Below are 276,916 nucleotides of genomic sequence, written 5' to 3' on the forward strand. Positions count from 1 at the left end.
CAAGACCCCAAGGCAGGTGCTGTGCCCATTACAGAAACTCCCAATGAACCAATCTCGTTATGTCCTCTGAAAGGCTTGGATGAAGATCTCGCGAACTCTCTATTTGTGCTAGATTAGAATCAGGAAGAGGGAGGAAAACAAGGAGCTGACAGAGGAGAGACTCCCTTCCGGCCAACGTGACCCGCCAGCGGCCGTGATGATTACGGCAGCCCCCTGGAGACTGACAACCTTTAGCTCATCTTTGGACCCCAGGCCCCTGCTCGTGTGTGACAGGGTAAACGGGCGCCCAGATAAGTCATTTACAGAGTGCTAATTACCCAAAATGAACAAATTATAATCATTAAGCTCAGTTTCATAAAACGTTTGAGTTAAGTAGCAATCCTTTACCGTGAACTGCAAGGCCTAAATATTAATTAAAGGCCACTCTGGCCACCTGAGCTAAGGCGGGTCCTCCCAGTTCACAGATGAACACAGATGTTTTCACACAGCCTCTGTGGCTTCAATAGGCAGCTTCGCTCTCCAAAGGGATGCGTGCGTGCATCTGAAGGCTACTGAAATCCAAGTTTCCAAAGATACGGGAAGATGCCCCCCATGGGACTTCACATAAACACAAGAGGGACGTACACTACTGTCAGGGTCGTCTTTGAGATGTGTGGATGGGCCTCCGTGTCTGCCCGTGGGTATCCATGCATCGAGACTAGATGCCTTGGACTTTCCACAAGCGATCCGTCCCTGGAAGTGTTCAAAATGATCTTTGTTTTTTCCCTTGTTCTTCTCTGTCATTTCTAGATTTTTCTACAAGCGACACTTAGTTTATGTGATGTTAAAAGATACATTTATAACAAAGGTGCCTATAATTTTAAGGATAAAGGTCACAGCACATCTTTCCTCGCCCCCACTTTTCTTTGGCCTTTATTTGCCCAGCAGGTGTTCGCTTTTCTACCCTCTGCTCTCTGCCTTGAGAGGTGGTGCTAACTGTACACGGAATGTGCTCTGTGTGTGACATGTGCTCTGTGCTCAGTATGTATCCTGTATGTGATATGTGCTGGGTGTACAGTACATCTGTCTGCGGTGTGTCCTGTGTGTGCTGTGTGTGTGTGGTGCGTGCAGTGTGTCCTGTGTGTGCTGTGCAGTGTGTCCTGTGTGCACAGTATCCTGTGTGCAGTGTGTCCTGTGTGTGTGTGTCCTGTGTGTGGTGTGTGCTGTGCAGTGTATCCTGTGTGTGCAGTGTGTCCTGTGTGTGTATGTCCTGTGTGTGCAGTGTGCTCTGTGTGTGGTTTGTGTGTCCTGTGTGTGCAGTGTGTTTTTGTGTGCACAATGTCCTGTGTGCAGTACACATACACACACATACACATAAAATCTTATTGTATGCAGTGTGTGTCCTCTGTATGGTGCTTGCACTCTGCATGTGGTGCATGTCCTGTGTGACATGTGTGCTGTGTTTAGTGTGTGCTCAGTGTGTACAGTGTGTCCTGTGTGCAGTATACACGCACATACAATGTCCTGCCTGTGGTGCATGTCCTGTGTGACTTACGTGCTGGGTACCAAGGGCCTCCCTCTTAACCTACCTGGCTATCTGGGGGCCAGGGAGAGAGAAGGGGGAGTCCCAACATCAAAGGCGTCACCATTGCCTGGTGACATCCTGCCCTGATAGCTAGAGGTGTCGCTCAGACATCTGCCCTCCCTCCTCCTGCCTCCAGCTGCAGGCCCAAGCTTTGCACCTTCCTGCAAACACGCCTCCGGCTCAGGCTGTAGCAGTAACACACAGCAATAGCACCGGGACATGGGGCCAAAGGAAGCCCCGCAGACAACACGGAAGGGCATTTTCCACCAGCAAAACCCACCCATCACCCCAAAAGAAAAGATGCGTCCCCTTTGATCAGAGTTGGGTCACAGATGCTCAGGCCATTGCCCTTAGAAGCACTCAGTGTATGGGGGAGGGGGGGGCCTAGCTAGGCAGGGGTGCATTTGGGGGCATCCATGAGTTGCATTTTCCAAGAGGGTTTATCTGCTTTGATTTGGTTTTCGTTTCTTGCCTCTGTGGAGAAATCCAGGTGAGTCCAGGGCACCCCTGTGGATAAAGGAGTCTCAGCCCTGGACTTGCAGCGCTGTGGCCCTGAGTTACAAAAAGCCTGTACAGAAGGCTTGTCTTCACGGGCTGTCCATCAACGGTGGTAGGAAGGGCAGTTCTCCCACGATGGGAGGGGGAGGTGCTTTATGGAAATGGATCAAAGTGGCGACAGCCCCCAGTGGACCTGCCCAGGGAGAGAGGCATTCAAAGCTGTGAGATCCCTCAACAGCCTCCAGCCGGTCTGGGTTCTCACAGAAGCAGCCCACCCCCAAGGCCAGGTGCTCAGGAAGTGAGCTACAAAGAGCGTGGGGGAGGGGAGGGGAATAGGCCAGGGCCACCTGCAGAGGGCTGATCTGGCAGGAAAGAGGCCGGGCCTGAGGACCCAGAGGAGCTACACCCCTGAGATGCCGCCAGCCGCACCCACAAGACTCCTGACGCCCTCTAACTCTCCTCTAAGGGGAGAGAGCCCCGTCTGCACACCCACAGCCCCACGGGAGCCCTCTCACATGTGGGGAGGATCTGGCCAGTGGCCACGGTGGCCACCATCCGCCCAGTCTAAGTAGAGCACAAGCTGTGCCCCAGCCTCCAGTGGGCCGCTCCAGTGTGCAAGCCCCTCACTTCCCCCAAGTCTCCAAAATGGCTCCACACTTCAGCTGCACCACCCATCAGTCTCTCAACACCCGTCACCTCCCCCGGGACCTGCTGAAACCCCACCTCCAGCCTCCAATGGGGTTCCCAGGTGATTCTCTGAATTTTCCCAGCTACTCAGACCTGGAAGCCATGACCCGGGAAAGTGTCAGGAGTCAGCCACTCCAACTAACTATATGACCGCACATGTGCAGTTCAGTAGCTAAGCAAGGGGTCTTATGTCTTACGTCATCAATGAGCAGCGAGATTGTGCAAATGCGCACAGCACGGTCACGCAATCAGCGCATGCATGGAGTAGCTCGGTAAGACCACCTGAGCATGTGCAGGGGAATCCTTAAAACGCAGGACATAGACTCCTCCCTCCTCTTCTGCTCTCTCTCTCTCTCTCTCTCTCTCTCTCTCTCTCTCTCTCTCTCTCTCTCTCTCTCTCTCCCCATGTCTCTTCCCAGGGCCTCTGACCTTTCAGTGCCGGTAACCAGCGCCACTTATCATTATTTAAAACCAACAGAAAGGACCCTGACCTACCCAGGAACCCACTCCATAGAAAACCGTGTTGATCCTGCTAGGCGGGAGGTCAGCTTTAATAAGAACTTCCATCATTTCTACCAGCACCCCACCCCATGATGTAGGCTTAATTTGATAACATCTGCAAAGACCCTATTTCCAAACACAGCCAAGGCCCCAGGGGATAGAACTTGGCCTTATCTTTTGGGGACACAATTCTACACTGAACAGAGTACTAATACCTATGCCCAAAGACAAAACTCCATGGCATAAAGGTGTTTATAATATATACATTATTACTCAAAAGAACACGCAGAGACAACGTGAAAACACTGTGTGGAAATTTTCCATTAGACTCTTAAAGTCATAAGAATTTACTGTGAAGTCTGGGGATAGAGCCCAGCAGGTAGGGCACTTCCCCGGGTTGCAGGAGGCCCTGAGTTTGAGCCCCTGTTACCAACCAATCCTGTAGTAATCTCAGCACTTGGGAGGTGGAGGCCAGAGGATCAGAAGCTCAAGGTCACCGTGGTTATGTAGCAAATTTGAGGCCAGCCTGGGCTCTATGGGGTGCTATAGAGAAAAAAACAAAAACAAAAAGCCACTACCGAGAAACTATTGACAAGATGACAAATTCTTCTAACAATGCTAAATGGCCTAACAGCAACAACCGTGTGCCGATGAATTACCACAGAGCAGACAGGACGTGGCAGAGGGGAGACGGTCTGGGAATCTCATTTTTAAAACACTTGTAAATTAAAATGAAGGAGGAATGAAGATCGTTTCGGCTGTCTCTACCGCTCACCCGCTCTGAGATGTGGGGTCACTGAGACCCCGCAAACCTCATTTTTCTGACAGTGGATGAGGGAATGCCTTCCATGTCAGTGGGTCACTGGGGGTCTGCGCATCCAATCCAGGAGGCCCCTGGAGGTGACCGCACGTCAGGAGTGAGCCTCTGCCGCCCTCGTCCTCAGAGGGCAAGGCTGTTGTCGTTGTCTTTTCAAACATCTGGGGAAGATGGGGAGTGAGGTCAACACAGCCAATGTGAGTTCAGGAGCAGACACGGGTGTCATGGGAAGAAACTTCCAGAAGTTGTATTCCGCGTCAACCGGAAGTGGCTCAACTGCAGTGTCTCCAAGAACTCAGAGAGCTGTGTGTCACTGGAGAGTGTGGGACCGGAGTGTCATGCACACGCACATGAGCACACACATACACACACACACAGTCCCTTCATCAAGGGGACTCATTCACTCACTTTGATAGAGCATTAGGGGCTGTGAGGACAGAGACAACCAAGTCCTGGGAGATGAGAGAGACTATCAGCCACCATATGTAGTCAGCAGTGTGCGTGCGCATATGTGTGCGTGTGCGTGTGTGTGTGGTGTGTGTGTGTGTGTGCGTGTGTGAGATGTGGTGTGTGTGTGCCTGTGCATGCATATGTATGTGTGTAGTGTGTGTGTATACATGGTGTGTGTAGTGTGTGTATATATGTGTGTGGTGTGGTATGTGTGTATGCATATGTGCGTGTGCATGTGCATATAATATCAACAGGGTGATCTCCCAGATGGGAAGACAAGGTACATCAAGGCAAAGTGCAGGGCTAGACCGTCTCTGGTGAGTCAGACCCAGAAGCAGACAGGCGGCACCAGGCTCTGTCCACACGAGTCAGTCACTCTGTCCTGACAGAGGTTTTTGTTTCTGACTCCATTTAGCACAAGGTCCTGTGCAGTTTTCCCAACAGGATGCAGACGGACGTTCCCCTGAGGAGAACTTGGCAGAAGCGGCTATTCCTGCTCACTTCCTGTCCGGGCCCATTGTCATGCCGCTCTGAGGTCAAAGGCCACAACCCACAGAGCAAAGTTACATTCACACCCCATCCGGTGCGTGCGGGACACTCACCTCCCAGACAGCATTTATGGCCCATTCTTGTTCTAAAGAAAGCACGCACAGAGGGCCAGGGCATGCCAGGTGGAGGCACCGGGGACAGGGACATCCAACAGGGTTCACGCACAATGACCATCAGGCAGCTCCTAGGATCATCCTCAGCGGTGACCCAGAAAGACCCACAGCAAGGGAGGACACATACACACCACACACACACATCACATATACACACCATACATACACACATTATACACACACATATATACCACACACATCACACATACACACCACACACTGTACACACCACACACACACATTATACATACACACACATCATACACATACCATACATACACACCATACATACACACACACATACACACACACCACACATACACACCACACACACATCACACACACACACCGCACACACACACTGTACACACCACACACACACATTATACACACACACATCACACACACACACATACACACACATCACACATACACACACACTCACACATACACACCACACACACATCACACATACACACACACATACACACCACACACACTGTACACACCACACACACACATTATACACACACACAACACACACACATCACACATACACACACACACCATACACACACACATACACACCACACACACATCACACATACACACACACACATCGCACACACACATACACACACACACCATATACACACACCATATACACACACCATACACACACACACATTATACACACACACACATCGCACATACACACACACACACACACACCCCTAACTGGCTGCTCTCTTACCTCTGCCATCACTCTTGTCAAAGTCTTCACCGCTCACCCATGCCCCTGGGACTCTGCCTGGCAGCCCCCTTTCTGGTCACTGCGGTTGGTGCTGTCCACATGGGGTTTAGCAGAGCTCTTGACCGGGCGAACGGGGCCCCATGGGTGACGATGACACGCGAGGCGTCATGTCCCCAGTCGGTGGACTGCTTGCTACTTGACCACAAAAAGAATGAAGTGGGACACAGGTACACGTGCTTGAACAAAGCAAGCCAGGCACAAAGCCCATATGTGATACAACCCGGTTTGTATGAACCATACATCGGTAGGCAGCCCCCCCGCCCCCCTGAGACGGATCAGGCAAATGCCTTTCATCTGAACTTCCTGAAAGACGGTGTCACACTGGAACGTTATTTAGCTCGAAGTCTGTCAGTCCCAGGCTCTTCCCTCATTCCCAAGCCACACTGTTCCCTGCAAAGCCTTGCCAGGGCGGCCCAACTCCCAGCCACCACCTGTGGCTGTGACTTTCCAGCCACGCTAACCTCCTTCCAACACTGCCGCAGGACCTTGCCATGTGCCAGTGACATTGTGGGACGCGTCTTCCCCGGGGCTTCCCATGGTTCCCTCTCTGCGTTCAGTTCCATCTCAGAGGCCACCTCCTTCCCCTCCTCCGCAGTCTCTCAGCTGTCAGCTGTCAGTGCTCACCTCTCGGGCAGCCCAGCTCCACGGGGCGGGGGCGGGGGGGGGGGGGGGCACTGCAGAGGTGGCCGTGGCCAGTGAGAAGGACGCCCTCCTGCCACCATGGCCCCTCCCAGCCTGAGATCCATATTCAAGCATGTGTATCCCTCCTCCAGAACCACAGTAATGGACCCTACAGGCCACACAGGGCTACTTCACAACCGCACACCTCAGGGGAAGAAAGCCATTCATGAGTGACCACAGACCACCACAGGTGCAGATTGGGTCTCCTGGTGCTCAGCCCTAGAGCAGAAGACAGCACACCAACCCTGGCTCGTCCTGGGAAACCATCAGACCTACGGGGACGGGACCAGCCTTCCTTTTCCTTCCGGGTAGAATGTTGGCCAGGGCTTGGAGTTAGGCTCGGGACAGGGTCAACTTTGGAAGGGGCTTGAGTCCAAGCTGCAGTGTGAGGCCTCCTTCAGCTCCCGTTCACCAGATGACATGGAAATGGGCGTCCATATAGTGGGAGGGTAGGTTAGCATACCAAGAGTGGACACCCGGACACCTACGGTGACAGTTATGCTCTTGTTATCGTGACAAATGCCTAAAACAGGCAACTCCAGGAAGGGAGGGAGGGTCTAGTGTGCCTCCCCATCTGGGGGCATTAGGGAGGGGAGGGCATGGTGGCGGAGGATAATGCTGGTCACAGTGCCTCTGCTCAGGGAGCAGAGAGAGATGATGCTGGTACTCAGCTCACTTTCTCCTTTTCTACAGCCTTCCTAGCTCACCTGGTAAATCCCTCCCGGTACACCCAGGGGTTAGTCCCTCCAATGGTTCTAGATTATGTGGAGATGATAATCAAATAAACTACACACCTGCCATTGATTGAGCCAACAAGACACAGCACCTCAGGACTTCCTTCCATGCGAGGCAAGCACGGGGTTCCTTTGCCCCAGGATCCTCAGCAGGATCTACAGCACAGAATGTCCATCCCACCCAGGACGTGGGGATCCACTTCCCTCTGGATCCCTGTGACTTCTCCAGCTGCAGCGACGCCACCCTGCGGCTCAGGTCCTACACCATTCCCGGTGACCTCAGCCTGCACCAGAAGCTGCACCTAGGTCACCCCAAGAGTTCTCGGAACACCACACATGGTGCATCCTTCTCCCCCGGGTTCCCACCATGAGTGGGCTACAGTAGCTGGGCACTCAGGTTCACACTCATCAACTCTGACTTAGGAGGGCTGTTCCTGATATTACAGGATGGCTTCCCTTCCCTGGCAGGGACGGAGTTTTGTAAATCGAAGTTGGCTTTGTCACACTGCTATTACTCTTGTAGGCAAGAGGGTTTCTTAAGTTGGTGTTTGGAAATAATTTCAAACTTACTGAAGAGTTGGCAAAATAATACAGGGATATTTAGGAAAACAAATTTTTTTGAATGCCTGGACCTTGCAAATTTCAAAAATTGTTAGCCCAGCATAACAACATAATTTTAAATTTATTTGTTTTTATTTATGTGCACACACACACTCATAAGTGTGGTGCCCATAAAGGCCAGGAGAGGGTCCAAAACTCTGGAAGCTGGAGGTGTATAGGTGCTTGTGGGCTGAGTGGTGCTGGGAACTGAACTCAGGTCCTCTGCAAGAGCAATGCTCACTCTCAACTGCTGGGCTGTCTCACAAGCTAATGCAACACACACACACACACACACACACACACACACAATTTTCCTGTGCCATTTGGGAGCATGATATAAACATCATGGTACTTTTACACCTGAATATTTAAGCAGTAATTTCCCTTATAATGTACATAGTCCCTTACAGAGCCATAGAAAATATATCAAAATTTAGAAAACTTCACAGGAACATAACTCTCTTGTCTGATCTCTATCTGTATGTATGTATACTCCACACACATCTGTGAGTCCCATAAATCCGTCAGGTTTTTCCTGCTCCCATGAGATCTGGCTCAGGACCAGGGATCACACCTGGGTGCCCCTCTCTTCAGTCTCTTTCAATCTCCCCTAAAATAGCTCTCTGCTTCTCCTGCCTTTGATGGTATTTGTGGGATACGGAGATTTCTTTTGAAACATGTCCCTCCGTGTGGGCCTGACTGCTGTGTCCTGCAGAGTTGTTCATGCAGCCCAGCTGGATACTTCATGAGAACATTGTGACCTTCTCGGCTGTCACATCCAGAGACCTCCCAGCCCATCTGTCCTCAGCCCAGTCATCCACTCTGACCACACAGCAGAGGCCTTACCCAGCTTCTTGGCGGTTTCTCCCGCCAAGAGAGTCATCCATATGAACAAGGTGTTAAAATCCTGGTCTACACACACACACACACACACACACACACACACACACACGCACACGCACACGCACGCACACGCACACGCACACGCACACGCACACACATGCATGCGCACACGATTTAGTGCCCATCTCTTTTTTAAACTAATATCTACCATAATGATCAAAATATAATGTTGAAACTATAAATTTTTTTCCTGACGGAGCCTCCCTTGTGTATTAGTTTATTAGTTTGTTGTCCTGTGGGCACAGCCTAGATGCTGAGGACATTGTTTTGACTGTGTGCTTACAAATAATTCGATGCCCTCAGGGGATGCGAAGCAGGGGCTGCTTCGCTCATAGTTCTGCTTGCAGGCCGAGGAAGACACAGATGCCTTTGTCTCTACAAAAATCACTGAGGGAAAAATATCATACAATATTTTTAACTGTTCCACGGAACTGGGAAGAAGGTTTGGCTGATAAAGCGCTCGCCATGCTCACTGACAATGCATCCTGAGTTCAACCCCCAGAACCCACATAAAAAGACCGGGTATGGCCAGGTAGCACATGCTGTAACCCCAGCACTGCAGAGGCAGAGACAGGCGGATCCCTGACACTGCTGACCCATCATCCTAGACAATTTGGTGAGCCCCAGTCCGATGAGAAATGCTGCCCCCCAAAATAAGATGGTGGCACCCATGAAATGGCACCCAAGATTGACCCAACCTATATGTGCACACATGCACACATGCACATGTACCCCTACATGAACATACACATGTATGTTGATATTTTATTTGTGCTGAAATGTGACTTTATTTGTATGTTAATAAATAAAATTGCCTGGGGGTCAGAGCTAATAGCAAGCCATAGCAGAAGCCATAGCAGAAGCCCGGCAGTGGTAGCACATGTCCTTAATCCTGATCACATGACAGGCAGATCTCTGTGTGTTCAAGGATACAGCCAGCATGGAGACACACGCCTTTAATCTCAATACCAACCATAGAAGACCTGGAGGTCTGTACAGACAGGCAGTGACTAGGAGGTCATGTGGTTGGGTTTACAACCAATGAGAAGGCAGAAGAGAAAGTCAATAAAAAGACACACACACATGTAACTAGAGTTTTCCTGCCTTGCCCACAGTCAGGACAAATCTTTGTCACCCACCAGTCCCACAGCTGCTCAGACCCAACCAAGTAAGCACAGAGACTTATATTGCTTACAAACTGTATGGCCATGGCAGGCTTCTTGCTAACTGTTCTTATAAACTTAAATTAATCCATTTTCATAAATCTATACCTTGCCACATGGCTCGTGGCTTACCAGCGTCTTCACATGCTGCTTGTCATGGCGGCGGCTGGCAGTGACTCTCCCCCACTCAGCCTTCCACTTCCCAGAATTCTCCTCTCTCCTTGTCCCACCTATACTTCCTGCCTGGCCACTGGCCAATCAGTGCTTTATTTATACAGAACGATATCCACAGCACTTCCCCTTTTCTTTTTGTTCAAAAAGGAAGGTTTTAACCTTAACATAGTAAAATTACATATAATTTGGGAATTTGGGCGTAGCTTCTCTTACTACTTCCTGCTGGAGGGGGGCGCTGTATCTTATGGGGACAGAAAGAAAATTTTAGGATCATGGAGTAGTCTGTGAGGCTGTATTGTCTGAGCCAGTTGCCTTCAAACCATTCTGGATGTTGGATCATCTGGGCCATGGTGTCATCAGAGACCTTTCAGGGGGTCTTGGCTGGTCAAACCTGATTCATCTTAATCTGGAACAAATCCATAGCCTCTGGCTTTCTGTGGAAACAAAAGCAGAGCCTCCTTTCCAAAGCAACATATCCTTACATCCAAATTTTAAAGTCAAGGTACCTTTAAAATATACATTTTGGCATAACTCAACAGCTTTTGCAACCAAATGTTTTTCTTCAGTTACGAATATCAAAGAGAACATAATCCAAATTCTCTGTGTGGTAGCCATCTTTACGTAGCTTATTTTTTATATTACCTTGAGCCTATTGCTTTAAACTGCAGCCTTCTAAGCCTGAAATGGCTCTGTGGCTGCTGGCTCCACTCATTTCAGCTTCCCAACATGGTGGTGGTACGTTTTCCACCAGCTCTGGGAGACATCAACCCTCAGAAATAGTGGGTCTATGCTTCTATCAAAGCAGCGTGTAGCCCAGAAACCTCCTTTTTTTGTTTTATACTAGCAAAGGCTAAATCCACCACGCAGCTTAATGTGCCACTTGCAGAGGCCTCATTCCCGCCATACTGCAGGTTGAGGGCACATGCCAGATACCCACCATAGTAGCTCAAACATGCAGGCTGCCACTAACTTGAGAGAAACAACTAGAAACTGTTTTTAGCTCAGTTTTAGAATCTTTTTTCTCAGGTTTTAGGTGGAAACTCTTGCCAACACGTTGGGTGCCATTTGTAGCTAGAGTTTTCCTGCCTTGCCCACAGTCAGGACAAATCTTTGTCACCCGCCAGTCCCACAGCCACTCAGACCCAACCAAGTAAACACAGAGACTTATATTGCTTACAAACTGTATGGCCGTGGCAGGCTTCTTGCTAACTGTTCTTATATCTTAAATTAATCCATTTCCATAAATCTATACCTTGCTACATGGCTCATGGCTTACTGGCATCTTCACATGCTGCTTGTCATGGCGGCAGCTGGCAGTGATTCTCTCCCACTCAGCCTTCCACTTCCCAGAATCCTCCTCTCTCCTTGTCCCACCTATACTTCCTGCCTGGCCACTGGCCAATCAGTGCTTTATTTATACAGAACGATATCCACAGCACACACAGGAAGTAGGTCTTCTTTCTCAGGGGAAGGACGGCAATGGCACCGGGTGGTAAGAAGGTGGTTGTAGTCTCAGCTCTTAGCTACTGCTCTGACCTCTTGGTCTTTTAACTCTGCATTTGAGTCTGTGTTTCTTATTTAATAGGACCATTACATCTACACACATGCATATACAAATTTTGTTCTGTGATGCTTATATTGTAATACAGAGACGGTGAGTTTGTGGACCTACGTAGCACTGTTAAAATTTCAACAGAAGGCGACGTTTTGTAATCCTGAAACTACATGAGTAAGACGGATGATGTACATCACAGTAGAATGGTATGAACTATGTTCAAGGTAGAAGCACAGACCCTCTCAGTAGAAAGCATGGGCAGATCTCACCAGCTCTGCTTAGGAATCATCAGAGTGCAGCAGAACAGAAAGATAGAGACAGAGGATAGGCCAGGCCACCTTCCAGGTAGAAGATGGGATGCTGCTTGCCAATACAGATCCCAGATTAGCTGGGAGACCTGCAATGATGTCAACCATAACCAAGCAGAGCCCATGATTTGCGTCCCAGTTGCATCCTATGCTACTTCTCAACCCTTCCAAGACTGAGGGATGTAACATGAATTGCTAAATGGTCTTATTAATAAAAAATCCCAGAGCCAGAATTGGGTGAAAGCTGAGAGATCAGAGGAATAGAATAAGCAAGCCAGACACAAGTTCTTCTCTCAGCCCAAGAGAGAGCTACTTCCTGTATACTCACACCTATATACCTTTCTGTGCCTGCCATCTTACTTCCTCTCTCTGCCCAGCTATATCACTTCCTGTCTGTCTGTACGGACCTCCACATCCCTATGGTTAACTAGTGCTGGGATTAAAGGCGTGTGCTACCATTGCCTGACTTCTATGTGTAACATAGTGGCTCACTTCATCCTGTGATCCCCAGGCAAGCTTTATTTCACCACAAATATCACCACAGAGGGAAAACTAAAACAAGAGGCTGTGAAGGACCAATCCCGGTTATAGGGTGGTCTCGAAAGCCAAATGACAGGCACCATTAGACTTGAAGTCAGTGAGCTGACCCAGTGTACATACTGATGGTGCCCTCTGTGACCACAGGGACAGTGCTGGACCCACAGAGGCCTCCATGTGGGTACTTGGTCACGTCTTTCCCTTTTAGATACCAGAACATTTTACATGCAATAAGCTCATCCTCAACTTACATTCTCACTGTGATATAACTCCCATCTGATCCAAAATCATGTTCTAAACAATATCTAGATATTGTCTTTCAAAACACCACTAAAAAAGAATATATAAATGTAAGCCCAAGTGAGTTAAAAAAAATTTATAGCCAGAAGAACCTACATGTTAAAAATGTATATACCCACTTTATTCATATTTGCCAAATTTGGAAATAACTGACATGATCTTCAGTAGGTAGGTAGATAAGCCGTGATACATGTAGACAATGGAATAAAGCACTATCAGCCATGAGAAGAGGAGGATGCTTAAGCGCATAGTGTGAGAGGCTGATCTGAAAAGGCTTCCTAGGGTAAGATTCTAACCATATGACAACCTGGAGCTGTGAAGATGGCCCCCAAAACCTATCAGTGCTCACTACAGGGTTATGGAGGGGATAAAGGAAGAGGGGATGGCTAGATGGGACAGAGGGCAGCCGAACTACCTTGGACACTCTTAGAATGGTGAATCAAAACCAACAAGACCTTCAGACACAAAAGGCAAATCCCATTGTAAACAGAGGGTTTCAGTTAACAGGAACACACTCACCTCATCCACTTTAAGAGAAAACCGCACTCACGCAAGATGTTCCTAATAGAAAACTGGATTGGGGGGGGGGGGGGGTCCAGGTGTAGGAAGGGTCTGAAATTCTATTTTCTTTTCTGTTAATTTTTTTGAAATTTTATTTATGTGTCTGTGTGTTTGTATCTGTGTGTCTATGTATGCCTATAACTGCAAGGCCCGTATAGGCCAGAAGAAGGCATCAGACCACCTGAAGCCAGAGTTACCGAACATGGGTCTGGGACTCAAACTCAGGTCCCCTGGATGAGCAGCAAGCCCTCTTAAACACTGAGCAATCTCTCTGGCCTGAGGAATTCTACCTCCAACCCATTTTTTTTTAAACCTTGCTAAAATAAATATATACAAACAATAAAGCCATTCATTTAAATATATTCTTATAGTACAGTACCATAAAACCCACTACCGTAAAAACCTGCCCCAATTATTCAGAGTTCATTCAACACTGCTGTGTTTGTTAAAAGAGCAAGATAAACATGGCCCTGCCACCTACTGAATTCAGAGCTCATGCTGTGCGTGGTCGTGCAGAGGACAGTGCTTTGGAAATTTAGACTTCAGTGGTCACAGCTGGCACACACAGAGACCATTCATCTTCAAACACACACTGAGTGGTCCAGCAAAATTATTTAATAAACAAAGCAAAATAAGCTGAATTTCAAGAGGGGTAAAAAACTGATCAAAAGCTTGAGATAAAACCCAAATCTCCCAGCCAAGTTGTCCCTGACCACCCCCAATTAAGGCCCAAGGATCTCCTCAGGCCACATCCTCTCCTGTGTCGGGCGCATGTCTGCATCTCAGACACACTTGAATATTGATGCATCTTCAGCTAAACACAGAGGTAATTCTGTGGACAAGGCACTGTGCTTCCAAAACTGCCAAGGACTTTCAACTGAATGAGTGAGCACTCGCCCAATACATCCTTTGAAAGTTAAGCTTCTCCAAGAAAAAAATGGGCTCTCTCCCTAGGAACTCTGCAGAGCATGATCAGGGTCCAGCTTCGGTGCAGACTCACCCATCACACTCACCTACAGTTGCTTATACAAAACCGCAGAACTTGAGCTTGCCAACTGGGTCTCCCTGAGTCCGCAGCCAAGAGCTCATTCCAGGAGATAACAAGCCAGTCGTCAGAGGTGGTTTATAAAACCACCATCTCAGAGCACAGAGACCACCTCTCTAGAAGACAAGCCACAGAGTGCATAGGAAACGAGATACCCTTCAAGAGCAGCAGGCTTCTTTGAAAATACCTCCAACTCAGTAGGTTTAACTTTAAAAAAAAAAAAAAAGAAGAAGAAAAAAATCCTAATGCAACTCTAGCTGCATCACCATGAATTCAGAGTAGCTATGTAATTGGGGGCCTGCTGCAAACTGGAAACACAGCACCTCTCTTCAGCAATCAAGACATCACGTCTGAAAATACCACGTCAAGCCACGAGCCTGCCTTGCTGAGGACGGATTCCGTAGACGCTGAACTGCCACAGCATCTGAGGTGCAGTCCAGGGTGAGAACCTTGAACGGGCGCTTGTGTCTTAGCTTTGCTCAGACACAGGATGGATTTGGAGGCAGAGCAGCCATGCTTGAGAAAGCAGAAGTATGTCACAGACTCTTCAAAACCTGTGTCATCGATCAAACCAAGCTTTGTATGCTTTCGCAATAAGAGAACAACTCTTTGTTAACGTTTTGAAATGTGCCTCTTGCCTTAACCAATCCTATTCTTGCTTTTTATGCGTCTCTAAAGACCATCCCCAAACCTGCTGGATGTGCTACACGCTACACGTGCTTGGGGGGGATGTGTGTGTGTGTGTGTGTGTGTGTGTGTGTGTGTGTGTGTGTGTGTGTGTGCATGCGCACACATGTAGGGAGCACACACGTGTGTGGGTGTCTCTATCTTATTTTCTGAGGCAGCGTCTCTCCCCGAGTTTGGAGCTTGCTGATCCACCTAGGCAGGCTGAACAGTGAGTCCTTCTGCGCCTCCTTCCCCAATGTCATCAAGCTGAGCTGTTCACGTGTGTGCTGGCGGGGATCTGAACTCAGGTCCTCATGTTTATACAACAAGTGCTTTACTGACCCTCGGTGCCCCTCCTACATCTGTGTTGCCTCAAAGCCTCCAGCTTCTCCGCACTTTGTGAATGGAGAGCATCTCCAGAGGCTCCCAGCCCACCTCACCGCTCTAAGGAAGCAACCAATCCTCATGCCCTAGGATCTTTGATGAGTCCTGGGGCCAACCTGGTTTTTATCCTCAGCTTCTCTCCACCGCACAGGAAACCATGTTTCCAAAGAAAACCATCGACACCACACCCTCCATCCAAAGGTTCCAAGTGCCTGGTTGCTTGTACATCCTTTAAAGCCCTCGCCACGGCTGGAACCCTGACCACACGGTCTGAGCCAAATGTGGAGGACTTGGGACCCTGTCCCTCTGTATTTATCATCACCATGTGGTCCTGAAATCTGGCATCCGTCAAAAGTAAGAGGCCATTATGCCAAGAGCAAGGCTGGTATCAGACTAGAAAAATGAAGGGTTCTGCTGGATCGGGCTGGGGCAGCTTTCCATCTGGACTGAATTTTCTTTGTGTCATTTTTAGCCATATTTGATGTTTGGATGGTAATAATCCATGGGGGACCAGAAATCTTATGAATGAATGCGTGTGAGAAGGGCCCTTCCTTCCTGCCCTGCTCACAGCACGTCCACTTCCTGCCCATTAGTTCCCGTTCTAGAAAGGAAAGTTTATATCCTTTGAATGTTTATGTAAATTATGAATACTATTATGCAAATATGAGCAAATTCATACTCTCGCCACCCCTTCTGCACACTTTAAACCCTACTGGGAGCTTTCCTTAGTAGCCCCACTCCTTGGACATCTGTCCCCATTGCACATCAGAGGCACACCCCCGCCCCCATTGCCCAGGTCTGCTCTACTGCATGGGTACCCACATGATATACATTATTTGGAAACAAGGGTCTCACTCTGTAGACCTGGCTTGCCTGGCTTCAGACTCAAGACAATCCTCCTGCCTCCTTCTCCTGAATGCTGGAATTTACAGGCATGAGCTGTCATACTGACTTCACCAGTCTTCTCTTGAGGAACAAATATGTGTGGCCAGCATCTTACAGTCACAAAACTGCCCATCTCATTTTCATATGCTTCATATTCATTAACACCTCACACAGCACTAGCCCTAGCACCAGCAGGGGCATTGGCATGGGGAAAGAGACTGGGAAGATGGCTGAGTCAGTAAGGGACCTGAGCACTGAGTTTGGATGCCCATCACCCATGTAGAAACCCAAGTGCAGCCCTGTGTATCTGATTCCTGGCTATAGCGTGGGCAGGGGCAAAGACAAGAGAATCCCAAGGAGGCCCCTGGCCAGTCTACCTCAATCAGAATCACAAGATCAGTATCAGAACAAGTAAGATGGATGCTGAGCATGGCATATACAATTGGAAGGCAGAGGCAGGTGGATCTCTGTGAGTTCAAGGCCAGCCTGGTCTACATAATGAGTTCTAGGCTTTAGCCATGGCTATATAGACCCTTATCATCATCTTGATGATGATGATGATGATGATGATGATGGTGATGATAGAGAAATTGAGGAAGATAGCTGCTATCAAACTCTGGCCTCCTCAAGTGTGCACACACACACACCCGTGCACTTACACACATACAATCACACACATATTCACCAAAAAATATTAACTGGGGCAGGGGGGGGGATTGTACACTTGTGAGAAAAATAGGCAAATAGGAAAAGGTTTTGAAGAGCTCCATGACAGGGAGTAAGGAGCCTACAGACCAGAATATTCCAAACCCAGAAAGAATAACGCAGTTCACTGGTTCATGACCTCCCCCCACTAAGATCCCTGCACATTCTTCACTGATTCTCATTACTGGCACATCTTTCTGCGCCCTGACTATTTCCTTCCAAATCTACCATATTTCTCTCTTATTTTGTACACAAATACATTTTATCTTTATCAACGCCACCTCCTTACTCCTTCCTCTAACCCCTACTGGGTCCTTTCCCCCACATTTTCTTCCCATCTCCATGTCTGATATAGATATATGATAGGTAGGTGGGGGAGAGAGAGAGAGAGAGAGAGAGAGAGAGAGAGAGAGAGAGAGAGAGAGAGAGAGAGAGAGAGAGCAGTTAGTATTGCTCCCATGCATATGGAGGTAGGGCTGTCCACTGTAGCATGGGCAACTTACTAGGGTTCCCACTCCTAAAGAAAAATGACTTTCTTCCCCATAACAACCACCAGCTGCTTATAGCTTCTCAATTAAAATGGGGGTGCTTGTGAGTGGCCCCTATGCTGGGATATTGAATAGACTGATCTTGTAGGAGTATGGTGTAGCAACCACAGCTGCTGAGCATTCACGAGGACTACTGCCTACCACATCCAGAGGGCATTTCACAGCTGTCATCTGGACCTCCGGCTCCTACAACCTTTTCTCTGTCAATGGGGTCTTTGTGGTGACAGCGTTTCACCAGCTTGTTTGAGATGCAGGCTCACATTCTTGTTCACCCATCTTTCCTGCAGTAGCCCCTGCTCCCATTGCTGTGACAAAAATGCCTGACAGAAAACGTAGGAAACAAAAGGTTTATGTTGGTTCCAAGTTTGAGCACACAGTCCATCGTGGCGGGAAGGGAAGGTGGCAGGAGATGAGGCGTCTGGTCACAGTGCATCTTCAGTCAGGAAGCAGAGAGAGATGAATGAATCCTGGTGCTCAGATCACTTCTTTTTTATTTTCAGTCAGTCAGGACCCCAGCTCATGTCATGGGACAGTGTGACCAGTTGGTCTTCTTTCCTTAATTAGTCCTCTCTGGACCGACCTCACAGACACACCGGAAGTGCATCTCCTCGGTGGTCCCAAACCCAGTCAAGTGGACCGTGAAAATCTGTCAACATGTCCCATCCCTAAAGCCCAGACACCTGTCTAGTAGAATACAAACGTGTTGCAGGTAGTAACTGGATGGCATTCCTGCCTACCACATTTTACTCATGAAATAGTGTCTCTTGGAAATCACACACCCCTGAACACACACTCCTGGGCCCCTTTTCTTCTGTGGAGATTGTTATAGTCTTACCTTTCATCTTCAGCCAGCCCTTTGGTCCAGCTTGAGTCAAGGCTGAACACAATGGATCATTGGATTATTAAGATGAGCCACAGAGACCAGGCATTTCCTCAGCAGATATGCACACAGAGGGTGTTGGACCTGTGTTGGGCCTGTGCCTCTGCTCTGCATGTGCATACTAATTTTAAATGTCAAATTGATGAGGCAGTAATAAGCCTATGAAAGTGTTTGAGGATTTTAATTAGCCTTTGAACTGGTAGATTAAGTAAAGCAAATTATCCTCCCAAATGTGAGCCTCATCCAATCAGCCCAAGGTGTGAGTTGATGTAAAAGGCAGATCTTCTGAGGAGAAGGCAGATCTTCTGCTAACATTATCAGACTGAGCTGCCAGCCTCCTCTTGCCTTCAGATTTGAACCCAGACATAGCATTTCACTCCCTGACTCTCCAATCTTAGACCTTCTCAGCACCCATAACCATGTGAACCAAGTTCTTAAAATGATTGTCTTTATCTATGGGGGTATTGTACTATATAAGTGAATATGTTACAGTATTATATATGAGAGTATGTTACGGTATTACATATGTGAGCATGTTATGGTATTTATTACACATGTGAGTATGTTACAGTATTATATATGTGAATATGTTATAGTATTATATATGTATGTTACAGTATTATATATGAGAGTATGTTATGGTTTTATACATGTGAGTGTATTATGGTATTACATATGTGAGTATGTTATGGCATTACACATGTGAGTATGTTACAGTATTGTATATGTGAATATGTTATGGAATTATATATGTGAGTATGTTACAGTATTACATATGTGAATATGTTATGGAATTATATATGTGAGTATGTTACATGCATTCCACATCTCAGACATAACTATTTCCCTGGGTTCCCCTGACATATAGCAGATATATTCAGACTCTCATGGCTGGTGTCACCAGTAAGGATTCTTTTAATGGTGCTGTTTGATTCAGACCCCCTGGGAAAACCGTCTCAACCTCATTCACCAAGACAAGTTCCACTAAACACCTATTGGAAGCACCGGAGTATTCTGTTTCTAAGAAAAATGAATCAGTGAATCAAATGTAGTAGAGGAATGTTATCCAGTTCGTATCTGAGATGCACTGATATTCTGATCATGAGTGCTGGCTGCCTTCTGAGGACTACTGTGAGCACTCGGGAAGTTTACTCCACAATCTCTTCAGTTGTGTCTGCTCTCACTGAAGCCTCCATGGAAACCCTCCGGGAAGTGCTGAGATCCAGCTGGTAAAGGCTCATTGGCTGGCTCCTGCTAAAAACACTGAATGACACATTACATCTTTTTAAAAAACACTCCAATCGGAGGTGGTGGTGCACACCTTTAATCCCAGCACTTGGGAAGCAGAGGCAGGAGAATCTCTGTGAGCTCAAGGCCAGCCTAGTCTACAAGAAGAATTCTAGGACAGCCAGTACTGTTACACAGTCACCATCTCCAAGTTATCATTTCACGGCACTCTCTTGGTTAGACTTTTTGACAGATTTTTGTCATTAATCTGTAGCCATGATGGTTTGAATAAAAATGGTCCCCATAACCCCATAGGGAGTGGCACTATTAGAAGAAGTGACCTTGTTGGAGTGCGTGTGGCCTTGTTGGAGGAAGTGTGTCACTGGGGGGTGGGCTATGAGGTCTCAGAAGCTCAAGCCAGGCCTAGTGGCTCACTGTCTGTTCCTGCTGCCTGCAGATACAGATGTAGAACTCTCAGCTGCCTCTCCAGTGCCACGTCTGCATCCATGCTTCCCATTACTATAATGGACTAAACCTCTGAACTGTAAGCCAGCCCCAATTAAATGTTTTCCTTTATAAGAGTTGTGGTCATGGTGTCTCTTCACAGCAATTGAAACCCTAACTAAGACAGTAGCGTACAAAGGGTGACCTTTCGCCCACTGTGGAATCCAAATCGGCAGAATCACAAAGGAAGCACTGGACTCACTCCACGTGCTCCCTTCCTGTGGAGGAGATGATGCACACACAGGTGTGAAGGACCACCCCCGGATTCTTGGAAAGCAGCAACTCGACCAAGCTTGCTAAACTCAAGTGCCACCCAGTGCTGGATGAGAGCATGAAGTGACATTTGTCAGCAAAGACAAGTGCAGCTCCGTCCACATAGCCCACCTCCGTCCACACAGACGCCCTGCACTGCCTCTATGCTGCTCTCGGCTCCGCCGAGGAAGTCCCTTTAGAATCAGTGTTTAGCATCCAAGGAAATGCTAGCTGTTCGTGTTAAGCAAACACTCCATCTTTTTATAAGCTTTTTCTCATGGACAAAAACTGTGTTTCTCTTGGCTGGGAGCACGGAGGGAAAGATTGGAGCCTCCTGTTCCTCAGAGGCTCCCTGGGAACTTGAGACCAGTAACCAGTAATGACCGCCTGTGCCTCCTCAGGAACAAAGTGGGAACTGGAAAAGGGGAACTGGCCTCGCCACAAAAAGACTCCAGCCAAAGCCTTGCACTGGAAAGAGTTAAAAACAAAAGTACATCAGATTTGGAAACAGGTCTCCATTCATTCACTTGTTTGTGTTTCCAGCTCATCTCAGATCTAACTTGAAGTCTCCTAACAGGGTACAGCTCCCTTTGGGTGTCCCCACGTCACTACCCTGCCCTCCCCGGGGACAAAGTCTGCTGTTTCACTTGCTGTTCTGCCCGCCTGCCACCCCCATGGCACTGAGGGACCTTGGGAGGCAGCCTGGCTCTGGTCCCTGTTTGGGGGCAGCTCTGCACTTGGCATGGAACCATTAGATTGGCATCAGACTGCTTCCTGTCTCTCCCACTGAACACTGTACCAGGCCGGGTCTGCCCGAGTCCCTGAGGCCTTGTGCAGGAAAGCGCACCCTATGCAGGAGAAGGAAGCGCTGGTGTGATTCCAGGGACCTGCTAGATCTGCAGTGTGCTGAGGGAGATGAGGTAAAATATAAACAAGATGAACCGCTTTTCAGTTGGGAGGGGGGATGCTGGGGTCGACCCAGAGCCACACAAACTATCTCGAGCTCCGCTGCTGAGCCACGTCCCCCAGGCCTCGCTGTAACGACTGTCAATCCACTCATACGCAACCCTCATTGCCAGCCTCTGTCTCCAGAACTCCTGCCTCTTTCTGAGTTGATGCTCTGTTCCCTTTCACATGAAGCCCACCACTCTACTCCCCAGCTCCCAGCAACCCCTGCCCTTTCTATTCCTATGAGGACGACTACCCAGGAATCTCACAGTGAGTCAAGATGCACTCTTGTGTGGTGTGTGTCAGATTTCCTTTCCTTTCAAGGCTGAGTGATATTCCATTGCATAGGGGGACTGGGTTTATTTGTCCACTGAGAGGGGAACTTGGGTCACTTCCATTTTGTGGCTGTCCGGAAGAATACTGTGAGAACAGAGGGCAGGCACCGGCCAGGGTCCCTAACACAGCTCAGGGAGTCTCCTGGCCTTACCTGCCCTGGAGAGTCCCAAGCATTCCTGTGGGTTCACTAATGATACCAGTTCCTGAACATCTCATCCACAGGTCTCAGTCACCACAGGGAAAGTTCCAGAACTCTCTGGAGGATGTTCTCGGGTCCAAGCCACTAGGAAAGGGCAGGATCCACTCCTATAAGTCAGCACACAGCATGAGATAGAAGAAGTCTGTACTAGGGCTTTGCCACCGTGACCAATGCCTGATATAAACAAGCTAAGGACGGATCACAGTTCCAGTCCGTCATGGTGGAAGGGCACAGCAAAGTGGGATGGTCTGTATGTCAAATGTGTTGTTCTGATCGGTTAATATATAAAACACTGATTGGCTAGTAGCCAGGCAGGAAGTATAGGCGGGACAGGGAGAGAGGAGAATTCTGGGAAGTAGAAGGCTGAGGGGAGAGACACTGCCAGCCGCCACTGTGACAAGCAACCTGTAAAAGATACCAGTAAGGCACAAGCCAAGTGGGAACTTATAGATTAATACGAATGGGTTAATTTAAGACAGAAGAACTAGATAACAAGAAGCCTGCCACGGCCATACAGTTTGTAAGCAATATAAGTCTCTGTGTTTACTTGGTTGGGTCTGAGCGGCTGTGGGACTGGCGGGTGAGAGATTTGTCCTGACTGTGGGCAAGGCAGGAAAACTCTAGCTGCAGCACTGCAAAGTGGAGCTCCCCCTTGAGAAGCCAGGAAGAAGACAGAGAGCACCTGTGAGGGCTTGATTTTTTTCCTTTCCCATTTTAATGCTGTCCCAGTCCCTAGCCTAGGGGATGGTGCTACCCGTGTTCAGGGTGGGGCTTCCCCATAGGCAAGATAACCCTCTCCTGGAAATCTGTCAATACACCCAGCAGCATGCTGTACCAGCTATCAGCGAGTGTCTCCCTCTGATTAAGTTGACAATCAAGATTAGCCTTACAGAGTCGGGGACACTGTTTCCACCCATACCTGACTGTCAAAGAGAAGCCGACACTGTCCTTTCCTGAGGGCAGCGTTTTCAAGATCTCAACGGCGCATAGCAGCTTTTCCTAGAAAGGATAACAAGCTCTGAGTGGTGCAAATACAGATCAGAACTGTGTGTGCGTGTGCGTGTGTGTGTGTGTGTGTGTGTGTGTGTGTGTGTGTGTGTGTGTGTGTGCGTGTATGTGCATGTGTGTGTGTGCATGTGCGTGTGTGTGCATGGGGAAAGGACCTATCTATACCTCCTCACACTCCTCCCCACCACCTCCTCACACTCCTCCCCACCTCCTCACACTCCTCCCCACCTCCTCACACTCCTCCCCACCTCCTCACACTCCTCCTCACCTCCTCACACTCCTGACTCCTGAGCCACCCCGGCCCCTCCCCCACCAGCTGCTACCCAAGCGTCCAGAAACTCTCCCTTTGCCCTCAGGCTGGGCTGAATTTCCCAGGAGTACCTGCGGGACCTGAGAGAATGCCTGTCAGGCCATGTTCCTACATGCGGTACCAGGCTCATCTGCAGAAGTGCTGCGTAGCAGGACTGCCCTGCCTGGCATCTAGCCCAGGAGCCACCCAGGTGAACCACGCAAACCCCAGACGTGGCGTGGCTTGTCACTTTCTTCTGAGCCCATGAAATCACTTCCCCAGACCAGCTCTGTCATCCCCGTGAGATGACTTATTCATTAGCAAGCGTGAATAATGCCTAAATTTACCACGGGATGTTCTCCTAAAGCCCGCCGCCGAGGTGTGGACGACAAGCCATAAGTAGTCTTGTCTGCAGAGGCAGGATTAGGTAAGCGCCTGCTGTGCCGTGGGGTGCCTTGATTCATTCCCAGGAGTCGTGGCCAACCCCCTCTGCCCAACGCTGACCCAGAAAACCCTGGGAAGGGACACCAGTACAACCCCTCAAAGTATGGATGGACAGAAATCTCCATGTCTCCTCATGACCCCTGGGCCAGAGGCAGAAGACCTTGCTAAAAATAATCCGGTTTCTTCATTCAAGACTGCTTATTCTCTCTCACCATGGAAAATATACCACCAAGCAGTCTCTTTATTAATGAAATTTATCGTCCCAACTGGATCTCATTTTTGCCCTTATCATCAACCACAACCCTGACAGAGAAACCCAACCTGTCACACACATACAGATGTTACTACAGTACATAAACGCGTCATTTCACACTTAACTTACATTAAATGTCCATTCAATAGAGTTCTACAAATATCTGCATACAGTTTGTATGTTCAGAGGGTGAACAGTATGGCACACATTAGCGGGTCAGCCACTCAGGAATCTGCAGGGCGGCCTGGCAGACTGGAGATATCCAGACAAGCTCCAAATCCTAAGATACCTGGCTCTGTAGAGAAAGGGGCCGCAAGCAGGGTATCTGCCCTCCCTGGGTTGCTTGCTAGCAATGGGTCTCCAAGGATCCCCCACAAAGCAGCCTTCTCCCTGGCTTCCAGAGAAGGTGCCAGTGCTTTCTAAAGTCTCTAGGCAGTGCCAGCTTAGAGATCATTTTAAAGTTGCTGAAAGTCCGCATGGGTGTGACTGTGAGTCTGTCTTTCCATGCCCGTGAGCCACAAGAACACTGGAGGGGAGGGAACGCCCTGCATGGGAGGTTTTTCTTGGGGGATTCTGAGACCCAGGGGAACCTGTCACCTGAGCTGGGATGTGTGACTGCGGTGTGGTGCAGGTACTGGAGGCTGTGGCCGGGGCACAGTGGCTTGCTCCCTGTCTTAGTCACTCTGCTATTGCTGTGATGAGGCACTACAACCAAGGCAACTTAGAAATGGGAGAGTGTGTCTGGGGAATATGGTTTCAGAGGGCTAGCGTCCATAAGCACCATTGGGGGAACTTGGCAGCCAGCAGGCAGGCGTAGCTCTAGAGCAGTGGCTGAGAGTTTACATGAGGCAGACAGAGAGAGCTGAGGATGGCGGCGGCGGTATGAGTCCTCTGAATCCTCAAAACTCACCACAAGGAACGCACCTCCGCCAACAAGGCCACACCTCCTAATCCTTCACAAACAGTGAGACCCGCTGGAGACCATATTCAAACTACCACACTCAAGACTGGAACCAACTCACTTTTTCTCGTTTTCAGATGCCCAAGTCCTCCCCCCCCCCCCCAATGCCCGTGAGGGAACCAGATCCTGGAGTCACTGGGACTTTGTGACCAGAGGCCCCACATGAGCTGGTTGTCTTTCCACAAGACACTCTGTGAATCCTCAGAGACAGGAGCCAGAATCCAAACAAAGGGCCACTCTGAAGCACCTCCCCACCCTGGAAGGGGCTCTGCACTCCAGGGTGACAAGTAAGTAGAGACCGGAGCCTCACGGAGAGCTTCAGAGATGTTCTGGGGGTGGATGTCAGCCGTCACTCTGAAGTCCCACTGTGGCACAGAGCCTCGTTGACTTGAGGGCAGATCTCTGAAGGAAATGCTGGCCTCGCTGAGGGCCGAAAAACTGTTGGCATTCTAAGTTCACATGTGTCCACGTTGGTTGGCATGGAACCATGGGGGTAACAAGGAGATCATGTTCAAGTCATTTCTCGGGAAATGAAGTGGCCTTCATCTTCCAGTCTACCCACCAGGAGAACTTTCTGGAATTTCACATACGCAAAGCCACAAGACTATGTATCAGTTTGATGCCGTCTACTCCAAAGCTTCCTGCAAGAGAACCTAACAACGTCACATGCTGTCAAGAATAAAATTATTCCACTTCCACCCCCCAGGGGAAACCAGACAACTCTGGTTTTTCTAAGAAACTCCTACCCCAGGAGTTAAAATGGAACTGGAGAGATTTCTCATCAAAGCAATACAAGACAATGACAGTTTCCAGCATGACTGGAATTTCTGTAGCAGAAATGATGGATCCACTACTCAGGAACATGTTAATTGCCTTGGCTGCTTTCTCCATAGGCTTCCAGTAATTTTTGATTGTTTGATTGGTTTTTGTTTTTTTTTTTTAGAAAATATTGCACTGTGTTTTCCAGGGTTGTCATAGGGAGTTGGCATCATAGAAACTTCCTGGAGAAAAATTACTTCAAAGGCTCGTGTCTGCAAAACACACACACACACACACACACACACACACACACACACACACACCATACCACAGCACACACATGTGCCTGAGGACTTAGCAGGAGAAACAGGAAAAAAAAAACTCTGAAGACAGAAATAGTGTGATGTGATCTGTAAATTCCCTTTTCTCTGGCTCCTATGTGGGCCTTTATCATCTGCCAGCACACAGAAGTGATTGCCTTTTATTGAGACATTGTGATTATCTACTATAGAAATACAAACCATAACAAATCCACAGCTAACGGACAGCTGACAAGATTGAGAGGCCGCTGCAAGGTGAGGCTCCTGGTGGACAAGTTGGGGATGGTGCCAGAGAACACGTCTACACAGAAGGCCTGGAACTGTCTTTCCATCGAGATTACAGTGCAGAAGCCTGATCACCAGTACACAGACTCCTCATCAATTCTCAGCAGTCTCAACGAGAGTGACGACTGACTGACCCAACACCATTTAACAAGTATCTGCCAATCCCATGGTGTGTGGCGCTCAGAAACCAGCATGTTCACAAATAGACACACTCGTAAAACCTTCAGTGGGCTCTCTTTCCACCGTAAGGATCGTCTACCTATTTGGAGCCAGGTGCAAAGAGAAAGCATGCAAGTGTGCAGTGGTGGATAAAACAGCACAGGATGCCGCACTGTGGGAAAATGCCATCTGCCCTCCCACTCCACAACCTAAATGTCTTCATTTCTTTTCCTGATGCTTCAATAAAGCACCCCGAACAAAGCAACTTAGGGTGCAAAGGGTCTACTTCAACTCACAGTCCAAGGTAGAGTCCCTCGTGATGAGGAAGTCAAGGCAGCTGTGGCATTGCAGACAGCATGTTAATCCCAGCACACTTTCTCCATTTACACAGTCCAGGGTGCCCAGCCCAGGGAAGGCCCTATACCTGCTGTTAAGATGGATCTTCCCACCTCATTAATGTCATCAAGATAACCCCCCATGGCATGCCCAGAGGCCCATCTTCCAGGTGATTCTAGATTCTATCAAGTTGACCGTTAACCTCACCGTTGCCCTAAATTGACAAAAGCATACAGGGAATTTGAGGAAGAAAGTGTGTAACTGCAGACCAGTTTGTTCTCCTGTCGTGGAGGAGAGGTGGCCCACAGCAGCGTGCTTATGGAGCAGGCATCCTCTGAGGCCTTCCCTTCCTCAGTCTGGCTTCTGTCCATCACCCCTCTTCAGGCAGCAGGTTATATGCTCTACTTGAGGGCATTTCTCATTCATCCCTTGACTTTCCAGCTCTGACCATGCCTACTGTCAATCTCATATTTAATTTTTCCTGCCCTTTTTTTTCTTTCCTCCCTCCTGTCCCTACATTTTCCTCTTTCCCATAGTTCCTTGCAGAAATTTCCCACGCTCACTTTTGAAGTCTTGTCTGCAACTCAGTTTCTTTCCATTGAGTCCCCGGCTCCAGTGGACATGAACAGGAAGGGGAAGAGAAGGTATAAAAAAAAGAGGTGGAGGTGGGGCACGGAGACTCACACCTATGATCCTAGCAGGAAGATCACAAGTTCAAGGCCAGTCTGGGCTAACCTAGAGAGACGGCAGAAAAGAAGGGAAGGAGAGAAGAGGAAATAAAAAGAAAAGAGCTACTTTCAGCCTTAAGCATATGGCCGGGAAAGATGGGTTCACGCAAACTTCCTGGATCTTAACCACACTGATAGGAGGTGATATGGTATCACTGATCCGGGAGGCAGCCACAAGGCGGACACTCTTCTGGACACTCGGGGCAGAACTCATCTCCAGCTTTCTAGCGCCTGCCTGTCCATGGTGGTGCTGCCTCCACCTTCATGCAGCATCAACAAAAACACGTCAGCGTGGGTTGGCACGTGAGAAAACCGTTCCCACGTATGCGTGCAGGCATGAGTGCTTGATGCTTGTGTGCCTGCCCTGAAAATCTCAGCCCTCCTGCCTCAACCTCAAGGCTGGCCTTAGAGGTGTTCTCCCTCCCCATCTGCCAGCCCTGCATTTTCCTGTACACCTGCCAGGATACATTACTCTCTCACAGGCCCCCAGGGCTGAGACCTCTGGAACAGAGTCAATTAAGCCTTTTCCTTGTTAAGCCAGTTGTTTCTGGTGTTTTGTCACAGTAACGGGAAAATGACTCACACACATCTCAAGTCAGAGGAGTCTAGGACTCTACATGATGCTATGGAGCAGATGTCTTCCCCTGTTCCTGGAACTTCTACCACCACTGGATTGTACATAAGTGAGAAGTAAATTCTTCTGTACTAAGCCCCTGAAACACTTGGTTATTGGTTCCAGGGTTTAATCCGTACTGACTAATTTAAACAGTGTCTGCATATAGGAGTGCCCCTATTGGTAGACAATACACCCAGGACCCCCCAGTAGGTTCCTAAAACCTTGGGAAGCACTGCATAGTATATGCATTGTATTTATTTCCTCTACACATCTATGACAAAATTTAATTCAGAAATTAGGCAGAAGAAGTTAACAGGACCAGGAATGGAAAGATGTCTCAGGGGTTAAGAGCACTGGCTGCTCTTCTAGAGAACCCAGGTTTGATTCCCAGCACCCACATGGCAGCTCACAACTGTCTATAATTCTAGTTCCAGGGGACCTGACTTCCTCTTCTGTCCTCCGTGGGCGCCAGCACACACATGGTACACCTACGTACATATGAGAAAAACATTCACATAAATAAGTCTAAACAAAGCAAAATGTTATGGGCTGGAGAGATGGCTCAGGAGTTAAGAATGCTTCCTGCTTTTGCAGAGGACCTAGATTCAGTACCCAGCACCCACAGGGTGTCTCACAGTCTGTAACTCCAACTCCAGGAGCTTCACAGTCCTCTTCTGGTCTCGGCAGGCACTGCACACACATGGCACACACATACACATGCAGGCAAACACTCATACACATAAAATAAACTTTAAAAAAAGAAGTTAATGCTGAATAATAAAAGGAGTACTAATGCTGAATAATAAAAGGAGTACTGTGCTGTTCTGAGCTACGGAAATGCTTCTCCCTTCAACACCTGCTTGTACTGTGGGTCTCACCAGCTTCAACATGTTTGCCTCTTTTTCTGTTTCCTTCTAAATCAAGATTCTCCTCTCCACTTAAATGGAGTGACGTGCCTGCAGCTTCAGCATGGCATGCAGAATTGCCAGTCACTGCTCTCCTGCAGCATGGAATAAGGCTGTGTTTCCCAAACACAAGCCCCACGACACAGTGTGTACATCCACCAAGATGGCTGCTAGGTGGCCGCCGGGTAGGTAGCACATACCATGTGGATACCATGTGGCAGACAGAGGGTGACGCAGAACCCTGGTAGACTAAACAGGGTGACACAAGATTTCATCGCCCTGCTCAGAGTAGCACATGCCTTAAAATGTCCAGCTTGTTCATTTCTGGAATTTTCCATTTCACAGTTTACACTGCTGTTGAGTGTGAGTAGCTGACTTGACGTAATAAGGCAGAACTAATTAATATGTGGAGAGCAGAGTTGGGGAGAGAAGAGAGGGGAGAGGAGAGGGGAGGGAGGGGAGGGAGGGGAGGGAGAATAGAGGAGAGGAAGAGAATACACTGAGCCACCTAGAGAGGACACAACAGAGCCTTGTCTATCCCATCCCATGTCTCCCTTGGAGCCCCACAGCCTCTTCTTCGATGCTGACAAACAACCAGATCCGAGTTTTGCAATTGCTGCTATTTTTAGCACATTGCTATAGTCCCAGAGCTTCTGAAGCTGTGTGACTGGCCACAGGAGATGGTGGAAAAATACCATCAGGTACTATTTGGTGCAGAAGCAAGCTGGGGTGCTCAACAAAAAACAGCCCAGTAAGCCAGTGGTCCTAGTAGGTCCTGGAAACCTTATTTGGGGTCGTGTGGTTCAGGAAGCCCGAGCATAGTCTTCCAGATGTGACAGAACAGCCTTCTTCTTAGTGGTCCACAAGAACCCAGAGCCGGCAGCTCCCATCCTGAAGAGGGCAAGCAGCTTTCTAGTCCTTTAATTCAAGCTGTTCAGTTGAAATTCCGTGGCCCAAGACAATTTTGTAAATTTATATTTATTTATTCATTTATTTATTTCATATGCATGGATGTTCTGCCCGCTGTGTACCATATGCAAGGGTGTTCTGCCCGCTGTGTACCATATGCAAGGGTGTTCTGCCCGCTGTGTACCACATGCATGCAGTGACTACAAAGGGTAGAAGGGCCATAGGATCTTCTAGGACTGGAGTTACAGATGGTTGTGAGCTGCCATGGGGGTGCTGGGTCTCAAACCTGGGTCCCATGGAAGAGCAGCCGATCCTCAATCCTCTTAAACAGTTGAGCCATCGTGACTCCAGCCCCCAAGACACTTTTAACGCGTGGAGAAGGGACCACCAAGGCATGGTATTTAACGCCTTTTCTGACCTGAAGTGATCAAGGGACATTCTAAAACTAGATTAATAAAATGTACTGAGGCCCAAACTGCAGGGTGAAGTTCAGTGGTGGAGGCTGGGTCCCTTGCCTGGCACTATAGAAGGAGGGGAGGGGGGAGGGGGAAGGGGAGGAGAGGGAGGGGGAAAGAAGGGGAGGAAAAGGGAAGAAAGGGGGAGTGGGAGTGAGGGAGAGGGATGGGGGAAAGGAGGAGGAAGGGGGTTACCGCCTATGTACCTGACCCCCGCCCCCGGAGGAGCACGGTTCTGACCATCAGTCTATGGAGCATTTCTCCGTGACTCTGCCCTCTCTCATCCCTAACATCACCAGGAGGGGCCTGAGGGCTGCTGTCCCGCTATATGGATGAAGAAACTGAGGTTTAGAGAGCGCAAGGGACCTGCTGAAGGTTGTGGAGCTCATCGACATCAGAGCTGAGACCAAAATGTCAGGACCCCATTCCTACAACCTTATGCAGACAGGGAAACTATTACACCTGCGTGTTATGCTCAATTCGAGAAGCAAACTCATCCTCGCTCACCGAAACAATCTTGAATTTTCTAGAACAGTTTCCTACCCTCCCCTCTCTGTGGCTTCTGTTTACATACCTCTGACATAGAACCAAGTCCCAAGCGTTTCCCTTGAGTATGCTCTCTGGGAACTCCTGGTGCCACGTGTGAGTCCATCTACTCCCCACTACCCGAGCCCTTTGTCTGAAATCTCTGACTTCAGAGACAGAAAAACCACCCCAAACAGCCCCTCCCCACCAGATGGCCTGACTCTCAAAATCACGTCAGTATGGGTTCCCAGTGTGCTTGGCATCAAAGGAATGAAGGAATGAATGCTTGGTAGAAGGAAAACACACAAGGGCACTGAGATCAGCCATCAGCCAGGCTGCAGTAGGCATCCACGGTCAGGCAGTGGTCTCCAGCACCAATTCCCACCTGACAGACCTGGCTGCTCAGAGGGCTGAGTCCAGATCTGAACAGGAAATCCACGGGATCGCCACCGTATGCATTCAGTACCTGTGAAGGGCAGAAGCGGGAGTCGGATTCCCTGGAGCTGGAGTTACATATGGTTGTGAGCCACCACGTGGGTGCTGGAACTTGAACTGGAGTCCTCTGCAAGAGCAACAAGTGCCCTTAACCCCTGAGCCATCTGTCCGCGCCCGGTTTAAATCATTGTTTCTGCTCCGTCTTTACAATAATAACTGCAGGGTGACCAAAGAAGTGAGTGGAGAAACTGATTCCAATTAATGAGCAAAGATGAATGACCTGGTGTGACACTTTGGAGCTCCTGAAGGACTAAGGAAGGAAGCCCACGTGGTCACAAGAAAACAGACCACTCCTGTGGAAGGCAGCATCAGTGACATCATCTTGATGCTCCCCAACATTTGAACTTGAATCTGCCCAAACCTCCAGCTCTAACTACGTCACAAGCATACATGAAAACCCAATGACATCCAGACATGCTAGAGACAATCATGGGGGCATCTGCAACAATGTCAGATGCCCACATCTTCTACCCCCTGTACAGAAAACCACAGAGCAACCACATGGGCCTCCTCAATTTAAAAAAAAAAAAAAATGGGATGGGAGTCAGCCTAAAAGAATGAATCAAATTTGTTTGGATTCCAATATAAACAAACTATTGAAAAATAAAATTCATATGATAACCTGGGAAATATAAATGCTGGCAAAATACTCTGATATTTGAAGTATTATTTTTACATGAGAAAATGGTTTGTGACTACTTTTAAGTTTTTTGTCTGTCTTATCTTTCAGTTCATGCATACTAAAGCATCTAGAGATAAAATTTGATTCCTGTAAACTGCTTAGAGATTCCTGGAAGGAGCAAGGCTTGGAAGGGAAGCGGCAGGCCAATCGGGTGATGACCGAGCTGGCTGGGTGGTCAGTGTGCAAAGTCCATGATCTTCAACTCGTACATGTTTTACGTTTCCATAAGGAAATGGGTTTTTTTTAAAATACTTTTCAGTGGCTTGGAAAGTGCTTATGGTAAAAACAATAAATAGAAGGAGACACAGGGAAAATATCAATGACCAGGGCACTCCAGTCAAATGTCCAACGTTTCAGGGTGACTCCAGGTCAACTCATTCCTTCCTCTACTGGGATTCCCCAGCTTTCTGCAATTTGCGTATCTATCTTGGACAACTCAGGGATGTTTTATTATAATCTTTAAGAGTAAATGAGGTCAATCAGTAAAGTACTTGCCATGCCAACATCAGGACTGAGTTCAGATTCCCAGCATCCACGTAAAAGCCAGGCCTAAATAGCACACATTCATAATCCCAGTTCTGAAGAGACAGGCTGGGCTAAGACAGGAGGATCCTGGGAGCTCATCGGCCAGCCAGCATAGCCAATCAGTAAGCGACGGGTTCAATCAGAGGCTGGTCTCAAAGGTAAGGTGGTGAGTGAGAAAGGAAGACATCTGACCTCTGGCCTCCAGGTGTGTACACACACACACACACACACACACACACACACACACACACACACACACAGTGGACAAACTACAAGCCCATTTGAAATAATGCCCTTGAGCCTGGAGCATGCGGGGTAATACTCGCCACTGCACCCTCACACTTCAAACTCGCCTGCAGCCTGGGACAAATGTGCCCCCCACTATTATCATGGGGCTCCGTATCATGCAATGAAAGTTTCCCTGTAGCAATGCAAAGGTCCAGAGGAGCAGAAACTGGCGAATGATTAGCAGAAGGCACTTATTCTAGAAACTTCTGTGCTTGGGATGATGGCTCACACATTTCCCTCTTTGGCTTTGGTGAAAAACATCATCTGGAAGTTTCCACACACTCAAGAATGCAGACATGATCCTTCAGCGTGTTGACTGTGCCAGGTGCTCAGTGCTGGTTCCTCCGGCGGGTATTTCCTCAGATGCCCAGAGTCCCACCGCTGCCTACAAGCAGAAATTTTGAATAATCATGCCACTCAGTACCTACTCATGAGACTTTCTTCTAAGTCGAAGTCTCACAAAGGATAGGCAAGCTTTACATCATGCACCAGCCTGGAACGTTCCAGAAGGGTTGGAGATGCAAATACACCATTTTCTGCTCCTCCTAAAGCATTTACACTCTGGGAATGTCTGCCTGGATCTTTTTCTCCATCTATAAGATTTCTTCTTGGTTTTGTTCTGTTCTGTTTTTCCTCTTTTGCCTGAGGACGAGTTGATCTTTTAGTAAAATCTTAATTGGGGAATTTCTTGGATTTCCTGTTCGGAGATTTTCACCCCAACATCTCCATATCGCATCTGCACATGTACAGCTCCTGTGGTATCCCATTCCTCCGCTCCCCAGGGGCTCTCAAATGTCTTCACTGGTCACCGCAAACCACCCTCGGGGGCTGGGAGATCCGGTTTATCGATGGGTAAATAGAGACCCCAAGAGGACTTGCCAAGAAACTGGCTGCCCTGCCTGTACCCCGACTCCAGCCAGGACTGGCTGTTCTTAGCAAGGGGGTGCCCACATTCACAGCCTGCACAGCCTGCTCCTGAACCTAAGGAGGTCTCTTGTCAACACCCCCCTCTCCTCTTCCTCCTCCTCCCGACCCCTCTTCTCTCTTATCCTACATCTTACTTTTATTCATTTATCTATTGTTTATTTGGGGGGGGCTGGTTTTGTTTCTTTTACAATTCACACGTGTATATAATGTATTCTGGTCATATTTATATCCTTTATTACCTACTTCCTGTGATTCCATCTCTCCTTAGTCTACTTTCTAGGGGTGTGGGAGCACATGCACTCACATACACACTGTATGTGTGTGTGTGTGACACGTGTGCGTGCGTGTGCGTGTGCGTGCGTGCGTGCGTGCGTGCGTGCGTGTGTGTGTGTGTGTGTGTGTGTGTGTGTGTGTGTGTTTAACTAGGATTGCTTACATAAGCATGGCAGAGGGGTTATTTACCAGATCTCCATTTCTTAACCACGGGTACATCTTCCCAGACCTCAGCTACCCCAGGAGCAGCAAGGGAATAAGTCATTTATAATATGTCAACCTGGTTCAAATAACTTTTATAAGACGATGTTGTGTGATATATTGTTTGTGTTCTAACAAATAAAGCTTGCCTGGAGATCAGAGTGCAGAGCTAGCCACTAGTTAACCATAGAAGCCAGGCAGTGGTGGAACACACCTTTAATCCCAGCACTTGGAAGGAGGAAGCAGGAAGATCAGGGGTTCAAGGCCACCCTGGGCTACACAAGATTGATACAGTCTAAACGAGAAACAGCTAGGGAGTGGTGGTGCATGCCTTTAATTGTAGCACTGGAGAGGTAAAGACAGGGTCTCGGCCCCCATTCGGTCTGAGGATTTCATAGAGGTAAGAACTAGTGGCTGCTGCCCTGCTTCTCTGATCTTTCAGCTTTCACCCTGATAGCTGACTCTGGGTTTTTACTGATAAGACTAAATAGATTCATGCTTCAAGATGAAGTCTCCATTTGTAGGGAAAAACAAAAATTGTGAAACAAGCAGAAAGGCAGGATGACATTCTGCAGAAGACAAATATTCTGTTTTCTCATTCGTGAGTCCTAAACTATTTAGGTACGTAAGTCACACATGTGCAGATGACGTGAAAATACAACCAAAACTGCCTGGGGAGCAAAGCGGACCAACAGGAGGCAAAGGGGAAAACGGGGGAGAAGGGGGAGGTGTGGGTGGATGCACACAAAGTGCAGTCCATACAAGAATGAAAACGAAGTCGTTGTTAACTCTGTATGGAAAAACAGAGACCAGGGAAAGAAAAGAAGAGACACATGTTGAAGTCTGAACACCTTGGAATGTCACCTGATTTGGAGATGGAGGCCTCTGCAGAGGACATGAAGTAAAATGAGCTCCTTGGGGTGGGCCTGGCCTACCCCACTATGATGGCTGTGATTTTCCAGACAGGGAAGGGTGTTGAGAGGCTCAGAGGGAAACCCCTCAAGGGATGGGGGAGTAAGGGCCTGAGTAGATCTTTCTCCAGCACCTTCAGGGGCTCAGCCTTGAATTCAGACCTGTAGCCGCTGGGAGACAACACACTCCCCATTCCTAAGATGTCCAGTTTATGAAACTTCATTACAACAGTGCCAGGTCACTCGTCTAGACTGAACGGTGGCCATTCCTTTGACTGGTCTGTGTCTATCACTCCCACATGCCAGCTCAGCTTGGCCTCCCAAATCCTGTCACTGTTTTGGCAGTGACCCTTTAGAGCTACGGTGCCTGAAGAGCTTGTTCAACGTTGAGTTGGTGACAGACGCTGAGGCCTCCTAGTCCAGTCTGACTCTCATATGCACAACAGACACTTTTGATGTATCCCAAATATTAATGGGACGCACGTGTACTAAGCATTTAGTCGTGGTGGCTCTGAAATTCTACTTTAATTGGGCATCTTCTATGTTACTTGGCAACCTCAGAAAGACGCACATTTAGTGCCAAAGGACAGCCTGGGAGAACTTCCCTGAGTCTGGGCCAAGATCCAGCACCATCGTCTGACATCTAATCACTTCTCACACCTACTGGAGAAGTGGAAACTTCATGGCCCCGGTAGAAAGCTTGAATTGGCACTTTCTTAGTAGATAAGCCATTTCTGGAGGCTGAGGAGATGACTCCATACAGTTCAGTCCTCAGCACCCACATAAACAGGTGTGCAAACTTGTGCAATCACAGTGCTGGGAGGCAGAAGAGGGGGGCTGGCCCAGCTACTGGGGGATCCCCGGCTGCAGTGAGAGACCCTGTCTCAGAGACTATCGCACAGAAGGGCCCAACTTTGACTCAAAACTCTGACGTGGACATACTGGAATCCTTAGCCATTGCTGAGCAGGAGCCCTGCATCTTCTCTTTTCACAGAGCCCTGCAACTGATGCAGCCACCCCCAGGACAGGCACATCTGATACTCCTGCGGCTTTAGAAGACACTGTCACCAGCTGTCACCGATAGACCCCTGCCCTGTCACTCTGTGCTTGGCTGGGCTCACTCTAAGTCGTCTTCAGCCCTGGCATCTCTTCCCGGCACAGGCTGGCATTTCAGGCTTACTTGTGTTTTGATTGAATTAGTGTTGGCTGGTTCGAAGGATCGGTTCTGTTCTGGGTGTGCTGCCCAAGCTGTTATCTACATCTTCTTCCAACTTGGCCTGGGGAACACCCAGAAAAGAATCTGCTGCCTCTGGCCCTGTGGTCTGTGGTTGGGGAGGAATGATTGGTGCACAGAGCAACTGGAAGGCAGGTGGAGACTTTCCTAGAGACCCCTGAGCCAGCAAATTTGAACCCAGCCACTTTCCCACAGTAGTGACTCCCACAGTTTGTGAGGAACCAGCCTCTCTGCCGTCAGCTCGCTTATTTTCCAGTCCGTAATTTTTTATCCTTTCTCATGCTTTCCTCCTCTCTTTCTCCTCCCCCTCTTCCTCCCTGATCCTCTCTGTCTGCCTGTCTCTGTCTGTTTCTGTCTCTTTCTGTTTCCCTCTTTCTGTATTTCTCTCTCTCTGTGTGTGTGTGTGTGTGTGTGTGTGTGTGTGTGTGTGTGTGTGTGTGTGTGTGTGTGTGTGCTGGTGTGTGTGTGTATGCTGGTGTGTGTGTGTGTCTCTGTTTGTGGTTATGTGTGTGTGTGTATGTTTGTATGCTGGTGTGTGTGTGTGGGTGTGTGTGTGTAGAGCCCAGGGATCAACACTGGGTGTCTTCATCACTCCATCCCCACCTTTTTGAAACAAAATCTCTCATTAAACCTGAAGCAGTTGCCATTTCAGCCAGTTGGCTGGCCACTAAGCCCCAAGGATCTATGTGTCTCTGTCCCCAAACACTGAGGTTACAGACACATGTTTTGGGACCACAACTGCCTGTCAGCAGCCACTTGGGCATGCTGTTCTCATGGTCAGTGCAGGGACATAAGAAGCCAGGACAAACCACAAAGCACAGGCCCGTCACATCTGTCTGTCACATCAGCTCACATGCTGGCCACCCAAGCACTCCTCCAGGGGAGCCATGGCAAGAGCCACAGGGAGAGGAGAGGACACCTACATACTCTGGACTCTGAAGACAGGCAGAGTCACCTTCCTACATGTGACAAGTTGAACTGTACCCCCTTCAAAGAAAAAAAAAGGTATGTGGAAATCCTAATGTGGTCCTGGATGTCATGGAACTGTGTCTGAAGATAGAGTCCTTACAGAGGTCAGGGGGACGTGATGAGGTCACTGGGGTATGTTCTGATCACTCATAACAAGAGACATGTTTACAGAGAGGAAACCATCTATTCACAAGGGGAGGGACCTTGAGTAGACCCTTCCTCCTGGCTGGGGAGACCCACAATAGTCTCAGACATACCCTCTCCAGGACCAAGTTAATGAATTTCTATGTGTAAAATGCCCAGCCCATGCCATTTTTATTTCCACAGCCCCAGAAACTTAATATACCAACACAGTTGTCCAGAAGACCTGTAATTTTATCAGGTCCCAGTGAAAGATCGCCTGCCAATGTCAATGGAGCATTTCCATGAGCTGTGGTTCCTATGGTAGCAGCTAACCCTCTGGCTCCAGGGCACACCTGTGAGTCAGAAGTCTGACTAGATGTTTCTCGCCCAGCCTGCACCATGGAGGTTCCTGGCCCCTGAGAGAAGAGAGCCCTGACTCGTCTTGACAGCCAGATCTGCCTGTCTCCTCAGGATATTGATTTTTTTTCAATCAATAAGGACAACTTAGGAGACACCTAGAATCCCACTTGTTGACAAACAGGGCCCAGGTTGTTGACCAAAAAATGAAGTCAAGTAATAACAGTTGACTAGATAAAATGCTACACTGTCTGAATTCATTAGTTCTGATGTTTTACAGAATTTTCCGAGAATTTTTCACAGTAATAGTTCAACAGCATTGACAAGAAGCTTGGCTTTGGATAATCAAACAGAAAGACAACCAGATTTCATTGCAGTTTTAGTAACAACTTCATGGGTATCCATGCAGAGTTACCCAGGTTCAGTCACCCTGAAACATGAACTACCCTGAAATCCCAAACTGTTTGGTCACTGACACTATAAGTGGAAAATCCCATACCATGAAATTTTGCTTCATGCATAAAATTATTGGAAAATGCTATCCAGAGCTATCCTCAGGCTATATGTGTTAGGTTTATATACACATAGCTTCATAGGTCTTGGGTCGCATCCTCCACCAAGACATTTCATTTGTTGGATGCAAGTATTGCAAAACCAAATTCTAACGTTCAGAATAGTTTTAGTCCCAGGCACTGTGGATAAATGGGATTCAACCTGCACACACATGCATGTGTGGGCACCAGAACACTCACATGGACTAGAAATAGATGTCATGTGCATATTATACATTAAAAATATTGCTTAAACCTTTTTGTAAGTAGATAGATTAGATAGGTAGATAGATGGATGGATGGATGGATGGATGGATGGATGGATGGATGGATGGATAGATAGATAGATAGATAGATAGATAGATAGATAGATAGATAGATAGATAGATAGATAGATAGATAGATAGATGATGGATAGATGATAGATACATAGATGCATAGATGATAGATGATATATAGATGATAGATGATAGATTGATAGATAGATAGATAGATAGATAGATAGATAGATTATAGATAGATAGATAGATAGATAGATAGATAGATAGATAGATAGATAGATAGATAGATAGATAGACAGAAGACAGACAGACATTGTGTTAGCTTTCCATTATTGGGGAAAGTCCTATAAGCGCCCCACTCACAGAGGAAAGGTTTCCTTTCACTCACTTTCGGCAGCGTCAGTTGGTTGTCTGTGATGCGTTGGGACCCACAGCAGCACAAATGAGGAGGCCTCGACTCACAGCCCTGCCCTCCAAGCCCCACAGCCGCCATCTTCCTAAGACCAGCTGCGTCTGCTCGCACATGACCTTCACAGCTGTGCTCGTAGACTGCTGACATTCCTCATAGGGCGGGGAGGGTCATTGGACCCTCACCTCAGTATCTGGCGACTCCTTCCAACCAGCTGCATGCAGTTTTGCCCTAATTTCACGTGGTCTGGAGTGGGGGCAGCCTGAGGGGGGACTAGAGTACACGGGCTATGGGAGACTAGAGGAGGGGGCTCCATCTATGTGGCTACGGGAAAGAAACCATCCATGCTGGCTGCAGACTTTCCAGTATGGCTGCTTCAAGGTCACCCACATTCCTGCAGGCCAGCCTCACCCATGCTCTGTAAGTAAAGCCCAACCAACTCACTGTTTCCCCAGCAGGGACGCTGGTGAAATTGTACCTTGGTTTGTCGCTAGGACTTTAAAAGGGGGAATGGTATTGCCTTGTCACCCCCACCCTAAGGAGAAAGTTCTCCCAACAGGACTATCCACATCACACCAGCTGGGACACAGAGAGGGGTGGTCCAAGGTTTCAAACGCCACTCAAGGGCAACGTCCTAAGTCACCTAACGTCACCTTCTGCCAAAGGTTCTGCCTTTGTAACACCCCAGTAACACCACAGGCTGAGGAGTTAACACAGGGGCCTCTAGAGCACACTTCAGACCCAAACTACAACATAGACAGGTGATAGGTGATTGACAGCTAATAGACATTTGTTCCCCAAGTCTCAGAACATGTCTTCCTACCACTTATTGAAATTAAACCAACTGTGAGAAATGATAGGCCCAAGCTGGACATGCACCTGAAAACCTGGTACTCTGGAGGCTGAGGCAGGAGAATCGTAAGTTCCAGGATAGCCTGAGCTACATAGAAAACTCTGTCCCAACACACACATACACTTCACACTTTTTTTTTAAGTTTTTGGGGATTTATTTTATTTGTAGAGGTGTTTAGCCTGGATGTACGTATGAGTGCCATGTGCATGCCTAGTACCCACAGAGACTAGAGCCCTGGAACTGGAGTTACAGCCTGTTGTGAGCCACCATATCGGTCTGGAAGTTGAACCCAGGTCCTCTGCAAGAGCAACGAGTGCTCTAACCACTGAACCACCTCTCCAGTCCAACACATTTTACACTTTTAATACACAGATTAGATAACTCTACCAATGAAATAGATTTCCTTTGTAAACCAGAGTATTTCATTTGACACGTCTGAAAAATATCCTAGAGGTCTGACTCCCAAAAAAAGGGGAAAGCCTCCTCAGTCGCCACCAGAAGCTCGGCTCTCAGTCACACAGGAGGCAGCCCACCCACACTCAGGCAAGTCAGAGCAGACACCTGAAGGGTGGGGGAGGGGTGGTGAGCTGGCTGCTCCTGTTCTCCACATTATTATATCTCGCACTTTATTATAACTGCATCGACTCCATGCCTTCCTTAAGCAGAGGAGGCTGGTTATAAATGTCTTCTTCCCACGTTGCAGTTTACAGACAGCATGCAAACCCTAGCTGCAGGGCAGACAAGCTGGAGTGTCCTCCTTAGTAAAATGCAGAAACTCATGAAAGCGAATGCCTTGGGCAGAGTGGCCCAGTCTGAATGCAGGGGGGAGGGGCCCCTGTGAGGACCTTTAGGACAAGTGTGTGCGTGGTTGCTGATTGGCTGTGACCCTATTGCCAAGGAATCCATGGCAAGGCCCGCTGTGGAACCGCAGTGATGGCAATGCGCCAAGACTGCGTCCAGAACCGTCAGTCCTGACTCACCCACCGCTGGTATCAAAGTCCTGCCTCACCTGGGTCCCTGCGAAAATAACGCCTGGGGAGCCAGGGTTTGGTTGTCTTCCCAATATGGAGGACAGCTGGACAGGTGGCCTGAGATGGTAATCCTCCTGGGCTAGCTTTAGATGTCCCCCAGGGGTGGCTAGGAAAATGTCCTATGGATCCAGAGATGGAAAGCGAGGCCGCGAGTGACAGTGGAGTTATGTGGGTGCCGCCACGCTCGGTTGTGTGAGGGACAGGGACACACAGCTCCACTGACTCAGGATGGCCCCCTGTGTCCTACAGACATGAGTGTATCCAAAGGGACCTTACAGTAAAAACTCCTATGCCCTCTTCCCCTACCCTCTGACCTCTTAAATCTCCCCGTAGACCCCTGGGAGTGGCTGTCACAGTGTCGCAGGGCTGGGGTTTGTTTGGGACGTTTTCCTTAAGATGCTACCTCTGTCTACACTGCACGCTGTTTTGCAGGCTCCCTCTGTTCCCTTCTATCTTCTGAGCGTGTGGAGCCTGTGGGGGTGGCAGGACTGAGTCACAACTTGCATAAGCCTGTTCCTGTTCATGTTAGATGAGGAAGAACCAAGAGACCTACATGTCATCAGGGCTCCGCTACCATCTCCGATCTCTTGGGAAATGAGAGGTAAGGACTAGAAATGCGCAGACAGGCTGCGTCTCCAGCAAGGAGTTGACTGCAGCTAAAATTGCTGTCTTGGCTAGGGTTACTATTGCTGTGATGAAACGCCATGACCAAAAGCCTTGGCTTACTATCCAGTCATAGTCCGCCGAGGGAAGCCAAGGCAAGAACTCAAACAGGGCAGGAACCTGGAGGAGGAGCTGATGCAGAGGCCATGGAGGGGAGCTGGTGACTGACTTGCTCTTCATGGCTTGCTCAGCCTGCTTTCTTATAGAACCCAGGACCACCAGCCCAGGGATGGCACTACTCACACAGCACTGGGGCCTCCCACATCAATCACTAATTAGGAAAATGTCAGGCAGGCTTACCTACAGCCTGATCTTACGGAGGCACTTTCTTAATTTAGGTTCCCTCCTCTCAGATAGCTTGGGCCAAGTTGACATAAAACTGGGCAGCAAAATCGGGTGCGAGGGTCACTGTGAGACCCAGGACCCAGCTCTGTTGAACCTGAGCAAAGTCATTGATTTTATACCACGTGGTTCCATTCCCTCCCTACACGCCTCCCTTGAATCCTCTTTGTTCCCTCTCTAGGTCCACATTTTGATGTCCTGGTCATGATAGCTTGAAAGAAAATGGCCCCCGTAGGGAGTGGGACTATTAGGGGTGGCTTTGTTGGAGTGGGCACAGCCTTGTTGGAGGAAGTGTGTCACTGTGGGGTGGGCTTTGAGGTCTCCTGTGTGGACACAGACTCCTTACTGCTGCCTGGGGATCAAGATGAAGAACTCTAAGCTCCTTCTCCAGTATCATGTCTGCTGGCATGCTGTCCTGCTTCCTGCCATGATGACAATGGACTAAACCTCTGAACTGTAAGCCAGCCTCAATTAAATGTCTCTTTGTAAGAGTTACATGGCCGTGGTGTCTCTTCACAGTAATAAAAAAAAAAAACCCTGACTAAGACAGAAGTTGATACCAAGGACTGGAGTATTTCTGTGATAGGCCTGACTATGTTTGTGTGTGCAGGAATCTGGACTTTGGGACTTTGGGTTAGGAAAGCAGTGGAATGCTTTAAGTGCTGCTTAAAGGGACATTCTAGTAGGAGCATGGAAGACAGTGGTGCTGAGTTTGATTTGAGCCGGGGGCAGTAGAGGTGCCCATCTTTAATCCCAGCACTCGGGAGTCAGAGGCAGGTAGATCTCAGTGAGTTCAAGGCCAGCCTGGTCTACAAAGCAAGTTCCAGGACAGCCAGAACTGTTACACAGAGAAACCCTGTCTCGAAAAACCAAAAGGTGATTTGAATGTGAGAGCCTGGCTCAAGAGGTTTCAGAGGAGAAAATATTAATATGTGACCTAGAAATCATTCTGTGATATTTTGGTGAAGAATGTGGTTGTTTTTTGCCCTTGTCCTAAAAGTCTGCCTGAGGCTAAAGTAAAGAGTTTTAGATTAATTACGTTGGCAGAGGAAATCTCAAAACAGCCTAGTATTGACTCTGCCATATGGTTATTAGTGGTCACTCTTCTGCAGATCTATAATGAAAAGGAGCAAGCTGAGAAATGAAAAATGCAACATGTACAATTTGAAGAGAAAGTGGCACCAGGAAGTAGAATAGAGCTAAGTCATGTGTTTGAGGAGATAAACAGATTAAGAAACTGAATAAAGGAGAGGTGACCTCAGTGTAAGACCCCACCCAGCTAAGCTTCCATCTGGTGAAAAGGAATTTAAGAACAGCTTAGGTCCAGGCGTGGTGGCGCCCACCTTTAATCCCAGCACTCAGGAGACAGAGGCAAGTGGATCTCTGAGTTTGAGGCCAGCCTGGTCTACAGATTGAGTTTCAGGACAGCCAAGCTTAGGCAGTGAAAGGAACCATGGAAAACAGAAAGCTGGTGAAGATGTAATTCCAGCCCCAGCAAGCAGCAGAACTTGGCAGCTTTGGCAATGTGGTTCTGGCTTTAGAGTCAAGGACAGAAGAAATGGGTTATATAATCTTCCTCCAAAACTAAAGAAAGCTGGTGAAGCCAGGCGTGTGTCAAGGGTGTCCCTGAAAGGAGGCCTAGTGAGGCCATTGTGTGAAGCTGTGAAGGTGAAGCCTCGATTGCCTCGGAGAATCCTAAATGTTGGAGATGCCAGGGCCGTGAGATACCTGCTGAGGAAAGCTGTTAACAGGGAGTGGAACCAGCCCAAAAGAATGTATGTTGCAGTGAACAAAACTGAATGAAGTTGGAGATCTGAAGAGCATTTTGACATCAGACATGGAGAGGCAGAGTTTGAAGTTTGCCCAGCTGGTTTTTGGTCTTGCTTTGGTCCAGTCTTTCCTCACTATGCAAGATTTCCTCTATTTTGGGATGGTAATGTATATCCTGTGCCATTATATATTGAAAGTATGTGATCTGTTTTTTTATTTTGATTTTATAGGGGATTACAGTTCAGAGATTGTATGAATCTCAGAAGAGACTTTGAACTTTAGACTTCTAAATAAGTTTGAGGCTGTCACAGACTATGGGGACTTTTGAAGCTGGACTGAATGCATTTTTGCATTATGATATGACTATAAGCCTATGGGGGGCAGACAGTGAAATGTAGTGGTTTGAAAGAAGATGGCCCCCCAAAGGAGTGGACTATTAGGAGGTGTGGCCTTGTTGGAGGAAGTGTGTCACTGTGAGGTGGGCTTTGAGGTCTCCTATGCTCAAGATATGCCCAGTGTGAACACAGACTCCTTACTGCTGCCTACAGATCAAGATGTAAGAACTCTCAGTGCCTTCTTCAGAACCATGTCTGCCTACATGCTGTCCTTCCATAACAACAATGGACTAAACCTCTGAACTGTGAGCAAGTCTCCATTAGATGTTTTCCTTTATAAGAGTTGCCATGGTCATGGTGTCTCTTCATAGCACTAGAAACCCTAACTAACACACCTGGTCTCTACCCACATAAATACTCACTCCCACATAAATACCCAAATATAATAATTTGAAGCTAGGATCTGCATGTGAAAGCTGATGTGTGGTGTATGTTTTTCCAAGCCTAGGTTATCAAACTTAATATAATAATGTCCAGTTTCATCCATTTTCCTGCAAATTTCATAGTTTTATTTTTTTCTTTACAGCTGAATAAAACTCCATTGTGTATACCTTGTCACATTTTTATTACCCATTCTTCAGTGGGGAGGGTGAGATTCAATCAAAACTAAGAGTATATGAAAGTGCCATAAGAAAACCAATTACTCTGTATGGCTAATTAAAACTTTAAAATAATAACAGTTGGGGTAAACTGACCACGTTATTATAAATAAAGTTTTAGTGAACACAGCTAAAATAAAACAAACTTTCATGATAACCGTGGAGTGTTTCCATGGGCGATGATACCCAGTGACCTGGGAAAGTCACTGGATGCCAAGCACAACACACTGAGGCAAGTAGCCCATACTGTACACCTTGAACGGCTGCTGTGGCCTGCCTGAACGTGAGAGGTGGGGACAACCATGGCTAAAGACCACCAGAAGCTTCCTCCATGTGAAGGGCTTCCATCTTCTACCTACCACCTGGCCAGTGTCTCTGCTTGCCTGTCTCAGAATTACCAGAGATGCTAGGTAGAAAAACTGACTCAGGGCTCAGCCCCATCAGGACCAATAAGGAGCCTGGCAAACTGGAGTTCAACATGCACTCACTCCCAAAGGTAGGGCCATAGCTTTCAAAGATTGAAGTGTACCAAACACCCTGGGCACAAGGCCCCTGGAACTCTCGCATCCGTTCAGATCATCTTGGCTGACTTCTTAAAGTGTACTTCCACCCCCATGGTGGCAGCAGCACCTGGCTGGTGAGAGACTGGAGGGCAGTTCCTCACTACCCACTGCCCAGGAGAGCCCACATGGCCCAGAGCAGACTGTCTGCTCTCCACATCTGTCCAGGGCAAAGCACAGTTCTTTTGGTATGTGGGATCAGGAAGAACACGTTTAGGTGCACTTAGCCGGAATCCCAGGAGTGCCCAGCACCTGTGTGCACTCTTTACCACGGCTGGCCCCGTGGCTCATCATTTTTCAACCTCTCAATGACACAAAAGCAAAATTCATTCTGTAGAAAACATACCTGCTGGGGTTTGCTCTGATCAGCTAGCCCGTCCTCTCAGGACGGCACAGGACAGTCACTTCAGAGTTCAGACGGAGCATGCCGTGTGGCTAACAGCGTGGGTGGGTTAGGGGTCACTCAGAGTGTTTTCAGCTTACAGTGTTTTTACTTTTTTTTTTTTTTTTTTTTTTTTTTTTTGGTTTTTTCGAGACAGGGTTTCTCTGCGTAGCTTTGCGCCTTTCCTGGAGCTCACTTGGTAGCCCAGGCTGGCCTCGAACTCACAGAGATCCGCCTGGCTCTGCCTCCCGAGTGCTGGGATTAAAGGCATGCGCCACCACTGCCCGGCCAGTGTTTTTACTTTAAGTGGGTTCTGGAGCTTTGATCGTGTTGTAAGCTGGGGACAAGCTCCTCATTGCTCACATATACACACAGCTTCTAATGATGGCTCAGAACAAAATCGGGGACCCCCGGAAGGTGCCTATCAGGTTGGCGTGGACATACGTGTTTTCCTTCAGTCCCAGCTGCCATGAAGCACTCAGAGCCTCCCACACCTTTGCCGCTTTCACTCCAGTCCGCCTTGATCCTCGCCCCTCCTCCCAGCCCAGGTCACACTCTTCCTCTACAGCACGTCTCTGGAACGATGGCTCTCTCTCCAGACACAGGCTGGTGTGCTTGGCCCCCTGGGGCCCTCCTGAACTTTGGTCTCATTTCCCAGTGACAGTGCCAACCTGGTGAAGGTGGCACCAGCATCATCCATTGCTGTACTTCCTCTGGGGTGCGTGCATGCGTGCGTGCGTGCGTGCGTGCGTGCGTGCGTGCGTGTGTGTGTGTGTGTGTGTGTGTGTGTGTGCTCCATGTACACATGTGAGTATGAAGGTGACGGGTCAAAGTCTGATGTCAATCCTTCATCCCCATCCATTTTGCTTTCTTTGAGGTAGGGTCGGTCTCTCACTGAGACATACACCTTACCTATCTAGCTAAACAGACCCAGGAGGGATCCTCCTTTCTCTGCCTCCCCAAGACTGGGATTGCGAGCAAATGTCACCACACCTGGATATTTTACATGGATTCTAAGGACCGAACCCAGTCGTTCATGCTTGCAGGGCACGCAGTTTACTGACTAGCCTGCCTCCCCAGCTGCCCACTGCTGGACTTCCACTCCCCCAGATTCCTCCACAGAAGAGTTTCCACAGAGGAGGTGCTCAGTGTGAACTGGATGGCAGTGAGATGGGACAATCACAAAACTCCACGTGGCTGAGAAGCAGCTCTTGGGATGGTCAGTCATTTAGAGTGAGCTTTAGGTCCTTTGCAAAGACAGGAAGCAGTGGAGCCCCCGGAAGCCAAGTTCCATGACCGCCCTGCCCCCAGGGAAGTTCTCCAAACCCACTTCTATACAGGGAGAGTAAGTTCAGGCTTCAGGCTCCACAGACATGAGTTCAAGTCCTCCTTCTCCACTTCCTAACATGAATATCACCATTAACCTGCAGGGGCCTCAGACACACTTCATCAGGCTCAGGTCAGGAGAATCTGCCTCAGCACACCCAGGTCTTCCCTTTCCCACCACCCCAAAAGAACACTGCCTGCGGGCTGAAGAGTCAAGGAGAAGAGAGAGTCTCAGCTGTGGCCAGCGGGAACCCTTGCAAAGCAGTTCTGGAGAAGAAAGCAACGAGAGAGAAGGAAAAGAGAAAGGAGACTTGTCTGCAGCCTCAGCCCCTGGGAGGCAAACTAAGAAAGTTCAAAGCCAACCTGGGCAACATAGTATACTTTCTAAAAGAAAGAAAGAAAGAGAGAGAGAGAGAGAGAGAGAGAGAGAGAGAGAGAGAGAGAGAGTGGAGGGAGGGAGGGAGGGAGGGAGGGAGGGAGGGAGGGAGGGAGGGAGGAAGGAAGGAAGGAAGGAAGGAAGGAAGGAAGGAAGGAAGGAAGGAAGGAAGGAAGGAAGGAAGAATGTTACTGGAGGGCTTCTCTCCAGGTTCCACCAAGTCCCACAGTCCCACAATCCACGTATAAAATAATCACTCAGACGCTTATAATACTTATAAACTGCATGGCCATGACAGGCTTTTTGTTAACTGTTTTTATATCTTAAATTAACCCATTTTTATAAATCTATACCTTGCCACGTGGCTGTGGCTTACTGGCGTCTTTACCTGTTGCTTGTCCTGGCGGCCACCACGTGGCAAAGTATAGATTTATAAAAATGGGTTAATTTAAGATATAAGAACAGTTAGCAAAAAGCCTGTCATGGCCATGCAGTTTATAAGTAATATAAGCGTCTGAGTGATTATTTTATACGTGGATTGTGGGACTGCGGGGCTTGGTAGAACCTGGAGAGAAGCCCTCCAGATACGAAAGAAAGAAAGAGAGAGAGAGAGAGGGAGGGAGGGAGGGAGAGAGAGAGAGAGAGAGAGAGAGAGAGAGAGAGAGAGAGAGAGAGAGAAGAAAGAAAGAAAGAAAGAAAGAAAGAAAGAAAGAAAGAAAGAAAGAAAGAAAGAAAAGTTGGTTTTTGTTTGTTTATTTGTTTTGTTTTTGTTTTATTGATTGATTTTTTTCGACACAGGGTCCCTCTGTGTAGCCCCGGCTGTCCTGGAACTCACTCTATAGACCAGGTTGGCCTCGAACTGGGATCTGCCTGCCTCTGCCTCCCAAGTGCTGAGATTAAAGGTGTGCGCCACTGTGCCCAGCTCAAAAAAAAAAAAAGTTTAAAAGGGAGAAATGAAAATGGTTACTTTAATATTTTTCCAGAAATGCAAATGAAGAATTGAATTGCCAATCTTGTGCAGGGCTTCAGTCTGGTCCCCATCTACCCTTTTGCCCCAAAAGTAAACCAGAGCCCAAAATGTGGCCAAGGGAACTCAGTTGCAAGGAGACACCCACCTGAACCTCACATTTTTTTCAAATTCTGTTCAACAGCAAAGGAGCCTGAGCCAGGGTCACAAAGGTGGATCTGTCCCCGGGAATCTCCGCCAAGAGGAGCCACTGCAAGGGGTCCAGCCTGCAGCAGAGTGGAACCCAGAGAGGGGCCCTCTGGCCCAGGGCTGCTATCTACAGTCTGCAATTCATTAAGACTAAAGGGGACCGCTGAATGAGCCCTTTGTGGATCAAAAGCTCTCCGTTGGAAACCCAGCCAGCTAACCCCACAAAACTGGCTTCGCAACTCCTCAGGAGAAAACCATCACCATCCCAAGGACTGAAGACTTTTGTTCCAGACCTGTGAACCCCAGCGACTCGGGTTACCAAGGGGTGACAAGCATGGCCTGTTGAGTTCACGGTGTTGTCCAGGTGTGGAGAAGCCCGAAATAACACACCAGCATTGAAGACAGAGCCCTGGGAAGCCCAAACAGCTCCCTCCTAGGTTTTATTTACTGAAAAAGACACACAACCCACCACACCCAGTAGGACCAGACTAGAACAGAAAGTTGAACATGGACCACGGACACCTCCCTCTGATGGAAGTGAGCCTTTTCGGCTTTCCTGGTGTCCGTCACGACGGACACACTGGTGTCACAAGCAGAGCATAAATTAGAAACACCCAGAACTTTGCAAGCTCACCACACCAGGACCCGGACCCCACAGAGTCTCACCTGGGTGCAGTTTTTAAGGCCTTTCTGGGCAGAATAAGTTAAATGGTGTCCGTGACCCAAAATGTCTCTGCCCTGGACCCTAGAACATGACTTGTTTGGACCAAAGATTAGGGTTAGGAGGCACTAGCTGACACTCCCAGGCAGCTGGGCTCCAAGGCCAGCGTCTTGATGAGGGACAGGAGGAAGATCAGAACAGAGGCAGTGGGTGAGGGGCTGAGACTGGATGATGCTGGCTCAGAACGTGGCAGCCCAGGGCCGCAAGCGCCAGATCCTCCCACACATTTATGGGTCCTGCACCACCTGGTCCTGTCTTTGGGAGGTGAACCTGAAGAAAACCACACCTCAGTGACTCTAGGCATCCCCAAAATTCTAGGTCCATGGAGCCTCCAAAGATGAGGTACATCTGGAAGCCAGGGTGGCTGGAACAGAGAAGACTCTAGAACTCTGCATACATACCTCTGCAGTCAGCGACCTGGCCATGCTCCAGGATCTACCTCATAAAATTCTAGTCTGGGCCCTGCAGACTCTGACGTGGTGGTCTGAGTGGTGCACCCTGCCGGGGAATGTTTGTAAGAGATGCCCACGAGCTTCTGATGTGCAGTCAGGAGTGTGAGCAGCGTCCAGAATATGAGACACTGGAGAAGAGCACTTGGCTGGGTCCACATGGAATGGCCAGGGTGGTCTGCTGGGCCCCAGGCCTGCGTCACCAGCTTTTCTGTAGTCTGTGTAGATGTGTCCTCTGTCTGGTTACCTGAGGATGCCTTGGGTATGTTTTATACTCAATCGAATGGTGTTTGGACCTGTGTATCCTGGTGTGACGGTCAATGCTGTCTAGTTGGCATGACCTAGGGTCACCCAGGAAGCACTTCTAGACATGTCTGTGAGCAGTTTCTAGGTTAAGTTAATTGAGGTGGGAAGACCCCCCCCCTAAACTTAGGCAGCAACATTCCATGGGCTTCGGGTCTCAGACAAATGAAAAGGAGAAGCCAAGCTGAGCATCAGCACCCCTCTCCCTCGGCTTCCTGACTGTGGGTGCAGCATGACCAGCAGCCTCCAGCTCCACAGCCATGGTTTTCCTGCCATGATGGACTAAACCTGCAAAATGCAAGGGGAATAATCCCTTCCTCCCTTAAACTGCTTTGGTCATGGGACTGAGAAAAGTAACCAACACAGAGATGAGGAGGCCGCTTCCTGCATTCCCCTTGGAGAAGAAAGCAAATACCAGCGTTGGTGCCAGACAGGCAGGGCGTACTAGGTCGGAGCTGGTGCAAATCTGAGGAGGTCTGAGTGGAGGAGGAAGGTCACTGGGGTGGGCTTTGACATTTACACCTGGTCTCAGGCCCTTCCCCTCCGTCTGCTTCCTGTGCACCATGAGATAAGTGACCTTCCCGGTATAGTCCTGCCACCAGGGTGCTGCCTGGCAAAGACCCAGCCAAGTGGCCACGGACTGAACCCCGAGCCGAGCGGTCTTGTTACATTGTCTTCAAGTTGTAACCAAGGTATTTGGTTACAGCGACACAAAAAGTAACTAAAACACTCAGTGACTGGGGCTGGAGATGTGAACCAATGGGCAGAGCACTCACCCTAGGCTGGAGATGTGAACCAGTGGGCAGAGCGCTCACCCTAGGCTGGAGATGTGAACCAGTGGGAAGAGTGCTCACCCTAGGCTGGAGATGTGAACCAGTGGGCAGCGCGCTCACCCTAGGCTGGAGATGTGAACCAGTGGGAAGAGCGCTCACCCTAGCATCCACAGGCCCCAAGTTTGATCTTGAGCATCACATAAGCCAGGTGTAATGATACGGACCTGTAATCCCTTCACTCGAGAGGTGGAGGCACAAAACCCGGGGGTTCAAAGCTGTCCTTGGTTATGTAACAAGTACAAGGCCAATCTGAAAATCATGAGACCTTGTCTCAAAGGAGAGAAGGAATTTGGTGGACAGGAGCCACAGTGATCACCTCTGACTCTGATACTGTTCTGCATGGCACAGGCTGGATGGTTCCTGAAATTCATACGCAGTCATCTTAAACCTGGCACCTCAGAAAGTGACGATGTTTGGAGTTAAGGTGGAGTGATAGGTCAGATAGATCCCCTAACCCATGTGACTACAGTAAATGGGAAGAGGGCACCAGAGGTGACCCCACCAGGAGAAGGCAGCCCCGTAGGCAAGGAGAGGGGCCTCAAGAGCCCAGCCCTGCTCACCTGGACCTTGGACTCCAGCATGCAGGGCTGTGGATGGTACATGTGATGGTTAAGCCCCACGTTTGGGGCTCATTGACCCAGCCAAGCCAGACTGGAGCACGAGGCACCCTCACATGGGGCAGTACCTGGTCCTTGTGACAGTTTTATACATTTTGTTATTATTCCATTTTGCAATGAAAAGAATAAAGTCTTTTTAAAAGGAGTTCGCTGGCCTGTCCAACGCATACATTCAGCTAATACTCAAGCTAATACTCAGCGGGAGGCCGGTCTGCAGCAGAGGCCGGACAAGGACTCAGTGCTGGGTCAGAGGCTGAGGGATGCTCCCCTCCCACAGTGATCCAAAGCCTTCAGCGCTCACAGTTTCTCACCCTGAGCCCAGAACAGGGGTTTGGAACCCTCTTACTGTTCCCTTACCTAAGGGGTCTTTGTTTGACAGTTAAAGGCAAGAGAGAAGGTTGCTATGGTGACATCAGAGTCCCAGTGAGCAAACAGGCAAGGAGACTGCCAGACGCTGGGGAAGATGCTCCGTGGGGAAAGTGCTGAATGAGCATGAGTGCCTGGGTTCAGATCCCCGGCATGCATGTAAAAACATGCCTGCGGCATGCACCTGTGACATACAGCTGTGACCCCAGAGTGGACTCAGGGGACAGAGACAAGAGGACCCTTAGAGCTCCCTGGCCGGCCAGTCTACCCAAATCAGTGAGCTCCAGGTCCAATGAAAGAAGAGGTCTCAAAAAATAAAAGGTGAGTGATTGAGGAAAGATACTTGATGCTGACCTCTGGCCTCCACACATGTGTACACGCATGTGCACACACAGGAACATGTGTACATATATACAGCACACACATGTGTATACACACATAAATGAGGAAAAAATAAGGGATGGGAGGCTGGTGTCTTATTTAGGGTTTCTGTTGCTGTGAAGAGACACAGTGACCACGGCAACTCTTATAAAGGAAAACATTTAATTGGGGCAGGCTTACAGTTTTAGAGGTTCAGTCCATTATCATCATGGCAGGACATGGCAGCATGCAGGCAGACGTGGTGGGGCCCAGTTACTCACTAGTGGAACTGAATTTGATGCCTCCTCACATTCTGTTAGAAATGAGAGATTTTAGCATTTTTACCAAAAGTAGCTAATTTGATTTTCTGTGCAGAACAGCCACAGAAGTAAGAACCGTCAAGTCTGCATTTCACAGAGAAAAACCCAGGCTCAGAAAGTCTCCACTCCGCTTGCTTCAGATCTGTAAATCAGGGCTAACAGCTCCAGCCTGGGTGTCACATCCATGGAAGGTCAACATCATGTCCATTACAATTTCATCTCAATGAAAGAGCAGGTCCTGTTGAACTAATGATAGGTAGAAAAATGAACACGAGAAGATGTCCCTCATCAGTGGTGTCAGGGCAGTACACACATGTTCCCTTCACACACGGAAAGTTCCGACTCTAAGCCCTCAGCAGCACATTGAGTGGCAGGGAGCCTTGTTGATGTTTCTCCTTTAGTTGACCCATATTTTATATAGTGGGAAACGTGAATCATTTCATAATGAAGTTACTTTCTTTAAGTAAAATTTAAAAACTATCCCAGGCCAGGTGGTGGTGGCACATGCCTGTGGTGGTAATCTAATTGTATTGAAATATTATTTTGATTTGTACTGAAATATTAATTTGATTGTATGTTAATAAATAAAGTTGTCTGGGGGTCAGAGCTATTAGAGCCATAGCAAGAGTGTGGCGGTGGTGGCACACGCCTTTAATCCCATAGATATCTGTGTGTTCAGGGTCAGAGCTATTAGAGCCATAGCAAGAGTGTGGCGGTGGTGGCACACGCCTTTAATCCCATAAGATCTCTGTGTGTTCAGGGATATAGTCAGCATTGGAGACATATGCCTTTAAGACCTAGGGGGCTGTACATTCAGACAGTGACGAGGCAGTCATGTGTTTGGGTTTACAACCAATGAGAAGGCAGAACAACATACTTTAAAAAAACGAACCGACAGGAGGTAGGTCTCTTTTCGCGAAGCTGGGACAGCAGGAGGAAGGGTGAGATTTTAGCTCTGAGCTCTGACCTCTCGGCTTTCTCTTTTACATTGTTTCTGTGTTTCTTATTTAATAAGACGGTTGGTTACATCTACATCTGGCGCCCAACGTGACAAGAATCCATTAAAAACCGCTTGGCTTGACGGCAGGTCCGCTTTCCCGCAAGGGCGGCAGGCGGCCCGCGGCGGCGGCGGCGGCGGTGGCAGCGGCGGCACACGGCGGCCGGCGGCGATCGGCTTCTTAGTCCGAGCTGCTGGCGTCCTAGTCCGGGTAGCAACTTCTAGCCCGGGCCTAGGTCTGTGAGCAGCTTGCCTAAAGCCGGTGCTACAAACAACTCAGACCTGCCCTGCCGAACAGGGCCCTGCCTGTAAAGCCAACGCACGTGGTCGGAGCTTAAGGAAGCCAGACCCAAGCCTTGACTCGGCACAAGAGGGAACACGTGGCTGCATTTAAGCTTTAGCCGGCTACGCTTTCTTGTGCGTTCTCTCTTTCCTCTCTCTCTCTCTCTCTCTCTCTCTCTCTCTCTCTCTCTCTCTCTGGATTTACACCTGGGACACTAGGTGGCTGCTTTGAAAATCCCCTCGGATTTCTACTGTTCTACGCAGATTTGGTAAGTCATAATATATCAGATATTTTAAAAGAAACTATCTAAAAGAGAATTTTTTTCCACATTAAAAAACAAATGGGTTTTATGTGTACATTGGAAGAAAATTGGTTTTTGTTCGAAATTTTAGGCAGTCTGGCAATGGAACAACTATATAATATTAGTATTGGTGGAATTATGCACCTCATCACTATAATAATCCACATTTTAATATTTAAAAAGATAGTCAATTTAAGTGCCAGGATAACAGCGTTAGAAGAACTTGTTAAACCTGTAAAAATTCAGACAGAAGAAATTAACAGTGAAGTTGTTTCAAGTCGGGATCATAAGGTTGCAGAAAGAAAGCCTGTTTTCACACAGTCACCCTTAATTTATCCTGTAACAGTACAGCAGATGCCTGATCAAATGGCTACACAAAATACTTGGGCTCCAATTGAAATGTTGGATTTAAAAAGGTTTAAGGAGGCAATAGTATCTTATGGCATGCATTCCCCATATGTAAAGCAAATGTTAAACACTTGGTCAACATATAATAGGATAGTACCACAGGACTGGCGGGACCTCGCACAAGGTGTTCTGGAACCCAGCCAGAGACTTCAATTTCTGACTTGGTTTAAGGAGGAGGCTAAAAACATAGAAAAACAATGGAGGGATAAAGGAGTACAAGTTTGCCAGGATCAGCTTATGGGCGAAGGCCAATATGCTTCAGCACAAGCACAATGTTTATATGATGTCCAAACCCTAATTTTATGTCGAACGGCAGCCTTGAATGCATGGGACAAAGTTGAGGAACCAGGAAAAAAATCTGAGTCATTTACAAAGGTGAAGCAAGGCCCAAAAGAGTCTTTTACAGATTTTTTACAAAGACTGGCTTCAGCAGTAAAGAGAACGGTCTCGGATTCAGAAGCTGGTAAGGCAATAATTGAATCTTTGGCCTTTGAGAATGCGAATGCAGCATGCAAAAGAATAATCAGGCCATTAAGGGCAAGATCTGCACCTATGGAAGATTGGATTAGAGAAACAATTAATGTTGAAGCTGATGAGCATGATGATACATGGGTAGGAGAAGTAATTTCAAAAGGTTTGAGGAGTGTTAGATGTTTTGGATGTGGAAAGCAAGGACATTTGAAAAGGGACTGTAGACAGGTCATTTCCAGAAACAATGTTTCTTCAAGGAACAATGGCAACAGAATGCCCCTTCCTTCTGGAGTATGCAGAAGGTGTGGTAAGGGAAAACACTGGACCAACGAATGTAGATCAACAAAGGACAGACAGGGTAATCCTTTGCCTCAGTCTTCGGGAAACTCCCAGAGGGGCCTCAGGCAGGCCCCCAGTGCAAATCCAGTTCAAACCTTTCCGGCAGCCATAGAGGAAATGCCTGCTCTGGAGAGCGATTAAATAACCAAATGCCTATTGGAATAAATCATGCTGGTCAGAATGATGAAACAGAGAGAATAGAAAATTCAGGAGAAAACATAAAGAAAATTTTTTGGCAAACTTCTATTAATGAACAAAGACCAAAATTAACGATAAAAATAAATGGTGTTTTGTTGTCTGGTCTGGTAGACACAGGTGCGGACGTTACCATAATTGCACCAGAATTTTGGCATCCAACTTGGCCTCTTCAGGAGGTAAACGTTCAACTGTTAGGAATTGGGACATTATCTCAGGTGAAACAGAGTGCAAGATGGCTCGAATGTATAGGTCCAGAAGGACAGAGAGGAAAATTAAAACCATATGTGGCTAACATAACTATGAACCTGTGGGGTCGAGACTTGTTGCAACAATGGAATACTCAGATTAACATCCCTCCAATCTCAGAAACAAATCATAAACTAGCACATGTTACTGAGAGAAATATTAGAAGATATTGTTCTAATGAGTGGTCACCAGCCATCCATATTATACAAGAACAGGGCACAATAACTGATGATCTTCCAAAGACACCAACAGCTCTACCTTTAAAATGGTTAACAGACAAGCCTGTATGGGTCCAGCAATGGCCTTTAACAACAGAGAAACTCCAGGCTTTAGAAGAGCTGGTAGAAGAACAGTTAAATGCTCAGCATATTGAAGAATCAACCAGCCCTTGGAATTCTCCTGTATTTGTTATTAAAAAGAAATCTGGTAAATGGAGAATGGTAACAGACCTTAGGGCAATTAACAAAGTAATTCAGCCAATGGGTTCTCTACAATCTGGGATGCCTTTGCCTACTCTGTTACCAAAAGGATGGCCTCTCATAGTTATTGATTTAAAAGACTGTTTCTTTTCAATACCCTTACAAGAAAAAGACAGAGAAAGATTTGCTTTTACAGTGCCTACTTATAATAATTCTCAACCGGTTAAAAGATTTCAATGGAGGGTCCTCCCACAGGGAATGTTGAATAGCCCAACTCTGTGCCAATATTTTGTACAACAGCCATTGGAAGTGATACGTAAAAAATTTCCTAAATCTATAATTTATCATTATATGGACGATATTTTACTAGCTGACTCAAATGCAGATACTTTAGAAATAATGTTTGAAGAAGTAAAGAAAATTTTGCCTCGCTGGGGATTACAAATTGCTCCTGAAAAGATACAAAGAGGAGATTCTATTAATTATTTAGGATATAAAATAGAGCTACAAAAAATTAGACCCCAAAAGGTGCAAATTCGGAGAGATAGACTACAGACTCTTAATGACTTTCAAAGATTATTTGGAGATATTTCTCATCTACGAACTATTGTTGGGGTAAAAAATGATGAACTGACTAATTTGTTCAAAACCTTAGAAGGTGACAAGGACTTAAATAGTCCAAGAGAATTATCACCTGAAGCTGAGAAAGAATTAGCATTGGTAGAAAAGAAAGTGCATGAAGGACACGTGAATCGTATTGATCCAAAGCTGGATTGCATTTTGGTTATCTTACCTTCTAGGCGTTCTCCTACTGGAATATTAATGCAGAGGGAAGATATTATATTGGAATGGATATTTTTACCAAATAAACCAAATAAAAAATTAAAAACTTATGTGGAAAAAATCTCTGACTTGATTTACAAAGGAAAATTGAGACTTCGTCAATTAGCAGGCATAGACCCAGCAGAAATTGTCGTACCATTAACTAAGGAGGACATTGAAAAATTATGGACAGAAAGTGAACCTTGGCAAAGAGCTTGCAGTAATTTTTTGGGAGAAATTAACAGCAAATATCCCAAAAGCAATAGAATTGATCTTATAAAGAGAGCTGATTGGATCTTGCCTCGAATTGTACGGCAAAAACCCATATCTGGAGTTCGTACATTTTATACAGATGCCAACAAAGAAGGAAAGGCAGGTTACAAATCAGAAAATTTAAGTAAAGTGGTTCAAAGTCCGTATAATTCAGTTCAAAAATCAGAATTGTATGCTATTCTGTTGGTATTAATGGATTTTTCAGAACCTCTCAACATAGTAACTGACTCTCAGTATGCTGAAAGAGTGGTGTTACATATTGAGACTGCAGAATTTATCCCTGATGCTTCAGAATTAACTTCACTATTTATTCAATTACAAGATACAATCAGGAAAAGGAATCATCCTTTATATATAACTCACATTCGATCCCATACTGGTCTGCCAGGCCCTCTAGCACAAGGCAATGAAGAGATTGATAAATTATTGATAGGAAATGTGCTGGAGGCCTCAGAATTTCATAAAAAACATCACGTTAATAGTAAAGGTTTAAAAAAGGATTTTTCCATAACCTGGCAACAAGCCAAAGAAATAATAAAGAAATGTCCTACTTGTTCCTTCTACAATCAGACACCATTACCAGCAGGATGTAACCCAAAGGGTACTCAGAGAAATGAAATCTGGCAGATGGACGTGTTTCACTTTGCAGAATTTGGAAAATTGAAATATGTACACCACACTATCGATACTTATTCAGGATTTCAATGGGCAACTGCTTTGAGTTCTGAAAAAGCTGATTCTGTAATCACTCATTTGCTAGAAGTTATGGCCATCATGGGTATACCTGCACAAATCAAAACTGACAATGCTCCATCATATGTCTCTGTTAAAATGAAACAGTTTTTTGCTTATTACAATATAAAGCATATTACAGGCATACCACATAATCCTACAGGTCAAGCAGTTATAGAAAGATCAAACAGAACTCTAAAGGATATGCTAAATAAACAGAAATGGGTAACAAAAACCCCCAGAAATAGACTGCATAATGCTCTTCTAACTTTGAATTTTCTGAATGCCAATGAGAAAGGAACAACAGCTGCAGAGAGACATTGGATAATAGAAAAAACTACAGAATTAAATCAGCCTATATACTTTAAGGATGTGCTGACCTCAGAATGGAAACCAGGGTATGTATTACATTGGGGACGTGGTTTTGCTTTTGTTTCTACAGGAGAAGATAAGCTGTGGGTACCATCAAAATTGATAAAGGTTCGATTTGAACAAGAGAGACCTCTTAATTAGAGGAGGTGATAGTTCATCAACCAGCATGAACATCCAATTTAAACTAACTTGTATCAATAAAACATGCCTTTTCATTTCATCAGATAATAACTTGCCAAAAAGGAACATCCCCAAAATTAGTCTTGGGGAAAGGTTTTTGTTTTTGTCTTTTAGGAGAATGAAGGTTAAGGAATCTGAAGAACACTGGACAAATGAGACAACTGAAGAAAAGGGACAAATCATCTATCCCAAGAAACAGAGTGAAACGGTGTATGGGTATATATTATCTAAAAAAATTTTATGTCTTCCTAAATGTTTGTTTCTGCTTTTCTCTAAAGATTTAACACTCTTGGTTTTCTAATAGTCCCAGTTCAATTAAAATTTAAAGCTGACTTTGGAGTTGGAGAATGGCTCTCTCCTTCTTTAAAATCAAGCATGTTGTTAAAAGGAAAATGCAAACTCCCTGTATCATGCCAGAATAAGAGCCATCTTCTGCTATGGTACAGGACAAAAGCAAAATTAATTAAGGGACTATTCTATTACTAATCTCAACTCTGATTCTATTCTGATTCTTTAAACTTTTCTCAAGGTATAAATTTTATATCAAAATTTACAAGATTAATATATATATATACATTTTAAACTTTGTTAAGATATGAATGGTCACATAGAGTACTAACTAATTCTAGAAAAAAGGCTAGCTGCATATATATGTTTTTGTGTTCGAGTCTCTTATCAGTTTTCTGCAGGAAATCACGGCCAGGCCTAACATCAACTGAAGTCTCCAGAAAGAAGATGGGGCCCCACAACAACAACAATTCCACGTGGACAATAATAATATCATTAAGCTGACAAACATCATCCATAGATCAGCTTTGAACTACAAGGTGCTCAGAGCAAATTTGAGATGACTAGCTGAGATGATCCAGTCTCAAAGACTACTTGAATAAGGACTTGAGATAAACCCTAAACTTTGGCATTATACACAGACTGGATAATGAAGGATATAGTTACCTCTCCTAGAATTTGACAATTAACCTAAAATTTTTCTTTCAGGATAAAGAAAACTTCGCCCATACCCAGCAGGAAGCAATTTTAAGAATACGACGCCCACATTCCCAAAGAGGTGGTGTGGGGCGGGTGGTTTTTTGGTCTTTTTAATGGGTTTTGGGTCTGGGATAATTTTCAGTATTTAGGGGGGTTGGTTACAAGTTATTGTCAAAGGTTAGGAAAAAGGCTAAGCAAAGGAGATTAGATTTAAGGTTCTTGTTTAAAAAAAAAAAAAGAGAGAGAAAGAAAGAAAAGAAAAAGACAATTACTAGTTTTAAATACTTTACATTGGATTGAATTGTTTTATATTTTACACAAATTTGAAACTGATATTGTTAGAAAATGCTATATGTATATTTCTAATTGTATTTATTCCATCCACTTAACAATGTAATGCAAATTTCTGATCCTTGAATGTTATTATTATCAACTATTAGGATATAAAGAAATGAAAGCTAGTAGTTAGACATTATCATAGAACTTGTAGTCATATTAGATATGTTTTAAAAATTGAGCAGAGATGTTTTAGACAGGTCATCTTCAAACCCTTCAGAGATCTACAGAATATGGCATTTAAAATGTTTTAATAACTTAGAAAATTTTTCTTTTTTGAGACATGTTGGCTCCTGGCAGTACCAATCTACTTTAGAGAAAATATGGGCATTGAAGAAACTGCATATGGAGTCAACTTTCATTCTGGCAAAAGTTAGCCACTGGACAACAAAGTATCCTCGAATCAACAGGACAAAATGGACAGACAGATCACGAAACAAGGGACTACTGATTCTTGCCAAAACAAGTGTGGTTATGGCTTTATCAAAAGGCATCTTCTGAGGCCAGGACAATATGGCCCCATCCCTGAAGTGGCCTTCGCATCCGGAAAAGGTACGGTGCCCTTTTCTTCGAAGGCAGCTTAACAGGCAGAGGGCCGATGGATTCTGTTGTACAATGGAACAGCAGCTGAAAGCTCATGCCTCTCAAAAGTAGACTGGCATTTAATAGAGGGATGTGGAGAAGAAGGGGATGCTGAGATGAAGCCATATATACACAGCCAAGAAGAATGGACAGCTGAATTCAAAAACTGTCAACAATTTCCAGAATTTAAAATCCTGAATCATGACAGGACACTAGTGGAATTCAGGTGTTTCTGGTACGTGGACTGCTCTCACCCAATGTGAGGTTGAACTGTTGACCTTGTGTACATCCTACTTCACAAATGAGTCTGTCAGATACACTAAGCCTATAGGCTGAAGATGATGCCCCAACACTGCGGAGAAACCTCAGGTGACTGCCCAGGCAGCTGGCTGTTTCTGTCAACTCACAAAATTTTTTTTTGGAAGTTGCTTGCATGCACTTCCTGTTTTTATTTTTGTTAGCTACTATTATTCCCTTCTTGGGTCTCTGAGGGAGTTGAAGATTAGTTAGTTATGGTTGAAGATTAGTTAGTTATAGTTGAAAATTAATTAGGATAGAAAGTACATTAGATACATCTTGGAATTATCAAAATAGGATAGATAATGGAATTATTTTCTCTGATTCGTCAAATACCTGTTTAGGTATTTATTACTTGTATATATTGTATATAGTTATTGTACTTTTGTATATAGTTTTTCTTTTGTTAGTCATAACCTTTTGCTTTTTTTCTTTTTATTAAAATAGAAAAGGGGAAATGTGGTGGTAATCTAATTGTATTGAAATATTATTTTGATTTGTACTGAAATATTAATTTGATTGTATGTTAATAAATAAAGTTGTCTGGGGGTCAGAGCTATTAGAGCCATAGCAAGAGTGTGGCGGTGGTGGCACACGCCTTTAATCCCATAGATATCTGTGTGTTCAGGGTCAGAGCTATTAGAGCCATAGCAAGAGTGTGGCGGTGGTGGCACACGCCTTTAATCCCATAAGATCTCTGTGTGTTCAGGGATATAGTCAGCATTGGAGACATATGCCTTTAAGACCTAGGGGGCTGTACATTCAGACAGTGACGAGGCAGTCATGTGTTTGGGTTTACAACCAATGAGAAGGCAGAACAACATACTTTAAAAAAACGAACCGACAGGAGGTAGGTCTCTTTTCGCGAAGCTGGGACAGCAGGAGGAAGGGTGAGATTTTAGCTCTGAGCTCTGACCTCTCGGCTTTCTCTTTTACATTGTTTCTGTGTTTCTTATTTAATAAGACGGTTGGTTACATCTACACATGCCTTTAATCCTAGCAATTGGGAGGCAAAGGCAGGCGGATCTCTGTGAGCTCGAGGCCAGCCTGGTCTACAAGTTCCAGGAAAGGTGCAAAGTTACACAGAGAAACCCTGCCTCAAAAAAAAAAAAAAAAATCACTGAAGGGAGAAATTTTCTTCAGTAGTGCAGCCCTGATAAAGCGTCCATGCTCCTGTAATGAGCCCTCACCTAGGCTCCTGCACGCACCCTGATGACACTCGCTGGGTCACCAAGACAAACAAGAAAAAGACGTGAAAGTAGAAGAGGAACAGGTGACAATGAGGGGAGCATCGGAGAAGCAAGGTAATGGGAGTGCATATAAGCAAAATATACACATGTATGAACGTGGCATACTGAAACCCTGGTTATCCATAATTAATAGATTCTAATAAAGCAATTTAATCCCCTCATTGAACATAATCCCATGGACTCCCTAGAAAATGCCAATCAGAACCCAAACATAGGTCAAAAGTTCATCCCCAGTGAAAAGAACTGTGTTTGAAGGGTGGCCTTTGACCAAACACAGCAAACAAGGTCTACAGCTTTGCTTCCCTCCAGCCCCAGGTCCCAAGCTGACTGAATCCCTGACCCCGCCTGCTGCAAAATGTAGACACTCGGCCTGGAAAGCATTCTGGTGTGGGGGTGCTCCTTGGAGCAGCTGACGCTGGTGCCAGCTCACTCACTCAGTCTCTCTCCCTCTCCATCTCTCCCTCCGTCCCTCTGTCTCTCACCAGAGCTCCCATGAGAAGACTGAAGTGTGTTTGGTGTCCACCAAAGGAAGCGAAACATCCTTCTACCTCCCTCATCCTCTGTGGCCGCGTAGCAACCCTCGGTCCATCCCAGAAGAATGTCTGAGTGTGTCGAGTATAAATGTGAGGAGTTATAGCAGAAGCCAGGGACTTGCAGAGAAAGCAAAGCCTGGAAATGTAAGAACGAACATCGACTTGTTCATGGTCCTTGAGGCTTTAAGTCCTGGACAGGTGCTGGCAGGTGACGGAGGCCTTCTCATAGCATGTCAAGAGATGGCCCTCCCCCAAGACAAGTCTTGGTCTCGAGCACGTGGTGCTATGAGGGGGGCTCCTGGTAGAAGGAAGCGAGGCACTGGAGGTGTGTCTTGAAGAAGACAGGGGACCCTGGCCCATTTTACCTCTCTCTCTTCCCCAGCTGCCCTGAGGTAAGCAACCTCTCCCGTGTACACCCACCATGATGTCTTGCGCCACCACCGGCCCCACGCAGCAGGACCAAGCATCAGTGAATCCACTACCTCGTCAGTAGTGGATTGCTCCGGGAATTTCGCTGTAGTGATGGAAGCTGACAAGCAGCAGGTGTGCTGGTTACTGTCCTGTTGCTGTGATAAACAGGAAGAAGGGTTCCAGAGGAACATCCCCACGGCCAGGAAGGCACGGTGGCAAGCGGAAAGACAGCTGTACAAAGCAAACAGAGAGAGGGACCATGATGTGGGGTGAGGCCATACACCATCAAAGCCCGCCCCCAGTGACAGACTTCCTCCGGAAGGCTCTGCCTCCTTCAGGTTCTGTAACCTCCACACACACAGTGCCTCCGACAGGGGACTGAGTGTTCAGACAATGAGGCTGCAGGGGGGACATGTCTCATTCAGATCACCATGCAGGACAGTGTGAGCGAAGGAGCTGACGATCCTAATATTGTTCTGACAGCCCACTATTGAAATAACCCACACACTTCCTGGGACACGCTATTCCCTCCATGAGGGTGGAGCCCTCCCAACAGAACCACTTCCTAAAGGCCACGCCCCTCAGTGCTATTGCCATGGCAACTAAATTTCAATCTAAATGTTGGGGCAGTGGAGGGGGAAACCAATGAGAACGGTGGCGGCTGGACAGTCGCTCGGGTGAACAGTGTCTTTTGCAAAGATGGCCTGCATCTGTGCCCAGACATGAGCCAGGGAAGAAACAAAAGATCTGATAGACCTGCCCTGGGGTGCAGCCGGCTGCCTGTGTCTCCTCTCCACACTGGCCCCTTCCCACTAACCACGAGAAAGCTCATGCATTTCCAAGTGATGCAGAATGGCCTGTGTGGAGAAGGAAAGCGCCTTCCTTGTTACCTCTCATGCCCCTTGTCACTCACATGTCTTAGTATGACATGGGTGTGTCCTGACTGCAGCTGAACACAGCTTGAGTATGGCTCAACACAAAATCCTAAACCTCTTAAAACATGAGGATTTCTTTCTGCCATTTATTTTTTTAAATTCAGTTTCACACTTCTCCAGGATGGACTTTGTAGATGACAATGTTAAGTTGCAAAATCAGAAGGCTGAACACACCAGCTGGATCCTGTGTGGAAAATGGCCAGCATCCACCCTGTGCCCCAGAGTGGAAGAGACCCTGACCTAGAGGAAAGGCCACAGAAAGGCCCCCAGTTAAAAAGAACTGCAAAGCAGAAATGAGGAAGGCCAGCCATGCAGGACATCACCCAGCATGGACACAGCCTTGTCATAAGTCACACAGAGGCATGCTGACTACAGACAGCTGGTCTTGGTGGCTACAACATCTGCAGCCACTGAGCCAGTTTCCCGTGGTGCCCAGGCACTAGGGTGGAACATGAGCCTGTCACGGAGTCATCCTGAAACAAAGTGAGGTCAGCTCTGCCCCACAGAGCCCAGGCTGGCTCCAAGGTTCTTCATTCAGTCTATTAAAAGCCTCAAGTTCCCCGCTGCATCCTGTTTCTCATTCAGAAAACGAGTTGACCTCAGGCACACACTCTGTTTCCCTAGGTTGTGTCTGCTTTTTTTCTTGAATGGAATTGTTTGGCTGTTTGTTTTGGTTCCTCTTTGGGGATACCGAGAAAGCCATGTTCCCCTTTTCCTGGTATTAAAAGTACGTCAGTGTGAGTATGGCAAATAAAAAGTGAAGACTAAAGGGTGGCCGCATTGCTCCACAGGCTGGATCGGCAGGCATCTCAGGGTGCCATAGCTCATCGCTGTTCTTTGTTTGTTTGTTGTTTTGTCTTATTTTTTTCCATATTTTTCCACCTGTCCCAGAGTGTGTCTCTAAGTGGATGTGTGTCTGATGGTACATAACAAGAAGAGAAAGGAGACAGAGGCGATGTTATCTTGAAATCCATAAAGGTCGCCATGGGGACACAGAAGTGGGAGGAATACAAAGTCACCATCCATGGCAGGGCGGGGGTCCAAGGCCACCCAGAGCCACTGTGTCTTATGAGCAACGTCAACTCTTGGTCATAGCATGGCTCTTTCATGATCCAAAAGAGGGACACAGTTCAGTGGTTAGACCATTTGGTGCTTGAGGACCAGAGTTTGAACCTCCAGAACCCACATAAATGACAGGTGGGAATGATGTCCTACCTGTAACTCCAGCTCTCTAAAGGCTGACAGGAGCTCTCCAGAGCAGGCAGGCTAGCTAAACAGCCATATTTTGTGAGCTCTGGGTTAATGTCTCAGTGAGTAACATAGAGAGCAATGGAGAAAGACTCTTGACATCATCCTCAGGCCTGGACATGCACACACGCACAAATGCAAACGTGCATATATATATATGTATGCATACCATACATGCAGACACATGAAAAGAATAAAAGAAACGAAGAAACTAGCCACACACAAAAATAAAAATAATGGAGTGTAATGTCATCAGATGCCAAGAGGGTGCCAGTTTCTCCTCCCCAGCTTAGCTAGTTATACAGACAGATGCTGTGAGGCCTGTGTGTCAATGACAAAATCCCTCACCATGGAAGGGTTAATTGTGGCTTGAGGTAGAGGACAGTCCACCACAGTAGGAAAGACAGCAGCAGGAGTGAGGTGGCTGGTTGCATCGGGTCCACTTAGGAAGCAGAGATAAGCATTCTTGTCCCTTGCTTTCTTGTGGAGGCCCACAAAGGTTCCTGGTGAGATCTGAGCTTGTTTTACCCAGCAGGGCTGCATTAGAGGATGGCTTCACTATGTGCGTGGTTTCTAGGTGATTGGAAGGGTCTGCTCTTGGCTGAGCTGGGGGAGGTCTTTGCACTACTCCTTGGCATTCCTATAAATAGCCCTTTAGAAGAGACAGAAGGGCCAGTGAATAAGGATCCAGGCCCTCCCGAGGCGATCCTGTGTTTCTGTTTCTTTCCCCTCTACCCTTCTGTCTAAATCTCTTATTCCTCTCTCCTCAAGAGTTCCCTGGGGTAAAATGTGGGAGCCAGTCTCCCAGCTGGGCTCCCACACTTTCTTCTTTTTATTCAATCTGAAACCCCATCTTCCAGAAGGCTGTTCCTCACATTCAGGGCAAGTCTTCCCTCCTCTATTAAAGCCCCCTAAAACACCCTCACAGACATGCCAAGAGTGTATCTCCTGGGTGATCCTACATCTCTCCAGGATTGGCTATGGCAAGACTGAAGAGGTGGTTTAGAGTGCGTGCTGCCCAAGCATAAGATGATGTCTGTGTATCTGTCTGTCTGTCTGTCTGTGTCGTGTGTGTGTGTGTGTGTGTGTGTGTGTGTGTGTGTGTGTGTGTGTGTGCACGCACAGGCACACACACATGCTCATGTATATTCCTGCATGGGTACATGGAGGCCAGGGTTCAATGTCAGACGTCTTCCTCAATCGCTCTATACCTTCTATTTTAAGGCAGGGTCTTTCACTGAACTTGGAGCTCACCAATTTGGCCAGACCAGCTGGTCAGAAAGACATAGGAATGCATCTGACTCCACCTGCCCATCACTGGGATTTACGGGTGTACACACCACTCCTGGCCCTTACTCCGGAAACATGCCTGTGTAGCTTTGTCTTCTGGCAGAGGATCCCTCTTGCAGAAAAATCTGGTCCCACAGGGGTCCCAAGGCACACATGGGTCAAGCCACAGCATCACCAGGGATTATCTTCCAAAGCAAGGTAAGTTTCTCCATGGCCTTTCTCTTCTCTGGTTACTAAGCAAGGACATCTCAGCCCCAAAGAATGCTGGCAGTGTCCCCAACAAGGAGCTGCAGGCTGACATGAACATGTCCAAGTATTGGTAAAAGAATTACCCTTATTTAAAAGCAAAACCCAAAGCTAGACACAGTGCTACATGCCTGCAGTTCCAGCTACTCAGGGAACAGAGGAAAAAATCACAGGAGTGCAGGGGTTCAAGGCCAACCTGAGTAACATAGTGAAAAAACCCCTGTCTATTGAGACAAAATTTGTTGTACCCCAGGCTGGCCTCAAATTCACTATCTGACCTTGAACTTCTGGCCCTCCTGCCTCTGCCACCAAAGTGCTAGGATAATGAGTGTGTACCACAATGCCCAGTTTATATGGTGCTGGTGATCAAACTCAGAACCTCATACAGGCTGGGCAAGCACTCAGCCAGCCGAGCTACGTCTCCGACCACCTGCTATCTTTTAAAGGCAGCTATTTTTAATTTAAGAGTACAAACCTAAAGCAAACCCGGGTTGTTTGTTTTCCTGAGGTTTGGGAAGATTTGTTTCTGCTATTGAATTTCTGATATATTTTGATGTTAACATTTTGTCTCCAGGGTAGCTTGCAAATATTTTTCTCCTCTTCTCCTTTCTCTGTGGACTGTTTTCTCCAGTCATTTGCAATAACATGGGAGCTATTACATCAAGCAAAAAAATCCATGCAGCAAAAGACCAACACCCCTGCCAGCACTTACGTGTGGATCTGAAAAAGCTGGCCTCAGAGAACAGAAGGGAAGTTCCCTGGGGCAGGGGAGTAGTCACAGGACACAGCTACACGAAAGACAGAGGGAAAAATGTCAAGGGCTCCATCGGGCAGCAGAGTCACTCACACCATCGATGATGCGTCCAGTTTCCAAAAATAGTGCAGTGTGGACTTTAAACAGTACCATCAGAAAAATGGTAACTGAGACTCGGCATTCGTTAGTGAGCTACCGCCTGCCACTATACGAGCACACTTCAAAACACCATACCATAGGAAATTTAAAACCATGCAAGGTCACCTGACAAGTGAAAGAGAGGGGGGGAGAGAGGGGGGGGAGGGAGGGAGGGAAGGGGGGAGGGAGGGAGGGGGGAAGGGGAGGGGGGAGGGAGGGAGGGATGCAGAGAGGGAGGGATGCAGGGAGGGAGGGAGGGGGGAAGGGGGGAGGAGGGAGGGGGGAAAGGGGGAGGGAGGAAGGGGGGAAGGGGAGGGGGGAGGGAGGGAGGGAGGGATGCAGAGAGGGAGGGAGGGAGGGAGGGAGGGAGGGAGGGAATGTCAATCAAGGGCTGCCAAGAAGACCGCAGCTAAAAGCTCTTACTGCTCAAGCTTGGGGACTTGAGTCTGACCCCTGAAACCCACATAAAGGTGAAAGGAGAGAACAGACTCCACAAAAGTGACCCTCTGGCCTCCACACATGAGCCACAGCACACACAACCCCCACACGTGTCCTGAATGAAACACACAATAATAATAATTTTAACTTAAAAATCAGGAGATGTGGAGATGATCCAGTGATTGAAGGGCTTATGCTGGCAAATGTTGAGGACTGAGTTCAAATCCCAGAACCAATACAAATGCAGGGTGGGTGTATTAGTCAGGGTTCTCTAGAGGAACAGAACTGACAGAATCCAGTGAGTGTTCAGTCCACAAGGCTGGATGTCTCCGCTGGTCTTCAGTCGACACCTGAATCCTGAAGCAGAAGGCTCTAATGCCAGTGAAGGAATGGACTTGCAGCCAGAGTGAGAGCAAGCAGGCAAAGAGAGAGCTTCGTTCTTCCACGTCCTTTATGTAGGCTGCCAGCAGAAGGTGTGGTCCAGATTAAAGGTGGGTCTTCCCACTTCAAATTATGTAATCAAGGAAAATCCCTCACAGGTGTGGCCAGCTGTTTGGTTTTTAGTTCGTTCCAGATGTAGTCAAGTTGACAACCAGGAAGAGCCACACAGAGGGTGTGCAGCCTTTCTTAATTCCAGCCTCTGAAGGCAGAAATGGAGACCCCAGAGCAAGCTGGCTGTGGAGAGTAGCTATATCATCGAGTTCTGGGTTCTACTGAAAGACCCTGTCTCACTGAATAGTGTAGAGATCGATGGAAGATGACTCCTGCCGTGAACCTTGGGCTTCCTTCCACATGCACTATAAACACAAACACACACATGAACCTACCCGACACATGCAGACACGAACATACACCCATGCATACCATACACATGCATATGAAAAAGGAAAAAGAAAAAAAGTCAAAACAGCCCTGGAGATAGACTGCAGTAAGGCCCCAAATTGGGGCACTGGTGCTAACTACAGACTCAGCGTGCATGTTGGGTAACCTGAGCTGGCCCAGCCAAGCCCCTGCTCCCTAATTTGGGAAGTAAAAATGGCCTTCTGCTCAGAACCTTCTCCACATGAGCCCTGCAGAAGATCAAAGGCACAGTGTCCAGAAGGGCCCACGGTGGCCGGCATAAAGTCATGATTTGTAGTGTCTAGTCACAGAGCTTGGCTTTTCCATCTGTTTGTCTTTGGTTTTTCATGTTTTATTGTTGTTGTTGTTGCTGTTGTTCATTTACTTATTTCTGAAACAGAGTCTCACATAGCCTAGGCTGACTTCAAACCATCATGTAGCCAAGAATGACTTTTAACTCCTGATCTTCCTCTTTGGACTTCCACATGCTAGGATTATAGGTGTACACTACCATGGCCAGTATAGCACCTCATTTTTCATCCATCTAATATGATATGACATATGATGGTATGGTATGGTGATTTGTAGTATGATATGGGAAGGGATGGTGATATAGTATGGTATGATACAGCATGATATGATATGGTATATGGTACAGTACAGTATGGCATGACATGATAAGGTATGATGGTATGGTAAATCATGATATGGTATATTATAGTACAGTTGGGTGACAGGTTTCATCTGGTATATTATGGTATGGTATGGTATGGTATGGTATGGTATGGTATGGTATGGTATATTTTGACATTGTAAGCTATCATATCTGGACATTACCATTTCCACTGGTCTTAGAAATCTTCAAATGCTTATATACAGTGAAGTCCCTGATCCTCAGTGAGAGGCCAGCACCACACCCGTGGGTCCCAGACAGGCCCTGGGTCTCCAGGAAAAGCAGAAGCCACTCCCCTGCTGGGTTCTGCGTGCCAACAGTCCCGACTCCCCTCCAGAGGGGTGTGCTGTGCATTGCTCTCCCTACAAGGGCAGGGTCAGAAGTCATCCCAAGAGGAAGTGCAGCCTGAGCCTCTGGACTCCTATCTCTGTCTTCAGGAAGCCCACACCTCACAAATCAGACCCAGGGTTAGGGTTAGGGCCATGAACCCTGAGTGCCAGGAACTCTACTCATGGACTAACACCAACAAATGCTTGGAGTCACTTACTTCAGGGTCAACCCCAGACCTGGGGCAGCAGCAGCAGGAGAAGGGGTCTGGGTGGACACTTTATAAGCCTATTTACTTCCTGCTGGCATCTTTACAGCTTTTCCCAGAAGACTGTTGCCATGGTAACAGATGACTTCACCTTTCAGCTGTTCAATAAGTAAAATGACCTTAAAGTTTTTTAAACCTCTTTAAGCTTCATTTCAATGATCCTGGGGAGAAGGGCCTCCATTGCACTGACCAAGTCTTTTAAGTATATTAATTGGCTGTTAGTAAAGTTTTCTAAATTAGACTCAAAATCCACAAAGCAGGTGATCCTATCCAGAGCCCACCCTGTCATTCTGACAAGAACCCGGCCTTCCCTGAGGCTCTCATAATTCTCATCAACACGTTTCTGCTTCCCAAGGCCCTCTGCTTGCCTGTAAAGCAGAATTGCTGTGGTGACCTGGGCCTTACCCCTGCTGGAGAGGCCACTGGCCCCACTGTAAGGGATATAAGGCAGCACTGGTTACCTCGTGGAAAGACAGAACCCAGCGATACCTTTTAGAGCTTTATTAGAAGGCGAGAGACAGAGACAGAGCACTCAGAGAGACAGAGCACTCAGAGAGAGAGTGCAGAGAGAGAGCGCGTGGGTGTGCATGTCTGGCTTTTAGGCTGGGATGCAATCACCTGCTGATGGCGTACAGAATGCTTACACCCACCCCGTATGGAGCCAGCAGGGCGAGGCCCCCTGTCTTCTAGAGGGTGGGACACCCAAGGCTCCATCACCACCGGCCTAGCTGAGTCAGCCTTCTGCTACCTCCTCTCTCTTTACCACCCTTACAACACTTGGCGAGGGCCAGCTCATGCTGGGCACTGTGGTCCAAGTTCTGCATACAAGGAGCGGCCAAGATAAAGGCCCTGCCCTCCTGGGTCCCAGGCTGTAGTGACAGAGACCAGGCAATATTCAAATACACATGGAATATCATGTCATGGGAAGAGAGAGCCAAGGGGGAAAGTGGGGGCCTGGATATCTGGGGAAGGGCTGCCCAGAAAGGGGAACCACAGTCCGGTCTTGGGAACAAATCCACAGTGCTCAAGTACACTGGTCAAGGAGACCCCAGGGACGCGAGCTGGGGAGACCCTCTGCCCGGGAGGCCCTCTGTTCGGGAGGCCCTCTGCCCGGGAGGCCCTCTGCCCGGGAGGCCCTCTGCCCGGGAGACCCTCTGCTCGGGAGGCCCTCTGCTCGGGAGACCCTCTGCTCGGGAGACCCTCTGCTCGGGAGACCCAGGGACACGAGCTCGGGAGACCCTCTGCCCGGGAGGCCCTCTGCTCGGGAGACTTTATGAGGGAGTATGGCTAGCCTCAGGTCACATGGCAAATGGGCACCCTACTGTCTTTGATGCCACAGGTCTCAGCACCAGGATTCCACAGCGCACTGTCCGCCAACCATCACCAGTGGGTATCATTGGATACACACCCACAATGAAGACACCCAGGCCCCAGAGACGCTGCGTCTGAGAAAGGGGCCCAGGGCTCTGTGTCCTCACAGGCTCCCCAGCAACTGCCCTGTGTTCCAGGTGGAGAGACTCCTTTCTAAACTGGGACTGACATCATCGGTGGCACGAGTGTCCCCTGGACCAGCCACCACCCCAGAAGAGACCCACTTCCAGGACTTGTCAGAGAGGGCAGGGAGACGACTCATTCCATGGGTAACTTGCTGCGATTCACATCTCCGACACCCATGTGAGAGCCAGGCACAGGCAGGTGTGTCTGTAACCCCAGCTCTGGGAGGGTGGAGGTGGAGACCGGCAGATCCCTGTGGAGCACGTGGCAAGCCAGGCTAGCAAAAAACAAGCTCTAGGTTCACTGAGAGACCCTTTCTCAAAAAAATAAGATGGAACATGATGGAACCTGAGGCGTTCTGGCCTCCGTGTGTTCACCTGAACACACGTGTGCGCACACACACAGAGAAGGGCAGGGGAGGGGAGAGAGAACACATAAGCATGGGCCGCTGGCTGCTGCTTGTTCTCGGAATGTTTACTATAAACACTATAAACAGAGATCGTTGAAGTAAACATGGATACGCTCTGGAGGTTTATTTTTAACTTTGCCGGGAAGGTGGCCATGAGCTCAGTGACTCACTGCAGTGTTCAAAAAGAACGTTTTCTCACACCCCCCAAATTACACCTTCTATGTGGAATCAGAAATTACTGACTCAGAAAAATATCCTTTATAGCAGAGAATCACGCCTAGAAGCCCGTCAAGAGAGGTGGCCGGGTGTAACGACACACAACTAGCACCACCCTGAGGACACGGGGTGTAAGTGGTGCCGAGGCACAGAGCACGTGAGGGCTGTGGAAGACAGATGACAGGGATCGCAGCCAGCTGAGGTCACCACCTTCTCAAAGCTCCCACGAAGAAACAACAATGCTGACTCAGTTTGTCCTGGGCCTCTCTTGGATTTTCCAGCCAAGCAATACAGGCTGTGTTTGCAAGTCGCCCCAGAGTTTGGTTGGCAAAGGACGGTGCAGCCTTGAACACGGGCTCAGGCAGCCAAGCGGAGATGCTAAACTCTGTGCATGTCTTTGTGTGGGCTGAGATCTGTTTTCTATGGATTACTACAGCACCCTACACCGTCCAAGAAATGTCAGACAAGTTGACCACAGCAATTAAGTTGTCTGCCATCTGCGAGGGGGCTTGGCTTACAGCTTGCTGAAGTTAAATGTATTTTGAGAAGAAAAAAGCCAAGTTTTTCGATGTTTTGCCTATCTGTCAATCTCAGCCACGCTAGCCTTGGAGCGTCTGAAGGGAGAATTGTTCTCCCTCAAGGAATCGTTTAGCGTTGGCACGCTGAAATTTCAGAACCCGATGAGCACTCCAAAAATGAACTACTCCTTGAGAAACCCCACATCTAATCTTGGGGTTGGCAGAGCTAAAGCCCCGCTGGGAAGCCAGCCAGGCTGTGAGATGAAGGTACTCTATCATCACCCCAGATGGCAGGTTCTTTCCCAGAAGCGCCAGGCCTGAGTGAGAAGCCCAATCTCCCGCCCCTGCCCCTGTTTCCTCATGCCGAATGAACATCTACATGTGACAGTCAGACCTACAGTGTCACACTCACAAAACCCTCTCTACCTCTCAGCTGTATTTCCAGGCTGAGCTGTGAGGTCGGGAGGGAAGATGGGTCTGGGACCCTGCTATGTGCCTGCCTGCAACCGTTCTGATCCGTTGTGGTCGCCCGACTTTGACCAGAGTGACTCTTCCATTCTCCTTGGAGACAAAGTATTCCAAGACCCGTAAAAGCATTGTTTTGCTTTGCTTGTTTTGTTTTTTGGATGGTGAGTGTTTCCCTTCTGAGCAATGTGCCTTCCTTACATGATAGGAATTTCTTCTCATCTTAAGATAATGGAAAGCTTAGTGTGGTAGCTCACACTTGGAATCCTAGCACTCTGGGGACAGAAGCAGAGGATTCAGAGTTCAAGGCCTGGGTTACATAGCAAGACTCTGCCTCACAGAAAAGGACCAGAAGGAAGCTGGTAAGGATGGGTGGGTGGAGGCGGTAATGATGGCGGGATGCTGATAAACTGACTCCCTAAGAAGAACATCCAAGTCCCAATGTGCATCTGTGTCCTTCTCCATGGGGCAAATACTCTGACCACAGCCAATGCCAAGCCATTGTTAGTTTTAACAGTCAGGTGGCTATATTCCTAAATACTCAATAACCATTTCCCAGAAGCCGCGGGAGCCAGCCTTCACTCAGAAGTGTCTTGGCAGAATGGAGAATGACCACCACTCCCCACATGCGTTAGTAATTTGTGTATATAAGCCAATAGCCCAGCCGGCACTGAGCAAAGGCCAGCAGAGGAAAGCTAGAGCAGTAGATTAAGGACCTTGAGGACTGTGGCTGGGTTTTTTGTTTTTGTTTTGTTTTTAATCTGTTTAGAATATTCTCTCCCCTTCTGGACACAAACTTAAAAAAAAAAAAAAGCAGACCATGCAAGGAAGACGACGCCAGGTGTCGGCATATGTGACATTGTGCGGGGAAGGGGGCGGAGCAGACATGATGGGCAGCAAAGCCCTGCAGAGGTGAGGACAGTTGTTTTTTTTTTATTATGCAAAAGTAAAAGCTAGGCCTGATGGGGTGAGACATCCAGCAGGAGGACAGCTCTGTAAGCATGAGGACCTGAGTTCAATCCCCAGAACCCACATAAAAAGCCAGGCAAGTTGGTGTGTGTGTCTACAACCCTGGCAGAGGGGTGGGGGTAAGCAGCTCTTTGGAGCCCGGTGACCAATCAGTCTGGTTAAACTGGAGAGTTCCGGGACATAGCCTGTTATCACAAAACTAAGGGGTGCGGTCTGCAGGTGTCTCAGAGCAGCTGCTCCCCTTGCAGAGGACCCAAGGTCAGTTCCCAGAACCCACATGGCAGCTAATGACTGTCTACAATTCCAGTTCCAGGGAAACCAGTGCCCTCTCTGGCCTCCTCGGGCATCAGACACATGTGGTAAGCAAGCAAACTCATACACATAAAATAAAAATAAATAAACCTTTACCAAAAAAATGAGGTGCAAAGTAACTAAGGAAAACATTCAACATCAACCTCTGGATCTCTCTCTCTCTCTCTCTCTCTCTCTCTCTCTCTCTCTCTCTCTGTGTGTGTGTGTGTGTGTGTGTGTGTGTGTGTGTGTGTGTGTGTGTGTCTTGCACACAGACATGTACATACACATGTACACACACAATCTGTGGAGCAAATTCAAACCCAGATCCCCACATTCACACAGCAAGTGCCCCAGTGACTGAGATGTCTCCCTGCCCCTGTCTTACCCATCAGGCCTGGTCTTCAATTTTTCAGCACAAGAAAGTGACTTCTATTCAATGACAGTCCACACACAGATTTCTAGAGCTTTCTTGCCCATCTGTCCACAACACGCACATATAACAGAAAAAAGAGCAAGAACAGCACAAAAAAAGTTAATTTTTTTGTTCCATTTAAGGAAAAAATATTACCTGAAATATTAGAGGAAATGAATCCAAGGTATTGTCAACAGCCCCTTCCTTACAACATCCCTGTCCAGACACTATTATTCATATGCATTCTCTGATTCTCACACCGTGTCCGGGCACAGGTAAGGATGTCCCTTTAAAGATGGGGGAAACGAGGCTGCAGGAAGCCCATATTTTCTGAGGTCCCCATAGCTGAGGCAGGAGTGCCATGGCTGGTTTCCTGGCCTTAGCATGTGCTACATCAGAGGTCAGGGAACTGCCTCAACACCCAATACAGTGCTGGTGCAAGTAGCTATGGGCTTATGGCTCCACTGACACAGGAACCCATTCCATGTGGCTCTGAACTTCTAGAGAAGAATGGCGGGGGCAGCAGAGTTCCCCTCAAGGTGGCCATACTGAACTGAGGGAAGCTTCCTAGTGAGAACAGAAGACTGAGGCTGTTGCTCAGGACGGAGCGTACAGTTAGCGTGCACACGGCACTGAGTCAGAGTCAACAATAACGGAAAACTAAGGGTGTCACTCAAACGAGAGGAGGTGCTCAGCATCTCCAAGGCTCTGGCTTCCATCCCAGCACCACAGCAAACCATAATATTAATAATCAACATCGTAGCTGATAAAGGGATACCAGACCACCACGGACACGTAACCTCAGGTACAGAGTGGCACAGATGCTTCTTCCAGGGGTTGGCTGGCTGTGGCGTGGCCTTTGTAATCAGACAACGGCACCTTGGGCAGGACAATCACGTCCCCGTGGATGCTGGAAGCTCATCTGAGTTTACCCCAACTCCAAGTGATGCCAGGCTGGCTCAACCATACAGTCATTTCCATGGGTTCCTTCTCCTCTCTCATAGCTACCAGGTGTGTGTGCCTCAGGGTACAGACTCCCAGGAGTTTACACTCCTGTCCAGAATACAGGAGCTGAACTGGCCACCTTGTAACACACACACACACACACACACACACACACACACACACACACACACACACACGCGCGCGCGCGAGAAGGGTGAGCATTTAATGAATGCTTTGTTTTCTGGTGACTCTGTACCCTCAGTCAATGAAAAATGAGCCCCTGTTCTTCTGAAGAGATTGATCAACCACCAAATAACACAGGAGAGCCAAACAGCCACAGCCTGCTCCCCAGGCATGACACCTCTGCCCAGGGCTGCCCTCTTCTCTGAATTCCACATCTGCAGAGGCCCCTGTGTCTGGCTGCTCAGACAGAGAGCAAGCTGCTCACCAGGGTGTGGTGTCCTTCAGCATGAATATTACTCCTAACTCCACTCCACTAGGGGGCAGGAGAGTTCAGGAATGCCCAGGCTCTGGGGAGCTGGGCAGGTTTCTGAACCTCACTGTATTTTGTGCTGCAGCTGAGAAGTGTGTGTGTGTGTGTGTGTGTGTGTGTGTGTGTGTGTGTGTGTCCAGAGGACACCTTAAATGGCATCAGTGCTTCTTTAGTGAGCTTCACCAGGAATCTTAGTCTATTTGTCTCCTGCTACAGCAGGACACCTGAGATTAGATACTTAAAGAAAAGAAGTGTGCTAGCTCGGTGTGGTGACACACATCTGTAATCCCAGCATTTGGGAGACACAGGCAGGAAGACTACAAGTTCAAGGCTAGCATGGGCTACAGAGAAACCCTACTCCAAGAAACAAAAAGGTGAATGAAGAGAGAGGGGAAGGAAATGAAATTTTAAATCTTGCAGAAGGAACAGTCGATTACCAACATACCCATCTCCTAGGGTCACCCACAAAGTAGCAGAAACAGGCAGCTTGAAGGTGGGCTGTCCCACCTGTCCTAGAAGTCATAGAGGGCGGCATGGTGCCAGTCAGCACCGGAGGCAGGGCATCTGGAGTCCCAAGCTGTCTTTGCCTTGTAGATAGACGCCTCCTCTGTCACCACAGTCGCCTGGATGTCCCCTTGAGTCTGCCTCTCATTGGCCAGCAGTCCTATTGCACGACACACGGCTCCACGGTTCCCTCATCTTAGCTGGTCTCGTCTACAGCAGCGCTATTTCCAATAAGGCACCTGCATGGGTGCGAGAGACTAACACCTCAACCCGTCCCCTCGAGAGGCTGTTCCTGTGCTGGTCAGTGGCCTCCCTCCATCCACGCACATACTGGCACCACTACACGGACTCTGTGGGAAAGGAGGGGGAGGGAGGGGATGAAAGTGGGGAGGAAGAGGAGGGAGAGACATGGAAGTGGGAGGGAATAGTGTGGGGTACAGAGGAGGAATTGGAAGGGAGGGGAAGGGAGGGGAGGGGGAACGGAGGGGGTGGATTTGGTCAAAACGCAAATATGTATGTATTAAATTCTCAACAAAGAGAAGATCTGGGGAGCTTCAGCATAGCCTTTTAAAGGAACTCAGTTCAGCCCACATCGCCTACAGAAAGGTGAGAATGAGATTTTCGCTGGGCTTCTCAATGGCAACAGGATGTAAAACACAAACTATAAAGAAATGCATATTCTGAAAGAAAAGCCTTTTGATCTAAAAGCAAGCATAAATCAAATTACTTCACACAATGGAGTAATAGCACTATTCTCACACATTTATCATTTCAGAGAATTTGTTCCACAAGCTCTTTGGAGAAAATCCTAGGAAGGTTTAATATGGCCAGAAGGGAAGGAAAATGGACCCAAGAAAGAGACTAAATAAATAAGGCTCTGTGCACATTTCATCCAAAAAAATATGTTTTTAAAATTAACAAGTCAAAAATATTAGATTTCCAGGCTGGGAATACATCTCAGTTGGTAGAGTGCTTGCCCGGCATGCCCGAAGCCCCAGGTTCAATCCCCAGCATACACGAACTGGGTGTGGTAGCATACACCCGTGAACCCCGCACCTGGCAGGTGAAGGCAGGGAGGTCAGAAGCTCAGCTGCATGAGAATCTCTCTCAAAGAAGAAAAGAGTAGTTTTTTGCTGCCTTGGGTCCGGTCCCCAGGGGATTAGTTTTCTGCTGCCTTGGGTCCAGTCCCCAGCAGAAGACCCTGAGGCAGAGGTTCGGAAGAGAGGGTTTCACAGAGGCTGCTGGAGAAGGGCCTGCTGTTGGTCAGCTCAGGGAAAGGGCTGGCAAGCAGGTAGGCAGCGAGATGGGAGGCAAAGAGGAAAAAACCGACAATACCAGGATTCTTATGTCATCTGGGGGGAAAAAAAGCAATGAGTTTCAAACAGTAAAATATGACACAGGGTGTAGAAATAGGGGACTTAGTGAGTTAGGGTGACAGGTCAGATGAGAATGTCCAACCTCCAGCTTCACATGCGGCCGAGGACAGCCGCGAATGTGGCCCAGCGCAGGATCATAAACCTACTCAAAACATTATGAGGGGTTTATGATTTTTTTTTGGTAAGTCCATTGTGTGGTTCTCCATTATGGATTCTGTAGATGACCACATCGTAAATGTTGGACATGTCTAGCTGACGAGCCAAGAAGCTGGACCCTGTGTGACCCTCTCAGCTTATGTCAGGTCCAGCAGGGTTGTGTCCAGGGAAGGAGTGAAGGCCACATGCTCAGTAGGAGACAGCCGTCCCCTGATGGTCCACATGGCATGGACTCTGGGGATAGATGCTTCCTACTATGACCCTGCCCACCTGTCGACCAGCTCTCCCACCGTGAGAGACAGGTCACCCGAGGTTTGTGCACACTGGGCTGAGTGCTCCCCATGACCGTTGCTTTTTTAATCCCAAGCTTTAAATGTATTCATGGTCTTTGACTCGGTGTTTCCACTTCCAGAAACTTCTCCCAAAGAAACAGCACAGTAAGCTTTGATGCCCAGTTCCCCAGCATCACTTCCCAAAGCAGAACCAGGCCTTTCTGAGGACGCACTCCCGGCTTGTGACTGTATAAGGATGCTCTCCTGAATCTGGAAATAGCCCCGGAACAAATGCCAAAGCAAAGAGTCATACGTGCCCAAGACCGGGACCCCTGGCCTTCTACAATGTTCTTGATTTGGGGGCAGCAAGATGGCATCTCTAACGTAAGGGAACTGCCGACCTCACAGGAGTCCACACAGCCCAGGACCGCCTCAATGATCTAGAAAAAGCAAACTGGAATAGCACCTGGCTTTGAAGCCTTAAAGACCGCCCCCAAGGCATACTTCCTCCAATAAGGTTGCTCCTCCTAGATTGGCGCAAACGGAGCCACAAGCTGGGAACTAAGCAATCAAGCACCTGAGTCTATGGCAACATTCAAACCACCAAGGTGCTGAATTTGCCCATGGTCTATTGGCCATTGTGAATAATAATGCTGGAGTAACCAGTCATATTTTTGTGTAGGAGCATCAGCATGAATATGATATGTACACACATCCACATATGTGCACACATGTTAACGTAACTACGGGATACACTCCAAGTAGAAAAATCTTTGGCTCAAAAGTAGAATCAGCCGGGCGGTGGTGGCGCACGCCTTTAATCCCAGCACTCGGGAGGCAGAGGCAGGCGGATCTCTGTGAATTCGAGGCCAGCCTGGGCTACCAAGTGAGTTCCAGGAAAGGCGCAAAGCTACACAGAGAAACCCTGTCTCGAAAAACCAAAACCAAAAAAAAAAAAAAGTAGAATCATATGAATGATCAAATAACCTTTTTTTTTTATATAGAAGTTTACTGTAGCCAGGCAGTGGCGGCATGTGCCTTTAATCTCAGCACTCGGGAGGCAGAGGCAGGCGGATCTCTATGACTTCAGGTCAGTCTGGTCTCAAAGTGTAAGCCGGGTTCTGACAGATGTGCTGCCACTTGCAGATCAAGGCAAGTCGAGTGTTTGGTCCTGAAGGTCCTAATGTTCAGCATGGTCAGTGAAACTCAGCTTCAACGTGAAGCCAGGGCATCCACTGCCAACAAGACATGCATTGAGACGCTGTGAACCCAGGGGCCGGCTTCTTTCCTCTGCACTCCGACAGCCCTGGGTTCCCTTTTCTTCCAGTAGAAGGCTCCTTCATCCTTTAGTGAGGCCACCTTCTCCACAGAGCAGTCCCTACCCCACACCGCCCACTCCTCCTGTTCTGTGGTGGTTAATATTATTGACTAGATTTAGAATCACCAAGGACACATATATTGGAGCAGTCTATGGAAGCATTTCCAGAGACTTAGCTGAGGAGAGAAGACCCACCCTGAATGTGGACAGCATCATCCATGGGTTGAGGTCCTGGACTGAACAAGAAGAAAGTGAGCTGAGCAGCAGCATTCATGTCTCTCAGCTTCCCGGCTGTGACGTGTAGTGGGAGTTCTTTTGTGTCCACCCAGCTCCTGCAGCTGCTCAGACCCAAGTAAACACATAGAGACTTATATTACTTATGAATTGTATGGCCATGGCAGGCTTATTACCTAGTTTTTAATATCTTAAATTAACCCATTTCTATAAATCTATACCTTGCCATGTGGCTCGTGGCTTACCGGTATCCTTACATCTTGCTTCTCATGGTGGTAGCAGCTGGCAGTGTCTCCTGACTCAGCCTTCCACTTCCCAGAATTCTCCTCTCTGCTTATCCCACCTACACTATACTTCCTGCCTGGCTACTGGCCAATCAGTGTTTTATTTACCAATCAATCAGAGCAACACATACAGAAAGACATCCCCAGCAGTGACGCAATGTGCCCAGCTGCCTCACCCTGCTGTCACCACAGCTACGGCCCTCCTGCCATCCTGCCATCCTGCTTTTCCCATCATGATAGAGTCGTGTAGTGGGCAGCCATTCCAGCTTTGATCTGGAAGTTCCAACCTCCGTTGAGACTCTGGCAACTGTCACGCCTACAAGGTGGGGCCAAGGGAGGCGCCTGCAGACTCGAGATCTGGATAGGCCGGCGCTCTCTAGGTTCCTGGACCCTGGGTGGTGGAGGTGGACTGAGCAGAGCTCCAGAGAACACCGCTGGAATGCGATACACCTTCCCCAGACCCTGCAACCTACCTATCCCTTCATTTGTAAGTTACCCACTAAATAAATCTTCCCTTTGACTACATGGAGTGGCCTTAATAATTTCACCAATAGAGTCTTACTCTGGAAGTGTGAGCTCCGGGCTACTTGGGTCATATTCACCTGCAGCAACTACTTCTCTCCACCCTCATATCTGACTTTGAAAACCCCATTGCTACAGGGCAATGACAGGTACTCATGAGGCAGTCTGACAATGATTCTGAAGTTCTCCATCCCCAGAAGAAATGTACCTGAGCAATTGGAGGCCATAGGTGCCACATCTCACATGATAGACACTTCTGTCCCCTCCCTCGCTGCCTGGGATTCAGAGACAATCTAACTTCAAGCACATACTATGGGCTCATCATCACATGGCAGAGGATATCTCTCTCTCTCTCTCTCTCTCTCTCTCTCTCTCTCTCTCTCTCTCAGCCTGTAAAAGGACCCCTCCACTTCACCCCATGGGCCTGTACATGGGCCTCCTCAGACTCCCACCATGCTGCTCTATTTCTGAGGCTTTTATAACTCTCTTGATAAATCTCTTACCCCAAAGGACAATCTGCCTAAGTATTCCCTTAAGACCCCGAGAGCTCATAATTCACAATTTTGCTAACTGGCAAGAGTCCAAATTTCCATTCTTCATCAGCCTTCAACCTGCCTTTCTCATTAAGGTTTATCATCTGACTTTTAATTTAAATAATATTCATAAGATCCCTTCACTTGGGACTGGAGAGATGGCTCAGAGGTTAAGAGCACTGGCTGCTCTTCCAGAGGACCTGAGTTCAATTCCCAGCAACCACATGGTGGCTCACAATCATCTATAATGAGATCTATAATGTAGACACACATGTTGGCAGAATACTGTATGCATAATAAATAAATAAATCTTAAAAAAAATCCCTTCGCTTAGTGGCTTTATTTAGAAGTCATGATAGAGATATTAATTAGCCTAATTTCAACATTACATGTCTTAGGAAATAGAGAAATCCTAAAAGTAGAGAAGAAGAGATGTGGCATCAGCCAGAATGCACATTAAGTTCATTATTGTTTTTTATTTTTGCTCTTTTGGGAGGCCCACCACCCAGACCCCAAATAATTCACACACACACAGTCTTATTATTACTTATGAATGCCCAGCCTTAGCTTGGCTTGTTTCTAGCCAGCTTTTCTTAACTTAAATTAACCTATCTGTCTTTTGCCTCTGGGCTTTTCACATTCTCTTACTTCTGTAAATCTTACTCTTACTCCATGGCTGATCCCTGATGTCCTCCTCCTTCTTCTCTGGCTACTTCTCTTCCTCCCAGATTTCTCCTTGTATATAGTCTCCCTGCCTGCAGCCCTGCCTAGCCTTTCTCCTGCCTTACCATTGGCCGTTCAGCTCTTTATTAGACCATCAGGTGTTTTACACAGGCACAGTAACACAGCTTCACAGAGTTAAACAAATGCAACATGAACAAAAGTAACACACCTTAAAATAATATTCTACCACAGTTTGTCACTGTGTGTGAGCACTTCTGTGGCCCCCAAATTAATTATAATAGTAATATACAGTGATTGTTGATCAAAAAACTGGGCAGGGCTAGAGAAATGGGCTCAACAGTCTCTCTCTCTCTCTCTCTCTCTCTCTCTCTCTCTCTCTCTCTCTCTCTCTCTCTCTCTCTTTCTCTCTCTCCCACTGTTCTTGCTGAGAATCCAAGTTTCCACTTTATTCAGGTGGCTCACAACTGTCTGTAAGTTCAGCTCCAAGGGATCCAATGTGCTCTTGTGGCCTCCACACATACATAATTTAAAATTTTTTAAATAAATCTTAAAAATAAAAAGTTAGAGTTGGACATGACAGCGCACATCTTTAATCCCAGCACTCAGGAGGCAGAGGTAGGTGGATCTCTGTGAGTTCAAGGCCAGCCTGGTTTACATAATGAGACTGTGTCTCAAAAACAAACAATAATAACAATAAAACTAAAAGCTGAGCATGGTGACTTAGGAAGGCTGAGGCAGGAGGACAAGTTGTATCCAGCCTAGATAATTTAGGAAGACCCTGTTTCTTTAAAAGCCTGGGGGATGGGAGGAGAACTCAGGGGTAGAGTGTTTGATTAAAACACATGAGGTCCTGACTCCATCTCCAGCACCACACCAACAAAAAGGCACCGGTTACTGACACCATATCCGTTACAATGCTAAATGGAAAAGTTAAAAAACGTGGTGAAAACCCTTGACATGTGACTCAGAGGTTTGAAGGGAGCACATGCTCTTGTGTAAACGGCGCCGAGAGACTTGGTCATGGCAATATCATCCTTAGACTTTCAGTTTGTGAGAGCCACAGTCACCCCAAGGTATAACACATGTCCCAGTCAAGTGAGGGGGGGTCCCTCTGCACGTCCCACCTTGCCTAGATGCCACAGGGTACAAGCAAGTCCACCACACACAAACTCAAGGAGAGGAAAGAGCCGGGGAGGACATGAGGAGGTGGAGCTTACAGGGCCACAGGGGGTCCACCTCAGACCCCTTAGAGATCCATCACAATTAAGAATGAAGGATTGCAGCGGGGCGGTGGTGGCGCAGGCCTTTAATCCCAGCACTCGGGAGGCAGAGTCTGGCGGATCTCTGTGAGTTCGAGGCCAGCCTGGTCTACAGAGCAAGATCCAGGATAGGCACCAAAACTACACAGAGAAACCCTGTCTCGAAAAACCAAAGGGGGAAAAAAGGATTGCAAGGAAAGCTGGTCTTCAGCTGCCACTGCAGGATGCTGTGGATATTTTCTTTAGCAGTGGGAAGCTACTAAACTGAAGATTGGCTTTGTATTTTAATTTAATGGGTTATTGCATGGTTGGCTTTTAAAATTTGCTTAATAGTATCCTTGACATATAGAAGCTTTTAATTTGTGTCAAGTTTATCAATATTTCCCTTTAGCTTCTTATTTTGTTACGTTGTCATAATTTAGAGCGTGGCACGAAAGAGCTTCCCATCCTCGATGGGCTAATATGTCGTCCTTGTTGCCTCCTACAATAACCATATTATTACGGCCACGTGTCCCATTTTTTAGAATGCTTCTTCACCACCAGGGTAATTTGTTTATATAAACTATGTTGCTGCTGACTGGCTTGAAAGTAATTTGTTCACAATTTTGCTAATCAGTGACTTTTTAAGAGGAAGAAGTGAGATTTCAGCAAATTATTTCACCCTCTAATATGCAACTCGCCACACGGCCCTAAGATAAGCAATAAAACTTCACAGGAAGCTGCGTTTTGGTGCCGCGTCAGCACCATCCATGTGTGCCCAATGCGATGCATTCCGGTTCTAACCGATTTCTTGACTCAGAGAAGTCCTTTTGTGATCTCAGGTGTTAACTCCGAGGTCACTCTGATGCTGACCATCTGTTTTCTTTTAAATAGAAAGCTATGATTGTGCCAACAATATCCATTCACTTACAGCCACCTCACCACACACACACACACACACACACACACACACACACACACACGGCAAAATCATTGGGAAATCCCAACGATACGCACACCACCCTCTTCCTTCAGCACACAGTCAAGAAAATCCACACTCTGAGCACAGCACTGTGCGAAGTGGGGGGCTGTTGGCAAATGTCACTTTGGAAACCACAACCAGCACCATAGAGGCCTCCATGTTTTATTTCCATGTCTGTGACGACAGCCTCTTCCTCTAGGATTCATCAAATGACCAGCATTGAGACTTTAAACATGGCCACCAGAAGAAGGGACACCTAGCAAGTTCTCTGGAATCTGCCACACCCTGTGCTTTACCCAGGCTGGCACTGACACCCGTTCATACCTGTAGTGGAAATAAACCTCTGAGTAAACGTGGTGTGTACAAAACGGAATCCTGCTGACTCCTCCACCGCTTCCCACGGCCACCAGGAGCCTCACCCTGCTGTGTCCTGTCTCCTAAAACAACACATTCTTAAGCCTGTGCAGCCCGTTTCTTAGACCGGTTTCTTCACCACCAGGGTAGTTTATATAAAGTCTTTCTCACCATTTTGCCGATCGGTGACTTTTTTAGGGGGAGAGAGAGGTGTTCGATCAACCCGGAGTCCCCACTTTGGCCTGAGTAGCAAGCGAGCTCCAGAGGACCTGCAGGTTCTTCGTTCTGGAAGGAGAGAAGAGAACTGAGAAGCCCCTAAGTCAAACCCTCTGAGGTGACCTCACTCCCTTGATGTCCCTGATACCTTCCTCCCCAGACAGGGGTCTGTGCTCAGCCACTGCCCCAACCAAAGCCCAAAACTGACTAGTCTCCCTCTCTCTCTCTCTCTCTCTCTCTCTCTCTCTCTCTCTCTCTCTCTCTCTCTCTCTCATCTTCCCTGAGACACAAGTGTGGAGGCCCACAAAGGTTTCCTAGTGAGATCTGAGCTTGCTTTACCCAGCAGGGCTGCATTAGAGGATGGCTTGACCTCGTGTGTGGCTTCTAGGTGATTGGAAAGGGTCTGCACTTGGCTGAGCTAGGGGGAGGTCTTTTGCTCCACCTCTTGGCATTCCTATAAAAGGCCCTTTAGAAGAGACAAGAGGGCTGGTGGTTAATGATCCAGGCCCTCCCGAGGCTATCCTGTGTTTCTATCTGTTCTCTCCCCTCTATCCTTCTATCTAATATCTCTTATCCCTCTCTCCTCAAGAGTCTCCCAGCTGGGCTCCCACAAAAAGCATGCTGACCACAAGTATGACAAAAAAAAAAGTCAAGATTTCTGAATGCTATCCCACCATGCCTGTGTGCCTGTCTACACTGTGCCTAGCTGCAAGGGATGCTAGCTAGGAAAGGCAGGCCATAAGCAATCCAGAACTAAGGTTTCAGTGACTGTGGAAGATGGAACAAGGACAGCCAACAATGTTTGACACTCTCATGAAACAGCATAGGTACTTCATTTAAAATTCTACCTACTCCCTGCTGCCCAAGTGCCAGTCACATCTTCAGTTATCTGAATACCCCAGTGATGTCCCCCCCTCCAAACCATTCAGTGGCTAGTAATCTTACTGACTAGCCTCCCAACACTGACCCCTGAATCTCTTCTCTAGCCCCACATTGCTAAACACTCTTCTGCTCCCACACCAGCAGAGCAGAGGTCTCCACTCCCGACCAGTTCATTATGTTCCTTGCCATTAAAAAAAAAAAAAAAAAAAGTATTTGTATTGACCTGGCCTTCAGATACGCTCCTGCATCTTTCCTCCACTTACCCAAGTCCCTCTCATGCTAGACGTCTAGGGAGCAGCCACCTGCTCACCTCACACCCACTGCCTCGTAGCCTTGGACAGACTTTTGTGGGATTAGGAACCAGGTGGATCTGATGCAGCAGGAACAAAGTCCAAGAGGCCAGAGTTCTGCATCTCCCTATGAGCCTGAAGCCACGTAGGACTCATTTCTCTCCGGGTCCAGCCTTCTCCTACCAAATCCAAACAAGGTTAGTTATGGTCATGTGGGTCCCAGAATGCAGAGCAGGGGCCACCTAGACCTCTGTGAGGCATCAGAGAACCTCTCAAGAATTTTCCCCACATTTATTCAAAGGAAATACCAAGAAAACAGGAAGCTCTCTGGCCTGCCTCCATGCTTGGTGGCTACCCCAGTTTTCAGCTGGCTTTTCACCAAGACTATATACAAAATCTGCTGGTATCAAGCTCTCTGATCCCCATGGTAACCCCATGGCCTCCATCCAAAGAAAGGACACTGGAGAGAGAGAGAGAGAGAGAGAGAGAGAGAGAGAGAGAGAGAGAGAGAGAGAGAGAGAACTCTGGCCCCATGGGAGCTTCTGTCCTCTTGGGAGGTCTTAGTGCCTGAGATGCAGAGCCAGGCAGGCCACTGCTTGTCATGGAGAAGGCATGGAAGCAGGGCTCCTCACAGGATCCCAGGGCTCAGGGTCACATCCATTTCCAGGCAGAAGAAGCAGAAACCTGGCAATGAAGCAGGTTGGGGGGAGGGGAGGAGCTTAGCCATCAACACAAAGGTGAAGCCTCCTTGTGAAGCCACAGCAGACCACTTTCGGTGGAGGAAGGAAAAGCCAGCACTGCCATGGCTGGACACTTTAAAGAGAGACCACACAGAAATCCATCCAGGGTGCATGACCTGAGAGCCTTCTGTGAGTCCCTGTAACAGGAGAAACTGAGGCAGCAACCTTGCATTTCCCCCACACAGCAATTGCTGCTCAGAGAGCAATCCTCCTGCTTGCCAAGGCTGCCCCGTGTCCAGCTGTGCTGACAGAGCATGGCTTCTCCCAGGAAAAGCTCACTCTCCTATCTGGAGAAACAACCATCCTGGGCCTCATAAAAACTGAGAGAAAGGGGGAGGGCAGCTTTCTATTTTCAAAGTCAACATTCTTTTTTAACATTATTTATCTGTTTGTTTGTTTGTTTGTTTGTTTGTTTGTTTGTTTATGGGGTATGTGTATGGGTGCCAGAGAATAACTTTCTGGAGTCCATTCTCCATCCCCACCACATGGGTTCCTGGGATCAAACTCAAGTCAGCAGGCTTCATGGCAAGCACCCTTAACTGACGTTCTTAAAGGTCTAGTACAGACAGATGCCTTGCTGTGTTTTTAATTGTTTATGGGTAGCTGTGGAATATTAATACAGTCAGACATTTGGGGAGTCAGGTTATAACCTCAGATTGGGCAAGCCCCTGGAAAACCCTTTGTTGAGCAATACTGCCCCCTGGTGACCAATCTTCACTCACACTCTCTGTAGGTTAGGGGGAGGGGGGCTGCCTGGTGGCCTACAGTAACATATGACTTGTTCGCTTTGTACCTTTTAACACTCTTGTATGCCTGAAGGGAACATTTGTATGAAATATCATTCCTGAGTGGGAAAGACTGTGATTTAAGAACACTGTCATCAAATACTCACTGCAGAGTTCACAGTAGCACTCAACAAAACGTGGGCAGCAGACGTGACGACAGCGTCACTCCATCCCAGCTCTCACACCAGCCCCGGGAGCCAGAGCGTGGCAATGTCCAAGGGACTTCAAGTGTAAATTCCTTCCAGCCTGGAAAGCCCACCTGGTGCATTGGTGCTGCAGTAACAAGAGACGGCCCCTCAAAGCATTTGCGGGGACTCTAAAAACTGTCCACAGGGGGAAATGGACACATAACTCAGCTGAGGATGTGTCATTCTTGGCCTGAGTCCTCACATTCACCATACATCGCCCAACCCAACAGCAATTCATCTCCTGTAAGTGCCGTGTGTTAGGCTGGGACTCCAGCCTCTGGCCACACACCTGAGGTCCTTACACAGGCAGCAACAGTCACACTGGGACTTTCTCAGCCCTGCTTCAGATGTGTGGTTTGAATCTTCAGTTTATGGAGATCCCACACGATGCACATGAAAGTGGCCTCAGACTCTCCTGGAGGGTGTCACAGCTTATGAGACGCCAGCAGGTGTGAGAATCCCTGGGTCCAAGCTGAGACTTGAGTACGTGCAATTCTAACACGTTGATTCTCAAACTTGGCCATATGTTGGCATTACCAGAAGGTTGGAGAAATACAGGATCCCACCTCCAAATATGGCATGTATGATGGGCACTGAGCATTTGAAAGTTCCCCAGGAAGTTCTAATACCCAGCAAAGTTCTGGGACCACCATCTCTGAGAAACGAAAAATGAGAGTAGAGACCCTTTCTCATTGAGTCTCAATAAGCTGTGTGACTGCTTGGGGTTGGTATTTTGATCCTATGGGGTGGCTCTGTGGAAGTGTCCACGTGCTGAGAGACTGCACTAAACAAAAGAAGACACTAATAGAAGACAGTGTGGCATGTCCAGTAGGGAGAGACAATCGATTCTCCAAGGTCTCTGAGAACCTACATTGATTGAGGTTGCCTTTCAGCCTGGATCCAAAGCTGACAGGGATGCCCGAGGGCAGACTGACTTAAAAATGCCTTCAAGTCCTCACAGCCTCAAGCCAGGGGTTTATCTTGAGAAAGCCAATGGAAGTCATAGCCATTGCCTGGAAACGGCATTGAAAATCTCTACCCTGGACTTTTGATTTCCTTAGCAGGTTGTGGTCCTTGTCTTTTTAGGTGACTGGCTGCAGACATACTCAGTAAAGGACAGAGCATCAGGTTTTCCCAGTGTGCCTTGCACAATGCAGCCTCACTTGAGTGACGGAAGACAAATGGACCCCATCTCTTACTTAAAAGGTAAAGATCCAGGCTGGAAAGATGACTCAGTGGTTAAGGGCATGTATGAGGCTGGACTAATCCTAATACTTGAGATCTCATGGGTGCATTTCGGTCAGTTTCTGGCCAGTCTGGTCCATATAGCGAGTCCCAGGCCAGCTGGAATACACACTAAGATTCTGTCTCAGAAAAAAATAAAATGAAATGAAATAATAAAAGAGCCTAGACTGCTCTTCCTGCGAACCTGAGTTCAGTTCCCAGCACCGGTGTGGAGGAGCTAACAACCAAGGAACAGCACCCTCCTCCGGCCTCCACGGGCACCTGTACTTGTGTACACATGTCCACCCACAGGTATACACACAGACACATAAACAAACCCGTAGTTTTAAAAAGGCAAAGACTGAATTTTTTGGAGTCATGCTGTATGCTGTTTACGAGATATACAGGAGACAACAGTCCATTCAGCACAGGCTGGGCAGAGAGCTGCTGCCGTCTGCAGAGACCACCGCTAGGCCTTCTCTTCTCTCCCACAGTGGTGGTCCAGCTCTGAGGGAAAGGTATCCTGGCAGTCAGGAGCCAAGGAACACCACAAACAAACCTCATACAAGAGATTTATTGAGAGGGGGAAAAACCAGGAGGGTGGCAGCCTCTGCTCAGGCAAGAAGCAGCAGAGAATTGAACAGAAGACAGGGTTTATACAGGGTTTCTGGGGAGGGGGTGCTTTCCAGGGTGGGGATTTCCAGGGTGGGGAATGGTGATTTTCAGGTCCTGAGCTTGGGCTTCTTACTCTGTTAGGCAGAGCTTGGCCACCTGCATTTGGAGGGGCTGGGTCCGACCATCCTGTGGCCACAGAGTATGTTCTATGGCAGAACCTGGTGACTGGAGGTCCTCAAGGGTGGATCCTGACCACTTGCATGCACCTTGAGATGCTTATAACAGCTTCTCCTTAAACTAGATGCTCAGGAGGGGTTGCTGGAGAGATGATGGCCCCACAGTTGAGAGCACTTGCTGCTCCTCCAAAGGACCCAAGTTTGGTCCCAGAACCCATGTCACAACTGCCTAGAACTCTAGCTCCAAGGAATCCAACGCCCTCTTCTGGCCACTGTGGGCACCTGCACACACATACACATATACAATGGCAGGCACACATAAATTAAAAAATAAATATTTGAAGCCGGGCGGTGGTGGCGCACGCCTTTAATCCCAGCACTCAGGAGGCAGAGGCAGGCGGATTTCTGTGAGTTCGAGGCCACTCTGGTCTACAAAGTGAGTTCCAGCAAAGGCACAAAACTAACAAAGAAACCCTGTCTCAAAAAAAACAAAATAAATAAATAAATAAATAAATATTTGAAAAGTTTAAAAAAAAAAAAAAAAGAGCTAACTGTTCTGTGGTTGCCCCTGAAATCAACATGCCATGTCCAGCTATTAAGGTCACAGGTCCTCATTCAATGAATAAGATGGGAGAATCCAATGGGACAACATACCAGTCTTTTCAAATCCCAAGCCTTGCTCATACACAGCATAAGGATGTCTTCCTCACACCAAGGAATTCACCATTTCTTGGTGGACATCAACTATGCATCCTACAATTTGTTCAATCCTGTGACTAACTTCCAGTATTTTGTACAGCTTCCCCCCACCCCAGGCTTAGGGGTACAGACTCTACTTCAACCACAAGTCCAGAACTCCTATATTTCTGGCCTCCTTGAGTGTTTGTTTGCTTTTTTTTAAAGATTTGTGTATTTTATGTATGAGTCTCTGTAGCAGGAACCTTAAAAGTTCTTATTAATAAAATCAAACCCGAGGCCAGTTATTGGGGTGAACATTGGAAGATCAGAGAACCAGAACAAGCCACAGCTAACCTCACCTGGCAAATTCTCAGCTGGTCTTGTTTCCTCAGACTGGAGGCCTCTGAGTCCTCATCCAGAATGGGTCTCAGCTGAACTGTGCTGCTCAAAACCTAAAAGCTTAACCAGCCAAATGCTTCTAGTTTCTGGTCCTCACGCCTTATATACCTTTCTGCTTTCTACCACCACTCCCTGGGATTAAAGGCTCGCTTTCTGGGATGAAAGGCATGAGTCACCATGCTTGGCTGTATCCTTGAACACATGGATTTCTGCCTCTGGAATGCTAGGATTAAAGGTGTGTGTTACCACTGCCTATCGTAAGTATCTAGTGGCTTTTCTGTTCTCTGACCCCAGATAAGTTTATTAGGGTACACAATATTTTGGGGAACACAATACCACCACAAGTCTCTGTCTGCATGTACATCTGTACACCAGAAGAGGGCATTGGATCTCATTATAAATGGTTGTGAACCACCCTGTTGTTGCTGGGAATTGAACTCAAAACCTCTGGAAGAGCGGCTAATGCTCTTAACCCCTGAGCCGTCCCCCCAACCCTTCACTCTAGTTCTTTTTTTTTCCCCCTTTGTTTTTTTGAGACAGGGTTTCTCTGTGTAGTTTTGGTGCCTGTCCTGGATCTCACTCTGTAGACCAGGCTGGCCTCAAACTCACAGAGCTCCGCCTGCCTCTGCCACCCGAGTGCTGGGATTAAAGGTGTGTGCCACCACTGCCTAGCTCACCCTGGTTCTTGACACAGAAACTCTTAAGTCCCTTGAAACTATCTAAGGGTATTTTGTTTGTTTTTGTTTTAGTTTGTGTTTTTGGGTTTTTTTTCTGCTGAAGGGTCTCTCGGGAAGCTTCAGGATGGAGGTCCAGCATCAGAAAGAACAAGCCAGGATTAGACATTTGTAACCCCAGCTCCATCTCCATAAATACATAAATAAATGAATCTTTTTAAAAAAGAAGAAGAACCAGGTTGAAAACCAAATGTTTTTCTTCTTGAGTGTCCTATGTGCCTCCCAGAAGGATGCTCGTAAACACCACGTGTATCCACCACTATAGCTTCATCCTTCAAAGCTGTTACCTTATCCTTGGTCATTTTCCCAGTGGTTTGAGATGACTATCTTTAAAAAGTGCAGTGAGGGAGTTGGAGAGATGGCTCAGAGGCTGAGAGCACTGGCTGCTCTTCCAAAGGTCCTGAGTTCAATCCTCAGTACCCATAGGGTGGCTCACAACCATCTGTAACATGATGTGATGTCCTCTTCGGGCAAGCATGCGTACATGTAGACAGAGCACTCATACATTAAAAAAAAAATTTAATTAATTAATTAAAGTTCATGGTTGTTTTCTGCTGAGGGAAATCACCTGACTTCCTCACAGTGCCAGCCTCTTGGAACTGAGGTCCTCGGGTCCAATGATGTACAGAACAGAAAGCCACTGAAAGACGCAGGCTGTGAAGTGGGTGAGTCAGCTTTGTACTCTGGCAAGCTAGCTCTGACTGCTGTGTGGGAAACCATGGAGAGTTCCTGGTAGGATGCTTTTAGTAACAGAACATAGGAAACAGAACGATTCCCAAAGACAATGGACAGGCTTTGTCATCAGGTAACGGGAAAGCGACATGCAGCTTAGGCAGGTTCTCCCACCTCCAAGACTTCAGCTCTGAGGTGCCTCCAGCACCATGGCAGTGCCATGCCTGTCACTAGGGCCCATGCTCCAGACATCTTCTCTCACACCTGAAGAAAGTATAGCAGTTACTTTTCTGTCACTGATGACAAAATACCTGAAGTGTTTATTTGGACTCATGGCTTGCTCCAGTCCATCATGATGGGAAAGTAACTGGAGCAGAACCAGTGTGAAGTGGCTGGTCATGTTGCATTTGCAGCCAGAAGGCAGAGAGAGGTGAAGCCCTTGTCTTAGTTGGAATTACCATTGCTGTGATGAAATGCCATGACCAAAAAACAAGTTGGGGAGGAAAGAGTTTATTGGGCTTACACCTCCATAGCACTGTTCATTATTGAAGGAAGCCAGGACAGGAACTCAAACAGGGCAGGAACCTGGAGGCAGGAGCTGATGCAGAGGCCATGGAGGGGTGCTGCTTACTGGCTTGCCCATCATGGCTTGTTCAGCCTGCTTTCCTATAGAATCCAGGACCACCAGCCCAGGAATGGTACTGCCCACCATGGTCTAGGCCCTCTCCCATGGATCACTGATTAAGAAAATGCCCTACATGTTTGGCTGCAGCCTGATCTCATGGAGGCATTTTCTCAACTGAAGCTTCCTTCTCTCAAAAGCTGTGTCAAGTTGACATGAAAGGAACCCACACAGCACTGAAGCTCTATGTTCTCCTTTTATTCAGGGGATAGTTCCAGCCACATTCAGGGTGGGTCTTCTCTATTTGGTTAAAGCATTCTGAAAACACCCTCATAGACACACTCTGAGATATGTTCCCACAAGATCTGATCCAATTAATTGATGGTGAAGATTAATCATCACAGAGAAGAGCCTAGAGAATCTTCAATTCTTCAACCACTAACATAAGCCTTCAGCTTCCCTCTGATTGGCCCAATATTCTAATGTCCATGACACAAAAAGTTCAATGTATAGACTGGCTTGAACTGAGCCATATTGGTCCCACCTGATCCTATATCTCAGAATGTCTGGGTCCTGTTAGGAAGGAGACAGGCTGGGTGGTGGTGAGAAATGGCCCTTGAGGCCAGCTCCAAAGTACCCGAGCTTGCTCTTCATCAGACGTATTGGTATGCTCTGGCTGCCTGAACAGAATACCAGACACTGGAAAAGTTAGACAACTAGTGCTAATTATGTGTCTCAGTGGTAGACTACTTAGATATGGTCCTTTTCAGTTCAGAAGGTAGACACCCAAGGTCCAGATACAGGCAAGATTGGCTTCTAGTGATGCTTGTGGTGCCACCCTGTGTCCTAATGTGGCCTTGGCTCTATGTGTGGAGGGGTCGGAAGTGTCTCACTCTTGGAAAACCTCAAACCCACTGCATCAAGGGCCCACTCTTCCAGCCTCATTTGACCTTAATTATACCTTATCTTCAAGTCCAGTCACATTGGCGGTTAGTAGTTTCAAACTAAGAATGTGAACCTATCCACCACAATAGACGGCTGGTTTGGGCCGCCACCTACTTGCAGGGCTCTACTGGGTGGTGGAGTCCACCATTGCTGGAAGGAAGTCGTCAGGAGGCTGAACGCCAGCCCTCGGGTTTTGCAATGGATTCCCAGCCAGTTTGGTAGGGCCAGCAAGGCTACAAAACCCAGCAGTTCTAGTAAATACCCAAGACAGAAGAGTTAGAAAAGCAAACGCCTCGTTGGTAATGAAGGGACTAGGCCAGAGATTAGTACCTGTGACCCAGGTGCAGTGGCCACATCCCAAGAATTGTCCTTCTAAGATCCAAAACATCCATGCATGAGAACATGGTCACTGGAAATTAAAAGGAAACCATGTCTATGACCATAGGAGGGGACTTGCTAGAAAGAGGGGTTCAGCAGGAGTGGGGGAGGGTTAGGGAGGGTAAAGGGGGACCCCAGATAACCAGAATATACTGAAATTCTATACATGAAATTGGCAAGAATGAAAATTATTTGATTAATTTTCAAAAAGAAAAATACGTCCAAAATGACCCCAATAGTCAACCTTGGAAGAGGAAGTTCTAAATAGGATTGGACTTCCTGCCTGTAAAATGCAGATGTAGTACCCCAAAAATGCATCCCCTTGCTGTGGATATTGTTCTATATAAATAAAACACTGATGGCCAGTGACCAGGCAGGAAGTAGGTTGCCAGGCAGGAAGTAGGTGGGACAAGGAGAGAGGAGAATTCTGGGAAGCAGAAGGCTGAGGGGGAGACACTGCAGCCACCGCCAGGACAAGCAGCATGTAGAGACTCTGGTAAGCCACCAGCCACGTGGGCAAGGTATAGATTTATAAAAATGGCTTAATTTAAGATAAAAGAACAGTTAACAAGAAGCCTGCCACGGCCATACAGTTTATAAGTGATATAAGCATCTGTGATTATTTTATAATTGGATTGTGGGACTGCGGGGCTTGGGGAACCTGGAGAGAAGCCCTCCAGCAACAAATGGCGCCCAATGGCTCGAGTTTCCACCTTAAACCTGAGAATATTTAATAACCAATTCTAAAGAGAGCCAAAACTAGCTGTCTCATACGGGCAGCTAGACGCTGCAAAACGCAGGTTTGAACACTGGTGGGTTCCTGGAGTGTGCGTTTGACCGGCAGTATGGCGAAAATGAGGCGTCTGCCAGCGGCACATTAAGCTGTGTGGTAGATTTAGTCTTTACTAGTATTTAAAAAAAAGGTTTCTGGGCTACACGCTGCTTTGATAAAAGCTTAGACCCACTATTTCTGAGACTTGATGACTCCCAGAGCTGGCGGAAAATGTACCATCGCCATGTTGGGAAGCTGAAGTGGGCGGAGCCAGCAGCCACAGCGCCGTTTCAGGCTTAGAATGGTGCAGTTTAAAGCAGCAGATTCAGAATACATAGGCTTGAAAGAGACAAAAAAAAAATAAGATAAATTAGTATAAAAAAGCCACGTAAAGATGGCTACCACACAGAGAATCAGGATTATGTTGTCTTTGATATTCGTAACTGAAGAAAAACATTTGATTGCAAAAGCTGTTGAGTTATGCCAAAATGTATATTTTAAAGGTACTTTGACTTCAAAATTTGGATTTAAGGATATGTTGCTTTGGAAAAGAGGTTCTGCTTTTGTTTCCACAGAAAGCCAGAGGCTGTGGATTTGTTCCAGATTAAGATACATCAGGTTTCACCAGCCAAGACCCCCTGAAAGGTCTCCGATGACACCATGGCCCAGATGATCCAACGTCCAGAGTGGTTTCAAGGCAACTGGTTCACACAATACAGCCTCACGGACTACCCCATAGGCCTAAAGTTTTCTTTGCATCCCCATAAGATACAGCGCCCCCCTCCAGCAGGAAGTAGTAAGAGATGCTACGCCCAAATTCCCAAATATACCAAGCTGGCTTTAGAGGTGGAATTGGCTCACTCCCCCTCTAAACCCAGACATATTGCTTTAAAAAAAAAATGGTTAAGAGATTCTTGTGTCCCAAATCAGAAGAGCCCTCTGGTGTGGGACAGAGAAAAACCAATATTTTTATTTAAAACAGGTTGATTATAAATGTGATCTCTTTCTAAAAAAGAAAAGGGCATATGATATAGATATATAGGAGGATATAGAGATGATAAGATAAAAGGGTAGATTAATGAACCTACTTTTAAAGAACAACTTGTTTAAAATGTTTTACATTGGTATAGATTTTAGTTTATGTTTAAAATGTTTTACATTGGTATAAATTTTAGTTTATTGATACAAACTTGAAGTTAATTTTGTTATACTGTATATATATATTTCTATTCTTGTTTGAGGTATTGTTTATGTAACTCATTTAAAATTGTAATGGATAATTAAAAATAGATTAATAATTAGTCATCTATGATAATCATATTTGTAGCCATGTTAGTTAAGTCTTCTAGGTATACATAGATATATTTCAGATAGATAGGTAATCTTCAAACACTTCATAGACATAGAGAATATGGCATTTAAATAACTTAAAATTCTGTTGACGTGAGACACAATTGCTCCTGGCTGCACCAATTGATCCCGAGAGAATGTTGGGCTTCTAAGACATTTCCATTTGGAAGTTTGTCTTTTTGGCACAAAATGGCCTACTGGGCAAAGAACTGCCCTTGCCTTGATGGCTGACAGTACAAATGCAATGCTGTCCTTTCTGGACAAGCGGGACACAAGGAAAGTGACCACTTTACTCTGCCAAGACAGGGTAAGATGGTCTTTCAGAATTCCTGCTTCTAAAAATGGTCTGTCAGATACTCTAGGCCTGTAGCCAATTTGAATGCACCAACAATGCTGAGAAACATTAGGTAACTGTCCAGGCTGCCAGCTGTCTTGGTCTACTTTTGCAAGATTTCCGAAAGTTGCTTGCATCCATCTACCATTTCTCAGGTACCATTATGTTTCTTCTCAGGTCTTTGATGTGGTTGAAAACTAGATAGTTGTAATTTCCTCAGTTATGATAAAAGATAAGTTAGATATAAAACCTTAAATTCACAAATATAAGATAGATAGGACATCTTCTTTAATATTGTAACTGTAATTCTTGCTCGATAATTGTTTTGTTATATATAATTTTACCATGTTAAAGTTAAAACCTTACTTTTTAAAAAAAAAAGAAGAAAAGGGGAAATGCTGTGGATATTGTTCTATATAAATAAAACACTGATGACCAGTGACCAGGCAGGAAGTATGTTGCCAGGCAGGAAGTAGGTGGGACAAGGAGAGAGGAGAATTCTGGGAAGCAGAAGGCTGAGGAGGGAGACACTGCAGCCACCGCCAGGACAAGCAGCATGTGAAGACGCCGGTAAGCCACCAGCCATGTGGCAAGGTATAGATTTATAAAAATGGCTTAATTTAAGATAAAAGAACAGTTAGCAAGAAGCCTGCCACAGCCATACAGTTTATAAGTGATATAAGCGTCTGAGTGATTATTTTATAAGTGGATTGTGGGACTGCGGGGCTTGGGGAACCTGGAGAAAAGCCCTCCAGCAACATCCCCTACTACAGAATATGGGTGGGCCTTTCACAGCAAAGATGCTCCTCTGCATCTTCATGTTTCCTCGATCACTGAGTGATCACTAGAAGCCACATAGCACAGTCAATACTGGGCTGTCTTAAAATCTCCTTTGCCAATAATATTAATCCAAAACTCTCCAATATAGCCTTAGACAGATTTTTTTTGGGGGGGACAAGGAAAAGTAGCCACATTCTTTGCCAAAACACCACAGGAGTGGTCTCAAACCCAGTTGCTAATATTGTTCCCCTCTGAAACCTCCTGAGCTGGTCGTCCGGAGTCCACAAGGCCCTCAGCACTACTGTCTTCCAAGCTCCTACTAAGATGGCCCAATAGGCCCTACTTACAGCATTCAACTGCTTTCCTAATCCACAGTCCCAAAGTCCACATTCCTCCAACAAGCAGCATGGCCAGGCCTGTCACAGCAATACCCCACTCCTGGTACCAACTTCTATCTTTGTTACTGTTCTGTGTAGATGTAACCATCTTGTTAAATAAGAAACACAGAGCCAATGCAGAGATGAAAGACCAAGAGGTCAGAGCAGTAGCTAAGAGCTAAAAACCTTACCCTTCACTGCCGCTGCTGCCCTTCTCAGCCAGAGAACTACTTCCTGTGTGTCTGTCTTTATATAGACTTTCTGTTCTGCCTTCTCATTGGTTGTAAACCCAACCACATGAACTCCTCATCACTGCCTGTCTGTACAGATCTCCAGGTATTGAGATTAAAGGCATGTGTCTCCATGCTAGCTGTATCCTTGAACACACAGAGATCCGCCTAGCTCTGCCTAACAAGTGCTGGGATTAAAGGCATGCACCACCACCGCCTAGCTTCTGCTATGGCCTGCTATTAGCTCTGACCCCCAGGCAACTTTATTTATTAACATAGAATTAAAATCACATTTCAGTATAAATAAAATAACACCATAGTTCTGCTGCTGTGAAGAGACACCATGATGAAGGAAACTTACAGAGGAAAGAGTTTGTTGGGGCATACTCACAGCTTCAGAGGGTGAGTCCATGACCATCACATCAGGAAACTTAGCAGCAGTAGCTGAGAGCTTACATCTTCTCTGTGAGCTGGAAGCAGAGAGGAAGAGACTGGGCCTGTTGTGGGCTTTATTTTTTAATTTTCTTTATTTTTTTAAATTTTTTATGTGTATTGATGTTTTGCCTGCATATATGTCTGTGTGAAGGTGTCAGATCTTGGAGTTATAGTTGTGAGCTGCCATGTGGGTGCTGGGAATTGAACTCAGGACCTCTGGAAGAGCAGTCAGTGCTCTTAACTGCTGAGCCATCTCTCCAGCCCCTGTTGTGGGCTTTTGAAACCTCTAAGCCAGTGATGCATTTTCTCTAAGAAGGACACACCTTCTAATCCTTCCAGAAACAGTTCTACAACCGAGAGACCAAACATTCAAATATGTGAACCCGTGAAGATCCTTCTTGTTCAAACCACCGCAGCTCTCGTAGTGATTCTGAGGTGGTGCATACGAGGCTGCACCAGTAAAGCCACTGCGGAAGCTGCAGCTCAAGACACCGCTAACATGCAGAGAGCTCGCCTTAGCAACCAGACCTTTGCAAGCAGCCCCAAGAGAGGCATTGCACGGAAGGACCTTATTGGTTTTCAAGTTTTCCCAGTACTTGAGAAGGATAATCCAAATAACCCAGGCCAGAGGCCACAATGCTTTGTTTCTTTCTCTTTTTAGCCAGGTTCCAGGGATTTCCCAGACCTGCTTCTGAATTATAAGTCAAGCTGCATTGGGAGCATTGTGAAATAAAATATGGGGAGGTGTGGGGCACTAATGCATCCCTGTATAAATGAGCATTCATGACATGAGCATGGCCCTGTCAAGGACTCTAATGACTCAGACTCATGGGAATGGTAAGGCTTCCCCTGGTCTAAGTACAGATGTTGATAGTGTATGATTAAGGTATCAACCGCAGCTTCCTCCTCCTGGATAACTGCAGCCTGAGACTATCCCCTACAGAGACACCCCTTACAGAATTAACTCACCCACCTCCTCATTCAGCTGTATATAATAAAAGTGTTGAGTTTCTGGGAGGCTGGTACATCTCCATCAGAATGCACGGCCCACCCCATCCCAGGTTTTCTGTGTTTGACATTTCTTCATTCTCCATGGCTTTAGTCAGTTTCAAAGCTGTGAATATCGCAGGCAAAGTATGCACAGACGCATCAAATATAAATTTCATAGATTAAAATCTTACATCCCAGCTCATCCAGTAGATTACCGTTTGTCTTATAAAAGGAAATGATAAGGTTCAAGAGACTCACTAGGGGACCACCCACCAAGGGGGAACCGGATTGGGGATTAGAATCCCTATGTCCAGCTGTGGCTTCATATACTACACAGCCCTCTCTGAGCGAGACTGATCCACACTGTTTATTCTCAGTTAGAAGCATGCCCATCAAACGTCAAACTTATTGCCACTGTACATATGTCTACTCAAAGAAGCACAAAGTGCCCAGTGTTGATGGAAAAATACATGTACTCTTTAGTGAATCCCAAACAGCAAGTGTTCCCCATACCCAGGGACCCAGACTGAGACCTTCACCAACTTCAGCCAGAAACTGCATCCATCTGGCCTACTGCCATATCCACAACATCTGAACAGTAAACAGAAATGATGACTTGGCTTGGTACTACATCTTTAATGTGTGGGTCTTTATAAATTTAAATTTAAAAATTTAAGTCTTTTTATTACATTTATTTATATTTGTGGAGAGTGGTACATATTTCCAAGGCATGTGTATAGAAATCAGAGAACAATTTTTGGGAGTCTTCCCTTCCATCACGTGGGTCCTCGGCATTGGCGGGAATTGTCTTTCTCCCCTGAGCATCTCCCTGATCTAAATAAAAAGTAGGGAGATGGGGGACTGGAGAGATGGCCCAGCAGTGAAGAGCACTGGCTCTTCCAGAGGACCTGGGTTCAATTCCCAGCACCCACATGGCAGCTCACAACTGTCTGTAATTCCAGTTCCAGGGTATCTGACACCCCCACACCAATGCACATAAAATAAAGTTTAAAAAAACTTTTCTTAAAGTAGGGAGATGGATCAGTGACACAAACATGGAGACCTAAGTGAGATCCCCAGTATCAAAAAAAGCCAGATGTCTGTCTGTCACCCAAACACTGCGGGGTGGAAGATCAGGCAAGTCCCTGGAGTTCACTGGCCAGCAGCTTAGCTGAACTGGTGAGCTCCAGAATCAGTGAGGGACCCTATCTTGAAAATTTGGAGGCACATAGAAGAAAACGGCAGACATCACTGGCCTCCACACCCACACAAACATGTGCATATACCACAAAACAGAAAAACACCTTTGAAATTTTTAAAATGATAATTATGCCTGAATATACATGTCAAAATGAGACCTAGAACATACACACTGAAGGAATTAGAGTTGATCTTTACAAATCTCATTTGGGATTAGGTGTGTTGTGAGTACACTGTGTCACAAATTGTGAATATGTTTGTGTCTTCCTGCAGTGTCAGAATGTATTGAATAAATGAGACTTTCAAAGTTGAATTATGTTTTATATGCAATCTTGGGGGAAAACAAGAAAGGAGAGGTTTGTGTGTCGATATTTTGCTTGTGAAATAACAAAGCCTGCCTGAAGATCAGAGTGCAGAGCTAAGCCAGTAGTTAGCTGCAGGGGCCAGGCAGTGGTGGCACACACCTTAAATCCCAGCACTCGAGAGGCAGAAGCAGACAGATCTCTGTGAGTTCAAGGCCACCTGGGCTATACAAGATTGATCCAGTCAAAAAGAGAAACAGAGCCAGGCAGTGATGGCACACAGATTTGATCCCAGCACTTGGGATCTCACGCCTTTAATCCCAGCACTAGGGAGATGGAGACAGGAAGTGATCTGGCTGGATGGAGAGAGGAATATAAGGTGGGGGGAGACAGGAGCTCAGCCCCTTTTCAGTCTGATTCAGTAGAGATAAGATCCCTAGTGGCTGGCTGTCTGGCTTCTCTGATCTTTTAGCATTTACCCTGATATCTGGCTCCAGGTTTTTATTAAGACCAATTGGGATTCTTGCTACAGTTATGGGCTAAGTGATATGTTTGTGCATCAAAGTTGACAAATTAGCTTTAGCTATCAATGTGACACAAACCTAGAGTCACTGTGGAAGAAGAAACATCAGCTAAAGAATTGCCTCCATCAGTTTGGCCTGTGGAGGTCATATCTGTGAAGCATTCTCTTAACTGCTAGGTAATGTAGGAGAGCCAAGTCCACTGTGGACAGTGCCATCCCTGGGCAGATGGGCTTGGGCTTTATAAGAAGGGTAACTGACGCCATCCTATCACAAGGACACTTGCTTAACTGTGTTTATAACAGCTGTGTTCATAGTAACTAGAAGCTGGAAACAACCTAGATGTCCCCCAACTGAAGAACGGATAAAGAAAATGTGGCACATTGATACAATGGAGTATATTACTCAGCTGTTAAAAACAATGACATCATGAAATTTGCAGGCAAATAGATGGAACTTGAAAAAAATCATCCTGAATGTGGTAACCCAGACCCAGAAAGACAAACATGGTATGTTCTCACTTACAAGTGGACATTGGCTGTAAAGTAAAAGATAATCATGTTACAGTCCACTGACCAGAGAAGCTAAGTAACAAGGAGGGCTCGAGGGGAAATACTCGGCTTACACAGTATGGCCGGCGACATTAGCTAGCGCTCGCTCAACTCTCTCTAACGGGAAAGCAGCGGACTACAAGAGACTGAACTGTATCTGCCTCTATTTCCAACAGACTCACATTCAACTTTCGCTCACACACACACACACAAAAAAAAAAAAATAAATAGCCGGGAAAATTTTATTAGTCCTTTTTTTAAAAAAAGTTAATATAAAATTATAGCAAAAAAAAAAAAAAAAGGAACCTGAACTTTAGTAACACAGCTGGAACAATCCGCAGCGGCGGCAGGAGCGGCGGGAGAAGAGGTTTAATTTAGTTGATTTTCTGTGGTTGTTGGTTGTTCGCTCGTCGCACGGTGATGGAAGCTGCACATTTTTTCGAAGGCACCGAGAAGCTGCTGGAGGTCTGGTTCTCCAGGCAGCAGTCCGACGCAAGCCAGGGATCTGGGGATCTCCGCACCATCCCAAGATCTGAGTGGGATGTCCTTTTGAAGGATGTGCAGTGCTCAATCATAAGTGTGACAAAGACTGACAAGCAGGAAGCTTATGTACTCAGTGAGAGTAGCATGTTTGTCTCCAAGAGACGTTTCATTTTGAAGACATGTGGTACCACCCTCTTACTGAAAGCACTGGTTCCCCTGTTGAAGCTTGCTAGGGATTACAGTGGGTTTGACTCAATTCAAAGCTTCTTTTATTCTCGTAAGAATTTCATGAAGCCTTCTCACCAAGGATACCCACACCGGAACTTCCAGGAAGAAATTGAGTTTCTTAATGCAATTTTCCCAAATGGAGCAGCATATTGTATGGGACGTATGAATTCTGACTGTTGGTACTTGTATACTTTGGATTTCCCAGAGAGCCGAGTAATCAATCAGCCAGATCAAACCCTGGAAATTCTGATGAGTGAGCTCGACCCAGCAGTTATGGACCAGTTCTACATGAAAGATGGTGTTACTGCAAAGGATGTCACTCGTGAGAGTGGAATTCGTGACCTGATACCAGGTTCTGTCATTGATGCCACACTGTTCAATCCTTGTGGCTACTCGATGAATGGGATGAAATCGGATGGAACATATTGGACTATTCACATCACTCCAGAACCAGAATTCTCTTATGTTAGCTTTGAAACAAACTTAAGTCAGACCTCCTACGATGACCTGATCAGGAAGGTTGTGGAAGTCTTCAAGCCAGGAAAGTTTGTGACCACCTTGTTTGTTAATCAGAGTTCTAAATGTCGCACAGTGCTTTCTTCCCCCCAGAAGATTGAAGGTTTTAAACGTCTTGATTGCCAGAGTGCTATGTTCAACGATTACAATTTTGTTTTTACCAGTTTTGCTAAGAAGCAGCAACAACAGCAGAGTTGATTAAGAAAAATGAAGAAGAAAAAACGCAAAAAGAGAAGACACACAGGAGGTGGTGGCTGCTTTCTAGATGCTGACACTGGGGGCTGTGCTCTCCATGACCACCACCTTGTAGTTGCAGAAAGCCCTAGGTCTATTGATAGTGTAATCATTTTGAAGTGTATGCATTATTATATCAAGGAGTTAGGTATCTTGCATGAATGCTCTCCTCTGTGTTTAGGTGTTCTATGCCACTCTTGCTGTGGAATTGAAGTGCATGTAGAAAAGAACTTTGACTGTATGAATCCTTACGACACTTGTGAAAATGATTCAATTTGGTTTATGCACAGTGTAATATTTCTGCAGGCATCGTCCAAAATCCCCCACAGACAAGGCTTTCGTCCTCATTAGATGCTGGCCTCAGCTGACCATCTGCGACTGTTCTATTAAATTGCTGCCAGAGTTTTTACATCCAGTTACCTCCACTTTCTAGAGCATATTCTCTACTAATGTTATTCAAGACCAATTTTTACTTCATACAGGTGTTTTATGCAATGGCAATTAAAGTTTTTCTTCCACAAGTTGAGTCCTTGTAAGAAAATGCTGATTCGGGTTACTGTTTTGTGTTCTACTGTTTGAATAGTTGTTCCTGCTTTTATAGTCCTGTGATTGATTTCTTAGACTCTCACCACGGTGTCTTTTCCTCTTCCCTCAATCACTGCTCCCCCATTAAAGCAATACACGGTTACACAGGGCTTATATAGTAATCTTATACCCAGGTGGGATGTTTGAGGTGGTCCCTGGCTTGATTTTTTTTTTTAAGACATAAGAATGGGGCCTCCTTATTGGCATGAACTGTGGAAGATAAATGACAAAACTGAATGTATTAAATGAAAAGAATTCGGTCTCCAGGGGTGATTAGCAGAGAGAACCCATTTAAAAAAAAAAAACAACTCACTGGAACTAGTCAGCTGTGCGGTGCACTTTTGGCTTTAACGGAGTACCTGCCATGCCTTTACTAACTTATTAAGTAGTGACCAGAGGAAGTCCACTAAGTCGAAGCAGATATTTAATCCTAGATATTCTGACCTCGGTACGTGCAGTCAACTTTTAACCTATTGGCCACCAATTTCTACTAAAAGAAAATTTGATTCAAAGGAGAATCTGTGGCATTTCTATCTGTGACTTAGAAGCTGTGTGTGTGTGTGTGTGTGTGTGTGTGTGTGATGCATGTGAGTTCTGACTTCACCTGTTCTGTGTGGTCTTTTACCATGGTGTTCACATGATCCAATGAACAACTATCCAGGTTACTCAGCCAGGTAGTAAATGTATGAACACACAAAACAACACAATCGTCTGAAATGTTTAATGGGACTAGAAATAATAGGCTTTCAAGAGTTGGCATGTTAGTGGCATTTGCAGATATTGTGGGATTTCAACAGCTGGGAGAGGAGCAAAATGGACTTAATTTCCTATTTATTGCCTTCGTACTGTTTTCTTGGTAGTTTCTGGACTGATGCAGTGATGTTCTGTTCCTTCCGTATTTATAACGAAACACTTTTTTAGCGTTTCTAAACATAGAATCTACTTGGTTTGAAATCAAGTGGTTGGAACACTGTCTGGATTTGTACCTTAAGCATGCTGTTGATTGAATGCTTCATTGGGGAAGCCTCCAATCAGCTTTATCAGTCTGGTTGTGTGATGAGCACAGCACCTAATGTTTTGAACTGCTATTTGGAGGACCAGTGCTTATTTAAGCTGGATTTTGTAACCCACTAGATTTTGTTGGTTTGAGGTCTCATTCCCTGATCTTACAGAATTACAAATTCTAATGTTGAAATTTGCAGAGGTTCTCGTGGAAAAGCCTAGAAGACCAACAGTAGATTGAACAGTGATCCTTGCAGGAGGGGAAGTATGGGTGCCATGATTTCTTTTCATTGGTGTTGGGCTTTGAATCAGTTGAAATGTATTTCTGTACCACAATGTAAGCTTCAATAAAAGTTTGCTTAATTGTCTAGTAACATTTAAAAAAAAAAAAAAAAAAAGGGAAATACTCAGATCTCCCTGGGAAGGGGAAACAGAATAGATTTTGTGGGTGGACTGGGGGCAGGTGGAGTTGGGAACAGGAGGGGTCAGGTGAGGTGAGGAATACTGGGAGAAATGACTGGAATTGGGGGCATTTCAGGGGCGAGATGGAAACCTAGTGCAAGGAAAACTCCATGAAACCTACAAGAGTAACCCTAGCAAAGATTCCTCCTAATAATGGGGACACGGGGCCTGACCAGCCATCTTCTGTATCCAGGCAAGGCCTCAAGTGGAAGGATTGGGACCCCAACCCAGCCACAAAACCTTCAACCTACAGCTTGTCCTACTGCAGAGTGTTCTGGGACCAGAGCCCAGCAGAATCCTCATCAGAGACCAGAGAGGCTTCACCCACCAACTGATGGGAGCAGATGCAGAGTCCCACAGCCAAACACTAGGCAGAGCTAATCCTGCAGAGGAGGGGAAGGAAGGATCGGAGGAACCAGAGAGGTCAGGGACACTAAGAGAACACATACCACAGAATCAAATGACCAGGGCTCATGGGGGCTCACAGAGATCAGGGAGCCTGTAGGGGTCTGACCCAGGTCCTCTGTATATATGGTGTAGCTTGGTGTTCTTGTGGGATTCCTACAATGGGAGTGGAGTCAGTCCCTGACTCTTTTGCCTACTTATGGGACCCTTTTCCTCCTAATGGGTTGCCTCATTCAGCCTTGATGTGATGTATGTGCCTGGTCTTCTTATGCTATGTTTGATTGATGCCCCTGGGAGACCTGCTCTTTTCTGAGAGGAGATGGAAGGAGAGGGAGTGGATCTGGGAAAGAGGAGAGGTGGAGAAGAGAGACTGGGGGTGGGGAGGGAGGGGAAATTGCAGTTGAGATGTTATATATGAGAGAAGAATTTTTAAAAGGGTAACTGAGCAAGCCAGGAGGGTGAGGCAATAAGCCACATTCCTCCATGGCCTCTGCTTCAAACTCCTGCCTTTAATTCTTACCTTGGTGTCCTCCAGTAGTGGACTATGACCTGGAAATGTAAGACCAATAAATCCTTCTTTCTCTCAAGTTGCTTTTGTTCATGGTGTTAATCACAGCAACAGGCCGGGCGGTGGTGGTGCAAGCCTTTAATCCCAGCACTCAGGAGGCAGAGGCAGAGGCAGGCAGATCTCTGTGAGTTCGAGGCCAGCCTGGGCTGTAGAGTGAGTTCCAGGAAAGGCTCCAAAGCTACACAGAGAAACCCTGTCTCAAAAAAAGTCACAGCAACAGAAACCAAACAAATACAGAAATGCACAAGATTCAGTAGTTTTCAATTATTTAAAAGAACGCCCATTGTCAGATATCCCACCTACCCCAGTAACTTGGCCGAGGTGACGCAGGTTCTTTTATTCAACTCTTATTTACTAATATTAACTATTACAGCACCAGTCAGCATAGGATGCAAAACACGTAAATATCTCTATATGCATATATGGGGTTTACAGGATGAGTTTCAGTTAAAGAGGCTGTAGCAGAGCTTGAAACGTTTCAGAAGTGGACTGAAAGGCTGTATTGATAAGATAATAAATGAAACCAGTGCTAGGAGGGGCTGCTATGGGTCTGGGAATAGGAAATCGCAAGTTCAGGTCCAGGTCCAGGCAGGCAAACAGTGGACTTCTGGGTAGTCAAGCATGCCACATCAACAGCTGGGGCCAGAGCGAGCTGAAGTTCCAAGGGGAGTCAAGAGTTTCCCGTCTGTCTGTCTGTCCCTGACACACAATGGGTATCAGCTTGGTGGGGTTATGCCATCCTCCTGTTAGGTGTCCATCTTTGTGTGGGGTCCAGTCAAGGGAATTACACTCCTTTTCTGCCTGGCATGTCTGTAAGTTCTTGGGCCTGGTTTTCTTGATATGATTCTGATCTTCTCCCCCATGTCCCTACAGTCTTAACTCATCCCAATACACCCTGATAGAAAGGTGACTCCTTTATCAGTCACGTATCAGTCCATGATACACGTACAGGTAGTGCCTTGCAGATGGTGCAGTCTGTGGTCCACCCAGGGGCTGCATTCATCATCGTCCCTCAAAATGGAGTCCAAGCTGCTTGTGAACTGCAGTCTCCCAGGGCAGCCTAAAAAAAACACTCTTTTGTACAATCTGGACTCAGAGTAGGTCACAGCCTGATCTCAGGAGGTCCCCTAACTATACAAGCAATTTAGGCTCGACATTTAAAAACTTTGGAAGTAAAGGCTGGAGTGTGGCCCTTCCCTACACCTGGGAAGTCTGGGCTTTGAGGAATGCTAGAGGACAGACAATCAGAGACAGGACAGGGGCAGCAGGGCAGGTAGGCAGAGGTCTCTAGGACAGGAAAAGAGACTGTGTTGGCTGATGAAGCACAGGAAGGCAGAACGGAGATTTGGCCAAAGCTGCCATCCTTGCAGCATTCAGATACGTTACTTCACCTCCTTTGAAAGAGTTCCCCTGTTCTGGTATCAGGCACATTCAGTATCAGTCTCGCTGTGTACTGCCATGGATACTTAAACAGACTCACATTTCACTATGAAGAGCCTGGACAGACACGTGGCTTACACCTGGCCTTCTCACCACTGGAGAAAAGGCATCAGAATTCCTGAGTGTTCTCCAGGCCTGGGCAGCATCTGGCAGCCACATGGCAACATGAGAAGGAGGTAGTTTGTTAGTAACATTAAAGCCCCACATTCGGCTACATGGAGACATTGCAACTCAGAGCACTTGCCAAGCCAGCCCACCATGAGGGAACTCTGCACCCAACCATGACCTAGCCTATGAGAGGACACAGAGGTGTGCCATGGAATGTCATGCCTCACCTGGACCATGGTTCTGCCATGAACTAGCTCAGGCATAGTATCTGGGGCTGGTGCCTGGCAGACAGGATGGATCAGATGCCTGCTCAGTCTGGGTCCTTTGCCCAAGCTCATGTCTTCTGAACCCAGAGGCATTCTGGACCAAAAACAGAAATCCAACCTCTGCAGGGCCAGCCCAGAAACCAGCCTGGCTGCCAGCCCATCAGAGAGCAGTTCTTCCTGGCCTGTGTAGGCACACAATGTCGTCAAATGTGTCAACCAGGCCTAGAAATTGGAACCCACTAGATTCTAACTTGCTATGGAGGGTAGATTCTACATACCCTGGGCCTGCCTCAGTGGACCGCCTTCAGAAACTTCTGGCCAAGCCTCTAAGACTGTCAGGCAGGCTGAGCTCCCCGAAGGCAGGCTTTCAAGCACCATTTTACCGCCAACATGCTAATTCTGCAGCCAACTCTCTGACTTTGAGCTTGTCTTACTCTTCAGGACACTTACTCTGCCAGGAGCATTCACCTGACCTGACCTGCTTCTGGGCCAAGGACCTGAGATTTCCTTCCCAGGGAGGCTGGAGGCTGGAACTTTGAACTAGCTCTGCAGAGCCTTCTGCCACAGACTGGAAGTTAGCACAGCAGAAAACCAATTCTGAATTCAGGCACAGAAAGACCATAAAACACACAGAACACGGTGTAGTTTGAAGACCGCATCAGTCAACATCATTTGATTAGCCAGCTTCAAGCTGGTCCTACTGAGTTCTGGGCTCCATGACCTGAGTGGCTATGACTCACACTGCAGAGAACTACTTGAGGCAGGAGACCTGCTTCTTCCGGGCTAGTTTCTTCTCTGTGATCCTGAACCAACCACCTCAAGGAAGTTTCTCATTTTTCTGGGTGATTCCAGCTTTGAAGGCCTCCAAACTCTGACATTCATGGGCCATCCCGATTAGGGTGGCTTTGTATGCACACAGGTGTCCCTATGAGTCAGCATCTGCTGCCATGTCCCTGGAGGGTCAGGAAAGCCTTGGCAAAGTCATGTCTACCGGCCAGATCCACACTCAGGGCAAAGCAGCAGTGACCACACAGAGTGAGGCTGATCCCGTTCCATACTGGCAGTATGGCACTGGGATGTAATTTCCATGAGTCTTGGTGTTTCCTTGTTTGGAAAATGGGCACTTCCAGGCCTGGTTCAGGAATGATATCAAGGACTGGCAAGATAGCTAAGTGGTTGGATACTTGCTGCCAAGTCTGATGCCCTGAGTTCAAGCCCCAAGAACCACATGGTAGAAAGAAAGAGAGAACCAACTCCCAAAGTTGTCCTCTGCCCTCCACATGGATATTGTGGTACACACATGCCCATAAACATGCATACACAAATACACAAATGTGACAAAAATATTTTTAAAAGATGGGCTGGGTGGGATCACACACACCTTTAATCTCAGCATTTGGAAGGCAGACTCAAGCAGATCTCTTGACATGAAAGCAGCCTGGAGCCACCTGACCTGTGTGCTGCCTTTGATTCCACAGGTGGTGAGAGGGCAGAAAAAAGGTTGGATGGAGCAGCTTGGTGAAGTTACTTGTGGGAAACCCTGACTTTCAACGCCCAGGTGTGGTGGTAATCTAATTGTACTGAAATATTATTTTGATTGTATGTTAATAAATAAAGTTGTCCGGGGGTCAGAGCTATTAGAGCCATAGCAAGAGTGTGGCGGTGGTGGCACACGCCTTTAATCCCATAGATGTCTGCGTGTTCAGGGATATAGCCAGCATTGGAGACATATGCCTTTAAGACCTAGGGGGCTGTACATTCAGACAGTGACGAGGCAGTCATGTGTTTGGGTTTACAACCAATGAGAAGGCAGAACAACATACTATAAAAAAAATGAACAGACAGGAAGTAGGTCTCTTTTTCACGAAGCTGGGACAGCAGGAGGAAGGGTGAGATTTTAGCTCTGAGCTCTGACCTCTCGGCTTTCTCTTTTACATTGTTTCTGTGTTTCTTATTTAATAAGATGGTTGGTTACATCTACACCCAGGTGTCAGCTTTGGTTAACTGAAGAAGGATTAATAATGTTCTTCTTCCTGCAACTCCATCATCACTAGTGGAAGCCTCATCCATCATAGAGGGAGCTACTGTGAGGGACCAGGGAGAAAGGGAGCTGACGCTTTCATGAAATGCATGACTGTAATCAAAATGTTCCCCACTCCTGTGTCGGGCACCATCTCCATGGAATTTCACTGAAAACAAAATACAACTCATAGAGAACACTGGCCAAGGCTTTAACTTGCAGGTGTGGTTGTTTATTTAGGCAATACCAGAGAGTTCTTGAATAGGTCACCAGAGAGGGTGCTGCCGTGTCTCACAAGCCAAGCGTGGTGGTAACTACAGTTAGTACGGCAGAAAGAGGCCCCAACGTGGAGCCCCAGTGCCGAGGCGTTCTAAAGTCATGAGACACTGACAAGTGACACAGAGTCAGGTGGGATGGCATGCAAATGAGTCCCTTCTATATGGAAGGCTCGTCACTCAGTTCGTCTCATCTCTCCTCAAAGCCTGGTCGATCAAGGGAATCCCTACTGAACATCCACGCCTTCTCCACAAAGCCAGAATGCCTAGGAGTCATCCACGGTCTTCTTCACACTCTCCTTTCATCTTTCTACACATCCCTTTTCTTTCTACTCTTCTAGGCAAAATCAAAGCTGTCAGACTTGAACATAATTTAGAAATGAGTCTCCATTGGCATAAGAGAGAGAATCAAAATTTAAATGTAAATGCTTCTCTTGGTCTGTTTACATTACTGTAACAAAATACCTGAGGCTGGGTAATGTATAGCCAACAGAAATTTACCTGGTCATGACTCTGGCGGCACTAGCATTTGGTGAGGGCTCAGTCTCTACTTCCAAGATGGTGCCTTGAACACTGCATCACTCGGACTGGAGAACCACCACCCGCCACACAGCAGAGAATGAAAGAGTCAAGAGAGAGCAAGAGGGGACCAAACTTTCCACACCAGGCCCACTCTCAAGGATGGGGCCTTCAGGGCTGAGTGACTTCTAAAAGGACCCACCTTACCACCATCACAATAGCAACTGAATTTCCACAGTGAAGGACAAACCCCAGAACTGTATTTAAACTCGTTCTGCTATCTCTCCTTCATAAACAAACAGCATTCAAATTAGTAATTTACACCTGGGCATAGTAATGCACACCTTTAATCCCAGCACTCGGAGGTAGAGACAGGTGGATCTCTGTGAGTTCCAGGACAGCCAGGGCTACAGTAAGACCCTATCTTCAGGGTGGTATTGGGGGGTCACGGAGGTGGTGGTGGGAACCAACAAATTAGTAACTTACTAGCAAAATTATGTCAATTCCTATACTTTCAAATAATTGCTGGCCTGACCTGACACCCTCAGTTAAAAGAAAGAAAAAGTTCAACCAACCAATGTGCTCGGTGGAGAGCACCCATCAGTTCTCACTGTCCCTGGTACTTCAGCCACACTGAACCCAGACATACTACTTTTGCTCCATGAACCCATTCCCTAGTCCTTTTTTCTGTCTGCACTCATTGCCTGGGGCACCACCCAGGCTCACTGCACAAAGCAGTCTCTGTGCAGATGTCCTGTGTCATTAACCTCCAGCTGCGGCCTCCTACCACCCTGGGCTCTGCGCACAGCCACCCAGAGCTGACATCTCAAGCCTGCATGTTCTGCCTCAGATGCTCCAACTCCCCTCTAGCTGCTCATCACCTGGACTTCTCTCTTTCATTTCCACACTGGAAATGTTAGCAGAGCCTATTGGTCGGATGAGTGGCTGAGGGGACAATGAAGACACAAGGGTGAGGATCACTGGGACGATGTAACCAACCTGTCAGATCACTGGCTGGCCACATTGGGACCAGTGCTGTATTAGGAACTCTGTGTCGGTCCCTGCTTCCGGCAGACTTGGCACTCAGCAGCAGCTACAGTCAGGACCAGAGTGCTGCCCCGCCCCCCACTCGCCCCCCTCCCGCTCCCCCCCCCCCCCCCCCCCCCCGCATCGTTCCTATCCCTGACACTGTGATCACTTTGTTCATGAACTGGAGTGGCTGGACCAAGAGACTGGCTGCTATCCCAAAATGCATCCTCTTCCGAACCCACATGACTACTCAATGTCTCTATTGCGATCACCTCTGGTTACCTGCCTGGTGTACAGAGTGAGTTCCAGGACAGCCAGGCTACACAGAGAAACCCTGTCTCAAAAAAAAAAAAAAAAAAAAAGAGGAGAGATCACTTCTGGTTACTATCCATTTCCTTCCAATTCTCTTACCATCTTACCATCCAGTCAAGCAATCGGAGCAGTCTGTGAACTGGTATCAGGTATTCACCCAGGTACATTACCCGATTCTTTGTACAGGAACAGTCACCATCCTTCAAAGATGTCCCAGAAAGGGGCTGTAGTGGTGCAGTATCTGCTTTAATGAGATAACTGTGTCACACTGAGCCATCTGTAAGCCAGGTCTCCTCTTCATTGTCAATTAATGGTAGGGAACTTGTAAGTGGCCACAGCTGTGCAGAAGGAACCATGCAGTGGCCTTGACGCCCACACTCTGCACTGTGACATACCACCTCACCACAGTCCTCAAGCAACAGCACCACAAACTTCAAGGTTGATGCTGCAGCCACACTCAGAGTTAAGTCAGCCCAACACAGGGCTCCAGCTCCAGTGAGACCAGGTCCCAAGTCTTACAAAGTTGCTTGTGGTTCTGCAAACACATTCTGAACAGGTAAAAACTCTACTTCCATGGAGAAAACACTTCACTATCTGCCAGCAGTCTATGTTCATAAATGCAGCATACACAGGACAGTCCCAAACCTAACATGCAGGGATAACTAAGAATGCCTTTAGCTCACTTCCAACCATTACCATGAGGAGTAAATTAACTGAGTCTAGAAGTAAATGGAATGTGTAAACATCTATAGAAGGATTCCATACCTGGAAAGAGGTGGAGATAGGAGAGAAACAGCGTGTCTGCACACACCATCTTAAAGCTTCACCAGTGCCACTCAGCTTGTGTCTGGTGAAAAGCAGCATGGGTTTGTGACTCATACCTCAGTACCAACCCCAGGTACTGCGGAGTTGGGGACGCTCGCCACCTTGCAAGGAGCCCTGGCAAAGCTGACCTGAAAAGCAATCTGTCAGCTGCACTGACTGCAGAGGACACATCTGTCAGCACTGACTGAAGAGAACACACATCTGTCAGCTGCACTGACTGAAGAGAGGACACATCTGTCAGCTGCACTGACTGAAGAGGACACATCTGTCAGCACTGACTGAAGAGGACACATCTCTCAGCACTGACTGAAGAGGACACACATCTGTCAGCTGCACTGACTGAAGAGGACACATCTGTCAGCACTGACTGAAGAGAGGACACATCTGTCAGCTGCACTGACTGAAGAGGACACATCTGTCAGCATAGACTGAAGAGGACACATCTGTCAGCTGCACTGACTGAAGAGAGGACACATCTGTCAGCACTGACTGAAGAGGACACACATCTGTCAGCTGTATTGACTGAAAAGGACACACATCTGTCAGCTGCAATGACTGAAGAGGACACATCTGTCAGCTGCACAGACTGAAGAGGACACATCTGTCAGCACTGACTGAAGAGGACACATCTCTCAGCACTGACTGAAGAGAGGACACATCTGTCAGATGCACTGACTGAAGAGGACACACATCTGTCAGCTGCACTAACTGAAGAGGAGACACATCTGTCAGCACTGACTGAAGAGGACACACATCTGTCAGCTGCACTGACTGAAGAGGACACATCTGTCAGCTGCACTGACTGAAGAGAGGACACATCCGTCAGCTGTATTGACTGAAGAAAACACATCTGTCAGCTGCACTGACTGAAGAGGACACATCTGTCGGCTGCACAGACTGAAGAGGACACACATCTGTCAACACTGACTGAAGAGGACACACATCTGTCAGCACTGACTGAAGAGGACACATCTGTCAGCTGCACAGACTGAAAAGGACACATCTGTCAGCTGCACTGACTGAAGAGGACACATCTGTCGGCTGCACAGACTGAAGAGGACACACATCTGTCAGCTGCACTGACTGAAGAGGACACATATCTGTCAGCACTGACTGAAGAGGACACACATCTGTCAGCACTGACTAAAGAGGGCACATCTCTCAGCACTGCCTGAAGAGAGGACACATCTGTCAGCTGCACTGACTGAAGAGGACACACATCTGTCAGCTGCACTGACTGAAGAGGACACATCTGTCAGCACTGACTGAAGAGGACACACATCTGTCAGCTGCACTGACTGAAGAGGACACACATCTGTCAGCACTGACTGAAGAGGACACATCTCTCAGCACTGACTGAAGAGAGGACACATCTGTCAGCTGAACTGACTGAAGAGGACACACATCTGTCAGCACTGGCTGAAGAGGACACACATCTGTCAGCTGCACAGACTGTAGAGGACACACATCTGTCAGCACTGACTGAAGAGGACACACATCTGTCAGCTGCACTGACTGGAGGATACACATCTGTCAGCACTGACTGAAGAGGACACATCTGTCAGCACTGACTGAAGAGGACACACATCTGTCAGCTGCACTGACTGAAGAGGACACATCTGTCAGCTGCACTGACTGAAGAGGACACATCTGTCAGCTGCACTGACTGAAGAGGACACATCTATCAGCACTGACTGAAGAGGACACATCTGTCAGCTGCACTGAAGAAGATACATCTTTCAGCTGCACTGACTGGAGGATACACATCTGTCAGCTGCACTGACAGAAGAGGACACACATTTCTCTGTTTCACTTTGAGCAAGTATAAGACCTTGTTAACTCAGCACCAATTTTTATCCACAGAACAACCAAAAACTATAGGATCACAGCTGCCCAGAACCTTTCCTCTCCAGGAACCAACATCTACAGCTACTAAATTTTTTACACCTAACTATACTTTCTGTAGCCAGAGTCCTCCTGGATGGCCCACGATCAGGACAACTCTCTCTCACCCACCAGTCCTGCAGCCGCTCAGACCCAACCAAGCAAACACACAGACACTGCTCACAAACTATACGGCCATGACAGACTTCCTGCTAACTGTTCTTATATCTTAAATTAACCCATTTCTATTAATCTGTAAGTTGCCACATGGCTCACCAGTATCTTAACATCTTCTCATGGCAGCGGCTGACAGAGTCCCTCTGCTTCAGCCTTCCACTTCCCAGAATTCTCTTCTCTGCTTGTCCCGCCTATACTTCCTGTCTAGCTACTGGCCAATCAGCATCTTATTTATACAGAGCAATATCCATAGCAACTTTCTATTGTAGAATATTATTTTAAGGTGTGTTACATTTGCTTATGTTGCATTTGTTTAGCTCTGTGAAGCTGTGCTACTGTGCCTGTGTAAAACACCTGATGGTCTAATAAAGATCTGAACAGCCAATAGCAAGGCAGGAGAAAGGCTAGGCAGGGCTGGTAGGCAGAGAGTATAGGAGAAATCTGGGAGAAGTAGTAGGCAGAGAGGGAGGAGGACTCCAGGGGCCAGCCACCCAGCTATACAACCAACCAGAGTAAGAGCAAGATTTTACAGAAGAGAACAGGAAAAGCCCAGAGGCAAAAGGTAGGTGAGATAATCTAAAGTTAAGGAGAAGTGGCAAGAAACAAGCCAAGCTAAGACCGAGCATTTATAACTAAGAATAAGCCTCCATGTGAGATTTATTTGGGAGTTGGGTGGTGGGCCCTCCCTAAAGAGTAAAAAACAATAACTTTCCAATATTGTTATAGCCCGTTGGTGTCTAGAGCTTTTTAAAAATGTGTATTGCCTTTAAAGGAAGGAAGATAGGGAGGGAGGGAAGGAGGTTGGGAGGCTGGCTGGAGAGAAGACTCCGAGTTGAAGCACTGGCTGCTCGTGCAGAAGACCATGGTTCAGTTCCTGACACCCACATCGTGGCTCACAACCATCAGTAACTCCAGTTTCATGGACCTGACACTCTCTTCAGGCCCCTGTGGACACTGAATACACACAGTACACAGACATACATGCAGACAAAATATTCATATACATAAAATAAGAATGTTTAAAAAAAATTTTTTTTTTGAGACAGGGTTTCTCTGTGTAGCTTTGGAGCCTTTTCTGGCTCTCACTCTGTAGACCAGGCTGGCCTAAAGGACTGGTTCATTAATATTTCAGTTGTAGATATGTCATCAGTAAGAAAAAAATAAAACTACAATTATGTTTTTTAATTTTTTATTGTGTTTATCACCCTCAAAACACCCCCAACCCAGAGTAAAGTACAAAACAGTAGTGGCTGCTCCCTGGAATGGGCAGGTCGTGGTCATGGCTCACTGCCTTTGGGGTCACGTGTAAATGTTGCTCTGAATCTCATTTGTTGTCATCAATTTCTTCAGTATTTCTGTGCTTTCGGGAATGTTCTGGAAAGAGAGAAAAGGTTGTCACCAAATACACCCCAGCCCCCACATTCTCAACAGAGGAGAATGACACCAAGCATGAGCTGCCTTTCACCTTGTTCAAAGGTAAACAGTCAAGTGGTTCAGAGCCCCACCGGCCTGGCCAGCTTGACCCAGCTCAGTCAGCTGAGTTTCAACTGAAGGTTTGTCCAGATCGACTGGCCTGGGGGCATGTCTGTGGGGGATTGTCCTGATTGATAAGTGATGTAGGAGAGCCCAACTCACTATGGGTGGCACCATTCCCTGGACAGGGGCTCTGGACTGCATAAGCCTGTGAGTGAGGCAACAATCGGCATCCCTCCATTGTTTCTGCTTCAGTTCCTGCTTGAGTTCCTACCCCAACTCCCCTCCATGATGGACAGTAGCATAAGCCAAGTAAATCCTTTCTTCCCCAAGTTGCTCTTGTTCAGAATACTTTATCACACCTTCCCTTGGCCAAAGCCTCCAACTCTGCTGACCTTCAGCACACCATCTATCACATGCCTCCACAACCCTCACGTGGGTGCTCATGTTCTCCTCACATTGTGCACACTGCCTCTCTGCCCACCTTCTGAAGCTCTCAGGTGCCTTTCCTAAGGGTGACTTCTTACTCCTTCCCAGCATGCCGTGCCTGCCATCGCAAGCCAGCACCTCCCCCTGTCTATGGAGCTCTCCCCAGGAGAGGGCCATGAAGCAAGGTCCCAAGAAAACTTCCGTAAGCCACACTCTAGCTCAGGCCCACTGTATTTAGTCCTTGAGACAATGGCACTGAGGCCAAGGAGATGGCTCAGGTGAAGTGTCACGAGAACATGAGGACCTGAGTTGAGGTCCCCAAAGCTCATGTAAAAGCCGGGCACACTGACAAGCACCTGTAAACCCAGTGCTGAGAGGCAGAGACAGGAGGACTCCTGGGACCCACAGGCCAGTCAGCCTGGCCTAATCCACAAATTCCAGGTCTCAAAGAACACCAACACTGCACTGCTGTGGGATGTCCTGTATGCTGTAAATATATGTTGCTATGATTGACTGATAAATAAAATGCTGACTGGCCAGTAGCCAGGCAAGAAGTATAGGCGGGACTAGCAGAGAGGAGAATTGGGGGAACAGGAAGGTGGAGTCAGAGACGCAGCCAGCCACCGCTGTGAGAAGCATGATGTAAGACACCAGTGAGCCACAAGCCACATGGCAAGGTAGATTCCATAGATTTATGGAAATGGGTTAATTTAAGATATAAGGACAGATATCAAGAAGCCGGCCATAGCTTTCAGTTTATAATGTAAGCGTCTGAGTGATGATTTTGTGACTGGGCTGCAGGACTGCAGGGCTTGGCAGGACCCGGAGAGAGACTCTCCAGCTACACCGCGCACACACACACACACACACCCCTCCACCCGCTGAATTAGTTATTCTTCTAAAACAAAACAGTACTCAACAGGGCATGGGAGCACATGCCTCTAATCCCAACAATTGGGAGAGGCCAGCCTGGGCAGCATGGTCAAACACTAACTCAAACAAAAGAAAACATTCTCCAGAGTGATCATCCCACCTGCCACAAGTTGTTATCATGAGGGCAGATATAGGAAACATTAAAAAGTAATTTAAACTAGAAGGTTATTTCAAGTTGATATGACAAATGATTTTTAATCTCAAAAAAATCTAGATGTTTACTGTGAGTACCATCCACAGTTGAAAAAAACAGCCCTTGCCTGCCCTCAGGGACACAGCCCTCAACTAAATGGGAGATGACAGCTGGCTGGACATATAAACCCACTGAAAGAGAAGCCAAATTTGAAACAACTTAATAGCACTTACTGCTCTTGCAGAGGACCTGGGCTCATTTCCCATCACCCAGATCAGTGGCTCACAACAATCTGTAACTTCAGCTCCAGGATCCAACACACACAGGCACTTACACATAAACTCTTACAGGCACACACACTTAAATAAAAACAATAAATCCATCTTTTAAAAAAATCAATTATAAATTTCCAAATTAATTAGTTACAGGAACATCTCAAGTAGCACACCCCTCTCTCCATAAGGACACGTGGGATGTGACTGCAGTGCAGTAATCTACACCAGGACCAAAGCAGTCACCACATCACAGAACACCTGGGACACCGAGTCACAGCAATTCTAAGCGCCTGAGACGCTCCCAACACGCTGCTTAGGGTTTACATTGCCCTGTAGCACTTCCCATCGTTCATTTCACGGTAACAACTTAGTTATGAATGCAGAGCACTGCTGCCTTACCTTCACCAAGGATTTCAAGCTACTGGAAGAAAGTACAGGTTTAAAAGCTTCAACAGTGACAAGGTCCAACTTCATCACATCAGTGTAGCACAGATACAGAACTGCAGGGATTTTCCACACTTGGCAGTAGCTTAAAACTACAAACACACAAAGGAAAAATGCTTATTTTCTATGACATGATCTTTAAGTGAAACATTTTTAAATAATAAAAGCTGTTTTGAAAAGGTCAACTTTCTGCCTCTTTTAATCAAGGCACCAACTGCCATGTTGACCCACTTATGGGTATCTTCTTTCAAAACCAATAATAATTCCTAATAATGTTTTATAAATATTATCTTTATGTTGCATTTCCTGAACATTCTATCATAATTGTAAGAACTAATATATTAGAATACTGGCCACTTTGAGGAGGCACATGCAGAGAGTAATATATAATGCACACTATGAATTAATGATACTTTTCTCTACTAGTAAATATAACACAAAAGGCAAAGCAGTATGCTTAAAAATGCATCTAACAAAAAACACCTACATACTATGAAATATGAACTCCTGAAAACAAATGACAATTTATTGTGTCACAGTATGTGTGAGCAGTGGTGTGATGGCTGGCTGTGTCAACCTCACAGGGTCTAGAGTCACCCAGGAGACAAGTCTCTGGAACGTCTGAGGGGTTGTCCAGGTTAGGTCAACTGAGGGGGGCAGACCCATGTTAATGTGGGTGTCACAATTCCAAAGGCTGGAAGTGGACTAAGAAAAAGGAGAGAGGGAACTTAAGCATGTTAGTTCATATGTCATGTTCCACTTCCTGACAGCAGATGTAACGTGGCAGGGCCTCAGCTCCTGATGCCATGCCTCCCCACCGTGATGGAATGTGCCCCTTCAACTGTAAGCCAGAACAGTTCATCCTTCCATAAACCACTTCCATTAGGAATTTTGTCACAAGAGAACTAACTCAAATGTAAGCAGCATGATAAAAACGTTAAGTATAAACCAGGCCTGGTGGCACACGCCTTTAATCCCAGCACTTGGGAGTTCAAGGTCAGCCACATACACAGAGCAAGGTTCAGGACAGCCAGGATTGTATAGAGGAACCCTATTGCTAAAAAAAACAAAAACAAAAACAAAAACACAATAAAAAAAGAGTAACAACCAAGCTTCAGCATCCAAGACTTCGGACTTTGATAACTAAAATTGCCGATTTTCACATACCAACAGCCTGCATCTAACACTGGATTCCACTCTGCGAGTGCAGAATCCAAACAGACAGGAACTGTGGAAGCGCAACAGCAAAGACTTTAAGCTGCTGTCACACTGCAATGTGGGGAAGTCAAAAGTTAACCGAGTGTCCCACACATGCGAGCAGACACAAAGGATCAACAGCAATGCACTGCTAGCCTTCCACAGTCACTAAAAAAGTTTACTAGTAAAGCGACAGTCGTCCATAAAGCCTGTGACCAAGTGTAAAGGTTGCAACTTCCAGTCCCACCTGCAGCAGGCAGGTCATGCACAATGTTCGGCTGTTCCAGCAGGGGGCAGCAGGCAGAATCTTTGAATTTCTGAGTTTTTAGGGCTCTCAGAAAAGGAGAAGGAAGGCTGCAGGTAGACTCAGAGGTTTTATACTCTGTGACGTGTCGGCATGTGAGAACTGTTACCTTCATGTTCTTCCTGGGTCGGGATCCAAAAACCTAAGAGAACATGGATTTTATGTTAATCTTTCCTCACCAGAAACACTGCTGAGTGGCTCACCCCAGCAGCAGGGACTGCAGAGTGCAGAGTGCGGCCCCGTGACTCAGATCTAACAATCTTCCCAGTCACTGTCTTGTCTCTGACCCGAGAGAATGGCACTGCCCAGGAGCCATGTGATGCAGACCAGCGCAGAGATCACGGGTGGGAACAAAGTAGTGGCCTAGGACTGCCACCCTGAGTAAAGTCACGAGCACACTCAACATCCCGACCCTGCCACTGAGGGCACCTGAGCCGAGTTTCAATCACACAGTGTGCAGATCTGACAGGTCATCAAGGATTCTTCTATCTTTTACTTAAATTCATGGCAAAAAGAAAAAAAAAAAAAACAGTGAAAGCCGCTAGTTTTTAAAAGAAGGAATTTCTAGGATACTATATTTGCCCAAATTATTATTATTATTATTTTTGGTTTTGTTTCCTCTGTTTTCATCTGTCTGTCTGCCTCATGGCCCTCCTACACTGCCTCCCCAGTGCTGGGTTTCCAGGAGCTGTGGTTTAAATAAGCAATGTACTCCATGGCCTCATGGATCTGAACACTCAGTCTTCAGCTGGCAGTGCTATTTGGGGAGGCTACAGAACACTCGGGAGGTGCAGCCTCATTGAGGGAAGTGTGTCCCTGGGGCAGGCTTGGATGGTTTACGATTGGCCCCACATCCTGTTCTCGGTACACTTCCTGTGTGAGGATGAAATGTGACCAGTCAGCCTCCGGCTCCCCGCCACGCCTCCCTGGCTGCTGCCGCATGTTTCCACCAGGAAAAGACGTCATCCTCGAAAGTGTACGCAAAAGTAAACATTTTCTCCTCCACTTTGCTTTTTGTGGATGCATTTTTTCACAATAACAAAAAAAAAAAGTGGCCGGGCGGTGGTGGCGCACGCCTTTAATCCCAGCACTCGGGAGGCAGAGTCAGGCGGATCTCTGTGAGTTCGAGGCCAGCCTGGACTACCAAGTGAGTCCCAGGAAAGGCACAAAGCTACACAAGAGAAACCCTGTCTCGAAAAGCCAAAAAAAAAAAAAAAAAAAAAAAAAAAAAAAAAAGTGACTACTACAAGTGTGTGCCATCATGTCTGACTTGTTTGAAATACTTTATGAAATGAGAAAATGGCTACTAGTGCCAATTACAGAACGCTGAAAGTTTTGTGTCAGGTATCATAAAGATTTACACAATTAATTTCACTACAACACAGCTTGTAAATAAATACTAAACATTACCTCTTGCAAACTGTTGCTGTACATAGCCATTTAAGAAAGAAAAATCACAATATAAGTTAACTTCCTGCCTACAATAGCTCTGGCCTGAACCCACAGCCCTTGACAATGTCAGGTTATGCGTCATTTGAGGATTTGGCTGTCACCAACACAGCAAGTGTTTACAAAGAATATTCTTAAGGAGAACAACATGGATTAAAAAGCTTTGCTTTAACCCTCAAACAGTAGCAGGTGCCTATAATCTCAGTAGTGAGGAGTCTGAAGCAGAAGAATTTTACTTCAAGGCCAGCCTGGGCTATTGAGCAAGAATCTCAAAAAAGCAAATAAAGTAAAAGAAAAGAAACACTTTGCTTTAAAAACGTATAATCTAAGGACTACAGAGATAGCTCAGAAGCTCAGAGTACTTATTCTTGCAGAGGACCTGGGTTTGGTTCCCAGGACCCAGATGGCAGCTCATAACCATTAGTAACTACAGTTCCAGGGGATCTGATGCCTCTTTTGACCTCAAAGGGCACCAGGCATACGCATAGTACAAAGATATACGTGCAGGCAAAGCACTTCTACACATAAGGTATTTTTATTTTAAAGTGCCTAATTTTATATCACTTCAAGTGATATATAATTTTTTCTATAGTACAAGAGTAATATTTTTATATAACCAGCATCCTGCAAAATTTAAAATTAATGTTTTTATCTCCCCCAGAAAAATACACCATGTACCCTGAGTATATGCATATATAATCAAAGAACAGCATGTAGATCTTTGCAAACAAACCTTCATTTAATGTAGTACACTGAAGGCCAACTGCTTTAAAATTGGTACAAACCAAAATTCTTATTTCCAATGAGTTTAATTTTAGTATCTATGTTCAAATGTACAGGATGTCTTTAGAAATATCCTCCTCACAGTACAGGTGGAATAAAAATGGCAACTGTGGAAGGTTCTCAGTATGCCAATCACACATCTGATTGCTGCACCCTGTCTGCACATGAAATGTAGAATTTTGCTTCTATTAAAAATAAGTATATGCCAATGTAGTAACATTTGCACTATGTAAACTATGGACATGGTGTGTATTCCTAACCAAAATCCAAAACCTTTGGCCTGCCTAATGACAAGCCAAGTGGAAAATTTCATACCATGCAATTTCACTTCACAAACTTAAAATGATATAAAATGTTTAAGCTATATATAAAACATGAACTTGTGTTTAAACTTGAGTCTTATCCTGAGACATGTCATTCTGTATATGCAAATATTCCAAAACTTTAAAAAACTATAAAATATAAAACCTTTCTAGTCTTAAATGTTCTTGAGAAGGCATATTCAATATGCAATATATGACTGCCCAAATTATAGTTTTTCTATAAAGTTCTTGAGTTCAATTTTCCAAAATGAGGACTTGTAACCACACCTGATGCTAAGAAATACAGATATGGTACTTAGGAGTGTGGCAGTGAGTGGTGGCCACTCACTCCAAGGCACTAGGCAACTGCAGCCTTACTCAAGGATATACAACCCTGAGCACAATGCTAGTTACCCTGCTAGGCTGGTCTTGTCTTTTCTTTTTTTGGTTTTTCGAGACAGGGTTTCTCTGTGTAGCTCTGGCATTCTTGGAATTCACTCTGGTGACCAGGCTGGCCTCGAACTCACAGAGATTTGCTTGCCTCTGCCTCTCAAGTGCTGGGATTAAAGGCGTGAGCCACCCAACATAGGCTGGTCATTTTGAGCACGATTTTTAAAAATTTAACAAAAAAAAAAAAAAACACACTCTGCTGGCTGGTCTTATGCCACCTTGACACAAAATTGAGTTATCTGAAAGGAGGGAACCTCAATTGAGAAGATGCCTCCGTAAGATTCGGTTGTAAGGCACTTTCTTAATTAGTGATTAGTGCCATCCCTGGGCTGGTGGTCCTAAGATCTATAGGAAAGCAGGCTGAGGAAGCCAGGGGAAGCAAGCCAGTAAGCAGCATCCCTCCATGGCCTCTGCATCAGCTCCTGCCTCCAGGTTCCTGTCCTGACTTCCTTCAGCAATGAACAGCAATGTGGAATTGTAAGCTGCTGGGTGATGGTGCTCTGCATGCTGTGAATGTGTTGCTCCCATTGGTTGATAAATAAAATGCTGATTGGCCAATAGCCAGGCAGGAAGTATAGGTGGGATAAACAGACAAAGAGAATTCTGGGAAGAGGAAGGCTGAGTCAGGAGTCGCCAGCCAGACATAGAGGAAGTAAGATGTGAAGGCAGAACTGAGAAAAGGTACCAAGCCATGTGGCTAAACATAAACAAGAATTATGGGTTAATTTAAGTGTAAGAGCTAGTCAATCGTTAGCCTGAGCTAATGGCCGAGCAGCTTTAATTAATCTAAGCCTCTGTGTGTTTACTTGGGTCCGAGTGGTTGAGGGACTGGCGGGTCAGACAGATTTGTCCCAACCACCTGCTAGCCAGGACATAGAAAAACTTTCAGTTACAGTAAGCTGAATAAACCCTTTCCTCCCCATGTTGTTTTGGGTCATGGTGTTTAATCGCAGCAATAGAAACTCTAAGACACACTCCGTAACAAATTCCTGCAATGTTTTCTTAGGGAAACAAATAAATTCTTTCCTGTCTAATATTTGACTGCAAAAGTCTAAGCGACAAGACCCCAGGCCCCTGAGAACAGCCCACCCAGCCAAGTCAAGGCTTCCTCTTACCTTTTCCAGCCACTGGAACTGCTGATCCTCAGCAATGTAGCAACTACACTGACAAAGAAAAACCTGAAAAGGGAATTTCAAGAGTGCTCGAGTAAAATGCAGACACATCTGGTCCTGTCATCATATGAGCACCACACAAATACCAGTGCCTGACACTGCTCTGCAGCCAAACCCCCCAAAGGCCCTGTGTCCACTCAAAGGGCCTCGTCTTCAGGTCACGAGCAGCATGTCCTTGAGGGAGGCTGTGGCGCTCATCTCTTCCTCTCCTTTGCCTCCTGGCCTTGTACTCAGCTGCATTGCCCCGTACAGTCCTGTCACAAGCACCACCCCTCTCCACCCCAGCAGACTAAAAGGAAGGGGTCTGCCCCACTCACTCACTAGAACTTCGAATTTCTCAAGCCAGAATCAACCTTTTCTCTCAAAAGCTGAGTATTTCAGGCATCTGTTACAGCAATGAAATATAACACAGTGGTTCACTCATCCTGCTGACTCTCAGAGCTAGGCCTAACATTTAGTTAGACCGTTAGAAATCAGTGTCAAGACAAAGGATGCAGTGAGTGGCAAAGGAGCACCCTAGCATGTGAGGTCCTGCAGTGTTTACTACGTAGGACTCATGCCTAAATGACTATGTTCTAAGAATATTACGTTAAGTCCCACATACCAAGGGATTTGATTTCAGCTGATAAAAAACACAGAAAGCATCTGTCGGGGACAGATGGACAGTGTCTGCTGTTCTGCACCATTCATTCCAGAGCTTAGCACAGCCAACTTCTTCCCAGACTCCCGAATTCATAACAAACGATGACAAAAATGCTGTGGGGAAAAAAAAAACGTTCATATAAACTGGCGTCTGGCTATGCAAATTGCATTTTCTACTCGTTACCCCAGAATTTAGAGCTGAAACCGTCATTCAAAACTACCTAACTGGGGGATAGAGATGGTTCAGATCAAGTACTGCTCTTGTCAAGTCTCAGAGTTTGGTTCCCAGTACCCACCCCTGGTGACTCACAACAGTCTATAATTCTAGGTCTAGGCATCTGATGCCCTCCTCTAGCCTGTACTCTTGAGAAAACCCACATACAGACATATACACATAATTTTCTTTGTAAAAAATCCATTAAAAAACATTCAAAGACAGTTTAATTCAGTGGTTTTCAACCTTTGTAATGCTGCAACCCTTTAATACAGTTCCTCATGTTGTGGTGACCCTCAACCATAAAATTATTTTCATTGCTACTACATAATTGTATTTTTTTTTGCTACTCTTATGAATTGTAATATAAATGTCTGATATACGGGATATCTGATATGCAACCCTGTGAAAGGGTTGTTTGACCAATAAAGGGGGCATGACCCACAGGTTGAGAACCAATGGTCTAGTTGGCCCTCTTTGGAGGGAAAAAAACAAGGCCAAGGAATGAAAGCCCCCACTACCAGACAGTATTACAGCCAGGGACTAGAAAGACAGCACTGTTCAAAGAATGTGCACCAGTCTCACATTGTAACTTCTAAATCATTCAGGCCTCAAAAAACAAAAAAATAAAAATAAAAAGCTGGGCAGTAGTGATGCACACCTTTAATCCCAGCACCCAGGAGGCAGAGGCAAGCGGATCTCTGTGAGTTTGAGGCCAGCATGCTCTACAGAGCAAGTTCCAGAACAGCCAGGGCTACACATAGAAACCCTGTCTCAAAAAACCAAAAATAAGTAAATAAATAAGGAAAAAAAAAAAAAAACTTAGGCCAGCAGACCTTTACATAATGAGTGAATGGCTACCTACTGGTTACTCACACAACCTTAAGTATTATGGCTACTTTACAAGGGTAAGGGCTCGTAACTATAGTTCCCAAATGGTCTCCTCAGAGCTCACAAACCCACTGAAATTATAAAGGTCTCCACACGTACTGACACACAACGCTGTTACAACTAAACTCATTGCTCTACCTTGAACCCACTGAGTCAATAAATGCATTCAAGGACCTCAGAACTGAAGCGCTCCACAACATTTGCAGCTGCTGCTAGACCACTGGACACCCCGACAGACTTGAAAACAGGGCCTTGAACTATAATATCCTGAAGCTAAGTATATACCCTTTAAATCTCAATTTTTATGTTTCTTACAAAGATGGAAAGAGCAGGCAACCTACTTTGCTTGAAATAAAATTCCTGTGACTTTTTAAGACAGGGCTTCACGGAGCCCAGGCTGGCCTTGACACTCTACGCTCCTGTCTACTGCTTCTGCCTTCTGAGTGCTCAGACTGCACCATGCCCACTGTCTACGGTGCTGGGAATTAAACCCAGGGTCTGTGAGTGGTAGGTGAGTACTCTACTACCTGAGCCACATGCCCAGCACCTGTTGTGACCTTCTTTAAATATCAACATATGGAATTCATGTGGAAACAAGTGCCCTGCTGGTCCAGTCTTCCAACAGGATGTCTAGTCTTGGTCTGGCACTTACCTGTTGCATTAGTTCCTACTGCAATTATAAACTTGGAGCAGGGGTGCTTTTCTAGGAGCGCAACCTCCAGAGATGTTTTTGTCTGTCTTTGGAGAAGCCGCACCTCCCTAACAACAAGAGATAACACTAAAGTAAGCAAATATCACTACAACTATCACACTGTGAGAGATGAGCAACAGGATGATAAGCAGATAGATGAAAAGATAAGTGATAGGAAGATGCTATCTAGAGATGAATGCAAAATGGATGGATGGAGCAGAAACAGATGAGAAACAGATGGGGGCAGTCATGATATTTATTTAGATTGGACAGGCGATAGACAGGTGCTACATGCACATATATCCATGGATGGATGGATGGATAGATGGATGATAGAAGATATAGGTAGATGGATGGGTGGTGGGGTGGATATAGGTGTTAAGAGTGTCCTTACAAATGGGTAAGACACATTTCTTCTTATAAAATAAATACTACAATCTTAAAGAAAGAGCAGACTCAATCAATGGGTGAAACTACCGCTAACAAACCTGACACTGTCCACCTGACACACCCACGACAGCACCCACCATGAGCTAGACAGAGCCCCCAAGAGACTAAAAGCGTTTCAAACATTCCTGCCAGCAAAACGCTGAATGGGACCAAGACTCCAAACAAACGTTCAAGCATTTAGTTGTGGCAAATGTAGATGAGAAGTGTGCAGTTAAATGGCTGCAGGGGGGCACCATCAGACAAATCCGGGCTCGCAGGAGTGAAAAACCAGAGGTGGCTGCTGAAAACGAAATGAGCGGCCCAAAGTGTCTCTAGCGGCCACAAACCACTGGAAAATAGTATATTTGAAGAAACTAGGTGAATCTGACTGTGGCTTGGCATGGTTTGATAATCTGTTATTAGCATTCTTAGGGTTGGGAAGGTGCCAAGCGGCCGAGTTCTGATCTCTGAACCCACCTCAGGAGCCGCCGGCAGCGGAGGTACTGGGGCCGCCGGTGAATCCCTAAGGCTTGGGGCACAGCCAGTGCAGAACAAACAGTGAGCTCTGGATTCAGTGAGACGTCTCAAAAGGGAGGTGGAAAAGTGCCACAGGACCCCCAGCTTCAACCTCTGACCCCCCAAACACACACACAAAATACGTGAAGACGAATAAAAACAGCATGCTTGGGGAGAGGAAGCGGGGGAAGCCGAAACTGGAATCGTGCAGGAGTGCGGCGAGAGGGAACGAACCGGGCCGGCGTGACCCCGGATCTGTGTGTTTGGGAACAGTTCTGGAATACACAGAGCTTCCAGCCGACACGCGATGTAACCTCAAGTGTGGGGTGGATGGAGGGCAAGGACGCCACGGGGGAGTCGGTGTCCCCGCGCGAACGCGGGGCCGCGCCTGACACTCGCCCAGCGGGGAGGCCTTCCCGGAGCCTGACCTCTTCCGCGCCAGCTGCCGCCGGACCTCCCGGTCCTCCGGCGTGTCCCGCCTGTTCTGCTCTTCCTCCTCTTCCTCCTCCTCCGTCCCAGCTCGGCTTGGCGCTTTCACCACCTCACCGAAGAACGTGGCCGCCATGGCGCCTCAGCACCTCGCCGCCAGACGGCGCCTGCGCGCCTGCCTCTGGCCACGCCCCTCCAGCCACGCCCCCGCCTCGCTTCCGCGCGAGGCCACGCCCCCAGGGCCTCGAGCTTCCGGTTAGTGCCGGCCTCCTGCCCGGGACCCCGGCCCTCCCGTGCGCTCCCCTTGTCCCCGGCGACCCCGGTACGCAGTGCCCGCTCCGCATCCCGCGGCCCACGTGGCAGGGACCATCTGCTCGGAGAAACACGGGGCTGATGACTGCCAAGCGGATCCCGAGAACACGAGGGAAAATAGGGAGGCTGAACTTTTAAAAACTTGGCCCTTTTTAACTCATATACAGTGTTTCCTATTTTAATGACCTTTCATGGACAGGCAGAATGTGTGATTCTGGTTTGTGTGCTGGAAGACAAAAAGCTCCACCGAATACTGTTTCCACAGAGAAAAGCAGACAACCATGAGGGGAAGGGAAACTTTCCCTCAGTGAGAGATAAAAACACATTCTAAATTTACATGTAAGGAAATGGGGGGCGCGGGGTAATGGCCTGCATTGCACAACCTTTGAGTAAATATTTAGAAATCAGAGGGACATTTTGTTTGTGGGTTTTTTGTTTTTTTTGTTTTGTTTTGTTTTGTTTTGTTTTGTTTTGTTTTGAGACAGGATTTCTCTGTGTAGTTTTGGTGCCTGTCCTGGATCTCGCTCTGTAGACCAGGCTGGCCTCGAACTCACAGAGATCCGCATGGCTCTGCCTCCCGAGTGCTGGGATTAAAGGCATGCTCCACCACAGCCCGACAAGAAGGACCTTGTAAAATAATCAAAATACTCAGAAAGTTGCTTAAAATTTCTCACAATGTAGAAAAAAATAGTGTGTCAATTCTAACATACCCACATTAAAGAAAAAAAAACGCACTTATTAAAAGCAGATTAATACCAGCTAGGACACTTTATGTATAGCACACATACAAGATTACCACTATGGTGTCTTAAGAAGACTCCAGGGTTAGTTGACATAAGTGAACTACAGAATAAAAAGTGCAAAGGTGAATCATGGCTTTTGCTTTGTATTTTTAAGCTGTTATTTTGCTGGTGAGATATTCAATTTGATTTCTCAAACACATCATGAAGAAACTGTCAGCAGAAATCTGAAACATGATTGTAAGCCATATAGAAGTGGTGGCTCGTTGGCCAAGCTTTAAATTCTGCACACAGTTCCAAGAGCAATTTTACAAGAGTGTTAAGTTTTTAAAAAGCTTACTCCATGCAGTCACAATAAAGACACCAAACACTTTAAAGGGTAAATAAAAATATGTTCCAATTAAATGCTAAACCAGAGAAAGATTCCATTATGAAAAGCTGAACAGGATCAGATAGTGACAGAAATTAGTCCAACCACAGCAAAATGTAAATTTAAACCTTCAATCCACATTCAAAATTCACATGTCTTCATAAGACTGACGTATTTTCATCTCATGTCATTTCTCAAGGATATAATATACCCAATAATAATTTGAATGACATTTGTGACGAGACATTTAAGCATTTCATTAAAGCTTTAAAAAAAGTCAAACCCAAGCACCTAAAAATAGCAGTTCATTAGGAATTCCCTTTCTCACCTGTGCTAGCAGCAACATACTGACGAGTATTTCCAATTAAGATCCAAAAAAACAAAGGACACACACTATAGGTTAGAATGTTCTGACTTACGTTTTTTGTTTGTTTTAAGCAGACATGCAACCAAGTTTCTCAAGTAATCGAGACACTTAGGCCATATAATAACCAGAAAATGTGCATTACTGTTAACGAAAAAATACAAACTCCTAGATGCCCCCCCCTTTTTGGATTTACACATGCGAATTATGTCTAATGGTTACAGCTATTTTTAATTGGAAAAACAGAGACCAGTTTCTCTAGTAATGTGTTAAAAAGACTAGACAGTACATTCATAGGTCACATCTGGTGACCTTAATGTCAACAACAAACTAAAGTCCACACTCTCTGCAGGCAAAGCATTTGTAGCTCAGTGATCAGATTCTGTAACACTATCAAAGGCCACAATGGAGCCCAGCCTCCTGCCATTGGCTTGTTGGTGAAACTGTAATGAACTCGCAGTGTTTAAATTTCTAACTTTTTTGGTTTTTCAAGACAGAGTTTCTCTGTGTAACAGCCTAGACTGTACTGGAATTTGCTTTGTAGACCAGGCCAATCTCAAACTCACAGAAATCTGCCTGCCTCTGCCTCCCAAGAGCTGAGTTTAAAAACATGTGCAACCACTACCTGGCTCAAATTTCTAACTCTTAAGGTTCAGTAGAGAAACTTAAATAGGATTTAACTGCATCACATAGAGATGACTGTCTGGAGTCCAGCCTCCTCATCTTTGCTGCCACATGGAAGAAATAAAAATGTAATAGTCACTTTCAGAGCTTTCTTAGAAAAATATATTCCCTGAATTAATTATACCAGGTGTTTATCATTCAGTATGAATTCCAATGTTATAAATAAGACATGAATGTCTTCCCAACACTCCTCTTCAGAAGTAACATCCCAGCATTGATTCCCCCAGTCCCTTCTGCGTTTGGTCCCCAGAGACGGACATTACAGGAATTAGATCCAGTTAATCAGCAAATAGACTTGACACCTTTCGAAATGGCCTAATTTTCAAACTGTGAGGGTAAACCCTTAAAATTAGCATCCAGTTCAGATTTGGACAGTTTTCCAGTTTTCCCCACATATCCCATACACTTCCTGTTTTCTCTAAAGAATCAAGCAATGTCAAGCCTTTGCTTCACACTTCACAGAAAGCAGGCCCTTCAGCCTTCTGACTACTCAGTCCACATCTACCACCTCCCTATAACACCCTGTGCTGGGCTGGGCTGTGGAGGGCTGACTGGAAGCCTTCATCACACTTTGACCCAGAGTAGTGACTATTAGAAAATTGTTCAGAAGGTGCGGGGAAGGCTTAGGGCTGGGAGTGGACTGCAGCTGCAGGCACCGGAAGCGGCTCAGGCATTTCCGGGTACCCTTTCTATCTCGGTGTCGGTTGGGCTTTTTCTTTCCAGGATCTGAACCGCCTAAGATAAAACACTTTGTTACTATCTTCTAGCTCCTTTTCGTTCTCTGAATGTCTGGTTGCATCATCCTCTTTATAAACACTCAGTAACTTTTTCTTAGCCAGGGCAGCAGCTTGTCGTCGGGGCAGTCTCCTGCTGTTCCTCCTAATCCAGACATTCTCTGGTCCTGAGATTGTTCCTCTTAGATTACTCATTATCTTTATTTTATTTGCAGCCACAGCAGCACATCTGCGGGGAACTCTCTCAGGGACCATTTGTGCTTTCAGAGCATCACTGCGCCTCTGCACTGCAGCCTTCTCATGCACACATGGCCTCACTTTTGTATTGGGTTCTCTGTCTTTAACAACAGACTCTGAAAAATGAGTGAAAATTCATGTAAATACAAAAATCTTGTCACAAGACTATACTATGTACATTCCTCAACAGTCCTGAACGAGTCTCAAACTTAATTATGAACAATTAAAAAGCTGCTTTGACAGGTATGAATTCCGTCTGCTTCCATATGAGGACCACTGCCATTCCAGTAACTCATCCTGCAAACATGAGAACCTTCAGCTCATGAAGCTACTCACCTAGCACTACTTTCAAGCATCTAGACTCACCCAGTTGGGAAGACTGAAGCTCCTACTTCAGACCTAGTTTATGGCAGATGCAGGAGTCCTTCCGCCCATGCGTATGGGCTGTCTCAACAGCTCACAAGCACTGGCACCTGCTCTGTGGACTCTGCGTTTTGATGAGCTAAATAAATATTGTGAAGGGGTTTATCAGAACCTGGGCTAGGCAGAAAGCACACTGAAGAGGCAGATCCTTCTGCAGATCTGGGCAGTGTTCAAGGGTGGCTGGAGAGCAGTTGTCTGCCAGACAGGGGAGCTCAAATCTTTTTGCAAAAGTATTAGACACTTCAAATTTCAAGTGCTGTGGCACTTTGGTGCATCTGCTATCAGCTAGGGTTTGGGGCTCTTATAAACTAGCCTGGATGGGAATGTGATGGCAGAGTGATATACAAACTGTAAATCACTGAAATAACAAGCAGGGATCTAGAGACTTGGCAATGTTTGTTAAGTCACAGAAAACAAGTCTTTTGGTCATGTACTGTATCAAGCCAACTTGGCCTAGCTGCTTGCCCAAGTAACCACTTTCTGGCCTCCACAGGCACTGCATGCACACAGTACAGCACACACGGGCGCGCACACACACACACACACACCATTCATGTCATGTGAATGAAAAGTAGAAGCCTTAAGGTTCTATCTACAAGACAGACCTCAAAGCATTGTTTTCTCCAACATCCACAATCTCTTGCAAAATAGGAGACACTTCCCTCAAAGAAACTTTGAACTTCCTCATGTAAACTACAAGTGCTTTCACTAGGTCTGACAGGATTCATTCCCAGTAATGTGTGTATAGATAAAACCTCATCACTACTAAACATTTCTTCATCAGAAAATGACTTAGTTGCAGCCGTTAGTTCTTGTAAGGTGTGATGGAAGAACCTATGTGGACACTTTGTGAACAGAAAATACAAACTCTTAAAGATATTTTAATGTTTATTTCCAATCCAAAAGGGGAAAGCTAATATTCTGCAGAAAAAATTTTTAAAATTTCCCTTAAAGTATATTTGAAGTTCAAACACTTATGCCCTAAGTAGGATAAAGTCCAGAATTCCTTCTACAGCAACTCCAGATGATCAAGTCCCAAGTTTAATTCCAAAGAAGACCTGAGGAAGGTAAGTGGCTGCATGGGTAACTCTTTAAGCACTCACTGCTGAGCGCACAGGTGAGTACTAAACATTTTAAAGAGAAGCAGGGCGGCAAGATGGCTTCATGGGTAAAGGCGCTTGCTGCACAAGTGGAAGAGTGTGGGCTGGAGAGATGGCTCAGAGGTTAAGAGCACTGACTGCTCTTCCAGAGGTCCTGAGTTCAATTCCCAGCAACCACATGATGGCTCACAACCATCTGTAATGAGATCTGATGCCCTCTTCTGGCCTGTCGACATACATGGAGGCAGAACACTGTATACATAATAAATAAATCTTTAAAAAAGAAAAAAAGGTGGAAGAGTACACCTGGTCCACAAACCATCCTCCACACATCATGGCATATACACCCACAAATACACATATACACTGCAGACACACAACACAAAGCCATCCTGACCTCCAGAGCATGGCATGTGCACCCACACATACACTGTAGACACACAAACCATCCTCTGACCTCCACACATCTGGCATGTGCACCCACACAAACACTGCAGACACACAACACAAAGCCATCCTGACCTCCACAAATCTGGCATGTGCACCCACACATACACTGTAGACACACAAACCATCCTCTGACCTCCACACATCTGGCATGTGCACCCACACATACACTGTAGACACAATCCAATAAAAACTTTTGAAGTATAAAATTATGTGAAATTACAAATTGAATGTGGGGGGGGGGGGGCGGGGCGCGTGCTGGAGAGATGGCTAAGAGGTAAAGAGCACACTGGTTGTTCTTCCAGAGGTCCTGAGTTCAATTCCCAGTAACCACATGGTGGGTGCCTCACAACCATCTGTAATGCAATCTGGTGCCCTCTTCTGGCATACAGGCATACATGCAGGGAGAACATTATATACATAATAAATCTTTAAAAACAAACAAAAAAAAACAAATTGAATGTGTTAGGCTGCCACTCCATCAGTGCATTAGTAACAATTGATTAATTAATGCAAGCTCTACCATCCCTGGTGGTCTTGCATCATTCACTAAAATTCAGAGCCATCTCAGTGCCATGAGGCATTAATTAGTTTCCTGAAAACATTTCAGCAGTTTGAAGCTCACATTTACAGTAATAACACTTTACCTTATGACTGTTAACGCAAAGATCTGTATTCTAAAATGGTCTATGGTAAGGAGACAATGGATATCGACAGGGCTGTTCTAGCTTAAAGCATTACTCCATTTCCACAATTCAAGGATTTTCACATCCCAAATGTATTCTGATTTCTCTTCCTAAGTCCAAAGTAAAAGTCATTACTGTGGAAGCATTTTAAAATGCTCATCTGGCCAGCATCTCGTAATTGAAGTATTTAAATCAAATTTGACAAAATAAAGAGATGTCCAACCCAAAACAGAAGTCATCATATCCCTGTGCGTTACTGTTATTATTGGTGGCTGTGGCTGTGAAACAGTGAATCCACAATGAGGACCCTACAATTGTAAACTTTTCCCTCTCCATCAAATCTTTAAACAGAACCCTGTTACAGCTGGAGACTACTCTCTTGTCTGCACCTTTTCACCCTTCCAAAGCAGGAGCTTCCGGAAACATCCCGTAAACTGCTATTTCTCTAGATAATGATATAAAGAAGTGTCCTGTGATTAGGGCCCCACTTCCTGTTCTGTAGGAAGCTGCAATGGTGCAGTGGTATCTTCTGCAACAGGATGGAGATGGTCTGAAACTGAGTGAGCCCATTCAGCAGTCCAGTGACTAGCCAGTACCAACACAACTTGGCTTTTCTTTGCAACTATGTCTAAGCTAGGTCATCATTACATTAGCTGTGCTTCATTCTTTGAAAACTGGTAACATCAAGACGAAAAAGTTGGTGGTTATTTCTCCAGAAACTTCTCAGCATTACAAACTACCTGTCTGGAGGATCAGTATCAATGATAAAGGACTCTCACTTATGAAAAGCAAGGCTGTCAAGCACAAGGCTCCCCAGGCACCTCAGCTCCCTTGCTCACTAGCAGCACTGCAGGCCACAGCGCCGTCTGGAGGGTGGGAACCCTGACGAGGTTGGGGTGAGCTGCAAGGGAAGCACCTCGAGTGTTTAAAGACCCTTAGTGTAGCAGCCACATTTCTCACATGATTTTAACTTGAGACAATGTTTTACAAAACTCATTTTAGCCTACCATGAGCAAGGCCCTGAGTTGCATTCCATGTACTGTTTTTGGTTTTTTGTTTAATATGTGGGAGACACTTTAAAGATCTGCCCATTGGAACTTAAACCAAATAACAAGTCCCTATGATGATTGGTAGGAGTACTGTAGATGAACCATAGCACAAAATCCAAGGACCGATTTATACTTAGAAAAACTTTTACAACACTGATGAAAACAGACAAATGTCTAAACTTACTTATGTGACTAAGGGATGGAGGTGGGGCTACCAGAGTCCATGAAGTCTACAAATGATGCTCTTAAAACTAGACAGACAGTTGAAATTACCATTTCTTTGCCAATTCAAAGGCTTTAATAAGCTGCATGTGGTAGCTCAAGCCTTTAACCTCAGCACTGGGGAGGCAAAGGCAAATGGATTTCTGTGTGTTCTAGGCCAGGCAACACTACACATTCTCTTGAAACAACTGTGTCTCAAAAAATAAAGGGCTGGAGAAAAGGCTCAACAGTTAAGAGCACTGGCTGCTCTTCTAGAGGACCTGGACTCCATTCCCAGAACCCACAGGGCTGGTCACAACCATCTGCAGTAACTCCTATTCCTGGGGATCTGATACCCACTGTCTTCTGGCCTCTGTGAGCAGTGCACACACATGGTGCAGACATACATGCAGGCAAAATACATACATATAAATGAAACTTTAAAATATAAAAATTAAAGGCCTTAATAATAAAAAATAAACTTGTCTTGACCACATACTTAGGAAGTGTAGCAAGCACACTTACAAAATTCCAGTGGAGACTATCAAGTCTTGCCACACTGTTTACACACTAATAATGATAGAAGCAGTGAGACTGTAGAAACCAAGACTTTGTGACTCTGATTAACAAATTCATGAAGGTAAGCCTTGAGACAACACCAGTTAAGGAGGTAATTTTCCTACCAATGTGACAATATATTACACACAAGCTTTGCAGATTATACAAGAAACTGTTAGAAAAAATTCTTTTAATTTTAAAAATTCCCAGGTGTCCTTAGGAACACTTCTAAGAACTTTAAAATGTTATTATGTAAGAAAACACAACACACCCCCAGCATTATATTCTTTACTCTTCAGTCCTTTCATTAGTGACAGTATGAGCTTCATGTAGGATTCACATTCACTAACCTAATTAGTGTCCACACATCGCCTCATTTTTTTCTCCTCTAACAAATCTGGTTTGGTCCATATGTTACAAAACACTGGCAAATCAAAAGTGATTCGTGTTTTTGCTTTATTATTCCCTGCTCTCCACAGCCAAAGGTGGGGGTCTAACTCCAGTAGTCACCAGCAGATGGTAGGCTTTACAAGGCTCCTTTACACTCCAGCACACTAGAGACTAAGATTTCTGCACCATGAGAAAAACTCAAGGATTTGGTAACAATTTTAAGACATCTGGAGCTGGTTACTTCAACAATTGAAGGAGAAAGCAAGAAGACCATTTTGAGCCTATGATTCCTAGCAGAATCAATACAATGGCCTGGGAAGGAAAACAAAAACAATCTCATGCATCTTTAATGTTTGCATTCTACGGATGTAGAAACCTCAGCAGTCTCTTTTCAGTTGACACAATCAAATTCAACTTGTACTGGCAGAAGAGACGAAGACCCAATTCAATGTTTATACCATATAATACAGTGATTTAGGGAAAAGCTACCACAGCAACTGAGAGTGTAGCATGAACCCATCACTACCCTAAAAAACGCCATCAAGGAGGGCAAAGGTTTAGTGACACAGCTTACCGTGGACAGTGGACCTTCTAGTGCACTGTATGGACTTGTTTATAAACTTCCTGCGTTGTTCTCCCAGGCCATGAGTACTGTTTAAAACCATGTCTTACTCAAAACCAACGTCCCCTTTAGTGCAGCCTCACCACAGAAGCAACCATTCATTGTGTTGTGACTTAGAGCTAACCACAACTGCTGTACCACCATTTCCAGGATCACACTAACTTCAGGCATTATTTGATCAGAAGTTTTCCACTTTAAAAAATAAAACAACAACGACCATCCTAGGAATTACCTGAAAATGGGATACATTTTCTTTTTATTCATAAATTACTACACATTGTCAGTACACCTTTTAAAATAAGATATAGGGGGAAATGTTTTTAAATCTTTCTTAATATTCTTGGTAATATTAATATTTCAAGAGAAGTAAAAATCAAACCTAAATACTTCAAACTCCTTTAAAAAATCATAAATGAATAAAATCACAGGACTCTGGACACACAAAACTGGAGTGGGGGAAAGGCTGCTTTACATATTCACCACTGGATACTTCAAGTGCAACAGAAGCCGGAGCACTTATCTCTGGACCAGCTCACATTCACCGTGTAACCTTCGCAAAAGGACAGACTGATCCTAAACATTAAAGTACATCTGTGCATTAAATCCCTGCGCATTTCAAACACCGAGTGCTCAATGTAAACATTTTAACTATTATTTATTAATCATCCTTAATGGTACTTAGGAGTGTGTCACATATTCAAAGTTAAGGTTAGAAATAGCACCATAACCAAAAAGGAGGGGGGAAAAAGAAAAAGAAAAAAAGAAAAGCAAAAGACCACAAAAATACTTCGTCAAAAGCCTTCATCTTGCCTCCACAAGTTGAGAGCCACTGTCAACCATACCCAAGGTCACCAGATCCACTTCTGATCTCTGATGGAACTTAATCTGATGAAACCAAAATACTGCTTTACACAACTGGACCAAAAAGGGGGGGAGAGTTTTAGAAAGGACTGTGACTAGCCAATCAAAAACCAGTTAAAATTGAGTCTAAAACTGAGAACAGTTCTGTGTATAAAACCCAAACTCTCTAAAAGAATTTATGTACTAATGAGTGTATTTCAAATTTATTTATGGACTTTTGGTGCCTTTTTGGAGATAATGGTAAATATGGAGTTAAAATCCTGGGGGACATAACAGGAATCAAACGTATTTCAGGTCAATAGTCGAAGACAGCAGTGACCTTGTATCTACTCTATGGAAAGCATCTTACCTCCCATTGTGTGGTAGGAGAGTTCTCTACCCTGAGAAACAGTACCTACCAACCACCTCGGGAAATGTCCACATCCATCCTATCTCCTGCATGAGAACCAAGGAGTGCTGCCTACCATGTCAAATGGACACTAAGAACATGAGATGCTCTTCCTTATCTGCCACCTCAGAAAAAAACCGAGAAAAAGGGGTAGCTTATGTATGAAACCAAACAAAACTAAGGTCAAAAATCACTTGAAGTGTAAACTACAACATCCCTTTTGGGCATGGAAACTCAAGGGCAAACCCCCTGGGAAGAGCTACCTATAGGAGACCAAAAACAATCAACCCACCAAAGAAAAGAACCGGCTCAAAAACAAGTGTGCTATGGTACCCAGGGTGACGTGATGTTTCACTTCAGATGATTTCAAAACCACTGTGCCCCAAACATGAATCTCTTGCATTAGAGGTCACTAGCAAAGATAACTCAGTTGTATTGCAAAGGATGCTTACAATGCACTTGGCAGCAATAAAGTCAAGGATGGAAAATAACATTGGACTGTGTTCCTACATAGGTAAGATTCACAATTGCACTCTTAACTCCACAGTCTTGACAGAGGAAAATCTACATAGAACTGAAATACCATTAGCCCGGTGCTCTCTTATTAAAGAACACTTTCCCTAAATCTAAGGCACACAAACTTCTCTACTTCAGAGTAAGATTATGGAAGAGCAAGAATTTGGTAAATCCTAACGGAAAGTAAACCTTGGACAAAACCAAGTAACAATTTGTCAGTGAACAATCTAAAAGAAAATACTGTAACTACGCTCTCAACTTAGATCTTGAAAATATGCACTCCAAACGTAAAATAATTTACCAATACTTTATAAATTCAAGTTTATAAACATTAAAGTCATCAGATTTTCCTTAAAAAGAAAAGAGTAAGACCCAACAAGCATTTGGAAAGAAAAGTGGAAGCCATGTTAATAAAAATGACCAGATGTGGGTATAATGTATTCTACTCAAGTCTCCAGGGAAAAGGATTTAAAAAAAAAAAAAAAAAGTGGTAGGTGCCTTGCCTACTAATCATGGTTATACTTGCCATGATTATAATGTCAGTATGCACATAATATTTATCAAGATTTTGTAAACATAGGTCACGTGGATTTTTCTCCTACTATATGGCAGGGGTTTAGAAACTACCACCTCTGGACAAAATCAGAAAATAACTTCGTGACACTGCTATTACAAAGTAATGCTCACTGGTTTAGGTAACCAAGTTGTCTAGTGTTTAGCGTGTCTCCAACTCTTGCTGTATGTACTCAATACTGTCAAAGTAGATCTGCCCCCAAAATGAAGCGTATTTTGGCACCTGTGCTGAATGCTGCTTCAAAAACCAGCAAGTGCAAATAAAAATAACAGTCATGATTTAGTCACATTCACAAACTTTTCATAGAAAAATATAAATATATTCCCTGAATTGTAAGCCAGATTCCACAATACATTCCAGTCAGTCAGTTGGCGTGTGCTGGCTCTCAAGGTCATAAGGTGCGGTCACTGAGCTCTAGGGCGTTCTCTATGCTCCTGTCGTCCTCCCCGTCATGGTATCTCACCGTTCTCCTACCCTGATTCCTCGTTTTTATTTTTGAGCGCCGAACAACTCTGTTAGCTTTTGCATAGTCCAGATCCTCCCAGTCATTGTCCTCCACGTTTAACCTAGCACATTTACTCTGCCTTTGATGTCTTGCAGTTTTGGACAGGTTAGATGTAAAGGTTTTACCTTTTCTAACCACTTTTGCTTTTCCTTTCCTTTTTCTCTTCCTTTGGGTTTTTGTGTTGTCAGCACAGTCAATATCGGATTCAGTTACTGACCCCAAATCGGATAATTTGGGACTGGTGCCAGGTGTACACACTGAACTCTCTGTCTGTCCAGGCAAGTCCACACTGTCTAACTCAGGGTGCGCTCTTCTCTTCACCCCAACCTCTGCTGATGCCTGTGGACTGTGAGTCACCTGGGCTGTCCTACTGAGAGAGGCTTTTCCGTATGTCCTGAGTCTTCTGCCATTCCACCTTCGTAACCCATAATTCAGGTCGTCTTCAAAGTTATTCTCTGTTGTTGCTTTTTGGGCCAAACCTGACTCAGAAGACGCGCTGATCTCACTATCTGGGGTGTGGCTTTTGGGATCTTCCTGAGAAGGTCCAGCAGAGGAGCTTCGAGTTTTAGGAGGCGTGTTTATGCCCACACTGTCTGTATGCCTGTTTCGTATGTTTTCTGTATGTTCAAAACTAGAACCTCCTTCAGAATCCAAGTCTGCACTTACAGACTGACTGGAATTGTGGGTGCTGCCTTGGAGTTCAGAATCAGACAGCTTGCTACTGCAGGCACGCTGGGCCTGCGGCACTTCACAGTGTGCACGTTTCTCATCGTCAATCATCATCTTCTTTGCTGTGGTACAAGCAAATCGGATGGGCTTTTTCCTTCTCCTTCTGCTTCGAGTACACACACTTTCTAAGGTGACATTTTCTGTATCACTTGTGAGCTTGATTTTATCAGCAGCCACGCTAGCACTTCGAGTAATCCTCAAGTGACTGGTTTGTTCTTTGGGTGACTTCATCACCTGTAGATTGCTTTCCGAGTCACTGGAATAGACCCTTTTCCTGGAAACTTTTCTGCTTTGTCCATTCTCTCGAGATAGAGAATCTAAAAATTAAGATTATTTTTTTAATCTTTGATATGAGTAACTTTTAAGAATCTAAAAATTAAGATTTTTTAAAATCTTTGATATGAGTAACTATTTCTAAAGTAATAATTAAATGCTGCTTTTTTTTTTTTTTTTTTTTTTTTTTTGAGACAGGGTTTCTCTGTGTAGCTTTGCGCCTTTCCTGGAGCTCACTTGGTAGCCCAGGCTGGCCTCGAACTCACAGAGATCCGCCTGGCTCTGCCTCCCGAGTGCTGGGATTAAAGGCGTACACCACCACCACCACCGCCCATAAATGCTGAATTCTTACTAACAGAGTGAGGTTATGTTAAATGGCAGGAAATGGGCTGGTCCTGACCAGTGACCCTCTACCAGTGACTCTCCCAGCCCTGACACTCTGCCTGAGTACAGCAGATGCCCACCAGTGACAATGTAAACAGGCTCAACAAAATTGTGTCATCAGCTGCCATCATTACTACCACTGAACCAACCCCACTGTTTCTCCTTCGCAAGCAGTCACTACCATGGTGTGCCCATGTTCCTAATACAATGCCCCACTACCAATGTTCAAAGTGACTAACAGTGATTGTGTATGAGCGTGAGAACAGAAAAGATGAACAAAAGACTAGTACACAATCAGGAAAACAGCTGGAAGAAGAAACCTAGAAGAGGAGACAGTGTATTACCCAGTGGAGAAGGAGGGCGGGGTGACTGAACAGGTGAGTGTCTAGAATTACCGTTCATATCGCTGTGCAATTTATCTTTCACTGTGCCGACATCAGAATCCACATCAGTCTCAGATCCACGATCCAAGAGACACTGAGGTACAGGAACAACGTCACTCTCCAAGGCTTCAGAAACTGGGGCTCCTTCCCCTGTGTGACCTCTACTACTTTCTCCACCTTGTTCTTCACAGTCTTCGGAGTCACTCAGGATCTTTGCTTTCTTAAACAAATGTGCGTTCTTGCACAATGTACTGCTTCCTGGTTCAGAGTCAGCTTCCTCAGAGATGCTCTCTGCCCCAAGTTTCTGGCCAGATGCTGCTGCAGGGGCAGCAGTGCTGCTGCGTCCATCGTCTGACTCGTGACATCGGGACTCTTCCTCTGAAGACTCTATCGGAAGGAACTTTGTCTTGCATGTTGCTGGAGAGTGGGAAGTGCAGCCATTGGTATGGAAATTCTTCCGGGCTACTCGCAAGTCACTGTCTGAGTCACTGCCACTGTCCCGGGCAGAATGAGGTCCAGACACCACCAGTGCTCGGGGCTGGTCCTTTAGCTCTTCCGTGTCTGACTTAAGGCTCTGGTCGTCAGAATTGTGGAGCAGCTTCTTCCTGGCTGCAGCTGACGCATTGCGATGTGGCAGCTTCCGGCCAGAGCAAGGGCTTTCAGAGCTTGAGTCTTCTTCTGCATCACTCATTAACTTTATCTTGTTGGCAGCAACAGCAGCACATTTCCGGAGGACTTTCCGGTTGTTTCCAGCCTTGCCTTTCAGATTTTCATCCATTTCCACTGAATTGTTATCAGAATCACTTAAGTAGACTCTCTTCCGAGTGGCTTTTCTGCCACATCCATTTTCTAAAGAAATAGAACCTGGAAATAAAGTGATAGGCAGGATTAGGGAATTTTTTTCTTATTCTGGACAGTCATACTACTGATGTAGGCCAAGCCGGCCTCTTTCCTAATGTCCTGCCTTAACTTCCTAAGGTGACACCAGACACACTAATTTTTCAAATGTTTCTAACAAAGATTGTCACATGTTGATGATTTTCCTTTCCAAATTAAGAGTTTAGAGACATTTGATCACATCTAGAAGAATTCAAATATGTCAATCAACAATGATGAGTTAAATCAAGACTGCTCTCACTCACCAGCTTTTCTCTGAGCAGCTCTTGTTCTGGTCACCCTGAGACTGCTGCTTCTCAATAAGCCACTGCGCAAGGAGCACTCTGGAGCTCTGGAACTCTCTTTGCTTTCCTCAGAACTATTTGAAGCTGAAGAGGATGAAGAGGTAGCTATGAAATCTTCCATTTCACTTTCTAAAAAAATAAATAAATAAAAGATATGGTCTCCACATAAGCAAGCATTTGTTTCATAACCCAAATATTTTACAATACTAAAACCAGACTCAGGGGGCTGGAGACACGGTTCAACAGGCAGGAGCATGTGCTGCTCTTGCAGAAGACCTAAGTTCAGTCCCCAGGACCCCTGTGGCAGCTGCTTGCAACTGCCTGTGACTCCGGTTACGGGGGATCAGATGCCCTCTTCTGGCCGCAATGGGCACCAAGCATATGAATACATACAGAGAAAATAAACACAAATTTTTTTAAAAAAAAAAATTAAAACCAGACTCTTAACATGCTTTGAGTGTTTGCATGCATATAATGCTTTGAAGAAAAGTGACTTAAAAAGAAAACTTTGTATTTAGAAAGTATACATCAGTATTCAAAATTAAGTCACATTTGTATTTTCAAAAACTGACCACACTCTAGGCAAGATTCAGAAAACAATTTAAAGGCAGACTTCCATTTCAAACTTAATTAGCCCCCCTAAAGTATTATGTCTTCTGTGACATCAAGAGGTTTCCATGCTAGAAGGGACAATCATTCTGGGTCCTTTGATCTCAAAACTCAGAATTTCAGGTCTCCAACAGCTTTGTGACAATACAGTTTTAACACATAAATTAAACTCACACAGAAAGGGCCCAAACAGTGAGAGAAAGGAATACTTTAATCAAAACAAATAATACTTTTCAAGACCATACATGTGTGACATGAGCATCAGACAGTGTACAGCCTTGTTTTATGTCAATTTAACACACAATAGTCATTTGGGAAGAGGAGCTTCCAACTGAAAAAATGCTCCCCTCCCACCAGACTGGTCTGTAGCAAGACTGTGGGGGAATTTTCTTAATTGATGGCTGATGTGGGAAGGCCCAGATGGCTGTGGGTGGTGCAACCCCTGGGCTCATGGTCCTGGATTCTATAAGAAAGAAGACTAACAAAGTCATGACGAGCAAGCCAGTAAGCAGCACTCCTCCACGGCCTCTGCTTTGGTTCCTGCCTCCAGCTTCCTGACTGGAATTCCTAAATTGACTTCCCTCAGTGATGGAGGGTTACTTACGAGTTCTAAGCCAAATAAACCTCCTCCTCCCCCAAGTTGCTTTTGGTTATGTTTTTATCAAAGCAACAGAAACCCTAACTAAAACCAGATGTGGTGGCAGAGGTCTTTAACCCAAGACCTTGGGAGGCAAAGGTAGGAGATCCTTCAGTTCCAGGCCAGCCTGAGCCACATAGTAAATTCTAGAACATTCAGGGCAAACATAACTATGTTATTAGTTTGGGGAAGGGATGGATATATATATATATGGTTTTGGTTTCTCAAGACAGGGTCTCTCTGTGTAGCCCTTGCTGTCTGGGAACTCACTCTGCAGACCAGGTTGGCCTAGAACTCAAGATATTCTCCTGTCTCTGACTCCTGAGTGCTGGTAGTAAAGACATGTATCACACCACCTGGCTATAAAAATAAAGTGGTCTTTATAAAGGCTGTAGTGTACTAAGGTGCCTCTGGTGAAAAACTCTGGCCTGGCAGAGGTGGGATTCAAACCCACGTCTTCAAAGACACTGGAACCTAAATCCACGATATCAGTGTCTATGTTTTGAGGAGGATGGTTGGAAGTGCTTTGGAACTTTTGGCTAGCAAAGCTGGGTGAATTGTTGTATAAACCTGAAGGATAATCTGGAAGCCTGGTTGTGGAGGTCCAGAAGGAAACAAAGACAGTATGGGAGCAGTGTGTTGGTATTTTGTGTTAAGACTCTATGGCATCTGAAGACTCAGCTGTGATTCACAAGAAACTACTCTTGTTACTGGGACAATTGATGACTGTCAGCTGGAACTGAGAAATTAACAGTGATTAAGTAAAGGGCACCATCACTGGATGAAATCTCCTAGGAAGTGTTTCTTCCTAGTCACCACACTGAGGCTGTTGTCCAGAGGCAGCTAAGACGGTACCTTGTGCTGGCAGCTGAACTTGGTCAAGTTTAAGAGTCTCTAATGGGGGCTGGAGAGATGGCTCAGAGGTTAAGAGCACCGACTGCTCTTCCAGAGGTCCTGAGTTCAATTCCCAGGTCCTGAGTTCAATTCCCAGCAACCACATGGTGGCTCACAACTATTTGTAATGAGATCTGGCACTCTCTTCTGGCCTGCAGGGATACGTGCAGACAGAACACTGCATACAAAATAAATAAATAAATAAATCCTTTAAAAAATGGTGGCTCACAACCATCTGTAATAAGATCTGGTGCCCTCTTCTGGCCTGCAGGGATACGTGCAGACAGAACACAGTATACATAATAAATAAATCCTTTAAAAAAAAGTCTCCCATGTGGTACCGCTTTTGGAAATATGGAGAGCAGCTGGGCTTGGCACTGTGAGAGGCCATTGGTGAGGATGCACCTCAATTGCAGCTGAGCCCCAGGAATGAAAAGCCATGGATCTGGACTGGAGTGATAGCTCAGGGGTTAAGAGCACTGACTGCTCTTCCAGAGGTCCTGAGTTCAATTCCCAGCAACCACATAGTGGCTCGCAACCATCTGTAATGGGATCTGGTGCCCTCTTCTGGTGTGAAGGCATACATGCAGGCAGAGCAATGTATACACATAAATCAATCTTTGTTTGTTTTGTTTTTGTTTTTTTCGTTGTTTTGTTTTTCAATGCAGGATTTCTCTGTGTAGTTCTGGTGCCTGTCCTGGATCTCGATCTGTAGACCAGGCTGGCCCTGAACTCACAGAGATCCCCCTGGCTCTGCCTCCCGAGTGCTGGGATTAAAGGCATGCGCCATCACCACCTGGCAAATAAATCTTTAAAAGAAAAAAAGAAAGAAGAAAAAGCCACAGGAGAGAAGTTGAGGCTTGGCACCATGTGGTAGTGCCCGAGTCCCTAAAGAGAGCTCAGAAGAGGCTACTGGAAAAGTGTGGCCCAGCTGTGGCGTGGAGCTGACCTGAGCCTAGGCAGACAAGCTAGGCGTGCTTCAGAGGCCATCTGGAGAATAAGTGGATCCAGGCATAAAGCTCTAAATGTGTGCACTGGGAATTATGGTTTTGCTTTGGTCTGAATGTGAAGGTATGTAATTTATTTTTGATTTTAAAGGATCCCACAGTTAAGAGATTTTGGAATTCTAGAAAGACTTTGGACGTGTTAAGAGCCTAAACTTTCCCATTTTTAAAAACCATTGGGACTTAAAAAGTCAGGGCAATGGTGGCACACGCCTTTAACACAAGCACTTAAAAGGCACAGCCAGGTGGTTCTCTGTGAGTTCAAGTCCAGCCTGGTCTACAAAGCAAAATCCAGGACAGGCACCAAAACAACACAGAGAAAACCCTGTCTCAAAAAAAAATAAAACAAAAAAACACCAAGTTAGGTTGTTTTGTACTGTGACATTAATATTAACACGCCATCTTTGGGACAAATGAGAAAAAAAGGTTCTAGTTGAACAGTGATGTGTTTGTGTGTCCAATTGACAAGGAGTCAATTGTACTAGCTAAATGCAAGCTAGAGTCATTTGGGAAAAGGGAATCTCACCTGAGAAAACACCCCCATCAGACTGGACTGCATTACCACAGCAAAAGAAATCCTAAGATAGGGAATTCCAGTTTCCTGTTCTTACATACATGGAGACTTTATTCTGTAAATGTGTCCACTAACTGTGGTGGGTTGAAAGAAAATGGCCCCAAAAGGAGGTATGGCTTTGTTGGAGTAGGTGTGGCCTTGTTGGAGAAGTGTGTCACTGTGGAGGCAGGCTTTGGGGTCTGATGTATGCTCGAGCCACATCTAGTATCTCAGACTCCTGTTGCCTGTGAGTCAAGATGTAAGAACTCTCAGCACCACGTCTGCCTGCATGCTGCCTTGCTTCCTGCCGAGAGACAATGGACTAAACATCTGAAACTGTAAGCCACAATTAAATGTTTACTGTTGTAAGAGTTGTTGTGGTCATGGTGTCTCTTCACAGCAATAAAAACCCTAACTAAGACAATGACATCATGTAAAGTGTGCCGGCTTGACCTTCTCCACAGGCCACTTCCTTCCCAATCACTGGATGTGTTTCTCAATACCATTAGTAACACTAAATGCAATATTTGAGACTGCAAACGTGGAAAGCCATAAATTATGGCCGTAAGTAATATACTCTCATCACACAACAACTCAGTGCAATGCAGACGTAACGAGGCAGACTCACTGAGCACTGCTATAAAGGGGCCACATCTGTTCAGGGACATTACCAAAACAGCAACAGACTGAGTAAACGACAATGTACTACTGAGCTATCTGCCCTCAATGACTATCTGTACTCTTACTTCTCATTTAAAACACTTTGTGATGCATAGATCTTAGCAGAAACCTAAGTACATTATTTCTGTCTGTTCCTTGGTGACAAGGCTGTGTGCTGTGCTGTTTCTAACCCACAGTAGTAAGTAGCGCTGCTGCACACTTGGATGCTCAAAGCCAAGTAACGTTCAACTCCTCACCAGACAACTCAGAACCATTCCTTAGCATCTCAGGTCTATTTCTTCTCATTCTTTCTAATGACTCTGCTGAATCTGAAGAGTCCCCAGAAGTGAAGCCTGAAGAGACACCAGTGCTTGTCTTGCGGGTTGCAGACAAAGGTGCCCTACTTGAGGTAGACTGGGAAGGAGGACACATCAGCTGTGGAGTTACTTTTGTCTGAGATTTGAACTGCTTCTGTTTGATATTTCTGGTAAAAGGTATGAACAAGAGAAACAATTATTAATAAAACATAAAAGTAAATTGCCAGAGAATACCCATATAAAAGCATATTGGTTCTTAACCTGAGAAAATTCACATAAACAAAATAATAAAATATTCACTATTAATGGTATTCAGTATAGATTATTATTGTTAAGTATTTCCTTACTCTAAATTCAACAGGTCTGTGGATAGATGATAAAATGATCCCATTAAGCAGGCTATTTACACCTAAGTATGCATTCTTTTAAGTGACAAATCTGGGTATTCTTTACATAGAGATTTTGGAAGTCCCAAAGAAGGAAAGGAAAAAGCAACAAAGAAAAAATACTTAAACAGTGGCTAGAAACTTTTCAAATTTGGCAAATTACACTTCATACCCACAGAACTAGATAAACACCCAAGTAATACAAACTCACAAACTCCAAGCCTACTTGCTGGTAGGTTAAAGCAGCAAAAGGAAAATAATGTACACATAAGAGAAGTTGTTCAGCAAGACCAGCAGCTAATGTGGGGTGAAAGGACAAGAATTCACCATGCAGCTCAATTATTTTTCTGGGCTTCCAAGGAGATCAGTGGTCCAGAGCACTGCCTACTCTTTATCAGAGGACCCAGGTTCAATTCTCAGCACCAACACGGCAGCTCACAACCTTCTGTACCCCAGTCTCAGGAGATCAGAAGCCTTCCTGGCTTCCAAAGGCAAAAGACACATTTGTGATATACATACTTACATGCAGACAAATACCCACATACATAAAATAAAAGTAAAGTCCACAAAACATATTTTAAAAAATTACCTTCAATAACGAAGGTAAAATTAAAACACCACCAAGAACTCAAAAATAGAGAAGTATGCTGTTGGTTCACCTGCCTGCTTTACAAGGCATTTTATAAGAATTCTTTGGGCTGGAGGAAAAAAACCAATGACACCAGGATAACTCAGTAACCAGTTACACTTTTATAACTGGACACTGAAATATACAGAGCCAATATACAACTTAAATTAGAAGTCGACTGCATGCACCGCCAGGCCCACGCACCTCGCGCTCCTCTCAGCCCGAACGGCTCCATTACAGCCTTGCCGTTGCTTAAATCTTTGGCTTCGTCGAAGTTTCTCCTTGAATTTTTGACCAATTTTAAAATCAAAAGAGATTTTCTTCATTTTTTCTTCAAACAAAGCAGACAGTCTCAAGGTCATACTATAAATCTAGAAGGATACAAATACATAACCAGAATTATGAAGTCACTCTGCTGCAGGTTTTCCTTTATGTGTCACTGTGGCAGGTGGAATGAATCAATACCTTCTTTCCTTTCGCCCTGCCACACATCAGTGGCATCTGCAGGCTATGGGGACATCCACATCCACTGACCTTTCGGACAACTAGTGTAAGAGAGCAACTCCACACGCCACAACCCGGAACACTTCTCCTGATATTCTCAGGAGACCAAATTTGCCCCCCCCCCCCACACTTTAACAATGGTCCTTAGCCAGTTCCAAAGCACATTTCTCCTTAAGCTAATTTGGAAGTTAGTTCTAACACTGCATTTAAGTATGTATTTGGATCAAAGAAACAAAAGCATTTTTACACCAATCATTTTACAATTTGACTGGGATACCACCTAAATCGAAATATGAATAATAAAAAGAAGGATGTCTTGCATCTCATACAAGAGATACATCCTCCACTTTCATGTAGCCCAGCCACTCACTACGAGGGCAAAGATGACCTTCCATTCCTAGCCCTCCTGCCATCACTTCTGAAGCGCTGGGCCTGAGTGTGTGACACGCCCTGGCTCATGCAGCATGGGGACAGAGTCCAGGTCTTCATGCGTGCCAGGTCACTGAAATGTCTCAGCCAAAGTACATCCTTTGAAAGCATAAGGATCTGAGTTCAAGCCCCATAAGCACATTTAAAAAGGGGTGCAGGGCAACGTGGTGGAACTGTCTTGTAATCCCAGGGAGACAGACATGAATCTCTGAGGCTAGATAGCGAGCAAGCCTACGCTACTACTTAGCAAGTTATAAGCCAGTCAGAGACTCCTGTCTCAAAATTTTTATTATCCTATTTTACATTTATTTATGTTTGAACATTAAAAAAAAAAAAATCAGAAGACAACCTATAGGAGTTGGTTCTCTCCTTCCATTATGTGGGTTCTGGGAATCAAACTCAGGTTGCTGAACTTGACTGCTAACAAGCACCCTCTCTCTCCTGGCCAGCTACTCCCCAGCACTCTGTCTCAAAAAAAAAAAAAAAAAAAAAAAAAAAATTTTTTTTTTTTTTAAAGTGAATGCTCCTGAGAACACACAAAGCTGTCCTCCAGTTTTCATATACATGTACATATACAAGTACATAAATACAAGACTTCTGTGTTGGACAAAGCTGCTGCCAGAGTCCACATAAGAACAATTTTTAATCTTAAAAGTACTCTCATGAGTATGAGGTTATGTGTGAATATAGTGGTGAAGTTTATAAATTAGACAAGGTAAGAGATTACTTGCATCTACCAGTAAGTAGCACCGTTATAGTGATATAATAAAAGTTACATGAATATTGTTTTAATTGTCAAGAGCTGGCTAATGTATACAGTATGGATACTGTGGACATAAAGATCATTCATGTTCCAAATGGACTGTTGCAGAATGGTATAAGATATGCAGCAGAGTATCAGTCATATATAATTATTAAAAGGAAATTCTATACCAGAAAACTTGAAAAAGTACAGACTGTGAGCTCTAACAGTTTTCTATGTTTTTCTGTTCTGTAGACAGAGGAACATTCAATTTGTTGCCGCTTTTGACTTGGAAAACTTGATAGTTATTTCTAGTACTTTCTAAATTTGTTCTTTTCTTTTAAAACTGAATAGTAACATCAGTCATCAAAAGTTAACAAGATTCTCTAAGCCACTTAAGTCTGAAATTTGATTATCTTGAGCATTCATCATATTTTCATGTTTTCTCACTGGAAATTAAGTAACATATCTGAACTGAAAATAACAAGAGGCTAACAGTGACAACAGGTTAAATATAAAAAGGACATTTAACAACCAAAGCGAACGTAATACCAAATGAAGAAAGACTAAATTTTCAGCATTACTTACTATTCAGCATTACAGAGAAGCACCCTGGGTCTCACTTACCTATGATCCAATTATATTATTGGACACTTCCACAAATAAGCTACACTTAGAATTCTGAAATTCACTCCATTTGGAATAGCACGATGTAATCTCATACCATTCTGCAACAATCCATTTGGGACATGAATGATCTTTATGTCCACAGTATCCATAGTGTATACACTAGCCAGCTCTTGACAATTAAAACAATATTCATGTAACTTTTATTATATCACTATAACGGTGCTACTTACTGGTAGATGCAAGTAATCTCTTACCATGTCTAATTTATAAACTTTACCACTATATTCACACGTAACCTCATACTCATGAGAGTACTTTTAAGATTAAAAATTGTTCTTATGTGGACTTTGGCAGCAGCTTTGTCCAACACAGAGGTCGTGTGTTTATCCAGTTATCGTACATGTTCTGACTGCTACTAGCAGGTAGAAAAATACACACATCATGCATACTTTGTTAAAATAAAGCATGGAAAAAAATTACCTTTGATCTTTTGTTGGGTGTATATGCCTTTGCATTGCTAAATATCAACCGGATGTCTTTGCAAAATTCCACGGGGCTATCATAATTACCAGCTTCTAGAGTTTCCCGAACTGTTCCAAAATCCATTGGAGTGTCTATAATATCTCGGTAATCCTGTTTTAAAAATGACAATTCACAGGTGAACTTCATGCCCTCAAAATGTAAGCACATAAGGAGCTGGGAGATGGCTCAGCATTAAGTGCGTGGACTGCTCTTTCAGAGGACCCGAGTTTCCAGTTTTCACCATTTTCACAACCATCTCTAAGTGCAGACCCAGGGAATTCAACACCTTTTCTGGTTTCCCTGGGCAGTATGAACAGGGTACACTAATATGTATGCAAATAGAACACACATAAAATACCCAAACACACAAACTTTTTTAAAGTAAACATCTGGACTTAGATCTCTACAATATTCAAAGTAACAGAAGTGAAGGAGAGGGAAAAAGATCCAAGGATTAGTATTTAAAAGTAGATCCTTTCCCGAAAGGCAGGAAAGAAAGATAGGATAGAAAGTATCAAATACTGAAGATTTTACTCCCCCCCCCCGCCCCCCCCCCCCGGAGGGATTGAGGGGATGTTGGTTTTTTAAGAGAGGGTTTCTCAGTGTCCTGGCTGTCCTGGAACTTTCTGTAGACCAGGCTGGCTTTGAACTCACAGAAATCGCTTGTCTCTGCCTTCCAAGTGCGGTTAAATGTGTGCACCACCACTGCCCAGCTTACTTTATCTTAATTTATGTGTTAGCATGTGAGTGTAGTGCTCAAAGAGGCCAAAAGAAAGTTCCAAACCCCTATGGAGTGACAGATTAGTTAGGAAGTGCCTGACATGGTGTGGAAAACCAAATTCCAGGCCTGTGTGAGCACTCTTAACCATCTCTCCGATCCCACACATATCATCAAATGTCAATTCACATTGGTCCTGAGACAAGGTATTTTAATTTTCTGCTTTATGGTCCTCAGTAATCCCAAGCTTGCTGTAGCAGGCAGTGTTTTTGGTTCTTGGTCCTGATCATTGTCCATCTGTCCTGATTTTTACTGTTTAAAATAAGTGGGTATGCCTATATGTAAGAATGTGCAACACATGCATGTCTGCTGCCTGTGGAGGGCAATGGATCCCTTGGGACTAGAGTTACAGATCGTTGTGAGCTACTATGTGGGTGCCAGAAACTTCTGTTCAGAGCAGCCAAGACTTCTAACCTATGAGCCATCTCTCCAGCTCCAGGACATTAATTGTCTTAATGTAGTGCCTACAGACAGTGATGCCCATGTAGAAACCCCCATTTCACCCGACACTGTGCCACTATGTCTAAGTGAGTGCCATGTCTACTACACACCTGGTGGGAGAGAGGAAACAAATCAACGTGAGTGAAGCCTGTTATCTGACTCTTGGGTTCAGTCTACATCTGCAATCCCACTCTCTTCCTCACACACAAAAGGGGGCCAATATTCCATGCCAGGAAACCTACTGGGTACTCAACCAAGTCCACAGGCTGTCTGAAGGGCTCCGAGTCCTCACACTGGAAGATGAGGATGAGCAGGGCCTTGCACTGCCTCCTCCAGTCGCTCTCAACACAGCTGGCGGCTCTGCTGCTCCTTCTGTTCCATTTGTGGACCTGAAAACATATTTGTAGGTTATTTCAGCCTGGGTGGAAAATAAGAAGAGAGCACATCCACATTACGGTATATGATATTGGCTACAAAAAAAATAAAATAAAATAAACGGGCTCTTCTGCTTTCTGTACTGCATAGAAGTTGTGACTGTTTTCAACTTGTTATCTAGCTGGAAAAAGCTGAGTGCTACAAAAATCCAATCATGTTTTATGATGTTCTAAACAGTTTTCTAAAGTGATTTTTAAGACAATCAAGCACACTTTAAGAAAATACTAATGAGAAAAATTACATTAAGATTAGATATGAAAAGTGTTCCAATGAGCACAGCATACCACGTCTAACAAGCGATTCTGCCAATTTTCTCTCTCTGTCTATGTATTCTGTTCGCAGAATATCAGCTGTCACACTCATTTGAAATTGAGGTGGAAATCAGTACACCTCAACCAAAGATGTCATAGAGCCTAGGACTGCTGTCACATGGGACAAGGTATCTTATCAAGACCAATGTGACCACAAAGAAGACAAGTTAGTCAGAGACATAAAAGTCTGGTTTGAATTAACTGAAACAGAACGTACAGGAGGAGGGAGAGAGGGGGAGGGGACGGGGGAGGGGAGGGGGGTGGGAGAGAGGAAGAGGGAGGGAGAGAGAGGGAGGGAGGGAGGGAGTGTATGTGCGTGCGTGCGTGCGTGCATGTGACCCTAATTTCACTGGTAGCCTATCAAACTTCTTCTCTATACACACGGCAACATCTTCCTTGTGGAATCAAGTATGTCATTTGCAACAGCAGATACAGCCAAGCAATGGACAAAAGGAAACACTTGGCAGTTCAGCTGGTAATGAAGCAACATGAAAATGACAACTCAGACAAGACAACTGCATGTCTAGCTCTTCAATAGTGATTAGGACAATCATTGTACAAAAGATTGAGCATTGTTGGGTTTGGTTTTTTTTTTTTTTTGAGATAGTAAGTAGTCCTGGCTGGCCTGGAAGTCACTATATAAACCATGTCCTCAAACTCGGAGAGATCTGCCTGCCTCTGCCACCTGAGTGCTGATATTAGAAGGAGTATGCCACCACACCCAGATGATACTTTACTTTTTTTTGTAAACATTAAACTCAAGGAGCATCTAGGTAAAATTTTAAATGACATGGGTTATAGTATTTCACCCATTCTGTTACAAATAGTCTGCTCATTAACTTACTACATAAGCACTGAGTTCTCAATCTTCTCCCTTCCTCCTTAAAAGTTCCTCTTTTCAATAAACCTCCTTACCAAATCCTACCTGATCTACTTTTCCCCTTAAAATATCTCTGTGCCTGGGCTATACAATTATATGACAAACACTCCTGTCAAGTATTCAAGGCACATTAAAATGAACCATCAGAGACCACCTTATCCTCCAAGCTGTATTCACGCACTATGGCTGTGGCTGCCGCTCAACCTCAGTTACAGCAAATCCTTGGATTTGATGCTCTACTTCACCAAAACATGAACCACACGCAAGTCAGGCCCATACCCCAAAGGGCCCACAAACACATATGCCCTACTTCCTTCTTTGTGGGAGGTCCACATCTTACTTCATCTAAACTAATAATTCAGTTCCAACAGCAACTCTCAACTAAACATTACTGACAAAACCAGAATTTAGTGATTTTTTTTTCCCATTTCTCTTATAAACCAAACTAACTCACCTCATAAATATCTAGTATCATCATATAACTTAAAGGACAAAAGCTGTAATCCAGATGAATATTTGGTTTTGAACACAGAACACACAAACCAGGTAGCCATGCAGAGCGACTTACCCTTCTCCTTCCAGAAGACGTTTTAGGGAGATCACTATCGTCCTAGGATAAACCAGAGCACCTTACTATGGAGTTCTCACCAGATATCATCTGAGCAAAAGGTGTACCAGAGACATCACTTAACCATGAAAGTTCTCATCAAGTACCCTATTTTCATAGCTAATTGGAATATACCACAAAAAACGGTATTAGATGACCTACATTTTCTACTCTCGCTTTGAAATTACCATTTGAAATTAATGCCATTATAAAGTTAAAACTTCATACCAAATCATCAGCATTCTGATCATCATTTTCTGATGTGTTAGATAGTTCTGATATATTTGTACAATCTTGATTCCTAAAAGTTAAAATTTTCACAATTAATCATATGAAGAATAGTTACTCCTGACAAGCATTCATTTCACACTAAAATGGAAACAGCTCCCCAGCCTAGGCACACCCAACTTTGAAAATGACATGAGATTGCAACCAGTCCTCTGTGAAAAAAAAAATGGACTTTAACATTCTAATTTAGAATGACAACTTTTAAGTGTGTTCAAAATCAAGTTGATAATACAGAAATAATGATACTCTTAAGTGGCCTCTCCAGGCTGAACACAAACATGACTTGTGCTAGCATTATCACAGTAATACTGATATAGCAAATACCCAGAAAAGTGGAGATTTAAGACAGAGAAGAAACAAACCAAACCAAATATCTAAATGTCAGTGATTAAACAAAGGAAAAGCTGCTAACAGGATGCTCAAAAAAAAAAAAAAAAAAAAAAAGACAAAAATAGGCATGCTACCTCCTGAGGGAGAAAAAATTATTCCGGAGGAGGGCTAACAACATCTAAATCCTAAGGACGTAGGACAGAAATGATCTAAGAATGCTGACAGGGACCCGCATCCCTCCATTTCAGCTAGATGCTAACTATGGCACTACTGCTTCTTCAAACTAGTCTTTCAGACTAGACCAGGCATGTTCAGAGGGGTAGGGCCTTAGACGGAGTCTTTCAATGAATTTCTATAGACAGACACATGGGAAGGGAATTCAGTCTCTCATAAAAAGACTGAAGTTGGGTTATCTGTCCACACACTAAAGCCTGTGAGGGAGGAACTTAGGTCTCAATTCCCATATCAGCTTTCATGGAATTCCAAAGAAATTTGCTAGGAAAGGAAATGTACAAAGTATTTATACACGTCTACTTTAACAGAGTACAATTCAAAATGGACTAAAATTCAACCTCGTCATTAGAAGATGTCTGGAAAACTTACACAAACAGGCTACAAATTAACTGACCAGCATTCAAAAAAATGATGAGTCAAGAAAAACTTAAGAGATTAAGACAACAAAGTAAACAAACACTGAAGTGCAACAATGAGTCTAGATTTGATCCTGAAGCACAAGGACACTGGTGTACAAACTACTAAAACAAACTTTGTATCCTGACACTTTACAAGTGCACCACAGGTAAGTACACAAGAAGCTCAACACCCGGCATAGAGGAGCATCAACTACTTCAAATTGGCTGGAGAGATGGCTCCTCAGTCCAGGGTGCTGCTGCTCTCCCAGCACCCACTTAAGGGGCTCACAAACATCTCTAACTCCAGATCCAAGGTTGTCTCTCTGCTGACCTCAGACACCAGGTATACACATGATACACATATATACATACAGATGAAACACTCACATAACATGAGACTGTTTTACTTCAAATTTTTAAATATATAAAAGTTGGGGGTGGAGAGATGGCTCATGCTAAGAAGCACTGGTTACTCTTCCCCAGGATCTGGATTATATTCTCAGCACCCACATGGAGGCTAACTATCATCTGTAACTCTAGTGCGCAGAGATCCAACACCCTCTTCTGGCCTCCATGGGCACCAGGCACGCAAGTAAATTACATGTATACAAGCAGGCAAGATACCCATACACTTAACGAAGTATTAAAAACTAAAACTGAATTGGTCACGTTCCTTTACTAAAATTATAATCACAAGTTTGCAAAGAAATGTTGCCTTAAGTAAAACATGAGATGGAAGAATTCAGGTAATAAAAATGGGAAGCTATGAGACTATTAAAGCACAGTGTGTTGAAAAGTCACTTTTCTACCACACATGAGATCACTTACTTAATAAATTTCAGAAGCTGGTCGGTTATTTTTTTAGCTGATCTTGCAATTACACTTTCAGGTTCATTAAATGTTCTTGCATTATGCTCTATATATCGAACTTCCCAAATCAGTGCAGACAACCGCCTTGAAAAGAAAAGTAACTTAGCGCTTAAAAATTTGAAAATAATCAAAACCTAGTAAAGTTAGCTTATTAAACGAATGAGACATATCTTCAAGTCAACACTAGTGAAAGGTTGTAATAAATTACCTTCTAATGCTCTCAACTCAACTCAGCCAGACATTACAATATATTGGGCAATGAATTGCAGAAACTAATTTAAGTAAACCACTTAAATCATTCTTCCCTCCCCTCCCCCTACGACAGACACAGACACAGACACAGACACAGACACACACACACACACACACACACACACACACACACACCCTTTCCTTTCCACCATGCCTATCAGTACCTTTTGAAGATGTTAAAAACTCAACCAACGGGGCTGGGGAAATGGTTCCATAGGTACAATTGCTTGCTTGCTTGCTGTTCAACATGAAGACCTGATTAGAGCCTACAGCACCCATGTGAAAATAAAGTGAGCCCTTAACTCCAGCACTGGGAGTAAATATAGATCCCAAGAGCTCACTGGGCTTATCGAGATCTATAAGAGACTTAGTATCAAGGGACTGGACATTCTCCACATGTGCAACAGCACAAACCACACCCCCAACCGCTGACCCATACACACTAAAAAAAATGTGTAGTGTATCAACTTTGAGTCAGTTTCATTACAAATTGGTTTCTAGTTCAAACATGTATGACTAGATATATAGACTGTAACTGTGGAATAGTAATTATGTTCAACAATAACTTCATCAACGGGATTATAAAAACTTAAATACCATCAATTACTATAAAAATAATTACTAAGAAGTGATTATAAAATGAACAATGATCTAAAAGCCAACAACAGAAAGTTGATATCCCTGGGAAATAAGCTTTCCTCAGAAGAACAAATACAATTACTAACTCATGAAATTTACTTTTAAATGTAGCAGTTAATAGTTAACTTCGAGAAAAGGGGGTAAAATTCAAGATCACTTTCCTTTTTTTCCAATGCAGCCTTCATACCACACAGCAGTATGTACCTAAATCTCTACCAACATTATCATAAAAATGAGTTATACTGTTTTATAAGCTTTTATAATTTTTAGTTCATGATTATTAATGAAGTTGTAATTGAACTAAAGAGAAAGTTCAACAGTTAAGAGCACTTGCTGCTCTTGCAGAGGACTACAATTCAATTCCAGCATCCATATCTGGAAACAACCACCTTTAAGTACAGCTCCGGGAGATGAAACTCCCTCTTCTGACCTCCAAGAAAACCTGCATACATATGGACACACATGCAGGCACAGACACACAGACACATGAATAAAATAAAAATGAAGCTTAAAAAAAAAATAGTTCTGTAACGCATGCATTTAAAAAGTATTTGTCACACAAATACAAAAATGATATCTAGTTAACCTAATCTGTCTGTCTCTCTCTCTCCCTCTCTCTCTCTCTCTCTCTCTCCCACACACACACACACACACACACACACACACACAGAGCTTGGTATGACACCTCATGCCTGACTACCCAACATCTACCCAAAGACATATAACAAGCACCAAACAAAAAGTTATGTTCTCCAGCACCCAAAACTCATGTAGCAACCATCAGCAACCTGCACCTCTAACCTATGCTGGTTCTGAAAGGGGTGCTCTACCCACCTGTAAAACCGATTCACAAGTCTCATTCGAATTGTGTACAGATCAGTTGGATACGCCACCACTGTGCAGTACTTTGGATATGTACACAGATCCACCGGGCCTGCAAAAGCTGCAGCTATATCTGTAAGAGAAGACCAAATTGTAAGCTTGGAAACAGTAAGCTATTACCTACAGGTGATACTTAACTAGAAGATCATTCCTAAGAGATCGCTCCATTTAACATGACAAACCAAGAGGAACTCACTGAAGAACAGAGCCTAAATTATACATTTGAAGTTCTTTATGGGAAACTTAAAAATGAAACTCACCGAGGTTTAGAAGCTGATCGATGCCACTGATGATGCGCTCACACTCCTCGTCTCGTGATTTCTGGCCCCACTCACCATCCTGTGGTTTGTAGAGCAGTTTCTCTAGCTCATCTGAAGTGACCGAGATACTTGCTCCTAATTCTTCTGGTGGATCAACTATGGATTCCATTTTAGAAAAAATTAAAGGAGGAAAGGGGGGGATCAACTTCTAACCTGTACTGTATATACACAAGTTCAACTGAAAAAGATGCTATCTCTACAAACACAAAAGGATCTCCACTCTCCAGCATTCTAAGTTACTCACTGAGACTACAAAACTGAATTGAGGTGTAAGAGCAAATTATGATCCTGATAAAGTCTGAACAGAGACTTTGTAAGGTTAACACTAAAGCCATCAGGGTAGAGGGACCGAGCTGATCAGGAGACTGATGAGCTGGAGAAGATACGGCTTACTTCTTGCCAACTTTACGTACAGCACAATGTCTCTTCTGACCAGTAGACACCACTGTAAGTTACTAACCTCAAAAGAATAGCAAAAGGAAGCCAGTTACTGGTGATTTCACATTATTAAAAATGGTGAGGTTTTACAAAGACAGGTATCTTTTTTTAAGCTATGCAATTATTAATGATAAAGTAGTGAAAAAATGTCAACAGCAGCTATTCTGCACCGCTCCTGAAGCAGAGCAGGGAAGGAACATTTCAATACAGCCTTCAAGATGGCCAAACGAAAGGACAGGAAACATCAGCAAACCTGACCAGAGTGCCAGGTAACGCCAGGTCCTCGCACAAGCAGCAGCAAAACCGCCAGTGCTAGAGAAGGGAGGCGTTTCAGACTACAACACAGACAGCAGGGAGGGACAGGCAGTCCCACCTGCCCCTCCCTGCTGTGGGGGAGCAAAGAAGGGACACGTGTGTTGAGGGAAAGTGGGTCATGGGACAGCTGAGCAGCTAAGACACCTACAATAAATACGGACTCTAAGACCTCCAACAAGACAAACAGGTATCCAACTACTTTGTTCTAGCAAAGCTCTGAGACTGTGGTAACTTCAGGACATTTATGAACAAACACAAACATGCCCTACTATGCACGTAAGCAAGAGAGAAACCTGGGAAGACAAATATTTTCATAACTTATGATAAATATATACCATTGTCAGGAATTGGTTCCATGTCCCATGGGCTAAGTTTTTCAGTTTCAGTATTGTCCCACCTGTTTAATGAAAAACAAGAAGCACTAGTTAACTTTTCCCAAAAACAAACTATACAGAATAGCAAGACATCAATTATAAAATAAATATGAAAATTAGCCTCACTGGAGGAATTACATTTCCAACATTAACATTAAAAAATTGAGAAAGGCAAGGTAGTGGTAGCACACATACATTTAATCCCAGCACTTAGGAGGCAGAGGCAGGCAGATCTCAAGTTCAAGGACCAGTCTGATCTAATACCAAGTTCCAGGATAGCTAGGACAACACAGACAGACCCTCTCTCAAAACACAAAAAAAAAAAAAAAATAAGAAAACAAACAACAAAATGAAAGTGCAAAAGCTTATGCAAGGGGCTAATGGGATTGCTCAGTGGTTAGAGGCACTGGCTACTCTTCAAGGACAAAAGTTCAATTCCCAGCTCCCACAGGGCAGCTCAACACTATCGGCCACTCCAATTTCAAAGGATCTGATGCCCTCTGCTGGCCTCCAAAGGGGTACCAGGCATATGTATAATGAACGCCAGCAAAATACCCACATACATAAAAAATAAGTAATTAATTTAAAAAACAAAATGAAACTGTAAGGTTTACGAGAACATCAGAACCGCTATGCAACCTGTCCTCAGAATGAGGGGAGGACACACAGACAGTCTGACTATCAGACTTTATTACCCCAGAGCCAGCTAGTGGAAAAGGTGAAGGTTTTTCTAAATATTAATGATACAGTATCAATGCAGAGCTGTGACTCGGGAATATTAGACAGGAGCAAACAACAGGTGTGTTTCAGGTCTCAGAGACATTATAGAGGTCACTGGACTTAAATCATGTTAGTCACGTGGTGATCTAAAACAGTAAACAATTTCTCTCTGTATACAAACCTAACAACATAACACTGGAAATGGCTGTCAGGATACTGTGGTTGATATGGCTCTTGACTCAATACAGTTCCAAACCACCAAGCATCATCAATAATAGATCGAAATCTGTCACCTGTAAGAGAAATGATCAAGTCTGAGGTATGCATTTGCTAACATCATGTATATCTTTTACCTATGAAATACCATAATACAAAGAACAGAGATCAAGCACCAAGTTTAAGAAAGTTCACAATCCTCAGGGCTGTGGGTACATCACAGTGGGTCCTAAGGCCCTGCGCTCAACCAACATGTAAGGAAAGGGAGCAACTAGTTCTCTACCGTATGCAACTAAAATACTCGTGAGAAATGTAGGAAATATTCAAAAAATTTGCAGTAAAATTATACCAGCTATGATTAGTCTTATGATCACAGTTGTCATTACAAAATATAACAACATAAAAGTATGTTTAAAGGTCTTTAAGTCTTTAAAAGTCTAAGTCTTTAAAAGTCACATGAGCAACAGGGCCAGTGAAGTGGGTTAATGGATAAAGGCACTTGCCACCATGCCTAATTGCCTGCTTGAGTTCAATCTCCAGGGACCCTTAGGACAGAAGGAAGAGCACAGCCTTCCAAAAGTTCTGACCTGCACCAAAGCCTCATGGTATGCTCACCAACACATGCATGCTTAAATGACAAAATAAATAAGTTTAAAAGAAAAAGTTAAATGTTAGGTCTGAAAACACTTGAAAGGATTAAAAATGTATTATTTAAAAGAACTACATAGTCACTAATCAACCCTACTATCTTACAATAATTCAATAGGAAAAAGCAGATCTTTGTAAAGGGCTTTTGCAGAGGGCTCCTCTACAAATCAGTCCAAGAGTAGAATGGTCTATGGCCTCGCATGACCCCCTCATCCACACACACAGTTACTAAATATTAAAATTTTAACTTGCAGAGGTGGTTCTAGACTATAAGGATTTAAATGTATCATACAACAACAGTGCGATCTGACTTGACTTCAGTGGATATTAGCCATTTCATCTATGGTTTGTACATACAGCATTTTCTCAATCATACTGCATTTTCTCAACAGCAAAGAAAATCACCCATCCATCTATCTGACCCTTCTGTGAGTTCCTGGTCTACAGTATTCCAGGCCAGCCAGGGCCACAGTGAAAAAAAAATAACTTTTTAAAATAAATAATAGGATAATGGAACAGTGTAAAAATGAGATCAATCAACTTCCTCTATACACATGGACTGCAAAACAAAACCACTAGATTACAAAGGAAAATAAACAATGAGTTTTGAAAGATTTGTTTTAATAAAATTTATTAATTTTACAAAAAAGTGAGCAAAATATACAGAGAATTATTTTTTATTTAAGAAATTTTTATTCAGTTTACATACCAACCACAGATCCCCCCCATTCCTCCTCCCACTCCCCCACCATCCCCTCTTCCCAAAGGCTAAGGCCTCCCATGGGGAGTCAGCAGAGCCTGGTACATTCAGCTGAGGCAGGACCAAGGCCCTCCCCCTGCCTCAAGGCTGAGCAAGGAGTCTGACCATAGGTAATAGGTTCCAAAAAGCCAGCTGATACACCGGGGATCGATCCTGATCCCACTGCCGGGGCCCCTCATACAGTCCAAGCTACACAACTGTCTCCCATATGCAGAGGACCTAGTCTGGTCCCGTGAAGGTTGCACAGCCATCAGTCTATAGTTGATGAGAAGTTCTGAAGACTTATAAATTTTCATTACTACTGTATATGTGTGTGTTGGGGGCAGGGTGTCTCAAGTGGGGTCAGAGGACGATTTCTAGGAGTTGCTCTCCCGGGACTGTCCTCCAGCTGTCACACTGTAATACAGAGGGAGCGCCTTGATCCACTCAGACATCTCGCTCATCCAAATGCTTCTATTTCTTCTTGTTTTTCACATTTTTTTTAAAGGGGTTGGGTGCAGAGCACCAACACTCAACACCATGCCCAGTGGAAAGAAGGGCATCAAATCCCTCGGAAACGGGAGTGCAGGCAGTTATGAGCTGTCTGACATGGATGCTTAGAACTGAACTCTGTTCCTCTTCCAAAGGAGTAAGTGTCCTTAATGGCTGAGCCATCTTTCCAGCCTATCTATTTCTAAAGTTTTCTCAAGATGTGTCACTTAACTCTACTTTGTTTTCAGAAGTAAAACAGTACTGTGGCACACAACATTTTTTTTTCCTCTATTTTTTGAGACAGGTTTTCTGTGTAGGTCTGGACGTCGAAGAACTCACTCTGGAGACCAGTCTGGCCATGAACTCAGAGATCTATTTGCCTCTGTCTCCAGAGCAATGGGATTGAAAGAGTGTACAACCAATTCCCAGCCCTGTAATTATTTTTTAACCATTAGATTGTTTTAAATCAGTGGTTCTCAACCTTCCTAATGATGTGACCCTTTAAAACACAGTTCCTCATGTTGTGTTGAATCCCAACCACAAAATTATTTTTGGTGTTACTTCTTAACTGTAATTTTGCTACTGTTAAGAATCGTGAAGTGGGGTTGGAGAGATGGCTCAGAGGTTAAGAGCACAGGCTGTTCTTCCAGAGGTCCTGAGTTCAATTCCCAGCAACCACATGGTGGCTCACATCTGTAATGAGATCTGGTGCCCTCTTCTGGCCTATAGGCATATGTACAGGCAGAACACTGTATACAAAATAAATAAATCTTTAAAACAACAACAAAAAATCCACAAATCCGTGATTTCCAAACATGCACACCATAAGCAGAAGCAATATTGTAGGGCTAAAAAGTCTACATGGAATAGGTACTAATTAGCACAAGTACTAGGCCAATATATATATATATAAGTCACTTATGCTTCTAGGAATTATTTGTTAACCATAATTGTAAGTGCTACAAAGAGCAGTTCAATGGTTTTTAAGACTATATATAATTCAATAAGGACAGACTTACAAGGCTGCCAGTTTCTCTGTCTTGCTTCATCATAAAATTGACGCAACACAAGAAAATCGATAACATCTGGCATATCATGATATCTAAAAGAAAATTAAAAATCATCTCAGTGGAAAGCAACAATGCTCAAAAGGCACAGGCATTCTGTCACTTCAAGCTCCTGTGTCCCCGAGCACACAAGGGTGGACTGCAGAGGACAACCTTGAATGCCACCATCCCCAAATGCCCCACCTGCTCTTCTGACAGGCTGCCACTGGTCTGCAGCTCACCAAGCAAGCTGGACTCACTGACCAGTGAGCACCAACGTGTCCACCTGTCTCTTTCTGCCCAGCATGGTGGAACTCACGACTTTCCAGCAGAGCCATCTTATTTATAGAAGATGAAAGGGGACTAGAGATGGCTCCGTTATAAAAGTACTTTCAGGGCAATGTAAGGACCTGAGTTCTGATGGCCAGTGTCCACACATAAGCCAGGTGTGTCAGGTGCCTATAATCCAAACGCTAGGAAGGCAAAGACAGAAAGGTTCCTAAAGGCCCTGACTGGCCAGCCTAACAAAATGGTGAGGTCCAGGTTTAGGGAGGACCCTGTCTTCTTTTTCAGTCTCCAAACAGCACAAGTGCAGTCTGAACTCAACTTGAATTGCACATCAAATACTCCATGTAACCAATCCTCTGCTGTGTGACATCGTCAAAGCCATCCAAGCAGCAGACTCCCTTGCCTAACTGCTTCCTGGCAGACCTGTCTACAGGACTTAAGATGCATGATGAAGCTACAGGGGAAGGCCTACTATCAGCAAGTAATTCTGCACCTAAGTAATTCCACAGAAATATAATAAAATACATACCTAATGGAGAAAGATTTATCTGTAAGTCTGCCAGTTGCTGGATCTATAAATGCTAATTTGAGGCAACAGAGTGTAGGTGGTCCAACCTCGTATCTTATTCCAACTATTTTGACCAATTCTTGATCCTGTAATAGACATTTAGAAATGTATTTTTATTTTTATTTTTTAAAACTTCAATTGATCACTACTGTAATTCTCAATGTACTGCTGCTAGACTAGCCAGCACCGAATCTGAGGTTCCAGAAACGTAAGTATAATTTGCCACTGACTGCAATCATCCTTCCCACTCTCCAGAGGAAAGATATCTCACACGGAGGGAGACATGCTCACAGAAGCAGTCAGTGTACTCACTAGAAATCTAAGGAATTTTGGCATGGCTGAGGATCGGCACAAGATAACCAGTTAATAATTTCACATTTTCTTGATTTGTACTTTCAACCTTATTTTCTTTTTGCATTTACTGTGTGTCTGTGTACATGCATGTGCCGTGGCCTCCATGTCAAGGTCAAAGCAGTATGTACATGAGTAGGTTCTCTCATCCCAGCATATGGGACAAGGGGACTAAACTTAGATGCTCAAGCTTGCAATGAACTATCTCACCCACTGAACCATCTATCTGTCTCCTCTACATTCTACTGGAACAATGAACTAGACTCTAACATTGACCTACCCTGAGATCCATTTTTCTCCATGGCTCCTTATTAGGGTTCAGTTCATAAATGTTATTTCTTCTGACAGCTTCAATGTAAGCTTCATGACCCTGACGAAAGTAGATCACCTGCAAATTAAGTGTTTGTTCACTAGTAAGCCACTGAGTAGCAAGAGCTTCGCTTTCACACGCACACTCTCCAAGGTTTCTGTTCTCACCTCATCACCCATCTGAGGAACAAAAGGAGACCTGCGAAGTGTAGTGTCAGTTATCCAAACAGGAGGGTGAAACTCATACAAATGTTCTATATTTGCAAGCTCTGCTGGAGTCATCCTTCGCAAACTCTGCCACGAGAAGACAATAAAACTTGGTAGAATGAAGGCAACATATGCTACTTAACTGAAAAACAAATACTTCACCATTCAGAGTCCTTATGCTGGTTCAATACACAGAATATACTGCTCTTTTAAAAATTATAAAATGTGCCTGGCTCTAATCCTCCACTTACCTATACCTTCTAAAATCACCATGGAGCTACCTAAACCCAGCCTAGGACTCCCTCCTCCCCCATGCCCTTATATTCCACTAAAGGCACAAGCTATTCTCCTCAAGACTCCACTCTGAATTTGAACACAGCCTTGTAATAATAATTAGGAATCTCATTTGTGTTTTAGTATTTTGAGATAGGTTTTATGTATCCCAAATTGCCCTCCACTTCAGTACATAGCTAAGGGTGATCTTATACTTCTCATCTTCCTGTCTTCACCTCCTGAGTACTGGGGTTACAGACATGTTAACATCATGCCTGCCCTAGGAGGTGCTAGAGATACAACTAGGGATTCAAGCATGCCAGGTAAACAAGAAACCAAATGAACAATATCCCCAGCCCTATAGATCATCTCCTCTTGTAAGGTTTCCAAGCCTGGGGCTTTTTCAACAAAACAGGCTCTCCATACTTCTTCTTTCCTCTTCATGAGCTCAGCTAAGACTCAGTGACTCACTCTGCTAAGTACAATGAATCGACTGCATGCAGCTTGGACACAGAGGCGTCAAGGTGTGCTTCCCTTGCCTTACTGTTGCACACTGTTTCTGGGGAGAGTCAGACAGCACGCTGTAACAACACTGAAGCAGCTAGCTGACGGGAAAGGCACCTGGGACAAAGAGTTAAGACATATGGCCAGCTGAGCGGTGGTGGTGCATGCCTTTAATACCAAGAGTCTTAAGGCAGAGGCAAGAGGATCTCTGAGTTCAAAGCCAGCCTGGTCTATAGAGTGAGTTCCAGAACAGCCAAAGCTACACAGAGAAACCCCGTCTTGAAAAAGCAAACAAACAAAAACCCACATGACCAAGCTTGGGAAAAAGAGGGAGCCCCAAGATGCCCTGGATGTACCCAGCCAACAGACCTATGACTCAGGAAGAACCTACATTGGGTTCTTACCTCCCTTCTAGGCTTGCTTGCTTTCTTTCTTTCCCGCCTTCTTTTTGGAGGAGACATGTTCTCCGTAGACATTTCATCCTCTGAACTACTGCAGAATCGGGTTACCCGACGGCGACAGGACATCCTTAAAGGAGGCTGCAAGTGGATTCCCGTGTCAGCTGTCCAATCAGAGTATCGGGATGAAGAGTCACTGCAAGAACAGAATGTTTTAAATTGCACAGGACCACAATGTAAGCAAGCAGTTCACAGTAGAACCGAGGGACTAAGGAGACAGCATGGAGAGAGGAAAATGAAAAGCCCAGGTTTAATTTGACCATCCTGCTCACACTACCAGCAAAGACCAACAGACCATAGATCACAACAAAGATGGATAAAGAAAATTCACCAGCTCCACCAGATGCTCTTCAGGACTAGGGTTCAATTCCCAACACCTACATAGGGGCTCACAAATGTCAGGAACTTTGGTTCCAGGCGATCTAATGCCATCTGCCTCCTTAGGGAATAGACACGCACACAATACACAGACAAACATTGAGGGAAAACACTCCCGGGGAGGAGAGGGGAGAGGAGGGCAATTCATTCACCAACAATGGGAAGAAGGAAAGCACATGGAATGTTGTTTAACAGCAACCCAAGCTAACTCCTGAAGGAGCTTCTTATTTTTTGTGGACCTGGGGATTGAACTCATGGCCTTGGGCGTGCGAGACAATTATTTTACCATCAGAGCTACATCTCCAGCCCTTTTCTTTTGTCAAGTGCCCTCTAAAGGAAAGCTGAAGAAGTGATAACTTCCTCAGAATGCAAAGCACAGTTACTGAAAATCATTAGAGAACCCTAAGAGCTCCAGGACCTCCAAGATACTGGTGGAGACTGCTTCATACACCCTACCTTGCAGCACAAACCACCAAAGGAAACATCAAGTGAACCCAAGGGAAGCAAGTGAATCACAAAAACAAAGTGATAGACCCTCTGACAGGCTAGGACTGAGGCAGAGGTTAGCGCGTCAGAGCAAAGGAGGCTGTGACAGACGCTCTCAGCCCTCAGAGAAGCTTCGCCACACACAGGGGTGAGGGCTTTGCTGCACCCCTCGAGCACCTCACAACGTACTCAGTTTTGTTTTCTGAGACAGGCTTCTCTGGGTAGCTCTGGCTGTCCTGGATCTCGCTCAGTAGACCAGGCTGGCCTCGAACTCAACTGTTTCTGCCTCCCAAGTACTGGGATTAAAGGCTTGTGCTACCACCACCCAGCTATAAATATTTTTATGTCATGGATGCTCCACAATTCAAAGAAAATTCTTAAAAGAATAAAATAGGGCTGGAGAGATGGCTCAGAGGTTAAGAGCACTGGCTGCTCTTCCAGAGGGCTTGAGTTCAGTTCCCAGCAACCCAGCAACCACATGGCGGCGGGTCACAACCATCTGTAATGAGATCTGGCGCCCTCTTCTGGTGTGTAGGCATACATGCAGGCAGAACAGTGTATACATAATAAATAAATCAATCTTCAAAAAACAGAATAAAATAATGCACATTCTTGTGCTCTAAGACATTACTGAGATCCCAGTCACAACAGAGCAAAGGAGACAAGAAATGAGGCGGCGTACCACAGAAAGAGACAACAACGGCGGGATGATCCATGTACTATGGATAGGGGGAAGCTTCTGGGCAGGGCTAACTGGTTTGTGTGGAGAAAAACAACATGAGAAAAATGGAGGCTTAAAATCATACTGAAGCCGGGCGTGGTGGCGCACACCTTTAATCCCAGCACTCAGGAGGCAGAGCCAGGCGGATCTCTGTGAGTTCGAGGCCAGCCTGGGCTACCAAGTGAGCTCCAGGAAAGGCGCAAAGCTACACAAAGAAACCTTGTCTTGAAAAAACCAAAAAAAAAAAAAAAAAAAAAAAAAAAAAAAAAATCATACTGAAACCTGGATCCTATTTAAAGACATTTTAAAACATAATAAATAGGTAAGATTGCACACAGACTTGAAATACTCATTTTAAATGTGCTTTATCATGTACTCTTTACCAGGTGCTTAGTGTGCATTACTACACATGGTGAAGCATTCCAGGGCATCCTGTACAGTCCAGAGCTAGTCCAGGATTATTCTTTGGCAAACTCGTTCCACGAACAGCAGTGACTACACTCATTTCAGGAGATCGAAACGGAGACAGATACCTTGACGTCTCACTGTCACTCTCGCTTCTTCTGTCACTTTTCCATTCGTCATCTTCTGAAGAACAAGAACCTTCACTCTGATCACAGGAAGTCTCCTAGGTGTGAGAGGAAAATAAACATTTGATCCCACAGGCTACGAGTCATAAAACTGATGAATCATCCCAACAAGACTAGTATACCTAAAAAACTCAAATCATTAGCAGAAGCGTAACTAGATAGAACTAAAAAGCAGGCCATGTTCACTAAACCAATGAAGGGCTTTTTGGGGTTTTGTAGTTCAGGCTGGCCTCCCACGGTGTAGCAGAGTGGCTTTGCATTTCTGGCACTCCTGGGGTACAGGTGGGCATCGCCAGGCAGGGCTTCCATTTATTATTTCATGTGCATTGGTGTTTTGCCAAGGGTGTCAGGTCTCTGGAACTGGAGTCACAGACAGTTGTAAGCTGCCATGTGGTTGCTGGGAATTGAATCTGGGTCCTCTGGAAGAACAGTCAGTGCTCTTAACCACTGAGCCATCTCTCCAGCCCCAGGCCTGGCTTCTAAATCTTTATTTTTATCAAGGTATTTTCCAAAGAGAATCTGTGAGGCTGACAGCCACCACAGTCAGAGAAACAATGGACTGTGACCTGGGCTTTGTGCTTCCGACTCCAGTACTCAGTGCCACGTACTGAGGTGCGCATGGTGTACCTAAGTGCTGCTGGCTTTCAACCCTGGGACTCCAGTGCTGGGTACCACGTACTGAGGTGCGCATGGTGTACCTAACTGCTGCTGGCTTTCGACCCCCGAGAAGGGACGGCCATAGCTTTCCACACTGCAACTTCCCATTATGCAACCTTATTAACCAAGTGACGGTCAGGTGCTTTCCCATTTAAAAAAGGATTGTTTTTGTTACTACCCTATTTCAACAGTTCTTTATGTACATTGAATGCAAGTTTTTTTCTCAAGTATTTTTCCCACTTGTGGTTTTGTCTTTTTATCTCATTACACGTATCTTTTCTGGAGCAATTCTGAAATTTCCACTTGGTTAAAGTGATCGATTTGAAGACTGCATGTGAAGTAACCCTGCAGTCTCTGAAGACACTTACATTCTATCTTCAGCTTCTACACATTTAAACTCTTTTTTGTATTTACATTCAGTTTCTGACTCATTTTGAGCTATTTTTTCCCTTCTCCCCACAGACAAGGCCTCAGCCTCGAGGATCAGCAATACAGGCATGTACCACAACATTCCAGACTGAGTGAACTCATGTGAAAGATTAGTTGCAGAGTGGTTTTGTGGGGTGTGCATGTCCAGCTATTACATGAGTACTCACTTAAGCACTGAGTTGTCTTTGCTGGACATCAGCAGACCACTGATCTGTTTGGGATCACCTTGTTTCCCTGATTGTTAGAGGAATTCTGTCATCAGTAAGACAGCCTATTGAAGGAGCAGCTTGGCCCAGAGAGCAGAGTTTTTAATAAAGGGGACGTGACCAGAATACCCAAATAAAAACCTGAGCAGGGCGAAAAACTCTCTTAGAAAGTGGAGGAGCTGGCAGCGAGACACAGAAAAAAGTGGGCTTGGAGAGATTCTCCATCCCCCTTGGGAAAGGGCAGCAGCTGAGCTGGACCCCCAGCGGGAACAGTGGAGCAGCTGGTGACATGGCCCAGATCCTTCATTTGTCTTGAAATTACTGTGCGTGGATTTTGCCTATTAATAAAAGGTAACGTATTCCATAGACACCCTGACTTTCATTGGTTCTTCTCCCAACACCACTGTGTTGAAAACTATAACAAGTCATAATGACAGCCACGGTCAGTCTTTTATGTTCTTCTGCAATTTTATGTTAGCTGTCCTGGATTTTTCTTTCCTCCAAACAGTTTGCCAATATATACAAAAGTAACTTGCTGAGATTTTAACTAGAAACATACTGATGATGACAGAAACATACTGAAAAGATGTGAACCAATAGATACACTCCTTTCTTACTAATGAGAATGTAATGAGAATGTAGCCACTTTGAAAGACTGTCAGTTTGTCACAAAGCTAAACAGGCTCATCACACAATCCCTGGTTTTCAAAGAAGCTCCAGAGGTAACAGTTCCCAACAACTTGCACACAGATGCTTACAGTCTGCATATATAATTGTCAAAACTCAAACACCAAAGTGTTACTTTCAAACAATGGAATGCTGAACTACGATAAAAATGAATAAGCTATCAAGCTAAGAGAAGACAGAGAATGTGTCACTGTGTGTTGCACAAGGCGCAAGAGTACCACGGAAATGAAAGGCAATACAACATGTGAGGCTGACTGATATCCTGACAGGTATTCATCAGAAGAGAAACGGTGTTTGTGACACCCAGATGGGGGACACGCTCTAAGTCCCAGGCACTCAAGAGGCTGAGGCAGAGGGGACACAGCTGAAGTCAAGACTGAGCAGCATTGCTCTTGCTGCTGCTGTTTTCAAGGGGCCAAGGATGTAACTTAGTTGGAAGAATGCTTGCCTAGCAGCAGGAATCCTGGGTAATGCCCTCAACATCATCACTTAAGCCAGGAGAGGAGTTAGTAGCAAAGGGCCAGGAATGAAATGTCATCCTGAGTGACACAGTTTGAGACAAGCCTGGAATACAGTAGGCACTGTCTTTAGTAACACTTACCAACAAACCTGACAACTTTACTTCAAACTCCAACACACACACACTCGGGGGGGGGGGGGGGGGGGGGGGGCGACGGACAGAATCACCTCTCTCAAAATGTACCCTGAAGCGTGTGATGGAGGAGAATCGGAGGCAGAGGCAGAGGCAGGCAATCTCTGTGAGTCTGAGGCCAGCCTGGTCTACAGAGTGAGTTCTAGGACAGCCAGAGCTACACAAAAAGACTCTGTTTTTCTTTTTTTTTTTTTTGAGGGGGGGGGGCCTCCAGACCCAAGTGGTGGCACACATACATTCACACACAGACATCTATGAAAATAAATACTTAAGTCGGGGCGATAGTGGTGCACGCCTTTAATCCCAGCACTCGGGAGGCAGAGGCAGTCAGATCTCTGTGAGTTCAAGGCCAGCCTGGGCTACAGAGTGAGTTCCAGGAAAGGTGCAAAGCTACACAGAGAAACCCTGTCTCTAAAAACCAAAAATAAAACAAAACAAACAACAACAACAAAAACCATAAATGTAATTTTTCAAAAATCAAGGCAAGTGCCAGATGGTGGTAGCACACACCTTTTAATTCCAGTACTGTAAAGGCAGAGGCAAGCAGGTCTCTGTTAGTTCCAGGACAGCTAGGGCTACACAGAGAAATCTTCATTTCCCCCAAAGCCTGAATCTGACCTCAAGTTCCTGGATTCCACAGGAAGAGAGAACTAGATTCACACAATAAATAAATGTGGGACTGGAGAGACAGCTTAGCCATTAAGAGCACTTGCAGGGCTGGAGAGAGAGCTCAGTGGTTAACAGCACTGACTATTCTCCCAGAGGACCCAGGTTCAATTCCCAGCACCCTCATAGCAGCTCACAACTGTCTATTAACTCCAGTTCCTGGGGACCTGACACTAATGAACATACAAATAAATTTTTTTTAAAAAAAGAAAAGAAGAAAAAGCACTTGCAGCTAGCTCTTCCAGAGGACCTAGATTTGACTCCCAACACTCACATGGCAATTCACAACCATCTGTAACTCCTGTTGCAGAAAGTTCACGGCCCTCTTCTGGCCTCCGCAGGCACTAAGCACATGTGATGCACCTACATAGAAAGCAGGCAAAACACCCACACCCATAGATAAAAAAGTAAATCTTCAAAATTATTTTAAAAAACAATTTTTAAAAATGAAAAAATTAAGGCAGGGTCTTGAACTCATTGGAATTCACAGCCACTTGTTATTGCCTCCTAAGTGCGGAAACTAAAGGCATGAACCGTCATATCTGGCCTAATTATTGGGATGTAACAGCATACATAAAAATATCACCAATTCTAAAAACACACTTCTGCTGAATGACCCTCTGTAGAAGATTATACAATCACCACTTCAAACACGGTAAAACTGAGGCAAATGACAAGCAATCACTCACTATTCTGAGATGGTAAGGCTTAAACACAACACGATGGACAATGGACAGGATTCTAGAGGACTGGGAAACCACAGGACACACCAAGAAGGCAGTGGTGACTAAACCCGGCAATAACTACAGTGTAGGAAGGCAAGCAGAGAAGCCTATCCTGGCTGCTAGTCATCAAACCACAACTCTACAAGTCTACTACAAATATATACTTGGGCGGAATATGAAGAACTATTTTTAAGAAATACACAGGGCACTATTAAGGAGAATGTTGGGACTCAAATTTCAACAGGAGCTGTTGGAAGGTGTAAAACTCAATAACAACCTGAGAGTAAGGGGTTTTGTTGTTTTGTTTTGTTTTGTAACAGTCCTGGCTATCCTGGAACTCACTCTGTAGACCAGGCTGGCCTCAAACTCACTGAGATCTGCCTGCCTCTGCCCCCCAAGTGCAGGGATTAAAGAAGTGCGCCACCACTGCCCGGCTGAAAAAGTTTTTAAAATGTCAAGAGACTATATTACTTCCTACTCACTTATGCAAGCCCACCCTGAGCCAGAAGCCTGAAAAGGCAACAAGGTCTAATAAGAAAGCCTGATATACGGCAGGCATGGCAGCTCACGCCTTCGACCCCAGCACTCAGGAGGCAGAGGCAGGTAGATCTCTGTGAGTTTGAAGTTTGAGGTCAGCCTGGTCCGGTCTGTTACACAAAGCAATTCTGTCTTGAAAAACCAAAAAAAAAAAAAAAAAAAAAAAAAAAAAAAAAAAAAAAAAAAAAAAAAAAAAAAAAAAAAAAAGCTGACATTCTAAATGAGGTAGACATGATTATGACCCACAGTTTACCTTACCTAACTGACATAAAAACTGGAGACGTAATAGATACTTTATACTATTCAGAAGGGATGATGAGGTTTATCAAAAATGACCTCAAATCATGAAGGGTTAAAAATATGAACAAAGTACTATAAATACAAGTGAAAAAGTACTCAAGATAAAAGTTACAATAGAATAGCAGCGGACATCAACAGAGGAAGCTCTACTTTAATGGGTTATTAACTAGATTCTCACAACAGCTTAGAGACAGGCTAGGATGAAGACAGGACAGGAGCACAGACAGATGAAGACATCTGACGTGGAAACTGTGCTCTATGCCTGCATCATGAGTATGCTAACTCCAACTGCAGTGCAGGAAGTCCAGTGCCCTAGTCTGGTTTTCACAAGCTCCTCTGCCTCCCCAAGGCAGGCAACTTGGTACACAAAGCTCCTCTGCCTCCCCAAGGTAGGCACTTAGTACACAAAGGCACATGTACATACAGGCAAACACACATAAAGGAAATCTTAGAAAGTCTTCTCAAATTGGGGACACACACACACACACACACACACACACACTCTGGTAAAATGCTCTCGTAACATGCATGAAGCCTTGAGCTGGAGCCCCAGCACCACATACAGTGAGCACAGTGGCACAGACCTGAGATCCTAGTACTTGGGAGACAGAGGCAGGAGGACTCTAGGAGGTCAAGGCTATCCTCTTGGCTATACAGCAAATTCAGGACGAGAGACAGACAGACAGACAGAGGGGGGGGGCTAGTTTCTCAAAAGAAAACAACTATTTCTATGTAATCATTAAAAGTCGAGCAGTAGGATTAGACAGACCTCTTACATGCACCATAACAAGGGATAAAACAGAAATCAGTAAACAACAATTCAAATTTTATTTATTTATTTGGCTTTTCTTCGAGACAGTGTTTCTCTATGTAGTCCTGGCTATCCTGGAACTCACTCTATAGACCAGGGTGGCCTTGAACTCAGAGTTCTGCCTGCCTCTGCCTCTCAAGTGCTGGGATTAAAAGATAACCACCATATTTTCTCCAATTTTAAACCTTCATGTTCCAGGGATACTACCAAAGGTATGTAAAGACTTTTTCTTTACATTCCACAAATGCAGGAATGATTCTCAAGTAATACATCTGATGAAGGACATTCCTGGAATATGTAAATAACAGATAGCAGTAAAACAAATTTGAAACAGGCTATAAATTAGATTCTCTCCAAAGATTTAAAACACTCTCTAAGTGAAGAACAAGACCTTTTACTTTCTAGAGATTAGACAGATGAAGATAGAAAGCACAACAGGCCACCCTCTCGCCACTAGAGAGCATAAGTGAAAGTGGGCAGTTTAGGATGCACCGATGCAGCGCGTGAGCTCATAACCAAGGGTGGAATGTCAATGATGGACATACAAACAGCTGGAAAGCATAGACAACTCAAATATCCATCAGCTGAGAAGTAAAGAGACAAAATAAGGTCTACAGCCATACACTACTATGTTCCCAATATATGTTTTAGGCAAGAAAGTACTATGTTACATGATAAAAAGCAGAAAAACCAGTAACCAAAATCAGTTTGATTCCAGAATACCCAAATGCAGAAACAGGAAAACAACAGATAAGGTAGTGCAGGTTGGAGAAAATGGATACATGGTACTTTAATGGTAAAAATGTTTAGATACTCTTATATTACATGTGCATATGGTATGTGATTTTGATAAAACTAAAAATCTCAGTCAGGCAGCAGGGCAATGGTGGTCTTTAATCCCAGCACTCTGGAGGCAGAGGCAGGTAGATCTCTGAGTTTGACAAAGCCTGGTCTACAGAGCGAGTTCCAGGACAGCCAGAGCTACACAGAGAAACCCTGTCTTGAAAAACCAAGAAAAAAAAAAAGACCAAAAAAAAAAAAGATCTCAGGCAGGCATGGTGGCATGTGCTTTTCATCTCACATGCAGAAGGGTGAAGTCAAGGACGGTAAGGCCAACCTGGAAACTCCTCAGGAGCCTATCTCAAACTTCACGACAGAAACAGAACAGAAAGCCAAATCAAAGGCTGTCCTGTCACCTCAGACACCTACCTGGGAGGGAGATGCCTGAGCTCAGGGACTCCAGGTAGCCTCCACGGCATGTTTTCTTTCTCTGACAGCCAACCAAGGGTCCAAACCAAACATGGGAAATGTCATCTTCATCTATGTGTCATTTTCACATAAATGTGAATTACATTCAAAATAAAGAATTCACTCAAGCTAGGCAGTGGTGCTCACAGTTTAATCCCAGCACTAGAGACGCAGAGGCAGGTGGATTTCTCTGAGTTCCAGACAGCCAGGACTGCACAGAGAAATCCTGTCTTGGGGGGGTGGGGGGGATATGTTAATTCAAGACCAGTGAAAAGTCTCAGGGGATAAAGGGTGCGCTTGCTGTCAGGCCTGATGACCTGACTTGGATCCCCAGAACCCACATGTTCTAAGCAGAGCATGACCTGCTACAAGTTACAATCTGACTTCCACAAGCACACCATGGCATGCTTATACCTACATCTATACACAAAATAAATGTTAAATTGTTTAAAGAAAAAAAAAATAGCAGATTAGGACAAACTCAGCAGAATCTGTTGGCACAGGCCTGCAAGCCAAACCATGCCTAGGAGACTCTCCTGAAGATCAAAGGGTTTTAGAAGTGCTACTGCCATGCCTAGACCTACCACGTCGACCATGTCTAGGGTCAATACCTAACCCTAGAACACAAGTACATGTGTATATGCAACAGTGAGACAAACCCATGTAAGACATACAGTCTTCATGAAGGCCTTCTACTCACATGTCTAACCGAGCCTGAAGATTCATTGCCAGAGGATAATTCACCCCGACCAGCATTTCTTCTACCATAATTTGCGTATTTACGCCTACAAGTCCGTTGTCTAGACTGGGGCACCAAAACCACTGATTCTGACTGAAACAAAGAAACATGAGCATTACCAACAAAATGGGCATTGTATGGCATTAACTATAAATGGTTTTGAAGGAGACAAAGATTTGAAACAGATTTGTCAAATACTGTTTATTGCGAGTTGTTATTTTTTACTTTTAGTTCCTTAGAGCACTTTAAAAAACCATAGTAGCTCACCTTTTTCATAACTACCTTGTAAGTCACCATGTCACCATTAATGGCATAAAGCCACCATGAACAGAGTTTCACAGGCTGGGATGTGACTACCAAGTACAAGCCTCAGTCAGGTTCAATCCCCAGTACCCCACAGACCTGGAGTGCTGGACAGACCTCCATGGCATCTATACAAGCTATGACAGTGGCTCCATCAGAAAGACAGCACACATCAGCTGAGAAAGGACAGGAAGAGAGCTAATGTACTGGTCACTAGACGTTATCAACAAGGATCCTTTAACGCTACAGAACCACATATAACAATAAACACGTCTATGTTGGCTCTAAACACCCAACGACAGACCTCAAGCTATCGATACTATACTTTTAGAAAGCTACTAAAGTTTTTATAAAGAACACTGAATGTTAATTTTGTGGTAAGGAGAATCAGGTACCTTTTGTGAAAGCTGGAAAGACTTCTTTTTCCTCCCTATTACATACAGATTTCTCTCCTCTTCGCCTTTCTCAATGCGAAAATCTTCCAAACGCCTGCAAAATAAAGTGTGTGGTGACAGAGGCTGCTGGACTGACAAACAGTAAATCACTACACTACAGCTTTAAAAACCATTCAGTTTATCAACCTTGAAAGGACACATGAAACGATTAAACTTAGAAGAAACGTGGAGCTGGGCACAGTGCCCCTCCATCACTTGGAGGCTGAGGAAGAGAATCCCCTCAAGGCCAAGCCTCATCAGGCTGTGGAGCTGAGGTCCTACCTGAGACACCACCCCCCCCCCAAAAAAAAAACTGCCTAGAACTTGACATTTTATGTACTTTTTACTTTTGAATATTATTAAAAACAAACCTCAGTGATACCTACTTATACTCAATACAAAAATATTCATTAATTTGGAGTGGTCCTATTAGGACCACTTCAACAGGCTATCCCATTTCAGGACTCTCCCATAATTTTCAAGATTATACTTCCTTTCTGTAAATAAAATTAAAAGCAACATGTTTCTATGCAAATTATTCAACTCCAGTTTTGTATCTCACATTAAATAAAAACAGCAATGCTGTTCCACTCCTCTAAGTGCACATAATTAACAGTGCTCAGGAGATGCTTTAAAGAGGACAAATTTCAAACCGAGGAGCTTGTTACCATGAGTTTAAAAATGGCATTTTTATTCTCTGTGGGAACGACTCAGGTCTCTTGATTCTAATTTAAACCCTACTGAAACATCTGGCTGGATGTTTTTAACATCTCGATGTAGGAAAGGCTGGTGTCTTAACCATGCTGCCTATTAACAATGTGCAAGGGACGAAAACTGATTTCAAAGGAACATTTTTTAAAAAGTAAAACAATGGAGGGAGGGCTTTTTTTTACTGGGTATGAGTGTCTTGCCTACACTTATGCATGTGCACCACATCTGATCCCCTGGAACTAGAGTTACAGGTGGCTGTAAGCCATCATGAGGGTGCTGAGAATCTAACCCAGGTCCTCTAAAAGAGCAGCTAGTGCTCTTAACCAATGAACCATCACTCCAGCCTGAGATTCTGTTCTTTTTAAAAATCTGAATTAAAACAAAGCTGAAGGAAAAAGAAAAAAAATTTTTTTCTTTTTGGTTTTTCGAGACAGGGTTTCTCTGTGTAGCTTTGGAGCCTATCCTGGAACTCACTCTGTAGACCAGGCTGGCCTCAAACTCACAGAGATCTGCCTACCTCTGCCTCCCGAGTGCTGGGATTAAAGGTGTGCACCACCACCACCCAGCTTGAAAATAAATTTTTATTTTAAAGATCAAAAAAAAGGATTTGTCCAGTTTTTCACAGATCTATGTTACAACTGTATGATTAAGAATGTTAAGAGGAGGGCTAGAGAGGTGGCTCAGTGGTTAAGAGCACTGACTGCTCTTCCAGAGCTCCCGAGCAACCACATGGTGGCTCACAACCACTTGGAATGAGATCTGATGCCCTCTCTTCTGGCCTGCAGGGACACATGCAGACAGAATACTGTATACATAATAAATAAATATATCTTTAAAAAAAATATTAAGAGTGAACCTCGCCGGGCGGTGGTGGCGCATGCATTTAATCCCAGCACTCGGGAGGCAGAGGCAGGTGGATCTCTGTGAGTTCAAGGCCAGCCTGGTCTCCAAAACGAGTTCCAGGAAAGGCGCAAAGCTACACAGAGAAACCCCGTGTCGAAAAACCAAAAAAAAAGAGTGAACCTCTCCTGCCAAGCGGTGGTGGCGCACGCCTCTAATCCCAGCACTTGGGAGGCAGAGCCAGGTGGATCTCTGTGAGTTCAAGGCCAGCCTGGGCTACAGAATGAATTCTAGGAAAGGCGCAAAGCTACACAGAGAAAACTCTGTCTAGGAAAAAAAAAAAGGGGGGGGGGGACGGACCTCTCCTTTAAAAATGTAAACAAGAGACCCTAATCACATTATTACCTAAATCATTGACTCTAGCCACAAAACATCAATAGGTACTGACATACTAAAACTAGGTTAGGTGTTATATGTGCCTTATAACATAATTTACAACATCCTTGCAAAAAAAAAGAAAAAAAGAAAAAGGTACATTTGAGACAGCTGGCAATTTCAATACTGACTAAATCTTTGGTTATATGGAAGAACTGCTTATGTTTAAAGGTATGGTAAGAGAAAATAATGCTTGACTTTTAGGAACACATTCTAATTACCTAAAGACGACGCTTGGGTCCTGATTTCTAAATAACACTGAAGGGAAATGGGTGTCTTCAGAGATGAAACAGAGTTCACTACACAACAATGCTGGGAAATTAAATTCTGAATTCTCTCCACAATTAAACTGCTCATCCATTACTTAAATGCACCTAAATGGTTATTCCTACATCAAGTGGGATACAAGGTTATCTGCAAATAACCACATTACAACATTCTCCTGAAAGTGAAGAAGGTGTCCTTCAACAGACCTGAACATGCCTGGTGGTGCCTCAGGAACAACCACTCTCCGCTTCCAAGCCTGCAGGTCACGCTCTGTGGCAATCTGACTCCGGGGAGCATTTTGATGCATCTGACGAACACCTTCAACCTGCCCACTCCGGCGGAGACCGATGTTTGGAGGAGACTGAATGTCTAAACTCAGTCTTCTAAAACCTAGGAAAAATTATCAGGAAATATTTTTCAAATATTTCAAAATTATTATTCACTTAACATACACACACACACAAGAATAAAAATAAATTGGGCTGGAGAAATGGCTCAGTGGTTAAGAGCACTGACTCTTCTTATAAAGAACCTAAAATTCAGATCCCAGCTCCATATCAGGCAGCTCAGAACTACCTGTACCTCCAGAGTCCCCTTTAGGCCTCCACACGTATTCACACATGCATGTAGTAGGAGCTGTGTGAGCCGTGCCCTGAAGCACTGCCCCTAGTAAGGTGACAGGTAACTGTTACACCTGCCTATGACCCTGAGGTACATGTTACTGGGGCGTGGCCACTTAGGGACCATTAAGACCTGGGATGCATATACGATGCTCTCTCTTCACTACCTTCTCAAGGTTCTGGATGCTGGAACCGATCAGGGCAGAGCTCTCCAGAGAGCAGCATTGGACCGTGCCTCACCCTTCCAGGATCCAGCGACAAATTCCTTTATTCTGTCTTGTAAGTTAATCCCCAAATAAATTCCTCTGGTCATTGAGCAGACTCCATGGATAACAATATAATCTCAATACACACATGTACACACACGCATGCACAGACACAAGAGTGTGATACGGCATGCACTCAACACAGACCCCTAAGTAATAAATAAAAATGCATTTTACACATATGAAGTACTAGGGCAATGCCTGGGACCACGGGGAGTGGAACTTGACAGGTAGGTGATGGCAAAGACAGCAAAGAGACCAGAAGACAAGGCAACCTCCTATGTGCTAAAAGCAGTCTAGTGCAATGTGTGGCCCAATCTTCACTAAAGAACATACCTTACATACAAGTATTTATATTAAAAATCACTGGCAGTCGCGTGTTGGTGGCTCACGCCTTTAATCCCAGCACTTGGGAGGCAGAGCCAGGTGGATCTCTGTGAGTTTGAGGCCAGCCTGGTCTACAGAGTGAGTTTCAGGACAGGCAGGACTGCACAGAGAAATCCTATCTTGGAAAAAAGAAAAAATAGAACTAACCCTTATTAGTATGCAGTGATTCTTAGAATAGGACTAAAAAGGCAAGGTACAGAAAAATGTAAACATGTTTCGTGCCTGTTCACATGGTAACCTAAGACACATCAACACTGTTTAGTACTCCTGCTTACAATGTTTGACTAAAAAAAAAAAAACAATCTAAAAAAAAAAAAAAATCAGACAAACCCAGACAGAGACACAATGTGTAAAACAGCAGGACTTGTTCCTTCAAAGGTACTATGCTTTTAATATAAAAGCCATCAAGGAAGACAACTGCCGAGATGAGGAACAACCAGTGTGAAATGAACAGTCCCACTAGGGGCATCCCTCTGCACTAGTCACCAGGTAGGTCTCTCAGCACACAGAATGAAGGACTACGTTCTTCTAGCTTACCCTTAAACTCTGATTTAAGAAGAAATTAAGTCTCCACTCAAGTAAGTTTCCCAAAAGATGTGAATGTCAAAACAAGGAGAAAGGCTGAAAGTACTTTTCCTTTAAAAATATTGCTGTTTGCTCTCACAAAACACACAGACTCCATTTTATAGCTAAGAGGGCTGACAGCCTTTCACTCCATTTTTTGAGTAACAAAGCAATTTTAGAACACTAGAGGCACAACTAGGTTGCTTGTGAGTTTCTGCAATGCGTGTCCCTAGTGATGACTCCACTTCTCTTCATTTCAGTACTCTCGTGCTAACGTCAAAGATGCCACTTGTACTTACTCCCTCTTCGGGGTGTTTCTTCCCCATTGGAAAGTCCATTTGCAGTCACATCCTGATCTAGTCCCAGCCTCTGGTCTTGCTGCTGCTGCAACTGTCGAATCATCCCATCAAGAACACTGGATTCAGGGCTTGCTTCACCACTGTCGTTGGTCTGCAGGCTTATGATCTGTTCAATCACCTCTCCGTCACCTGCAAAGTCATCCACTAATCTGTCATCATGATGCATCGGAGCAGAACAACTACAAGCTTCACTAGACACATTAACAGGGCTGGCAGGAAGCTCAGCGGTGGAACACCACCCAGCACTGAACAAGACCCTGATTCCAGGCACCCTGAACAAAGGAACACAGAAACAAAGCACTACGATAAACTTCTTTTCAAAACATAACCTAGTAGGAGAATACCCCACACACAGCAGGTGAGTAATTAACTCAACAGAAGGATTAAAATCAAAGACTGGAGATACTAAGTCACAGAAAGTCTTCACATGACCGGTGGACTTGCTGTAACTGCTGCGTACTGTGTCCCTTATTTGTACACACTGTGCTGCACTGAAAGCTGCTGTCCAGACCTGGGATCTAAACAGCCAACTGCCTGGGTGGTGGCCCAGGGACTAGAAGCTGTGACATTTCTTCTGTCTCGAGGAAAAAGAAGATGGTCTTTTAGTCTCCAACAAAAGACAACCAGTCTCTATTTGCCCCAGAGGTTTTGAGAGCTATCTTAGTGGGTAGTGGGGAGTGAAGCATTTCTTTTCTTTATGATACTGTTTTTTTTTTTGTTTTTTTTTTTTTTGGTTTTTTTCGAGACAGGGTTTCTCTGCGTAGCTTTGCGCCTTTCCTGGAACTCACTTGGTAGCCCAAGCTGGCCTCGAACTCACAGAGATCCGCCTGGCTCTGCCTCCCGAGTGCTGGGATTAAAGGCGTGCGCCACCACCGCCCGGCTATGATACTGTTTTTAAAAACTCAGGGTCTTCTGAGGGCTAGCCAGGCCAGTGCTCAAATCATTGAGGTATTCCAGTGTAACTAGTACCAGTAATTATTACATCAAGCTCACAAACATGTTTTTAAAGTACCTTTGTTTTTCAAACAATGCCTTTCAGAGGGTGGAGGTAAGTGTTCATGGAGGGTGAGATCTTGACTCAAAATCAAAGACTGAGAAAATAAAAGACGGAGTCTGTGACCTGAAGTGCTTGCCTGCCTGCCTAATCAAGACCTCAAATGAATCCTGAGACTAAAAGAAAAAGTCAAAAGTCACAAAGGACAGAAAAGACTAACAAATAGAAGGAATATGACAAGCCCAATCTCAGTCATACTAATGACACTAAATCTAACGGTCACACATACACATAAATAGATAAATCTTAAAAACTCATGCTTCGCCGGGCGGTGGTGGCGCACGCCTTTAATCCCAGCACTCGGGAGGCAGAGCCAGGCGGATCTCTGTGAGTTCGAGGCCAGCCTGGGCTACCAAGTGAGCTCCAGGAAAGGCGCAAAGCTACGCAGAGAAACCCTGTCTCGAAAAACCAAAAAAAAAAAAAAAAAAAAACTCATGCTTCAGCCAGGCAGTGGTGGCGCATGCCTTTAATCCCAGCACTGGAAAGGCAGAGCCAGGTAGATCTCTGTGAGTTTGAGGCCAGCCTGGGCTACAGAGCGAGCTCCACGATAGGCACCAAAACTACACAGAGAAACCCTGTCTCGAAAAACCAAAAGAATAAATCAACCAACAAACAACAAAACACTAATCCTGCAAAACACTAACATTTGGAGACCTAAAAAGTATCAGAAGTGCTTGTATTATTCTTTGAATTTTTCCAAAATTTAATTTTTTTACCTTTATATTTGTGTGCTCATGGGCACATAAGCAAGTACAGGTGCCTACAGAGGCTAGAGGCATCAGACCCTCTGAAGAGCACACCATGCTGTGATTATGGAAATCAGAGTAACTAAGTTGTTTCTCTTTCCACCATGTAAAGAATGGGTATAAAACTCAGGCTTATCAGGCTGGACAGCAAGTACCCTTACCTACTGAGCCATCTCTCCAACCCTCAAAAATCACCAGGTAACACCAAGGCAACCCCCAGGAAGCTACAAGGATGACCCCAGCTAAGACTCCTAACAATAATGGAGAGGGTGCTTGAACTGGCCTCTAGATAATCAGATTGGTGATCTACCATAATTGTCATCAGAGATACTCTATCCAGTAACTGATGGAAGCAGATGCAGAGATCCACAGCCAAGCACTGGGCTGAGCTCCAGGAGTCTTGCTGAAGAAAGGAAGGAGGGATTGTATGAGCCAGTGGGGTCAATGATGGGGGAACACACAGGGGCAGCTGACATGGAATCATAGGAACTCATGAACTCTAGACCAACAGTTGGGGAGTCTCTATGGGATCAACCTAGGCCCTCTATGTGTATGACAGTTGTGTAGCTTGATCTCTCTGTGGGGCTCCCAGCGGTGAGATTACAACCTGTCCCTGGCGCTTAGCTGGCTTTTGTGAGTCTGTTCCCTATGCTGGATTACCTTGCCCAGTCTTGATGCAAGGAGAGGAGTGCATTCCTGACTCAACTTGTGCCATGCTTTGCTCAAGCCCATGGGTGGCCTGCCCCTTTCTGAATGGAGACAGACTAGGAGTGGAAGGGGACCAGGGGTGGGAAGTGTGGGTGGCCCCAGGTAATCTCAGCACGCCTACTGAAGCAGGAGGATAGCTCCAATTTCAAGTCCAACCTACTCTACAATTACAGACAAGCCAGAGATAAACCGGAAAACCAGAAAGACAGACACAGAAAGACGGAATTTGCACTTACTTGTGGCCACATAGCCTAGCTGTGGAACCAAATGTTCGTCTGCTGAGTTTTCTCGACCTGGTACTAATCTCTGGTACTTGGTTGGATGAGGGTTTCCATCTACATCCACCAAGAATGGTGGGGGCATGAGATGAGGTGCCTGTTGTGTCTGCTCATCTAAGACATAGTTATTGGAATCTCTTATCAGTGGTCGGTAGTCAGTATGGAAAAACATTTGATCAGGAATCTATGAAAGTAAAGATCATGGAATGACATCTTAAGATTTTTATTTGTTACGGACAATAATATTAAGCTAGAAGCAACAGGAAATTAAATAACTATTTCCAAACTACCTCTCCAACTATTCATTTTATATACAAGAAAGTGTTAAAAATTACCTTTTCATATGGTTTGCTGCATCCAAAACCAAATATCAGAAGATGCCCATGAGAATCTGTACAGGCAAAATGTTGTCCGTCCTGTGAAAACTTACAGTCAAACACGGCTCCATGTCCTTGCCCTTCAATCTAGGAGACCCAGTAGAAAAAGAACATTACATTAACAAGCTGTATGTTTTAGCTCTACACGTAGGACTGTCTGCTGAAATATATGCTACATGCTCATGGGGGCCAGCACAGGCAGAAAGGGCACAGGACCACCTAGGGCAGGAGGTGCAGGGAGTTGTCAGCACAGCCTGAGTACTGGAAAACACCAAACCAGGTTCTTGTGCAAGAGCGTCAGGTGAGCTGTCTCTCCAGCCACCATGCAAGCACTATAAAAGGTTTCAGATTTACTTTATTTTGTACGTGTGGGTGGTTGGCCTACACATGTATACATGCTTGAAGTTCATGCCTGATATGTCAGAGGTCAGAAGAAGACACCAGATCCCTAAAGCTGAAGTTAAATGATGCTATGAGCCTTCTCGTGGGTGCTGCCAACAAAACCCAAGTCCTCTAATAAACCAACAAGCTCTCAACAGCTGAGCCATCTCCAGCCCTGAGCAAACAACTTTGCTACAGAATCTTCTTTAACGTGGATAACTGTCTACAATATATTCAACAAATATTATTCTTTCTGAACATTTTTTAAGACATAGGGTTTGCATCCGGGGCTTTGCAAATGTCAAGCAAACATTCTATCTATCAAATCCACTCACAGGCTTCTAAGTTAAAAAAAAAATTTAAACCAATTTTACATTAACCATATAGTAGGTGATATTAAACTAGAAAAGTCCTCAAAGACTGAATCATTAACACTCCAAATGATCAAATGAATACATAAAAAACAATTCAAAGTAAAGGTTTTGGGGACAGAAAGATAGCTCAATGGTTAAAAGCACTGGCTGCTCTTCCAGAGGACCTAGGTTCAATTTCCAGCACCCACATAGCAGCTCACAACTGTCCGTAACTCCTGTTTCAGGAGATCTGACCCCTCACACCAATGCACATAAAATAAAATAAATTATTTTTTAAAAGGGTGCCAGGTGGTAGCAACACACACTTTTAATATCAGCACTTGGGAGGCAGAGGCAGGTGGAGATGTCTGAGTTTGAGGTAAGTCTGGTCTACAAAGTGAGTTCTAGGACAGCCAGGACCATTTCTACACAGAGAAACCCTATCTTGAAAAACCATGAATGGGGGCTGGAGAGGTGGCTCAGAGGTTAAGAGAACTGGCTGCTCTTCCAAAGGTTCTGAGTTCAATTCCCAGCAACCACATGGTGGCTCACAACCATCTGTAATGAGATCTGGTGCCCTCTTCTGGCCTGCAGGCATATATGCAGACAGAACACTATATACATAATAAATAAATAAATTTTAAAAAAAAGAAAAACCATGAATGAATGAATGAATGAAGGCTTTCTTTACTTCTCACAGGTGAATGGCATGTACTTTTATTCAGTTGTTTAATATATAAAAGGCTAATATCCTACAAGTCAACAATTAGAGTAGCAAAGTTTAGTATTTAAAAATCAAACTTTTCTAGACTTAAACCATTCTAATGACCAAACGTGACTGGGGGTCACAGGCGTCCATACCTGTGCTCACCTCACTACGCTCCCCTCACTGCAAACTCCCACATTTTTCAGAGGCAGGTGGATCTCTAGGTTTGAGGCCAGCCTGAGCTACAGAGTGAGTTCCAGACAGACAAGGCAACACAGAGAAATCCTATCTCAAAAAAAAAAAAAAAAGAAGTCATGCACCCCATTAATTGTCAGCACAAATGCATATTCATGACCATGTGAGCCAAGGCAAGAAGTGGCATCCCTTCTGGTCTGCTGCATATTAATCAGTACAGGTTAGCAAACAGGAAATAAAATCATTAAAGGGGTAGCAAGACAGCTTAGCAGGGAAAGCCACCTTTTTACCAAGCCCGACAACCTGAGTTTTATGCCTGGACCCACATGATAGGAGAGAATTTCCGAGGTTGTCTTCTGACCTACATGTGGACACTGTCAAGAGCATGCTCCTATACATACACAATAAACAAACATATGCAGATAACCCCGTACTTCCCAACATCCTACTATTAAAACACAGAATGCAGTACAACCCCGAGATCCTTCAAGCAGCCCCCTGGCACAATCTGCCCCTTATTCTCTATATCCCTGGCTAGAATACCCATCATAGTAAACTGGAAGGAAGTGGGGAAAGGGAGAGCATCAGAATGGTAAGGGTCCTATCACACACACTGGCCAAGCTACACAGCATGACCCAAGTATCCCAGGTTTTCCAAAATGAGAAAACCAATTTCAGCAAAGCAAGCCTGAGGTTTACATGTCCTACACAGTGATTCCTGGTGAGATACAAGCTGCAACTCTTCCACAGACCTTAAGTCAAATGTCCTCCCACCCTTCAGGTAGATTATATATTTAGGAAGTTCTGTTCCATACCTAAGGAACAAGCCTGTGTGGTGTTTAGCACCAGGGAATCAAAAATCAAAGCGTCTGTGGTTGGAGAAATGACACACTAGTTAAAAGCCTTTGCTGCTCTTCCTAGCACTCTGCTCTTCAGAGAATCCAAGTTCAGGTACCAACATCCATGTCCAGCTGCCCACACCTGCCTGTAACTCCAGCTCCAGGCAATCTGACACTCTCTCTGGCTTCTCCTATATGCATCTTCTGGATGCATATAGGCATCCAAATACACATATGCAGACATAAAATTATTATCTTGAAAAAAAAAATCAAACAAATCCTAGGTCTCTCAGATAGGCAGTGAGGTAAGGGGGCCTCATTATACAAGGTCAATTACTCTATGTATAGAGATTATTTAAATATAGTCTTGAAAGTGTGAATTAATATAGTTTTGTTTTCACAATTTAAATTCAAAATACAATATACTGGAGCCAACCACAGTGGCATACACCTTTAATCTCAACAACACTCATGAGGCAGAGGCAGGAGTATCTTTTTGAGTTTCAAGCCAGCCAGGTCCACATAGCAAGTTCCAGGGCTACATAGTGAGATACTGGCTCAAAAAAATAAAATAAACAATGTCCTTATTCTTACTAAGTTGCTGTTGTCTACCTAATTACTGTTGTATTTTTTCATGGCACGGTAATTTCAAATGTAATCCATGTGTGTGTACATGTGCATGTGTTTGGAGATGGAGTCTCACTCATATCCCAGACCAGGTTGAGCTGGAACTGCTATTGAGGTCAGACCAACTTCAATTGATTGTGGCAATCCTACCTCGTTCTTCCAAATGATGGGACTGCAGGTGTGAGCTACCATGCCTGCCTTAAATGCTAACATCCTTAATGGTTTAAAATTTTTTCAGGGTTTGTAATTATACATATATGAAAGAATGTGGTTGTATATATGATGAGTACGGTACCACAGAGGTGGCTAAAAACAGGGAAGTGAACTTGGGTTCTCTTCAAACACAGTATGCACCAGACTCCCTTACTGAGTTTTAATCCTTTTTGTGTGTGAAGATAAGAGTCTTAACTAGGTGTCCTGGAACTCACTATAGAGGCTAGGCTGGCCTCAAGCTCACAGAGATACACCTGCCTCTGCCTCCCCAGTACTGGAATTAAAGGTGTGTACCACTAAGCCTAGCCAGTTTTACACAGTATTGAAGAGATGAGTATACTTGTGAATTTTAAGACCATATACAAAGCGTCCAAGGTTTAGGTGCTTTTTCCAATAACTGGAATAGAGACAGTTTTCACAGATGCCTGAATATTACACTTTAGTTGTGTTATTTGAATTCAGTTAATGATAATAAATAAATTACTCCAGCTTAAGGATTTTACATTATTCAGACTGCTGGCAGTGGTGGTAAACACCTATAATCCCAGCAGAGGCAGAGGCAGGCAGACCTCTGAGTTCAAGGCCAGCCAGGGCTACAAAGAGAAACCCTGGCTCAAAAAACCAAAAAATAGAGAAAGAAAAAGGAAGAAACTGTTCAGAATATAATTTCAAGATAATATAAAAACTATAAACAAGGCCAGGCAGTAGTGGCACATGCCTTTAAACCCAGCACTCGGGAGGCAGAGGCAGGTGGATCTCTGTGAGTTTGTTTGAGGCCAGCCTGGGCTACAGATCGAGATCCAAGACAGGCACCAAAACTACACAGAGAAACCCTGTCTCAAAAAACCAAAGAGGAAAACTATAAACAAGGTGTGGCAGTTCACATCTATAATTTCAGAAGATTCAAGAGTCAAGATGATCCTCAGCAACACAGGAAACTGGAGGCCAGCCTAAACTCAGACTCAAAATGGCTCAGAGGTTAAGAGCATGGACTGCTCTTACCAAGTACCAAGTTCAATTCCTAGCACAAGATATGCTCACAATTGCCTCTAACTCTAGCTCAAGTGGGGATCCAACACATCTAACCCACAGAACACATCTACCTCACAAACACCTAAACTCAATATAAAATCAGAATTTGTTGGTCAGGTTTGATGAAAATATATTTATAAGCATAAAATAATACAATAGTTTAATAACCCAATAATAAAAAATATTTTACAGTGATAAACCCAATTAAGTGCCATTTTAAACAAGTATTTCTATCTATACCAGGTGAGACTAATAAACAAATCATGTGCCCAAGACAATGTGTGAGAATACTGTCACTTGTTTATTACATTAAAAAAAGAAAAACTGTGCAGCAGAATCTAATCATAAAACACCAGATGGCACTGACTGACATTCTGTAACATTTGCACACACTCATCCTCAGTTACAAAGCAGCAAAGAGAAAACAGCCAAGCAGGCTACTGAGTGTGGAGCCCATTCAGGTTTCCCGGTGGCTTCACCCAGCAGGTGCAAAAGAAGGGTCTACACTTGGCTGTGTTGAGCAAGGGGAGGGGGGGTGTCTTTCGTTCTCCCCTTAGCATTGTCAAAAAAAGCCCTTTGGAATAAAGTTAAGGGTTGAAGAATAAGGACCCAGGCCCTCCCAAGGCTATCCTGTATTGTCTGTCTTTCCTCTTGTCACCTGGGTATCTCCTTCTATCCATTTCTCACTTTTCCCTACTCAAGAGTTCCCTGGGTCGCAAAAGTGGCGGCTGGACCACAACTGAAAAGCAAAGAGAATGAGAGCCGGGCGGTGGTGACGCACGCCTTTAATCCCAGCACTTGGGAGGCAGAGGCAGGCGGATCTCTGTGAGTTCGAGGCCAGCCTGGACTACCAAGTGAGTTCCAGGAAAGGCGCAAAGCTACACAGAGAAACCCTGTGTGTGTATGGGGGGGGGGGGGGGGGGGGGACGAGACAGCTCAGCCATTTAATGTGGTGAATAGCAATCTGTAGTGGATCCTGATTTAAGCAGCAACCTACCACTATGAAAGGCACTGTAACAACTAACCTAGACCTAGATTAAGCACCACCTTTTTCTCATATAATGGGTATGTCCTAAGGTCTATAATACAATCCTAGTTTGGTTCTAAAATCTAACGACTGACTCAGTTTTATACAGGGATACATACTGACGGGGCTACACAAATGCTCAGCAGTTAAGAGCACAGGCTCCTCTTCCAAGGGATCTAGAATCCAATTCCCACCCGCAGCCACACTGTGGCTCACAACCATCTGTATCTCTAGTTCTAGAGAATTTGCTGCTGTCTTCTGGCCTCTGTAAGCACTGCACACACATTATACACATGCAAGACACCTGCACATATAAAATAAACACACTGACAGGCATATATGCAGAAATAAAAAACTAGGTAAAACTGACGAATATCTGTAAGTTTACAGAATGTCATGTACATATGTGTATGAGGCTATCAGACACTTAGTAATAATAAGTTTCTATTACCTTAATTTGTACAAAAGTTGCCATGGCATGTCAATCAACTTCTGGCTAACTCTTATAATGCATAAAAGCACAAATAAAAACCTCACTTCACTTACCATATTAAAATAATGTTTCATCTTGGTGCCTTTTGTAATATCCCATATAAAAATGCTGCCATCATGTCCTGCAGACAACATAATTCTGGAATCAAAGGGATGTGTCTCCAAAACAAATACTTCATCAGCATGCCCCTTTAGTCAACAAAGTCATAATATTAAGGACAGTTGGCAACTTACATGTTTTTAGTCAACAAAGTCATAATATTAAGGACAGTTGGCAACTTACATGTTGGAAATTAATAAAAACAATGATTTGTACATGTGTATAAAAATTCCCAGTTATTTGAATCACTTAATAAAAATGATTTATACATTATATTCATAACAATGTTACAGTTTCAAAGAAATGGGGGGGGGTGTTCAGGGTCACTGACCCTGTGAGTCTGAGGCCAGGCTGTTTTATATAGGGAGTTCCAAGACAACCAGGACTACACAGAGACCACGTCTCAAAAGCAAAACCACAAGTTAAAGATTTTTCTGTGATATACACCAAATTGAAGGCCAACCCAGACTTGATTCAAAAAATTAAAAAAAAAAAATCTGAGTTTGGCGTGGTGGCAAACATCTTTGATCCAACCACATGGGAGGCAGAGGCAGATCGACCTCTGTGAGTTCAAGGCCAGCCTGGTCTACAGAGTGAGTTCCAGGACAGCCAGATCTACACAAAGAAACGGTCTCCAATCAATCAATAAATAAATAAACAAACAAATAAATGAATAAATAATTAGAAAAGTAAAAACAAAAAATCACTAAAATAAATTTCTGAATTCTATTATATTAAAACTACCTACCAGTAAGTTATGAAGCAGTTGTCCAGTGTAAGAATTCCACACTTTGAGGACATGGTCATTCACAGCTGTGACAACAATACTATCATCCTGATTCCAAGCTATCATTGTAACTTTGGGTTTCATAAACCTCTCTTCTTCAGAAGATGTGTCTCTAACAAAGCAAAGACACTGTGTAAACTCACTTAGAAAGCACAGCACTCAAGGTACAACCCCTCACTAATACAATGTTAACAAGGAAAACCTAAGCAGCAGCTCAGCTGGCGAAATGCTTCTCACAGTGAAGTCCTGGGTTTGATCCCCGTACATAACACTCATGGCAGTGAGAAGCCTGCCATTCCAGCAGGTGGGAAATAGAGGAAGGAGAAGCATAAACTCAAGGTCATCATCAACTACATGAGGTCAAAGTCCAGTCTAGGCTACATGAGACCAGAAAGACAACTGGGAGAATCTAATACATGTGTCTATTTTATCAACACATAACCAGAGGATAACTTACAACAAGCAATACAGTCAGGGCTGGTTTTAGGACATCACTGGTACTTAAAAAACTATCCTGCTCACCCCAAATCGACTGTTAACCTTTTTTTTTTTTTTTTTTTTTTTAATCATTTGTTTGTTTGTTAACACATGGTTTCTCTTTATAGCCCTGGCTGTTCTAGAACCCATTCTGTAGACCAGGCTGGCCTCAACTCAGAGATCCTCCTGCCTCTGCTGGGATTAAAGGTATGTGCCACCACTGGTGGTCTGATTGCTAACTTTCTATCAACTGTTTCTCCAGAGAAAAACAAGGCAGAGAACCTAAACTGGAAGAGTATACAAAATGAGATGAGCCCTAGCATGCATGCATGCATTAAACCACTTCTCTGCTCAACTCTGAAGGTAATGTCCACCTGCTTCAAGTCTCTGCCTCTTAGACTAGGAAATGGACCTGTGTAGCAAATAAAACCTTTCGATGGTTGCTTTTGTGAGTGTATTTGATCACAGTGACACAAAGGAAACCAAGACATGGTTAAGTGCTTTATAACAGATACCTTATTGAGAATAAAACACAAAAAGACAAAGAACAACATAGACCATTCAAAATTCACCATTTTTGTTTTGTTTTCTTTGGAGGGGAAAGTGAGACAAGGTCTTCTATGTAGCCATAAGCTGTCTTGGAACTCTCTACATAGACTAGGCTAGCCTCAAACTCACAAAGATCTGCCTGCCTCAAAGTCACTTTATAATTGACAATTTTATCATGCAAAAGTTTCCAAGTGGACCCAAAATTTTTAATTTAGTAATTAAGTATATTTGCTTATTGTGTTATCCAGTTTTAGCTCCAAGAAAGCTTCTATTTTTATTCATATTTATATATATCCAGAGGGAGCAGCCAACAGCAGCAGCAAGGACCTGCGTTGGGCACTGTGATTGGATTATTTTCTACTTGACAATGTAGAAGCACTTGTGAAGAGTCTCCACGAGAGCCTATCTAGATCCGGTGAGCAGGAAAGCATACAAGAGGAATTATCTCTATTACCTTAATTGAAGTTGGAACATCTGCCCAATGTGGGCAGCACCATTCCCCAGGCAGGGGACCCTGAGATCTGTAAGCTTAGAGGGGGTTCTGAGCTAGAGATACAGGCATGTGTTCATTCATTCATTCCTTCTCCCCTGCTCTTGATAGTGGATGTGAATAGCTGGTTAGAGGTCCTGTCATCATTTTCACAATGGACTGTAAAGTATAAGCCAAATAAACCCTTTTTCCTCTGGGCTGATTTGTGTCAGGGTATTTTATCCAGAAACACAAAGGAAGATAGTACAAAAATATAGTAAATTCTAGCCAGGCAGCAGAGGTAAACATCGTTCTGTAATCCCAGCACCAGGGAGGTGGAGATAAGAGGAAGAGGAGTTCAAGGCCAGCCTTGGCTACATAATTCTAGACCAACCTGGGCTACCAGACACTCTGCCTCCAAAAAAAGAAAGGGGGTGGGGGGGGGGGCATTAAAGCAGCTGCAGAGATGCTCAAGAGTTAAGAGTACCTGCTTCTCTTACAGAGGGGTCATCTGAGGTCTGTTCCCAGCACTCACAACAGGCAGTTCACTGCCACCTGTAACTCGAGCTCCAAGAGATCGCTGGCCTACACAGGCATGCACAACCACATTCTCCCCTCGCCCACAAATAACAAATAAATTCCTTTTAAAATCTTTGTTATTTTTTTGTTTTGTTTTTGGAGACAGGGTTTCTGTGTGTAGCCTTGGCTGTCCTGAAACTCATTTTATAGACCAGGCTGACCTTGAACTCAGAGATCCACCTGCCTCTGCCTCCAGAGTGCTGGGATTAAAGACATGTACCACCACCTCTGGCCCTTAAAATCTATCTTTAGAATGTAAATTTACAACACTGGAAATAATTTGGTTGGGTTTTTTTTCTCACCCCTCAAAATTGTAGGTTTTCAATGCAAATCCTAAACAGAACAAAGTGGAGAATAATTCCGTCCACTTGAATGAAGGACACTTCTACCATATTAAATATTAAATATGCCAGTCATATTTAATAGACTCTGGCATGACCATGATGGCATTACTGGAGGTGGGAAGGGTGGGAAGTGGACCTAGCAGAAGGTAGTACATCACTGGGTGCATGTCATAGGGCCTATATAGTCTGTCCTAGCCTGTTCCCTTGTCCCTCTGTTCTCGGCCTCCTGACCCAACAAAGCACATACTGCTGGGTTCTGCCATATCCTTGTTCCATGATGGATTGAAGCTCCTCAAACTGTGAACCAAATAAACCCTTTCTCCTTTACTCTATTTTCTGGAAAATTTGGTCAAAGTAATAAATATACACATGCACTTTCCTGCATTAATTCAATTACGAGATTGAAGGATTTTATTCATAGCACGTAGGAGGTAGTTAAAACTCTCCCAATAAAATTAACCACACTGGGAAGAAACTCACCAACAGTTCACCTGCGTTGACTTACCCTGAGATTCTGGTAGCCATATCCAATAGGATGCTTCTCCATTCCAACTGTTCAAACCTCCAAATCCGAGCTGTTCCATCTCTGCTTCCACTTAAGAACCTTGAAACATTCAGAAAAATCATCTACTCACATGCTAACTATCAAGGATTACAATTAACATTAAGTGAAATACAAATAGTGATCTACAGGTGTTATTCAAGGTCAGATTATTCAATTCAAAGCTAGATGAGGAAATCCACTCCCTTTTACTATTCTTTGCCTGGCCCTACAAAGCAGAACACACTATAAATTCAGTTGTTTCACAAATACATTGAATTTTAGGAAGAAAATAAAATACAAGAGGGGGAAAATGTACCTAAGAGAGGGTTAAAGAAAAAAAAAAAAAAAAGATGTGAGAAGATTAGCAGCTCCAGAAACTCGATCTCAAGCATGTCAGTTTTAAATTCTAACTCATAATATTTATTTAAAACTACACTTTGGGGCTGGGCGAGGTGGTGCACGCCTCTAGTCCCAGCACCAGGCAGGCAGAAGGCATCTCTACGAATTACAGGCCAGGCCAGCCTGGTCTACAGAGTTCCAGGACAGCCAGGGCTGTTACAGAGAAATTCCGTCTCAAAAAAACAAAAAACAAACAAAAAACCTAGGGCTGGAGAGATGGCCCAGAGGTTAAGAGCACTGGCTGTTTGTCCAGAGGTCCTGAGTTCAATTCCCAGCAATCACATGGTGGCTCACAAAATCTGGTGCCCTCTTCTGGCGTACAGGCAGGCAGGCAGACAGACAGAACAATGTATACACAATAAATCTTAAACAAAAACAAAAAACTGCACTTTGGGAGAGGAACCAGCCATATCATACAGGCCAGACAGCAGGTGTTAATATGAGTTAATAAACGCTTGTTCATGAGTGAGGGCTTTAAGATTTTTCTTAACCTACTCAGAAAAAAAGTATCATTCTTGGACTTCATTTTTTTTTCAGGATTCAACCTCTGGTTAAGAACTACCCTTGGTCCCAGAAGCAGCAATAACAATTCTCAAATCTCACACACCAGGTTCTATTCAACCACTCTATTGCAAGTGCCTGCACTGCACAAGGTCACAGAAGTACAGTTAACAAGAGGGCCCAATGTTTTTAAAACTGAGTAGACGTCATCGTCAGACAAAGTTAACAATGGGATGGCATTATGGCTCAATGGAAAACACTCATCTACCACGCACAGGGCTGACCACCATCAACAAGCTCATAGGGTGGTGTGTCCATTAGAATGAGTCCATCATTCCAAGTGTCAAGATGTGTCATTATACCCAGTAATAAAAATGAAACTGTAGATAATAATAAGGAGAAAATATTTAGCAGCTAGAGCAATAAGTAGTGTATTTCATTTGCCTGACAACATACACAAATGTAAACACATACTTACCGGTCACCATTGTTACAAAACTGGATACTATCAACTTTATCCTAAAGAGGAAAAAAAGCAAATATGAAAACTACTATCTACGTTACTTATCAATTCACTGAACAAGTCTGTGTGCTAAGAAATATACTGAGGGAGTGGTAGCACATGCCTTTAATCTCAGCACTCAGGAGGCAGAGGTATATGGAATTCTGTTGAGCTTGAGGCAAGCCTGGTCTACATATTACAAGCTCCAGAACAGCCAGTGCTACATAAAGAGTCCTTTTCTCCAAAAAAATAAATAAATACATTGGCTTAACAGCAAGGAATTGACTTGGCCAGTCATTATAGATGTGTCCTATCTATGGAAAGTCTACAGAGATTCACTGGGAGTACTAAGACCTTTTCAAGAGAACTATACTCATAGAAAGACTGGCATACAAAACTAGCTGTGCTTAAATTACACCTTGACTTAGATTGTAAGTAAAGAGATCAAAAGGGCTCTAATGAAGCCAAAAGGATGCAGCACGTTGCTTATTTATGTACAAAACAAAACCTTCTCTTTTAGCATGACCTGAACATATTCATTAAATAAGCTCTGAATATGGACTGTTTCCATAAAACCCTATTGTATGAAGGACTAGGAAAGGCTCAGTGGTTAAGAGCAGAAGCTAACTGTCCTTGAGGATACACAGTGTCTCACAACCATGTGAGCGGTTTCAGTTCCAGGGAATCTGACCCTCTCTAGTCCTCGTAGACACACAAGTGACTCATAAACACACATACTTAAATGTATAAAAATTAATTTTTCCGGCTGGGCGGTGGTGGTGAACGCCTTTAATCCCAGCACTCAGGAGGCAGAGCCAGGCAGATCTCTGTGAGTTCGAGGCCAGCCTGGGCTACCAAGTGAGTTCCAGGAAAGGCGCAAAGCTACACAAGAGAAACCCTGTCTCAAAAACCAAAAAAAAATTAATTTTTCCTTTTCTTTTTTGAGACAAGGTTTCTCTGTGTAGACCAGGCTGGCCTTGAACTCTGAGATCCACCTGCCTCTGCCTCCAAGTGCTGGGATTAAAGGCATGTGCCACCACTGCCTGGCATAAAAATAATTTTTAAATTCAAGTTAAAAAATGTTTTTTATTGTTTGCAGCTTGTGTGAATGTGTATGCCCATATTTGTCCTTACGCATGCACATGTACGTAAAGTAGACACTGAGTGTCTATCTTACATTTTGAATCAGAGTCTTTCACTGAACCTGAAACTCACTAGTGAGACTGACTGGAATGGGATACATGTAGCTCAGGCTAGCCTCAAACTGCTCAATCTATAGCTAAGGATAACCATGCATTCTGTATACTCTTGCCTCCACCTCCCAAAAGACAGGATTATAGATATGAACCACCTTTACTTTTACAAACATACAAAGTCCCTGAATTTTAATATATTTTAGATATCTAGTGTGAGTCAGTAAAAACAGAGGAGGCTATCACACTGGGGGAAGAGGGGGGTAGTAAAGTATTAACCAGCATATGTGTTACCCTGGGTTTAATCCCCAGCACTGAGATGAATAAAACAAAACAAATAATGATGTCTCAGAAATTCAACAGTGACTTCACACTTCAAAATCTAACTCCTCATGGATGACGGATACAGCTGGGCAGCTGCACCATGCACACACAGTAGGTACAACAGCATGCACAAGGTCTGTTCAAGTCCAACCAGACCCAAGCCCAGCACGGAGTAGGGATTCACGGCAAAGTCCCGCCCCAGCATGGCAGCTATGCAAACTGTTAGCTGACCGGATGAAAGGTCATTTTCCCATAGGGTCTCCCTTCCTAAAGCCGACCGTGCTCCAGCAGAAGGCCATACACCCAAGAATATTCAGGCAGACAAACTGGCTGTGTGGGTAGGGCGAGTTGGAAGAGGTGTGGTGGGGGTAAATATTACCAAAATATGTACAAAATTCTCATAGAATAAAGACAGATACGTAGACAAATAGGTAAGAAGGTAGGTAGGTAAGATAGACTCTAATTAGGTCTAGAAGGACAGCTTATCAGAAAGCATATACTGTTCTTTGAGAGGACCTGAATAGAATTCCCAGCATCCACCCTAACTGCCTGCAACTCCAGATCCAGGGATCCAATGCCCTCCCTTCTGGTCTCCTCTGGCACCTGCCTCAAGGGGGCATATCACCCCACCCCAACAGACCCACATGTATATACACCACTGTTAAAAAGAAGAAAATTAATAGGGCAAAGTGGCACACACCGATAATCCTACCACTGAATTGGCTATAGCAAGAGAATGGCGAGTTGAAAGTAACATGAACTGCAAAGGGAGACTAGGTCCTGTCTCAAAAAGCCCAAAGTAAAGGGGGGGAAAGGTTATTGAAAATAAAAGTAATCTGTTAATTGAGAGGGGGGATAAAAGAAAAAAAAAAAACCTTAGTTAAATTAGTAAAATTGGCCTTAACAGTAAAAGAATTATTAATACATTTACAGAATTTTAAAAATGAATGCTTACAGTATGGCTCTCAAGTTCCGCGATTTTTTCAGGTGCTTCAAACCCCAAGAAATACATTCTGATTACATGATCAGTACTACCTGTAGCTAAAAACATACCACCTGAAACAAAAATGTTAAAAGTTTAAATATATAGCTTGTAACAAATACACCAACATAATATACTTCTACACATGTGAAAGTTCTCTTACTCCAAAATTAGGTTATCACTATAAATCCATCCTCCAGCTCTTTAAATAAGTTTATAAAACGTGGGCCATGGTGGCGCACACCTTTGATCCCAGCACTCGGGAGGAATTCGAGGCCAGCCTGGTCTATAGAGCGAGTTCTAGAACAGGCCCCAAAGCTATACACAGAGAAACCCTGTCTCGAAAAATAAAAAATAAAAATAAATTAAAAAAAAAAAAAACTTATAAAGCTGAACTCTTAGCTTTGGTGAAGAAGCTGATCCAATGGGAACAGTCCCTTGTCTAAGCGTCAGGAAGTTCAACAAGGCACTGTCACCCGAGCACCAGTCCCCGACAACTGAACAAACCCTTCAACGTAAAGGGTTCACTTGGAACAGTGTCACTTCTTCAGGGAAATGCACTGGCCTAGTCTATAAAATATGCCATAAAAGTCTGCTATACAAGAAAAGAATAAGGGGAATAATTTCACCAAAATTCTGTGTCAAATTTAAACAAAACTATGTTTAGGCAGGATATCAGAAAATCATGCCCTACACATGGCCACATGCCACTAGGACCACTTCCAGGACACCATGAACCTTCTTGCTGGGAATTCTCTTATATATCAGTGACTCTGAATAGTGTCAGACATCGCCAAGAGAGAGAGAGTGGGCTGAACCTCACTCATAACTATCAGTCTCCTGTAACAAGCCTCCACTCGTGTTCTCAGGTGTCTTTGTTCCATTGAACCCAGTATTTAAAAATCTACATTAAAAATCACATAGTAAACTCCAGAAATAATTAAATGATCATCATAAATTATAGCTAATATAAAAAACAGAAGTCATGGGTTACTTTTCTGATTGATCCTCCAAACAATAACCAAGTGATTTGATGAATGCTATTTTAAACTAAAGAAAAGCAAGCATCATATGTTATCTTACCAACACTAAATGAAGAACACAGCATCTGAACACCAGGCCTTGGCTTTTCCGTGAACTTCAGGGGGCGTGGACTTTAAAAGAAGATGATATGCCTTTAGAATACATGGTAACATATTTAATTAGAGCATTGGAGAGTTTTATCGATAATTGAGTGTGTATGATATGTGAACATTCAGATACACACATACCATGGTGCCCTCAGAGGTGAGAGGACAATTTTCAGTAGTAAACACTGTGGGATCTGGGAGTGTAACTCAAGTCATCAGATTTCCAGAGCAAGTGCTTTTACCCAAAGAACCATCTCACTAGCCCAAAAAATAATGTTTTCAACATAGCATATTTAACATTACTAACATTTCTTGTGCTGGGATAGCTCAACTAGTGGACTATTTGCTTGCCTAGACAAGGTTTGGGTTTAGTCACCACATAAATGGGACAAATCCAACTGTACCATGTCAACATACTTCTATGATGATTCGACTTCAATGATAGGCTTTTAGAGTCTTTAGCTCATGTAAATATGTACAACAAAATACATCTCAGTATGAATCTTTAATTTTCATCAAAACTACTAAAGTTGGGGCTGAAGTATATCGTAAATTCAGATACACCACCATGGCAACAATAATATATATATTTCCCAGCACTCAGAAGCAGGGGCAAGCGGATCCCTGTGAGATAGAGGCAAGCCTGGTCTACATAGCAAGTTTTAGGTCAGCCAGAGCGAGACCATCTCAAAAAAAAAAAAAAAAAAATTGCTGGGCAGCAGTGTCGCACGCCTTTAGTCCCAGCACTCAGGAGGCAGTGCCAGGTGGATCACTGTGAGTTTGAGGCCAGCCTTGTCTAACAGAGCAAGATCCAGGACAAGCACCAAAACTACACAGAGAAACCTTGTCTCGAAAAAAACAAAAACAAAAATAAAAAAATCCCTTTTCTTGAGACATAGTTTCTTTGTGTAGCCCTGGCTGTCCTGGAACTACATAGTTTCTTTGTGTAGCCCTGGCTGTCCTGGAACTCGCTCTGTAGACCAAGTAGACTCACAGAGATCTGCCTGTATCTGCCTTCTCAGTGCTGGGATTAAATGCATTCATACTTTTTTAACACATTCTCCACAAACTGAATAAAGTATCAGCTTTTAAATTTAAATGAGCATTTTAGTTCCTCAAGTCCATTAGAACACTACTCTGAAGTCACAAGCAACTTTGTAGCTCTCGAGCGGCAGAGGTTTCTGAAATCCAGTGCTACTGTCTAAATTTCTGATTATACATCTAACTCTCTATTTCCATCTTTTCTAAATCAGTATCTATTGTTTGATTCTGCTTACAAAAGTAAGCAAAGAAAAAAATCTTTAAGCTTTTCTGTTATAGTGAAGCTGATATAAAGCATATGCAGTAACAAACTAACTTCAGGAGAAAAATTTTCCTTTTAGACCGTCACCATTACATTAAAGAGAAACTACCACATGAGTCACTCACCTGAATTTCAAGGACTCTAAATCCCACTGCCAAAAGCAAACAGTCCCATCAGCACCAGTGGAGACCATGTATCTTTGAGGTCCTTTGGCCATTGGGCTAAACTGAAAGTCAACAACACACATGAGTCCCTGTCTAGAGTCTCTCCTTAGTTACACTTAGCAGTTTCTAAGCTTACATCAGCTGACATGCTAACAACGCTGACGTCAGCACAGGGACAAATCTAAGAGTGCACACTAACTCACATATGATTCTGATGAATTTTCACAACAAGCAAACGAGAACAAGAGTAACTTTAATACAGTCGAGACCCAGTTTTAGGGCACTAAAGCATGCCAAACCTGAGCCTCAGTAACTAACACTATTTAGTGTAACTAGTACATGGACATAATGACAAACAGAAAAACCAAAATTAGACCCAAGTACCCCAAGTACAAGGCATCCTTTGGGGGAGGGGGGGAAGAGGATGGCTGTCCTAAGAACTCACTCTGTAAACCATGCTGGCCTGAACTCCGAGATCTGCCTGCCTCTGCCTCCCAAGCGCTGGAAAGGCGTGCGCCACCACCGCCTGGTGACAACCTGATTGACAATGTTAACAACTTCATTGATTTCCTATTATAAAGCCTCAGCTTCTTAATCTATGTGTAGTGTTTCTAGAAGTCTTAAAAGTAAGTCCAGTCTTGGGGTTGGAGAGGTCCTGGATTCAATTTCCAGCAACTACAAGGCAGCTCACAACTGTCTGTAACTGTAGTCCTCTGGGAACTGATGCTCTCTACTGGTGTGCAGACATACATGCAGATAAAATACTCATACATAAAATAAAATAAATAAATATTTTTTTTAAGATTTATTTATTTATCCAGTGTAATGTCTGCATGTATCCTTGCAGACCAGAAGAGGGCACCAGATCTCATTACAGATGGTTGTGAGCCACCGTTTGGGTGCTGGGAATTGAACTCAGGACCTCTGGAAGAACAGCCAGTGTTCTCAACCACTGAGCCATCTGTCCAGGCCAAATAAGTAAATCTTTAAAATAAAACAAGTCCAGGGAACTTTGAGCATTCATTCCATTCCTAGAGAATGTTCTACTTCTGGTGGTAACTACACCTTTTTACATTTTTCAAAATGTAAATTAATTAAATGAATATAGGCTATGCAGTTTTTTTAAAAGGCTGATGCTAAAACCTGTCATTATTCTTAGATAAGACAAGTTTTTCAACCTTTGTGTTCTGATCCTCTATCTAATCTTCCTATAGGCAATACCATAAGCAATGGCCTTTATGTCAGCACAAGCAGACAGGACTCAGTAAGTACATTCCAGCCAGGACTGTACCGAGTCCCTAAATACTGGTCGTAATCTCAACAAACTCAACAATGCTGTCACTGAATTCTAAGAATCTTCTCAATGCACCCCTTGACAAGGAGCACAGAACCTCAAGGAGACTTGCTCTGGCAGCAGGCGGCACACTCAGTCCTGAAGCCGCTCAGCAGGCTGTGAGCACACGTGGCCCCGTGGCCAACAGTACTGTTCCAGGCAAGGCGTGTGTTCTATCGACGAGCACAGGTTCCCTCCACTGCCGCTCCACTTCCTGCAGGTTCATCAGATCATATTAACTTGACACCTAGCCAGTTTCAATTAATTTTTAAGCTTAAAAGACTTCTTGGGGTGGGGAATGTATTTCAGTTGGCAAAGTCTCTGTGGTTTTATCCTTAGTAATTCAGTAAGTGTAGTAGTACACACCTGTAATTAATTCCAGCTCTTGAACCCTGGAAGCGGAGGCTGAGGATACTAAATTCAAGGTCACTCTTGGTAACAAATCAGGTGGACGGCCAAACAAAGCTATATGAGACTGTCTCAAAAATTAAAACAATAAGTAACCTTTTCCAAAAAATAATCTAACTACTGCCTAGAAATAATGGACACCTAAAAACCTTTCATGAATTTCAAGATTTCTTCATATAAAAATGAACAGCTTTATTATACATCGTGGCACACAGGTAGAGAGGTCAGAGATCAATTTGTAGAACTCAGTTCTTTCCTTCCTGGGATCAAACTTGGCAGCAATTGCCTTTACCCACTGAGCCATCTCCCCAGCTCAAGAACAACTTTGTAAGTGTATGTCTGAAAAGACTCAGCAGAAGCATCAAGTCATCTTTGATCACAGAACTTTATTCCAAAGCTACACAGGAAAATAGAACCATCTCTGTACTTTCAATCAAATCCAAATCAAAGGCAACAAAAGCCATTAAAAGCCTCACAAATCTAACAATTTAATTCAACCTAAGAAACGCGATTTAAAATAATAATAATCAAAGGTTGGGGGTAGTGGCACACACCTTTGATCCCAGCACTCAGGAGGCAGAGGCAAGTGGATATCTAAGTTCCAGGACGGCCAGTCACAGAATAGCACCGTTTTCAGGTTCCCACTGAGCCAATGGTTGTGAGGTGATAGTCAATGGGCTCTAATGCAGAGGACAGCAGCAGCTCTGACGGGAGAGCTGACGTTCCCATGCAACAGCCGTGTTAGAAACTTTGTTATAACCAGGGATTCTCAGGCTCTGCCACAGCATATTAAAACATAACCCTCACGCTCGGAGCTTAGCAATCTAAGCTGGCCCTGCAGGTCAATTCATGAATACCAAAGTACCACTGTTCTGAGGTAGAAAGCTGACTTAGAAGAAACACAAAACAAGGTGATACAAACAACACAGGATGCCACCAACAACATCCAAAACACAGACTACAAATGAGCAGCCTAGGTCCCTCCAACAGAAGAAAAAAAAAAAATAGACCCCAGGCAGATCTCTGTGAGTTCAAGGCCAGCCTGGTCTAGAGAGCGAGATCCAGGGCAGGCACCAGAACTATATACAAAGGGGGGAGGGTAGGCAAGGAGGGTTGGGGCTTAAGTCTTTCAACTTACAGCAGTGGTTCTCAACCTGTGGGTCGTGACCCACAGGGGCCCCACATGAAATATATACATCACAATTTATAACAGTAGAAAACTACTGTTATAAGGCATCTATGAAAGTAATTCTATGGTTGGGGTCACTGCACATTAACTATATTAGAGGGTTGCAGCGTTAGGAAGGCTGAGGACCACTGATCTACGGTGGCCAACTGTAAGGTGTGCAGGCTTTGCTTTGCTTCCAATTCAAACTAAATAAAATTACTCATCTGCATGACAACTAACAATTTTAACATTACGAAGGTTGTTTTTAAAAGGAAATACTATGTTTTAGATTTACCAGCTGGAACATTTCCAGAAGAACTAATATGGGCAGAATTTGCTATAGAAACAAGCTGAATTGGTCGGGAAGGGTTGGCCAGCAGCTGACAGGCCACAGGGACCCAGTACATTTTTCTACACTTCATGTATGTTGAAAATTACTTCCCACTTATTGTAGGAAGATTTTTTACCAAATTTAATCAATTCATCAAAATCCACAAGTTTTAAACAGAAAAATAACCTATTACTGGTTTGTAACAGGCTCTCATCCAATTCAAACATAGACTTTAATGCAGTCAGTAACTCACCCTCAAAGTTCTGCATCCTGCCGGGTGGTTGGTGGCACATGCCTTTAGTCCCAGCACTCAGGAGGCAAAAGCAGGTGGATCTGTGAGTTCAAGGCCAGCCTGATCTATAAAGTGAGTTCCAGGACAGGCGCAAAGCTACACAGAGAAACCCTGTCTCGAAAAACCAAAAAGAGAAGAAGGAGAGAGGGGGAGAGGGGGAGAGGGGGAGAGGGGGAGAGGGGGAGAGAGGGGGAGAGGGGGAGAGGGGGAGGGAGGGAAGGGGGGAGGGAGAAAGAGACAGAGAAGAGAGAGAGAGAGAGGAGGGAGGGAGGGAGGGAGGGAGGGAGGGAGGAGAGAGAGAGAGAGAGAGAGAGAGAGAGAGAGAGAAAGAAAGAAAGAAAGAAAGAAAGAAAGAAAGAAAGAAAGAAAGAAAGAAAGAAAGAAAGAAAGAAAAGAAAAAGTTCTGCATCCTTACACAGTCTTCATCATTTGCAGAAATACATTATCACCTGAGCTAGAGATTGCTCAGCTGTCAGGAGCTCTCCATGATTCACTGCTCTTACAGAAGACTGGGCTCAATACTCAATATGCACACGGCAGCTCACAAGCCACCCTCTTCTGGCCTCCAAGGGCACTGCACACACAATGATGCACAGACACAGATGCAAGCCCAACACCCATACACACAAAATCCATTTTAAGAAAGAAATAGAACGTTAAGTTTTTAGAGCACCATATAATCACATCATCTTACTAGTTACTGAAGTCTCAGTGTCACTGGGCTAGAGGTTACCTGCAGAGATGTAATTGACCCCGTGTGTCCCTGCAGCACAGCGACTGGGGCGCAGGTCCTCAAGCACCACACCCTGATGATCTTATCACAGCTGCCTGCCGCAATCAGGGTGTTCTCGTAGTTCACCGCCATGTCTGAGATTTCTGCAGAATGGCCTCTTAACGTAGACAACAAGCGGCCATTATGTGTTGACCAAATCTTTACCAAACAATCATCTGACCCCTAAGAAAAAGCAACACCCCAATACAAATGTTAGCAGAGCAGCCACTAAACTGAAACAGGGATGGTACCACCCACATTAACTATTATTCCTTCCCTTTCCAGCCAAATACGGTAACTACTACAATCACCACAACACAGAGATAGCGACTTTCTTCAAAGCACAAAGTTGACATAGAACCTCCGGGGTCAGATTCTCCCATGTACTATTTTCACAAAGTTCTCTCACAAGAAAGTAATGGGTCCAACCCTAAGTTCCCAACTCCCCAATACCAGCTACAGGACCAAGTTAGTTCACCAAGCTACAAAAATCAATACTGGGACACCAGACATCTGAGTATGTTTTCAATCTGCTTAAAAAATTTTTTTTCTTCTAAAGACACTGGGATGGTCACACTCTAAATTCTCAAACAATCCCTTGAATACAGAAAGGTTGTTTTATATTGAATCAGTGAGTGATCCATGTAAGCATGAGACATCACTAATCTGGGATTCTGCGGGGGATAAGGGGGAATTTTTTACTGATAAATTTAAGATTAATCTCAATGTAACTTAATCCCTTAAGTCTCAAATGGGCTAGAAGAGAAACTTTTATTTATGTGCTTTCTATTATTTGAAAACCAACATAGCCAGAGACAGCTCTGCAGTTATTTTGAAGCAGGGTCTCATGCAGACCCAGCAAGCCTCAAACTCACTGTCACCTCCCCAGGAGTTACACAAGATTCCTCAATGTTTTGGAACCGCCACTCTCAAAGCAGCCCAGACCTCACTTGAAGTACTTACTGGAACAACAAAATTTTAGACCCCGCACCAGATCTCCATGATCAAAATCTCTATGGCTGGGAAGTACCAGTCTCTCCATGCTCTTTAAGATGTGCTAGGACTCTAAGACGCTACTGCACTCCAGGTGGTACCAAATCAGTTTAAGACATTAACTCACTGTAAAGATTCTATGTCCTGTCCTATCAAATGCTACACAGTACACAGCAGACAGATGTCCGAGAATCCTCCTGTGCATCTTTATATGCTGGTACATAGTTCCTGGGAACGCTGTGCTAAAAGTAGAACACCCTGTGAGCTGTTTTCCTCGATGTATCTCCACTAGGAAATAAAAACAACGGAAATGGTTAAGGGGGAGCCAATATGTAGAAAATAAAAAAGATCCTAAAACAGTTTCTAGAGTTTGAGAAATCCAAAGAAATCACACTTTGCCCTAATTTTACTATACTATAACATAACCACTATGATAATTTTCACTGTACTATAAATAACCACTATGATGGTTTTCAGTTATTTTTAATTACTTGAAGCCAACAAGAAATTTGAAATTTGGTACTTATTACTACTGCGGTAACACTCTACCAGCACTTCCACGGCATTTATAATGTCTTCATGAAATTCAAGGAACAGTTTTGGGGCCTCACAGGCCAACCGCACTCACCAAGACTTGGTGGGGAGCCATAGTTCACAGGCATTTCAGGCGGTCTTCCTCTATGAAGAGCAGCAAAGGCAGAGCCCTTCCACACTGTGTGCCTGCAGTCTTTAAAACGAAGTTCAGACACACATAAAATCTTGACAGTTAACCCAAAGAAAGATCTTATAGAATACTTACGTACATTGTAATAAACTGTTTATTCAAAGTTTTACCAGCTAATGTACTTTAACAGAAAAGCCTGGGGAGGTTCATTATAGCTAGTTTGGAGACATCTCAGGTACAGCAGCAGGGACACTGACAACACAGCACTTTACAGTCCACCCAGTGCTTCCCACATACATCAGCTCATGAGTCCTCACAACAACCCTGTGAGGTAGGTGTTCCCACTAATTACAAATGAGGTAACTGAGGCTCCAAGGTTCCAGGACCTTCAAAGAGATCCACTGTAAATGATTAGTAAGAGGGACTGTGATACCAAGTTAACTGTTTATTGTTCAATAAAAAATACCATACAACATTTAAAATGAGCAGTCTTATCACAACCCCAGTTTTCAAAAGGGTAGAATTTTAAGAAGATATTTTGAACTTATCTGATGTATCTAAAAATCTTTGACTTGACTCATTCAGTTTAAAATTGGTTTGGCCAGTACTATCGCCTTGAACTCATCAGGAAGAATTAGTGAGTTCAAGTTAAATAGCTTCCCACATTAGGACAGAAGGCAGCTCTCCAGAGAAGAGCACATACATGTGTGTGTGTGTGTGTGTGTGTGTGTGTGTGTGTGTGTGTGTGTGCATGAGCCTTCTAAAGACACAGACTGCCCAGGTCTAAAGGAGACACACTAAGGGAGCACACAAAAGAGCACAAGCCAAGGCGGGCTCACGCTCCGCGCCTGCTGAGCTAGAACAAGCTGCTCACAAGTGCCAACAAGGGAGAGGCATCGTACTAAATTACCTCCACTGAGCTCGGGCACCCCACACCAGCAGGCATGCCGTGCTTTACATGAACAGAAAGCGTCCTCGGGCACGAGCACAAAAACACGAGCAGAAGTAGGGCCCTCGCTGAAACCTCGTCTAAGTCTGCCAGTCCTCACACAAGCCTCCTCACAAAACAACACTGAGCTTGAGCTTGACACAGGAGAAAGAAATGTGCTACCCTGTAACTGCTGGAAACAACTCACGGTGGAAATGACGACAAAGATGCTGAAAAGGAGGATGGGGACAGTTCCTGATGAGAGCCACAGTGCGGCAAGATTACAGGGCACCAAGAAACAACTAAGGCTGGCAAGCGGGGCTGGCATGAAACAAGAAGTGGGGTGCTCTTTCTCAGTCAAGCTTTGTACCAGTGGAGCATCTAAGAGGTAGCATTACATCAGCAACAGCTTGTAACAAAAGAATCACAATGAAATTGAAGTCTGCTAAGATCAGAACCAACACACTTGCCCATTAGCAGTTTAGCCACATGTATACATAGAGCATATCACACACAGGTACTTAGTCTACGTCAGTTATACGAAGCTAACAGAAAAAGTATAGCAATTCAAAACATTTTGCTAGCACATAACTTAGCAAAAAAAAATTTAAAAATTAAAAAAAAAAGTTAGTAAAAAAATAAAAGGAACCATGCAAGTTTACATTTTTGGTGCATGTTTTTTCAAGCTGCTATCATATTTTGTTTTTAAATCACTTCGCCTTATAACAAAGGACTTTCAGAATCTAAATATCAAAAGTAATAATTCTAGTATTTAAAGAGTTTATTAGACACATACAATTACAGCCATTGAAGTTATGAGTGAGCTACAAAAATGGAAAAATTAAGAACTGACATTGATAAAACCTCAAACACATCTTAAATTCAAGCTTTTAGCTTAACATCTGTGTCTTTATCAATTTTGAAATGCAAAAGGACCCATTAAACACATGATAAAATTCAAAGATCTACACTAATTGCAGAGAATTTATAGTCCATGGCATTAGTTACATTGTTACCTTTCACAACGCTTACACAACTTCACAATCAGAACATAAGCTATTAATACAAAGCAGAACACTTCTTCAAATTAAGGTACCTTTTGCTGTACGTAGCAAAGACTGCCTTCCTGCACCAAGCAAAGAAGTGACTCTTGAAATACTGGGTGGGATTTCTTTATCCAGCATCGGGCCGAGGCGCTGGCAGATTTGTAACAGGTGGTCAGGAGCCACATGCTGATTGGACAAGACCTGGTAGGAGAGTTAAGTTTTAATAACAACACTGCATACAGGAGTACTCAAACATGTCTTTTTAATTCATAACAGTCTGTTAAAATTCATAACAGTCTGTTAAAATGTGAACATTACAGTGAAAACTATAAAATGTAGTAAAAAAAAAAAAAAGACACCTTAAACGGTAAACTGTCTATAGACTCAACCTCTAATCAAAACTCTAAGATTTTTCTTTACAGAAACTGACCATTTTATTCTAAAATTCTATACAAATGACTAACTTTGAAAAGGTGCAAACAATACTCAGTCTCAAGACTTGTTATAGAGGTATAATCAATAAACAGGATGGTGTCAGAGAACAGACACATCATAGAATGAACTGTGAAGAAAGAACCTGGCAGTTTCTGACAAAGGGACAAATGCTGTTCAGTGCAGAAAACGTTTTCCCAATAAATGGCGCTAGAACAAGGACAGACACTATTTCTCAAAAACAATCAACCTTTAATGTATACTTCTGTTGTGCTTACATGTTGGGAATGAACAGGGGCCTGAGTATCTCAACACTGATCATGTATAAATGAAAACTAAACACTTATTAGAACAAAAAATGTAAACAGTAGATATGACCATCATATATAATAAAATTGTCACTTTATAAGTCACATTTATAGAGACATAAAAAGAAATTTTTATGATCGATCTGGGGGTCCGATTTCTAATGACACCGGAACAACAAACCAAAGAGAAAACTGCTCTTCTTCAAAGGTGTTCCTCAAAAAGCACTGCTGAGGGAACCGAGCGGTGGTGACAGAAACACTGCAAAGCGCCCATCTAGTACAGAGCTCGCACCTACAACAGACGAGACAGGCTCAGCGTTCAACAGCACTCAGCACTCCATCCAAACACTCACTCAGAACCCAATTCTGACCTGACGGTTTGAGCAGACATCATAGACCGTGACCGGGGGCAAATGGGCAGGAAGACACCCAGAGAGCCAAGCAGTGAAGCAAACTCAAACCTCCAGGAGCCACTGCTACTATCAACTAGACTAGCCTGGCTAGTATTAAAGACTGACCAGATGGAGAAACTAGCCAGACACCTGTAAGCCCAGCACTTGGGAGGCAGAGGCAGTTCAATGCCAGTCTCAGCTACAAAGCAAGTTCAAGACGACCTTGAGCTATATGACACCCCATCTCAACGAGCAAAGGCAAAATCAAAAATGGAGAAATGTCTGTTGGGTATATAAGGTACTAGAACTTTTGAAAACAGTTCAGCCACTCCACTCCAAAGTAACAGTATTTAAAACACATGCTCATAAGTAGGCACATTAAATTTTTAGTATTTTTAAGATGTCTGTGTATAACTGTTTTGCCTGCACGTCTGTCTCGTGTACTATGCATGTGCCTTCAGTTCAAAAGAGGGAGTCAAATTTCCCTAGAATTGGAGTTAACAACTAACGACTATAGGTCAACATGTAGGTAGTGGGAATCAAACCCCAGTCCTCTGCAAAAGCATCAAGCACTCTTAGCCACTGAGTCATCTCTCTAGGTCCTATATGAGTGTTAACAGCTTCTTTTCAATTAAGGTATAAACGAATTCCCAGTCACAAATGAATAAGTAAATATGCTATACAATACCGGTATAATATATAACAATAAAAAGAAATTATTAAACCAAGCACAGTAGCTTACACCTATAATCCCAGAACTTAGAAGGCAGAGGTAGGCAGGACTCAAGTTCAAGGTCAACTCAGAGTCTACATATCAAGTTCCAGGCCACAGGGTTAGAGCTGACTATTTTTTGTTTGTTTGTTTGTTTGTTTTATGTTTTTTCCAGACAGGGTTTCTCTGTGTAGCTTTGGAGCCTGTCTTGGAACTCACTCTGTTGACCTGGCTGGCCTCGAACTCAGAGATCCGCCTGCCCCTGCCTCCTGCTAGAGGTGACTGGAAAAGATGGCCCCAACACCTCTGCACATGTGGACAGCACTAATTAGATTAAAAAGAAGGAAGGAAGTGATGAAGGTGATAAGGGGCAGTGCTGGAGAGGGGGAATCTAAGGAGCTGGGACATTGTATACATGCATCAAGACTCAAAGGACAAAGAAACTCAAGTAATACAGAGGACACAACACAGACGGGCTGTGGTAGCCCACGCCTTCAATCCCAGCACTCGGGAGGCGGGTCTCTGTAAGCTTGAGGCCAGCCTGGGCTACAGGACTAGTTCCAGGACAGCCAGGGTTGTTACAGAGAAACCCTGTCTTGAAAAACCTAAAAGAGGGTACAACAGAGACAACTGTGCTTAAGAAGGCAGAGACCGCCTGCTGCAGTCAGAGCACCTCAGAAACGCAGGACGGCACCAGGAGAGCTCTTCACTGTCTTCACTGTGGTGACAACATTCAGCTTTTATCAAAGTCAACACTGCTGTGGATATCGCTCTATATAAATAAAACACTGATTGGCCAGTGGCCAGGCAGGAAGTATAGGCAGGACAAGGAGAGAGAATTCTGGGAAATGAAAGGCTGAGTAACAGAGTCACAGCCAGCTGCCGCCAGGACAAGCAGAATGTAAAGATGCCGGTAAGCCACGAGCCACGTGGCAAGGTATAGATTTATAGAAATGGGTTAATTTAAGATATAAGAACAGTTAGCAAGAAGCCTGCCACGGCCATACAGGGTCTGAGTGGCTGTGGGACTGGCGGGTGATAGAGATTTGTCCTGACTGTGGGGTAGGCAGGAAAACTCAAGCTACACAACACTTTAAATAAGAGATTAGACAGAAGTTAATTACACCTCAATAAGGATAAACCACAGAGCAAACACAAAGAGAACTGGAGTTTAACTCATGAAGATGCACACAGTTGAATAACATGACTGTATCTGAAATAAAACTAAATGTTGCCTGCTTATGGTTTCTTTATTTTTTTAAAATAATTTATTTAACTTTAAAAAAAAAAGATTTATTTACTATGTATACAGTGTTCTGCCTGCATGTGTCCCTACAGGCTAGAAGAGGGCACCAGACCTCATAACAGATGGTTGTGAGCCACCATGTGGTTGCTGGGAATTGAACTCAGGACCTCTGGAAGAGCAGCCAGTGCTCTTAACCTGAGCCACCTCTCCAGCCCCTATTTAACTTTATTTTATGTGCATTGGCATGAAAATGTCAGATCCCAAGGAAATGGAGTTACAGACAGTTGTGAGTCACCATGTAGTTGCTGGGGATTGAACTAGAGTCCTCTGGAAGAACAGTTAGTGCTCTTAACAGCTGAGTCATCTCTCAGCCCATTTTTATTTTTTTTTTTTTTTTTTTTTTACTAATCATTCTTTTAATTAATTAATTATATATGTTTTAGAACTCACAGAGATGCCCCTGCCTCTGCCTCCCAAGTATATACTTGACTTCTCTACCTGCTTGTCCATGGGGACCTCATCTTGACTGGAGTTGGTTTTGAAATTTGTAGTTTCTCTTTTAGCCTTTCTGTTATTCCTACTGTTTATACCTGTGTGTTAAAGAGTGTTACATTTTCTTATTGGTCATTAGTGAACTGTTTTTTTTCCCCATTTTTATTTTTATGACAGCTTCCCTCTATATCCCTCCCTGGCTGGCCTGACACTTGTTAAGCAGATCAGGCTGGCCTTGAACTTGCACCAATCCTCTGCCTTAGCCTCCAGGATGCTGGGATTATAGGTATGAGCCACCACATTCAACTTCATTCTCACTGGCTATCTGTATTGGAATGCCCAGCACTTCTGGAATGATAAATCCCACTGGGCAGAATGAACCCACTCAGACTAGCAGGCATCAGCACTGTAGACATCAACATTTTCAAACTCTGGGGCACACTCCTCCAGAGAAACTCTGACACGTGTAATTATAGATCTACAATGACCTCAACTATTGGTTAATGTTCAGCTGGAACCTCCAGCTCACTCCTGCTTGATCTGGAGAGCCCCATTCCTCTCTCTCCAAACCCCACCCTCTCAGAGATCTCTGAACAAAGGGAAGGCACCAGAAAGCCCAGTTCCGCATTCTGGCAGCTGTGGCAGCTCCTCCCCTGAAGTTGCCAGCAGCCCAAGTCCCCGCCTAAGCATTCTAGCTTTTGACAATACTTGGACACAAACCCAGCACGTGGTGGACACGTCATCACCCCCTGGCCTACAGGGTATATATGCTCCCTGGCTTTAGTTTGAGTGTATGACTTCTGCTTCGATCTCTGGAGCTGGAGAACTCACTCAGAGTTGCTTTGCTCAATAAGCCTATTTTACTTTTTCAATTTGGTCTGATCTGGCTTACTGAGTCAGTGGAGAAACTGACTATTATTGGGGTACAGAAAACTATTAGTTAACAATGGACTTCTGTTCTTAATCCAAATGTAAAACAGCCTGATTCCAACATAAGAATTTTCTTTATGTAGAGTGATAGAAAAAGCTATAGAAAATATCTTTCAACTTCTCAACTCATCTTCCCTACCACCTGGCAGATATTCCCATAAAAGACTTAAAAGATACATCTAATATAAAGTAGTCTTCAAGTGTTTTTTTTAATTAATGAGCACTTTATGCTTAAGTGTATGTAACTCTAAAAACTAATATAACTTACTCCTTTATTACACAGGCTTGAATAATTTAGTATTAAGAAAAATTATGGGCTGAAGTACTTGATGGGCTCCCTGTGACACTATCTCAAAACACAAAAACTTAATTAAAAACACCTAACAGCCGGGCAGTGGTGGTGGCACACACCTGTGATCCCAGCATTTGGGAAGTAGATCTCTTCCAGTTTGAGGCCAGCCTGGTCTACAGAGCAAGTTCCAAGATAGCCAAAGCTACACAGAGAAACCCTGTCTCGGGGAAAAAAGAAAAACCAAGAACACCTAACACAACTGGGCATGGTGGCAAAAACCTTTAAGACTTAGCAGAGGCAGGCAGATCTCTTGCTGGGAGGCCAGTTGAACTATAGTGGGACAGTCTCAACACACACACACACACACACACACACACACACACACACACACACACACACACCCCACCCAACAACGATAAATCACAACCTAGACAGACTCTAGTAAAACAAGTAAAATATTTCAGAAAGATTTTTTAATCTCAGCAGTTGTGCAGGAGACTTGTGTAAGTCTGCATCAGAGGCTGTAGGTCTGGTTTGCTTCCTTGGGGTGGGTGTTGTTTTGTAGTTCTGGGGATTAACCCAGAGCTTCCTACATGAACAGGAAGCACTGTACAGCCAAACTCCATCACTGCACCAATACTATGAAATGATGCATTTTGTTTTTGAGACAGTTATGTTATGGATGGAAGCCTGGGTTGGCCTCCACTCAAGATTCTCATGCCTCAGCTGTCTGAGCTGAGACTGCAGGCACCTGCCTCTATGCACGGACATGTGACTAAGAAGCTGGCTAGATTAAGGAGCTGAGGAAATGAAACACAGCTCCTACTTCTCTCACAGCCACTGTATTGAGGATATAAAGACAGCAAATACACATCTGAGAGGTTTTCATATGTGGCTGTACAACAGTAGCAGTGGTTTTTCAATGTGGAAATGTCATATTGTACTGGAGTACAACATTCTTAATAAATGTGAGTATGTTATACAGGATTTTAATGAGTACCTTTTTTGCTAATGATTTATTACTTGCTATTTTATATTTGTTTTATAATACAGGAATGGGGTTAAACAAAAGCCAAGTTCACCCAATCATCTTTGAGTTCAAAATGGGCTGTACAGCAACTCCTAACATCAACAGCACACTTGGACCAGAAACTGCTACCAACGCCAGCACAATAGGCAGCAGGGGTGAAGTTTTGCAGGTGGTTGGACAGACGGGTCGGCAGCAGAAAGAGCACTCACTGACTGCTCTTGCAGAGGGCCTGGATTCTGTTCCCAGTACACATAATGCTCAACTGTCCGCAACTCCAGTCCCAAAGAACCTAACGCACTCTGCTGACTTCTAAAGATACCAGGTATGTTCATGCTGCTCAGACATACATTCAAGCAAACTACTTATAGACACAAAATAAAAATAAATACTAATAAAAGAATGATATGTTGCTTTGCAAAGGAAGCAAGAAAACTTTCACCTTCAGCCTTGAAGATGAGAAGCACCAAGGCTATTAAGTAGACAATAACCAAGAGCAATCACGATAAGACAGCTATCACACTTAAACTACAACAGCAGCTGGCAAAGAACTCTACAGGCATCAGGGAGATGGTGGCGCATGCCAGAAAATGCATGAGATGCACAAAAAACTCAATGTCTCAACTGACACTGACCAACAGAAAGGACTCAACTCTCCAACCAGACAACCTCACATCTACAGCAGCATCTTTTGAGTTGAACACAGTGGGCTCTGGGTTTGGCCTTTTCAACTCAACTTCACTCCACTTCTTGACAACCAGCTACCACTTTTCCAAGCACCTTAATTCAGCAGTCAAGAGCATTGGCTGTTCTCCTAGAGGTCCCAGGTTCAATGCCCTGGTGGCTCACAATCATCCTTAACTACAGTCCCAGGGCATTTGACACCATCTTCTAACTCTATGGGCACTAACCATACAATTAGACAAAACACCCACACACATAAAACACAGTGAGTCTAACTGGGTATAATGGCACACACCCTTTAATCCCAGTAATCCAAGGCTGAGGAAGGAAGATCTCTGAGAGTTCCAGCCCAGTCTATATAGCAAGACTTTGTTCCAAAATAAGTAAATCTAAAAATGTTTGGTTTTTTTTTTTTTTTTATGTGCATTGGTGTTTTGCCTGCATGTATGTCTGTTTGAGGGTCAGATCTAGGGAGTTAATAGTTGTGAGCTTCCATGTGGGTGCTGGGATTTGAACTCGGGTCCTCTGGAAGAGCAGTCAGTGCTCTTAACTGCTGAGTCATCTCCCCAGACATCTAAAAATGTTCTTTTTTTTTTTTTTTTTTTTTTTTTGGTTTTTCGAGACAGGGTTTCTCTGTGTAGCTTTGCGCCTTTCCTGGAACTCGCTTTGGAGACCAGGCTGGCCTCGAACTCACAGAGATCCACCTGCCTCTGCCTCCCGAGTGCTGGGATTAAAGGCGTGCGCCACCACCGCCCAGCGTTAAAAATGTTCTTAATGTTTTAATCATAATGACTCCTTAATTAATAAAAGCCATGAGCATGTGCACATACACAAATTGAGTATATACACAAAAAGTGTTTAAATGCACCTATACAGGCCAGGTATGATGGCATATGCCTTTAATCTTAGCACTTGGAAGACAGAAGAAGGCAATCTCTGAGTTCAAGACCAGTCTGGTCTTCATGAGTTCCAGAACAGCAAAGCTAAACAATGAGACCCTGTCTCCAAGTGAATAAATAAACATATGCATACATACTTACGTATATTCACAAATGTCCAAATTCTAAACTCTTTGGAAAAAGTTTTGATCTTACCCTCAAAGCACATGAAGTCAACTACATCCAACAATGCCCAAGGACATCAACTACAAACTACAAAGGCCCAGCCACCACACTTATAGCCTGTGAGGAAACATATCTTTACTGGGGTGAACACTTCACTGGACCATCTGTCTCTTTTATACAACAAAGTTCAGTGCAGACTCAAATGCCCAGACATAGCCACACTATGTTCAATGCAGTGCAAGGCTGACAGACAGACCGAGAACGTGTTTGGAGAGGTGGGATGGTCAAGACCCAGAACCAAATTATCTTGGGCTGTCTTTGGGCCCCTAAATGGCCATGTATTATTACTGCCACCTGTGTTTCACCAAAGATCTTCATGGCTAAGAGCTTTCTGGACATTCTAACAGACCCCACCTTTTTATTACTGTGGGGTTTTTTTGTTGTGTTTGTTTCTCTGTGTAGCCCTGGATGTCCTTGACCAGGCTGGTCTCAAACTCAAGAGATTCACCTGCCTTTGCCTCCCAGTACTGGGATTAAAGTCGTGAAAACACCACCACCCAGCATTGTTGCTGTTTTTGTTTTTTATTTATCAAAACAGGGTCTCTCGGCAGTCCTGGCCATCCTAAAGCTAGCTTTGTAGATTGGATTGGCCTTGAACTCAGAAATCCACCTGCCTCTGCCTCCTGAGTGCTGGGATTGTAAGGGGTGTGCCACTACTGCCCAGTCCAGTCCCCTCAGTTCTAAAAGCTAAGAGTACCATCAGATAACATCTCAAGCTATAAATAGCAGAGACTCCCCACTTGTTGCAATCACCTATTTGATGTTTCCTGTTTTAGAATAGTCTTTTTGTACAGTGTGAAGATGTGTTGCTCTCATTTGTTTCCTAAAGAGCTAATGGCCAACAGGCAAGAAGAGGTTAGAAGGGACTTGCGGACGGGGGGGGGGGGGGGGGGGGGGGGGGGGGGCAGGGAATGAAGAAGGATGTAGTCTAGAGAAGACATGGAGAAAGCAAGATGAACATACCATGCTAAAAAAAGGTACCACCTCATGGTAGAATGTAGGTAAAAAATATGGGTTAATTTAAGTTGAAAGAGCTAGTTAGTAACAAGACTAAGCTATTGGGCGAGCATTTATAATTAATAAGTCTCTGTATGGTTATTTGGGAGCTGACTGGAGGGACAGAAACTTCAACCAACAGTTTCTACATGTATCAAAAAACTGCCTTTGTTTATGACTTTACTCTGTTGCTAGAAAAATTTCATGCAATTGTTGCCACATTGGGAACATGGTATTTAGGGTAACTTAAATCTTTGTCCCCAGGCCATGGTTACTTCTATTTGGCTATAGGATAAAGTTTCTATTTCCTTTCAAGAAAGCTGTGTTTCTCCATCTACACCAGCCCACCTGAAGAACTGATAAAACAATCTTGTTCATATGGCTGATGGTTTAGACTCAGAATGATGAGCTGGGGCTGTAGCTAAGTAGGAGGGCACTTGTCTAGCACAGGACCCAGAGGTTAAATGGGAACAGAATTACTCAACTGCAAGGTGACACCATTTGGGGCTGAAGTGATGGCTCAAAGATTAAGGGTACTTGCTCTTACAGAGGACCTGGGTTGAGTTCCTGGAAACCACATAGTGGCTCACAACCATCTGTTACTCCAGTTCCAAAAAGTTCCACGTCCTCTTCCGACCTCCGTGGATTAACAGGCACACATGTGACAGTACATACACATGCAGGCAAAGCACTCATACACATCAAAGTAAATTTTAATGTTTTAAGTGTCACCTAAATGAGGGTCATTTCCTAGTTTTAAAATATTAGCTCAAGGGCTGGAGAGATGGCTCAGAGGTTAAGAGCACTGACTGCTCTTCCAGAGGTCCTGAGTTCAATTCCCAGCAACCACATGGTGGCTCACAACCATCTGTAATGAGATCTGGCGCCCTCTTCTGTATACATAATAAATAAATAAATCTAAAAAAAAAAAAAAAAAATATTAGCTCAATTTTCCTGGCACTCAAACTCAAGACGGGATTTGAGGTCAAGTCTGATTTCATAATTGTCAAATTTGTAAGGAGCAACTAAGAAATGGAAGGCAGGTAAAGATATAAAACCCTTGAGTGCTTAAATGTGCTGTAAAACTATTGTAGATGTTCACTGGATTTTACAAAGTAATATCCTTTCTCCTTTCCATCTACTGTGGCTTTTCAGTTAAGATTTTGTTTATAAAAGGAATTTATTACAGTTCTACCTAGAGCTTGTGTGTGTGCATTTTTTGTTTTTTTTAAATCATATCTGTATGTATTGACATTAAGGTCATGGAACTTAAACTTGAGAGGTAGTGGTCTAGTGTCTTTCCTTGTAAAACATGGTTTTTCAAAATGAAAATATATGAGAAATGTTAAACAAAAAAAAAATATTAGCTCAATTCAACAGGAAGACAAGAAAGCCTAGTGTGTCTTATACTTAGGAAATAAAAAAAAAGCTAAAGAAATTCAACAACAACAAAAAGACACAAATCCACAACCCTACTTAATGTAGAAAACAACAAAACAAAAATCCATACACCAAGAAACAAATCAATGGCACTTTACCCTGAAGATGCAAACCCCAGTGATCAGGTGAGCCTGTGGACACAAAGCAATTAGTCTCTCAAAGCAGCACAGCCAAAGCCACATGACTTGGTGTCACCACAACCGCCAGTCTTCAGTACCAAACACAAAGGCGGCCTGCTGCTTATCCATCCTTTAGTGACCCATAAGTAGGTACCTGTCAGCTGCTCTTGATTCAGATAATAGCATTCATAAAGATTTGTTGTCCTAAGACCCTACAAATGGAAACTAATTAAAACAACACCTATTCTACCTGCAATCTTACAGATACTGATGACTTTGATCTCAGCACTCAGGAGGTAAAGGCAGACAGATCTCCTAGTTCCAGGTCAGCCAAAGCTATATAGTGTCTCAAAACAAACAAAATAACAAATACTGTTACCACATGAACACAGTATTTTTTTATGATTTATTTATATTATGTGCATTAGTGTTTTGCCTGCATGTATGTGTGTGTGAGGATGTCAGATCCCCTGGAACTGAAGTTACAGATAGTTGTGATGCCATGTGAGTGCAGGGAATTGAACCTAGATCCTTTGGAAGAGCAGCAGTATTCCCAATCACTGAGCAGACTCCAGCCCCTACATACACATCTTTTTTTTTTCCCTTTCTTTCCCTTCCAGTTTTCTCTGTGTAACAGCTCTAGCTGTCCTGGAACTCATTTTGTAGACCAGGCTGGCTTTGAACTCACAGAGGATCTGCCTGCCTCTGCCACCACGCCCAGCTACATGCACATCTTAAAGCCACTTCCTTCGGGAAAATTATTAGACCTGTTACAGAACAGAAAGCTGGGGCAGAAGCCCAGCCAAGTGGCACACACCTAAAAGGCCAGCACTAAAGCAGCAGAAGCAGGAGGCTGGCCTACGTCTCAAACTCCAGATCAGCCAGGACTACAGAACTAGACCTGTGCTGGAGGGAGGGAAAAAGACGGGACAGGAAAACAGAACGAGGAAGAAAAGGAAAGGCAAAGTAGAGACTGGACAGAGATTAATTTGCCAAAGAACACAAAAACCTCTCAAGAGGTCTGGAAAGACAGCTCATCGGTTAAGAGTATATGCCACTCTTGCAGAGGACCAGAGTTCGATTCCCAGTACCCATGTCACACAGGCTCGTAACTGCCAGAAACTCCAACTCCAGGAGATCCAAAACCTCTGGCTCTGAGGGCACCCCTGTACTCATGTGTGCTCACGTGTGTACACGTGTATACACACACACACACACACACACACACAATTAAAATAATAAAACAATCTTTAAAAACTTTGCTTACGTGCATGGGTGTTTTGCCAGCATGTACCTCTGTGCACCACGTGTCTTGTGCTCTTGGAGGCCAAATGACAGCACTGGATCCCTAAGACTAGAGTCAGACAGTTGTGAACTGTCATTTAGGGCTGGAAATGGGACCCAGGTCCTAACTGAAAGAGCAGCCAGTGCTCTTAACCACTGAGTCACCGCTCATAAATAAATTTTTTTTTTTTCAAAAAGAAGCAATTACTAAACAGAAGATTTCTAATTTAAAATCTAAGAAAAATGACAATGAGACCACCATGGCAGCACACTCCTTTAATCTCAGCACTGGCAGGTCAGTCAGGACTACACAGTGGGATCAGTCTTCTCAGAGAATTTAAACATTCAAAATCCCAAAGATAATCTCCTAGTGACAGCACAATGTAAGGATGAACTGATTTCTCTTACTGGTTATGGAAGACACTAGCCTATAAAAATGTTGCTCAAGTACCCATGTGATGGCTTCTTGGAACATACACTGTGGAAGAAAACTGACTCCAACAAGCCAAATTCTGACCTGCATCTGCACACTGTGGCATACATGCACACATACACAAAATAAAAAATACACAAAATAAAAAAAAATTTTTACTGTCATGCAGTCAAGACTCAATCCCAATCTGTAGCACAACGAGGTGGAGAGACCTCCTAATGCTCCGCTTTGCTTCGTTCCTAGACAGTCTCTCTACCCAGCCCAGGTTGGCCAACCAGTACCTTTGCTCAGCATCTTTTTCTTTGTTTTTTGAGACAGCATTTCTATATGTAGCCCCGTCTGTCCTGGAACTAACTAGCTCTGTAAACCATGATGGCCTCAATTTCCAAAAATCCTCCTGCCTGCCTCCCGAGTGCTGGGATCATAGGTGTATGCCACTACTGCCTGGCTTTAGTCTCAATTTTTAATAGGCAAGGGTACTCTTGCTCCTAAATACGGGTCAGATTAATAGTACAGACACAAATGTAAGGTAAGGTGTAACTTTGTAAAGCTGTATTTGAACCACCTGGAAGCTTATAAAATTACTAGTGCCCAGACACACCATTGTAGATTCACATTTGACTGATTGGGTGCCACTGTGGACATACAGAATGTGTCAATTCCACCAAATCATTTTTTTTAAAATCTGCATTGGTGCTTTGCCTGCATGTATGTGTGAGGGTGCCAGATCTTGGGGTTACAGACAGTTGTTAGCTGCCATGTGGGTGCTGGGAATAGAACCCGGGTCCTCTTAACCACTGAGCCACTCTCCAGTCCCCAACCAAATAATTCTTATCAAAGGATTGGAACCACCGAGGAAGAGAAACATGGGAAATACTTCCAGCAAACAATCAGATAAAGGCGGATAACCGATCTCTTGAGTAAAATGACAGTACAGGGAACAAACTATTAAAGGTTTCATTCAAGCCAAGCATTTGTGTTACACACTTGTAAGCCCAACAAGATCAGGTGCTTGATCAAGGTCATCCTCTGCTATGTATCAAGGCCAGATAGCCTGGACTACATTACACCCTGCTTTCACCCACCCACTGCCAAACACACAACCTGTGATATACAGGCATTCACAAAATTCCATTTTGACTGTGCTAGAGGCTGAACCTGGGTTGTACCCCTCAAAAAGAAATAGCTGCCTTCCCCCCCACCCCCATGTCTTTAATCCCTGCACTTGGGAGGCAGAGGCAGGCTGATCTCAGTGAGTTCAAGGCCAGCCTGGTCTACAGAGCTAATTCCAGGACAGCCAGGGCTACAAACAGAGACCCTGTCTCCAGAGAAAAACAAATAAACCAAAAAACAACAGTAGTAATACAACAGTAATTTAGGAATGTATAAATGTGTAGAATTTGCTCTAAAATATTCCAGTGAGACTGGCAAGATGGTTCAGGGAGTAAAGACACTTGCTGCCAAGCCTGACAACCTGAGTTCAATCCCCAAGACTCACGTGGTGGAACAACACTCCCACAAATTGTTCTCTTAATTGCAACTCACCCACTTAAATGCCTCCCGGCCACAACACACACCAAATAAATGTAATTTACAAAATAAATTACCGGAGGAGGAGAGATAGTGCAGCAAATAAAGGGACTAGAACTCACCCTAGAAGGAGAACCAGCTCTCAAAGTTGTCCTCTGACCACCACACACCTGCCACGACACTCCAGTGACTATCATACATACAACTCCAGCAGGTACAAGAGTTACTTTACAGACTTGCCTAAAAGGCAACTCAATGGGGTGAGAGGACACAGCAGTGCAATTAATCACTGGCTAACAGGTAGTTCAATGAAGTTGAGAACAGATACAGCATTCTGATTAATCATTGGTAACAGGTATCTGGTGAGCCAGTCAGCATTCCATTTATCTGCTGAAAAGATTTCATTGATAGTAATAAAAATGGAATGCCTCAAACAGAAACTAACATAAACATAGCAAACTGGTAAACTGCAAACTGTTAACATGTACAGAATAATTCTAATTTTGTGTATACTTGAAATAGCACAAACCTAAATTCTAAAGAAAAAAAGGAGAGTATCTAGACGTCTAGAGGCTGTATACATCCTCCACAAAACAGTAACAACCACGTCCTGGGGCCCGTGAGCGGCTCGGCAGGTAACACTTGCCTGAGTCCCACTGCCCCCTCCCACAGGTGTACCCTGACCCCACTCCTGCACATGTTCCCAACCACCAGGGGTACAGTGGTAAGGGAAAGGACACCCAGACAGTAATCAACCAGATGGTGAGAAGTGACACTGCATGAGCCACTCAGGCACAGAAAATTCAGATACCAGTACCTCAAGTGGGTTTTAACAATTCTTAGCAGCAAAAAGACAAAAAGAAAACAAACTCCTCTCTGGATTTACAATGTGGCTTCTGCAGTAAGGCAAGGTAAGGTAAGCCTACATTTGTCTCTTCCTTTCTCCCCAGCAGGACTACAGTGTCAACAACAGCTCTGGGTTTTCCCCCTTCACAGGCCTGTTTTTATTAACAGGAGTAAAACTATGAGACAAACTACTTAAAGGTTCCCTAGACTTTCAAAAAAACCACCTGATGCACACCTTTAGTCTTAGCACTTGGCCTGGTCTACAGAGTGAGTTCCAGAACAGCCAGGGCTACACAGACACACACTACACGACACCTGGAGGTAGCCAGGAAGGGGGTGTGGCTCCAGAGTACAACTCTGCCCAGCTGGAGCTGTAAATCAGAATCCTAGCCCTTGTCTGGCGGGAAGGACTGTGGTAAAACCCTGCCTGTGGGTACAGCACCAGGAGAGGCCTTAGATTCACACCCCAGCATGCACACACCCACCAGCCTTAAAACATCAAACCTAGGAAAACAAATTTGGCCCATTAGTTTTTTAGAAAGCTCTTGAAAATATTCACTTAATATGTGTGCACACATATGCTTGACAGTGGAAGGCAGATATCCAACTTGTGAAAGTAGGTTCTTTCCCTCCTCCACTCGGGTCCCCAAGATTAAACCCACGTTAGGATTGGCAGAAAGTGCTTCTAACTGAAAAGCCATCTCACCAGCCTGAAGCATTTGCTATACAAAAATAATCCTAAAAAGACAAATTAAACAAGCCAGCAACCGCGTTTTATTCACAGCTATCACCTGGCTAAGCACACAACAGGCACGGACCCACTAGAGCGCCTGCCCAGCACTACTGAGCATTCTGGGTTAAATTCCTAGCCCTGAAAGTTCACATTGTTTATACTTAACTGCTCACACACACTACAGATCCCCTGGCTGACTTCTTGATAACTACTCTAGGACGGCCTCCAGTCCTGGTATGTGGGGAAGCCAGTGTGATGGCACTCCTGTAATCCGGGCCCAGTACTGAGGGGCTCGAGGAAGCAGCACTCCCAGTCAAGGCCAGAAGTCGGCTGTGGAGACTCGGAGGTCGTTCTCAACTGTCCTCCGTATACAACACTGCTCAGTGTGGGCTAACAAATCAAATTAGTTAAGACAAATTTTTCATCTTAACCTAAAATTGTAAAAACTATTTTCCTGGAACGTTTCTGTCCCATTAACGATAAACCAAACCCCAAACTTTTGTTAACTGGAGAAAACTCAATCATACACCACAGAACCTCTGTCTAACCAAGTGCAGGGAGGAGAATGAAAAGGGAAATACAAGTTAACACACAAGTTAGCACTCAAGAAAACTAAGAAAGCCAGAAGGACTTTAGTCCCAGCTCTTGGAGGAAGAAGCAGATCAGAGTTCGAGGCGAACCTGGTCTACACAACGAGTTCAAGTCTAGCCATAGGTACATCATGACACCCAGTCTCAAAAAATGGATGGACGGAAGAATGACAACTGAAAGCCTGTACTACTATTACTACTACATACAGCAAGATCACGTGTGAGCCAACTTCCTAAGGCGGTCAACAAACACGGCAAAGGTACTACACTGGCCTATCATGCAGCAGAGGGAAAAAACGAGCGGAAAAAAGAGAAACACACAGCCAGGGGCCGTTCCTCCACCTTCACACACTAATGACTATTCCTAGGGAACAAGTGGTCAGACCTGGGCGGGGCCGGGGAGGAGAGACCAATGAGAGCTCGAGTTACAAGTCGGCACGCAGGGCGCCGAGAGCGCCCCTCTGAGTGGCTGGCGGCGCACCTGGAGACCCAGCCGGGCCGCGAGCCAGGGGCGCCCCCGCCCGCGCCCCGAGCCGCCCCCAGGACCGTTTTCTGCCAAATCTGCCCCCAGCCCCCACCGCGAGCCCTCGGGGGTGGGGGGCGGGGGTCGGGCCAGTCGCCCAGAGCTGCCGGGCCACCGTGAACCCCCCGGGAGCGGCCCCGCGGCGCCAGCACGGGAGCGGAGACCCAGCCGGGGACGCGGGCGAGCGCGCGGGGGACGCGGGAGGACGGGCGGTGCTCACCAATTCCTCGTAGCTCCTGTTGTGCTCGTTGCCCTCCCAATCCAACCTCTTCGGCAACAGCTGGAAAGAGACACGGAAAGGGCGTCCGAGTGACCACCGCGGCCGGGGAGGCCGGGCGGGACGGGGACGCGGGGACGGGGACGCGGGGGCGGGTGACCGACCTGGTACTGCTCCAGCTCCTGCACCAGCACCTGCGGCAGAGACGCACGGTCAGACCCGGCCGGCTGCTGCTGCTGCGCCCGCCCTCCTGCCCTCCTGCCCTCCGGTCTGCTCGCCCTCCCTCCCCGCCCGCCCGCCCGCACTCACCTGCGCCGCTCGGCGACACGGGCCAGCCGAGAGGTAGCGGGCGATGAGGAAGTACAGCTCTGCGGGGAGAGAAGACAGGGGCGGTCAGCGGGCGGCCGCGCGGCGCCGGGCCGGGCCGGGCCGGGGGACGCGCGGCCGCGTCTTACCCGACTCGATGAGAGGCACCGGACGTCGGGCTGGCGGAGGCTCCGCCATGGCGGGGCGCGGGGCGGGCGGGCGGGAGCGAGCGGAGCCGAGCGGAGCGGAGCGTGTAGGCCGCGCCGAGGCCTGACCGGACCGGCGTCCCTCCCTCCCCCCTCCCCCGGCTCCTCAGGCGCGCGCCGCCGCCATGCCGTGCGCGCCGCGCGCCCGACGCGTCCGCGGCAGGAAGTAGCGCGGGGCTCGAGGGGGTAGGGGAGCGAAGTAGTCCCTCCGGCGGGGGACCGCGCGCGCGCGCACACACGGCGTGGCAGGACGCGGGGGATGTGGCGGCGACCCCACCCCCGGCCCGCCTCCGCGTCCTGCGTGTCGGGGGCGTGAAGCGCAAACGAGGCCTGCGTCGGTGGAGCGGAGCGGGAGGGGGGGGGGCGGGGAAGGCGCGCGCGCGTGGCCCGGATCCCTGCGCGCGGTGAGGCGGCCGCTTTTGTGCGGCGGAGGAGGCGAGCCGAGCCGAGCCGGTGCGGGGCGGCCGGAGGGGGCGGGGCGGCGGGCGGGGCGGGGCCTGGGAGGATGATGGTCACCTGGGCCCGGCCTCAGGACCCCGAGGCTAAGGGAGGAGCGGTGCGGGAGGACGGCGGGACCCGGAGCGCGCCCGGCTGCGGGGACTGCGTCACCGCCTGCCTGGCGGCCGGGCCCGTCCCGCACCCCGTGGGCACCCGCGGAGAGGGAAATATTCCGTGTGCGGATGACGGAGTCTGCGGGTTCGGCCTGACCTGGCCGGGGACTCGGAGGGACGCGTGGGAAGGGCGCTGGGGCCACATGTGTCAATCCTTCCGGGACCTGAAGCTGGAGACAGGTGGAGGAGTGCCAGACGATTCCCCTAATTACCACGCCGGGCTCCTGACCTAACCGGATCTGTTGTTGCACCATGGCCAGGGTGCGCTGACTGGGCTCTGACGTAGAGGGGTGAACAGAACTAAACATGGCCATTGTTAGAGTTCTTAAGCAGCAAGCAGAAAATAAGACTAATGCCTGACCCCAGCCGACCGGACTGTTTGTTCCGAAATAGCGGAGGACAGACACTCTCGCACGGGAAAGGGGACTAGAGGGTGGGGTTAGGGTGGTGTTTGCATCCATAAAGGGTCTAGGGGGCTTTAGCTGTGTCTTTCCCCAGGCAGCCGCGGGGTACTGGGGGGCTGCGCTTTCTTTCCTTCCTCTCTGCGATGATCCCGCAGACCTACCAAGGTCATTTGTAGGAATCTTGTCTTGTGACTAAGGCATTCTGATCAGCCCTTCTCTACCCGCGAGCATAACCTCTGCTGCATATGGAGGCTGAAAGAGGTGTCCTAGTCGTGCCCAGTCAAGATTCACTGCCTGGACCTTGGACTGGCTCCAACCATCAGGTGTGTGATCTTAAGCAAATCACTTAACCCCTGCGTCTCAATTGGCCTTACCTGTAAATTGCAGCCAACAGTGCACCTACCTCATCGCATGAGGATTTAATGAGCTAATAGCGTTTCCAGCATCTGAGTTGACTTTCGTGAATTACATGGAATACTGAAAGTACACATAAATACAAAGATGACCCACACCTGTTTGGATACTGCTCACTCAACAAACACCAAGTGATAAGATAAAATGTTGAAACAATAAGCTCCAGTGTTCCCATCAGAACAGTTTGGTGCCCTTTAGGGGAAATGTGAACTCTAATGATAAGATTTAGGGCACTGGTATAAAAAGCAAGTTTTCACTCTTCCAGGGATTTCATGCATTTGACCGTGAAAGCCAAAGTTTCAGGCTGAGGAGGTCGCACCACCGCCTTTGGCTTGCCTAAGTTTGATCCCGGGCACCGCATACACTGAGCACCTACTAATCCCAGCACAGGCAGCAGTGGGAGGTTCAGAAGTTCAAGGACATGCTTAGCTACATGGCAAATTTGAAGCCCCAGGATACATGAGATCCTTAAAAACAAGTTTTGTCCGAGTATCCAGGGTGACTGATAGACAGAACCAGAAAGTTTCCAACTGAATTGAGATAACTAGAAAGTTGCAGTCAAGGAGAGGTGGCAATGTGAGACCAAGGTGCAGAAAAGTATTACTTAGTAAACCTGAGAGAGTTTTTAAAAAGAAGATGCCCTGGAACTGTAGCCGTAAGGATGAAGGGACTAGGTTGGGTGTGGCACCAAATTAAAGAATCTCGGGTGTAACTAGTGGCACTTTTGCCACCACCATCGCAAAGGCTTACAAGCTATAGTTAAATTGTTACAGATAGGGGCTGAAGAGACAGCTCGGTGGTTAAAGAGTATAAGTTTGTTTCCCAGCACCCACATGATGGGTTATAACCACCCATCACTCCAGTTCCAGGGGCTTTGATGCTCTCTTCCAACCTTTTCAGATGATTCTCGTGGTGCACATATGTACATGCAGGCAAAACAATCATTCACATAAATTGAGTTTTGTTTTTTTTTTTTTTCTTTTGGTTTCTGGAGACAGGGTTTCTCTGTGTAGTTTTGTGCCTTTCCTGGAACTCACTTTGTAGACCAGGCTGGCCTCAAACTCACAGAGATCCGCCTGCCTCTGCCTCCTGAGTGCTGGGATTAAAGGCGTGCTCCACCACGGCCTGGCAAATTGAAAATGTTTTAAAGATGCATAACTTTGGAACACCTTATTTACATTTTGACTCAGATATTCCTTTGGATACAAAGGATACGATACAAAGCTCCCAAGTGACAAGATGGGGTTGGAGGAAGCATTATAGGGAAGCTTTAGCCTTTTTTTTTTTGTTTTCCCCTATGTGTATATGTGTGAGAGAAAACGCCAAAGTGTGTGTGGATGCCTGAGAAGACCAAAAGGGCATCAGATTCCCAGGAGCTGGAGTTACAGGCAGTTCTCAGCCGCCCTGCGGTGGGTCCTGGGAACTAAACTTGGGTCCTCAGGAAGATCAAGTGTTCTTGACTACGAAGCCACCCCTCCTGTTCCTTTAAATGTCTAAATTGACCAAGAAGTTATGTATTTCATTTTTAACAGTATCAAAGTAAAATATATTCCCAAATGGAATAATACAATAATTTTTTTCCCAAATGCCGGTCATTGTCCGGCTAATCCAATCTTGGGCAGGCAGCATAGTAACCCTTACATGAGATCAGAGATGAGGACCTGAAAGATGAAGGCTGTGATGTAACTCAGTGGTAGAGCACTTATGCATGAGGCCCTGGGGTTGGGCATTGGTTCCAGCACCTACTGAAAAAGGAAGGGTAAAACAGCCCTGGTGGGATTACAGATTAGACAGCTGTCAGAAGACAGTTTACAGGAGTTAGTTCTCCCCTTGGGTCCTGGAGAGCAAATCAGATTGTCAGCAAGCAACTTTACCCACTGAGCCATACATACCTCACATACACACACAGACAAATTTTCGCAGAATATCATCCCCATTCAACTCATATCGAGACTCTGATGATTCATAGTATGCCTGCAAGGAAGAAGAAGGAATGCACTATCATGCAGTAATACAGTGGTTCTACCTGCCAGACACAAATCTCTAAACAAGACTAAAACTGTGTGTTTCTAACACAAGTGACTACAAGCCATACTGGAATTACCCCAAACAGATTACATGAAGAACTGAATTATCAAGAGATACTGGGTTAGCAACTGGAAAAATCCCAACAGCAGTTAACGTGAAGGAGTGCTGTCACCCATCTCCACTTTGAGATACAGCTCGGAGCCCGATCCTTTCCTAGGCAAACACCCTGAGTCCAAACAGCTGCATCAGCTGCACCAATCCGCCAACTTCATAGAGACAGCAGGAGCCAGAGAACTAGAGAACAACCCAAGGGCAGTCATCCGAGGGATGGGGAGCCAGCACCAGCCTGACTGAGTCAAGCACCACAGAATCTCCCTCTACCACACAGGGAAACAGGTCCGAAGAGTAGGCTACACAGAGTGGCTCAGGCAGAGCATGAGATCGGGAAATTTGCAAGACCAAGTGATAAATGCAAGCATGTTGTCAGTTATCACATATTAAGAATGAGGAAACTGAGGCCTAGGGAGTTTAATAATTCCCCAAAGGGGTCAGTGAGATGGCTCAGGGGGTAATGGCGATTGCTACCAAGTCTGACAGCCGAGTTCAATCCTCAGGACTCACATAAAGATGGAAAGAGAAAACTGGCTCCTGAAAGTTGTCCTCGGACCTGCACTCCATTACACACACACATTTTTTATTTCCCTATGGCTAGAGAGAGAGCTCACTAGTTAAGAATATTCGCTGTGCAATCATGAGGCCCCTCTAGAGTTCAGATTCCAGCACCCATGTGACAAGCCAGACATCCTAGCTCCAAAGGATCCAGGGGGATACATAAAGCCAGATATGGTGGTATATGCCTATAATCCCAGCAACCGGAAGGTAGATACAGAAAACCAGAAATTCAAGGGCATCCTTGATTACATAGCACAGGATAAATGAGCCCTTGTCCCAATTAAAAAACAGCGAAGGTTGTCAGGTGGAGGTGGCACAGGCCTTCCATCCCAGCACTTGGGAAGAAGCAGCAGAAGGATCGCTGAGTTCAAGGTCAGCCTGGTTTCAGGGCACCTAAGGCTTCACAGAGAAACCCTGTCTTAAAAAAAAAAAAAACACCAGCGGAGGCAAATCCGTCTGACCACAGCAACCACACGTGAGAGGTGTTCAGGAAATGAAGGTTCCGTAGCAGAGCACTTGCCTAGCATGTGTGAATTCAACCCTAAAACTCCCTAACCCCGCCACCACCTCCCCGCCAAAAGACAAAAACAGTAGGTTAAGGTCTGGATATGCTGCTACAGGTTGTAATCCCTCACACAAAACACTTAACATGTGACAGTCAAAAGTTCCAAACAGGGACTTGGCTCAGTCAGTATCGTACCTTCATAGCATGCACAAGGCCAGGAATTCAGTTCCTGGGACTGGCATAAACCAGATATGGTAACGCTCACTCAAATTCCTTAAGTGGAGGCAGGAGGATCAGAAGTTCAAAGTCATTCTCAGCAGGCAGAAGTGTTTACCATGCAAGCGTGACAATCTGAGTTCAAGCCCTGGATCCACACCCAACAGTGAAAGAGAATCAACTCCTAAAAGTTGTCCTCTGACCTCTGTAAATGGACAATGTTATAGCACACCTAAATGTGTGTATACTCAATGATAATTTTCTTTTTAAAATTTATTTACTCATGTATTTTATATATACACCAGAATAAGGAATCTGATCCCATTACAGATGGTTGTGAGCCACCTTGTGGTTGCTGGGAATTGATCTCAGGACCTCTAGAAGAGCAGTCAGTGCTCTTAACCACTAAGCCATCTCTCTCCAACCACCAATAATTTAATTTTTAAAACAGAGTTTCTGATTTCTAACTAGCCTGGACTCCCTCACAAGGCTGTCTCAAAACCACAAAGGAGAAGTCACATTTTGAAACACTGAGAAATGAGATAGGGAAGTCTGTAAGCAATAGAGATGATACCAGGCAACAGTGGCGCACGCCTTTAATCCCAGCACTTGGGAGGCAGAGGCAGGTAGATCGCTGCAAGTTCGAGGACAGCCTGGTCTACATAGTGAGTTCCAGGCCAGCCAAGACTACACAGAGAAACCCTGTCTCAAGAAAAAAAAAAAGAAAGAAAGAAAGAAAGAAAGAAAGAAAGAAAGAAAGAAAGAAAGAAAGAAAGAAAGAAGGAAAGAAGGAAAGAAGGAAAAGAAAGAAAGGAAGAAGGAAAGAAAGAAAGAAAGAAAAGAAAGAAATTCCAGGCCTAATAATAGGCTAATGGAAATTAATTGGTTGTTTGGTTTACAACAAGGTCTATGTAGCTCTCGTCCCCAAACTTGCTATGTGAACCAGGATGTCCTCAAACTCACAGAGTACTGAGATTAAAGGCATGCACCAACGTACCTGGCTCTATTAACTGAATTTAGGTTCACGTGGCAGGTGTTGGCAATGAGCCCACAAGGTCATTCGAGTTCTGAGGGCCATGAAGTGGGACACACCATAAACAGAACCAAATCAGCACCTGGAGGTGAAATCAAGTACCCAAAAACCTGGATCATTATTCATTCTACAACTACTACCTCGAAGGCCTTCTCCAAGGCAGGCACCCTGTGGTCAATGCAGGCTCCGGATTTCTATTTTTCTATAAATAAATCCCCTGGGAATGGGAGTTAATGTCTTAACAGATGTGCAGAAGAATTTGAAACAATGGAAGTATCTGACAGTTTTTGAAACATTCTGACTTACATAGCCCTAGATGGGCCTGGAATTCTCAGTGTGGCTCAGGCTGACCTTGAACTCACAAAGATCTGCTTTGTTAAAGAGAGGCACCACTGCAACCTTCCTGATCAGTTGTTAGGCCCCCAGCTGCTCCTGCGCTGTCCCTGGAGCCCCTCACCCACCCACTGTGGCGTCATCTTTCCTGTCAAATCTAACCAACCAGCTGTCCCTTCCAGCTCCTTGTTGCTGCCTCCTTCACCAAATTGTTTCCACATTTAATCTCCCTCTCCAACTCCCGCCTCTCCCTAGTCACTGGCTTCTGTCCCCATTTGCTCCCACCAGCAGGCATCAGCCCATGTCTCTCCCCAAGTCTTTGAAATGTTCCTCTCAGCATCAGAACAAACACAGTGTGGTGGGATAAGACCTTGGGAATTGGGGAGCTGGGTCCAGAATGGGTCTGCGTTTGCATGTCAGAGCTGAATAACAACCTCTGTGGGCTTGGGTGCTTTTGGATGGTGCCAGAAACCAAACCCATGGCCTCAAATGTGCCAAAGAACCACCCTACGGCTGAGCTGCAGCCCCATCGACGAGGAGCCTGCTTTTGACTAGTTGTTTAACATTATCTACATCCATCTGTGGAATCCTGGCATGTAATTTTCAGAGTCAGTTCTCTCCTTCCACCACGTGGATCCCAGGGAGCAAACTCAAGTCATCAGGCTTGGCAGCGAAGGTCTGGACCAGCTGATTATCCCTGTTTAACAATCTTAGAATGAGGCTAGCAACAATAAATTAACAATGTTTATGTCCTGGACACTGCTGATCCGTCTGCACACAGGTATAATTTAGTGCTCATGACATAGCCAGCTAGGCTGCGTGTACGGAGAGAATGCCCAGATAGGCATTGAGCAATGCCCAGTTCATTCGGGAGGCTAAAGCAGGATGGAGGGTTTGAGACCAGCTAAGGCTGTTTAGCAAGATCGTGTTTCAGAACAAACAAGCAGGGCAGTTAGAAAGACAAGGAGTAAAAGTGCTTGCGACCAATCCTGAGAACCTGGGTTCAACCCCTGGGACCCACACGGTGGAAGGCAAGAACTGACTCCTGACAATTGTCTTCTGACCTCCTCCACACACATACCATGACAAGTATTCACACACACACACACACACACACACACACACACACACACACACACACACACACTAAAAATATTTTTAAAAGTTTTAACAGCCTACTTTCAACACGATGTTCATATTTATATATAAATAACCCCTGGCCTTGGGATCTAGCACATTTGCTACAGTGCTTGTCCAGTGCACAGGTCCTGGGTCCATCTCCAGCACCCCATAAAATCAGGAGTGGTAGAAAATGTTTGTAATCCCAGCAGTTGATAGGAGGAGGGTCAAAGTTCAAAATCATCTTGATTTTGTTACAAAAAACCAACCTGTTTCAAATCCATGCCTGGGCCAGGTGATGGTGGGGACACCTTTAATGCCAGCACTCAGGAGGCAGAGGCAGGCGGATCTCAGTGAGTTCGAGGCCAGCCTGGTCTACAGAGCAAGCTCCAAAGCGACAAAGAGAAATCTTGTCTCAAAAAAAAAAAAAAATTATTTCTCTTCCTCCAAGACTTTTTTATTTGTTTGTCTTTTGTTTTGTTTTCAAGACAGGGTTTCTCTGTATCCTGGCTGTCCTTTAACTCACTCTGTAGGCCAAATTGGCCTTGAACTCAAAGAGATCTGCATGCCCCTGACTCATGAGCACTGAGATTAAAGGCATGCATGCACGCCCACCACCTCTTGGCTGCCTCCAAGACTTAATCATTCCTCAATACAATTGCATAAATATACTTAAAAAAAATAATGCTGGCATATGGCAGAAAGGGTCCATATATTCAAATTAGGAAAAACTCTTACTTTTGAGTGTGCATGTGCTAAATGTTTCCATATGCATGTGTTTGTGGGAATGTGGTCCATGTGTGTAAAGATCAGTTAATTTTGGGTATATTCCCTGTTATTCTTTTGTTTTGTTTTGTTTTGTTTTGTTTTGTTTTGTTTTGTTTTGTTTTTTGAGACAGGGTTTCCCTGTGCAGCCCTAGCTGTCCTGGAACTAGTTCTGTAGCTCTGTAGAACAGGCCTTGAACTCACAGAGATCCGCTTGCCTCTGCTTCCAGAGTGCTGGGACTAAAGGCCACCACCGCCCAGCAACCCCTGTTATTCTTTACCTTACTTTTATTCCGGACAAGGTTTCTCACTGAACTTGAAGCTGGCCTTTCCAGCTACAATGGCTGGCCACTCAGCCCCAATCCACTTGTTTCCACATTTCCAGCTAGGTTTCATAAAACCTTGTCCCCAACCTGTTCTCTCCATTCCCCTTTTTAGTTCCTCAGTCCAGGGAGGTCTCTCTGACTCTGACCTCCATCCTGGCACTGTCCATTTCCTGAAGTCTAGCTGAACATGTTTCTTGTCTGTACAACCCTTTCTTATTTCCCATAACTTCCAAATCAAATTCACTGGTTTTTTGTTGTTGTTGCTTTGTTTGGTTGGTTGGCTTTTTGTTTTGTTTTACTTTTTGTCTTTTTTTTTTTTTTTTTCTGGAGCCGAGGACCAAACCCAGGGCCTTCCTTGCGCTTGCTAGGCAAGCACTCTACCACTGAACTAAATCCCCAACCTCTTGTTTTGTTTTTTGAGACAGGGTTTCTCTGTGTAGCCCTGGCTATCCTGGAACTCAGTCTGTAGACCAGGCTGGCCTCAAACTCAGAAGTCTACCTGCTTCTGCCTCCGGTCCTGGGATTAAAAGGCGTGTGCACCACGCTGAGATTGTAGGCTTTAAATTCTTCAGCCTCTCCCATACTCTACACTTCAGAAGACAGTCAGAGCACTGTGACTCAGACTCTCTTGCCCTCTGATTTCTTTCCAGGATCATCCAACAGGAAGCTAATGTGGAGATGGGAATGCGGGAGGAAAGAGCCAGGGGTTTTCTGCACCCGTCCCACTTAGCTGCTCCTGATCACTGCTTTTTTCCTGAGGGTTGCAGTTCACGGGGTGTAAGTGGCAATCTCCTCGGGCCCTAAGGGACTTTGGCTTCTCACCTGGGTCAGCCAGCAAGCTTTGAGAGAACTGGGGTACAGCCTGCTAGTCATTGCTGAAGGAAGACTGTCAGTAGCCTTCAGTCATGCTCACCAGGCCTTCTTGGGTCTTTGGAACTGTCATTCTTTAGGTCTCCATAAATGATGCCTGCAGCTATCCAGCAGCCACCAGAATTCACTCTGTCCACTTCCTGATGCTCCCCCCTCCCCATGCTCTGCAAGTTCTCAACTTGAAAGGAGCCACCCAGATCACAAATAAAACCTTCATAAAGATCCCTTCATAAAGCCTTCCTTGAGTCATTTTCCTCTGGTTAAGCTCAAAAAAAAAAAAAAAAAAAAAAAAAAAAAAAAAAAAAAAAAAAAAAAACCTTAGGGTTACCTCCCCACACTCCTCAGAACATCACACATGCAGGTTATTGTAAACCAAAACCTTCGGGCAGAGGATTCCTGGACTCTAAACCCTTCACACCAAGATGAAAGCTCTTTACATACAATCCTGCTTCTAACTCCAACAGACAGCTTCTTCTTCCGTCTGGTGTAGGCTTAAGCTCAGTCTGCCCCTCTCAGAATCCTTCAGCGGCCACAATTTGACCCAGGGGAGAGGCCCAGTCCTACAAGGCTCCACGTAGCCAGGCCTCTCCTGCTCCTCTGCCCCTCCCTGGCTCCGCCCTTCTGACTCTGCTTTGGTAGCAGCTGAGGCACAAAACTGCCTCGGGGCATTTTACTTGCCGATCCTTCTGCAGGAATGCTCTTTCCCCAGGAAAGCCACCGTAAAATGTCATATCTACAGTGAGATCTTCCCTGACACCCTCAGATGAGGACTCAACCTTACCCAATGCTCCCATCCCCCCTCTTTTTCCTTTTTTTTTTTTTTTTTTTGTTTGTTTTTCTACACAGGGTTTCTCTGCATAGCTTTGCGCCTTTCCTGGAGCTCACTTGGTAGCCCAGGCTGGCCTCGAACTCACAGAGATCCGCCTGGCTCTGCCTCCCGAGTGCTGGGATTAAAGGCGTGCGCCACCACCGCCTGGCTCCTTTTTGTTATTTTTGTGGAGGCTTGTTTCCATATTTTTTTAGGGGGGACCCAACTGCTGAGCTTACATGTGTGTGCCAACATGCCTAGGTCCCGCATGCTTTTCCTCCATGGCTCTTTCTCTTTCTTTTTTTTAGATGTATTTATTCTATTTTATGGGTATGGGTATTTTGCGTGTGTGTGTGTGTGTGTGTGTGTGTGTGTGTGTGTGTGTGTGTGTGTGTGTATACCACATGTGTACCTGGTGCCATGGATCCCCTGAAACTGGAGTTACAGAGAGTTGTGAGCTGCCACATGGATGCTGGGGATCGAACCTGGATCCTCTAGGGAAGTACCCAGAGCTTCTAAAGGTGTAGCCATTTCTCCAGCCCCTCCTCCACAGCTCCTGTGTCCTCACCTCTATCTCCTCTCGCTCCTCTCTCTAAGCGCCGCTCTCCCCCATTCTCCAAAGGTACACAGACATAGACACACCTTGTTCACCAGGACCACCCTCAAGCTATCCCAAATCAAGACACACAATAAATGTGCATAACCTGAGGACATGACCACTCCGTGGTATGAGAAGGTTTTACTGGAGAAACGAGACAGAGGACAGCCAGAGGCGTCTGGAAGAGGCCGAGCAGAGAGAGCAAGAAGCAGAGTAGACATGGCCAGTGCTGTGTGTGAGAGAGTGGAGAGGAGCAGAGGGCAGAGACAGAGTGAGCAGGGTGGGAAGAGCAGGGGCACAGAAGAGTGAGATTAGTCAGGTGATGAAGCCAGCAGCTGGGGACCGCTGGGCGGGGAGGTCAGGAGACTGAGCTGGGCAGGGAGGTCAGGAGACCGAGCTGGGCGGGGAGCTGGAGTCTTTGGGACATATAACAAGCGCTGACTTGTGAGGAGGGATGGAGGGAGGCTGGAGCCTGGCACAGACCACAACATGCTGAATGGTGCCGTGGGTATGTTAACTGGAGAGCCAGACTTCCCTTTTGCCAGAGGTAAGGCAAGGACAGAGGTGACCAGCTGAGGCCAGGTTGGGTCTTCTGCTTTTTTGTTGCTCTATCGAGACAGGATTTCTCTGTGTAACCACTCTGGGTGTCCTGGAACTCGCTCTGTAGACCAGGCTGGCCTCGGACTGAGAGATCCACCTGCCTCTGCCTCCCTAGTGCTGGGATCAAAGGTGTCCCCACCACTGCCCAGGAGGTCTCCTGTTTTTAGGTAATGTAAAACCAGAGAGTGCTGTGCCTCCTTGGGAGACTTTTTGAGGCTGAAATGAGGCTAGCAGTGTGATCTTTCTTCTGTGGAGGCAGTTTTGTCTTTTTTGGCTGAGGGGAACCATCTTCCAAGTTCCTGAGGAATGCTGGCTTTTATCTAACTCCCAAAAATCCTCCCATAGTCCAGGTTGAGTTCATTTCTGGATATTGGAACAGCCTTTCAGAGTTTGGAGAATTGGAGTTTCCTTTGGACCTGACAAAATACATGTCACATAGTCAGTGAAAGCGTGAGCCATGTTCTCAACCTTCACTCAAATCTTCAGGCCAGTGTAGTAGTTCCCAAGACAGCGCGTCAGAACCTGTTGACCACTTATATACCTATGGCCACCCCCACGCCTGGGGTCATGAAGCTAGCCCTGCCCTGTAGAGTGCTCTCTGGAAGCCTTCTTAGGAGCCGCCATGGAAACCCCAGGAGGGGGAGGATTTCTGTGCTGTAGGGATAGGCCACAAGTCTTCATATTTCCCAGGGACTTGCAGAGCCTCTGCCTGCTTCCTGACTACAACGTCAGCTTCACTGGCAGGTTTCCACTCTCCTGAGCCCTCACAGAAGACAGTGCACACTGCTGGTCTTGCTTCAGCAGTCTCCCAAGGGCGCACAACACTCCCTAGTCTTATGTTGTCTGAAAGCAGGAGACCCACTTGGGAGGTGCACACCTTTAATGACAGCACTTGGGATCTCTGTGAGTTCAAGGCCAGCATGGTCTACAGAGAGTTCCTGGACAGCCAGAGCTGGTACACAAGGAAACCCTGTATCAAACAAACAAACAAACAAAAAGCAGGAGACCTAACCCAGCCTCAGCTGGTCACAAAGTGAGCTTCAACCTTAGGTGTCCCAACAGAACCAAAGCAAAGTCCTCAAAAAAAAAGAGAGATTTCATATATGTGAAGGCCAGAGGACAAATTGCATGGTCCTTCCACTATGTGGGCCCAGGGAATCAACTCAGAACATCAACCTTGGCAGCAAGCACCCTTACCACTGAACATCTTGTCAACTCAAAAGGAAAGGATAGAAAAAAGGAGGAAGATGTCATGGGGTGTGCTGTGGGATGGTCTGTATGTTAAATTGCTCTGATTGGTTAATAAATAAAACACTGATTGGCCAGTGGCCAGGCAGGAAGTAGGTGGGACAAGGAGAGAGGAGAATTCTGGGAAGTGGAAGGCTGAGGCAGGGAGACAGTGCCAGCAGCCACCATGACAAGCCGCATGTGAAGACACTGGTAAGCCACAAGCCACATGGCAAGGTATAGATTTATGGAAATGGATTAATTTAAGCTATAAGAACAGTTAGCAAGAAACCTGCCACGGCCATACAGTTTGTAAGCAATATAAGTCTCTGTGTTTACTTGGTTGGGTTTGAGCGGCCGTGGGACTGGCGGGTGACAAAGATTTGTCCTGACTGTGGGCAAAGCAGGAAAACTTTAGCTACAGGGGTGGTCTTCCCAGCGTCACCCCCAGGAGGCTTCCTGTGTGAGGATGGACTTATACAGTGGGTGCCTCAAGTGACATGTCTCCAGGCAAGGCCTGCCCAAATCTGGTGAGAATGAACACCTCAGGGCCTTGGCTTGCTACAGGACCCCCCCCCCCCCCGACACACACACACACACACACAACCAGCAGAAAGCTTTTTAGCTTTTTAGCACAGTTCTGGCTGCAGCCAAGCACAAGACTATTATAATATCAACTCCATGAAGGGTTTAAGGCACTGAAGCCTGGTGTATTGACAAACACCTTTAAGCCCAGCAGTTGGGAGGCAGAGGCAATCGGATCTCTGTGAGTTCAAGGCCAGCCTGGTCTATGTAGAGAGTTCCAGGGCTACATAGACCCTGTCTCAATATATATATAGGTAATGATATGAAATTAAGATTTTTTTGATGGCCGGGCGGTGGTGGCGCACGCCTTTAATCCCAGCACTCAGGAGTCAGAGCCAGGTGGATCTCTGTGAGTTCGAGGCCAGCCTGGGCTACCAAGTGAGTTCCAGGAAAGGCACAAAGCTACATAGAGAAACCCTGTCTCGAAAAACCAAAAAAGATGTTTTTTGATGCAAGGATACAGAGCCTTGGGCTGTGGAGATAGCTTCGTCAGACTATGCGGACTTCAGACCTGAGTTTGACCTCCCAGAACCCAGGGGGAATACCAATAGGTATGGGTAGGATAGCCCAGGGCTGGGAAGGGTCCCTGGAGCTTGCTGGCCAGCCAGCCTAGCTACTTAAGCAGCTACAGGCCATTTGGGGGGAAAAGAAAGGAAAGGTGAACAGCTACCTGAGGAGTAACTCCAAAGTTCACCTTTCAACTCGGGATGCACACACCACACACACACACACACACACACACACACACACACAAATCCGGAGTCTCAACCTTGTCCTTTTCCCTTGCTGACTCCCTCAGGGCTGAGGTGGAAAGTACAGGCCTGGAAGACCTGAGGTGCAGGATGCACTCCATCAGCCCGAAGCCTGTTTCCTGGTGGTCTTCCAGCAGAGACACAGCTCTTCTCAGTCAGGCAGTCTCCAAATGCTAAATCCAGAGCAACGCAGGCCTGGCAAAGCGAAGCCACAGGCCTGGTGCCTGCACAGCAGATGTGTCCTGTACAGCCGGTCCCTGCCTGGTCTGGGACAGAATCGGTGGGTTTCGCACAGACTTTAAAGAGAGCGGAGACCTGCTCATTGACAAACCAGTGTCATCCTTTTTTACATAGGTGATGCCTGAATAAAGTTCACAAAATCATGAGTAGCTAACTGTCACAGAGACTATGTTCCCAGGGCCGGCGAGGTAGTTCTAAAGAAGAAAGTGCTTGCTGTGGAGATCTGAGGACCTGAGTTCAATACCCGGGACCCAGGATGGGAAGAGAGGAGCCGCTTCTTGAGGTTGTTCCCTGACCTCCACTCACACTTGTGGAATGTTCACACGCACACATACAACTTTTATTTACTATTTATTTATGGGGGTGTCACAGCACACAGGTGGAGGTCCGAGGACAGCAGGCAGGAGCTGATTCAGGCTGCTGTGTGGCTCCGAAGACTCAAACTCAGGCCATCAGTCTTGGAGGCAAGCCACAAACTATGATTAAAAAAAAAATCAAGTATGCTCATTATAATTTGGGGGATTAATTTTCATAACAGATAAGAGATAAAATTTGCTAGGACAAGCCTCAAAACAAGATTTGCCAAAAATCTCGACTGATGGTTACACATTCCGCTGGATCGCTGGATATAGAGTCTGCAGAAAGCAGGTTCTAGTACGATCTTGTTCTTTCCTATAAGTAAACAATTTGAGATCCCTGTCCCACGCTGGAAAAGATACAGCTTCACTTTGAACCAGATCTTGGTGCCCTGTGACGAATGCTATTTCCTTAGCAGCTTTGGAATTACTAAAAAGTTTTCCTGCATTAATAAGAAAATTTAGCTTTTCTAACAAAAGGTAAATACTATACCACTGCCCCAATTTATCGACCATCTTACAGCTGCTCAGTAAGAAGGACCTGGGCTGGGCTAAGACCATGACATGTCTTCAGTTGCAGAGAACACGTGACAGTTGACTAAAACAGGAGGCACCGTTATCTGCCCACTTGTTCTCAGGCTGATCCTTTCCAGAGCCTCCTAAATGCCCTGAGAGAGCCGCAGCCGCAGTGAGCACACCCAGAGCAGGAGAGCGGGCTGTCTTTGCTTTTCTTTTTCTTTTCCTTATTTCTTTACGTCTCCTCCCTGACTTTGTGTCGTCTGTTTCCTCTCCCCTCTCTCTCCTCGTTCTCTTTTTCTTGTCTCTTTCCAGCTCTCCATCTCATCTGTCCATCCAGTTTCGGGAGTCTGTAACTCTCCATGTCCTCTTTCTCACATGATCTTTCTCTAGAGTTTTAATCATCTTCCAACAAGTACAAAACATCCCATCTTTTTGGAACACATCTGTTGCTAAAATTCCTTCCCCTGGGGTGACATAAACAATATCTAACCTTCCTTCAAAGGTCCCAGTGACAAATGAAAGTGTGATTCTACCAAGGTTCGCTCTGGGGGACCAATGAGTTCATTGGGCTTCCTTCCAGAACACAGATGAAGGGTTACCTACATGGTGGGGGAGGGCAAGGTACGCCTCCCCAAAAGGCCACACTGGAACTCTTTACCAAAAGACAAACAGATGAAGCTCTCTCTCCCCCAGTCTTCCTAGATAGGAGAGCATCTAGAAGGTGGTAAGAAGTTGCTGGATAGTCAGGTGGGAATCCTGTGAGGGGATATAAACAATTATATGAGGGGATTATATGTTTATATCCCATGAGGGGATATAATCAATTATCAAGCCCTGCTGATATAATCTTTTGTGAGCAGGCACAGCTGAACACCCGTGATGGCAGTTGTCTTGCTTGGAGGACAGTCATAAACAATAGCATCCCATGATACAGGGGCTTTAATATGGTGGTTTGTACATACCGTTTCACTCAAGAGACATCAGAGCTTAAAACAGACCCTGATGGTTTCTATTTATGTATTCTCTTGATTGGGTTTTTGTTTATTTAGATGTATTTAATTAAATAACATTGGTTATGGGGGGACACATAGGAGCATATGAGGAGGTCAGAGGACATTCTGTGGAGTCATTTCTCATCGGCTGTCTTTTCTGGTTTCTGCAATCAAACCTTGGTGAACAGACTCGCATCGCACACTTCCACCAACCGACACATCTTACTGGCCTCTAATTTTTTTGTTTGTTTAGGTTTTGTTTGGTTGTTTGGTTGTTTTTTTCTGAGATAGGGCTTATCTGTAGCCTTGCCTGTCCTGGATCTCACTCTGTAGACCAGGCTGGCCTCAGACTCACAGAGATCCACCTGCCTCTCCCTCCTAAGTGCTGGATTAAAGGCCTGCACCACCACTTCCACCCTAATTCTTTTTCCTTTTTTTAACATTATTGATAATTCGTTCAGCCACAGTTAGTGGATTGCTAAGCATCAAACAGACACTCGAGCTTATGAGCCCACACGAGCTGGTTAAGTCCTCACAGTCATTTGCCTTTCATCTAATGCTGGGACACGAGGTCCCAGAGCAGGCAGTTGGGAGGGAAGGGAGGAACATCTAGAGGTCACAGACACCCACGGGTGCTGGAAAAGGTCTCTCCACCTCTGACTTTGAGAATGTCAGTGTCTGACCTGGCCCGGAAGTTACCCAAGCCTCAGGAAAGTCCAGGAGAGGCTGGCCATTTCAGAGCAGTTTCTGGCCCACTGGGGGCTTGATCCAGCATTGACCCAGGGACAAACAGGCATGAGCTTGCACTCCACCAGTGCCTGGATGCCCTGCGCTGGGCTGTGGAGTGTGACGTGTCATAGTCTCACTCTGATTTGCCTTTCCAGTCTGGTGTGAGTTGTGCATCATCACCCTCTGTCACTGACCCACATATGGAAGAGAGTTCTAGGAAATAGCATCTACTCCCGGGGATGCTGCTGCCTGCCTGTGTCCTAACGAGCTCAGTACCTCCCTTCATTTCACCTCAGAAACGTAAGTGGTGACAGCCACTCATCAGTATCCATGAGAGTTACATGGACTGCGTTCTAGGATTTACCAAGTACTGGCCTTACAAGCGAGCACCACCATGTCCTGCTCAGTCAGTCATTGGATCCCTTCATTAAATTAGAGGCTCAAAGAAGGTGCTTTTGGCTTAAACTCATAAAGATTGTCTCTTTGAAATGGTGACAATCATTATATGTAAGCCAGGCTCCATAGTACATGTCCGTAGTAACGCTAGCATTTAGAAATGTCAAGGCCCCAGTCTCAAAAAATATATATGTATATGTAAATTTTAAATGAGCAATAAAGTTAGAATCATTTATCTAATTCTGTAGAGCTAATGCTTACCACTACAGACCCAGGTATGCATTTTTTTAGTTTTTTTTTTAAACATTCTATTTTTTATTTTTTGTGGAAGAATGTTTTGCCCACATTTAAGAATGTACACTATAAGCTGAGTGGTGGTAGCATATACCTTTAATCCCAGCACTCAGGAGGCAGAGGCAGGCGGATCTCTCTGAATTTGAGGCCAGCCTGGTCTACAGAGCGAGTTCCAGGACAGCCAGGGCTACACAGAGAAACCCTGTCTTGAAAAACAAAGCAAAAAAAAAGAATGTACACTGTGTATGTACCTGGAGCCTGAAGAGGCCAGCTGTGGTGGCAAACCAGGTGTGTTTTGGCAAACCTGACCAAACCTCAGCCCACTTCAAGAGCAGCAGGTGCTCTTGACCACTGAGGCAGCTATCCAGGTCCTTTTAGTTTTTTGAGAAAAGGGTCTCGTGTAATCCAGGATGGCTTCTTAATTAAGAAGAAGAAGGAGAAGAAGAAATAAAAGTTTTTATCATAGGATGAAAGGAGAGCACAGGCAGAGGCAGAGACATCTGGGAGGGTCTAGAGTAGACAGGACCAGCCAGCTGAGCTGTGTGAGGAGAGGGAGCAAGAGTGATGCCCATGAGGCAAAGAGGCCAAAAGGGTCAAGAGCGCCTTGTAACCAAAATGCCTGGGTTATACAGAAATCAAAGAAGCTGAGGAAAGGGAAAGCCGGGCCCAGTCCCTGGGCTGGAGAAGTTTGGGCAGGGGCAGGTACGCAGCCTGTGTAGACAAGGCACACAGGAAAAGTGGGGTCAGGTGTGTCTTGCTTTTTTGTCAAGACTGTGTCTGGTGCCATTCTATCATAGGACCAGAGTATTTGAGACGGTGAGCTCTCGAGGGAGAGGGTTCATTTGAGGTCATCCTTTCAGATCCTGGTCCTAAGAGGATCTGAGAGGAAAAATGCTCCCCTCAGGCAGCCAGGAAACAAAGACAGACAGGAAGGAGCTTGGGCTCCTCAAAGATGCTCCCTAAATGACCTGACATCCCTTCAGGCTCTTCTTCCTAAAATAGTGCACACTAGTGACTAATCCTTGACATGTGTCTTCTGGGACATTTACCCAAACCTCAACTTCTAATGGATTAGTTAATTCATTATTTCTATTTTTTTTTTTTTTTTTCGAGACAGGATTGCTGTGGGATGGTCTGTATGTCAAATTGCTCTGATTGGTCAATAAATAAAACACTGATGGGCCAGTGGCTAGGCAGGAAGTATAGACGGGACTAACAGAGAGGAGAAAAGAAAGAACAGGAAGGTGGAAGGAGTCACTGCCAACCACCACCATGACAAGCACCATGTGAAGACACCGGTAAGCCATGAGTCACGTAGCAAGGTATAGATTTATGGAAATGGATTAATTTAAGCTATAAAAACAGTTAGCAAGAAGCCTGTCACGGCCATACAGTTTGTAAGCAACATAAGTCTCTGTGTTTACTTGGTTGGGTCTGAGCGGCTGTGGGACTGGCGGGTGACAGATTTTTCCTGACTGTGGGCCAGGCAGGAAAACTCTAGCTACACAGGATCTTTCACTGTAGTTTCAAACTCCTGTCCCCTTCTGCCTTAACTTCAGGAGTGCCAAGGTTACAAGCATGAACCACCATGTCCAGCAACTTAAATATTTTGAATAAGTTCTCCCCTGTATCAAGCTTTCTTGAACTGCCAGCCCCAAAATCATGATAAGGAGATTTATTGTTAATTATGAATGCTTGGCCTTAGCTTAGGCTGGTTTCTAGATAGCTTTTTTTTTTTTTTAAACCTAACTCATTTTTATGTGTGCTGCTCCAAGGCTCATTTATCTCATCTCCGTACTATCCATCCTACTTTCCTGCTTCCTGGGTGTCTGGCTGGATGACCCTAGGCTGGTTTTCTCTCTGCCCACCTATCCCTCCTTTGCCTAGCTATTGGCTATTTGGCTTTTTATTAGACCAATCAGGTGCCTTAGGCAGGCAAGTTGAAACAGCACCACACCTTGACATAGTTAAATAAATATTGCATTCCACAACACTTCCCCCTTTTTCTCTAAATAAAAAGAAAGATTTTAACTTTAACATAGTTAAACTATATACAATAAGAACAATTATCAAGTAAGAATTGCATTTACAATATCCAGTCCATGGCCAGCACCTCCCGGCAGGTGGAGGAAATCTTAAATCATCCTAGTATAGACTCTGTTGTATGGTTATTAGTGGTAATTTTAATGAAGATTTATAATGAAAAGGAGCAAATTAAGCAAATAAAAATACAAAATGTGGCCTGGTGTTGGTGTTGCATGCCTTAAATCCCAGCACTCAGGAGGGAGAGCCAGGCGGATCTCCATGAGTTCAAGGCCCAGCCTGGTCTACAGAGCGAGATCCAGGACAGGCACCAAAACTACACAGAGAAACCCTGTCTCAAAAAGACAAAACAAAAACAAAAAGTTGAATAAAGGCAGTGGTGACCTCAGGGCGAGATCCCACACAGCTAGGTTTCCATCCTGAGGAAAGGAATTAAAGAAAAGTTTAGCATTAGATGTGGTAGTGTACACCTATAATCCCAGCACTCCAGAGGCAGAGGTTCTCAGATCTCTGAATTTGAGGCCAGCCTGGTCTACAGAGCAGGTTCAAGGACAGCCGAGCTTAGGCAGTAAGGGTAACAATCAAAAACAGAAAGCTGTGAAGATGTGATTGAATGAGGGGTCATGTTCCAGCCCCAGCAAGCAGCAGAACTTGGCAGTTTTGGCCATGTGGTTCTAGCTTTAGCGTTAAGGATAGAAGAAACAGTTTTGGAATTTGCTTCTGCACCTAAGAATAGTCGCTGGGGCCAGACATGTGTCAGGGTGTCCCTGCATGGAGACCCAGAGAGGCCATTTCATGAAACCATAAAGTTGAAGCCAGGGTTGCCTTGGAGACCCCGAGATGTTAAAGATGACAGAGCCAAGGAGAGCTGCTAACAGAGAGTAGACCCAGCCCAAGAGAAAGAAGTGTTTTGCAGTCAACAAAGCTGAACGGAGTTGGAGATCTGAAGAGCATTTTGATATCAGACATGGAGATGCAGAGTTTGGAGTTTGCCCAGCTGATTTTCAGTCTTGCTTTGGTCCAGTATTTCTTTACTCTGCTCTCTACCCTGTGTTTTAGAGTGGTAATGTATATCCTGTGCTGTTATATGTTGGAAGTATGTGATATGTTTGATTTTAATTTACAAGGGATTACAGCTAAGAGACTATATGAATCTCAGAAGAGACTTTGAACTTGGGACTTCTTTCCCCCCAGACAGGGTTTCTCCGTGTAGTTTTGGTGCCTGTCCTGGATCTCGCTCTGTAGACCAGGCTGGACTCGAACTCACAGAGATCTGCCTGGCTCTGCCTCCCCAGTGCTGGGATTAAAGGTGTGGACCACCACCACCCAGCGAACTTGGGACTTTCAAACATTGTTGACTTTTGAAGTTATAATAAATGAATTTTGCATTATGATATTATTACAAGCTTATGGCGGCCAGGGAGTGGAATGTGGTGGTTTGAAAGAAGATGGCCCCCATAAGCTCATAGAGAGCGCTACTATTAGGAGGTGTGGCTTTGTTGGGTAGGTATGGTCTTGTCGGAGGAAGTTTGTCACTGTGGGGGTGGGCTTTGAGGTCTCATATATGCCTAAGCCACACTTAGTACTTCATTCCCCTTCCTGTTGCCTGCATGCCAAGATGTAGGACACTTGGCTTCCTTTCCAGCACCATGTCTGCCTGTATGCCACCATCTTCCACCATGATGCTAATGAATTGAATTTCTGAACTGTAAGCAAGCCAAGCCAGTTAAATGTTTTCCTTTATAAGAGTTACCATGGTCACTGGGCAGTGGTGGCGCACGCCTTTAATCCCAGCACTCAGGAGGCAGAGTCAGGCAGATCTCTGTGAGTTCAAGGCCAGCCTGGTCTACAGAGTGAGATCCAAGACAGGCACCAAAACTGCACAAAGAAATCCTGTCTCGAATAAATAAATAAATTAATTAATTAAAAAGTTGCCGTGGTCATGGTGTCTCTTCACAGCAATAGAAACCCTAAGAGACTGTCTCAAAAAATAATAATGGTTTCAGAGCCCACTCTCCAGTTGCAGCCCTGGGAATAAATAGAGCTGAGGTCACAGGAGGCAAGCGTTATTCCACTTAACTCCTCCCCAACCCTACAAGTCTTTTCTTTCATCCACTAAAATGCTCTGAATCTGACCTATTGCGCCTTCGCACGTGAATGAATATTTAAGAAAGGCATCCTGCCTGTGTGTGTGTGCTCCAGGATGAAGCACACATCTCCACGTCGTTTGTTTTCAGCCTGTATTTTTGTCTTCATCTCATGTCATTCCAGAAGAGTGACAATTTTGCTCTGCTTCCTAATGGCAAACCTGTCCTCTGAACAGTTGTTCCGTGAGATTCCAGTGTGATTAGCAGAGGGGGAACATTTTCTTCTGGCCAGGAGGAAAGGGAGACCCTGCCAAAAGAAACCCTGCTCTGTCGACATCTGATTCCTGGAACAAACATTTCTCCATGGTTAAGCTGTCATCTAAATTTAAACACCTCAGCCAAAGCTGCTCCATGTCTGTACAATATTTATTCCAGGACTCCAAAGGGATGCAGGTGGAGTGCGGCCGTGCCGTGTGACCCGAGCGGTACTGTACTCTTCATCACTGCTTTGCCCCTTCCGCCCCAGCTTTTAACTCTGAGTGTCCTCCAGCCTGTAGAGAAGCTGGGTGGATGGTACAAAGGAACCTTATGTCATAGAACAGGTGTTAGCTTTTAGACACATTTGCATATATATCTCCCATAAATACATATGCATAATAAAATCAATATTTTATTGAGTCACTTGAAATTGAGTGGTTTTGTTTTGTTTTTTACATTTTTGTTTGTGTGCGTGTGTGTGAGTGCATGTACCACAGTGTGCATGTGGAGGTCAGAGGACCAGCTCTTGGGAGTTGATTCTTTCCTTCCAATATGTGGATCCTGTTGTATTTTTAAAACAGTGGGAAGGACTCACATCATACAACAGGCCCACGTGGGAGGTTTATTGAGGGGAGGGCAGAGAATTGGGCAGAGACCAGTCCCTGGGGACTACAGTGAAGGAAGAGAAAGAGATGGGAGGAGGACAAGGCCCACCTTTTATAAGGGAATGTAGCAAACGCACACAGCGGGTGCTCTTAGTGGCTGTAGCTGAGAATATATCCTGTCAGGACAGGCCAGTCCAGAGGCCTAAATGCTAACAGGTCCCAGGGTTCAAACTCAGTCATCAGGCTTGATGGCAAGCATCTTTACCCCTGGGTCATCTCACCAGCCCTATGTTTCTTATTTAACATGGTGTGTGTGTGTGTGGCGGGGGGGGGGGGGGGGGGGGGCTGTTCAAGACAAGGTTTCTCTGTGTAGAAGGTTTCTCTGTGTAGTCCTCACCTTCCTGGAACTCACTGTGTAGACCAGGCTGACCTCAGATGCAAAAGATCCACGTGCCTATGCCTCCCAAGTGCTGGGATTAAATGCTGTGAGGTGCCTTTCTGTACACTGTGAATATGTGTTGCTCTGATTGGTTAATAAATAAAGCTGAATTGGCCTATGGCAGGGCAGGATAAGGTTAGGCGGTACATTCAGACTGAAGACAAGATGAAGAAGGGTGGAGTCAGAAGAGATGCTAGCCACCCAAGGAGCAACAAAATACCAGCAGACTGGTAACATCACGGCCACATGGCAACATTATAGATTAATAGAAAGGGGTTGAGTTGCCCCGCAGTGGTGGTGCATGCCTTTAATCCCAGCACTTGGGAAGCAGAGACAGGCGGATCTCTGTGAGTCTGAGGCCAGCCTGGGCTACCAAGTGAGTTCCATGAAAGGCGCAAAGCTACACAGAGAAACCTTGTCTCAAAAAAAACAAAAAAAAAAACAAAAAAAAAAGAAAAGAAATAGAAAAAAAGAAAAAAGAAAAGAAAAAAAAGAAAGGGGTTGAGTTAAGTTCTAAGAGCTAGCTAACAAAAGGCCTGACCCATAGACCATACAGTTTGTAAATAATATAAGACTCTGTATGTTTACTTGGGAGCAAGCAGCTGCAGAATTTGGGCGGGACTTGGCTGAACCAGGTAGGACCAGAGAAACTTCTTGCTATAATTAAAGGTATGCTTAAAAAAAAAAAATTACGCCGGGCGTTGGTGGCGCACGCCTTTAATCCCAGCACTCGGGAGGCAGAGCCAGGAGGATCTCTGTGAGTTCGAGGCCAGCCTGGGCTACCAAGTGAGCTCCAGGAAAGGCGCAAAGCTACACAGAGAAACCCTGTCTCGAAAAACCAAAAAAAAAAAAAAAAAAAAAAAAAAATTACATTGTTCTGTCTGCATGTGTCTCTGCAGGCCAAAGGAGGGTGCCAGATCTCATTATAGAGGGTTGTGAGCCACCATGTGGTTGCTGGGAATTGAACTCAGAACCTCTGGAAGAGCAGTCAGTGCCCTTAACCTCTGAGCCATCTCTCCAGCCCCCACTTTTTTTTTTTTTGACACAAGGTTTTTCTATGTAGTTCGAACTCAGAGAGATTTATGACTGCATAACTAAACTAATTACCCCCTAAATTTAGTAGTTTAAAATAATTCTCAAAAGCTGGGCATGGTGGCACATGTCTTTAATCCCAGCACTCGGGAGGCAGAGGCAGGCGGATCTCTGACTTCAAAGCCAGACTGGTCTACAAAGCAAATTCCAGGACAGCCAGGGCTACACAGAGAAACCCTGTCTTGAAAAGCCATAACTAAAATAATAATATCTAAAACAATGTGCACGTTTCCCTTCAGTATGGGTGGATCTGAAGTCCAGGCTTGCCAGGCAGTGGTGGCGCATGTCTGTAATCCCAGCACTTGGGAGGCAGAGGCAGGTGGATCTCTGTGAGTTAGAGGCCAGCCTGGTCTACAGAGCTAATCCAGGACAGGCTCCAAAGCTACAGAGAAACCCTGTCTCGACCCACCCCCCACCCCGCCCCCCCAAAAAAGAAGTCCAGGCTTAGCTGGACACTTTGTCTCAGAGTTATCAGTCAGGGCTGTTTGACTGAAACTATCTATCACCAGGTACTTCCTGACATGGTGGTCCATACCTTTAACCCCAGCAGCTGGGAGGCAGAGGAAGGTGTAGCCAGGACTATTTAATGAGTTCCAGGCCAGCTAGCGATACATAGTAAGACTCAGTCTCAAGAGGCTGAGGCAGAAGGATCAAGAGCTCAAGGCCAGCCTGGACTACAGGAGACCCTGTCTCAAAACAAAAACAAAAACAAACTAACAAAAAACTGAAACCACAATGGTATACCAAGACAACTCATTGTATGAAGGAAATTTACCTTAACCTAAATTTTATTTATTTATTTATTCCTTTTTCCCAGAAGGAAATTTAGTTTGACCTAAATTTATATTTATTCTATCTATCTATCTATCTATCTATCTATCTATCTATCTATCTATCTATCTATCTATCTATCTATCTATATCTATTCCTTTTTCCCAGACAGGGTTTCTCTGTGTAGCCCTGGCTGTCCTGGTATTGTGCCCAGATCGTAACCCCCAGAGAGACTACCAAGGACAAGCATACCAGAATGCAAAAGCAAGATTTACTTCTGCTGCAAGTCATGACAGGGAACTCATCTCAAGCCATCTCAAGTGAGGCAGGGAAGAGTTACTCTTTCTTGGGGAAGTTAGTTTTTATAGGCAAAACCCATAAAATTTCTTAGAGGGGAGGGGGTTAGTACGGGTCCATCCTTGATTGGTCCAGTTTTTCCTGGGCCTGGACGTTATCTTATTCTAGCTTATCTGTTTGCCCTGTCAGGAGTTTTACAACTCCTCTCCGGGGTCTGGTCATGTTATCTCCGGAGAGGGGCATCTCGTGGTTAATTGGTTACCATCATACATCCTGACTTTGTTCTTTTGAGTTCCTGGGGCTGGTGCCATCATTTCTGGGGACTTGAAACTAGCCTGGGTCTATCTATATTGAGATATCTTTGTCTAAGGCTCCCTTTTTGAGACAATAGAGTGAGGGTCTTGTTGTGCCTAGATCATGTCCCCAAAGCCGCCATTGGAGACTTTAGGTACACAATGCAAAAGTAAGGTGTTTTCTAAGTTTACAAGCCTCCAGGGAGGCGCTTCCAAATCTCTCACTCACAGCAGGGAGGTTGGAAGGAGCGCTCCCCTTTCTTTGTGAGGCTAGTTCTTAAAGGCCCAGACCATATAATTTAATTTAACCCGCCTCCCTTTTTTCAGTCTTTTGGTCAAATATCCTGATTCTGTGTTTTCCAAAGTCCCTGTAGCAGATACAGCCACCTGGGGAAAAGGGGTCTAAGTTCTTATCTATGCTTTGGAATCCTGGTTTAAGCTTCTCGAGGGGATAGAGTGGGGGGTTTTACTGAGGTATCAGACTGGAACTTGCTCTGTAGACCGGACTGACCTTGAATTCAAAGATCTGGCTGCCTCTCCTTTCTAAATGCTGGAACTAAAGGTGTGCACCACTATGCCCGGCTAGTTTGACCTAAATTTAAAACAGAAAAAATAAATTGGCAATCACAGGACGTGCTGGCAGGGGTGTAGGACAGTGGAACCTTCATAAGTTGATGTTAGGAGTGCAGCAAGGTACACTGGAAAGCAGGGTACGGAGTGGCAAGATTGCTCAGCAGCTCCCAAGCCTCATGCTCTAAGTTCAGTCCCTGTGACCTACATGGTAGGAGAGAAGGGAATTCCACAAGTTGTCCTGTGACCTCCCATATGGGCCACGTCACACGCTCACATAACACAAACAGACACAGATACACAGGGAGGGTTTTTGTATAATATTCAAGGTCCAGCCTCAATACTATACTATCCCAGGGGCCCAGGAGGGGCACTACCATCGGCGCAGGAATGAATCCAGGTGCACGAAGCTCTTTCGTCCAATTCGTTTTATTCGTCTGCCACCATCATTCAGCCACCAATTTAACTCTCTGAGTTCAACTCCCTCAGTTCTCTCCATTCAACCCTCGTTCTCTCGGGACTGGTCTATCTCCTTTCCCAAGCAGCAACACCTCATGTTTACTACACAACACAAGATTGCAAGGTCCCCACCTGAAGCTTCCTGGCAACTTTATTTGCAACCCAAAAGGGGAGAGAACAAGGGTGGAGTGGATAGCAGTTGGAATAAATCAGAAAGGAATTTATGTGCTAGAAATAGATCCTTACTGTGGTTAGGTGAAAGCATTACGTGTCTATCATAAATGTGTTCAACTATAAACTTACAGGTGATAGGGTAGGGAAAATCTGAAGGTCACTAAAAGTAAAACTATTTTCCTCTATTTGCCAGTTTCCTGACAGGGCGGGGGAGGAGCACTGACAGCCAGTCAATCTGCATCACAGCTTGAAGCACCTGGTGAGAGGAAACCCCTTTGATCTAAGAAGTTGCTCTGGGGTGGTGAGAAAGAGGGGAGACCTGAACTTGATTTGCACAAGAAACAAAGCTATGTGTCTAGAGGACAGGCACCTGGGGGACAGGTTGTCTTCGAAAGGACGTTTTATCTTACTTAGTTTGTGGGGCTTCAGGCGTCTAGCATGTGGTCTGGTAGCTATCTGTTCCTTGCTTGTTTCTCAATGTAGTTTTACTCACCACTCAGGAGGTATGAAGATACCCGGGTCTGTATCACCCTTGGTGAGATGCGCAACGTAGCTAAAGCCCTAGTCCTAGGAGTATCCTGTTCAGGCACCAGATATGGATCACTCGTGGTCCCGGGATTTCACTACATCTGGCATGGGATATCTGTGGGGGGAAAAAAAATCTACGTACACTATGCTCTTATGTCTGTTAACTTTATTCCTCTATCTATTACAGCTACAGCTCCATCAGGCATACAGGACAAGGATAACTCTAGATATACCAGGGTCCTTATCCATCTACTTTATTTCTCTGGAATGAAATCCTGTCTCCATAGCTTCTGTTCTGTCCTGATACTCAGTTCCTCTTTGTCCCCTCTTTTACTGCCTCTCATAATCCTGCTAACAACTAAGCTCTTGCGCTTCCAGCCTCATCTTCGTCTTCTGTTTCTTCTCCCCCCATCTCTACTTGTTCTCTACTCCTGGCTCAAGAGTTCTGCCTTACCATCTACCTTACCTCTGTGTTCTTCTCTTCTCCCTGGTCATGCTGTTCTGTCTGCTCTACAGCAAACACCTGTCTTTCCTTCCCCTGGCCACTCAGGTTCTCTGCCTCCTCAGGATTGTTGCTCTACCTTCCACCTTGATATGTAAAGACCTCTTTTGTTCTTAGTCAATTGCTCTGGAGAGCCACTAGACCTCAAGGCAAGAGGATGCTCTGAGCTTCATTAGCACAAGAAACAAAGCTATTGTCTCTACCAGCTTGTCTTTGCCTACAAGACCTTATCTAAGTACTGGCTCCAGCAGGGAAGTTAGTTACCTAGAAGTTCAGCAGGTCTGAGGAGCTGAACTGTTTGCCAACTGGTCTGGAAATATTTGGGCATGCAAGAATTTCATAGCAGAAGACAACTGAAATATTAAAAGCTGGATAACACCAAATATTCATAATAAATAGCTTGCCTTTTGACGGACCCTTGGCCGGTCAAAGTATAGCTTTAATACACAGCTGAATCTCTATAATATATTCTTGTGACCCGCCTCAGAGAGTAATAAAATAATTATTGAAATAAAGAAGCAGGTTAGGCCGGGGCGGTGGTGGCGCACGCCTTTAACCCCAGAACTCGGGAGGCAGAGCCAGGCGGATCTCTGTGAGTTCGAGGCCAGCCTGGGCTACCAAGTGAGTTCCAGGAAAGGCGCAAAGCTACACAGAGAAACCCTGTCTCGAAAAAAACAAAAAAACAAAAAAAAAAAAAAAAAAAAAAAGAAGAAGAAGCAGGTTAGAGCCAGGAGGTGGTGGTGTACTCCTTTAATCCCAGCACTCGGGAGGCAGAGGCAGGTGAATCTCTTGAGTTTGAGGCCAGCCTGGTCTACAGAGCAAGTTTGAGGATGGCGAGGGCTACACAGAGAAACCCTGTCTCAAAAAACAAAAAGATTAAAAAAAAAAAAAAGCAAAGCAGGTTAGAGCTGTGACGGTAATCTCAGCATTCAGGAGGCTGCTGCTGGTGGACCACAGCCTGGCCTACACAGTGAGATGAGAGAGAGCTGGATAAGGTCTGTACACCTCTAATCCCAGCAGCTGGGAGGTAGAGGGAGAAGGGTCGGGAGTTCAGGGCTATCCTCAGCTATGTAGGGAATTTGAGACGAACGAGGGATGGTGACCGTTGTGAATTTAGCACATGTGGTTAACCCTCAGGTGGCCAGGCCAGGGCATCCCACGCATGAAGGAAGACACGCCGGGCAGATGCAGCGGGGGCAGTGGCTCCTGGGAAGTCATTCACACCCAGGGCTGCATCCATGTGGAGAGTTTATTATAATAGAGAGATGAAGAGAAAGACAGGAAAGAGGGAGAGGAGAGGGGGGGAGGTAGAGAGGGAGGGAGAGAGGGAGGGGAGGGAGGGAGGGAGGGGAGAGGAGAGAGAGGGAGGGAGAGAGAGAGAGAGGGAGAGAGAGAGAGAGAGGAGAGGAGTTTTTCCTTGGAATGAGACTTTTTCGTCAGGACATGGGCGGCCCCAAGGGGTGGGATATAGCAGTGATAAGGCTCAGGAAAGGTGCCGTGGTGGAGGTGCCTGTGGCAAGCCTGATGACCTGAGTTCGAGCCCGGGGGGCCCACATGGTAGTAGAAGAGAACCAACTCCAAAAGCTGTTTTCTGATTTCCATGTGCTCAGTGTGGCACTTGCACTCACACACACATGCCCTAAATAAACAGATAATAAATATAATTAAAACATCTAAAAGACACCCCCCACAAAAAAAGAGTTAGGCATAGACTTAATAAAGTGCATGCAGGTGGGATTCTGTGGGCAGGTGTGGTCTCTCAGATCCTGTGTACTTCCAGGTCTGCCAAGCTGTCCCTGTCTAGGTGTCCAGCTTCCAGGAGTTGCATCTGGGACCCTGGCATCTCCTGTGTGGTAACATCCATGGAAGCTACCAGGGAGCTAAAGTCAGTCACTCAGAGGAGAGATGCATGCTCACATGACTAACCCTACCTCAAAAAACTCGGGCAGAGCCAGGCGGTGGTGGCACACACCTTTAATTTCAGCACTCGGGAGGCAGAGCCAGGCGGACCTCTGAGATTTCGAGGCCAGCCTGGTCTACTGAGTGGGATCCAGGACATGCACCAAAACTACACGGAGAAACCCTGTCTGGAAAAAGCGGAAAAACAAACAAACAAACAAACAAAAAAAAAACAAAACAAACAAAAAAAAAAACCTGGGGCAGCAAGGCTGGGGTGAGATTTCCTGGGTCTAGCACTCACAGAAGAGGACATCCAAGAAGTGCTTGTACGTGCCGGGGCTCTCCAAGACTCCACCCTGAGTGAAAGCTTTTGTCTTTGCTGATTTCAATCAGTGCTTTGTCAATTTGATGGGATTTAAAGTCACCAGAGGAGCACCCCGGGGTGTGTCTATGAGAGTCTGACAGGGCAGCTCTGAATGAGGTGGAACCATTCCATGGGCTGGGGGCCCAGGCTGCATAAGGAGAGCTGAGTGCCAGGATGCAGCCTCTGTTTGTGAACAGAGATTGAGGTGTGACCAGCTGCCTCACACTCCTGCTACCATGCTATCGACTATAGACAGTAGCTCCCTTTGCAGTTGGCCCAGATATGCCCTCTGTCTTTAAGCTGCCTGTTACCAGGTATTCAGTTCACCACAATGAGAAAAGGAATTAAAAACACTGTAATAAAACATAATCCCAACATTAACTTCTTTTTTCAGAATCCTATGAGTCTTTCTGATAAATTGCCAAGCCTAAATGTTGCCTTGGGACCCACCCAAACCCAAGGGCACTTAACTCATGTAGGTAGATTGGTATTTTCTCCATGAAATAGAGCCCATTTTCAACCCTTGTGTGAGAAAATATAAAAGTGTAACAAGAACCTATATGGACACCTAAGAATCTTGGCTATGAAATCATAAAATGGAAAGAACCAAGATGCTCTTCAAGTTATGAAAAGGCAAAACTAGTCCCTGGGACCCTGGTTTATCACATGTGAGGTCCTGGGTTCATCCCCAGGTCCCCAGGGATGACAAAAGACCTGCTGATCTATGGTGGCTAAAGCTTTGGGGGGCGGGTGTGAACAAGGTGTGTGTTCTGTGACCTAAGGGAGTGAGCAGGTGTACTGACAAAGAGGAAGCCCAAGACTGGAACGTTTCACTAGATGCAAATTTTACCTCCCAGAAAAAAAAAGGTAAAACCATATGCAAATATTGAACTTTAATTAATAATATGTGTGCAGAAGCTGTAGGGGAGGGACGTGTACTGATGCTGTGAAATAAAGGAACAAGACAGGTTCAGCAACAGAGATGCACAGAATGGCCGGGCAAGCAGGAATCATCAAAAACACACATTGTAAAGCCAGGCAGTGGTGGCCCACGCCTTCAATCCCAGCACTCAGGCGGCAGAGGAGGCGGATCTCTGAATTCAAGGTCTACATATTGAGTTCCAGGACAGCCAGGGCTACACAGTGGACCCTGACACAAAACATACAAAAACACAAATTGAAGGGCCCATGGGTGTCTTCTACAACTTCACTGTATCTGAAAACTCTGTGTGAAGACAGGAGACATTGTAGCGCAGGCTGGGGACACTTGGTTACTCTTGCCCAGCAACTTAAAGCAGGCCATGCTGCTTTGTGAGTCTGACCAGTTTTCTGAATTATTCAGCAAAGTGTATTTTCCTTTTTTTCTAGCATGCTTTCCTTAATGCTTACTATGTAGACCAGGCTGGCCTCCCCACACCACCACCCCCCTACCGCAGTGCTGGGATGAAATCCTCGTGTATATACCTGTGGACACCAGAGGATAACTTTTGAAAAGTTGGTTCTTCCACCATAGAGATCTCAGGGATCAAACTCAGGACATCAGCTTTGGTGGTAAGCACCTTTACCCAGTGAGCCATCTGCTGGAGGAGACAGTACATAATTCTGTTGTTTGAGCCCTCCTGCCTCTTACAGTTTACAGTTTCGTGTGTGTGTGTGTGTGTGTGTGTGTGTGTGTGTGTGTGTGTGTGACAGCCATTTGTGACACTGAGGATCAAATCTAGGGCTTCACACACGCCAGGCAAACACTGCACCACTAAGCTACATCCCCATCTCATACTTTGTATTTTGCTTTTTATTTGGAGACGAGTTCCAGACAAATTGCCCAGGCTGGCCTTGAGATTTCTCTGTAGCCCTGGGCAGAACAGAGTTTGCAGGCCTCTGTGTCAGCCAGTCTGCCAGGGAGGTGGGGTGACAGGCCTGTGCCACCAGGGCCAGTGCTCACAACTGTCTTCCTTTTAAAGCCTTTTTTTTTTTTTTTTTTTTTTGTCTTTGTTTTTGGAGACAGGGCCTCTCTGTAGCTTTGGAGCCTGTCCTGGATCTTGCTCTGTAGACCAGGCTGGCCTCGAACTCACAGAGATCTTCCTGGCTTTGCTAGGATTAAAGCTGTGCACATAAAGCTGTACTGTGAGCTGAATCAGGCAGAACTGGAGTTTGTGATTTGAGCACTTCCACAGAAACCTCCTTCACAACACCTTGCTCTGCAGTTAAGGGTCAAAGGAGATGGGAGGAACTAAGCCTTGTGTGGTGAGCTGTATCCTGCCTGCCTTCTGTGGCCTCCTCATGGCTCTTTACCTCTATTGCTACCTTCTGTGATATGTCCTTTGTCCCAATTCTTCAGCCTGTGAACATGTAGCTGTACATGGCAAAATTACAGACGTGATTAAATTCAGCACTTTGAGGAGATGTTTTTGCATGATCTATGTGGGCCTGTGTCTTTAAAGTGAGACAAAGAGGTGGTAGGGGTGAGGCAGAGAAGACTTGGAAGGAGTCTGCGAGCCAAGGAATGCAAGCAGCTCTGGAAAGCGGGAGTGCAGATCTGCTGATTCCTCTTGTGTTCTGTATGGTCTGAAGAATGTGCCTGTGGTTTCCAGTGTTTAGTTAGCATGTAGTAAGCACAAGGAAAAAAACAACCAATAGCAACAGACAGGCAGCAAAACATCATCAAACCTGTCACCCACAGAGAAACCCCATCTCACGATACAAAACAAAACAAAAACAACAACAAACCAGAGCCCTGTCTCCCAGGTGGAGTCAGGACTAACCATCACAGGATCAGCAGTGTGGTTACTTTGCTTAAGCAGCCGGAGTCAGCCTTTAAAAATGAATCCTACTCCAGCCAGGCATATTGGTGTACACATCTGGAATCCCAGGTTTGGAGAGGTTGAGTCAGGAAGATCAGGAGTTCAAAGCCAGCTTTGGCTACATGGGGGGTTTGTTAAGAAAGATGTCAGGGCTAGGGATATAGTTGAGTGGGTAGAATGCTTGCCTAGCAGATGCTCCGACGGTCCCTGGCACCATATGAACCAAGCATGCTGATACACACCTGCCATCAGAGTCGAAAGCAGCAGCAGTTTACGGTCATCTTCACCTGTCAGGGAGTTGAGACCAGCCGGGACGGTGGCGCAGGGTCGTCTCCAAGGGGGAAAGAAGACTAGACTCAGCTGCATGAGAGTAAGTTGCATACAGCTGTGGACAGCTGACCCCCTGGCCTGCAAAGGTGCAGCTCATAAGGAGCAAGCTGTTTCCAGAGCCAGCTGTTGATGTGGCCACAGTGCACAGCCTCATGTCACTTGCCACAGTGAGCAGTGTCCTGTGTATGTGGGGTGCTGGTGGCTAACAAGGACTCTCACATATTCAAGTAGCTCAGGCTAGCCTTGAAATTTTGTTGGTTTTGAGATGATGTCTCTATATAACCCTGGCTGCCCTGAAGAGCACCACGTAGTCCAGGCTGACCTTGAACTCCCAGGGCCGCCTGCCTCTGCACCTCCTACACGCTGCGATTAAAGCTTTGATAAAAAAAAATGTTTTTAAAGATTTATGTACATGGGTGTTTTTTGTCTGCACCCCAGGAGAAAGCATCAGACCCCACAGGACTATACTTACAGACAGCTGTGACCCACCACGTGGGTCCTGGGAATTGAACACAGGACCTCTGCAAGGGCAGCCAGGGCTCTTAACCCTGAGCCATCGCTCCAGGTCCATGGTCTTGAATTTTTAATTCTCCTGCCTCAGCTTCCAGAGCCCTGAGATTACAGCCTTTTGAGTGGAAAGTTCTAGAAAACATCTTACTACATTTTACTTATTTGGGGTGAGTATGTGTGTCTGTGTGTTACAGAGTACATGTGGAGGGCACAGGAAAACTTGCGGGCATAGGTTTTCTCCTTCTACTACATGGGTGTTGGGAGTCAAACTCAGGCCGTCAGGTTTGGAGGCAAGTACGTTCACGGAGTAGAACCACTCTTCCATGGCAGTGAGATGTCACCCTAATTACAGACAGTTGGCCAAGCCCATGTCCCTAATCTCTTCTTCCCCAATGCTGTAAGGGAGACATAGGTATAAACTCTAGACCGTACTTTAAAAGATCTTTTGGAATGTGGCAGGATGAGTCTCCTCTTAATCATATGCTTTTGTCCAAAGTTCTGAGGGCTGGAGAGATGGCTCAGAGGCTGCTGCTCAACCATGAGGACTGGAGTTTGGATCCCAGCACCCACGTGACAAGCCAGGTGCTTTGCTCACACCTGTAACCCCAGCTCTGACCTGGGCAGACTGGAGAGAACCACTGGGGCTTGCTGTTTCCAGCCGGGCCAAGAAAAACACAGCCCTGTCCCAAAGAAATAGTTGGAAATGATGAAGGACAGCTGACATCCTCCCTGGCTTCTGTCCATGCACACAGGCACATGTAACCAACATAGATGCGCACACAAAGGATTCCTTTATGTGTGCTTAAATGTGTCTGTGTAGAGGTATGTGCACATGAGTAAAACAGGTGCCCTGCGGGAGGCCGGAGGCATCAGGTCCCCCAGACCTGGAGTAAGAGGCAGTTGCCAGCCACCTGACTAGAGTGCCAGCAATCACCCGGGGTTCCGGGGACCTGGGTTTAATTCCCAACACTCACATGGAGGCTCACAACTGAAATTCCAGTTCCAGGGGCCACTCTCACTTAAATGACCACAGGACCTAACAAAAGCCATTTCCCAACAAGATAATCGGCGTCATGAAGAGCTGTCCACTCCAATCCTCCGCTTACAATGGTAATGCAATTGTTTGTTCAAAGACTCTCCTCAACAATACGAAGTGAAAACCCATCCGGGACTAGAGTCCCCAGCTTGTCACTTATTAGGGGACACAAACTACAGCACATGCACATACATACCAACCTTTAGGCACCATGTCACCCCGTGACCCACCTTTTTCGTGAACTCCTCTGACCTCTCCATGTTCCTTCTATAGTGGCCACACACCCTTGCAGATGAGCGAGCAGTGGGGTACGGAGCAGCAGGCAACACACCCCACTTGTGCTTGCTCTTGCCTGTCACTGCTCACACTACACTCCAGACCCTCGACAGTACCGCAACACTTGCTTTTCTCAACGGAGCGTCTGTGAGGCTGCACCTGGAAGGCGGTCTGTGAAGGACAGAACCTTCTACACTAGATTCTTGTTCCCTTTCCCTCAGCAGGTGTCAATAGTCCAGGCTGGCCTTGAACCTCTGATCCCGACACCACCTTCCAGGGCTGAGATCACAAGTTCATGCCACAGCTGTTTCAAACTCATTAAAAAAATAAAAAGAGGCTTGTCAAATGGACTAACTCTGATGTTTATCTCGAACGAACGTTTTTTACTATCTGTTCCAATTTTGTCTCTACAGATTTTCTTTTGCTGTTCTTCCAGACAGGGTCTCTGTTAAGTCCTGGAACTCACTTTGTAGATCAGGTTGGCCTTGAACTCAGAGATCTGCCTGCCTGTGCCTGGGACTAAAGGTGTGGGCCAAGAGGGCTTCCCCCACCCCAACCCCCCCATCTACAGATGTTTAACTACTTGCCTCTGCTTCCCTAGGGCTGGGATTCAAGTTGTGTGCCAACACACCAGCCTATCTCCAGTTACTAACCACATGCACATACATACATGTTGCTTCAGGTCATCTGGAAGCGACACACTCATCGGTACACTCAGGACTTCCTTATGCTGTGCTGCTTTGGGGCATAGGAATGAGACCTCTAATAAAGAGCAATTTAAAATTTTGCTGTTATGTATGTGTGTACCATGTGCATCCCTAGTGCCTGTGCAGCCCAAGAGCACATGGATCATCCCCTAAACTGGATCAGGATGGTCCCCAAGAATAGCAAGTGCTCTTAATTACTGAGCCATCTCTCCAACCCTAAAGAACAACTTTAAAGAAAGCTTTAAGGGCATGGTGGCATGTGCGTTTAATCCCAACATTTGAGAGGTACAGGTAGGTGTATCTCGGTGGGTTTGAAGCCAGCATTTTGAGTTAAACTTTAAGTTCCAGGACAGCCAGCCTAGTTAAAAAACTCATCTTTCAGACCCTGTTGTAGAATCTTTTCCCCGCTCCTTTGGCAGTGTTGGGGAGACTCCAAGGCCATTCAGATGCTGGGCAAACACTAACACCAACTTACAGTCCCAGCCCACAGATATTTTCCTATGTGTTCTTAAACAGGAACAGAAATCTAACAATGGCCGGGCGTTGGTGGCGCACGCCTTTAATCCCAGCACTCGGGAGGCAGAGCCAGGCGGATCTCTGTGAGTTCGAGGCCAGCCTGGGCTACCAAGTGAGCTCCAGGAAAGGCGCAAAGCTACACAGAGAAACCCTGTCTTGAAAAAACCAAAAAAAAAAAAAAAAAAAAAGAAATCTAACAATGAACAGAAAAACTTCCCTGGCATGTATGAGGACCCAGAACACTACTAACCTGGTCAAAGGTGCATGCCTGTGACCCCAGAATGTAAGGCAAGAAAATCAATTCAAGGCTACTAAGCAAGCTCAGAGGCCCATCCTCTGAACATGAACATACATATTACATGAGACTGTCTTAAGAATCTTAAGAATCTATCAATTAAGGGGCTTGCACTGTTTCAAAGACCCAGTTTATCAATAACCCAAAGCGTCCCAGTCACCAGTAAGTTCAACACACATCTCAAGCCAAGTAAGTAAATCTCAAGAATAAGAAAAGCCATGTGTGATGGCACATGCCTTTAATACAGGCACCAAGGAGACAGGCAGAAGGATACCTGAGTTGAGGTCAGTCTACAGAGTGAGTTCAGTGAGTTCTAGGACAGCCAGGGCTACACAGATGGAAAAAACAAAACAGAAGTTAATCAGAAAATTAAACCAACCAGGCACTTTGAATACTCTTTCACAACTGAGACTTTATTGGTTGAGTACACAGACATTTCAATTCTTAAAACATGGACCCAAATTCTAAGAGTCATACATTGTGTTCACGTACCCAAAAGAGCCATGTATTATTGTTTCTCTTTGAACTTATTCCAGTGATGTTCCATCCTAAGCTTGGCAAGTTTTCCCTAAGACCTCACATAACAATCAAATGCTCACAATCCTTAATTCCACTGACTCACAATTTTATGCCACATACAGTACATATTCAAAATTTCAATCTTTCACAGCACATTATCACAACTGTTAGGAAAATGGACTGCCATGACCAGAGACAGTTCTGACAGGGCAAGGACCGAGGAGTGGTTTTTTAGGATACAGTTCTACTAGAAACACGAGACCAGAAATAACTGAAAATATTCCAGACACAAATGCACGACCAAGACTCCAAGTATGCTTTGTGTTGTAGGATATAAAACTAGCCCCCTCTACGGAATGTTATGGTGACCCCCGAGACAGTCACAGCCTCTCCTGATTCAGTATCCTGCTATTTTCTGGTTGTACCAAAAAATAAACAACCAGCAAGTGATTTAACCTCTTAAAAAAATCATTTACACTTAAAAAATGGGATGAGGCGGGACTTCCCCCCACCTTTTAAAAATGTTTCTAGAGCTACTAAAAAACTCGCATTTACAAAATAGTTGATAAAAATATTCCTCTGGATTGTACAAGAAGGGAGGCGGGGACACTGACAGACACGATGGATGGTTAGTCGGACTTGGCTTCTTTCTCTTCGACTTCAGAGGCAGGACTCTGCAAAGCACAGGAAAAGTAAGGATTAAATATGCCGTATGTCACAGCCACAATCTCCACCATTGGTGCACTTCCTCTCCACATAGCCCTGGCTATGCCTGGAATTTATTATATAGGCTAGGCTAGCCTCAAACTCAGAGATGCACCTTCCTCGTATTTGACAACTAAGCAGCCAAGACAAGTGAATTTGTGAGTTCAAGGCCAGCCTGGTCTATAAAGCCAGTTCCAGGACAGCCAGTGCTACATAGTTAAGACCATGCCAAAAATACTACTACTGTAATACTATTCTAGCTAGAGATCGGCTTGGTGGGTAAAGCTACCTGCCACACAGAATAACTGACAGCTCTAATCCTCAGCACCCACACAAGTGCCAGGTGAGTGCTGCAGTCCACCTGTTATCCCAGCAGGATTCAGCAAGGGATCCCATCAAAATACTTAAAAATGGAGAATATAACAGCAAAGGCCACCCACATCAACCTCTGGCCTCCAAGCATACACAGTAAGTATGTATGTTCAGACACCATAAAAACTGAACATTCCAATTTGCCTTGCTAAGTTTAGCAAACACAACAAAGGGTTAGAAAAATAAGAATTGTTAAGCTTGTCAGGCATGGCAGCACTTGGAGGCTGAGATAGGTCAATCAGTTCAGGTCTAGATTAACATTGTACTGCACTTTGAGTCTTCCCCACAGCTCATAAAAAGACTGAAATCGGGCTGGAGAGATGGCTCAGAGGTTAAGAGCACTAGCTGCTCTTCCAGAGGTCCTGAGTTCAATTCCCAGCAACCACATGGTGGCTCATAACCATCTGTAATGAGATTTGGTGCCCTCTTCTGGCCTGCAGGGACACATGCAGACAGAACCCTGTATGCATAATAAATAAATCTTAAAACCCACATTTTTGTCACAAAGGGAATGAGTCTAATCATTTATGCACCCAGAATATGTAAATAGGGATTCCAGTGTAAGACCACAGCAGTGTTAGGCAGAGAAAACCAGTCCACTAATTCCAACAAAGCCTTACAAAGTCACGTGAGAAAACCTTTATGATCTCTACATTCCATTCCTGGTGAATTGGCATAATCACATCCAAATAAAACCCAATTCACTAAAAAGTGTTACTCATTCATGAAGGAGAACTATACAGAAGAGTTAATCATAAAAATCTAAACTGAGCTGGGAGGTGGTGGTGAATACTTTTAATTCCAGCCCCTGGGAGGCAGAGGCAGGCAAACCTGAGCTCAAGGCCAGCCTGGTCTACAAAGTGAATGCCAGGACAGCCAGGGCTACATAGAGAAAATTTGGTTAGAAAAGTAAAACAAAACCTAACCTGCTACATAAAAAATCTAATTTAGCTGGGTAGTGGTGGCGCATACCTTTATTCCCAGCACTCGGGAGGCAGAGCCAGGCGGATCTCTGTGAGTTCGAGGCCAGCCTGGGCTACAGAGCGAGTTCCAGGAAAGGGGCAAAGCTACACAGAGAAACCATTTCTCAAAAAGCAAAAACAAAAACAAACAAACAAACGAATTTAACATCTGTAGATCAAACTCAGTATGTGAACGCATGCACGTGCACTCTTCTGACCTGGTTCTCAGCCTCTCCATTTTCTGCAGGCACATCTGTGGTTTGTTGGTCAGCCACCTCCGCCTGTTTGCCCTTTGCTCCCCTCTTCCCTTTTGTTTGCACTTTTTTGTCTGATGGTTTATCCTAAAACAAGAGCAAGAGAATACTTTAATAAACTTTGCATTCAGTTTTGACTTGATGCAGACTGTATCCACAACATACATCACAAACCAACCTCAGCAACTCTTACAGCCTTGTTATTGGACAACTTGAGATTCACTCCAAGGAGACAAAGATTCATCCCTAAAATTGCCATCACACATTAGCTATAAAGAAACCTAATCTTGTGCCATACTCTCCACAGCCCACGGCCACACGAGAGATTAAATGCAAAGGCCTTGTAATCCTATCAACCCAACAATTTCTTGTAATCGTAAGTAATCCAACTACCCAACAACTATTGTCCTGAAGACTTGTACCCACACATGTGGACCATTCACCTTAACCATGTACCGAGTTGTAAGGTCATGTTGTCCTGTCACACAGTCCCTTGCTAGATACTATACAATGAGTAACTAAAAAGATCAATTTTGAGTTATCATTTTCATTTGGGTGTTTGCAGAATCTGAAACGTACAAGTATTAGTGTGAGTATATAACTTGAAACATTAAGTTAACAGGTCATATTCAAATTACTTCCAGGCTGGACCACCAAGCCTGAGGAGGACCTCAATTCTCCACATCCACAGGAAAGAATCAACTTCAAGTTCTGATCCTCACAAGCTGTGGCACAAACGCATACACACATCAATAAGTGAATGTGATAAAAGCCAAACTCCTTATGGGCCCAAGACAAACAAGCAAATCAACAGTTAGGGAACACAAGGGTGGGGTGCCCCATACAGAAGGGTTGACTGTTCATCTGAACCATTCAAGACAGAGTTTCTGTTTAGTCCTTGCTGTCCTGGAACTCACTCTGTAGACAGACCAGGCTGGTCCTGAACTCGAGATCTGCCTGCCTCTGCCTCCCCAGTGTTTTGTTAAGGACAGGATTTCTGTGTAACAGTTCTGGTTGTCCTGGAACTTGTTTTGTAGACCAGGTTGGCCTTGAATTTACAAGAGATCCACCTGCCACTCCTGAGTGCCTTCAAAATGATTACTTTTAAAGTAGTAACACCCACAAGCTTATACTACAAGTTGGATGATTAAAACAAAGAAACTGGACATAAAAACTTAATGGAAATCTAAGAACAAAGCCCTTCTCAAAAGTTTTTCTTTTGGAAAGCCACGGGCCAAGTCTGTTCCTCAAACAGAGGCCAGGTGTAAGGAGGGATGCATGTATGCTACCCCATCCTCTGTATTCAAAACACTTACTTACCTCTCAACAAGAAAAGAAAATGATTACAAATGCTGCCCGCCCCAAAGCTACTCAAGTCAAACACATGCTGCTCCTATTTAAGACGCTACAGGAAGATCAAAATATAAATAGTACAAGAAACTCAGCAAACCACTAAGAATGCCAAATAGTTCAGAGAACTGTACAGACACCGATTAAGAGTCACTCCAGACCCTGACCAGTAAGTACTGTTTATGTCGGGATTACTGATGATCTGCGGCATGACAAAGTCTTAGTTGATGTTATCACCATTCCTTGAAGCTGTGTTTAAAAAGACCATAAGCTGGGACTGGGGAGAGAGACAAGGCTTGGTGCTCTCCCTGAGGATCCAGGTTCAATTCCCAGCACTTAACGTGGTGGCTCAAAACTGTCTGTTAGGTCCTTTTCTGGCCTCTGGGATGCACACACATGCATGCAGACAAGATAGTGATACAAAAACTATCGAGGGCTGGAGAGGTGGCTCAGATGTTAAGAGCACTGGTTGTTCTTCCAGGGGTCCTGAGTTCATTTCCCAGCAACCACATGATGGCTCACAACCATCTTTAGTGAAATCTGGTGCCCTCTTCCAGCCTGCAGGGATGCAGGCAGAACACTGTATGCATAACAAGTAAGTAAATATAAATATATATAAAAACTATCGAGAAAACAGTTCAGTCTTTACTCAGGTGCATAAAATGTTCTTTCAAAAAGCTTTTAAATTATGTGCATGCCTATGTGCCTGTGCATGGGCAAGCTGTGCCTGCAGAGGCCAAAAGAGGTTACCAAACCTTATCCCCTGGAGCCATGTGTGACTCGAACAGACCCAGGTCGCTCTGCAAAGAGTGTGCGCTCTTAACCGGTGAGTCATCTCTTCGGCTCATAAAGTGCTTTTCAGTCTTTTAAAAAGGCCTCTATTTGTGTACGAGTGTATGTGCACAGCCTGTACCTGGAGGTGCTGGAGGTTAGCAGGGGATCTGAGACCCTGAAACTGGAGTTAGGGATGCTGGTGAGCTGCCCCCCACCCCGTGGGTGCCGGGACCTGCACCCAGGCCCTGCCCTGTGCAAAACCAAACGCTCCTAACCCCAGGGATGCACCCAGCCGCTCCCAACAGCCTTCCCGAAACCACCGAAATGCCAACGGAGCGGCCTGCCTGCACATGCGTTTCGAAACCTACCTTCCCCGCGGCCTTCTTCGGCTTCGCGTCCACCTTGGCAGGGGCGGGCTTCTGGGGAGTCAAGGAAAAAAGGGGGTAAGAAGAGGCGGCGAGCCGTCCCGCGGACGCCGGGTCCCCGCTCGCCCGCCCGCCCCGGCCCGCGGTACTCACGGCCGACAGCCTCGCCGAGCGCCGCTTGGGCTGCGGAGAGAAAAGGGAGCGTGAACGCCGCGCTGGGCGACCCCCGCGACGCCCCCGGCCCACCCCGGCCCACCCGGGGCCCGCGCTCACCTCCGCCTTGGCCGCTCCGTCCGCGCTAACCTGGGGGAGCAAGCACACCGGAGAACAATGCGGCCGCGTGACGCCCCGCCCCGCCGCCCGCGCCCCCCGAAGGTTCCAGAACCCGCACCCCCCGAGCCTCCCAGGCCCAGGCCCGACCCCCGCCGCCCCCGACCCCGCGGCGGGCTCGGCCGCCCGACCGCCCCGCCGCGCTCACCTTCCTCTTGGGCATCGTGGCGGCGCTGGGTGGGAGGCGCGTGCGAGGCCGAACCCGTCACGGAGCTACACCGCCTCGGCCGCCACCGCACGAACTGCTGCGACCCGCCGCGGGGGCGGTGGGAGAACCGGATGGAACCGGATTGGGGCCCGCCCCCTCTCCCCCGCGCCTCCCCGCCGGCCGGGCCGCCCCCGGCCCCCATTGGCTGCGAGGCCCACCGCGCCCCGCGAGCGCCGCGGCCCGCGGCCCCGAATAGGCGCTGCGGCCTGTCACTCCGCCGCCTCGCCCCGCCCCCCGCGGGCCCCCCACCCCGCGGGCGCGACCCCGGCCGAGGGGCGGGCCGGAGCCGCCCGACCCCGCTAGGTAGTTTGTTTGAAGCCGACAGCAAAAGTGCGGTCTGCGCGCCGATTCGTCGGGGCGCGTCACGTGGCCGCCGCATCGCCGTCCCACAATGCCCCGGACGCTGGGCGCTCGCGGGGCGAGGTTCCCCCCGCGCGCCCTCGCCCGTGGCGTCTGTGCAGAGATGGCCAGGGTTCGTGACCCCCGCGCCCTCGCCCGTGGCGTCTGTGCAGAGATGGCCAGGGTTCGTGAACGCCTCGGCGAGACCTGCCATGAGCCTGTGCTGGCGCAGGCGCCGGCTGGGGCACAGGAGCCCCCCCACCCCCCCGAGGCCGGGGGTGCGCAAGCGCGCGCGGGCAGGTCGCGCAGGCGCAGCTTCTCCCGCGCGCCTTTACGGGCCTTGCGCTATTGTGGTCCGTCTATGTTTATGTAAATTGGTTAAGGTGTAGCGCGTGCAGCTGTTGGGATCTCGGGGCTTGGGTCCCCGCCGGCCCGCCTGCATCATCCCGCAAAACCTCACCAACCGGAGACTTCCTGTGCTTGAGTGTGTGCAGGAATCCCACCCGCCCCTACGGGGCCTGTGTCTTCGCTCAGCCGCCCTGTTGGTTTTAGCTCTGCATTCCGAAGCCAGGAAGATTGCACATAACTTTCTTTGTTTAAGGAAAGCAGTTAATATTGAGTACACTGAGAAGGCAGACAGCAGGCTGGGTGGTAGAGTCCTACTTGCAGCCATATTACTGCTGCTCGATTGTAAGAAATACATCTTTACCTACTCTGAAACTTGCATATGGGACAGGGAATCCGAATCTTATTTTTTGCAACTTTTAAGATTCTTATGCAAATGTATTCACCCCCCTACCCAGTTAAACCTTGTTTTCTGGAAGGCCCATTCCTGTATTCCACGGATTAGATGGCCTGAAGCAGTGAGCTGATTGGCCCTGTCCCCTTCTCCTGTGGGCCACGTCTAGCTAATTAAGACTGTGAGGTCGGAAGCTGGTGGTGGTGGCGGCGGCGCTGGCTTTAATCCCAGCACTCAGGAGGCAGAGGCAGGAGGATCTCTGTGAGTTTGAGGCCAACCTGGTCTAACAGGGATTTCCAGAACAACCAAGACTACACAAAGAAACCCTGTCTGGAAAAACTAAAAAAGAGAGAAAGAGAGAGAGAGACTGTGAGGTCGGGTCCCAGCCAATGGGGAAAAGACACTGTTACCACCTAAGTTAGAATACAAACCAAATGCTCTTCCAGACTGTGTTCTGTCTTCTGATTGTACCCTCTTGATTTGGATCTCTGAGTTCGAGGCCAGCGGAGTTTACAGAACAAGTTCCAGGACAACCAAAGCTACATGGAGAAGCCCTGTCTCAAAAAACAAAACAGGTAGTTTGCCGGTTACAGAAAGCCCATCAGAGATGACCATTCAGACACAGTTTACAGCCGACTGAAAGCCTTTATTCCAGCCCACTGGACTACACTCAGGTATTCAGGACACAAGTATAGCCCCGAGCATTTAGACAAAGGGGCTTTTAAAGGCAAAAACTACATCCTGGTATCTTGCTCTGCCACTGCAGGGGGAAGTATTCACAGGTAATCAGTTTAACAGGAGCTAAGTTAGCTGGCACATCTTGGTCTCCCTAGAATGGAGTGGGAAATTTTCCACTGGATTCTCCATCAAGGAGATCAAATTCTAGTTAAATCCAAAATGGCCTGAGCAAGAAAGAACCCAAGATGGAGGAAGCTCTGTACTGCCTTGCCCGTCACATTCCCCACTATGAATAAAATTATTAACCAGTCCTGTTCTAGGGGGGCACAGTGGGTCCTAGGGACCCGTAGTTTAACTGAGCTTGTTCTCTGATGTCTGGGCATGCCGTTGAGTCTGCAGGGTCCCATCATTAGCCTGATCAGAATAAGAATCAGCGGTCTAGCTAATGCTAACAGTAAAGTGGTCAGCCACTGGGACCAGGCAAACAGAGACTGATATCAATTATCTGATCTATGCCTCCTTTCTTTACTTCCTTTGAGGTTTTCTCTGACCATGGTAAGGTTTTCACTAATTACCGGTTAGCTTGGAAACAAGTTTCTCCTAAGGCCATGCAAAGTCCTCCCTGCTTCATAAAAAGAGGATCTAGCCTCCTTCAGTTCTGTAGGACTACCTCTATGAGGAAGTCAACTTGGCTCTCCAACCTGGAGATAGAATTCTCTAAACGGCCTAAGTCTAAATCTATGTGGGAACCGAGTCCAAAGTTTTGATTCCTAACAATCAAGGCTGAGGTGCCCATGACAGTTTTACTGGCTGTTCCTGCCCCTGCTAGCATCAGAACCAGAACTGGGGTCCATTTGACCTTCATTAACATTCCCTCCCTCTTCACTGTAGGCATCCCCGGAGGATAACAGAGACCAGTGTACATAGAGTGAGGGTGTGGCTCTCCATTGAGTCGGAGGAGGCTCGTTTAGTACTAGTTAGTCCACCAGTACAAACAAGCCAGGGAATTTGAGGACATGATGCCGGTCCCTCGTTCTTGGTAGAGCATGTATAGAATTGTAATTCCTGAAGGCCTTTTTCTAGCCAGTCTTCTCTACAGCCTGATTTACTGATCCCTGTTCCTTCCCTAGATCCATAGTGTTCCATCTCAGAAGGGACCTAAGAGAGCAGAGAGCGACACAAAATATAGTTTCCCATCTGTGGTTTTTCTGATTTCCAGTGTCCAGGTTTGGGGCTGATGGGGATTGTGTATCCTGCCTTAGTAAACTCAGGTTATTTTCATCTTTAAGGGGTCTGAGTCTAAGTCCATCTGTCCTTGTCCTTAGTGGTTTTCCCCATCCCCCATGGCATGACACCAGTCACCTTCCCAGACTCAGGGAAAGGATAAGTCTGCTGTCTGGCAGCATCCATCATCCTTGTTACCTTGTTTGGCCAGTTCTTATTTCACTAGTCACTCTTGCCCCAGGGTGTATTCTCTACAGTCCAGTAAACTGGGTTACCAGGACTGGGAGAGGCCTCATGTTAGACCTGAGAAAAAGACATTTCCGTGACCATCTGACTAAAGTAAGCAGTATTTAGAAGTGCACTAGGGACTGGCCAGAGGACTGCCTTCCCCTGTAGGTCGTAGGTCGGGGTTTCAGAGAGCAGCCTCTCACTGTCTTTTGAGGTCCCTTTTATGGGGAAGGATTAGGGTTGACAGTGTTGCAAGACCCCCAAGCAAGACCACTGCAGAGCGGATACTGGATGCAAGCACACAGGTTTTTTGATAACAAAGCAAGCCCAGAGTGGAGGAGGATGGCCCCAAGCACTCACTTGAAGGGGTTTTATATCGGAAAGGTTTACATGCAGAGAGTTACATATCTTGGGATTGGACAAGGGGGCTAGGGGTAGGTAGTTCTTTGTAGTTACTGGCTGAACTATAAGCCTGAGGTTACTGACGGCTAACAGGATTCAGGGTATCTACAGAGACGTAAATTTTTTACTCCCTATGTCCTGCTTTTGCTAAACCCAGGATATATACATTCAGATTTATTGTTCCAGTCCTATTCTCCCATGAGTTCAATTTCTGGTCAGGTGAGTCCCTTACTCCCTATATCCTATTTTACCAAGTCCAGGATATATAGAGTTATTGTTCCAGCCTTACCTTCCCATGTGTTCAACTTCTGGTCAGTTCTAAAACTGCTGGTCAGCAAATACCTTTAGAGGAGGGGGAGAGCATCTCTCAAGATGGCTGCTGATTTTTCCCTTTCAGCAGAAAACAGCTGTGGAGATGGTTGGCTGTTAGCACCTGGACGGAAGAGTGGGGGCTCAGGACTGCGTGTGGGGTAGTGCAAGAACTCCTCATGTGGAAGGGGAGTCATTGAGGTACCAAGGGCAATCGTATATCACAGGTTCAGGAGCTTAGCAAGGCAAAGGGCCGAGTATACATCATGGGGTCACCGAGTTCAGCGTAGGTTGAAAAACATAGTTTTCAGGAATCATTAAGCTTGGGAAACAGAAACCGGCTTTGGTTTCACACCCACCGGTTCTGGGGACACTTCCTCTGTGGCTCTATCCCCTCTGGCCTCTGGGGAATCCCCTTTTCAGTGGCTGTGTTCTTGGGATGGCTCACTCTCCCTTCCAGTTTAGATCTGTTTCTCCAACCGACAGAACTGACAGAAACACAGAAACACCCCCTGAATAGGGGGACGCAGTCATACAGAAAGACACGTAGTAAAGACAAACAGCAGTGGCCACCACACATTCAGACACCAGAACTGACGGGGGAGTAGGAAGATGTGTCACACATATCCTGGACACAGGATCTCCGGTCATGTCTGACCTCCCTTCTTGTTTCCTAGCCAGATATTACAGACTAAACTTAATTCCACATGTGTTCAGACCATGACTTCCAATTTCCTTTTTTTTTTTTTTTTCCTCTCCTGGGCGGCAGCGTCAGTGTGCCTCCAGAGTGACTGGCAACAATCGCTCACAGAGGATTTTCTTGGGGCTCTGGAACATCTCAGGGTGCGCACTCCCTAAGAGTTCTCTCCAGCCTGTGCGCTCTTCCCCACTCCTAGGGCCCCAGAGGCCCCTAAGTGACTAGGTTCAGACTCTGGGCATCTCACCTGGGCCTCCAAAATGTTATAGGGAGCCCTCCACAGAAGACCACTCACAGTTTATAGTCAATTACAAGTATTTACTCCAGCAGGCTCAGATGATTACACTCAGGTATTCAGGACCAAAGCGTGGCCCCGAGCATTTAGACCAAGGGACTGTCAAAGTGAAAACCTCATCCTCGTATCTCGCTCTGCAGCTGCAGGGGAGGTTTGCACAAGCCTGCAGTTTACAGGAGCTAAGGTGAGTTAGCAGGGACATCTTGGCCTCAGGTCCTAGAACAGGGTTGGGTAATTTTCCACAGGATCCTCCATCGAGGAGATCAAATTCTAGTTAAACCTGAAATGGCCTGAGCCTGAACAAGAATCCAAGATGGAGGAGCCTCTGCACCGCCTTGCCCTGTCGCCCGCCTCGCCCAGAGGTGTCAGTTGGGGTAATACTCTCTTTCTTTGTGACCCCTAACAAATTTAGTGGGGTTCTATAGAAAAACGTTTTAATGAAATGTGGCCAGCTGGAGCTGGAGGGGAGGAAAAGTCATAGAAGCACTTGGGGCGAAACGTTGGAAGCAGGCCCACTAGCCATCATCTGGGGGCCGATGGGGCAAGCTGCCTTGAGATTGAGCAGCTGCATAGAAAAATGAGTGAATATTTAGAACCTCAACCATGTGACTCCAGTTAAAACAAAGACTTCTGCCCTCCGTTTTCAAAAAAGCTGAGCCGGGCGGTGGTGGCGCACGCCTTTAATCCCAGCACTCAGGAGGTAGAGACAGGCAGATCTCTGTGAGTTCGAGGCCAGCCTAGTCTACAGAGCGAGACCCAGGACAGGCACAAAGCTACACAGAGAAACCCTGTTTCAAAAAACAAAAAGAAAAAGCCGTGACTCAGACTCCACCCCCTTTCTCTATTCTGTTCTCTCTGTCTCTCTCTGTCTCTCTCTCTGTCTCCCTAGGCCTGGTTTTTCTGCCCCACCCCTTTTCCTCCTAATAAAGCTCTGATACTGGGTAGTCATGGCCTCTCCACGCGGTAACCAGCGGTAACCAGTGTTAATCACTTTCCATTCTTACAATTCTCACCGAAGCCTGACGTGTTTAGGGTGTCTGCGCTCTTGTCTTCCTTGCCTCAGTGGTGTCTGTCCATCATTTTCTGCTACCTCGACTTTTGTGTCTCCAGTAGGCTGGGCAGCCCTCACTTCATGGCCACGTTAATTAACATGCATGTCTTCTCTCTGGTAAACACATTCCCTAACCTAAATCTCTGGGCACAACCCCCTCCCGGTGAGGCTTTCCTTGTGACATCTCTTCTGCTCTTTGTCTTATTTGCACACCGCACTGGCAACGTGAAGGGCTCCAGCAGGCCTGTGTGGGGCAAACGCGGCTCTGAGGGACCTTCCCCTTCCCCCATCCCCTCTGCCTTGCTAAAAACAGATCGCATTCCTGAAGCCAGCCCCCAAGGTCTGTTCCTTTATTTGGCCACTTCCTCCCTCTGGAGGAAGGTCTGAGGCTGACCACCAAGGTCCAGCTATCAAAGTATTGAAGTCCAGCAGTCAAAAGCCTCCTTTTGGCCACCCTAATTAACATGCCCAATCAAAATTAAACACCTTATCCTAACATGAAGTTTCCCCCTTTCCCTTCATAAATCGCCATTTGCCTATGGGCCACGTCCTCTCTCCTCTACCCCCAGGCTGTCCTTTGTCCCTGCGAGGCAAATGTCCTTTCGCCTTCTCCCTTGTTCCCTTTCCCATCTCCCTCTTGTCTTCGGTTTCCTGTCTTTGTCTCTTATTCCCTGACCTTTGTCCCTCTGGGGCAAATGAATCTCTTTTGCGTCAAAGAGATTTTGGTTTTGGGGTGTCTTGTGCTGATACCAGTCCCTTCAGTAGTCCTTTGCGTGTTCAAGATACATCTCAGGAGGAACACACAAGAAGTGGAGCCAGTGGTCACCCATGGGGGGGGGCAGCTTGGCAGGGCAAGAGTGAAACTCAGCTTTTCTCTCTTTTGGTAGCTTTTATAAAGGGAACCCTTGCCAGGTGGTGGTGGTGGCACACACTTTTAATCCTAGCACTCAGGAGGCAGAGGCAGGCAGATTTCTGAGTTCAAGGCCAGCCTGGGCTACAGAGCAAGTTCCAGGACAGGCAAGGCTACACAGAGAAACCCTGTCTTGAAAAACAAACAAGAAGGAAGGAAGGAAGGAAGGAAGGAAGGAAGGAAGGAAGGAAGGAAGGAAGGAAGGAAGAAAGAAAGAAAGGAAGAAGAAAGAAAAAAGAAAGAAAGGTAAAACTCTAATTCTGTGATGAACATAGCAGTCTGTAGCATTTATGGATATTTCAGAAGAACACTAAGCCTGCCAGAGTTTAGTCAAATCGTTCAGTCCTTGCCTCCAAATATGGGCAGGAAGGATTATTTTAATTCCGTGTTTCTCCCCAACATGGCTCAAAGGAGAATCACTCCCTCACAGAGCAGCTATTTAATACTCAAGAAAAATGAAAAAAAAGTTTTTTTAAATTCTGATGTTAAGGGAACTTGCTCTACCTGCTTCCCGAGAGCCTGGGAACAAGTGTGGGTTGCTGGCTCCTGTAAACTAACGGTGAAGACAGAGGTGGTGGTGCAGGCAGCACACTCACCTGATGTGCTCCGAGGGAGGACTCACCTGATGTGCTCTGAGGGAGGACGGCGGTCCAGTCAGACCTAGAGCAGGGAACCGCTTTAAGTTTTATTAACCCGCAACCGTGGTTTTCAGCTTTGACCAGAATAATAATAATAATAAAAAAGTGGAATTTTGTTGTTGTTTTAAGACAGGGTCTGAGGTAGACCACGATGGCCTCCAAGTCAGTATCTCCTGTCTCCGGAATGCTGGGATTCTAGGCATGCACCATTATGTCTGTCAGCAAAATGTTCTATTAACAGCAACACTCTTGCCTTTATACAATGAAAAGGCAAAAATACTTATGCATCCTTTCTTGGAACTGTTGTAAGACTTCATTTTGGTATAACAAAGGATAAAGCAAAGGGATATAAATAACCTTTGTAGTTAAGTGACTTACTTAAAATATGTTTTTTATTTGAGTGCCTTTTCATTTTTCCTTTTCAGAGAAATCAAAATGGGCTGGAGAGACAGCTCAGCAGTT

General features: G+C 45.4%; 4 protein-coding genes and 2 long non-coding RNA genes across 8 annotated transcripts; 3 read left to right on the forward strand and 3 right to left on the reverse strand.

The window, feature by feature from the left end:
• The first annotated feature begins 52,064 nt into the window (after positions 1–52,064).
• On the forward strand, positions 52,065–64,808 carry LOC121821799 (uncharacterized). The gene is made up of 4 exons (XR_006062697.2): positions 52,065–52,329; positions 62,075–62,235; positions 62,667–62,858; positions 63,097–64,808. It is a non-coding gene; the product is annotated as an uncharacterized LOC121821799 (long non-coding RNA).
• Positions 64,809–102,413: 37,605 nt separating this feature from the next.
• Positions 102,414–104,694, forward strand: LOC102909296 (S-adenosylmethionine decarboxylase proenzyme). The gene has a single exon (XM_006981363.4). The coding sequence runs from the start codon at positions 102,761–102,763 to the stop codon at positions 103,763–103,765; it is 1,005 nt and encodes a 334-aa protein (XP_006981425.3). The 5' UTR covers positions 102,414–102,760; the 3' UTR covers positions 103,766–104,694.
• A 12,156-nt stretch (positions 104,695–116,850) lies between these two features.
• Psmg1 (proteasome assembly chaperone 1) lies at positions 116,851–129,023 on the reverse strand. Of its 2 annotated transcripts, XM_006981364.4 has the most exons (7): positions 128,834–129,023; positions 127,422–127,528; positions 125,627–125,778; positions 124,966–125,028; positions 120,810–121,008; positions 119,321–119,457; positions 116,851–117,052 (listed from the first exon to the last, which is right to left on the reverse strand). In XM_006981364.4, the coding sequence occupies exons 1-7, from the start codon at positions 128,968–128,970 to the stop codon at positions 116,978–116,980; spliced, it is 870 nt and encodes a 289-aa protein (XP_006981426.1). In that variant the 5' UTR covers positions 128,971–129,023; the 3' UTR covers positions 116,851–116,977. The 2 variants fall into 2 exon arrangements, with proteins under 2 accessions (XP_006981426.1, XP_042115535.1); XM_042259601.2 differs by lacking the exon at positions 127,422–127,528 and having other exon boundaries at positions 128,834–128,972.
• A 1,234-nt stretch (positions 129,024–130,257) lies between these two features.
• On the reverse strand, positions 130,258–226,977 carry Brwd1 (bromodomain and WD repeat domain containing 1). Of its 2 annotated transcripts, XM_076549291.1 has the most exons (42): positions 226,805–226,977; positions 226,659–226,717; positions 226,514–226,543; positions 226,353–226,412; positions 210,050–210,200; positions 207,990–208,088; positions 207,489–207,649; positions 206,330–206,551; positions 202,026–202,126; positions 200,551–200,621; positions 199,441–199,541; positions 196,945–196,985; positions 195,528–195,626; positions 192,566–192,716; positions 191,772–191,906; positions 185,811–185,939; positions 185,434–185,659; positions 182,630–182,818; positions 180,700–180,883; positions 178,202–178,295; positions 177,465–177,596; positions 169,790–169,884; positions 167,618–167,807; positions 166,398–166,523; positions 166,201–166,308; positions 165,531–165,655; positions 164,687–164,769; positions 161,754–161,865; positions 160,814–160,875; positions 159,666–159,821; positions 159,358–159,478; positions 157,591–157,716; positions 155,741–155,813; positions 155,474–155,515; positions 153,522–153,668; positions 152,019–152,171; positions 149,438–149,604; positions 148,160–148,386; positions 143,507–143,674; positions 142,377–143,228; positions 140,721–141,641; positions 130,258–132,391 (listed from the first exon to the last, which is right to left on the reverse strand). In XM_076549291.1, exons 1-42 carry the CDS (start codon positions 226,851–226,853, stop codon positions 131,994–131,996), a joined length of 6,936 nt encoding a protein of 2,311 aa, XP_076405406.1. In that variant the 5' UTR covers positions 226,854–226,977; the 3' UTR covers positions 130,258–131,993. The 2 variants fall into 2 exon arrangements, with proteins under 2 accessions (XP_076405406.1, XP_076405407.1); XM_076549292.1 differs by lacking the exons at positions 130,258–132,391; positions 155,474–155,515 and having other exon boundaries at positions 137,974–141,641; positions 143,507–143,629; positions 226,805–226,956.
• Positions 226,978–239,556: 12,579 nt separating this feature from the next.
• Positions 239,557–241,116, forward strand: LOC143268027 (uncharacterized). Its single transcript, XR_013043618.1, has 2 exons — positions 239,557–239,603; positions 240,775–241,116. It is a non-coding gene; the product is annotated as an uncharacterized LOC143268027 (long non-coding RNA).
• Positions 241,117–263,709: 22,593 nt separating this feature from the next.
• Positions 263,710–269,037, reverse strand: LOC102909929 (non-histone chromosomal protein HMG-14). Its single transcript, XM_076549293.1, has 6 exons — positions 268,885–269,037; positions 268,680–268,709; positions 268,560–268,589; positions 268,410–268,460; positions 265,882–266,004; positions 263,710–264,298 (listed from the first exon to the last, which is right to left on the reverse strand). The coding sequence occupies exons 1-6, from the start codon at positions 268,897–268,899 to the stop codon at positions 264,254–264,256; spliced, it is 294 nt and encodes a 97-aa protein (XP_076405408.1). The 5' UTR covers positions 268,900–269,037; the 3' UTR covers positions 263,710–264,253.
• Between the last annotated feature and the right edge of the window lie 7,879 nt (positions 269,038–276,916).

This window comes from Peromyscus maniculatus, chromosome 12 (assembly GCF_049852395.1).
Source record: "Peromyscus maniculatus bairdii isolate BWxNUB_F1_BW_parent chromosome 12, HU_Pman_BW_mat_3.1, whole genome shotgun sequence".
Classification (NCBI taxonomy): domain Eukaryota; kingdom Metazoa; phylum Chordata; class Mammalia; order Rodentia; family Cricetidae; genus Peromyscus; species Peromyscus maniculatus.

Bases quoted from the DNA above. Each gene is read 5' to 3' on its own strand.
- LOC102909296 (XM_006981363.4), top strand. From the start codon at position 102,761: ATGGAAGCTGCACATTTTTTCGAAGGCACCGAGAAGCTGCTGGAGGTC.
- Psmg1 (XM_006981364.4), bottom strand. From the start codon at position 128,970: ATGGCGGCCACGTTCTTCGGTGAGGTGGTGAAAGCGCCAAGCCGAGCT. The intron at 125,029-125,626 runs GTATGTGGGACT...TTCCCTTTTCAG, and splicing joins AGCTGAAATCAAATCCCTTG to GTTTTTCTTTGTCAGTGTAG. The intron at 121,009-124,965 runs GTAAGAGGAAGC...ATGTTCTCTTAG, and splicing joins AGTTCCAGTGGCTGGAAAAG to GTTTTTGGATCCCGACCCAG.
- Brwd1 (XM_076549291.1), bottom strand. From the start codon at position 226,853: ATGGCGGAGCCTCCGCCAGCCCGACGTCCGGTGCCTCTCATCGAGTCG. The intron at 226,413-226,513 runs GTCGGTCACCCG...GTCTCTTTCCAG, and splicing joins AGGAGCTGGAGCAGTACCAG to CTGTTGCCGAAGAGGTTGGA. The intron at 157,717-159,357 runs GTGGGTAGAGCA...TTTCTTTTCAAG, and splicing joins CTTGTGAATCGGTTTTACAG to GCGGTTGTCTGCACTGATTT.
- LOC102909929 (XM_076549293.1), bottom strand. The intron at 268,590-268,679 runs GTGAGCGCGGGC...TTCTCTCCGCAG, and splicing joins ACGGAGCGGCCAAGGCGGAG to CCCAAGCGGCGCTCGGCGAG. The intron at 264,299-265,881 runs GTCAGAAGAGTG...TGTGCTTTGCAG, and splicing joins ATGGAGAGGCTGAGAACCAG to AGTCCTGCCTCTGAAGTCGA.